Source organism: Triturus cristatus, chromosome 1_2 (assembly GCF_964204655.1).
Source record: "Triturus cristatus chromosome 1_2, aTriCri1.1, whole genome shotgun sequence".
Classification (NCBI taxonomy): domain Eukaryota; kingdom Metazoa; phylum Chordata; class Amphibia; order Caudata; family Salamandridae; genus Triturus; species Triturus cristatus.
Genome location: NC_140580.1, coordinates 647,784,816 through 648,073,173, shown reverse-complemented (window position 1 = coordinate 648,073,173; position 288,358 = coordinate 647,784,816).

Below are 288,358 nucleotides of genomic sequence, written 5' to 3'. Positions count from 1 at the left end.
GGAGTTAGAATAGTAATTTTTACCCCTATACTATCCAACACTTACCCTACTGTTGCACCCCCTGGAGTTAGAATAGTAATTTTTACCCCTATACTATCCAACACTTACCCTACTGTTGCACCCCATGGAGTTAGAATAGCAATGTTTACCCCTATACTATCCAACACTTAACCTACTGTTGCACCCCCTGGAGTTAGAATAGTAATTTTTACCCATATACTATCCAACACTTACCCTACTGTTGCACCCTCTGGAGTTAGAATAGTAATTTTTACCCATATACTATCCAACACTTACCCTACTGTTGCACCCTCTGGAGTTAGAATAGTAATTTTTACCCCTATACTATCCAACACTTATTAAGTAATTTTTACCCCTATACTATCTAATACTTACCTTAAATGCAATTTAATATTATGCGTTGTAATGGTATGCGTTGTAAAGGTAGTATGCGTTGTAATGGAATGCGTTGTAAAGGTAGTTTTTAAAAATGCGTTGTAGTGTCATGCGTTGTAATGCAATGCGTTGTAATGGATTTTGCGTTGTAAAAAATGCGTTGTAAGTGCATGCGTTGTAAAAGTGTGCGTTGTAACGACATACATCCGACATCAGCCCAACATATTTTCCTGTAAAATCCCACACTTCTGGATTCACTGTGGTTCTAAACTCTTCTGGCAATTCACTTTCAGTTATCAATGAAAACATCTCATCTACTTCAGTACCTTGCTTAGATAGCTTACTTTTGTATACAACATCTTCATCAGGGGTTTGGAAAGCAACACCATCTGGTGTACAGTAGATCGTTCAATTCATTTTACACAATATATCTCTTCCCAACACATTTACTGAACTGGAATCGCAAACTACAAACCAATGCATTTCTTTAACATTTCCAATATGTACCTCCATTGGTTTTGTGATTGGGGTTCTAATCTGTTGATTTGACACTCCTACAACTTGGATAGATTCTCCAGAGAAGGGTAGGTTTGGGATGTCTGCTGTTCTCACAGTAGTCCGGGTAGCAGCAGTATCCAATAGAAAAGTGATATCACTACCTTCCACTTTCCCATCAATAAATGGACCTGACTGATCTACCAGCAAGGATGCGCCAATCACGCACTCCTCTTCCTCCCCCCTCAGGCACAGTCATTGCGCAAAGTCCATTTCGTCATTATCGTTCTGTAAAAAATATTGTTTAACCACAGAATTTTTCTTACCGTGAAATCCGGTGTTCGCACTGTATTTTTGAGTGTTCACAAAGTTTGGCATAGGAGCTGGTGGCACCTGATACTGTGGTGTAACTACCTGCTGCGGCTGATCCATAATCACTCATTCTGCATCTGTGGATTTAAATTTTGGTTTAGCCCATTATTATTCTGAATATTCTTACACTCGTTCTTCCAATGTCCAAGCTTTCCGCGAGCATGACAAGGAAACTTCTTCTTTGTTTCCTCTCTATTCATTCGTCTTCCTACTTTACCACCATTCGCCGCTTAATCATTCTGGGTCTGCTCTTTCACCTGATTATCAGTCTGGGTATTTAATTTATTTTCCTGCTGTTCTACCAATTTCACTTCTGCCCACATCATTTTTTCCTTTAGCTTTCTACGCCTTGCCTCAATGTCATCTCCACAATACTTAGCATACTTCAAAATTTCATCAATCGTCTTACTCTGCAAGCACAACATGTGCTGCTGGATCATGTGACTACTCTCTGGTTTCAGACCATACACAAACTGATACACAAAATGTCCCATATCCTTATCACCAATGTTCTCAAAACCACTGTATTGCTTAAACACTTGCAGTAACCGCTCATAATATGCATGTACAGACTCATTTGGCTCTTGAGTTGTTCTATGTATCTTTACCCAATCTGTTTCTTTAGGCGGAATTTCCCCTTTCAGAAAAGTAATTACTTGGTGATATTTCTTCACCTCCTCTGAGGGTGCTCCTGTTTTCGAGTCTCTAGCATACTCCTCACTTGACCAATCAACTGTGATCTTACACTCTGTCCATAAGTCAGCAGGTACCACAATATCAAACAAACCATTCAGATCCTTCAACAGAACCTTCAAAACTTTCACACATCTTTCAACCTGTTTATACCATTCAACGGGTTTCTCTCTCAACCTGGGGAAATCGTTTGTAAATGACAAAATATCTTGTCTGTTCCACGGAACATGAACATATCCACCACCAGGAACCTCTCTCATCGGACACAATCTCTCTTCTTTTTCTGATTCTTTTAGTAAGAATGCAGATGATGCTTCCTTTGCTTGTGCTTCCTCCTTCTTTCTTGTCCACCTAGTCCTCCACTTGTCAATTTCTCCCCACTTCTGCAAAATGTTAATTAACTCTTTTATCTGTAGTCTTTTACCAGACACATTCATATTCTCCAAATCCTTGTCAGTAAACTCCACTCAATATGGTTTCTGTAATAATTTTGATCTCCCTATATCTACTATAGCAACCTCTGTCAATCTCTCATGAAACAATTTTGCATTTCTGGTTATGCTCCAACATATAAACAGCAACTCCTCATCATTGTAATGGTTCAATCTTTCTATTCCCACATTTCCAGCTATCATCTCTTACAACTCCACCTTCAATCTGTAAATATCTAAGATCTTTGGTGCTGAGCTTTGTTTTTCTATTCCCTGTGCCCATCTTTCCAAATCTTCTGGAGTGACTGCTGTTGAGCCTCTAATTCCTACAGGTACCATAGACCCTCTTTTCTTTCGAATTTCCGGGCATAACTCTTTTCGGAGTTTCAATTAAAGGTTCCCTTATTGGAAGGTCCATTAATGAAATGACTGAATCGCACTCACTAGCCTGATCATCAGATATTACTACCTCTTTTCTGGGATTATTCAAAGGAATTGTTACAGCTTGAGGTTTTGGGCAACTCATTTTATCTCCATATAATGGGATAACAGGACCTATAGTCACTGGTACTGTCAAAGCTTCAGTATTTACATGTAATTGACTTATTTTCTGTACTGCTTCCTCCTTAGTTTTATTCAATGCTTCTCTTTCTTTATCTTGACGCACCCTATTAACTGATGTATCATGTAAAATTTGAGGAAATAAGGGTGTTTCCATAACTGGTAAATATATTGTTTTTCTTTTCAATATTTACCATCACTGGTGTACTTGGGGTGACTCTACTGGGTCCTTCTTCATACGGTGTAGGATTTTTAGTTAGAATTTCCTCCAACAATTCGTCATCTGATTCACCATATCCTGTCACATTCATTTTGTTTTCTCCCTACACTTGCTTCCCAACTGTTCCTCAGACCTTAACACTGGATATAAACCCTCTGATACTACAGCTCTTCTCCAACGCTTCATTTGATCTCTACTTGACTCATACGGATGTCTAGGCAAAAATCCTCTAAATCCCCGAGAACTTCTGAATTTTTCACGATCAAATGCTTCAATCTCCCATTCTTCCAAAGCTTCATACTGTGCCATTCTAGGATTTGGTTCCAACATATTCATTCTATCTCTCAAATTCTGAAGTATTTTGAAATTAAAAGTTCCATGATCCTGAAAAGCCAAAACACCATCACCTTTTGTATATTCCACCCAATTTTCCAACCATACACACGTGTGATATCCTTTCTCCAACATCATAAATGAAGCAGGCTTTTTAGGTGGCGGAATAGGAATTCCCTCTCTAGTCATTACAGGTTTGTCTTTCTTAAACACATTTTTAATTTTCTTCATTACGTCATTTTCTTTCGTCTTCCAAACATTTCAGATGGACGATATAGGAAAAAGTCTTCCGTATATCTTCTAGCTCTATTACCTACGTCTCGTCCTATGTCAGCACGACTCACATCTGCAGTCAAATCTGAACTCAACATACAATTATTTTCTCACCAATCCTAGCGCGGCTTCTATCTATCAACCAATCAGACTCAGACTCATACTCGTGGTCTGACCAATGCCAGCGCGGTCTTTTGTGACGTCAGTATTGCTCCTTACTACTGACCCCTCCTTTACAATCTGTTTCTGTCTCATGCCCGCTATTACAACCAATCCCAGCGGCTCTCTGTGACGTCAGTACAATTCCAGCGATTGACCCCCTCTTCACAAGGTAATATAACAACTTATTTCTTAATACTTCTCATTAATTTCTTCCTTAATAACAACATAAAAACATTCACTACTCTGTCTGTTCCACTAAACAAAGGATAGATTTTGACTTACTCTTGATTTTCAGAATTACTCCTCTTCTACTGTGAGGAGTAAAACCCCTGTTTACCCTTCATTCAAGCTCGGGAGAACCTGTTACTCCTTCAGTGTTACCCCTACTGGGAAATAAGACCAACGTTTCACCAGTGAACCCTCTGCTATCACTCACACTCAACTTGTATATGAAATAGTCCCTAGTTTAATACTGCCAGCCCTACGTAGCTTCTCAGTATTATTCCAACAGACGAGTAACCTCACTGCAGTGTGGCTTCTGTCACCACCCGCTATTAATTTTCTCGGGATTCTGGACAACATAAAACAAGACGCTAACTCTTTTGTTGAAATAATCAATATGTATCACCAATCTAGTCATTAATAACCATAACTCTGCTAGAAAGAAACAAGCAACAGGACATTTAAACAGAGAGTCCACGTAGGAACTTGTGGGTGGCGTGGCATCTGGACAGAAGTCTGGCACAGCCCTTGTGGTCATGTGGCAGTGTCCTCTGTTTCAGTAGCATGGGAACTGCATGCAAGATTACCTCACAATCCCAGGCCCTTTGCGCCTTACCTGGAGGCATTAGCGAGTGTCTTGAGAGGATCTCCTGGCCTAAGTCCATGCTCGTTGCCTCGGCCACATACTTACAGGTCATCAGCTGATTGTGGGGTGACCTTCGGTCCACACTGAACCCCAGTTGACGAGGAGTGAGAGTCACCCAAGTCCAATCCCGACTCCGAAGGGTGCCTGCCCTGGAGGGGGGCAAAAGAGTTCACATTGTGGAGCGAGGATCCCTTATTACAACTTATGACGTTGAAAACCAAAGTTTATACATGGGCTGCATTGACGCCCTTAAAAAAACCAAGGCTCATTTGTAGCAACAATGAAACACAACAAAATTAATGTTCAAGCACCCATCCATGTGCTTCAAGGAGCACTGTCAAGTGCCTGCTTACTCAGTTTTAGCACAGCTGCTGATAAAGGACTGATTTCCGTGAACTACAACATGAATGCTCACCTTGAAATAATAAGTCAGTTTCTTTCGTTGTTTCATGATTTGGGAAAGCTTAAGACTATGAAAGAAAGTAAAGTTGCATATGAATGAGGACGCCTGTCCAGTTGCACACAGACAGGCTAATTGCTTTTCATTTACAAGATGCTGTTGAAAAAGAACTGGATAACTACTTAAGCATGGAATCATTGTTCTATTGGTCAAACTCCATGGGTTTCTCCCATTGTGGTAGTGCCCAAAAAGGACTGTGAAAGAGCAGTATGAATATGCGTTGACATGCATCAGGCAAACAAGGCAACTGAACGAGAAAGACATCCAGGTCCACATGTTGCTGACATGATAATGCAACTAAATTGTGCAAAGGTCTTCTCTCACCGTGATATAAATAAAGATTTTCATCAGTTGGAACTCAAAAAAGATTGCAGGTACATTACAACTTTTCTATCCATGTTAGACTGGATTGATACAAAAGACTAAGAGGCTGATTTGTATTTGAGGGACAATTTCACACGCAAAGTCCGCAAACTAATCCCCGACCTATCACGATGCATGAAATTAAAATCTACAACCACTGCGGTCGGAAAGCTTGGCAATAGGTATTCAAATGCCAACAGCACTGAGGTCCAAGCGCTGAGGAGATTACAATGAGACAGATGTACTAGCGATTGGAATCTGCAGACACACCTCACCAATCGACCACCGTGCTACTGCTACTGCCAAACACCACAACTGTATCCATTGGAAGTAGCAAAAAAATGACACAGCTGATTGTAATTGCTCAGGTTGACATGTCCACATTTCAAAGCATAAAACACACCCCGTCCTTAACCATGATCCTTTGCCACTACACTGCAGTGTAGCAACACTTGGCAACCAAGTCTCTACTCAGCTTCACCTCGCAGGTAGGTAGCCATTTTACAAGTGTGGGCTGGGAACAGGAGTCAGGACTGCAACTACTGTTGGTCCCTGTTGTCTTTGCACCTAACAAGATGTACTACTCTCCTTTCCCCATAGCCACTTGGCAGCCATGTCACTACTCAGTTTTCCCTCACAGGTATGTAGCCATTTTACAAGTGTGGGCTAGGAGAGGGAGTCAGGACGGCAACTACCACCGGGCAATGTTGTGAGGCCACTGGTTCCACAGAAGCCCAGGCCAACATTGCCCGAGCCATCGGGGCATTTGAGGGCAACCAAAGGACAGATGGGCAAGGTACTCAAGTAAGTCTGGGAAATAAAACAGTTGCAGCAGTCCATAAACCACCGTTTGGATACCCAAAATGCCAATGGGGACAGCTCATTGAGATGCTGAGGGACATCCACACCACCCTTTGCAGGGCTTTTCCCCCAACATCTACCCATCCCTGTGGCCAACCCATATCTGGGACATCAGCGGCTGCCACAGGAAAGGAGACCCCGGCAAAGGATGAGGCCTCAGACACCTCAGAACCTGAAGCAAGCCTAAGTGGGGCCGCAAAAGAAATGCTGGATATTTGGGTGGCAGGGCACGGACCCAACCCAGGAAGAAGAGTCGCCCCTGATGTCTCCTTTGTGTGCAACACATTGACTTTGCTGACTATTCTTGTACACATTTCAGTTCTGATGGGAGGAGTTTGTAGGACTTGGACTTCAGACAATGTGGCTACAAGTAAAATGCTTTCCTCCACCACCACTCACAACTTTACCCCTGTGGATTCATCATTGCACTGTAAATGTTCTGTAAATAAATCACAAAATGCACTTCAATAAATACACTTTTTACACATGACTAAGGCCATTATGACTTGGACCAAGGCATCAGTGGTAAGACATTTCTTTATCTTCTTAAACCTGTAAAGTTGGAAAAAGCAGAAGGAAGTCACTGTATGTTATATTACTGCAGCTTGTAGAGCGCACTTTCATCAGGGGGTCTTTTGGTGCTAAGTAACTGAAGCAGCACGGCTCAGGATACTTATTCATGAGCTCGGAGTAAGAGCCAGGTCTTCAAAAAGTTTCAGATTTTTGCCTAATTGGAGGCGATCCTCAGTTCCAGAGGCTACAGGTTCCAAGCCTGGGGAGCAGTGATTAAGAACCTGATACCGCCTGTTTATTCCTCTTAAATTGAGGGATGACTAAATGATGTAAGTGAGTGGATCTCACATTTCAGGTAGGGGAATAATTAAGGATCTGAGATTTGATGAAGATTGGACTCTCCATGTGCAGGGCCTTGCAGACGGTCCAACATACTTAGACCATGAATATCTGTGCAACTGGGAGCCAATGGAGATCTTTTGTAACTTGAGGAATGTGACAATGTTTGGAAAGTTGGAAAATCAACTGAGTGGCCGATTTTTACATCTACTGAAGCCTGCGTGTAAGATATTTAGGAAGACTCAGATAGAGGGAATAGGCATAATGGATTCTTGACATCAACATCCAGTTGCTCTTGTTGAATCATTCACATCTGGCAAACAATGAAGTCAACACCTTGTGTATCACCAAATGTGAGTAGAGCCAAATTTTTAATGCATGGACTTGTCAAATTTGTGAAATGTCCACATGTGTATAACAAACATGGCAGCCAACACACACATAGAAGTGTACAGTCTCAACACATCTTTATTGCAGAGTTCAAACCTTAGGTGGTCATAATGTTGTCCACAGAGTAAATTGACACATCTGTGAAATGATCACTGTCAGTTATCACAAATGTGATGGTCAAACCTCAAAAACATGTTTGGACAGGATACATCAGACAATGCCAAAATCAGTAGTAAGGTTACAAATGCGTCAGGGAATCAGTTAGAGCCACATCGACTATCCCACAATGGTAATTCCACATCATGCATCACTAGAGGATCAACACAGTAACTGAGCACAGGTATAGTCCAAACAAGTGTAGCAGAAACTGGTGGAATGTCGCAAACATTTGCCAGTGGAGTCCAACAAGCTCTGTGGCATAAGATGATGACATACATGAACACCTACATCCAGCTATAGAAAATGAGAACCAAGCCAATGGGAAGATAGACTAACATGTTTTGCCCAAACAATCACATTGTATAGTTGAACATAATGTCACACATATTGCCAAAGGACCACCACAAGACAGGGCAGAAATCTTAAGGTGTAATAGCAACTTACCATCCTATCGCTGTGCAAGCTGCCTTGCTACAAGAAATGAGTACGAAGTTCCTCAGTGGGTCACAGAACACAGTATGAGAGTTTATGTGATATCACGTTGATAGGTTGTCCTCGAAGGCGGAGGGAATTACTCCTTCCGGAACTAGGGCTCTTTACCGGAGATCTTTTGTTCCTTGCCGTTTAGGTGCCATGGGTGTGAGGGGCCTAGTACGTGTAGATGTAATGGTGGATGTGCAAGATAAAACAGGGGAGGGAATCCTCTAAATAAACTTTATTCTGGAAGGGTCCCAGCCTCGTTAAAATAAGGATTAGGAGAGGCGACTATCTGGCTATAATGTGTCAAAAAAGCGCTCTACTCCTAGATGGTCGACATGTTTCTCGCCTAGTAGTCAAGAATGATCTGTGGCGATTCCTCAGGACCAAATGGAAAGAAAGCTATCTACACCTAATGGTGAGGTGAAAATCTACCTACCACTCAGTGGTCCTACGGGGACTGTACCCGCAGGTTTAGAGGCCAATCTGTGAAAGAGACAAATATATTTGAAAACATAATACATTAGTTTGACATTTGTGATCACACATAAGTTCACTCCATGACTTTAGACCTATATGCTGATCAAAAGTGACCCAATCAATACGTAGTGATACCTGTAGTTATCACTTATAAAAATTATAGGTATGTAGTGCTATTAAGGGGGTAATTTTAGCACACCTGTGACTCAATAAAAACAACAGTGATGATTAGGCTGTGACAAAGGCGGTGCTCAGAGTTATCTAAATCTCACCACGTCTTTCACACCAGAATCTAACAAAATAAAGAGGGTTATTAACAAACATTGGAGGATTCTAAACACAGGGGGCCCGATTCACAGAATTAACTTAAGACAAAATCCTAAACTTACTACTTTTGGTATTCACAGAAGTTAGGATTTTGTCTTAAGTTTGTCTTAAGACAAACTTAAGACAGACTTAAGACAGTCTTAAGACAGACTTAAGACAGTCTTAAGACTGACTTAAGACAAACTGAAGACAGACTTAAGACAGACTTAAGACAGACTTAAGACAGACTTAAGTTAGGATTTTGTCTTAAGTCTGTCTTAAGTCTGTCTTAAGTCTGTCTTAAGTCTGTCTTAAGTCTGTCTTAAGAATGTCTTAAGTCTGTCTTAAGACTGTCTTAAGTCTGTCTTAAGTTTGTCTTAAGACAAACTTAAGACAAAATCCTAACTTTTGTGAATACCAAAAGTAGTAAGTTTAGGATTTTGTCTGAAGTTAGTTCTGTGAATCGGCCCCAGGATCCCTAGAGATCCCTAGGACCCGTTTTGCATTTAAACGCACCAGAAATATTAAAGATATGCTCATTCACACCAGACAGAAACCAGCAAGTACCAATGAACAGAGATCACTATGGGACCATTTTTGGGAAATCCACTAGCCACATATACATACTTTTCACGGAACATGCACCAATCCATATCTCTCTTCCAGATGGAGACTGTAGGTGCCTGTGTTGCCCCCAATTTCTGAGCAATGTTGCGTTTCGCTATCATCAATCCCAGTGTAACCCAGGTGATACTTGTTTTGTTCAGGTCAGTGGGCTCCCACATGTTCAGGAGACATCTTCTGGCCTCCAAGGGGACCTCATGTGTTAACACCTCACCCATTACCTCATGTATCTTCTTCCAATACCTCTGTACCTGCGCGCATTCCCATAATATATGGAGGAATGTGCCTTCACTTCCACATCCCCTTCTACATTTACCATCTTCTGCTCCTACCATTTGCACCAAACATGGCCCCGTGGTAGATCCAGTGGAGGATTTTAAGTTGCACCAGCCTCAGCCTTGGTGCAATGGCCACCTCCCGTGGTGAAGTTACTGCTATTGCCCAGTCTTCATCATCAAGAATTATGCCATCCCTTTCCCACTTTTCCCGTCGTTTCAGAAGGGGTTCACCAGAGTGATTCACTAACTTTTTGTAGGTGAGTGAAATGGCCTTCGTTGGTAAGTAGCCATCCAGGAGTCTGTCCTCAAGGGGTGAGGAATCTGGGGGGTCTCTCTCTTCTGGAGACATGATTGCAAAGCGTACAGAACCTGCATATATCTAAAATATTCTGTGGAAGCCAAATCATATTCCTGTTGCAGGGCTGGAAATGACTTGACCTCACTCTTCTCCCATAGGTCACCGATTTTTGAAATACCTATGAGGTCCCACTTGTCAAAGCCTTTAGATGACCACAGATTGACAAGCCACTCCGAATCCCATAATGGAGTAGCCAGAGTTACACTACGGTCCCACCCCAGACTTCTGTTAGCCGCCTGCCAAACTTGCACTGAGTGTTTGGTTGGTCCCATCCTGTGGCGTTTTCTGGCTCTTGAATAGAGCGCTCGGTTGTAATTCCCTCCAGATAGTAACCAGTGATCCATTGCGTAGCCCGGATCATCTGCCTGTCTGTACGTGCCGTGATTAATGGCCGCCAGATGAGCTGCCCAGTAATATTTTTTAAGGTCAGGGAGGGCAATACCCCCATCGTACCAGGAGAGATTCAATTTAGGGAGTGCTATACGTGGCTTCCCATTCCAGAGCAAGCTTCGATGTAGGCTCTCTATTTCTTTGAAGTAACTCGCAGGGACGAAATCTAGTGAATTTTGCAGGGCTTAGAGAAACCGGGGTAAGGACATCATTTTGAATAAGGATGCTCTGCCCAGCAAAGAGAGCAGAAGGGTCTTCCAACGCTCCGAATCACTATTCAATCTCTGCTGGGGAGGGAGTAAATTATGAGCGAATCTACCTGCGGGATCAGCTGTGATATAAATGCCCAGGTATTTGAAGTCCAGTGTAGTGATCTGTATCGGGCAGTTCCTGGGAAGGCAAGTGAGGGGTCCCTTTAGGACATATAACACTGATTTGGCCCAATTAATTGAATACCCTGAGTACCTGCCAAAGATGGCAAAAATGTTCAGTACAGCTGTGAGCGAGGCCTTTGGGGATGTTAGGAACAATAGAATGTCATCTGCATACAATGAGATGCGGTCCTCCCACGAAATCAGCCCATTTAAAACCTTGTATCACCGGGTCCCTCTACACCCAGGAGGTCAAGGGTTCCAGGGCCAAGGCAAATAGGAGGGGAGAAAGAGGGCATCCCTGCCTGGTTCCGCTGCTGAGACTGAACACCTCTGACTTTTTGTCGTTTACGAATATCTGGGCTAGTGGTTTCGAATAGAGGAGCTGCACCCACTGGATAAATTGGGGCCCAAATCCCATTTTCTCGAGAACCGCAACTAGATACGGCCATTCAAGCATATCGAATGCCATGGAAGCATCCAGAGATACCAATATTGCCTCCTCCTGTATGGTTGTCGCCCTCCTCATTACCCCGTGTACTCTGCGTAAATTCAACACAGTGTTATGTTGGGGCATAAAGCCGGATTGGTCCGGGTGTGCTAAATTATTAATTAACTTAACCAGTCTATTGGCGAGAAGTTTAGCCAAGATCTTAGGCTCAGCATTCAATAGAGAGATTGGCCTGTAGAAGGAACAATCTGTTTGAATCTTACCTTCCTTGTGAATTGTCAATAAAGTCGCTATCCTTTGATTGCGAGGCAGCTCCCCTTGTTCTTTACTCTCCTCAAACATTTTACACAAGTGGGTGGCAAGAATGTCTGGTCTAAGTTTATATAGTTCAATCGGCAAACCATTAGGTCCCGATGCCTTCCCAGAGTTAAGCCCCCTGATTGCCTGTGCCACCTCATCCGTTGTGAGTGCCCCTTCCAGGTATTCCAATTCCGACGCTGAGAGTCTTGGTAGTGTTATATCAAGTAGGAGGTCCAGGGAGTCATGTAATGTGTAAGGGTTTTGGGAGAAATATATCTGTTCGAAGTGGGCCACAAATGTATTTTCAATTTCTTGGGGGTCCGTGATCGTGCGTTCTGCCTTGTCTTATAATTCAGGCACCAATCTGCTTGCCAGCTTTCGTTTGTCTAACCATGCAATCAATTTCCCGGCTTTATACCCTTGAACATATATTCTACCTAGCGTCTCTCTACCCAATTCCTTGACCCTGTTTGTCACTAAGGCTTTGTAGCTATCCCTCTTCAACTGTAGGACGTGTAGGGTCTCTGGGTTGGGTCCCTCTGCTATTTCCTCTTCCAAGCGGAGGATCTCTGCCTCCAATGCTTCCTCATCCCTAAACTTTTCTTTCCTCACACCCGCTATTTGGGAGAAAGCTTGGCCCCTGACTACTGTATTGAATGCTTCCCACAGTGTCCGATGAGAGCTCACTGACCCCACATTGTCTTGGAAGTATTGTTCAATCGCAGTTTGCAGTGCTTCATGAATTACTGGATTGCAGAGATGCCAAGGGTTGATGGGCGCTACCCTTCCCACTCTGTGTTGGCCACCACCAATTGGGCCCACAACGGGGAGTGATCGGATATACCCCTCGCCATGTGCCTAACTTCTCGTATGTGTGCCAATTGGTCTGGGGAAACCAGTAAGTAGTCTATTCTTGATTGGTTGTTGTGAGCACCCGAGTGGTAGGTGTATTGGGTGGTGTCAGGGTGAAATGATCGCCATGTATCCTGCAACCCCAGAGCCCCCAGAAAGTCTGATAGCCAGCGGTTAGAAGGGCGGAGCTCTCGTGGATGGTTTCTATCTTGGGCGCCGTTGACCACAGCATTCAGGATATACTACATTTCTTGTAGTATATCAGGGCACTTACTTTGGACCTTTCCAAAAGCCCACTGACCCTAATCGTTGATTGACAAGCTGCCTTGCTACCAGATTTTGTGCCAGACATTCCCAGGTATTTGAAAACACAACAGAAGCTGCTCCAAGTACAGTGACCGGAACTTAGGGAATACTAAGTTAAAGAGGGTGATGGCATCTCACAAAAAGTGAAGGACTGTCCTCACACACCACCAGGTGTCATGCTTCATCATCTGCAGTCCTCGCTCTCTAGAAACTTGGTTTGGTAGAGAGCGGCCTACACATGGAGACAGAGAGGCACTTCTAAAGCTAAGTGGGGGCCCGTGATGTGAGTGAGTTTAAAAATCAGTATAATCGCCAGAATATGTTTATTTAAATGGGGGATTATATGATATTAAAAATACAAGGACGGTGAGGTGTTTCTACCTAAGGGATGAAGGGCAGACACATCTAGAATCTCGGCGAGAGACGCACCTTGATGTAAGTTTGACTACATTGGTCTCTTCCACATTCTCCTCTCATGGGGTGTGTAGGAAGCTCGACCTGGGTTTCAGGAAATCAACTTAGGTAGAGTGTGACATAGGTCAACCTACCCAGTGGTATCATCTTACCAACTTTGGTGGTAAGTTAGGAGCACTCCTTTTACTTTTCTCGTCCTGATGAATGCCGCGGACCCTTTGGGCCACATAGGCAGAAACATGTCCACAAAATTAACCACTACGGTGATGGGGCAATAAGCCCCCCTTCCTCACCGTCCTTTATTTTTAATATCATCTAATCCCCCATTTGAATAAACGTATTCTGGTGATTATACTGATTTTTAAATTTACTCGCTTCACGGGCCCCCACTTAGGTTTAGAAGTGCCTCCCTGTCTCCAGGTGTAGGCCCGTTCTCAACCAAACCAAGTTTCCAGAGAGCGAGGACTGCCGATGATGAAGCATGACACCTGGTGGTGTGTGAGGAGACTCCTTCAATTTTTGTGAGATTCTATCACACTATTTTACTTAGTATTCCCTAAGTTACGGTCACTGGGCCCGATTCACAGAACTAACTTAAGACAAAATCCTAAACTTACTACCATTTTGGTATTCACAGAAGGCACTTACTCATTTTGGTATTCACAGAAGGCACTTACTCATTTCGGTATTCACAGAAGTTAGGAGTCCTAACTTTAGGACTCCTAAATGCCTTCTGTGAATACCGAAAGTCTTAAAATTAGGATTTTTCTCAGTTTAGTAGTAGTATAGTTAGGACTCCTAACTTTAGGACTCCTAAATGCCTTCTGTGAATACCGAAAGTCTTAAAATTAGGATTTTTCTCAATTTAGTAGTAGTAAAGTTAGGACTCCGAACTTTAGGACTCCTAAATGCCTTCTGTGAATACCGAAAGCCTTAAAATTAGGATTTTTCTCAGTTTAGTAGTAGTATAGTTAGGACTCCTAACTTTAGGATTCCTAAATGCCTTCTGTGAATACCGTAAGTCTTAAAATTAGGATTTTTCTCAATTTAGTAGTAGTAAAGTTAGGACTCCTAACTTTAGGACTCCTAAATGCCTTCTGTGAATACCGAAAGCCTTAAAATTAGGATTTTTCTCAGTTTAGGAGTAGTAAAGTTAGGACTCCTAACTTTAGGACTCCTAAACTGAGAAAAATCCTAACTTTAAGACTTTCGGTATTCACAGAAGGCATTTAGGAGTCCTAAAGTTAGGACTCCTAACTTCTGTGAATACCGAAATGAGTAAGTGCCTTCTGTGAATACCAAAATGAGTAAGTGCCTTCTGTGAATACCAAAATGGTAGTAAGTTTAGGATTTTGTCTTAAGTTAGTTCTGTGAATCAGGCCCACTGTACTTGGAGCAGCTTCTGTTGTGTTTTCATCTTCGGTAGGAGGCTAGCTTGCTCCGAGCACCCCGTGCCTCTAGTTCCCCCCACTGGACCTTCTAGGGTTAGTGTGTTACATTCCCAGGTATTTCCCATGTCCAATTTGCAATGCAGAAAGAATCTCACACCTGCTGATGCCACTACCCTGAAATGTCCAAATGACAATGAAAGGGCGAAAAGTCTGATATCAGGTATGCAAATCATACATGGGGCAACAACCCCAGTCTACATCTGCAGTACATGGAGAAAATAAAACTACACAGATCAAAATTGTGTACATTTGTCAAGAGCTGCCACACTGACAGATCAGCAGAGAATCACCCACAACTGTACACACCAAACAGTCAACCATCAACTACACTCTCACAGCTGCACAACCCCAGTAACAGTCACAGTCATGACATCTCACAGCATACATAAACTCAAGGAAAGAAGTTGTCGATGAGCTGTCAACGCATGTCAACTCCTTCCTCTTCGCCACTTTCAGTTTCAGTTTCACTTTCAGCAATTGTGTGTTCATGCACACTCATGTACAACACAGACGTATGATCATTTGAATAGGACTAGGAAAGGTATCACTCATCAGGTGACATAGTAATTGAAACGTTGTTTGGGAGACTCACTGTTGGATCCACATTGAATGTGATAATGAGGACTGAAGTGGTGGAGGCCTGTAGTAGTCATTCTATTGTACATATTAATTAGCTATTCATTAGCTATTCAGAAGTGACTATGTCACTGTCATGGAAATAGAATGTTATAATTTGAACTCCGAGGGGCACTTGTCAGTTGTTCCCTGGAAGCTGTGGAGCTGGACAGTCAATAAACAAGTCGTTCTCACACTTACCTGGTCCGGTGTGATTACTACAAAATTGGCGACGAGTTGGACTGTCCCTCTCTCCACCCACGTGTGCTGCCTTGCTGTTTGCTGTTTTCAAGTCTTCAATATCTTCCATTTATGTGCCAATCCTGCTGACATTCGTTTGGCTGGGATTGATTCTGTGGAGGTGTTTCCCCAGCGCCACGACGCCTCAGGGCAGCAGTGCGCTTTACAAGACTCATACATTTACATTTACATTACCTGCAGAGCTGTGCAGCAACTGGAAGGAGTTATTGGAATCTTGTTCCTTTTTGGTAGCTGAGGGCAGTATTTTTGAGAAATTTTCTCCGCTTTCTGTCTGCGCAGAGTTTTTGCTGTGTCCTGGTACAGATCTCCTGCAACTATTATCTGAGGCTGAGTCTGGGCTGCGTTCTTGAGTTACCAAGTAAAAAAATTGTAAGTTGACTGAGCGTTGTATGTGCTGTGTGGCGTACGGCTTAATCTTCTTACCAACTGTATTTTTCTGGAGCTGCAGACCTGCTTGCCAGTGTGCTGGGTGTTGAATGATGACGCAAAAGAATCTTCTGAGGGTATCTGTGATTCTTTAGAACGTAATTCCTGGATAACTCCCCCTTGCTCGCAGCAGTGTCAGGAAGCGTCAGGATACGTCAACTCTGGGTCCTCATTGTCTGGAAGCGTCAGGAAGTGTCAAGACAGCGTGCGCATTCTATTCATTTCTCGTCAGTTGCCGGCATTTGTGTCAGTGTCGATGCAGCGTCAGGAAGCCTAGAGTTTGTGCGGTTCACTGTCGAGCGAATTCAGGGTTCTGTGTGGAAATATCCTTTCTCTTCGTCAGTGAGTGAGTTATTTTCAGCGCACAAAATTGAGGTGAGAACTATTCATCTGAAGAGTGCCCATATTTCTTTGAAACTCAGCAACATCGTTTTCACCTACATCATCTGTTTTCCTATTTGAACTTCCACAGTCATCAGTGAAAGTTATTTGTTGTTCCTACACACAGTAAGAAGCACTTTTCTGAAAAACAATTTTTGCTAAGTGATGTAAAACGCTATTCTGCTTCATAGTGAAGCGTACTTCAAGGCTTAAAAGAGTAAGAGAAAACCGAAGAAGAAGGAAGTATTTTCCAGCAGGGTCGTTCAATAGTTTGTCTTCTTTGCATGTTTTCCTATCAAATCACTTTTCTTGTTGACCCCTATATTGCAAGGTTACAGCCTCTAGCAGTGTATTTAATCATTTTTTTTTTACAGGACTAGGTCCACCTGTTCACTGTGTTAGTATTATTGTGTTCTAAAGGACTTTGTCAAAATGCAGAATGTACAACCCCCGCCTCCTTTCTTACAGCTTCCAGGTGATCTGCCGATTAGGTGGAAAATATGGTACAGAGCATTTGAGAAGTATATAGGAGCTATGGGGGGTTCTTGGTTTAGTGCGGAGAGAAAAAAAACCATTTTAGAGCACAATTTAGGGTTTGAAGGACAAGCTGTACTAGAACACTTACCTCCTCTGGTTGTTGTTCAAGGTGAGGAGGCATTGAATGTATTTGATCAGGCAGTAAAAATGTTAGAAAAGCAACTTGACGTAGAAAGTAGTCTTTAGTGGTAGCTAGACACAAATTCTTTACTAGAGTACAAGTTATGGATGAGAGTATTATATCCTGTGTGGCAGCTTTGCCCATTCTAGCCTCGGAGTGCGAATTTGAGCACTTTTCTTCTTAGTTAATTCGTGATCAGATCGTGGTTCATTGTAAAGATAAAAAGGTTCAAGAAAAATCGTTAACTTTGAAAAATCCATCCTTGGATCAAATAATTACCAATGTTAAGAGTATTGAACTGTCCCAAAAAGCATCGATGGAGCTAAAACCCGAGAAAAGTATGGTAAATGTCGTCAAAGAGCGTAAAGATAAAGAAGACAAGATTCAGGCTGAGAAAGACAAGTCCCACACTGAGCAAAAAGGTAGTAGGAATAGTCCTGTTAGGTCAGAGAAAAAAGTAGGGTTTGGTAGAAATATGTGTACCAAATGTGGATTTCCCTCTCATTTTCCTAACTCACAGATCTGTCCTGCTAAGAATGCTTCTTGTCGGAAATGTGGCAGACAAGGACACTTTTCTAAGGTTTGTTCTTCCAAAAGTAAGGTTAATGTCGTTTATTCTGTAGAGAAAAATGATGACCCTGTGAGTGAGATTATAAGCTCGTTGACTGATTTTGTTGTGGTTGTTAAGGATGATTTGGAAAATTGTGTGGATCCAGTTGTTGAAATTTTGGTTGATGGAAAGCCTTTACAACTATTGGTGGATTCTGGTGCGCGTATGACTATGCTTACAGAAGAACTGTTTGAGAGTGTCTGGGGAAAAAAATCTCTCAATCCCCCGGACAGAAGTCCTGTCTCTAATGAGGGTAGGAGAATTGAGTTTAAGGTTTTTTTTTAAACTAGTCTTGTTTTCAAGGACAGACATATCAATGGAAAGGTTTATGTGGCAAAGAAAGGACTTAACATACTCAGGTGGTATCATCAAGTCTTGTTTGGCATAACCCTAAGACCTGGTACTACTGAACAAGTCTCGGTTGTTGATGATATTCCTCATAGTGAAAATTTGAGTGTGTGGCCCAATACATTTCCAAGTGTGTTTGCTGAGAATTTAGGATATATCAAGGGTTTCAAACATTTTATCAAGGTCAAGGAGCAAGCCATACCGGTTAAACACAAACTACATAATGTACCCTTCAGTACTAGGGATGATTTGTCAAGTGAGCTTAAAAGGATGTGTGAATCAGGTGTCATTGAAATCATTGAGTCCTCTCTTTGGTTGTCTCCCTTGGTGGTCGCTCGTACGAAGAATGGCAGCCTTAGGGTGTGCATTGACTTGCGCAGTCTTAACAAAGATATTTGGGTATATTCACATCCTCTTCCCCGTAGTGATGACATTTTATCTAAATTTGAAGGTGCGAAGTTGTTTTCAAAAATTGATCTAGCATCAGGTGGAATTAGATCCAGAGTGTAAGCATCTTACTGCTTTTGTCTCTCCTGTAGGGACTTTCCAGTTTAGAAGGATGTCTTCGGGCTAGCCTCGGCAGCCTCAGTATTTCAAGGGGTTATGGAGAAAATTTTGGAGGATGTTTCTGACACTGTCGTTTTTCAAGATGACATATTGGTTGCAGGAAAATGCAGGGAATCCCATGACAAGAATCTTTCTATTGTTTTGGAGAGATTAAGGAAAAAAAGGTATTGTTGCAAATAAACTTAAATGTGTTTTTGGTGTAGAGACAATTGAATATTTGGGTCATCGTATTTCTGGTGACGATATTGTACCCAGAGATGGTCTTATTGAGGCGATTGTGAATGCTAAGTGCCCCATTTCTAAAGAACAGGTTTCGTCTTTTTTGGATGTGTGAATTTTACACAAAGTTCATTTCTAATTTTGCAGCTAAAACTGCACATATGCATATTTTGCTTAAAAGAAAGGTCACTTTCATATGGGATAAACATTGTCAGGATGAGTTTAACAAGATAAAAAAAGAACTTGGTTCTTGCAAAATTCTTACGCCTTTTGATCCTCACTGCCAGCGTACTGTTACTGTGGATGCAAGTTTGGATGGTTTGGGCAGTATGATCTCTCAGTTCAAGCAGGCAAAAGAACACACGGTTGCGTTTGCCTCACGTGCTTTGCATCCTAGTGAGAAAAATTACTCGGTAATTGAACGTGAGCTGCTGGCATGCTGTTGGGCTGTTGAAAGGTTTAAAAGTTTTATATGGGGAAAGCCGTTCAAATTATTAACTGATCATAAACCACTTATCCCTATTCTCAATGGCAATATTGTTAAAGATCACACTCCTAGAATTGCTAGATTAAGTTCTAAATTGCTACAATATGACTTTGAAGCTGCGCAAATCCCAGGCGGAAGAAACACAAGGGCAGATTTTCTTTCAAGATTGCCGGTCCCTTTGGGAAAACATGATCTGTGTGTTGATGATGATGAAGAATGTTTAATTGCTGCAGTGGATGTATGCAGTCAGGGATATTTTACTGAACATGAGTGGTTTTGTGCCATGGAGTCTGATGATGTGCTCAAAAAAGTTAAAAGTTTCATAGTGCTGGTTGGCTCAAAGAGAAGCACTTAGATAGTGATCTCCATCCTTTCGCCAAAGTGGCTGATGAACTTTCTTTAGAAGGTGGAGAAATGGTTATCCGGAGTCTTTGAGGTCTCGCGTTGTCGAGTTTGGCCATGTGGGTCATCTAGGAAAGTCTAGCACGAAGAGGAGGATTTGTTCCGTTTACTGGTGGCCCTCCATGGATCGCATTGTCAATGATGTTGTGCAGGGATGTGTGACTTGTTGTACTAGTGACAAAGTCATCAAGGTCTCAGTTCCCCCATTACAAGAGGTGGATGTACCCAATGCTCCCTGGTTGAAGGTAGCTATAGATTTTGTTGGCCCTTTCAACGTCTTACCTGGGAAGTTCAAATTTGTTTTGGTCGTGGCTGATTATTTCAGCAAGTGGTGGGAGGTTCAATTCATGCCTGACCCAAATTCCCATGAAGTTATTAAGTTTTCGCAGTGTCTTTTTGCCAGAGAGGGCTTCCCAAAGGAGATTGTTTCTGATAATGGGGTGCAATTTACGTCCCAAAAAATGTCTGTGCTTTTGAGTCAATCCGGGATTTCACATCGTCATGTTGCTCTTTATCACCCACAGGCAAAGGGTTTTATTGAGCACACAAACCAGATTTTAGTGGAATGCATTCAATAGGCTGTTTCTTCTAAATTTGATATCAAAGAAGCAGTGCAGAGTATGTTGTGGGCTCATCGCACCACTCCTAGTCCCATCACAGGTTCTAGTCCCTTTGCTTTGCTTCGTGGAAGGGAAGCTTCTTTCCATATGTGTCCTGCATGGATGAAAAAATGGGGTACGCAAACTACACATGTTCAGACTGCGAGTACCAATCAAGTCCTTCCTGTTGTACATCATGAGGGTGGATTTAAGTCCAATATTCATGTAGAAGATTGGATAAGAATTAAATCTCCTATTAATGTGGCAAAAGGCCTGTCAAAGTTTGGTCCTCCTGTAAAGGTGGATGCCATGTCAGGCTTTGCTGTGAGGGTCAATGGGAAGAGTTGGTGGAATTTGTCTAGAATATACAATGTTCCAAGGAGAGTTGTGTTGCAACTGGGTTCGGAGTCTGGAAGTGATCCAGATCAGGTTCAACAAGGGGCGCTGCAAACATCTCGCTCTACCAAGCTGTCATTGGAGTATGTCACTCCACGCAGAAGTGAAAGGAGAATTATCACTCCCAAACATTTAGAGATTTAGTTTTCTATTTTCTCTTGTTTTCCTTTCTCTTTTTTGTTTTTACTGTTCAAGCCTATACATTTGTTTTCTTTCTCCTTTACATTTCTTATTCTTGTTATGTGGGAAAAAAGGAGATGTTGTAGTAGTCTTTCAATTGTACATATTAATTAGCTATTCATTAGCTATTCAGAACTGACTATGTCACTGTCATGAAAATAGAATGTTATAATTTGAACTCCGAGGGGCACTTGTCAATTGTTCCCTGGAAGCTGTGGAGATGGACAGTCAATAAACAAGTCGTTCTCACACTTACCTGGTCCTGTGTAATTACTACAAGGCCTCAGGTGACAAATGTGACTTACAGGATTGCCAATTGACGCTGGTTCCAAACCACGCAGTAGGCGGGCACATCTGCATCAGTCACAGCCATAGGCTCTCTTCACAAAATGTGGCCGCCGTTGTTCAAGGAATATGTCCGCCAGCAGAGGTGGCCGCCTATGTGGATACCAGACATCAAAAATGGGACAGCTTCCTTCGGCAACCGCCAGATGGTTTGAACCGCGCTGTAGGCATGTTCAGCTACACCGGTCACAGCCATAGGCTGCAATTGAAAAATGCGAACACCACGGGCCAATGTCTGTAGTCATGTACATCAAAGACCCCTTCTGTGGCCTATTTATACCTTTTGTTGTAGGAAACTTCTCACTTGCCACCGGACACTGCTTTTTGCTTCACCAACCCATCACCTGCTGCCGTTTGTCACCTCTGGGAGCAGTCATGATGCGCTGTAGGAGAGAGGGCCCATCCCTTCACTCCAGAAGAGCTGGAAACTCTGGTTGATGAGGTCCATTCCCTCTATGACAAGCTCAATGGCGCACCAGAGGTCTCGGTAACTGTCTTGAGTACTCATTGCACTCTTCTTGAGTACTCGTTGCACTCTGCTTGACTGGTTACCTTCTGTACACATTAGCTACATTGTGTCTCAGAGTGTAAGTAATATGCTTATTGCATAGTTTGCGTGGCCCTTACATGGGGCACACATGTGAAAGACTATGGGCCCCAGGGTTTTGTGGAGAGGAGGCCACCATTGAAATGTGTGAAGTGAAGTGAGTTACTTCCATATCTGTCACATGCACTGACTATAGGGCATGTTGCAAGGAACTAAGCAGTGGCCACTAAAACATGTTTCACTACTGTGGCAGATCCACATGGCAGCGTAATGTCTCTAGTTATCCTACATTGCAGCATGATGTAATGTGAATAAGTGGTCCTACACAGGCCACTTGTCATCCTTGTGTCTGCAGTTTAGCTGCCTCACTACTGTATCTTATGTGATGGTGTACCACATACTTATGGCATGGTATTTATTGTACTCTGTGTGCAGTGACTGTGTAACACATCCCCTTGGTATTTGGTAGTAGTAAGAATTGGCTAACATCACTTAAGCCAACTTCTTGGATGCCTACATGCAACCATGTGTACCTTTACATGTTATACTGTCACATGGTACCCCTGTGGCATACATGAACAGAGGGTATAGATGGGTCATTATCTGTATGCATCAGACATTTCTGTTTGTAAATGAACATATGATTGAAGGATGGCCATACAGAGTTTGGGAAAGCCAAAATTGTGATATGTTAGGATATGGGTAGATTAGTCACACATACCCAATGACATTGATGGTTGTCATCTTGCAGGTAAATGTGTTTATGAGATGACACACATGGTTTGGATGTTACATTCATCTCAGCTATTGCTTTTAAGCATGCCAGTGAAAAGGATCTATGCAGTATGCTAGGATGGGCAGGTGCATCAGTGATACATCAGTCTGTGGATGATGACATATATCTTGGAGTGATATGCTGACATGTTGGTGTGACGTGTGTATCAGAAGTCAGTGCTACATGGCTACATGTATCACAAATACATGAAATGTACTGTGAGTCCACTGCCCTTGTGGAGGCCAATGTAACATCTTCATTGACAGCCTCATTACAATGCCTCATGTACTTCCAGTTTCCTTATGGCATAGCTAATTTAAATGTGGAAACGTTCTGCTCACAAAAACTGATATTTAATGGGGATGTACCTGGGCAGAGTCAGGTACAATGGTCATTTGTACAGCTATCTCACACAGCTTGGTGCCTATATGTCTCCATACTACTGTTATGTACTACATGTGATACATAGCTAGCCTACTCATATACATCTGTCAACAGCATCATCTGGCAGTAGACAGCAACTTGGAAATGTAGCTGTGTGAAATGGGCACTTCCATGTCAATTGTTACTTCGGAATTTGATGTCACTTATCCCTAGTAGTTGCCCTGCAGTACTACCCATAGGAGGTTTTGGGACTCCTGACCTTTTGCTTGCTGCATGTCCTGTGTGGATAAGTGGTGATATATTCATGTAGACATTGCATTAGACAACTTAAGCTAACAATGTCATTGTACAAGGGCCTAGGTTGAGAGGGTGATGTTATCTCTCGCTACACAAATGTGGCTGAAATGATGACAGTCTCACAAAAGCAGTTGGACCTGGTAGTGGTTCGGACACCCCGATGATTGACTGCCCTCCAGGAGCATGACAACAAGCTGACCCAGGCTGTTGCCTGTCTGGACGGCATATACTCTGACATGGCACAGCTACAGAGATCTTTCCAGGTTCTGCCATCCACAATCACGGCAGCTTCCAAGTCTTCTGAGCTCCTACCACACCTCCTGCCCATTCTCCATCCACCATCCATAGCCCAAAACCTGCCCAACGCACACACACCTGAGCATGCATCAATATCACGTTCCGCACGCAGCACACTCCAACACAATGATAAGAAATGTAAACTCAGCACACGCACAGATAAGCAAGTCACCACCCTCACAACAACATCCACTGACATCCAGACAGACACCACACACCCAGAGTCTGCCACATCAACTCCCAAGGCCACACACCAACACACTACAAACACAACACCACCAACATAGACAACTGACATTACACAGCCAGACCACCATCCTCTGCCACAACTGACAGGACACACGCAGACAGCACAGCCACAACACCAGATGCAGACATATCACAAAATACCAAGCCCCAGAAACATTCAACATCAAAACACACATCAGGCACTATGAGACATGCCTGCACAGCTCACACATCCATGACTCACACCTCACATCACTCTATCTCCAATACCCAACCCATCGCCTCACCTCCTCTCCTCCAAAATCTCCCAGGACCCTTATCATGTTCGCCCCTGACCTCTTCCCTATCACAGCTGTCCCCCACTTCCCAAACGCAAAAGGTTTGGGTTCCCACCACTACCCTACCACTACCAAAACCACATTAACTAAACCTTCCTCCCTACTACTATGGTCCCTACCCTCCAAGGGAGTAAGAGGAGAAGAGCCACCTGCCCTGATATGCATTGGCAGTGGTAAATATGTTCAGCCCTTGGGGCAGGTAATGGAGTTACAGAGGAGGAGGCTCACATATCGGGGATGAGACACTATTGGAGCACACATTGCTTAGGCTGGTCTCTGCTATGGTAAGTATAGCATCTTGGTTTCAGCATTGCCCACGTCTTCTAGCTTGAAGTACTAGCCAATGTGTAGGGTATAAGGTTGTTTGATGTGTGCACAATAGGTCTTTTGTTACAGCAGACATGGGAGGTGTGGTCTTGTCAATGCAATGTGTTACTTTGGAGGCACATGTGAGCATTCCCATATGTGGTCTTTCAACCAAAATTAATTTGAAGTCAGGACAACGGCTGTTGCTGTGATGTAATTTAGGGAATTGCAATTACACATTAGCCACATGTGCATGCCACTTGGTAAACAGATAGGTTGTCCCCATTGTACACAATGTCACAAATCCTATGAGACATTTATGCAGTTACTATGTGCATTGTGGCCTTGGCCGCTTCTCTTCCTACAGCGTAAACTGACCAATATCATCAGGGATTAGTTACAGTGTGGCCGTCAAATGTCTGTGATTGTGGTTTGTTACTAACCCATTTGGCTGCCTTTCCATTTCCATGTTTGTGCTGTGTAAGCCCAGGACAGTGCATCAGCAGTGGTGGAAATGTGTTTTTCCTTGAGACATGCTTACTGATGTTTTATCGAGCTAACACCATGACATAGCTCATGAAGTGTTTGAGGCTGTCACAGGTGAGGTTTGCTTTGGAAATTCTGAAGAGGCGCAGTATGTTGACAATATTCATGGCACACAGCATTACACCAGCTTCTCAGATGTCCACACATGTAGGATTTGTAAGTGTGTGTCTATACATAGCCACTGAACTGGACCTAGGAGTAACCAAACAGATGTGCTGGAAACAGACTCTATGTGATGTTGAGTACAGAGATAAGCAAGATAGGTTTGTACCAGGGATCCAGCGGCCTTAACCTTGTCAACCGTGTTGTGGCTCCGATGGGGGAGGGGAGTTTGGTGTCTCCTCACCTTTATTGATTTTTACTGGGTGACAGAGTTGGTTACGAGTGCCTTCAGTCAGGTGACACACAGTGTCTGTAGATGTCCAACTGGGATGTTTGTGCTACCCACACTGACACATACACACACTGTCTTCTATGTTGTGGTGGATGTGTACAAGGTTGTGTATTTGTAGGTTGGGATCATGTTACACTTGTGCCCCTCAAGAGGACTTTGAGTGGACTTTAGGGGGTGGGCTCTCACTGGTGCCTGACTGATGTAAATGAGGGCCTAACTTCCACACGTGTCACCTGCACCTCTATGATTGGCATATTGTACCACACAGAGACATATATTGCTCCTTGTCGCAAAGCACTACATCGTGGTATCTGAGACTAAAACTTACTTTGCTGCAACAGGTGACAAGGACAGTTGCCTTTTCCCAATGGTTGTTAGTTGCATTAGTTGTTGAAGACCCTACTCTATCTTACTTCCAGGAACTTTTGGTGATGCTTCTGTTCTGACCTGCCAACAGTGGGAATGGACTGTTATGAGTGTGTTTGTTGTTCCATCAGTGGCAATAGAAGGTGGTACTGCTGCTGATTTAGGACAATTTTGCACCTTGAGTGTGTGGAAAATATGGAATGTGCGTTGGGTGGCTTATGGGCATCTGCACTGGCAACCTGCCGGGACTGACCACGGACTTTTCGCAGGACACTTCAAAGCATGCTACACAACTCAAAGCACTCACTCTTTTTTTAAGTCCCTTCAGGCCACCCAGGTCTTATAGTGGGTTTATACTAACTGGGAGAGAGCTGTGAGAGGGGCATGCCTTAAGTAATTGTGGCCGTGTCTTATGACACCTTTACTGCGCACCGGAGCTTATCCTAGTGTGGCACCTGACCTGCATTTTGAAGCTTCTGTCATTGCTACCAGATATCTGATACAACTGACCTCACACCTGGGCAATTCCAGGAATGTTGGCTTTGTGATGGGTTGTGAGTTGCATAGGCTCAATGGACAACAACTATGGCTTTGTTGTGTATTTCATAACAGCTTATGCTCTGAAATGATGAGACTGTAAGCATATTGTGATGAGTTTCTTTGGAGTGACATCACAGGTAATGCAGGGTAGTATTGCTGCTGACATCAGTTGTGTATTTGCGGATCCTGATGATAATGGCTACAATGGAGAGCCCGGTAGATACCGTGCGACACCACATTCTTTTTCATGTTACCGGTGCTCAGTACTGGCAGAACCGGGTGCACTGAAAGGTCTGAGGCCACCTCATGTCCATCTACACCACACATATTGCTCAATAACCCACAAACATGCAGACACGGGTGAGATCTTGCTTTTTGATGGCGGCCCATCAATTTGCTGTGGGTTCTCAGTGGAGGGGGATCAGTATGTCACTCACCGGCGATTGTGTCCACAGCATTGTCAATTTTCCTTGTCATTGAGCAGGCACAGGAGCAGCAGGACTTGGAAGGCAGAATCCATGTCGTCACAGGACGTGCACAGCTGTGTGGAGGTAGGTTTCAGCCTTATGTGCCTCAATTTCTACCAGCTCTGATGAGGTGATTGGATTGCCTCGGCCACCTCATTGGAAATGTGCATCATAATTGGGCAGCGGGTTTGACCACTGTTCCGCTCCACGATTCACTCCGATGGACCTTTCCGAAGCCCCCATAGTCATGATTTGTTGGCGGATTCGGAAGGACCGATGCGGTTGGATTTCCGTGTATTCAGGCGCATCGTAATACGTCAGTTGGAGTGATTGCTTCTGACGTGGCCGCGAAGGTCCGACTTCCTCCAACAGCACAGCAGAAGCTGGTCTGACATGCATCGTAATGAGGCCCTAGGTTTTGGTGTGTCATCTGCAGCTGAACTGTTTCAAGAGACATCACTCGACATATCATACAGCCTGTCATGAATGCATTCTATTACAGCAATGATATATTAGTTTTTGGAGCTACCCAAAAAGAACATGATAAAGCTCTTACATAAGTATGTTGTTTACTTGCTGAAGCAGGTTTGACTTTGAATACAGGCAAATGTGAGTTCCATAAGACAAAGCTAAAATTCTTTGGTCATATATTTTCTGATAGGGGTATGACACCGGATCCTGCTAAAGTATACGTACTGTCAAATGCACCAGCTGCCATTTTGTTTGCCCAGATTACCACTGCCACAAGCCACCATAGCGATGTGCCAAAGTTGAAAGATATAATTACACATCAGCCGTGGAAGCAGCACACTCGTTCTGTCACCAGTGAGGGTGAATATCAAAAATACAGAAATGTCAAAGATGAACTGTTCATAACTCAAGGGGAGTTATGTTGCGAGGGTCAAGAATCTTGATTCCGAAGTGGCCCATGAAGGACATAGAGGAATCGTTGCCACAAAACGAGATCTCCGAGACCTAGTTTGATTTCTATATCTCGACAAGCGAGTTGAGAACGAATTAAAGGCCTGTCATCTATGCAACTGCCTATCTACAAAAGTTACTCAACACACCCTAAACATGTGAGATCTCATGAAGCATGCCCGGGAGAGAATAGCCATTGACTTTTTCGGTCCACTCGACAACGAACATCACCTGATGGTGATTGCGGATGAATACTCACGATTTCCATTAATTGGGGATCTTTCATCCACCACTCAAGAATGAGTCATTGAGAACTAGATGGTATCTTTGTGATATGGGGTGTTCCAGCCTTACTAAAATCTGATAGTGGCCTGTCTTTTAATCATCTGGAGTTCAAAGACTTCTTAGAGCTTCTGAGTATAAAGCATCAAAAGAGCACTCCTCTATGTCTGCAGGCCAACAGATCGGATGAGAGATTTATGAGTATTCTAAAGAAAGCCATGCAGCATGCTACACTTGAAAAGCTCAATATAGAAAACTGTGTTAAATTCTATATTGCGAGTTTACCGTTCAACACCTCACTCGACTACCAGTGAAAGTTCGGCAACATTGATGTTCGGGAGAGCAATGACAACCAAGATACTCCTGTGGACCAATCAGAGAGGTAGAGATGAGAATTCAACTTGTATGAGGGACTTTGTTCAGAAACAAAAGTTGAAAACATATGCTGAACAAAGACGACATGCAAAAAAACATCATCTTCCAGAGAGGAGACAGAGTGCCCGCACAGCAGATGCGGAAAAGAAAATCTGATGCTCCCTTTGATGCAGAATCTTTTCAAGTGGTGTCAACCAAAGGATACATGGTGACTGCCCAGCAACCTTGTAAGTCTATTACCAGAGACTCTTCTCACTTTCAGCGTGTGATTCATAGTTCACCAGTTCTCCACTGATTCTGAAGCACCAGTGACTGCTGCTGCTTTTTCACCATCCCAGTATATCTTGGATCATGATGGTGGCAGGTCTCTTATTCGCACAAAACGGTCAGGTCGAACAATTATAGTGCCAAAGAGATTAATTGAAGTGATTTAAATGTATATGTGTATCCCTTTTGTAAAATTGGTACTTTTTCGTTTAAAAGAGGGGAAGATGTGGTGTCCTGAGAGTTAACAATGACGCAACCCTTTTGTCTCCTGATGAACTCCTTAGACCCAAGTCATAATGAATAGAGTACTTTGCAGTGAAGGCTGCTTTAGAACGTTGAGTTCACAGTTGCAAGCAGACAAATAAAGACGTGTGATACCAAGCTCCATCTGTGACATAGTCATTTGGGGATTCCCTAGCTGGGAAGACACTACAGATCAGATAAATGAATAAAAGCGATTTTGTTGTGACTGATTCTAATTAGAAATATTTTAGTTCTGAAAAGTTGAGACTGAATAAAACATCAGTAAGGTCTGTGGAAGTAGTGGCCTTTGGACAGTCTCAGACACTTCTGTTCTTGCGTTTGCACCACTTGCTTCTGCTGTTACTCACTTTGGCTGGGTTACTTGTACTCCGGTTCAGGGAGGACTTTGGATGAGAGTTCAGGCTGGACTGTTCTCACTGGAGCAGGGTCAAGGCTGATTTGCATATGGCTGGGACCAAACAGATGTGGCATAATGGGCAAAATAATGATGGGCTGGTATGCTACTTCAAATGATTGCCAGATGTTAGACTTATTGCAAGCATTACTCCCATTACTTCTTGTGTGTTTGATGTAACTCTCTAAGTGGTCAAGAGAATACTGAGATGTCGTTCCCATGCTCAGTATGCCACCGGAACCAAGCACTACTCGACTGAAGAGCCCCAATCTGTCATGATTACACAACATAGCGGTGTCAGGAGCTTTAGAGTTACAGCTAATAACACGTTTGAATGGTGTTTTCTGTATCAATCAATCAATCAGTGGTTTGTAAAGTGCAGCTTCTCACCCGCGAGGGTCTCAAGTCGCTAAGGGGGAGGAGGGCTCCGTAGCGTACTGGTGTCATCCGAAGAGCCAGGTCTTGGGGTCTTTCCTGAACTGAGGCAGTGTGAGGGTTTGCTGGATGCGGAGGGAGAGGTTGTTCCAGGCCTTGGCTGTAAGGTAGGAAAAGGACTTCCCTCCCGTTCTTGTAGATGCATTCTTGTAGATGCGTGGGATGGTGGCCAGAGAGAGGTTGGCTGATCAGAGGTGTCTCTTGGGTGCGTGGAAGCAGAGGCGGTCATTTAGGTATGCTGGCCTGATGTTGTTGAGGGCCTTGTAGGCGTGGGTGAGGAGCTTGAAAGTTATTCTTCTTTTGATGGGGAGCCACTGGAGATTGTGGGGTGTTGGGTGATGTGGTGGTATGTCTAGGACTCACCTGCCTGCGGCGTTCTGGATGGTCTGGAGCTTATGAAGTCGTTTCTTCTTGATTCCGGCGTAAAAAGCATTGCCGTGCATGACAGTTTTTCTGGATTCGGGAGGATCCATCTGTATGTTTTTTGGAGTATGCACAGGGTGTTGAAGCATGCCGAGGATACGGCATTGATCTGGCGGTGCATCGTGAGCCCTGAGTCTAGTATGATGCCGAGGTTTCGTGCATCGTCTGTTGGGGTGGGGGGTGCCGAGGGCGGTGGGCCACCAGGTGTTGCCACAGGTAGATGGGTTGAGGGCCAAGGATGAGGACTTCTGATTTCAGGCAGCTCCTATTTATCCAGGTGATGACAGCTTTCATCCCTTCTTGGAATTTGTGCCTGGTGATGTTGGGTTCTTTGGTGAGGGAGAGGATGAGCTGGGTGTCGTCGCCGTAGGAGACTATGTTGAGCCCATGGTTTATGATGATTGTTGCGAGGGGGGCCATGTAGTTGGTGGAGAGGGTGGGGCTGAGGGAGGTTTCCTGGGGTACTCCAAATCTGGTCTCTGTTGGTTCCAAGAGGAAAGGCGGGAGTCTGACTTGCTGAGTTCTGCCTGTGGGAAATGAACATATCCAGTCAATTGCCTTTCCGTGGATGCTGGCGTCGTGTAGTCTGGTGGCTAGTGAGCGATGGGAGACGACGTCAAAGATAGCTGAGAGGTCCAGGAGGATGAGGGCTGCTGTTTGGACCTGGTCGAGGAGGGAGCAGATGTCATCGGTGGCAGGGAGTCTCTGTGCTATGGTTGCTGTGGAATCCAGATTGGGAGATGTCTAGGTCGTTGTTAGCTTCCAGGAAGTTTGCTAGCTGGGTGTTGATGGCCTTTTCGATGACTTTGGCTGCAAATGGGAGCAGGGAGATGGGCCTGAAGTTTTTGAGGTCCACTGGGTCTGCAGAGGGTTTCTTCAGGAGGAGTTTGACTTTGGCGTGTTTCCAGTCGTTGGGGAATGTGGTGGTTTCGAGGAAGCAGTTGATTGTCGAGCGTAGCTCGGGTGCGATGGCCGTGGTGGCTTTGTGGAAGATGTGGGTGGGCAGGGGTCTGACGGTGCTGAAGAATGGATGCACTTCAAGGTTTTTAAGGTGTCTTCTGTCATGAGAGGGGTCCATGTGAGCAGGGTCTGTGGGTGGCGTCATTTGGGGTGGGAGCTGGGGCGGTGCAGAGGGCTTGGTTGTCGAAGTTTTCATAGATCATCTTAATCTTGAGGCGAAAGAAGGTGCTGAGTTGGTTGCAGAAGTCTTGGGAGGGGTGATATGTCTGTTGTTTCACTGCCGATTTAGCAAATTCCTTGATGATGGAGAAGAGTCCTTTGGAGTTGTGGGTATTGGTGAGGATTCTGTCTTGAAGGAAGTACTTTTTTGTGGCTTTGATGAGGTGGTGATGTGCTGTGGTGACTTCTCTATAGGCAGTGCTTATTTTGGGGGTTTTGTTGTTCCTCCATGTCTTTTCGAGTCATCGGCAGGAGCTCTTGGATTCTTGGAGTGCAGGTGTGAACCGGCTTGCATTCTTGATGTGTCACCCTCTGGCTTTCCTGAGGGGGACGAGGGAGACAGCGCAGTTCGTGATCCAGCTGTGGAGGTTTTGTGACACGGTGTTGGCCTTGGGCATTGTCGGTGGTGGGGTGCTAGTGAGGGCAGAGGTGAGCTTGTCTTCAGTGACTTTGTTCCAACTTCTACTGGGCGGCAGTGAGCGTGCTTGTGTATGGTTGGTTTTCTGAAGGAGAAGTCGATGCCTCGATGGTCTGTCCAGAGGAGTTCTGTGGTGTGGCTGTAGGAGACGCTGTTTCCTTCTGCGAAGACGGGGTTGAGTGTGAGTCCTGCTGTGTGCGTGGGGGCAGTGATGAGTTGCTTCAGTCCTATCTTGGCGAGGGTCTCTAGGAGGGCGGTAATGTTGGGGTCATTGTGATTGTCCAGGTGGAGGTTTACATCTCTGGGTAGTATGCAGTCTGTGTAGGTGAGGGCGTGGGGTACGATGAGGTCAGCGATGGTGTTGGTGAATGGAGCGCGGGGCAGGCGGCCTGTAGACGAGGGTTCCGCAGAGAGTAGTTTTGGGATTGGACTGGATCTGGAAGTGGAAATGATCCATGAGGGTCGTAGCGTCGTCGGGTCGGTGGTTGTCATGCGGAGGGAGCTTTTGTGGATAATGGCGATGCCTCCTCCTGGGTGGGTAGGGCAGTCTTTTCTGAGGATCTTGTATCCGTCGGGAATGGCGGTTGTGCTGTTGGGCACAGAGTTGGCGTTAGTCCAGGTTTCGACGTCGGGCAGTGGGTGTTGAGGAGCTCCCAGATTTTTATGGTGTGCTTGTGTAGGGAGCGCACATTGAGGATGCAGTTCAGTGGTTTGTGTGCAGTGATGTCCAGTAGGCTGGGGACTGCTGCTGGGTTCCGCAGGTGGGTGAAGGTACAGCGGCAGTGTTGGCAGGAGATCGGGCCTTGGGTGTTGCTTGGCGTCGAGCGCTGGCAGTTGTTGCTATGTGTCGGAGGACCAAGGTCCCTGGTGCTGGTCATGGCCGGGTCGCGGATGGGCGCAATTACAGAAATTAGAGTGCTAGATAATATGATTATCCGGATCTGAGGAAAGGTGTTGTGCTCAGCTGTGAACAAGCAACATAACAAAATTAACTTGAATTTCAGAGGAAGTTGAGTTTTGGAATCGGAGACTATCTTGGATGATAGAATGGAGTCTAAGTCTTGTCACTTTCCAAAGCAGTCTGTGGTTGGCAGTCATCAGAGGATCATTGAAGAGCCAGTAACTTGGAGTAGGAGCCATGACCATCTTTTTTTTCATTATCTTGTACATTCAGATCATACTTATGATTGGTTATGATTTCATGACCTTGTATATTTGTATAAGTATTTGCCTGCTCCATTTTTATCACTATTTTGGGGGTTTGGGGCACATTCCTATTTTGCAATTGGTGTCTCTCCTGCTTACAGTGTTGCCATTGTACATATTGTAATTGTACCGGATTTTCAAAAATGAACTAGTTTGGCCTCCTGTGCAGTGAATTCTAGTAAGTTTGCATAGTCATACATGAAAACCACACCACATGGATTCCAAAGGACAAAAGTTATAATTGTTTTTCTACATTTCAGTGAGAGAATTGCATCTAAGTTTAGAGAAGAAAGGGATATGTCTGATGACTTGTTACTTAAGGTAATTAGTTAGAAGGAGTGTATATTATACTGACGATACAAGGCTCTTTTCTTTTTTCGATATTGTTTTTTACAGACTTCCATAGCACTCCGGTGTTGTGTGCAGATTTAGATTCCGTATTTAGGTTTCCCGATTTATGCCCTTATATAGGTACAATTCATATTGTCCTTATTTAGGCATAGAAAATCCAGCCCTTATTTAGGCATTGTCCATGCTACCCAAATACAGGCATGGTCTCCTACATTCGACAATCCACGTCACAACGAGTTCTTGGAAAACCAGACTCTTAAGCCTTTCGGAATTTCCCTTGCTTGGATATTGATTTCTCCAAGAACTCATTATTATGCATGAACATCTATTCCTTAGGGGTTCATTCATGACGTTCCGATGCCCGACTTTTACGTCAATACAGGCATTCCTAAACACCTTCAAGGTATAAATATACCTGCACTTGCCCTGGCAAACCACGGTTCCGGTACGGTCCAGTTCGACTGCAGACTTGCGGTTCGCTACGACAAGTTCGGAAGGAGATCGAGTTCCCGCCCGATGCACTGACCAGATGTTGTCATCTTCTTCGCAGAGAATCCTGCTCCAGTGTTTCTGACTCCCCTTGCGGGGTGTTAGATATCGAGTCCCGGAAAGAGATTCCAACCTCATACATTCTAAAGGTATGGAGCAGAATAGAACTTAGAGAAACTTTTGGCATCTCTTGGCAAAACGAAAACTATAGCTATAGTTAGCTATACTTTAGAAAACAGCACCTACTTCTTACCTCGTACTACACGTAGTTTAGGTACACTGGGGTAGAACTATTTAGAAGCATCAGATGAGTATTCACATTTTTAGCCTGTGTTATTTATGTATGTATTTTACTTAATATATGTCATAGCTACAAACCATGCTATTGCAGTATTATTTTATCTTACTGCTAACTCTGTACATATTGTACTTCGCAGCCTGTCTTACGATTGTAGCAGTTCATATCTCTTGCATGAGAAATAAGACTGTTCAAGAAACCCTTTTTATTAAAACGCCCGTCTCTCTAATTCTGTGCAACTCTGTAGAAACTAAGCATGCACTATTGACTGAGTGAAACTGTTATCTATTGTTTCCACGATTCTGAGATTGTTCCGACTCTAAAAACAAAGTTGTCATGTTTATGCGGTTGTAAGAAACTAATCCCTTCTTGTTTATTCGAGAAGTTTCTAGTGACCTTTGAGTTAGCTGGCACACACTAGTAATTAAGTTTAATGTGCTCGATAGAGACATACTGACCTCAGTCCTATGTGAAATCTATAGTGTATATTATTCCAATGCGCAGAGCCTATCAGGGATATAGGAACTACACTACATGGTGCCCAACGGTTTGGTAAGGCACTAATTTAACGCTAGATACTGAAGTAAGTCAGTCGTGCTTTTCTCAGAGACCCTCTACTCATAATACTCCATGAGACGTCTGGAGTGGGTAGGGATAATATTCTCCATAGCTGAGTAGGACAAAAATCCTATGTATTAGCTGTTTGGTGTGTTCAACATTGAAGGATACAGTGTTCCAAAATATTGTGGACCTTATCTTCGTTCCCTTGAAGCTTGCTCTGAAACTTTCATTAAACAATGACCGAAAACGGCACAAACACCGATACTGGTGGAGCTGCGGCTGACCAAGTCACAGCAGCTTTTAATCGTACAGGTTTTCAAGATGCCGACGAGGATGCTATAATCATCCATCCAAATTTAAGGAGAGCCATCACTCTAAAACTTATAAAACATGGCCTAACACCAAGAGGTGGTAGAGCAGTTTTTGTGATAGAGGCACATGAATCTCACCAGACAGAGGTATTCTATTTACGGATAGTATTCCCAGAATCAAATCCAGTAACACACTTGTTTCACTTCTACAAAGAAGATGATCCACCTGAGGAATATATTCCTTTCGAGGATATTGAAATTCCACTCACATACCAGGAGCATGAGCTCTGGTTTAAAGGCGCCCTAAAACATTACAATCACATTACCAGGCTCAGTCCACTAGGTAGACCAGGAGCAACATGACTGATTTTAGCCGGCTACACACCTCATCCAGACATTGAAGAAATGTCTTATGTAGAATTACTAGCTCAACTAAAGGAGCTAATTAAAATTGATAGACAATTGGTTCAATATGTCATGCGGACCTTCACAGTCCAACCACCCAAAATCCATCCCCTAAAAATCCATACACTAAAAATCACTCCATAAACTTTACACACAGTCATGGGTAAAATGCCCACAAAACATGAACAAATTCCATTCTGGATAGCTAAAAAAATTACTCAAATCGAAGCAGTATTTGATAATCCTAGCCCTTATGAGATCACACCACACATCTGCAAGACTGCACCGCTTGGGGCACAGTCTTTACTGCTATCTACACAAAAACACATGATGTTCCGTCTATGGCGGTAATACCTGATGTCCTGAAACAGATTCAAAATGAATACGGGGAAGAGCCTGCTCTGAATTTAGGTACTTAAAAACTTCGACCAGGTTTCAACAATAATATTCTCTAATATTAAAGGAGAAGCAGCATCAGTGGCAATCCACCAGAAATTAAGGGAATTTGATGTAACAGAACAACCACAAGAACTAGCCAAATAATTGAAAAATCCTATGAAGAATTAGGCAGAGAAAGTTTGGGGGGGAAACCTGTTAAACCACAACTGTCTGAAAGGTTGTTTTTAGGAAAGACCTGATAAGGTCTTTCCTAAAAACAATCCTACCTCTTCTAAAAAGAAGAGGGAAAATAGCAAACAGCATTCCAAAGAGGAGCGTTCTCAATCCCGAGGTGGGTCTCCTCAAAAGGAGCCTTCTGAAAGGAGGTACAACCTCAGGAATAGGGATAATTTGAGAAAACCTGACAGATATCAAGATACTGATACACGTTCCTCTCGTACCTTTCAGATATCATCACAGACATCCGAAAGAAGAGGACGGTCAGAGAACAAAGAAGAACGCGTGAAGTCCAAAGACGATCAACATGTTCAGAAAAACAAACAAAAACTTCAATTCTCCAAAAAGAAGATAGCAGGTCTGAAGATCAGACATGCCAAGGATTCTGAGAACACAACTCAAGAACGGAGAATGGGCTCAGACAATGTTGGACAGTGCAGCAGAAGTTACAGTAGCTCACCAGAACCTGAAGAGACTCCTAGAGACAGTGGGCTTGAATGAGGACATTCAAGTTGAAACTGCAGATACCAGGGTTAGTTCTCCGCATAGGTTATATGAAATAACACTCCGGATGGAGGGGGGCATTCCAAGAAAAGTGAAAGCACTCTTTTGGGAGCATCTTTCAAGGGGTTATGATATACTTCTAGCAGAACGGGACTGGCCATCAGAATTTGTCAGGGAGTGCCCACATGGCGAAGACATCATTATGCCAGCCTTCTCCAACCATGTTCCAGTACATTTGAAATATACTTATGCTAGGAAATGGGCAGTGGCCCAGGCCCCAGCATTATACAAGAATCATGTAGGATGGAATGAGGACTCACCTCACCACAAAATCCAGTTAAAAAATCAACTAACTGCACAAAGGCAGTACCCGGTTAAGCAAGAAGCTAAAAAACAAGTCAGGGAGATCTTAGATCAACTTGAATACCAGGGGGTGATTTAAACATGCACCTCATCAATGAACAATCCTTTGTTTCCTGTCTCCAAACCAGACAATACGTATCGTCTAGTTTTGGATTACAGACACTTAAACTCATGTTGTAAAACATTTGCAGTGCAAAATGCACACAGCACAGCATTAATGAATAACATTGTGCGTAAAAAGTGCAAAACCACATTAAACATTTCAAATGGTTTCTTTTGTCAAAATATTGCACCTGAAAGTAGATATTTGACCGCTTTCTCAATAATGGGGACTCAGCGTCAATTTTGTCGACTCCCACAGGGGTTCGGAAACAGCCCAGGGTTATTCTCAGCAAGAGTAACAGAGTTACTACAAATTTATGATGACGAGGCATTGTCATATGCCAATGATATATATTTGACAGACGATGACCTGGACAGACACTTGAACAGGGTGAACACCATTATATTGGGCTTCGTCTCTGAGGGTTACAAATTCAACTTTAAAAAGTCCAGATTTGCCCATCTCAACGTCCTTTTCCTAGGATATGAACTTGCAAGTGAAGGCAAAAGCCTGGCAGCCAACTTTTTAGAAAAGTGTGCGCTGCTCCAACCTCCAAAAACGCTGAAAAACTTACCGTTGATTCTAGGTCTCCTGTATTTTGGAAGAACGTACATTCTAAACTACGCAGAGAGGGTTAAACCTCTCTACGAATTAATCAAACCTGATTTCAAAACCTCAACTTGGACACAAGAACACACAGAAATTCTGCGTTCACTTCAAACAGACATGTTAGCAACAAAACATTTGCAAACGCGTAAACGTATGCAACTTAGTGATCCGAATCATTCCGGGTCAATGCGGATTCACCTACTTAACTTTTAACAAAGGTGAAAAAGTACCAATTGCATACAAATCACACTTGTATACTGTTAGAATCCGGGTTCTCTGGTTGGCACAGGTAGGTACTTCTGTCAAGCAGGGAACCTTTCCTCTAGTCAGGGTAGGGGGGGTACACTCCAACAATAACCCCTGCTCACCCTCTAGGTAGCTTGGCGCGAGCAGACAAGGCCTATCTCAGAGCGTTCAGGTTAAGCATTTGTGAAAACACACACAGTAACTCAGTGACAAACCCACAAATGGACTCCACACTGGGATATAGAAAAATAATACTTTATATATGTAGTTTAGGCTTAGCACAAGACCAGATGACGTAAAAACAGCCCACAATACTGATTAGACAAAGAGTTCTTGGTTTTAGCGTACTTTTAGAGTTCTGTGCGCTTCGTTCCTGTCCGTATGCTTCGTACGCGGTAAAAACTGCTTGGGAACGCGTCTCACACGCACTGTAGGCGCTTCGGGATGAAGCGTACACCCTACGGTGCGAACAGGCACAGTACCTTTACTTGGGAGTTCGTCACGGATGCTGCGCTGACATCAAGCGCGATGTACGGTGCGTTGTCCTCGTGGTGCTATGCGTACTATGGTACATTAGACCTTGGGCATGCAGGGCTTCAGGGGACGGTGCGTAGGTACGGTGCGTTCAAAGTTCGTTGCGGCGTTCGTGCCGTACCATGAGATCGGCAACCTTGATTCGAAGCACTGGATACATGCGAACAGTACGCTCCGCACAGGGGAGACGTACGCGACTACCGTACGCACCGTAGCCTTTCCAAAACCGGGGCAAGGAGCATACGCCGGCAGTACGGTTCGTAGGGGATAGTAGTAAGTACGGTTCGCAGTCCTTCCGTTACGGTGCGAGTTACGGCTCGTAGGGGCCTGTTAGTCGCGTTGCTCAGGCCGGACGATACCTTCCTTTGCTGTGCGAGCTACGGCTCGTAGAGGGGCCTTAGTCACGTTGTTTGGGCCGGACAGCGGGATACCAGCTTTCAGGGGGTACGCTGCGATCAGCGAGACATACGCAGCAGTTCGAGTCGAAGATGTGGGGAAAATGGTCCGTTTTCCAAGGCGATCTCGTGGCGGTGAAGTCCACTGGTCCTGGGACTTTGTTCAGGGGGCAAGCTCACTCACAAGCCCTTGGAGATCTCTCAGCACAAGTCAAATAAAAGTTTTTTGAGTCTTTTCTTCCTCTTCTTCAGCAGCAAGGCAACCACTGCAGGCCAATACCCCAGGTCAGGGACAGTACTCCTCCATGCAGCTTTTCCAGTTCCTTCAGGTCGGACAGAGGTTTCTTCTTGGCAGGACAGGATCTAGTTTCTTAGGAGCAGAGCTCCTACATTTATACCCCAAATCCTTTGTTCTCTCAGGCCAGGGGTGTCCTTGCCTAGTTCGGTCCAGTTCTGGAGCACTTTGTTGATGCGATGCAGGCTTCTTCTTTCAGGGTGCAGGGCAGAGCTATCAGATGCTCCACAGGGGGCTGAGCCAGCATTGTGGTGGCAGAGCACAGCTCTATTCAGAGTCCAGGTGTACTCCTCCCACCTATCTATCTGTCAATCTTCCTATTCACCACCAGGCTACCTAGCCCTGCCCATCTGGGTTTCCCCAGCCCTGTCACTCACACAAGCCAGACAGCAGATACACATCACGCAGAGGCGGGCTGAAATGGTTAAGCAAGCAAAGGCCAACTTTCTAAAAGTGGCATTTGCAAACGCAGAATATTAAAATAAACCTTACTAAAAGATGTATTTTATTATTCTGAGTTCAGGCATACTAAACTCGATTTTCTACCATGTTCCCTGGGTGTGTTAGGATCATAGGATGTAACAATCTTAACAGCCCATTCTGGCCTATGAGAACAGGGTAGCCTTACAATAGTGAAAAACGAAAATTGCTGTAATTCACTATTAGGACATGCCACACACACCAGGGCTTGTCCCACCTTATGCGACAATGCACCCTGCCCTTGGGCCTACCATTGGAGTGACTAACATGAAGTTAAGGGAAGGTTTAGGGACTGGCAAGTGGGTGCACTTGCCAGTGAGCATGTCAGTACCAGACTGCACGCAGGTTCTGCAATGGCAGACCTAGACACATTTTACCAGGCCGCTTCTGTGGGTGGCACAACCAGTGCTGCAAGCCCACCAGCGGCATTTGTATTTACATGCCCTGGCACTCCGGGTGCACTTTACTGGGGTCTGATAGTAAACCAAATAAGCCAATCATGGAATCCAACCAACATATACATTTTACATAGGGAGAGCATATGCACTTTAGAACTGAATAGCAGTGGTAAAGTGCCCAGAGTCATAAAACAGCCAACAACAGGTCAGAAAAAATGCAGGAGGAAGGCAAAAAGTTTAGGGATGACCCTGCAAAAAGGGCCAAGTCCAACACTACCCCCTTCCAGCCAAAACGCAGGGCAGACCAATCACCACTGTGATGGTCTTCCCTGCTTGGGGCGATAGAACAAGGACCTGGCCCGCAACTGCAGGGGCAGACTCCAGTTCTACGCCAATCTGAACCTAATGGAATCCCTCTGTCCATACTCTCAGGGCCCACCAAGCCAATCCATGGGGAACCCTTCTCCTCACCTGTGGACACCACCTGTGCAGCACCTAACCTTAACTGGCTCACAGGTGCGTCCCAACAGACAGACAGCAAAATGCCACAGTGGCTACTGACAGTAGTGCGGGATGAGACCCAGGCCTTATGCCTCTCAGGGCTCTCAAACCTCTGCGGCGCCAGGGAGCGGGGGGCAGTAGCCCCAGGTGCTTGGCAACCTTTGCCCATTCTCCCTCCTGTCAGGTCAGGTATGACATCCTAGCACTGACCCACCAGCCCCAGGCCTGTACCCGGCGGCTGGACCAAAGACTGAGGTGGCCTCTCCCACACCCGGTCCTCCTCCTTGGGGCTCTGTACCCTCCCACTTGGAGTGGTACCCCCTTCCAGAATTGCCAGGGCACCTGTGGCAGGTGTCCTGCGCAATTCGCCCATCGTGATGAGTACAGGCCCCAGCTAGGCCCGCAGAATACAAGGGTTCGCTCTCCTGTAACAAAAGCTAGAAGGAAGTTGGCACGGAAACTGCAAATACAAAGACAGAGTTTATTAACCCTTAAGGGTGGTCCTACAACCTACACAACACTCTTCAGTATTGCATAGAGTAGCACAAAGAACTTGCGTACGTGGTCCCCTTTTATACAGAACAGAGGGGCTCATAAGTGGGTGGATACAACATAGAGCAAAAATTCATTACCATTTATGGACATTTTCGATACAGGATCAATATGTGGGCGGAGTTAACAATTTCCTGAGCCCGCGAAAACATGGTCAAACAAGGACTAACTGATAACAGATGTGGTCAAGTCTGGACATGCGCCAGACGGACAAAGGAGCTATTTATAGACTGTTACTAGGCAGATTACAAGAGCAACTAGCGAAAAGGTAGGACTCTTCTCGTGCAAAGCACGTGGAGACATGACAATACAAAATGGAGTCCGGACATTAGTCAACATAAGACAAGAAGCACATTTTGACTCTAGAGAATTCATGTCTTAAGTGAATGCTTAATCATATCGCTGTTTTAGTTTTCAACAATCGGTTCAGGGGTTCTATCCTGCAACTGGATGTCCAGGTCAGGGGGGACACCCTGAACCTGGCCCACCAACCTAGGGTCTAAACCCTCAGGCTGCACCGGGGTCAGAGGCGAGGACTCTCTCCCTCTGCACCCCCTTCCAGAGTACTGCACACTCCCAACTGGAGTGGTACCCCATGAAGCAACATGGGTCAGGACACTTATTACAGTTGTCCCACCCTCGAGGTCAGACAACACCTGAGTAAACACAGAGGTCATCTCGGGTCTAAGAAGGTAGTGAACACAAAAGACCAAGGCAGGTGAATTGAATCCCCACAGGGATAATCCCGAAAGAGGACTGGAGCCCTCACTCACCAAGAGGTGACATGCTTCATCATCGGGTTCGTTCCTCCAGTGGAAAAACCTAGTTCCAAAGGGGGCTACAACCCCCTCACTAAGAGGGAGGAGTCCAGGGATTTTGTTCAGCGAGGATGAGGCTGTATGTACAAGGAGTAGTGTTCCTTATGCTGTGAGTGAGGTAAAAGAGAGCAGTGCTAGAGAATCAGTGGTGAGAAAACTAATGGTGGGAAAACTAGTGGTGAAGTTAAAACTGGCTAGTGAATACCAAAAAAGACTTTACTGTGTAGGTTTCACTGTCAGGATTAAAAAAGTGCATAAGGTAGAGTAGTGGAGATTCAACACTACTCTTCGCAATAGGTCGACATGTTTCAGCCCTTGGGATCTATACAAGGATCTGGGCTTTCTTCAGGACCGGGTGAAAGATAAAGCTACTGCTGTGGGGTGCTCAAATTGAACAAAATAATATTAATAATACTACACCGATGATCCAGGTGTTCAGTATTTATTGAGTCCATCTGAGGGTGATAAAAAAAAAAAACTCCCCTGGTCAGAAAGGGTCACTACATATATACAGTTCTAGTAATGCAGGTAATATATTTATAAAACATAAAAAATGCTAACCCCAAAAGTATGGGTCCTGCACTTACCCAAATAGTTTGGATGACACCCTCACCTCAACCTGGATACAACTCAGGGAAGGGGGCCCCGCTCTATAATAAACAAAATGTATGATGTCAGAGTGTACAGACAGATCTCTGATCATATGGTTTACTATGAACACAACCACCCACCTAGTCACAACTACAGCATGGCATAAAAAGAAGAACTCAGGACAGGATTCAGTCATTTTAAAATTTGAAAAAAAGGAAACATTTTTATAAATTATTTTGGTAAACAAATAGAGAAACTGTTAGCTCTGTTAATGTAAGGAGAGAGTATCTAAATTCCAAGCGCAAAGCTTACCTGTCCGTCGGTACCCCGGGGCGGTCAATGAGTTGAGACCGGAGGTACCGAACGGCTGGCCAGCTCTGCGCTTATATAGTGAGTGGAAGACAGTGAATTGTTGCCACCTGTGTCAGTCAGGACCCTGAGGTGGCCAAGTATATCGCCTGGCTTAATGAATGAGGCCCTGTCATGACTGAGCATGCTCAGTAAAGGAGACACTTATTCATAGCGCGGTGAGTGGGCATGCTCAGTGAAGGAGACACTTATTCATAGCGCGATGAGTGAGCATGCTTAGTGAAGGACATACTTATTCAAAGCCTGAAGAAAAAAACTCAAAATTGAAATAAATTAAATAGAATGAAATTAAATGGCAATGATGGAGTAAGGCATTGCTTAAATTAAGGCGGATAGTTCCACAGTGTGAACGATCAAAGAAACGATCAAAAAAAGGTTCTGCTGTAGTGTTGCGCATGTGCAGTGTCAAAGACACTAATCATAGCCCAAGAAGCAGATTAACAATAGAATCATCTCCAAAAGATGTTATATTAAGCACAACCTTGTGTAAATTTGAGGAATGATTAAGTGGTGCGCCTCAGAGTAGGGTGCGGATACAAAGCATTGGTAGAGGAGAATCAACCACTGGAAATCATGTGTGCTGTATCTTATGTTGTGATGTAACAGATCAGTAGTATGATACATCTACAATAGAAGCCAGGGTATGTCATCATTCAGTCCATTGGCATCAGTACGTAGTTTGTGTACCCATTGTTGTTCTCTGATCAGTAAGAATTGATGAATGTCACTGATATGAGGGGGAATAGTTGGTTTCTCTAGTACCACCCAACTAATGTCATTCTCAGTGTGTCCTTGTGTAATGAAGTGATTGGTCATCTTAGTTGAACTTTTCTTGCATCTCACATTGCTTTTATGTTCCAGAATTCTTGTCTTCACCTATCTCGTTGTCATGCCTATGTACCGCATCAGGTAAGGGCATGTGATCATGTAGATCAGTTTGTCACTATTGCAATTAGTGTGTTTCATGAGAGACCATGGTCTGTTGGTGCCTATGTCAATTTCTGTAGTCCGTTTTGTTTGTGGGCACGCGGCACAAGAACCACATGGGAAATGCCCTTTAACTGCATGCAGGCTCCATAAGGACAACTGGTTCTGTGTCTGTTTGGGCTGGGGTCTGGTGTGCATCAGCATGTCTTTTATGTTCCCCATACGTTTGAAAGCAAATAGTGGTGGTGGCAGTGATGTGGGTCCGATGTTCAAGATGCGCCAGTGTTTGAGGATGGTTTTCTTGATTTGGTTGGAGAAACCACAGAATGTGTTTACACATGTCAAGCGCTGTTGTGTTTCTCTTGGTGGTGCTACCTCAATAAGGGCTTCTCTGTGATTGTTGAGTGCTCTCTTCCTGCATTTGCGTATGATGCTGTGGGGATATTGCCTGTCTTTCAGTTGTGTGGACAGTGATCTAGCGTGTTCTTCATATTGCTCCACACTAGAGCAGTTGCGCCTCACACGTAAGAATTGTCCAAAGGGCAAATTATCCCGAAGGGCTTTGGGATGAAAGCTGTGGTAGGACAATAGTGAGTTCCTTGCCATGGGCTTGCGGTACAGTTCAGTAGACAAAATCCCATTATCAGGATAGATTCTCACATCTAGGAATGGAAGACTGGTGTGTGAGAACTCATAGGAAAAGCACAGAAATTCATTTCTTGTATTCAGCCTGCTATGGAAATCCACGACGGTCTCGGGTAACCCTCGCCAAACCACAAAAATATCGTCGATGTACCTCTTCCATACTATTATGTGATCTCTGTAGGGATTAGTCGGATGAAGCACTTCAGTTTGTTCGAACCGGTGTACATAGAGGTTCGCCAGGCTATGGGCAAAAACACTGCCCATAGATGTACCTGATATTTGTAGGAACAACCCATCTTCGAATTTGAAGAAATTCTCCTTCATTGCAATAGTTGCACAAGACATGATAAAATCCAACGGAGTGATGGAGTCTAGGTGCTCGCCCTCTAGCAGAGACCTGATGGTAGTCAGTGTCTCGTCTTGAGGGATGCACGTGTATAGCGACTCTACATCAAAAGACACCAAGAGTTCTTCTCCTTGGTTGAACGGCATATCATGTAGTAGGCGTAGTAGATCCTTAGTGTCTTGCACAAATGTTGGCATCTTCTGTACGATAGGTTTGAGAAACACATCAACAAAGGTGGATAGGGGTTCAAGTAGGGAGCCTATCCCGGAGATAATGGGTCTACCGGGCGGCGGTATTCTTCCTTTGTGTATTTTGGGTAACACGTAAAAGTACAGTGTAACAGGATGTTCTGTAACCAGGTAGGTGGCCTCATGGTTGGTTATCCATCCAGCTTCCTTGGCTTCGTTGACAAGGTCCTTGATGGTGGTAGTGAGCCTATTCCTTGAAGATAAGACTTTCCTGAAAGACTGGTCCCTCATTGCCTGGCGCTGCACGAGGGATTGGCTTATCTTAATTATCACTACAGCCAAAAGAATAGCAGACTCAATATTAGTTGAAATTCAGATCCTTGAATCACAAATCAAATCTGCTATAGTCACAACGGTCTACAATAAGCAGGCCAAAGAAACAGACAAAACTAACAAAGACTACAGAGATGCAGTCTTAACTAGCAAGATCACCAAATTTAAGAAAGACTTGGCCAAATTCTCTCTTGAGAGGGTTTACCCTTACACCAGCGAGTCCTACAAACCTCCACAGTTTAACCAAAGAGGCAAACGCTATGGCTCTAATTACTCAACCTCTGCCAGTGAAGATGGTTCATCTGATTCCGATACGACCAACTATGACAATCAGGGAGGCAGATACCAAGGTAGACGCAATAGAGGTCCAAGGAGAGGCAGAGGTGCTTTCTACGGGCCGGCACCCCTACAATGGTGGCCCCCGGGACCCTTTGGTTACCAACAACCGCCTTTTCAACAACCCATGTTCCCCTTCCAACCATACAATAACACAATGCCCAATCAGCCTTTTTTAGGGCAAGGCCAAAACAGATCGAGAGGACGCAGCAGAAATCAACAGGCCAATGTTCACTGGAGCCCCCCACCGGCCTCAAGGACACGGAGCAATCTGAAAACACCAACGGGACCAGGGACGAGCAGCGATCCTCAATAGTTGTGAATCTCAGGCAAACGGGAGCTGACTGAGATCGAATATTCGGCATTGGAGAAAGGATTGGGCTTTGTTCCCACTGCCAGGGGTGATCCTTTCACTATTAGACAAGAATTGGCAGGTTTTTTTCCGCAAAATTAGACTACAGGCCTTCTTCAAAGGCCACCCTGAACCAAGGGATGACGCTAACACCAACACTGGGCTCAGACCAAAGTCCACCTTTAATCCATCTAACCAGATGACTCCACCGGAGATTATCGCTTTTGAGAAAGCGGTCCAACATGACACAGAAACCATCATGAATACCAACACAAGACAATTTCAGAACCTCCCCAGAGCGGAACGGATGGCTTTACAGACATTAGCCAAAGAGGATTGCATCGTTATCAAACCCGCAGACAAAGGCGGAGCAACTGTCATCCTTGACACTGAAGTCTATAGAAGAGAATGCATACGCCAGCTTGAAGACAGACGATATTACCGACCCCTCAAGATGGATCCCACGAAAAGGCTCACTACCACCATCAAGGACCTTGTCAATGAAGCCAAGGAATCTGGATGGATAACCAACCATGAGGCCACCTACCTGGTTACAGAACATCCGGTTACACCGTACTTTTACGTGTTACCCAAAATACACAAAGGAAGAATACCGCCGCCCGGTAGACCCATTATCTCCGGGATAGGCTCCCTACTTGAACCCCTATCCACCTTTGTTGATGTGTTTCTCAAACCTATCGTACAGAAGATGCCAACATTTGTGCCGTTCAACCAAGAAGAAGAACTCTTGGTGTCTTTTGATGTAGAGTCGCTATACACGAGCATCCCTCAAGACGAGACACTGACTACCATCAGGTCTCTGCTAGAGGGCGAGCACCTAGACTCCATCACTCCGTTGGATTTCATCATGTCTTGTGCAACTATTGCAATGAAGGAGAATTTCTTCAAATTCGAAGATGGGTTGTTCCTACAAATATCAGGTACATCTATGGGCAGTGTTTTCGCCCCTAGCCTGGCGAACCTCTATGTACACCGGTTCGAACAAACTGAAGTGCTTCATCCGACTAATCCCTACAGAGATCACATAATAGTATGGAAGAGGTACATCAACGATATTTTTGTGGGCTGGTGAGGGACACCCGAGACCGTCGTGGATTTTCATAGCTGGCTGAATATAAGAAATTAATTTCTGCACTTTAGCTATGAGTTCTCTCACACCAGTCTTCCATTCCTAGATGTGAGAATCTATCCTGATAATGGGATTTTGTCTACTGAACTGTACCGCAAGCCCATGGCAAGAAACTCACTATTGTCCTACCACAGCTTTCATCCCAAAGCCCTTCGGGATAATCTGCCCTTTGGACAATTCTTACGTGTGAGGCGCAACTGCTCTAGTGTGGAGAAATATGAAGGACACGCTAGATCACTGTCCAGACAACTGAAAGACAGGCAATATCCCCACAGCATCATACGCAAATGCAGGAAGAGAGCACTCAACAATCACAGAGAAGCCCTTATTGAGGTAGCACCACCTAGAGAAACACAACAGCGCTTGACATGTGTAAACACATTCTGTGGTTTCTCCAACCAAATCAAGAAAACCATCCTCAAACACTGTCGCATCTTGAACATCGGACCCACATCACTGCCACCGCCACTATTTGCTTTCAAACGTATGGGGAACATAAAAGACATGCTGGTGCACACCAGACCCCAGCCCAAACAGACACAGAACCAGTTGTCCTTATGGGGCCTGCCTGCAATTAAAGGGCATTTCCCATGTGGTTCTTTTGCCGCGTGCCCACAAACAAAACAGACTACAGAAATTGACATAGGCACCAACAGACCATGGTCTCTCATGAAACACACTAATTGCAATAGTGACAAACTGATCTACATGATCACATGCCCTTGCCTGATGCGGTACATAGGCATGACAACGAGAAAGGTGAAGACAAGAATTCTGGAACATGAAAGCAATGTGAGATGCAAGAAAAGTTCAACTAAGATGACCAATCACTTCATTACACTAGGACACACTGAGAATGGCATTAGTTGGGTGGTACTAGAGAAACCAACTATTCCCCCTCATATCAGTGACATTCATCAATTCTTACTGATCAGAGAACAACGATGGGTACACAAACTACGTACTGATGCCAATGGACTGAATGATGACATACCCTGGCTTCTATTGTAGATGTATCATACTACTGATCTGTTACATCACAACATAAGATACAGCACACATGATTTCCAGTGGTTGATTCTCCTCTACCAATGCTTTGTATCCGCACCCTACTCTGAGGTGCACCACTCAATCATTCCTCAAATTTACACAAGGTTGTGCTTAATATAACATCTTTTGGAGATGATTCTATTGTTAATCTGCTTCTTGGGCTATGATTAGTGTCTCTGACACTGCACATGCGCAACACTACAGCAGAACCTTTTTTTGATCGTTTCTTTGATCGTTCACACTGTGGAACTATCCCCCTCTCTTTAAGCAATGCCTTACTCCATCATTGCCATTTAATTTTATTCTATTTAATTTAATTTAATTTATTTTAATTTTGAGTATTTTTCTTCAGGCTTTGAATAAGTATGTTCTTCACTAAGCATGCTCACTCATCGCGCTATGAATAAGTGTCTCCTTTACTGAGCATGCTCAGTCATGACAGGGCCTCATTCGTTAAGCCAGGCGATATACTTGGCCACCTCAGGGTCCTGACTGACACAGGTGGCAACAATTCACTGTCTTCCACTCACTATATAAGCGCAGAGCTGGCCAGCCGTTCTGTACCTCCGGTCTCAACTCATTGACCGCCCGGGGTACTGACGGACAGGTAAGCTTTGCACTTGGAATTTAGATACTCTCTCCTTACATTAACAGAGCTAACAGTTTCTCTATTTGTTTACCAAAATATTTATTATTTATAAAAAAATATCCTTTTTTTCAAATTTTAAATTGACTGAATCCTGTCCTGAGTTCTTCTTTTTATGCCATACTGTAGTTGTGACTAGGTGGGTGGTTGTGTTCATAGTAAACCATATGATCAGAGATCTGTCTGTACACTCTGACATCACTCATTTTGTTTATTATAGAGCGGGGCCCCCTTCCCTGAGTTGTATCCAGGTTGAGGTGAGGGTGTCATCCAAACTATTTGGGTAAGTGCAGGACCCATACTTTTGGGGTTAGCATTTTTTATGTTTTATAAATATATTACTTGCATTACTAGAACTGTATATATGTAGTGACCCTTTCTGACCAGGGCAGTTTTTTTTTTTTTATCTCCCTCAGATGGACCCAATAAATACTGAACACCTGGATCATCGGTGTAGTATTATTACTATTATTTTGTTCAATTTGAGCACACTACAGCAGTAGCTTTATCTTTCACCCGGTCCTGAAGAAAGCCCAGATCCTTGTATACATCCCAAGGGCTGAAACATGTCGACCTATTGCGAAGAGTAGTGCCGAATCTCCACTACTCTACCTTATGCGCTTTTTAAATCCTGACAGTGAAACCTACACAGTAAAGTCTTTTTTGGTATTCACTAGCCAGTTTTAACTTCACCACTAGTTTTCTCACCACTGATTCTCTAGCACTGCTCTCTTTTACCTCACTCACAGTATAAGGAACACTAATCCTTGTACATACAGCCTCATCCTCGCTGAACAAAATCCCTGGACTCCTCCCTCTTAGTGAGGGGGTTGTAGCCCCCTTTGGAACTAGGTTTTTCCACTGGAGGAACGAACCCGATGATGAAGCATGTCACCTCTTGGTGAGTGAGGGCTCCAGTCCTCTTTCGGGATTATCCCTGTGGGGATTCAATTCACCTGCCTTGGTCTTTTGTGTTCACTACCTTCTTAGACCCGAGATGACCTCTGTGTTTACTTAGTATATGCGGAAACTTCATCTTGCTGGTCTATAAACGTTTTCCCTTTGACCCCCCTAATTCCTGTTGTTTATATATCAGACAACACCTGAGCCTGGCTTCCCAACCCTGGGACCAACACATGCGGTTGAACCCTCGCCTGGCGCACACCAGGACTTCCCGGGGAGCACGCATGCCCCCCTGAGGGTGACACTTAACTCATGTGTTGTGTGACAGTCTGCCTGGCGCAGATCTCCCCACCCCTGTCCATCTGACAGTGCGCAAAGGTCCCCCAGGACAGAAGTGGTGTCACCATGGTCATTCACTGGGGACGCAGCCCTTCTGGCTGGCCCCTGACCTACTGGTTCTTCCCCTGGGGACTCTTTCCACCTCTCACCCCTCACTCTGCACCCTCTCAACTGGAGCCGTACTGCCATACACCAGAACTGATGGAGGCCTGCTTACAGACACTCCCCGTTCACCAGACACTGGGGGATCCCGCACAATGGGCAGCCCCTCAGGACAGACTAGGCTCCCCACCTGGTGTTCCCTTAAAGAACCATCCAGGCTCTGAGACTGAGGTTGGGCACTACCGGGACATAACCCATTCTCACTCCTTCCCCTTACAGACAGGACGTGAGGCCCTACACCCCTCTCACTACTACAGGACCTCGTTGGGCTACTCTGAGCCACTTCCACCACACTGGGTTTGAAGATACCTGAACCACTACTCTTGGGATCACTCCCCAATGTCTTTCCAGACCCTCGGGACTCCACCAAAAGGTCTGCCTCCAATGGGAGCTCCCTGCGGTCAGAGAACTCACTCTCCCACAGGTGTTGGCATAGCGCTGGAAAACAGGGACTTACAATATGCTCTCCCACAATTGGATCACACAGCCCCCTAGCAGGGTTAACCAAACTATCCTTCACCTCACCATCCAGTGCCTCACACACGTACTCCACACCACTCTCCTGAGACTGGCAAGACAGTATCTGACTGTCTCTGTCACACAACCCACACTCTCCTGGGCGGTCTTCACACTCACATACCAGGACTTCAATTTTGGGGAAACCCCTCTCCCCGCACCTCTCATCTAGAGTCAGTAGAGTGTCCCTCCCACCACTAGGACCATGAACCCCTGCGCCAGTTACCCTATTCCTCTCAGGGACACTGCGCACTACTGGAGCTACCTCATGTCCTTGAACCTCCTGGTGTATGTTAACCCCCTCCTTCAAGTCAGGTGCCATGGTGTGTGTACTACTCTCTCAGCACTAGAAAATTCAATATTGCTGCCACCATCTGAGCTGGATTCCTCCTCCCACTCAGCAAAGCTCAATCTCTGAGCTACACACATTTCTTGTTGCTGGACTGAGACACTCATGGTCTCAAGCCTCTCGATCTCTAAGTTAAGCTTCCTTATTATCAAGTCATGCTCCATTTGCATTTTCTTTTCTTCCAGAGCCAGCTTTTTGCTTTCCAGCTCCAGTTGCCCATTTAGTTTCGTCATCTCTATCTCATGAGCTCTGGTTTCCTTCCTGTCGGCCAACTCCTCTGGCAACAGGCCTCTGCCCAAGCTAGTGATGCTCTCTGCTTGCTCAATTTCCTCCACCTCATCAGAGTCTTTTCTTGACTCCATTCAGGCCCTCAGCGCCTTGCAAAGATCTACTTTGAGCTTACATCCAACAGTGGGGACTTTGAATTTTCTGCAGAAGCCCTTCAGCTGGGCCTTGGTGTAGCTCTCTAATCTCTCTTCTTCCCATTCCACGTCTTCAGTTTCAGAGATGAAGGATGCTGCCCTTTCCACAAAAACTGAACCAGGCATGATTTCTTTAACAACTGGCGGTTTCCAAAAAAATGCGAATTAAAAGTAAGTGGTTGCACTATTGGTCTGCCTTCACTATTTGGCGTTCACCAATCACTGTGTATGTATCACAAATGCAAATTCGTAATCCTCACCACTGACCACCAATGTTAGAATCCGGGTTCTCTGGTTGGCACAGGTAGGTACTTGTGTCAAGCAGGGAAACTTTCCTCTAGTCAGGGTAGGGGGGTACACTCCAACAATAACACCCTGCTCACCCTATAGGCAGCTTAGCGCGAGCAGACAAGGCCTATCTCAGAGCGTTCAGGTTAAGCATTTGTGAACACACACACAGTAACTCAGTGACAACCCCACAAATGGACTCCACACTGGGATATAGAAAAATAATACTTTATATATGTAGTTTAGGCTTAGCACAAGACCAGATAACGTAAAAACAGCCCACAATACTTATTAGACAAAGAGTTCTTGGTTTTAGCGTAGTTTTAAAGTTCTGTGCGCTTCGTTCCTGTCCGTACGCTTCGTACGCGTTGCTCAGGCCGGACGATACCTTCCTTTGCGGTGCGAGCTACGGCTTAGTCACGTTGTTCGGGCCGGACAGCAGGATACCAGCTTTCAGGGGGTACGCTGCGATCAGCGAGACGTACGCAGCAGTTCGAGTCAAAGATGCGGGGAAAACGGTCGGTTTTCCATGGCGATCTCACGGCGGTGAAGTCCACTGGTCCTGGGACTTCGTTCAGGGGGCAAGCTCACTCACAAGCCCTTGGAGATCTCTCAGCACAAGTCAAATAAAAGTTTCTTGAGTCTTTTCTTCCTCTTCTTCAGCAGCAAGGCAACCACTGCAGGCCAATCCCCCAGGTCAGGGACAGTACTCCTCCATGCAGCTTTTCCAGTTCCTTCAGGTCGGACAGCGGTTTGTTCTTGGCAGGACAGGATCTAGTTTCTTAGGAGCAGGGCTCCTACATTTATACCCCAAATCCTTTGTTCTCTCAGGCCAGGGGGGCCCTTGCCTAGTTCAGTCCAGTTCTGGAGCACTTTGTTGATGCGATGCAGGCTTCTTCTTTCAGGGTGCAGGGCAGAGCTATCAGACGCTCCACAGGGGGCGGAGCCAGCATTGTGGTGGCAGAGCACAGCCCTATTCAGAGTCCAGGTGTACTCCTCCCACCCATCTACTTGTCAATCTTCCTATTCACCACCAGGCTACCTAGCCCTGTCCATCTGGGTTTCCCCAGCCCTGTCACTCACACAAGCCAGACAGCAGATACACATCACGCAGAGGCGGGCTGAAATGGTTAAACAAGCAAAGGCCAACTTTCTAAAAGTGGGGGGCGCTAGTGAGCCCGCAGCAAGATGGCCGCATGTTAGTGCTGCTCTACTGGTCGGGGCATTAATCCGATCATAATCCTTAACTCCTCCTGGCAATCTACGTTGGAGGGACAGCGCGCTGGACACTACCTCACCTGCAGTGCTGATTGCGGTCCTTTTCTCAAGCTGCTGTGCAGGGGGATGGCTGGGATCGGCCGTCGCGGCCCGCGGGACAAAATGGCGGCCTCCAGACCCTGAACTTGCTGTTTTGCTTCCTGGCCCGCAGCGTGGTAATTGGGACGGAGGTCGCTGCTGTGGATGAGGAGAACGGGCTGGCCGCTGTGAGGGTCGGGCCGATCCCGTGTGCACCGATTGACTCCTGGCTGCTCCGGGGACAGTGTCGCTGAGGAGGTCGGGTGCTGCCGGCCATTGCTGTGGGCCTCCTCTGCGGTTGGCGCGGTCTGGGCTGCTGCGGTTCTGGGGGAGCTTTGGATTTGGTTGCTCCGCTGTGCCGCTTCTGCGGGGGCTGCCCCGATCTGTGGAGGCGGGTGCTGTGCGGCTGGATCAGCGGCGGAGTGGTGCGTTTGCTCTTGGCCTGGAGGCGGAGCTTCGCGCCTGACTTGAGCCCCGGAGGCCGGAGGACATCCCTTGCTATCCCTGGAGGAGGCGCACATCTATTCTTAAGGTGTGTGCTGTTCTCTGGGGCCTCTTCGTTCCGCCTGCTGTCCCCCTGCTGGGAGTGTGATTTTGCGGGGGCGCCACTCTGGCGGTCTGGCGCTCCGTGACGGAGCTTGAATCTGCTGAGGCTTTCACTCTGCCTCTCCGCCTTATGAGCTAACAGGGGCGTGGATCTCCATGTGCGTTCTCCTTCAGATTGTAGATGGCAGCCTAGAATACCTCTTCTGGCTCTGTGTGGACTGTATATACTTCGGCCCTTGAGGAGTGTGCGGGCTGCCTGGTGGAGATGGTGCTGCCTCGCCATATGGAGTGCTGATGGGCTAGCCCCTGCGTGTGTGATTCCACGCGGCAGGTTTTGTGCGGGGGACATTTGGGACGAGCTGCTGCACTAGCGCTATGGATGGACTGTCAGTGCTGTAGTACTGTGTTGCGACTTCGTGTTGCCCGCGCTGCGGGGGCTGGCCGCCTGCTCTGTGGTAGGTCCTGGTGAAACGCGGCCATTCAGCGGTGGAGTGCCAGTTCAGGGTACAGCCGTAATGCGATTCCTGGTTCACTGGTGACTGCTTCTGGGTCTGTGTCTGACAGTGGAATGATCGGTAAGCCTGACAAGCATTTCCAATCTACGCTCTCCTTTGAATCTAAACGTTCAAAGAAAGCGCAATCACAAGCATCGTCTGAGCCTGATTTGGATATGGACTCTGGTAGTACTACCAAGTTAGAACAATTGATGCTGGCAATGCAGCAGAGTCTCCAAACTATTGATGGTAAAATAGATAGTTTAAACTTGTGTATGGACACTATGTCTGCGAAGCTGGATGGGCATGGCACCCGCCTAACGGAGGCTGAGCAGCGAATTTCTAATGCAGAGGATAAGGTAGAGCACATCACGAAGTCCTGCATGGAGGTGGAGAGGCTTCTGGAGGTTATAAAGGCCAAGAATGAGGATTTGTAGGCGCGGTTGCGGCGTAACAACTTGCGCATTACGGGTGTGCCTGAATCGTCCAATACAGGTAAACTGGAACTTTACGTGGAAGACATGCTCAAGACTATGCTGGGTGCGGAGCATTTTTCCAACGTGTTGGTGGTGGAACGTGCACACCGGTCCCTTGCTCCGCGTCCTGTCCCGGGTGCGCCTCCACGCCCGATTATTGCGAGGCTTCTTAATTATCGCGACAGGGACGTCGCCCTTCGCCTCGCGAGAAAGATGGGCACTACAAGATATCAGGGGTTGGAGGTGGCGCTCTTCCCGGACTTCACGGTGGCGGTGCAGCAGGCCCGCCGCGAGTTCCAACCTGTGAAGAAAAAGCTGCAGGACATGAAAATCTCCTATGCCATGCTTTATGCTGCACGTCTCAAGGTGATGTGTGGAAGTAAACCACGTATCTGCATGACTCCCAAAGACGCTATGCAGGTTGTTAAGCAACTGGAGAGGCGCCATAAAGCTGGCTTGTCTGGTGCTGAAGTGGAGTCTGAAGACTAGGGTGCCACTGCTGGCACACGTTGCATCTGCTCCATGTGGTAGTGTGCAGCCATAACTTTGTTGCTTGGTGCTTCCTTTGGGTAGCTGCGTGGACAGGCTGGCATCTGCCGAGTGCACCGAATGTGGAACAGTATTGTGACATATCCCTTTGAGAATAGGTGTTGGGTGGGGCATACTGGTTCTGTTGTCATGCCTTGTATTGTTTATACCAATGCCTTTATAGTTCCACGTGGGGTGCTGCCTGATGTATTGCTCTGCATGCACCTGACATAATAGCCTAGGTATGTGGTGTGTGGTGAGTGGCGTGGGCTCATGGACAGGAGTCTGGCTGTTTGCTAATGTGGTCATGCTTGTTCGTCCTTCTGGTTTCGGCGCTCGAGGGAGTGACTCTGATATTTTACTGGATTGTTGTTACGTGTCCTGCAGTGCTCTATCGGTTGATGGTTCTGGAACTGTCCTTGGATGCCTCATCTTTAGTTTGCATCCTGGGTCTTATACTGCCGGTTTTCGACTGGGGCGTACACTGAGTAGATATGCTGGGGGTAAGATAGACATGCCCGAACCCCCCTGGTACCAACATGGGGGTCGATGGGTGGCTGGTGTCCCTCCTGAGGTAATAACCCACACAGTTTCTAATGGGGATGGGGAACGGTGAATGGTTTTTCTGTTCACGGCAGGGTGGGTGGAAGTTTTTGTTGGGGATTTCATGTGTTTTGGGGTACCTTGGCATGATTGGGATGCTTCAGTGGGTGGTGGGAGTGGTTGGGGGTTGCTATTGCGTGCTTGGGGGGCTGGGGTGGGTGGGGTGTTCTCTTGCAGGGGTGTTTTTATGGGCAGCTGTTCGGTTCTGGATGCGCTATTGCTACTACGTTTTTCCTATGTGCCACATGGGGGGATACGATTGTCTCATATTATGTCTCCATAGACTTTAGTGATGGCAGGGACTGGGCAGCTTAATTGGCTTACTTGGAACGTCAGGGGTCTAAACAACCCCAAAAAAACTAGGCAGGTCTTGGCGTATCTAGATCGTCATCACGTGCATGTCGCGTTGATGCAGGAGACACATCTTGGTGGGCATGCCGCATCTACTGTGGCCCGCAGGTGGGCTGGCGCACGTTTTGCCTCTACATACTCCACATATGCACGGGGGTGATGGTGCTAATAAATAAACGCATCTCCTTTGTTTGTAGTCATGAAGATATTGACAGCCATGGCCGATATGTTATAGTGCAGGGTAAGCTATGTGGTGTCTTGATCACGATTGTGAATGTGTATGGACCAAATGTTGACGATCCAGAGTTCTTTAAGTTGTTGTGGAGCAAGCTGCTTAGGCTACCACCTTCTGCCATTATCTGTGGGGGGGATTTTAATGTTGTGTTGCATCAGGCGATGGATAGACACTCTCCTGTGACTCCTGTTCCTAAAAAAGCTGCGCAGGCGGTTCGTGACGGTATGCATGATCTCTTTCTTCAGGATGTTTGGAGATTACGCTATCCTGGGGTGCGGGAGGGAACGTGCTATTCCTATACTCATAATACTTGGTCGCAATTGGATTATTGGCTTACCACAAATGACATCAATGCCTGGACCTCGTGGGTGGTACATTTACCGCGAACGTTATCTGATCATGCACTGGTTTTGCTCACTATGCAGATCCCTTCCTACACATCTGCCCCATTTCAATGGAAACTACAGCCGTCGGCGCTGCTAGACCCCGTCTTCAGAGAGGGGGTAGGCGATGCCATAGAGCAGTATTTTACTGATAATGTGGGCTCGGTCCAGTGTCAGTGTACTATCTGGGAGGCTTTCAAGGTGACTATACATGGGGCGTGTATCGGCTTGCAGGCAGGAGTGCTCAAATCCTTGCACGATTCAATGGGCAGGATTGAACGTGACCTGATGAGCTTGGAGCGGCGGTGTGAGAGTGCTCCGGACAATGTTACATTGGCGGCTATACGTTCGCGGGTCACTGAGTACAATGATCTGGCTGAGCGGGAGGTGCCGTTTCTCTCAAGGCGCTCTATAGCTAGGTACTATAGTGAGGGTGGCAGGCCTGGGCGTGCGCTGGCTGCTAAACTTGCGGAGCCTTGGGCACGGCATTATACAGTGCAGGCGATTTCGGAGGGTGACGCATCATATTCTGATACAGCTGGTATTCTTGGTCACTTTGTTAAGCATTATAGAGACCTATATGGGAGTAGGTCTACCGCTGGTGAAGATGAAATGGCGCATTATTTAGATGACGTTGCTCTGGTCTGGCTGTCGAAGGGACAACAGGATTTCCTTATGCATCCGCTGACGGTTGAGGAACTCAGGGATGCCATTAAAAGTCTCCCCTGTGGAAAGGCGAAGGGCACTGATGGTCTCCCTGCGGAGTTTTATAAAGAATACATTGATGTTTTGCTCCCTCATCTAGTCGGTATGTACGATGAGGCCTTTGAGCGACGACGGTTGCCTGCCACACTCAGGGAGGCCCTGATTGTCACTCTGTTGAAACTAGGTAAGCCATCAGATAGGTGCGACTCATATAGGCCGTTGTCGCTTATGAATACTGATGTGAAGATTCTCGCTAAAGTTTTGGCGACGTGGTTGAATTTGTTGCTATCAGTGATGGTGCTACCAGATCAGTCAGGGTTCATCCTCACCCGTTCCACGGCTCACAATCTCCGTACATTGTTTGCTGTAATGTATTTACTGAATCCTAAACTGCCAGCTGCTGCGGTCCTCCTGGATGCCGCAAAGGCGTTCGATTCCATCGCCTGGACTTATATATTTACGGTGTTGAATCGAATGGGTGTGCCGTATTTCTTCACCAATTGGATCCGTTTACTGTACACGGACCCGGTGGCCCGTGTCCGTGTGAACGGCCATACATCTGACGCTTTCCCCATCAGCCGAGGCACTCGGCATGGCTGTCCGTTATCGCCCCTATTGTTCGCGGTTGTTCTGGAACCTCTAGCCTGTGTGTTGCGACAGAGACATGCAGGGACGCCATTGCGTTTCTTGCAGCGTCCATTGGCCATATCCATGTACGCAGACGATATGGTCTTATATGTGAGGGAACCTGCGCAGCATTTAGAGCAAGTGATTCGCGAATATATTCGATTTGAGTGGTATTCTGGCCTAGCCATAAATTGGAACAAGTCCACCATTCTTTCGCTTACAGAGTGCACTGAGCGATTTGACCTTAATTATCCCCTGGAGTGGGCTACTGACCCTGTTAAATACCTCGGAGTTTGGGTTCACAGGGATCAGCAAGAAGTCATCAGATCCAATTACGGTACAGCGGTATCCAAGCTGGAAGATCAGGTGGCTCGATGGATACGGTTACCCTAGTCGTTTGCCGACAGAGTCGCCCTGATTGAAATGGTAGTGCTACCGAAATTTTTGTACCTGTTTGTGAATGTCCCTATTGTTCTGACGCAACATTTCTTTGCTCAATTACGATCCTTGCTGATCACGCTTACATGGGGGGGTAAGAAGTCGCGAGTAAGTTGGGAAACCTTAACTAAGTCTTACGGGATGGGTGGGTTTGCAGTGCCTGATATGTCCCTTTATTATTTGTGTGCGCAGGCGCAATACGCCTATTATTGGCACAATGCACCGCCGTTCACACCGCATGTTGCAGTTGAAGCTGGGGCTGTGCACCCGATCCCCCTAAAAGCAATGATTGTGAATACGCATACGGTGTTTGAACCGGATGAGATAGACACAGTCCAATGCACAGCTCGCGCATGGCACTCTCTGGGGAAACGTGCTCAGAGGCTTCCACTCTATGCACCAGCTATGCCGCTATTGCACCATTCAGCACTTTCCGTGAAAGGTGAGTCTGGCCCTCTCCGTGAGCTGCAGGGTGCCGGCTTGCGAACTATGGGGGAGGTCTTTCCCCATTTATTACCTTGCAGGACTTCTTGAAAGAGGCGGTGAACGTCACAATGTTGACGTTTGTTTACGCAAGGCTGCGGTCTGCCATGCGTGCCTTATACTCCAGTTTTCCTGATGCACCTGTTGCGCTGGGCGCTTTGCAGCTCATTTACACTGCGCAGTCTATGCATAAAATTATCTCGCGTTTGTACTCAGCTTCGCAGCTGGATGAAGGCGCAGCTGCGCCGTGCTCTAGGGATCGATGGAATGCCATTCTTCCGCAGTCACTTACGGATGATGAGTGGACAACATGTTGTGGTTTGACTGATCGTTTCGCGATTAATGGTAATTTCAAGCTCATACATTATAAATTCGTCCATCAAATGTATTATACACCAGCGCAGCTATATAAATATGGCTTGCGGGATTCGTCCTGCTGCAGGCGGTGTGGTGCTGAGAGTGCTGATTTTCTTCACTTAGGCTGGCGCAGTGGTTGCATGATCTCGCCTATTGTCGTGACCAACTTACCTGCTACGCAGAGGAGCTCCCAAGTGCCTCCAGACCACGGGATGTGTGTGGTTCGTTCACGGCGTACATGCTTGCTCATGTTACTACCTGACGTATTTCATTATGTAAATAATGTTGACACTGATGGAGTGTGCTGCCTCTCTGCTCTGGTATTGTAAATTGTATATGTCCCGCCATCCCTACTTATTGTCCTTTATGTGGCATGGATTGTATTCACTCTGAACAGCTGTCGTATGTTTTCTTTTCTTCTGTTTGAAAATGCATAAATAAAAACATTTTTTTTTTAATCTTTCTAAAAGTGGCATTTGCAAACGCAGAATATTAAAATAAACCTTACTAAAAGATGTACCTTATTATTCTGAGTTCAGGCATACTAAACTCGATTTTCCACCATGTTCCCTGGGTCTGTTCGGATCATAGGATGTAACAATCTTAACAGCCCATTCTGGCCTATGAGAACAGGGTAGCCTTACAATAGTGAAAAACGAAAATGGCTGTAATTCACTATTAGGACATGCCACACACACCAGGGCTTGTCCTACCTTATGCGACAATGCACCCTGCCCTTGGGCCTACCATAGGGGTGACTAACATGAAGTGAAGGGAAGGTTTAGGGACTGGCAAGTGGGTGCACTTGCCAGTCAGCATGTCAGTACCAGACTGCACGCAGGTTCTGCAATGGCAGACCTAGACACATTTTACCAGGCCGCTTCTGTGGGTGGCACAACCAGTGCTGCAAGCCCACCAGCGGCATATGTATTTACACGCCCTGGCACTCCGGGTGCACTTTACTGGGGTCTGATAGTAAACCAAATAAGCCAATCATGGAATTCAACCAACATATACATTTTACATAGGGAGAGCATATGCACTTTAGCACTGAACAGCAGTGGTAAAGTGGTAAAGTGCCCAGAGTCATAAAACAGCCAACAACAGGTCAGAAAAAATGCAGGAGGAAGGCAAAAAGTTTAGGGATGACCCTGCAAAAAGGGCCAAGTCCAACATATACACAAGCAGAAATTAAATTCACTTCTACAGAAAAGATTCTGACAGCAGTTCAAACCGCTGTAGCAAAAGAGAAAGCCCTAGCACAGGAGAAACGCATTATGGTCATGACTCCTGTACCAGCCTTAGAGGCAGTTACTAAAGCTAGCATTCCGAATGCAAAAGCTTTACATCCAAGATGGATAAAATGGTTTAATTCTCTTGCTGCAACTGATGTTGAATATGTTTTTGATCCTTATTTAAAAACACAAGCATTCCTGCAATACGAACACAAATGTCCTCTGCCTACTGAAATTCTCCCTCTTGATCAGTACGAATTTATAATTTATACTGATGGGTCTGCACAACCCGCTACGAGGAGTTAACAAGCTTACAGTGCAGCATGCGCGATCGTTAAAGGTCGTATGCACGATGGCAAATTCAGACCAATGATCACAAAAACGCTATCTCTAGGAGATTGTACAGCTCAGCGAGCTGAACTACAAGCATTCAAGATGGCACTTGAAAACACGGATCGCGAATTCCCCACACTCATAGTGTGCGATTCTTTTTACTGTGTCCAATCTCATTATGAATATTTACAGAATTGGCTTAAAAATGGTTTCAAGGATGCAAAAGGTGGCACAATCCAGCATAAAACACTTTGGGAACAAGTAGTTCAGTTGTGAAACGGACTACAAAACACTCATGTGATACAGACACTGAGTCATCAACGTGATGGCGTTCACGTTGAAGGGAATTCATTGGCTGATGAAGCCGCGAACTGGGCTGTGCAAACGGCTTCCGTAGCTGCAATCACTCGTTCAAAAACAAAAATAGACAGTGAAATAAAATAATGCCGGCTGTCAATGCTTCAAGCAAAGGCAGCGGTGCAGCGTTACCTAAAAAAATTCCACTCAAATACTCATATATAATTGATGCGAACAGCGTTCCGTTTGCTCGAATCCCTGGAGTGGGGGATAGGGTAATACCAAACATGGAACGAAGAGCAGCTTTGATTTACAAAGCACATCTGGGAGAGGGTCTGACACATCAGGGGATCTCTAAAACAATTTTAGAACTAAAAGAGATGTACTTTTGGCCAGGAATGAATACACTGATTCACACTTTTATCAATAAATGCATAGACTGCAATAGAGTTCGCAGTACAGAACGCCACCAGATACCTGACTACAACATAGCCAGCCCAGTTCAGACACCATTATTAGACAGCATTAGACTATCTACGTGCAGGCGTCCTATTGGACATATGCAGTCCCACAAACACTAAATCAAGGTTCCTATGGATGTGGCCTCAGCGCTCGGCTGATGCTCGATCTGTTATAAAAGATTTGAGAGTCTTTATCGGCACATATGCAATTGGCACACTACATTCTGACCAGGGTCCTGCGTTTAGCTCTCGAGCTTACAAAGAAGCCATGGCCAGTTTGGGCGTAGCATTGCGGTATTCTTCTCCATTCCATCCTGAGGGAAATTATGTTGTGGAAAGAAAAAACCGGGACATAAAGCAGTCTATAACATCTAGGGTATTAGGTTTGGGTGATGTGTGGGTCAAACACCTTTATGGGGTCCAGCGCGCACTTAACAACTTGCCAAGATATTCTCTAGGGGGTGTCACTCCATATGAAGTTCTATTTGGAACTAGGATGTTGGTAACGGAACTTGATTTGCAAGGCACAGTGATGGAAAAAAAGAAATTTGATATCATACATTGTTTGGCTGTTTTACAGGACTTAAATGAACTAAGAACGAAACAAAGCAACGTGCTCCTGAAGCCAACCATCACTGGGAAAAAACGCCGTCCCAGCAAGGCCTGTCTGGATCCCAAAGCTTGATGATCTAGTCAGAAAAGATCGCGGACAAGAAGGAATTTGGGCCTTCTTACAGACAAACAGTACCTGTCCTAGCAATCCACGGATCAAGAACAGTACTTTTGCCGCTCATTGCTGGTAAAAAGGAGAAAAGAGTTGTGTCCATCGACCTGATCAAACCACACTATGTGGCCGGTACTAAGCAGTAAGCCAAGTGGACTCCGCCAATGTAGCAGACGCACTCCTCTAGCACAATCCAAGCGGTTCAAACTGAAAGACTCATCACATTTGAAGATTCTGCAGTGAGAAATGAAGGACTAAGCAACAGAGCTATGGAACTTGTCCCTCTTGAAACCCAAATAACAGTTCGTCCTGATATACCTGTCTACAATGAAGTAACAAGGGATCAACTGGTTCCAACGAATTCAACAAATCCTGATGCAATTCCAACCATTGACAGAACTGCCTCTGGCTATTTCATGAACTTTGGTACGTTTTCTGAGGATCCCAGCGAACCTGAAACGACGCCAGCACAAAGAACTTTCAAAGGACAAGCAACAGACTTTTTTCATCTCCTGAAGAAGACTTATCTGGTTTCACCATGGATTGAACTATGGATTGTTTTAGGAATATTCTTCTTTCTTCTATGGTTAGCTCTGGTAATAACTCTGGGTATGCTGATAAGTAGAAGATATATTCAAATGGACACAGCAAGTAAAAGAGTGAACTTACTTCTCCAGCCACACAAATCATCCCATTGTGAAGCAAGAGACTTGTCAGTAGTGAACATCACAGCCGTTCCTATACATGATAGTATAGTTTGGGACCAAACTGAATATGACATTTTTGGCCCGTCGGAGCTTTTGAAGATTCCACATTTATTTAAGATTTCATTAAGTGACTTTATTACCTCTAGTACCTTTTCTGATGATTGGGACTTCGAGACTGTTAATAACATGATGTCTGATCTAGAGATGTCTACAGTATTCACAAATCATGAATATTTAGAGAGTTCATCAGACTATGAACAAATGTATTGTTAGAACCACTATGGTCATCATTTCTTGCATAAATCTGCAACACCTAGAAATGCATTTATGTATAACCAAAGGGAACATTGTCCTACACCTCCAAAGGGTAGTTCGAAAACTTTTGCAATGAAGTTTCCATATTTTTCAGGCTACAATTTGTCTAATCCAGAAACGTTTTATTTCAAGAATGTGAACAAGACAGGAATGAAAAATATGTTAAAAAATACGATTTTTTTTTTATTCTGCAGCCTTTATTGCCCAACTGTCTAGACAGGGTTTCGACTTTTGGAAAGACAACATTGAGACAAAATCTGTCTGGGGTACAAAAGATTGGCAAGTACAGAGGGTAGAAGCTTTGTTTAGAGCCTGTATCATCCCTGAGCAAATTATGTTTTTTAATGACACTGTCCAGCAAATGTCTTGCCTTGGGTTAGCCAAGATCAAAGACATGAACACACCGACCATACCAATACCTGCAAGTAATAGTACCACACGGGGGGAGGTCGACGTACATAATATTTTGCATCACAACAGATCAGATCCAGAATGGAAAAAATGGTTGCTCTGGCCCACAGACACGAATAACTGTCAAGATCGATTCCTGAACAAAACACAGGGTTTCACTGTTAATAGGCCAGACCCACACTATGTTCAAAGACAGCATCCAGGGGTAGTAACAACATACAGTGTAGGAAAACTTTGCTTTGATTGGCTACAGAAAGCTACACTGAAGGATGTAAAACAACACTTAACTTTACTTCAAGAAGGCGCAGCCCTTAGGGAATTCTTGCTAGGACCAAGAAAACCGCGTCAAAAACGTTTCATATATGCCGGTGCTGAAGTTTCTCAACATGTGCGGCTGTGGTGTTCTCGCGTGGGAGTTGATTTGTATAGTTATGTGTGACGACAAAGGTGGTTGCCATTGCAAGAAAATTATAGACAATCTGAAATGCAGAGATATGCGGGGGGAGGCGGGGGACAGGGGCGGGAGGAAGGGACGACGGGGTGCTAACACTGGTCTGCGTAGAGTTGGTTAGTTGTTTTTCTTAAAATTGTTATTGTTCTACATGGTCTGTGCTGAAACCCATACTGAATGCACTGAAAGACTGTACTTGCGGGACTATCGTCACTGACCAAGCACGGACTTATGACACATAGCACTAAGGCGAGGAGCAGTAAATTGCGTTTGTAATCAATCTGGAGCGGCGCATGAGCCATGTATGTTGGAGAGTTCAGCTGACATGCAACGAACACAGGATTGAATGCTTGGTAGATGGCAACATGCATGTATAACGTGTGAATGCTTCTCTCTGTATGTAACTAAAAATTCAATAAAACAGTTTTGAACAAAAAAAAAAAAAGTTTCATATATGCCGGTATCTACGTTGCTTATAATGAAGCATCGAAGGTTACCCAAGCAGAGACTGCAGAACGAATACGAGAAATTGATCGTATTAATTTAGAGAAAACTCTCTCTGTAGTAGACAATGGGTTAACGACTCTGTCGTCCAGAATATATTCATTGGACAGCATTGTGTCTTCTGTTATAGACATCATGGAACAAGACTTGGTCATGTTGCAACATGGTCAGTCTCAGCTACGTTCTATCATGCTATTGGGCTGGACGCTACAAAACTTGCGTGCAGGCTATGTGCCTTGGCATTTAATGAATGCTACATCACTGTTTTCAGAATTCAATCTCACTGATAAACAGATCAAACTGGCACACAGGGGAGCAGACTACACTATGCTGAGCATTGAAAAACTGGACAAATGACCATTCACGGTGGCAGATAAACCAGCTACTGAGTGGGTCATGCATGGTAAAATTACTCTGCCTGTTACAACTTTCCATTTTCAATATTGCCTAAAACATATACCAGTTGGCAAATATTTAAGGCTGGGTAAAGAATACATCAAGACATCCTGGGATTTACCTTACACATATAGATGTTGGAGTGGGGAACATGAAGTGTTTCTTAGCGGTGAAAACTGTGAACACACACTAAGCGGTTCTCTCCTTTGTCAGGGTATTAACTTACACGAGGCCTGTGATGGTTCCACTACAAACGTACCCTGTCACCTGCAAGGTTCACCGGCTGCAGTGATCAATCAAATTTTTGGCCAACTTTCTAATGGGAGATACATTATGTTGAATGATCACAGCTGCTGTGGCATGTTGCCAGGTATTCCATATCTAGTTACGGTTACATCCATGGTCACTTGCTGTATGTAAGTCTTGTTTCCACAAATACAGAAAGTCAGGGAGTCACCTTTTTGGCCTTCACTGAACATCTCTTCTATACGAATTGATACTCTAAGCAGAATGAAAGCCATTCTTTTACAAAAAACAGTGCCTCTGACCTCGGCCAGAGAAACCTATGATCTCCAAGTCGCAAGGACTTCTGCAGAGATACATACCCTTTTGTATACAAACTGCCCAGTGCATTTCTCAGAAATGTTAGATCATATCTTAAACATGTCTGATACGAGCGGTTTTATACATGTATTTAAGAACGTGTGTGCAGGACTGTTAGCACATTTTCAAGCAGTCCTCGGAATTTTTCAAAACTTCGTGCACTCTGTGTTTGGCGGACTGCCGTTTCTTTTAGCACTTGTTGCAGGGATCCTATTTTTGCTCCTACTGCTACGATATTGCAAGCCTCATCACCAGCGTCACTCCAGGCACCATAGAGAGAGCTCTATTGGAGATGAAGTGTCGTGAGCGCATCGTCCAAATTTTGGGTTTACCTCGTCTACGAGAATTAAACACCACATGGTTTCTGTCATTCAGACCAATCTGGCAAGATTGCATCTTACCTGTTCTAAGCTGCCTGCTCTGCGGTGAAGAATGCGTGCTAGACATCTGTCTAACACTCCCATCAGTCATGCCTACGGATATCGATACTCTGCTGGACCCAGTAACGGCCCATTCTCTGTGTTGTCCCCAGCGGCTACCAATCCTGATGACGGCACTGCGAGGTATGTGAGGAAACGACAGGCACGCAGGTAACATCCGATTCAAACAGTGCTGATGCAACCAATGCTGAAGGTGATAGTTCACATCTATGTGCAGTTAATCTTCTAAACGAGGTATTCCAACTTTCACCTACAACAGCAGATTACTTTTTGTCTACAGGATTAGAAGATTTCATGTTTTCTCCAGGCCCACACACTGACTTTTGATTCAGGCACACAGTGTTCCGATGAGACTCTGAATTTGGCCTTCATTCTTTTCAGACAAGGGACTATCTTTGGAACTATTTTCCTATGATTCATTTTTTTTCTCCAAATTTGTATTTTTTCATTTTTTGGCACAGTAATCTGCTTATAGCAGAACTAGTCATAGAGAACAGAATTCTTTGAAAATCTTCCAGGGACGTTATGCCACCTTGTCACATCAACAATTGATTTGTGTTAACCTGATATGAAATGGTTTCGGCCCTTTTTCTTCTGTATTAACGAGCCATTTCATCATATGAATGTATTTCTGGTTCATTCTTGTTGGCATTTTCAATGCACGTATATACTTAGAATGAAACATTGCTTTTAATATGTACAGCACCTTATGCATAGCAATGGGTTTGTAATGCATTTTTAGGACATATGTTTTTAGATATGTTTTAGCATGTTTCCGATTATCATGCAATATTCTCTTTTAGACATGTTTAGTATGTTTAGGGTTTAGTAATGTCGTTCATACGAAACTGGAGTGGGTGTTGTGTGTAGATTGATTCCGTATATAGGTTTCCCGATTTATGCCCTTATATAGGTACAATTCATATTGCGCTTATTTAGGCATAGAAAATCCACCCCTTATTTAGGCATTGTCCATGCTACCCACATATGGGCATGGTCTCCTACATCTGACAATACACGTCACAGCGAGTTCATGGAAAACCAGACTCTTAAGCCTTTCGGAATTTCCCTTGCTTGGATATTGATTTCTCCAAGAACTCATTATTATGCATGAACATCTATTCCTTAGGGGTTCATTCATGACGTTCCGATCCCCAACTTTTACGTCAATACAGGCATTTCTAAACACCTTCAAGGTATAAATATACCTGCACTTGCTCTGGCAAACCACAGTTCCGGTACGGTCCAGTTCGACTGCCTACTTGCGGTTCGCCACGACAAGTTCGGAAGGAGATCGAGTTCCTGCCTGATGCACTGACCAGACGCTGTCATCCTCTTCGCAAAGAATCCAGCTCCATTGTTTCTGACTCCCCTTGCGGGGTGTTAGATATCGAGTCCCAGAAAGAGATTCCATCCTCGCACATTCTAAAGGTATGCAGCAGACTAGAACTTAGAGAAACTTTTGGCAACTCTTGGCAAAACTAAAACTATAGCTATAGTTAGCAATACTTTAGAAAACAGCACCTACTTCTTACCTCGTACTACACGTAGGTTAGGTACACTGGGGTAGAACTATTTAGAAGCATCAGATGAGTATTCACATTTTTAGCCTGTGTTATTTATGTATGTATTTTAATTAATATATGTCATAGCTACAAACTATGCTATTGCAGTATTATTTTATCTTACTGCTAACTCTGTACATATTGTACTTCGCAGCCTGTCTTACGATTGTAGCAGTTCCATTTCTCTTGCATGAGAAATAAGACTGTTCAATAAACCCTTTTTATTAAAACGCCCATCTCTCTATTTCTGTGCAACTCTGTAGAAACGAAGCATGCACAATTGACTAAGTGAAACTGTTATCTATTGTTTCTACGATTCTGAGATTGTTCCGACTCTAAGGGAAACAAAGTTGTCATGTTTATGCGGTTGTCAGAAACTAATCCCTTCTTGTTTATTCGAGAAGTTTCTAGTGACCTCTGAGTTAGCTGGCACACACAAGTAATTAAGTTTAATGTACTCGATAGAGACATACTGACCTCAGCCCTATGTAAAATCTATAGTGTATATTATTCCAATGCGCAGAGCCTATCAGGGTTATAGGAACTACACTACACAGGGAGGCAGTGTGATGAGCCTTGCATCAATGTTTTCCTTTTCTTCCCCTTCACCTTTTTCCCTCTGTATGAACTGCTGTGATTTCTGGTACAATTAGAAGTCATGGTCTCTCTGTGTAGGTAAATAGGACTAGCTTTCAGGCATTCCTGCAGATTGGCAAATCGAAATCTGTGAACCATGAAAGGATCAGGGCGAAACCGGTATTGAGTTGCTTGTGTTTCAGCTCAGGGAGGACCTGGCTGTTCTTGTTGGAACAGGAACAATACTGATTTGCATATAGCTGGGTACAAACTGAGGTGGCATGGTGGGCAACAGAACAATGGTTTGGAATACTATCCAAGTGGTTACCAGCGGGTAGACTTATTGCAAGGATTCCTCCCATAACCTTGTATGTGTTTGATTTAATGGCCCTATGCTCACTGTGTCACTGGAACCAAGCTACACCTGACTGAAGAGCCGCAATCAGGGCAAAACCAGTCTTGGATTGCTTGTGTTCCGGTTCTAGGAGGACCTGGCCTGGCAGATCGGGCTGGACTTTTCCTATTGGAGTAGGTTCATGATTGATTTGCATATGGCTGGGTCCAAACTGAAGTGGCATTGTGTGCATAAGAACAATGGGATGGACTGCTGCCCTGATTGATTGCCAGTGGTTTGATGCATTGAAAGCATTCTCCCCCTGCTTTCGTGTTTGATTACTCACTCTGTTAAACAATTATCCCTATTTTCCCCCCCACATCTATCTGAACTCCTCCATCTGCATATCTCACACATTCCCACAATTGCCATTTACACATATAGGAATATTGCTCTGTACGCTCTATAGAAAGGCGAAGGATTGGGGGGCATATTTGTCATAGGGTTGTGCTGCTTTCGTGACATGCAACAGGGTGCAAAAGCGACACAACCCTTAAGTTTGATCTATAAAGCCACTCAAGGCCACCTTGCATGGCCCTAAATGGTTTGATAGATCCAGAGTAACGCAACGCAGTGCAACTTCTTTGTGCTACACTGCTATGGAAGGGCGTTCCATGGGTGGACCATGGGTATTCCCACGCATGGATTCTTAAGCATTCACAGATTTACCATTCTGCAGCACACATAGAAAGAGGAAAATGCCTCAGGTGATTTTTGTGTGCAGGAAGGTGTCCCTTCCCGCACAAAAACAATCCTGCTTACAGTGCTCTTTTCCTGTCATGCAGCGCAGCAAGGTGACTTGATGCGCTGAGCTGTATGACTTTTTGATAAATATGCCTGTGGATGTGCATGTAATCTGCACACTTTTATGACTGCACTGCTATCTGATTCAACTTCAGAATTTTCAGTTGTGTGCCGTCATAAACAGGCACCCACGACCTGAACTCACTCAGACATCTTGAAGCAACTTAGTTAATGTTAAACACTACAAAAATGTCATGTGGTGCATGAAAAAAACTACAGAAACGCAATATCTTGGAAAAATGCAATACTCATAGGAGATGCAAGTTAAAATAAAACATGAAATGTAAGCAAGGGTTGCATCGCAGACGCGTACTACCTTTAGGATTTTTAAAGTCATTGCTGCAAAATCAGATGGTCTTTTTGGCATTAAATGTAAAGAGCATGACTAAAGAGCCCACTATGGACTCGATTCAAAGTCGTTTTTTAAATACTGGTCCAGGTTATGGCCCACTTAAAGTCCTAGGGTTTTACATCTTTTTTTTTAAATAACACAAAGACTAGTGGCCCCTCTGCCAAGTGACGGGAGCCCTTTCACGAGCAATCAAAGTCTGATTCCAAACATTTTTAAGACAGTGAAGTAATTCTCCAGTGGGTTGAAGGTGCCACATTCAAGAGATATGAGGGTCATTTGATTCAAATCTATTCTGATTACTCACAGTGTGCACCGACAGAGAAATTATTTTGATGCATAAAACTTAAGCTCCAAGAAAGCAAGCTTATATAAAAATAAAAAATAAGCAAAATGGAAAGTAATCAAGGACAGGTGCTCACTTTTCTTTAACTCGCTGGAAATAGATTGGGACTGGGATGAAGGGTGGTAAAGGAAACGTAGTGTGATAAAAGGCAGATGCCTACAGATTTATAGCGGTGTTAGCGTTTTTCTTCCTGCAAACTCTGGACCCAAAAAGCGATATCTTATTAATCAAAATTCACAACTGAGGCTGGTCAACAAAACAATACATTCACTAAATGCAAAGCACATTAGTCTCCAGAAGAAAGACAGAGAATGATTACGTTTTCAACCCATAAAGGTTTATTAAAGGTTAAAGGTTTACAGAAGCCAAAAAATCATCAAGTTAGAGACCAATCAATATTCAAAATATGAATGCATTAATTAATATGAAGATCAGATAAAATCAGTCATATAAGTGTGGAAGCCTATTTTATTTTGTATAGAGTCCATCTTGTATTGTTCACGTCCAGTGATATTCTATGATGACAGGGCCAGCTAAATGCGCTCAAAAATCTAATAATAATAATAATAATAACCGCAGATACCAACGTACCCGGCTGAATATCTTGTAACACAGGGCTTGCTCATGGACACCTCCTGTGACATGCATTAACTTGTTAACCCAGCAACAGCCATCCCGAGCATTCTTAGCAATGACCATATACATAGTAGACAAACACAAGGAGATGGTGGACGGAGCACTGAAACTTTTCAGACACTCACCCCCAGTCACAGATCTGGGTTGAATCTATCATCAGTTTCAACGCTCTGTCCATCATCTCCTTGTGTTTGCTTTGTTCGTCCTACGTTAGCAGGGTATGCCCAGACATGGGTCCCTTGCACATTTTGCCGCTGGATTCAAGCTAGCCTGGCTGATGAGGGGTCTTAGCCCCAAACCGGTCCCAGGATGCTTGTTTCCAGTCCAGGAAAGACCTGGCTTGGCAGTTCGGGCTGGACTGTTCTAATGAGGCACAGGGTCAATACTGCTTTGCATATGGCTGGGTCTGAACTGGGGTGGTGTGAGAAGTTGGCCTGGTATATGATGTCCACTAATTAAAGTGGGCACCTTGCACCAGTCCAAAGAACCCTTATGGTGATTTAAGAGGTCAAAGACAACCTTACAGAGCTATCCAAGTGGTAGCAGTGGAGAGCAGCCTTCAGGCTTAGTCTTGAATGAATGTTAAGCAGCTTGTTTTCAATCAACAAAAGAAGGGACTATAAGGGTTTTTATAGAGGTCTAGCATAGATGCCCTGTCAAGTGCTAATACCTAAAAGATATGCAGTTCCTCTTTTCTCAGTGTCAGAGAGACAAAAATTCAAAAACATCAATAAGTCAGGGCACCCATGTATGTGAGTACAAACTGGGTGGCTCCGAGGTTAAGAGAGAGAGAAAGGAGGGGGGAATCCTTCTTGTTGGAACTAGGGTCCTCACACACCCAGCGAGCTAGGTGTCATGCATCAGCTGGAGCTGCTCCTCGTCGGGTCGGCGCTGCAATACCTGACGGGCACCCATGAAGGGGCTCTTTTGCTGAGATCTTTTGTTCCTCGCCGTATGATGCAGTGGGGGTGAGGGATCTAGAGTGTGTAGATGTAGGAAAAAGGTGACTAAAAAAGGTAGGATAGTCCAAATAAAACTTTTATTCTGGCTGGCTATCCACCTCATTAAAAACAAACCGAGTGGCAGCTTTCTGACATGATGGTTTAGTTAAGCTATGCTCAACTCTAGAGGTCAACATGTTTCATGCCTGCTGGTCAGTATGATCCGTGGCAATTCTTCAGGACCTAGTGAGTGAATCTATCTACACAAAGTGGTGGAGGTGGGTTCTACCTACCACGTGTTCACACAACGGGTCAAGTTTCCCGTAGTGTCATGCAGTGGCCTAAAAGGAGGAGATATAGAATGGGAACACAACTGTATCAAAGGTATTGAGGTCACAATGTATCCACAGCTCTCTCTCCATAACCCCTGTTTAATAACATGGGGGGTGTGTTATAAAATTTGGGGCACATGGTAATACATTGAGCATTGATTAATCACCCACCAAGGGACAATTAATTCAACTAGTTAAAAAACGAAGACTGAACTCATTAAAGGTAATCAACCAAGGGAATTAGCGAATCGCTCATTCACAGCATATCACTTGTGCAGCTTGTTTTACCAGAATGCAACCTTATTCTATTGGTTAAATAAAATGAGAACCACACAGTAATGATAAAAATATGTATTTATTATTATTATTATTATTATTATTATTATAACACACCTTAAATACCTCACAGTATTTGCTACACGCAGATAAACCCAAAGGACACAATACTGTAGCACAGAACAATCGTAAGTAGCAGTAATACACAGTGGGCTCCAGGGGGAGACCAAACCATATACTAAAATAGTTGTATAAGAACCACTACTCGAGTCAAGATAGTGTCTAGAGGATGTAGAATTGTTGGGACCCCAAGGAACCACCCAAGGTGAGTAAGTAGGGACCCGGCGGAGGACGGGTGCAGTGTGAGAGCACGACTGCGTGCTACGTACAATTCAATGGGAGAGTCGCGGTTGCAGTTTTACAGTTTAAGGACCCTTCCCAGTGGATTACGAAGAAACCTTTTGGATCATAGGAGGTTCGAGAGCCACCCCACCCGTGGATACCGTAGTATCAGAGTTACCTGTCCCAGGGAAGCCTTGTGCATAGGGCTGAAGTGGTGTCGGAAACCGCTGTCGATCTTAATGGAGGACTTCAAGGGAATGCCACTGCGGGAAAGAAGAAAAGTGTCCGTCGGAATCCAAAGGTGGATTTGGATTGAAGAGTACCCGAAAGCAGAGAGGACAGCGTCAGGGTCATTCAGGAGTGACCAGGGGCTCGGTAGATGAATGCCCACCGATGTCGGGTGCTTCAGGTGTGATGATGGAGACCTTGACTCAACAGCTGCAGGGACCAGGAGACGTCGAGGACATCCAGTAGCTGTCACACAAAGGATGTCGAGTGCTGAGGGGTCGGTGTCCAGCGAAAGCACCAACAAGTTTTGGCAGCAGCAACCCATGAAGAAGGTTGAGTAAGGGTAATGTCTAGTCCAGCAAGCACCAGGAGAATCACCACCGCAAGGGTAGTCAGGGCAGGCCTGGAGCAACCAAGATAGCCCAAGAAAAGCAGTGTTGTCCCTCAAATGGACCCAGAGGCCGAAGGCACAGGAGTCATGAGGGGACCGCTTGCAGTTTCACAAAGTAACAGCTTGCATGGCACAGAGTGTGAGGAGGCCAAAGTCCTTTGTATGAAATGTGCGCAGAGGTTGGGGATATCGATAGCCCAATGCACTTCGTTGGGGAATGTCAACAAGCATATGCATTTACAAAACTGTGCGGTGCACAAGGGTTCGGGTTATGCAGTCCCTATGAGGGATACTGGCCTCAGACTGGTGAGAGCGCAGCTCAATCTCAGCAAACATAAGAACCTACCTCCTGTGTTGCTGGAGCCTTCCGAGTCTGCAGGAGCTCAGGATCAGAAGACTGGTCAGGTGACTGCGAATGCAGAGGAGTGACTCCTTCACCCTAAGGGAGATAATTTCAGTTGTCCTTGATGCTCCACAGGTCCTGCACGGAGCCTGTATGGTGCGCCGGTGCAGATGATGCTTTGGACGGAGGGGGGGGGGGAGTCGGCCCCAGTCGAAGTCCAGCGAAGTCCAGAGTATCCAGACGGTAGAAGGTCAGTGGTTTCTTGATCAGAATCTTGTCCACATCGAATCTAGGGTTCTACAGCCAGGTAAGCCCTTTTGTACCCACGGGAGAGGGTTGGACAGATTCAGGGGACCCGCCCATGGTAGGGTGAGGACAGTGGGGAGGTTACTCCCATGTTCTTTGTCCATTTTCATGCCAGAGCAGGAGCCATTGGCTCCCAGGACTGGTTTGAACTGGACTATGCACAGGAACACCAAATATGCCCCTCGTGCAGACTTTCAGGCACTTTGGAAGTGCATCCACCCAGCCCCAATACACTAAATCCTGTCTGGGAGGTGGTCACACCTCCCTGTGACAGGATGCCTATTGTCCCGTCTTTCCCTGCTCGAGCTTGGCTCAGCAGCAGGAGAGCAGAAGTGTGTCTCTGGTCCTCTACCTATATGTCTGGCAGCGTCACCGACAACCCGGGAGAATGGTCTCCGAAGGCTGCAAGGGTGCTCTGCTCATGTATGGGCAACCTCTCACGTAAAACCCAGCACCCTGCCTTCAGGATTGTCAAGGCCTGCTAGAGGGGTGCCTGATAGGGTTATTAAGTGTAGTCGCCTATAGATATAGTAAACCTATAGCTAAAGTAAGTGGTGCATGCACCATCTTATACAGGATGCAATGGCAGACCTGTAGTTCATTTTGCATGGCCTCTCATAGGTGGCATAATACATGCTTCAGCCCATCGGAGGCCTCTGGGGTACCTATGCCCTGGGTATAGGTGTACCATATACTCAGGACTGACAAGGGTACCCCAGTATCCAATCTGGAGTGTACCTAAGTACGTGGCATAACATTTTAGGGAGGAAGCAGATAGACTGGGGTTCTGATTAGCAGGATCCCAGTCAGACTAGTCAAAAACAGTGTAACATCAAACAAAAAGTGGGGGTAACCATAAGAAGCAGATCCTACTTTACTACAGGTGGCGAAGTGAGCTAAAGAATGATGATGGATTAAACCCAGATCTGTGACTGGGGTTGAGTGTCTGAAAAGTTTCAGCGCTCCGTCCATCTTCTCCTTGTGTTCGCATATATATAGTAGGACCCAGTGTCTGCATTTGACTAGACAGGCATTGTGCAAATTCTGTCTACAGACACACAAGCAGTTGGCATGTGGAAATCACACGACGCCATACTGTATCATGCCTGTGGCATGTATCACCTCTCTTCTCTGATTGGTTACATGCCTAATGCTTGTGTAATTTTCTCCTGTCTGATCAACAAAGGACGATATATTTATTCATGACAATGAAGAAATCACCTTGTTACTGTATTCTGATTGAAAGTGTGTTTAATCCGCCTTTTGTGGTTTTCGAGCATAAAAGACCGGGTGAAATTCTGTACTGTAGACATCTCGCTATTTTAGCTTTGGCCTCTGTGTTCACAGATAAATAGCTATCTATGAAAAGTGGCAAGTTGTCTGTGTTTCTTTTATTTAGCTTTTCACATTTGGTGAAGAATGGTGTCCTTGGTGTGGTGACCAGCTCGAACATTGACCCTACGGTAAGCTTCTCTTCTCTTTTGCCTGCCTTTGCTTTGGACCAGTGGACGGAAGACACTCCTGAGCTCTGCCTCCCCTCCCTACATGTGGCATAATGATAGCTGTTGGCCCTTCTCTCCACTTATCCACTGCGACCAATGAGTATCAGTGTTGCCCCTGCACATCCACCCTAGCCCTCTGGCAGTTTCATGCTGTTGCTGTCACGCTTTATTTTGACAATACACTTTCTTACACAGCTGTTTTTCAGGATATCCCTTAATTCTGTGATTTCCTGGGGGATTTTATTTTGGTACAGTGCCCATCTTCTCTCACAACCTGGTGGCTGGCCTCTGGCCGATGCTCTGGGTTCCAGGCGCCTGGTGCCTGGGTGGCCCCGAAGTGATTGAGGAGTTTGTGTCGGGTGGTCCCGACATAGATGCGTTAGTCCTTTCATGTTTTTGGCATCCTTTTTTCAATTGCCTTAACTCTGGTGAAAACAAGGTTTTTTTTTCCGAGGTAGCACTCCTCCTGGACCTGAGCACCACTTTTGATGTGGTCTCCCACTCTCTCCTTCTTCGTTGACTGGAAGAAGTGGCCAGCTATTAGTCAAGTGTTAAAAAGTAGCATGACTCCAATAGATATTCCAAATGCTGCTTTATTGCCAATAGCACCACCAACAGACAAACGATGTTGCCCCTCCGTGTTTGCCCATCCAACTGCCACCCCCCGCATTCCCAAGGAACACCGAACACTCATAGCGCGCATCTGTTCCAACATGGAACAGAATGTGCACGAGATTATAACATCAAGCTCTGCCTCCAGAATATCAAATATGTCAAATTGACAGACCTGAAAGAAAAGGTGGGAGGGGGGGGGGGACTGCCTCCCAGAATAATTATTTGGAGCGACAATAGCTGGTCAAAACCAGGGGGCATATTTACAACAACTTGCGATAAATATCGCAAAGCACGCTTAGCGCTATTTCTTTTATCGCCGGCTACCACTGGATTTCAACGCAGAGATAGCGCATTATTATTCTCCGAGGCGATATGAAATCCAGCAATAGCGGCGAAAAGCGCCAATATCGCTTGAAAACCAGAGTTAAATTGAGGGAGATAATGAAATCCTTGCTGATACGCCCCTGTGACCTTAACCCTGCAATCCACCTCCCATTATGTAGATGGCTTAGTCAACTTTTAAGCAGGTGTTAGAATCCTGCGATAAGGGAGCTTAGCGCAATTATTCTTGTCGCTAAGCGAGTCTGCTGCAGGCTTGTAAATACCCAAAGCCTTGTTAACGACTATTTCCATGTAGTTTTGCTCCGGAACGCCTACTTTGCATTAGCGATGGCATGCAGGGCGATAAAAAATGGGAGCAAACTCACGGAAACTAACGCTAACAAGTCTTAGCATGAGCTTGTTAATAGTGCAATGTAAATATCACCGATTTTCTGGCTTTTAAAGCCAGAAAAGCGGCGATATGGCCCTTAACAATATGCCCCTTAATTGCGAAAAGTGAAGGCAGATTCTTAGGGGATCTAAACCAGACCTTTGCAAGCAGCCTAAGATCACGAATTGAATATGCTACTTACCAGTATGCATCTGTTCTTGGCATGTAGGGCTGCTGACATTCATATCTGTGCATAGATCGCCGCCTAGTGTTGGGTCCGGATGTTTGCACGTTGTTGTCCTGGAAGAGTCTTCGAAGTATCCTTGGATAGGTGACTCCTCCCCTGGACTACAGTGCGCATGGGCATCCTCTCCATCCTCAGATTGTTTTTCGCCATTGTGGCAGTGATGGAGTAGATACAGAAAGTGATGACCATGCTTGCAGTAATTCTGAGAGCTGCAGCTGCGACAGGCGCCGGGGAGGAGGGAGGGCGATATGAATGTCAGCAGCCCTACATGCCAAGAACAGATGCATACTGGTAAGTAGCATATTCAGTTCGAGGCATGTGGGCTGCTGAATTCATATCTGTGCATAGAATACATAGCAGTGCCCTCTATTAGCGGCGGCTACCCGTGCCAGCTGCAGCGGTCTGAAAAAGTGTCTTGAGAACAGCCTGTCCTACAGCTGCCTGCTGTTTTGACTGCACATCTACACAATAGTGTTTTGTAAATGTGTGTGTAGTGGACCATGTGGCTGCTCTGCATATATCATGCAGGGGAATATTTCCTAGGAAGGCCATGGAAGCCCCCAACTTACGTGTTGAGTGGGCTCGTGGTGGAATAGTTAATGTGCGTTTTGCCTTTTGATAACAGATTTGAATACACTTAACTATCCATCTGGCTATCCCTGCTTTGGAGATGGCGTTACCTTTGTGGTGTGGGGCAAAGGCAACGAACAGTTGTTTTGTCTTCCTGAATGGTTTAGTCCTGTCGATGTAGTACATGAGGGCCCTCCGTACATCTAGTGTATGTAGTGCCCTTTCTGCAACAGTTTGTGGGTTTTGGAAGAAAACGGGCAGTTCAATAGTCTGATTCATGTGGAACTGCGATATTACCTTGGGCATGAATTTGGGGTTGGTACGTAGTACGACCCTGTTGGCGTGAACCTGAATAAATGGCTCTTGAACGGTTAGTGCCTGGAGTTCACTAACTCTTCTTAGGGAAGTGATCGCTACTAGGAAGGCCACTTTCCAGGTAAGGAATTGAATCTCGCATGAGTGTAGAGGTTCAAAGGGTGGACCCATTAGGCGTGTGAGGACCAAGTTGAGGTTCCACATTGGAGCCGGTGGGTGACTAGGTGGAATGACTCGTTTGAGCCCTTCCAAGAATGCTTTGATGGCAGGCACTCTGAATAGAGAGAGGTGCTGCCGGGTTTGCAGATAGGCTGATATTGCGGTCAAATGGACACGTATAGAGGTGTACGCCAGATTGCATCGGTATAGGTGTAAGAGGTAACAGATGATGTTGTGGATGGATGCGTCCAGCGGGTTGATGTCATTATTACCGCAATAAATGACGAACCTTTTCCATTTGGCTGCATAGCAAGCCCTGGTAGTGGGTCTCCTGGCCTCCTTGATGATGTCCATACAGTCAGGTGGCAGGTTGAGATAGCCAAACTCTAGGACTTCAGGAGCCAGATCGCCAGGTTCAGCTGTTGCGGATCTGGGTGCTGAACCTCTCCATGGTTCTGCGTCAAATGCGCGGGTTTGATCCGCAGCCTTTGATGCGGCACCACGGAAAGTTCGAGGAAGGTGGTGTACCACGGCTGGCGTGCCCACGTGGGAGCAACTAGGACGAGTGTCAGGGAGTGTTGTCGTAGTTTGCGAGCCACCAGCGGTATCAACGGCGCTGGGGGAAAAGCGTACGCAAATCTGCCGGACCAGTTCATCCATATCGCATTGCCCTGCGACTGCGGATGTGGGAATCTGGCGGCGAAGCTTTGGCATTTTGCGTTTTCGCTTGTCGCGAATAGGTCTATCTCTGGATGACCCCACTGCTGGAAGTACGGTTGGAGTACTGATGGGTGTAACTCCCACTCGTGCATCTGGTGGCTGTGTCTGCTGAGCAGATCCGCCATCTGGTTGTCCTTGCCAGGGAGGTGTTCCGCCATGAGGAACATGTTCCTTTGAATTGCCCACTTCCACATGCTCTGAGCCAGATGAGACAACTGTGGAGAGTGTGTTCCTCCCTGCTTCTGTATGTAGTACATGGCAGTCATGTTGTCCGTCCGGATCAATACGACTTTGTTGCACAGATGTACTTTGAATGCCTTCATGGCCAGGAAGATTGCCATCAGTTCCAGAAGGTTGATGTGCATCTTCTTCTGTTGTGTCGTCCATAGTCCCTGCACTGTGTAGTGGAGTACATGAGCTCCCCATCCCTGGAGAGACGCGTCCGCTGTCAGTACTATTTGTGGAACAGGCTCTTGGAACGGTCGGCCCTTGCAAAGGTTTTGTGGATTCCACCAATGCAGAGAGTTGTATGCCCGACCGCTCACCAACACTAGGTCTTTCAACTGTACTTGAGCCTGATTCCACTGACGTGCTAGGCACTCCTGAAGTGGGCGCATATGTAACCTCGCGTGCGGGACTATGAAGATGCAGGAGGCCATCATGCCTATCAACTGCATAAACACTCGCGCTGGAAGCGAGTGATTGGGTTTGAACTTGGAGATCAGCAGTTGTATGCTGTTGATCCTCACTAAATTTGGCTGAGCTGTGGCCGCCAGAGTGTCTATAGTCGCACCTAGGTACTGTTGTACGTGTGCGGGCTGGAAATGGGACTTTGGGTAATTTAGTGAGAATCCCAGACTGTGAAGAAGGTGAATGGTGCGGGACATGTGGCTTGCACATTGCTGGGCTGACTTCGCTTGAACGAGCCAGTCGTCTAGGTAGGGGTAGACGTGTATATGCTGCCTCCGTAAATGTGCTGCCACAGTAGCTAGGCACTTCGTGAAAACCCTGGGCGCTGTTGTCACGCCGAAGGGAAGGACTTTGAACTGATAGTGCTGCCCCTGAACAGTGAACCTGAGGTATTTTTTGTGTGAGGGGTGGATGGGTATGTGAAAGTACGCATCCTTGAGGTCCAGTGAGGCTAGGAAGTCTCCCTGCTTGAGAAGCGGAAGGACTTGCTGTAGGGTGAGCATGTGAAAGTGCTCTGAAAGAATGTACTGGTTCAGGGGTCTCAGGTCTAATATAGGCCTGAGCGACCCGTACTTCTTTGGAATTAAAAAGTAGAGGGAGTAAACCCCCGTACCCTGCTCGTGGATGGGTACGACCTCTATAGCGCCTTTTAGAAGCATACTTTGCACCTCTTGCTGTAAGAGCGTTAAGTGCTCTGAGGACATAGGACGGTTTCTTGGTGGTATTGTGGGTGGAGTGGAGGTTAACTCCAGACAGTAACCGTATTTTACAATATCTTTGACCCACCTGTCCGTGGTGATGGAGTTCCACGTGGACAGGAACCTTTGTAGTCTTCCCCCGACAGGTGTTATGTGGTCGGGAGGAAGGGAGAGGGCGTCACTGCTTGTTCTTGGGGGAGGACCTGGTGTTGCCGTAGCCACGTCCTCTGCCCTTTGTACTGGAGCCACGATATCCACCTCGGGTGTTTTTATCGTAGGTGGTCTGTGTATTGCCTTTGTTATACGTTTGTTGTGACCCCTGTCCTCTACCTGCCCCCTTGTTTCCGGGGCGACGAAAGGAGCCGCTCCGAAAGGACTGAGTTTGGAGGGCGCCCATGGACTTTGCAGTGTCCGTGTCCTTTTTTATCTTTTCGAGGGTGGTGTCAACCTCTGGGCCGAATAAATAGTCGGGGTTGACGGGCTGGTTCAGTATGTTGTTTTGTACCTCAGGCTTGAATCCTGAGATTCGTAGCCAGGCATGTCGTCGCAGCATGACGCTTGTGTTTATGGCCCTGGCAGCCGTGTCTGCAGCATCTAGGGCACATTTGATGGAAGCATTTGTGAGTAGCTGTCCCTCTCTGATAAGAATTTCTGCACCTTCTTTGAACTGGTCAGGGAGATGTTGGAGTAGTTGCTCCAATGTGTCATAGTGCGCTCTATCGTAGCGAGCGAGGAGCGCTTGAGTGTTGGCTATGCGCCATATGTTGGCAGCCTGGGCGGCAACTCGCTTGCCGGAGGTCTCTAGCACCTTGGACTCTTTGTCCGGGGGAGGAGCGTCACCTGTCGTTTGCGAGTGTGCCCTCTTGCGAGCATTCGCTACGACGATGGAGTCGAGTGGTAACTGTCCTTTGATGTAAGTAGGATCCCCAGGTGCTGATCTGTATTTTTTATCAATCCTGGGGTTTATCACTCGTGCCCTGGTGGGTTCCTTGAAAATGTCCTTAGCTGGTTTGAGGACCCCCTTCAGCATTGGCAGAGTTTTTACATGTCTTTCTGAGGATGCAAAAGTGTCCATTAGAAAGTCATCCTCGATGGTATCTGAGTGAAGCTGTACCCCATGGTTATTTGCAGCACGTTCAATAAGAGCGTTGAACGCCGCAGTATCCTCCGTGGGAGATGTTTTTGCCCCATAGAGTTGTGGGTCCTGTGTATCGAGAGGTGCACTGGGGTCTGCAGGGTCGCCCCAAGTTTGATCAGGGTCCTGCTGGTCATCAGGGTCTGTGTCTACATGGTAGGGTGCTTGGTCATCCATGTAGTCCTCCAATGCATCCGTGTCGGAGCGTGTGGGGGAGAACCGGTGTGGATCCTGGTAGGAGGAATGGAACGGTTCGTAAAGGAGAGGTTCTGATTCCACAGGCAGCTTCCTTTTTAGTGGGATCCTGAAAGGGTCCAATGGCGGTTCCGAAGTTATTCTTCGGTCGTGGAGAATCATCCTGCCAGTGTCGGCGTCGATGACACGTGACGGAGACGTCCCGTCCGGTGGAACCGGAGTCTGGGTAACCCGTGTCCTGAGTTGGAACATCTTCGGGATTGTTGACGGAGGCAAGCCGAAGGTAATGTTGGCTGGCCCCGTAGAGGTTGCTGGAGCTCCGATCGGGCCGGAACCCGACGGGTCTTTGAGGGCCGCCGTGGTTTTGTTGCTTTGCGTCGCAGCAGGCCGCACTTGGGGCGTCTTTGAGGCTTTGGCACCGGGCAGGTTCGTAGAGCCGGGCGTGGATTTTTTCGGTGCCGGCGGGTCCTCGAGTCGAGGTGTGGAGATCACCGTCGACGTCCTCGATACGTGAGGCTTCGGCGTCGTCGAGGGAGCGACGCGAGGCGAAGCAGGCGGTATTGCCCTCGGTGTCGTTGGCGTCGGTAGCCGAGTAGGTTTCTCGGTGCCGATGGCCTTTTTCCGTTTGTCGACTCCGATGTCGCCCGACTCCAGTTCGGCACCGAAGTCCCTCTTGGTGCGGTCGGTGCCGACGCGTTGCGCTGGCGTCGAGGGCGTGGAAGGCCTCGATCCGACCAGCGCCACTTTCAGTTTCGGTTTCGGATGAACCGGAGCAGCTTTCGGTTTCGGTTTTGTGGTAGGGAAACCAGCTGGCTTATGCAGCAATGGCTGCCGCTGAACGTCCGAGGCCGGGCCCGAGGGCGGGGCCGAAGAACTACGGGATGGGTCTCGGGTAAGGCCCGAAGGCGATCCCTCGACCGGAGCCAAAGGCTGTTGCGCTGGTGTTTCTTCGGTTTGAACAGGTAGGCCTTGTTCATCATTGGAGCTACTCTCTTCGGCCCCTAAGGCCTCCTCGTCGTCTCCTACCTCGGTGTCGTCTTCACCTCTGTGGAAGAGTGACTCGTCGCCCTCGTCCGATCCGGGGTCGTGTTCGGAAACGGGACTGGAGGGTATGACTTCTAATTCTTCGACGTCGGCTTCGTCGAAGATGTCTGTTGGGGCCGGTGCCGCGTGCCGCGCCTCGAGTCTCGCCGCTCTTCGGTTCCTTAGAGTCTTCTTGGAACGGAACCGGGCACAGGCCATGCATGTCGATTCGTCGTGGTCCGGCGAAAGGCATTTGTTGCACACCGGATGGACGTCGATGTGTGGGTACTTCGCATTGCATACCGGACACCTTTTGAATGGCGTCCTGGATTCCATCGTCGAAGTAGTCGATGGACTGGTAAATGCGAAAGAAGTCGGTGCTGAAAGTTAGTAAACTAACAAAATTCTATCGAAACCCGATCGATAAACAGTACCGACGCGAACTAAAGGCCTTTTGGCCTCGACCAAATATTTTCCTAACTTGAGCTAAGATAGCACATCCGAACCCAATGGCGGAAAAAAACAATCTGAGGATGGAGAGGATGCCCATGCGCACTGTAGTCCAGGGGAGGAGTCACCTATCCAAGGATACTTCGAAGACTCTTCCAGGACAACAACGTGCAAACATCCGGACCCAACACTAGGCGGCGATCTATGCACAGATATGAATTCAGCAGCCCACATGCCTCGAACGCAAAGATTACTGATTGGATAAAAAACTCACTGGACCATATCTACATCATTCCTATAAAAAAGCTCACAGCGCATACCAGCAACAAATATGCTCCTTGGTACACACTTTATCTCCTGAAATTGAAAAATGCAATCCATCCATCCATTTGAATATTTTTATTTAGCATATTTAACCATAAAAAATTACACTTTACAAATACTTAATACATGATTTGTCCCAAGGTTTTACCATAAAACAGTATACTACACAATAAAAGCCTTCTAAAATATATCATAAAAGGCTCACGTATAAGGGCACTTAGTTCATCACCAAGGCAGCAAGGGGTTGCTTATACATTAGCTATACATTTATACAAAATCTCGCATAGACCCCAGATCATAGGTAAGACTGAATTTTCAACCTATGCCATTTCACTCATTGACTCCTGTATAGCAATTAAAAATCTTCCTATTACACTTGCCACATTTAAAAACCTCGTATTTGTCAGTAAACTAAGTGCTTAGTCTCTACTGAAGCTTTCATAAACAATAAAAATAGGTTTTTAAAAAAAAATCCGTTCTTCTAAAAAGCGCAAACAGTTCAGCAAAATATGTTTGCTACTGCATTTTACTTGTAGGCCACATGAGCACAGGCCTTGGTCGTTCGACATAAGTAATTTTATCTTCCCATTAATGTTACTTGGGTTCAGGCCGACTCTAAATTTCAATATTGCATTTCTGAGCTTTGGGTTAGGCATAGCTTCTCTATAGGGGAACATATCGTCATTGATCCATCCATTTAACAAAAACTGGGCCGAAGATTTGCTCTTCAAGTAGCATAAGTCTTCTTCTTGTACCTCCGCGTTAACAATAGCCTGTAACTCCCGCTTAGGGATCTGCTGCATTGATTTCCAAAGATCTTGCTCTAGAGTAAGTTTAACACATAACTTATCTAATTTATTCCTTGCTTGGACCGCCCAAGTAAGATCGCTATTCTCTATTTCTTTCTTACAGAGATATGCTATTTTGGGGGGGCCTTCTCCATTCAATCTTTTCCAAAAATTAAATGTCGCTTGCATTCCCCGATAGTTCCAGGCTGTGAGATAACATTCTACTCGCACAGCCTGTAACATAGTTGAAGATGGGAGGGCGAGAAGCTGTTTCACACATTTTCCCTCCTCTTGGTTCCAATCTGATTTACCCCCCATAAATAAAACCTCGACACCATATAAAAATTGTGATTGGACCGATGCAGTAAAGGCTGTGAGTATTGGTCGCAGTGATGGGCCTCCATACTTCTGTTTAAATTGTTTAAGACCCCAGACTGTGTAAAGGGACCTCGCTTTTAAGGTCTGAATGTGGTCTTTCCAATTTAATCTACTATCAAACCACATGCCCAGATATTTATATTTATCTACTATACCATTTCTAACATCCCCAAGTCTCAAGTAGAAGGAACTTTTTCTTTTTCCAAATACCATTATTTTGGTCTTTTCTAGATTAACCGTGAGGCTTTTCTTATTACAGTATTCTAAAAAGGTATCTAGTTTCTTTTGTAAACCTAACTCTGTCATGTCTGTTATCACTAAGTCATCCGCGTATAGCAGACATGAAATATGGGTTCCCCCCATCTTAGGGCTTCAATGTAGTTGGTAGGTCAGATAAAAACAGGGAAAATAACAAAGGGGCTAAAACACAGCCCTGCCTCAGGCCGTTCAATATTGGAATCTTCATAGATAATGTCCCAAGATCATCCAGGATTACTCTAGCCCAATTCTTAGAGTGCATATCCTGGATTAATGAAAGAACTGCTTTGTTGATTCCGAGCTTTACCAACATACTCCACAATATATTGCGATCTACCAAGTCAAATGCGGCTCGGAAATCAACAAAACAGCAAAACAAGCTACCACGCACTTCTATTGCCTTTCTTGCTAATGCCCATAAACTGAGGCAGTGATCAATGGTTGAATGCTCTTCTTTAAACCCCCCCCTGTTCTATGAGTATCAGGTCATGCTGTTCTGCCCAGGCATTCACTACCCCTAATAATATTTTGGAGAAGACCTTCTCTCCCACATCCAGCAAGCTTATGAGGCGATAGTTCTGGGGCAGCATAGCATCATCCTTTTTATAGATTGGTCTCATAATTGCTCCCTTCCAACTTTCTGGGAAAGACCCCACCGCAAGAATTTGTTGGAAGGTTGTTTTTAAGAAGCTCGCCCACCAATCTGCATTATTTTTCAAAATAATAGCGGGAAGATTGTCTGGTCCTGAAGCTTTTGTTAGCTTTAAAGATTGAATTGTTTTTTTTATATTTTGAAAGGAAAAGTGTTGTTTTAATTGTTCTAGCTCCTCAGGCTTTACTTCCAGGGTATTCTTCAAAACTTTACCCCTATATAGGTTGCTCAGATGGGTAACCCAATCATCCTCACCCACCAAGCATCGCATTTCCCCTTGTACCTTGCCCTCTTTTACCAAATGCCAGACGGCTCTTATATTGTTTGTGTTTATCACTTCTAACATTGTTTGCCAATTTTTTTATTTATCTTCTAGTTTCCTTTCTCTCATTTTATTTTTAGATTCCGATTTTGCCACTCGAAGGCTCTCCATTGTCTCCTTATCTGGCTTTTTCTTTAACTGTCTTTCCCATTTCCGTACCCTAAGTTTCAAATTTCTGCACTCGTTATTAAACCAGTTCTTTAAATTTCCGTTGTTGTTATGGGTGGGCTCTTTTTTAACTTTTATTTTTAGGCAATTTACCACCTGCTCGAAAGTCCGCTTGTACCATATTAGAATTTTTCCTTTATGTGGTACATTACCAACAGCAGTATAATCAATGAACAAATTATTAACCAATTGCAGGCTTTCCTCGGTTATATGGGTGGTTATGCGTCTGGGGTATTCAATCTGCAAGGGGATCACTCTTTCTCTTTCTGGATCCTCTTCCATCTTGATTAACAATTCTAAGGGCCAATGGTCACTACCCTCACTCTGCAGTACCTCAAATTGTTCCACATCCTTAAAGTGCCATGCATCAACGAAAGCATAATCAATTGGGCAGTTCTGATTCCCTGAATGGAAAGTCTTCTTTGCCGGGCAATCCAAAGTCGTCCGTCCATTGGCACAGAATAGTCCTATTGATCCAAGGAACTGTAATGCAATCTAAAAAGAATGAAAGGAAATGGAGAAGAATCAAGAAAATCTGAATATGGAGAAGTCATGAGGACTTACCACTCTGAAATAAAAAACAACGTCTTAGGCAGCATAATACAAGGCAAGGATCAACCTCGCCTCCAATGCTCCAGGCGAAATGTTCCAGATTGTAAAAACACTGATGGAATCCACACACTATAGCCCCACCCTGGAGACATATGCAGCATGTTATAATGACCTCGCAAGCTTTTTTTAAAAAAAAAAGATCACGGATATCTATCTCACATTTCCCTAGCCTTGCAAGGACCTTATTCCCATTCCAACTAATCCCATTCCTTATTTCCACAGTTGGAACTGTGGAAAAAAGCATCCTAGTGGATTTTTCCTGATAGTTTCACACTTTCATTTAGCAAAGTCAAATCAGGGTCTCCACTTGACCTAGTGCTCCCTCACATTCTCGCTAAAGCGGCTGAACTCACCTTCCCAACGATTCTGGAATTTGCCAAAATATATATAGCAACAGGGTAAGTGCCTCCCTCGTGGTAACTTGCGATGGTCAGGGTCCTGCTTAAAAAACACAACCTGGACCCTCTCTGCTGATTTAACTACAGACCCATTTCCTTACTACCTGGTCTGAGTAAAGTGGTAGAGAAACATGAAAACAAACACCTCTTGCAGTTTTTTTAATCAAACAGCCTCCTGCATACCACACAGACAGAGTTTCGCCCTTAGCATGGCACGGAGACCACCCTTCTGGCGGTAGTAGAAGAGTAAACAAGCATTGGCATAGCCAATAGGTCTCGCATTTTGGACCTTATAAGTGTTTAGCCATGTAACAGTTGATGTTGTTGCACCAAGGATATTGTGCTGCATAACTAAATACCTATAAGGTCCCAAAGGAGAGACCTATTGCCTATGCCAATGCTTGTTTTTTTTTTTACTTTCAGCAATGCTGCACAGCAGCTCCGCTGCTGTACAACATGGCTAAGCAAAACAGTGACAAAAATCAACAGCTCTTGCTTAGACAAGGCCTGTAGGCTTGGCTAATGCTTGTTTTCACTGAGTGGGGTAGTGGTTAGCATTAGACGAGGAGTGCCCAACGTAAGCCCAAGAAGGCCAGCGATTGAGAATATTCACATAAGATCCATTCATATACAATAAATCTAACTGTTTCAACATAAATCACCATTATTCTCAAAAGGTGTCATGGATCCAGCCTCTCTGGACCATTGTTGGACACCTGTTTCAGATAGTCTGTGGGATTGGAGAGGGGACATTACTGGCGGTGGTGATGCATGGCTGCCCATGGGACACATTCTTCTGTCTATAGAAGACAGATAAGATTGTTATCATCACCCAGGCCTTCAGTTTCCAATGATTTGGCCTTCGGTGCGCATCACTCTCCATTAATTATTTGGAAGCTTTCTTCCTTTGTGGGAGGAAAAGGAGTCCTTGATGCGCCTGTGCCATATGTTACACAGTCTGCGACATTCTGCAAGTGCTGTGAAACGCTGACACTGAAGCGCTCAGCAATAAATCAAACCTCTTTAGAGCGTATCTAAGCTCCTAATGATCGACCACTCGAAAGGGGGTGCCATCAAAATTAAATTGTATAAACAATACATCATTTGGCAATTCATCTGAGGTGTTTTTCAGAGAACAAGTTTACTGTCAGCTAAACAATAATAAAATGCTTTTCCGCAATGCAGGTTTTACTGAAGCTAATTGGGGAATGGCTGCCTGGAAGCAGCGTGGTTACACCTTACGCCAAGAAATATCACTTCCTTGAGAGAAATACAAAGCAGACTGTGTAAAAATAGACTCTCGTCCTCACTTAACTGACACCACAAGCACATTTTATAAATAGAGATAACTTCAAATTCCAAGTTAGTCCAATTTTCCATACGAGGCCAGCGGCTTGATGCAATTAACCCAGGCACGCGTTCGGCAAAGGTCAGTGTGGTAGCCTCACTCTGGGATGCTGTCAGGCGGAGAACGGACGAGCGGGAGCCTGTTCCATTTATGCAAATATGTCACTACGGGGAGGGGTAGGAGTCAGGGCGTGCCTGGTAGCTGAAGCCCGTGGGAATATTCACGGGAGACTCCTTGGGCCTTGCGTTTGTTGTCTGCCTGCATTAACAGTGCGCAGCACTCCTGATAGTACGGCGGTCTCTCTCGGGGATTCCTTGCTTGCCTGTCAGTGAAAATGAGTGGTAAGGACAAGGCTGCAGGTTTCTCAGGCCCAGTGCTTCCTTTGTAAAAAAAAGTAAAATAAACACACGGAAACAAAGATATACAATCTAGAGAAAGCAAGGAGGAGTGCGGATAAAAGAGGAAAAAGACAGGACGGGACAATCTAGGGAAGACCAATTGCGAACTGGGAGAGGGCAGCATGGCCTCAAAGGACCAGTACTGTTGGAAAGAGGGTTTTCTTTACAATATACGGCCAATTAGAAGAAGCGCGAGTGTTCCTGCCTCAAAACAAATGAACAACAAGTGAGAGGGGTGGGGGGAGTGCACGGAATAGAAGAGACGCCCTGGGAATGCTTACGAAGCAGCAGCTGTTTGCCCTTTTTGGAAGCACATACTCGTGCTTGTGGCGCTTCCATGTGCGCTCCCGCAAGGTGGATGCCGCAACAAGCACGAGTATGTGCTTCCATAAAACAGCAGAACGACAGCTAAAAGTCCTCCTAGGCAGCGCAAGCGCACTGCGTAGGCGAGACCTAAAAATGCTGCTTGACAGATGAGGTATGGCAGCTATTATCATCCTCGATCTCAGACAGCATTCGACAATGTGAACCATGAAACCCTCATTAATAGAACTTGCGGTGCAGGCATCAATGTACTGGTCACTGAATTGTCTCACCTCTTTCTTGAGAGATAGGTCCTTCCAGGTCTTTGACAGATCCTGTTCCTCGAACATCTTTCCCCTTAGGTGCAAATTCCTCAACACTTTCAACCTATATATTCGCAGACATAGTACAGTCATTTGGAATATCCTTGGTGTCATATGCAGATGACACCTAACTGCTGTTCCCTTCAAACCAATAAGATGACTCCCATTCTCCAACATAAGGACCTTGCCTTGACAGAGTAGCTACGTGGATTGCAGACTACTGCCTCAAATGAAATGGAGAGAAAACAAAACTCATGGTGGGTAATAACCTCAGTACCCACCTCAACTTGGGTAGGTCTGATTGCTTAGGTGCCCTTCTTTCTCCCAAGGCAGTTATTAAAAGCCTGAGGGTATGGTTGGACAAGACATTAGTCATGCAGGCCAGGCTACATAAGTTTCTGTATGCTGTTACGGCATTCTTAGAATGCTTTGTAAAATATTGCACATACTCCCCGTACATTCCAAACTTGTGGACCAGGCACTTGTTCTTTCTCGTCTGGACTATGGGAGCTCTCTTTATCTGGGAGCTCCAAAATCTGTCATCCAAAAACTCCAAGTGGTGCAGAATGCATCTGCTCAAGTTCTGATGAACATTCCCAAACACAATTCTGCCCTGCAGGCCTTAGCCACCCTTCACTGGCTGCTGATCAAACAAAGGGTCAAATTCAAAGCCCTTTAAATAGCTCACAGGGCACTCCAATCAAAATGCCCCACTATCCTCAGACCTTTGGTATGCCATCACATGCCCACAGAGCCCTCTGCTCCACCAATGCCTGGCTGCTCACTGTTCCACTTCCAAAAAGAGCGAGAAATGGTGGGGGCGCTAGAGAGCCCATTGCAGGATGGCTGCACTCTAGGGCAGCTCCACCGGCCCAGAGAATTAATCCTCAATTTATCCTTGGAAACAACTGTTATCCAGAGGAACAAAGCAGGACATGCGATCCCTAAGTGTGGCAGGGGCTAAATCAGCTGATTAGCCCCACTTACTTCCGTCACAGAACAGAGAAAATCGGCACGGACGAGCTCAGACAGATTGCCTAACAAAATGGTGATGACCTACCATCAGTGCCCAAACTGAAGCGGAGGGACGGGTGCCCGCCTGGCTATTGCTGACCTACATCAGTGCAGGACATCCCGTACACCTGTGGTAAGTTTATAGCTGCTGGGGGCAGTAACGGCAGGGCATGAAGACCGCACTGCTCTGGAGGAAAACGGCGAGTAGATAGTCGAGGTTTGGCCTGTGACAAAGAGGCGAGTGCGGCACCTACCTGAGGTAGTTGGAGGAGACGGCGCCTCTCAAGCGGGAGCTGCTGGACTGCTAGGACCCGCACGGCTCGCAAAATCTTGCACAGAGACGACAGCGAGACAAGTTATAAAAAGAGGTGAGCTACCCACAGCACGTTCAGAGGCCGGATTAACGGACAATGGCGGCGGTGCATTACGGTAACTGAGGGGGATCGAGCACAGCTATCTCGGAGGCCTCAGCTGTGAGACGAGGTACACGTACTACCAGACACTTGATCCATAAATAGTTGTAGGATGCGCGCAATGAATTAGAGAGCTACAGCAGGAAAATAAGGTGGAGACTCAGCACAGCTGAACGCTGGAGCTTGAGAAAGAACGCAAGAGCACGAGAGCCATAGGCTGCACACTAAGGGCCTCATGTAGGTAGCCAAATACCGGTCGGTAACGGCCGATTTTCGGTAAATATGCCGTTACCGACCGGTATTCAGACAAGTGAGATGTAGGAGTCCAAAAACGACTTTTCGGTAAATATGAGGCGGTAAATACCGAATCATATTTACCGAATTCTAAAATACCGAATCAGATTTACCGAATACATACTTAACGAATCGGTAAATATGAAGTGGTAAATATGAAGTGGTAAAAATGAAAATGACATGTAGGAGCACTCGGTAATTAAGAAATCCAAGAAAATCGGTAAATAAGAGTCGGTAATTAACACGGATTGAAAGCAGGTGGTAACCATCAACAGTGCATATAAGCAATCCCAAAATGCAACAGCGTGGACAACATGGCCGCTATGTATGTCATTGCAAGGCGCCTACGTCTACAGGCAGCAGGACTGAGGGCTTGGCGACGGGAGGAACGCATCTACAGACAGCGCATCACACTATTCCACCTGACTGATGCAGTGATACATGAGAGGTACAGGCTACACCCCGAAACCATCATGGACTTAATCAGGGACCTTCACCCACTCCTGGACCAGCCAATAAGAAGGGCGCACGCCATACCCCCACATGTGCAGGTGCTCTGCAGCCTACATCTGCTGGCATCCGGCAGTTATCAGGTGGTGATAGCTGCGGTGGGTGGTGTATCCCAGAGTTGCCTGTCACGTTTCTTCAGGAAGTTCCTGGATGCCATGATGCAGAGAATGCACCACTACATCAGCTTCCCCAACACACAGGCTGCACTGCAGAAAACAAAAACAGACTTTTATCACATGGCACAGTTCCCCCATGTCATCGGCTGTATTGATGGTACACACATCCCAATCTGTCCACCAGCTGACACAGAGCACATCTACAGGAACAGGAAGTCCACCCACTCCATCAATGTGCATACCGATTTGAATGATTTTGTTAAGGGTCCTGTGGGTGGCAGAACCAAAAGGTGGGCGTATGCTATTTACAACGAAGTCTGGAAGTTGTCACAGATTGAGGCGGCTTCCAGATTGAGAGCTATTGATCAAGCAAACATGGAGAAGGTTTTAGCCGTTATAGATAATAGCATTAGCACTCTCTCTTCTAGGATTCATACATTAGACAATATTGTTTCTTCGGTTGTTGATATTGTGCATGATGATATGTCTGTGTTATATCATGGTCAAAAACAGTTGCGTTCTGTTATGCAGTTTGCATGGACGTTGCAGACGTTAAAGGCAGGGAGGGTCCCTTGGGACTATCTGACCACTACATCGTTATTCCTTCCCTACAACCTTACTGACAAGCAGCGATTTATGTCCATGAAGGATGCTACATATTCATTGTTACAGATTGAAAAGTTAGAACCGTTGCCTTTCTCTGTAGCGGAGATCAATTCAGCTACGTGGTTAGTACACGGATTGATAACTCTCCCTTTCGCGCTTTTTAAGTTTGCGTCTTGTATGAAACATTATGCTTTGGGTAGGTATGAACCGCTGGGCACCGCTTTCATGCATGAGGTTTGGTCCCTCCCCTTTACGTATAGATGTACTAGGGACGGAACTGAGGTTTATTTGAAAGGCGAGGAATGTACCACTACACCAGACCATTCCTTGGTATGTAGGCACATTCAATTACACGGCGCATGCAATGTACAAGCCCCGAATTTGGCGTGCGTCCTACGAGGTATCCCAGTGCCTGTGATTACACCTTCTTTCACGCTGCTTGCAAACGGTAGTTATTTAATTTTGAATAATGAAGCTTGCTGCGGGATGTTAGTGGGAATCCCGTACATAGTAACTGTCTCGCAGAAAGTTGTCTGCTGCAATAATGTTCTTTTTCCACCCCCGCATGGGCGGCTGGATGTTTCCATCTGGCCTTCGATTCCAACCTTGAAAGCAGAGTTCAACAAGTTGAGCAGAATAAGAGCGCTATTGTCCCAAAAAGAGGTGCCTTTGACTTCCTCTCGTGAAACATTTGTCCTTCACGTTGCTAATACGCGCACTGAGGTACAGGCGCTTCTGAATACTGACCTCCCCCTGCATTTCGGCTCTTTGATCCAAACTATTTTCAATGCCTCGTCCACGACCGGCCTGGCTCATTTTTTTATACTTGTGGGCTCGGGTCTCGTGACCTCTTTCCAAACTATTTTTGGTGTGATTCCGGCATTTTTTCATTCACTTTTCTCGAGCATCTTTGGAGGTGTCCCGCTGCTTCTGGCGCTAGTGGCAGGTGTGCTGCTTTTCCTTTTTATACTCCGGAATGGCTGCTCCTTCTGTGCCACACGAGCACCTGTCCCGTCTGCATCTTCTTCGTGATAGGATGCTTGACTTTTATGGTACTTTGCCATTGGCGACTTTGAGCCTGGCTTATGGATTATCCTTCAGGTATTCCTACTTCACCTGCGTACAACCTGTATTTCACTGCCTGGATTGTCCCTTTGAATGGCCTCTGGATTTGTGCTTGACCAACATGGTGTCTCCGGTGCCGGATTTCGATCGACTGATGAGGCCCTTAGTGTCTCACGAGTTGGCCTGTTCTGGTGTCCGGATTATGGCCTGTGGTGCGGCGCATGGTATCCTGGGTAATTGGGACATCTCTGCGGCCGCCTACGACTTCTTGGCTATGAGCTATTTGGAGGAACATTCCGGGTGCCCTCTGATTGTGCTAGAGGCTCCGATGGTTGGAGAACACGTATGTTCCTTTTCTTTACTTAATTGGATGGCTGAGACTTTCAGTGGCCCTGCAAACGATTTTTTGTTGGAAGCAGTGGCCACATATGCTGCCTATACATTCATGGATTAACTGGACTGTCGTCCATTGCGCCTGTGCTACTGGACAGCACCCTGGCGCAACATTTATTTCTTTTATTTCTCTTTTTTCTCTTCCTGATGGTCGTTTTGAGTTTTTTTATCTACTTGCATTTTTTTTAGAATTCTATGCTGCTATTTTTTGTAGTTTCGGACTTTGGCGCAGCATTGGTTACGCCTTGTTCTGCTCTGACGAAACTGAACTCTGCGTTCTCTCTTTTCTTGCCTATTAAATAGTGCTTCGATCAAGGGGGCGTGTAGTGAGTTCTCCCTGAATACGTACATACATTGTTAAGTTCGCATAACCACGTTAAATGTTAGACAGCCATCTTTTTGTCTTTGCACACGACACTGCGTTTACATGTTATTTCTTAAATAAACTGCTGACTCGAGACTTGCTTCACACGAGAGCAATCTGTTGTTCCCATCCCAAGCTCTGCGCAGCGACCTTGGTCTGTACATGGTGTGACAAACAGTCTGGAATATTACACAATGCATGTTTTCCACTCTAGGTTGATCGACCCACCATTTAGCCATGACACACGCGCAGCTGCAAATACCTGGAAGTTGGTGCTTTTAATATCACAGACATCATGTTTATTATTCAGACCGAAGACGAGCCTTCCTGCGAGAAGACTCCTGATGCTCCTGTGATGTGATTTCACTAAGCTGATCTTTGAGGTATGGGGTCCCCTATTCAAGCCTAAGAGACCTTCTATTAGCATAATAATAATATTAGCTTCTTAGTAAAGGGAAGGTGGTAGTATCCTCGGTATTTTCCGATTCGGTAAATACCACCTCGGTATTTACCGATTCGGTAACTACCACCTCGGTATTTTCCGATTCGGTAAATACCACCTCGGTATTTACCGAATCGGTAAATACCACCTCGGTATTTACCGATTCGGTGAATTCCGATTCGTGATTACCGAATGTTACCGAATCGGTAACTGTTACCGAATTTTTACCTACATACAACTTTCCGATTCTAATTTACCGATTCGGTACGGCTCGGTATTTAAGAAACGGTAAAATTTATTTACCTACATGAGGCCCTAAGTGAGCAGGAGACACCTGAAAATAGAACAAAAAAGGTGTCTCTAGGGCCAGAAGCATGCAATCTTCAACACCAGCCTGCAAGTAAGTAGCACCTAAGACATCTAGTGGCACGTGGTTATTATAGCCTTAGCAAAATAAAGCATGGGAGACACAACTGCCTCACTTAAAGGACAATTGTGCAATGGAAGCCACCCCATTTGAACCCCTGCAAGGAGGCAAAGCGTCTGAGGGCAAACAGGGTAATGCTGTCCACTAACTGTCAGTCATAAGATCCAGGAGGGCTCGAACACTGAAGCGTGACCACACCACTCTGCTAGTACCCAGAGTGCAAGCCTGTACTAGGCATTGGGGAAAACGGAAAAAACACATTCCCGACTCTCATTTGAGATGAAAAAAACCACAAAAACACACTAGCATGAACTGTCTGACTCGGAGCAGGAGCCCCATCCACAAGGAACCACGATGCTGGAAACTACGAGGCTCACTATGATCTCATAACGATCGTAACGTGAAATACCCCCGGCCATATTGTCCATCCGCCATTTTTCCGCTGGTCGGCCGGGCGGTACTGGGCCAGTAATATGGTGGCGGTGCCTAGCAGGCACCGCCAGCCATATTACAATGTGGGTGGTATACAGGCCCTTCCATGGTGGCGATACTGCCATGGAAGGGTTGGCGGGGATTGGCTTTGGGGGCCCGTTGTGGGCCTCCTGGTGGGTGGGGGATGTGGGGGTGCACTTGGAGGGGAAACCATGGTACCCCCTTGCAGTTACTTGCACCAAGTGGCAGGCACCGCATGGTGCCTGCCACCTGGTGCAGTCAAATGCCAGGCATGCGATATTGTAATTGTGGCGGGTGCTGCTGTAAGCAGCACCCGCGACAATGTTAAAATGCGGAATGCGACCTAATTTGCGGTGCAGGACTGCCTGTCTGGCGGCCAGTCTCAACACCGCGAGGATGGCGGGCGCACTCAGGTCCGCCCACCATCCTATTAGGCCCCTTCGTTACTAGCAAATGCAGCAAAGTCTGAACTCAATTGATGGGAAAACCGATGCACTAAACATACGCATGGACAATATGGCAACTAAACTAGACAAACAAGGTGCAAGAATTGGGGGGCAGAGCAGTGCTTGTCAGCAACGGAAGACGGCCTACAAACACAAGCCACAAAAACCTTGAACATGGAAAAACTTCTAGCTGTTATACAGGCCAAAAATGAGGATTTAGAGGTGCGCACATGCCGCAATAACCTGCGCATAACCGGAATACCGGAATAAATGAATACTGGCAAGATGGAGGTGTATGTTGAAAAAATGCTGTAAGAAATTTTGGGAGCTGAACATCTGTCTAAAGTCTTGATTATCGAGAGGGCACATAGAACTACAATGGCGACACGCACGCCCCATTGTGGCCAAATTGGTAAACTATTGAGACAGTGACTTCATTTTAAGACTGACAAGAGGGAAGCAAACTATATATCAAGGAAATAACATTGCTTTCTTCCCAGACTTCACAGCAACAGTCCAGGCAGCACGCAAAATATTCATGGAGGTGATTAGGGAGCTACAGGCAGAGAAAATACCTTATGCTATGTTATATCCGGCGCGTCTGCACATAGAGCTGGGAGACAAATAAAGAATCTTTACAACTCCCAAAGCTGCGATGGACTATATCAAAACGCAAGAAAGCAAACGCAGTACACGGCACAAACCAGGAAATGTGCAAGAAGCCAGCAGCATATAAGGTCATGACATCGCACCAAACATGGATCTGTGAGAAGGGGAACTAGGACTAAATGCTGCCACCTGATCTGTGAAGGCGATTGCTCCACAGACTATCACATGCAATAAGAAGATGAAAGAATTCAAGGGCTCCAGCTCTGAAACAACAGGCACATATCTAAGGGGGCAAAGTATATCCTTTTTGTATATTGGAATGTATAAAGGGTGCATGCAGAAAGGGATTAAAAGGGCCCCTATAGGTGCCGCTCGTTATAATGTGCAATGCACATACTGGAACTCGGCCACCTTCAAACACCAGGAGGGGAACACGGCCTCTAGCGACCCCTAGAGGGAACACCTGACTGTTAATGGAAAACTGTGGGATTATATGGGATAAGTGGGAAGGCTTTAACATGATTGGGGTGCTAAGTGGGTGGGGGCAGGGAGGAGGGTTTGTAGATGTTTGTGGCAGGGACAGTACAACACAATATCAAATCGAGGTGCTTCTCTTTTTCCACTGGACAATACACCTGCCCAACCACAACGGATACAAAACCAGGTTTGGGGATGCGACAATTGAACCAGATTAGACTCCGAACTTGGAATGTGCAAGGCTTTACCAACCCTAAGAAAACCAGAAACGTCCTGGCGTACATAGACAGAAACAAGATACAAATAGCGCTATAGCAAGAGACACACCTGCTGATATAGTCAGTGCTCTAAATAGGGGCTAGATGGGCAGTAGAGAGAGTAGCTTCATCCTACTCCACTTATTCAAGGGGAGTGCTAATACTCATAAAGAGATGCATTCCCTGTGTACTCATACACTCAGGGGAGGTTTGCTTTAATTCAGGGATGTCTGGGGGCTTTTCAGTGACGATAGTAAATACATATGGCCCCAATGTTGATGAGCCTGAATTCCATGCAAACCTTTGGCCACGTCTAATCATCCTAAATGTGGGGGGCTGCTGTGGGGGGGATCTTAACATGTACATTGATCTTGACTTAGACAGATCGGCAACCACAGACTGGCAGGGAAAGCAGGCAGCCAAGGTAATGCAGGATAGCGTGGTTGAATTTGGGTGTGGAGAACACGTAACCCAGGCAGTAACGAAGGGACATACATATCAGCAGTACATAATACATGGTCCCGCCTAGATTATTGGCTAGTGTCACAGGAAATGGGTGCATGGACAGTAGAGGTTACTCACATGGCTGGAACATTGTCGGATCATGCCGCAGTTTTACTAGAACTTTGAATACCCACAGACAGGCGGCTGCCATTCCAGTGGAGGTTGCAGGCCGCGTCCTTGCTAGACCAGGTGTTCAGAGACAGCATAGGAGAGGCGATTGTACGCTACTTCAAGGAAAATTAAGGATCCATGACAGAGGCAGGTACATTGTGGGAGGCTTTCAAAGCTACTATAAGTGGTGAATGCATAGGTGCGCAGGCAGGTGTAGTGAAGTCATTATGAAATTGGCTAGAAAACATAGAGAATAGACTGAAAACACCAGAACAACTGTATGTGCAGAACCCAGATCGCAGGCTGTTGGCGAAAATGTGAGGATTACACACAGAATATACCAGACACAGCTGAGCAGGAAGTGCTGCATATGTCTAGGAGATGGGAAGCAAGATCATATGGGGAGGGCGGGAGACCGGGGCGCTCCCTAGCTTTAAAGATAGCCAAATCCATATCGCAAAAGCAGGTCATAGAAACAGAGACCCCAGATGGAATTGACTGTAAAAGGTCAATCCCATTACTGAGAGGTGCGACCGGCCCATTGAATAAATCAGTTCACAGCACTGCTCTGTTAGTCGCAAATACATTAAAAGAAGTGCGTACATGTGAACTGTTAACAAAAAATAAAATGCCATTTCATGATTGGACATGGTTTCCAGCAACCCTTGCAAATATGTCTTTACGTGATGATGACTGAAGTTTGCCTGCCGCAAGTGAAAACGATATACAATTGAGAATATGTTCTTGGCATGTGCACCGGTTATCCCATTTGCTGGCCGACCCTGATACACTCTAATTTTTCAATGCTTTTGAATTTTTAATGTTTCAAAAAGCATGGAGAGAGCAAGACTCGCCATTGCTTAGCTTTAATGAATTTACTCTTCCAGCCACACGTACAAATAAACAAGGATGAGCAAAGGGCAGTCTCTCATTTTATACTGCAACTGAATTAAGTCTAACAGTTGAAGCAATTGATTTACAGTTGGCATGGATACAAGGGGTTTTATTACAGTACAACTGCTATATGATGATAATATTGAATTTTTATCTAAATATGAGGAAAAATAAGTTGACCCAGTTGTTTATCTTGTTGGACCTTAGAAGATCATTAGCACTTCGGTGCCCAAACATTGGTCTGATTATTTCCAGCAATCTTAATATACAACGGTCGAGTAATGGTATTGCCAACATGTGTTGCGACAATCTGCAACAACCTGGATTAACCTTGTTAAAAGAAAAATACTTGTGTAAATCAAGGGCAGTTCCATCTTTTAAACATTCCAAGTATGGTTCAATAATTGATTACACTTTTGTTTCAGATCAACTGGGTTAAAAAATTGTTGAATATAAGGTGATTCCCCGACTCAAAAGTGACCATAACCCTCAGATTTTAACACTACAATTGCCAATAAGCCGTAACCCCAAATCCAATGAGCTCCAAAACATTGTTCATTCTTGATATAATTTGAAAAACCTGGTATAGCGTTCTCAAAAACAAGCTGAAATAATTAAGTATGCTGAAGTTTTAATAAAGGATAGTGATCAGGGTCTGGCCGAAGTAGGATCAATGATAAACAGGTGGAATTATATCCCCTCATCTTTGGTTGGAAATTTTTCAGCACGAAATCAAGCACAGGCGAATCCATCATTAAACCTCTGTAATAAATGGTATTCACCTAAGTTTCTCAAATTAAAACAGTCACTTAATAGAGCTACACCGGAAGTTTTTTCTCATTGATTTCAGCAATCTTATTACACTATGAAGGATAAACGGTGAACAGACAGAATATTGAGTTTTTTATTTCGAAGTACAAGAATACTGAGTTGTAAATATCGAGGTACAAAAATATCGACAGCAAGAATATCGTGGACCAGAATATCGACTGTAAGGTAAGAAATATTGTTTTTTTAAATATCGAAGACAGTACTATCGTTTGTAAAAATATTGTTATTAATAATATCGATGTTTATATTAGTGTTATGTATTTTAGTATGTATTTTAAATGTATGTATTCTATATTTTTTTTTAAGTATTGTATGTATTTTTAAATATATGAATCACATTTTTAGACGTTATTAATTTTTTTTAAAGTAAATTTTGTGTTTTAGTTCCGTAGCGGGAGGTGGGTTTATAGGGGAATAGGGTGGGAAGTAAAATTTAATTATAATAAATGTAATAATAATTTTGAGAAGTTAAATAATTTTTTTAAATTAAATTTTCCATTTTTATTCCGAAGCGATTGTAGGCTTATAGGGGAATAGAGTGGGAAGCAATTTAATTATAATTGATTAATTAATCAATAATATTAATAATTATCTTTTATATATTTAATATGTTATATTGTAATTGTGGTAATTAATTTATTTATATCAATTAGTTATTAATTAGTTCTTAATTATTATTAATTATTTGTTAAATACATTAATTGTGTTATTTTTTTATGCATGGGTTGTGAGTTTATAGGTGAATAGGGTGGGAAGTAATTTAATTATATTGAATTAATTAATATTATTTATCAATTAATATTTATATATTTTATCTTTTATATTGTTAATCGTGGTAATTAATTTTTTATCAATTAATTATTAATTGGTTGTAAATTATTATTAATTATTTGTTAAATAAATTAATTATGCTATTTTTTTAGGAGCGGGTTGTGGGTTTATAGGGGAATAGGGTAGGAAGTAATTTATTATAATTAAGTAATTAATCATTTTTTTCATTAATAATTAGCTATTTATGATTCTATATTGCTAAATGTGGTAAATAATGTATTATTAATTGGTGTTTGTTTGTTAATTATTAATAATTAGTTGGTAAATCTGTAAATTGTTTTATTTTTTTAGGAGTGTGTTGTGGGTTTATAGGGGAGTAGGGTGGGAAGCAATTTAATAATAATTAATTTATGTATATTTTTAATGATTTGAAATTTATGTATTTTAAATTTTATATTGAAAATTGTGGTAAATAATATCTTGTTAATTATTTGATATTTTGTTATTCATCATCATTAATCTTTATTTCGGCAATATTTCAGCCATAAAAGATGCAAGTAAAATCGTGATTACAATAAGATAATAAAACATTAAAACAGTGCATACAGATTCAAAATCCAGTGTAAAAGCCACAGGCGCTAGCCACTATTCGTTATTAAAAAACTCCTTTTAGACCACATGGCAAGCAGAAACTTCGATAGGGCAAACACAATATATCCTGCAGTATCAGATTTAAAAATTCTTAATGCAGCTGAACATTTCTGAAAGCCCAGGTTTTTACAGATTGGTACAATCCAGAACTTCCGAGCTCTACTATAAGCAGGGCAAAAGAATAAAATATGGCATTCATTCTCCTTTTCAGCTCCACAGCCTGGGCATTGGGTGACCCTAGACGATGACCAGTTGCTTGTGAGACACCCTATTGGGAGTGAACCAAACCTCCATTGTATATATAGCTTCCTGGCCGCAACAGGGTGGATAACATTCAAAAATTCTTCAAAGGCAAATACAGATTTAATTTCTAAAAATGATTTTACCATAGTGCCATTCCGAGAGTCGTGCAGCCATGTACTGCTGCAACGTGACCTATAGCACTCCGTTAATTATTTCCCTGAGATCTCCCTACAGGCCTTAGCTGGATTATGCCACAGGGCTGAGAGACCCATTGTCAATAGTTCTGGTTTAACAAAGGTAAGCCATGAAATGTTCGCTGCCTTGCTTGAGCTCAATACTTCTTGCAATTCATTTCTATACTGCGAGAGTTCGGGGGTTATCCATAACCTCCTCCAAAACCTAAGGGGTTTAATAGATAATTCCTTCTGAATAGGGAGTAAATCCAAGTCGAGCCTTAGTGGTAGAAGGGGTGTACTTTGGGGAAGCAGCAGCAGCTGCCGCAGAAATCTATTCTCCACTTTGGAGATTTCAGGCCTGGAAGCATGCCCCCAAAGTTCCCCCCATACAATGCCGCTGCTCTCGCCCTAGCTTTGTATATTTCAAGCACAGGACTTATAGGCCTATATGTTGAGGCATTTGTCATTTTTAGAATACCCCCCACAATTTGAGACAATTTAAGTTGGGACTTGGCATGTTGAGGGCCCCATGAGAGGTTTTCACTTAGCGTGACGCCTAGGTATTGGAATGTCTGAACCCTCTCCAGTCTGACTGATTCCAATATTGGTGCTGGTCGAGTGTGTGAGGGGGGATTAAATATCATAAATTTAGTCTTGTCTACGTTAATCTGTAATCCGTGGGCACAACAAAAATCATTGAAACCATTCAATATACGTTGCATCCCCATAGGGGACTTGGAGAGTAGGAGAGTATCATCGGCAAACATTATTGCCGAAACTTTCCTGCCTGCCAATCTAGGTGCATCATTATTTGGCACTGCATCCAAGTGTGAGATCATTCCATTCACATACAAGCAAAACAGGGTTGGGGCCAGGATGCACCCTTGCCTGACCCCCCTATTTACCGGAATCCTAGCAGACAGTATTCCTCCTCTCGCACACCTAACCTGTGCAAAATTCTGAATGTGCAGCCTCACTAAAACCCCCAGCAGTGCTTGCGGAACTCCCAAGTCCCGAAGCACAGCCCAAAGTTTCCCCCTGGGAACAGTATCAAAGGCGGATCGGAGGTCTACAAACACCATGTAGAGGCTGCCACCCTCTATTAATACCGTCTACGGAAGATCTGGTCCATGGTGGATGTATTCCTCCTGAAGTCGGCCTGATATGGGGAAAGAATTTCATTCTCATTGATCCACTCCTGCAAACGATCTAAAATGAGTCGTGAGAAGATTTTTTGGGGGACGTCAATGAGGCTGATGGGCCTGTAATTGACTGGGAGCAGAGGGGAGCCCTTTTTATAAATTGGTATAATCTCTGCTCCCAGCCAAGTACCCGGCACCTCCATACCACGCAAAATAGAGTTAAATAAAGCACAAAAATATGGCGCCCAAATCTTCGGTTGGTCTTTAAACAAGTCCCCAGGGAGTTTATCTATACCTGGTGCTTTGCCCATCGCCAATTTCCCTAAGGCAATAAAAACATCCTCAGGGGTAAATTCCAGTGCCTCCACATCCCCAGGTTTAGGTGTGTGCAATGGCATCAAATCTAGGTTAATAATGACTAATTATTAACTAATTATGTTATTCGTGTCATCTTTTTTAGAGTGGGTTGTGTGTTGATTGGGGAGTAGGCTGGGAAGTAATTTAATTTCAATATATTTTTTAAAAAAACGTATTATAAAATGTATTTTAAGTTGTTTTATATTGTTAATTGTGTGAATTACATTATTATTTATTGTTTTTAAATTGCTTGTTAATTTTAATTATATAATTATTAATTAATTATGTAAATAGTGTTATTTTTACGAAACATTAGGGGTGTCATTTATAGGGGACTACGGTGGGAGGCAAAAAACTCAAATAATTATTAATTGTTTGTTTATTAATTTTAAATATTTTGCTTGAGTGGGAATAGAAAATTATTTCCCTATGCAATCCAACACTTTTCCTACTGTTGCACTCACTTGAGTGGGAATAGTAATTTTTACCCCTACGCTATCCAACACTTTCCCTATGGTTACACTCACTGGAGTGGGAATAGTAAATTATTCCCCTCCGCTATCCAACACTTTCCATACTGTTGCACTTGCTGGAGTGGGAATAGTAATTGTTACCCCTCCGCTATCCAACACTTTCCCTATGGTTGCACTTGGTGGAGTGGGAATAGTAGTTGCTACCCCTCCGCTATCCAACACTTTCCCTACTGTTACACTCATTGGAGTGGGAATAGTAAATTATTCCCCTCCGCTATCCACCACTTTCCATACTGTTGCACTTGCTGAAGTAGGAATAGTAAATTATTCCTCTCCGCTATCCAACACTTTCCCTACTGTTGCACTTGTTGGAGTGGGAATAGGAAATTATTCCCCTCTGCTATCTAACACTTTCTCTACTGTTGCACTTGCTGGAGTGGGAATAGCAATTGTCACCCCTCCGATATCCAACACGTTCTCTATTGTTGCTCTCCTTGGAGTGGGAATAGTAAATTATTCCCCTCCGCTATCCAAAATTGTCCCTACTGTTACGCCCGCTGGAGTGGGAGTAGTAATTGTTACCCCTCCTCTATCCAACACTTTCTCTACTCTTGCACTCGCTGGAGTGGGAATAGTAATTTTTACCCCTACGCTAGCCAACACTTTCCCTACTGTTGTACTCACTGGAGTGGGAATAGTAAATTATTCCCCTACGCTAGCCAACACTTTCCCTACTGTTGCACTCACTGGAGTGGGAATTGTAAATTATTCTGCTCCGCTATCCAATACTTTCCCTACTGTTGTACTTTGTGGAGTGGGAATAGTAATGTTATCCCCTCCACTATCCAATATTTTCCTACTGTTGCACTCGCTGGAGTGGGAATAGTAATTTTTACCCCTATGCTATCCATCACTTTCCCTACTGTTGCACTCAATGGAGTGGGAATAGTAAATTATTCCCCTCCGCTATCCAACACTTTCAGTACTGTTGCACTTTGTGGAGTTGGAATAGAAATTGTTACCCCTCCGCTATCCAACACTATCCCTACTGTTGTATTTGCTGGAGTGGGAATAGTAAATTATTGCCCTCCGCTATCCAACAATTTCCCTACTGTTGTACTTGCTGGAGTGGGAATAGTAAATTATTCCACTTCAAAATCCCAAACTTTCCCTAATGTTGCACTCGCTGGAGTGAGAATAGTAATTTTTACCTCTCTGCTATCCAACACTTTCCCTACTGTTGCACTCCCTGGAGTGGGAATAGTAATTTTATCCCCTCTGCTATCCATTATTTTCCCTACTATTGCTGTTAATGAAGTGTAAAATGTAATTGTAAAAGAATACAAATATCTTATTATTTTAATTTATTAATTTATTATATATATATTTTATTCTTATTTTCATTTTACTGATATATATATCGCCAGTAGATAGTTATAGTTAGGACCGAGTTCCCATAGGAAATCTGAAAATTCTATTTTGAATAACTTTGGCGCCGGTTGACTAATCTTCGTGAAATTTTCAAAACTAATGGGGCGCTCCGCCCAGCTCCTACCCTGAAAGTCTCGGGGTGATTCATCAAGCGGGGGCTGAGAAAAAAGGGGGGTTCCAAAAAGCGTTTTCCCCATGCATTTTCCCATAGGACCTTTAGTCGAAGGTACAGCCCGAACGGCTGAACAGAATTACTTGAAATGTGGCAAAGAGGTAGTCCTCAGGTCAGGGATGTGCCTTTTGCATATATGGTGTCAATCTGTTCAGTAGTTCCTGAGAAAATTGCAGTTAAAAGTACATAAATATCTATATGCGCGCACGGTGCTGTTCGCGAGCGTAATTCTGATTGGTGGTTAGATGTCTGTCAACATTCAAATCGGTCGAAATCAGGAAGTGTCGGACGCCATTTTGTGTGTGGCAGTGAAAAAAAAGGTGGAGAACGTGAAAAGGGGGCAGGGTAGAGAGTTCCTGACCCCCTAGCCTTTGTCAGGGGGTCCCTGAAGGACCCCTAAGGGTGAAAAAAAGTTTTTTTTTTTTTTTTAAATCGCTGGGTGCGCGCACGGTGCGCGCACCATGCATGCACGGTGAAAAACCCTTAAAAAAAAAAACATTTTAAACGAGCCATTCCATATTACACAGGATACAGTCAATCTATAACTATATACATAGGTAGTTTATTGTAAAATAAATATATAAAAAATATAATAATACATACATAAATTAGCATTTAAAAAAACCTTACAAATTCACTAAAAAACCATAGGTTTCACACACGTTATAGTTAGAAATTAGCATTTAAAAAACCTTGCAAATTCACTTAAAAAACCATAGGTTTCACACACGTTATAGTTAGGAATTCGCTTTTTAAAAACATTGCAAAATTCACTGAAAAAAACCATAGGTTTCCCACATGTTATAGTTAGCTGGACATTTCACTCGTAAAAAACCATTGAAATTCCCCCGTTATAGTTGGTTCAGCTAAATATAACTCGCGCGACCGCAATCCACTGCTGAGGATGTCACAAATTACATCACTGTATTCACTAAGATACTGTTAATAAGTCAGTTATACAATTTATTTTACAAAAAAACCCATCCATTTAGACACTTATTTACCCATTTATTCTTCCATTAACCTTTAGATATACATATATAAAAAATATTTATTTTTCAGAAAGACACATATTCACTGGATGATGTCATCAGTGATGTCATTTGAGATGTCATCAGTGATGTCATGAGTGATGTCACTGACCATGTCATGAGTGATGTAATATGTGAGGTCATCAGCAGTGGATTGAGGTCGCGCGAGTTATATTTAGCTGAACTAACTATAACGGGGGAATTTCAATGGTTTTTTACGAGTGAAATGTCCAGCTAACTATAACATGTGTGAAACCTATGTTTTTTTCAGTGAATTTGCAAGGTTTTTAAAATGCTAATTCCTAAATATAACGTGTGTGAAACCTATGTTTTTTTTAGTGAATATATATATATATTCACTGAAAAAACCATAGGTTTCATGCACGTTATAGTTAGGAATTGGCATTTAAAAAACCTTAGAAATTCACTGAAAAAACCAAAGGTTTCAGGGGCGTTATAGTTAGGAATTGGCATTTAAAAAACCTTAGAAATTCACTGATAAAACCATAGGTTTCAGGGGTGTTATAGTTAGCTGGACATTTCCCTCGTACAAAACCCTAGAAATTCCCCTGTTATAGTTAGTTCAGCTAACTATAACTCGCGCCCCCGCAATGCACTGCTGATGACGTCACATATTACATCACTCATGACATGGTCAGTGACATCACTGATGACATCTCAACTTAATTTTTTTATTAACATAAATATAAACAATAAACTAATAAACAAAATGTAACAACAATAATACAAAACAACAAAGCGGAACACTCCTGTGGGAACCACGGATGTCGACGACAGACCTGGAAAATCAAAAAGATTGTTAAAAAAAACACAACATGGTATTCTCAACAAAATACCACAAGAAACAAATCACAGATATATAAAATGTATACAGCTAACAAAATTGTATAAGTTTAACTTACAAAAACTGTAAATGTTGCCACTTTAAAATATTTACTGAATCTGAGGAATTTTTTTGCAGAAGGCACCACACCCACAACGTTTTTCCTAAGTGGTGAAGACATTTTTAACTTTTTCCAAGGGGCAAACAAAGACCAATGCCACCTTCTTCATTCGCAAGATTTGCCAAAGAGTTCTGTTACGAGGGGATCTAACAAAAATACTCGTGCGGCACAGCAAGTATGATGAAACACCTAAGGACCCTTCATCCAAACAATCTTGCACGAGAAGAGTGCAAACAGATGAGAAACACTCCTGTTCTGTATCTGTAAAAAAGAATCACAAATAAATGTATATTAATAACTTTCAAATGTATACTATTCCATTACTGTACAAACACATTTTATATAAAAACTGACTAAGAAACTATAGCCCTGAACCACAAGTGTTAAAACACTACATGCATAGTGCATACTACTTTGAAGCAGTTCATGCCCTAAAGCCTACCTCACTAAAAGACTACATGCTAACTGACTAAATGATTACAGTACCATAAGGAGACACACTGGGTGAGTAACAGGGTGTTTGCTAGAAGAGTACTAACTAGGGAATTGAAGGTGTGAAACACAACCGTGTAGGTGATTAGAGGACTGCATCAATACTGCATAGGCATTTAAAGCAGTCCATGTGCTAAGGCCTGGCTCACTGCATGACTACTTGGGTACTGACTGAATGATTAGAGTACGGCAAGGAGAGTGCCTAGGTGAATTTATAAGTGCTAGGCTTTTCGTACAGGGAATGGATTAGTACTTGGTACTGAATGAGTCACTAGAGGAGTGCAAAGGCAGTCACAAGTGCTGGACTGTATGGATACTGACTAGGAAATTGAAAGTGTGAAAGACAAGTGTCTAGGTGGTTAGAAGACTGCATGCATAGTGCATAGGGGTTTGAAGCAGTCCATGTGCTAAGGCCTGGCTCAGTGTATGAATACTTAGGCACTGACTGAATGATTAGAGTACTGCAAAGATAGTATCTTGGTGAATTTATAAGTGTTTGGGTTTTAGCACAGTGAATGGATTAGTACATGGTGCTGAATGGGTCACTAGAGGACTGCAAAGGGAGTGACAGGGTATTTCCTGGAAGTGTATGGATACTGACTAGGGAATTGAAGGTGAGAAAGACAATTGTGTAGGTGGTTAGAGGACTGCATGCATAGTGGATAAGGGTTTGAAGCAGTCCATATACTAAGGCCTGGGTCACTGGATATGTACTTGGGTACTGACTGAATGATTAGAGTACTGCAAGGAGAGTGCCTGAGTGAATATATTAGGGTTTGGCGCAGTGAATGGATTAGTACATGATGCTGAATGGGTCACTAGAGGAGTGCAAATGGAGAGACAGGGTGTTTGCTGGAAGTGTACGGATACTGACTGGGGAATTGAAGGTGTGAAAGACAAGTGGGTAGGTGCTTAGAGGACTGCCTGCATAGGGGATAGGGATTTGAAGAAGTCCATATGCTAAGACCTGGCTCTGTGCATGAATACTTAGGCAGTGACTGAATGATTAGAGTACTGGAAAGAGAGTGTCTTGGTGAATTTATAAGTGTTTGGGTTTTGGCACAGTGAATGGATTAGTACATGCCGTTGAATGGGTCTCTAGAGGACTGCAAAGGAAGTGACAGGATATTTCCTGGAAGTGTATGGATACTGACTAGGGAATTGAAGGTGTAAAAGACAAGTGTATAGTATGTTAGAACACTACATGCATACTGCATAGACATTTGAAGCAGTCTATTTGATACTTAGAAACTGACTAAATAATCAGACTACTTCTAGGACAGTGCTTAGGTAAAACTTTTAAATTTTCAGTTCTGCCACAGTGAACAGAATAGTACATGGTACTGCACCTTAGTGTCAAACTTGACTCATTTTATCAATGCATAAGCAAAGACTAGCTTCTAATGCTACTAAAACTTGACAACACGAGAGGTTTTAAATTAGTTATCTGTCAGCAAATACACGATGTTACCAAATGCTTCTCTCACAGTGGTTCCCAAATGCACACAGACTCACAGTGTGATTCTAGACAACAACTACTATACTTAGGAGTTTACCAAAAATCATTCACTACTGTGGAAGTGGTAAGCGAACTGCACACAATCTTCATATTTCAGGACTGCACTTTTATGTCAAAGCCTGACTCATATAATCAAAGCATAAGCAAAGACTGGCTTCTAATGCTACTAAAACTTCACAATATGACCGGTTTTAAAAAAGGTATATGTCAGCAAATACACGATGTTACCAAATGCTTCTATCACAATCCTTACCCAAATGCACACAGACTCACAGTGTGATTCTAGACAAGCACCACTATCCCTATGAGTTTACCAAAACTCATTCACTACAGTGCAAGTGGTAAGGGAACTGCACACAATCTACATATTTCACAACTGCAATTTACTGTCAATGCCTGACTCATATAATGAAAGCATAAGCCATAACTGTCTTCTAATGCTACTAAAACTTGACAACATGACATGTTTTACAACACTTATCTGTCAGCAAATACACGATGTTACCAAACACTTCTCTCACAGTGGCTCCCAAATGCACACAGACTCACAGTGTGATTCTAGACAAACAACACTATCCCTAGGAGTTTACCAAAACTCATTCACTACAGTGGAAGTGGTAAAGGAACTGGACACAATCTACATATTTCACGACTACACTTTAATGTGAATGCCTGACTAATTTAATCAACGCATAAGCAAAGACTGGCTTCTAATGCTACTAAAACTTGACAACATGACAGGTTTAAAACAGTTATCTGTCAGTAAATACACAATGTTACCAAATGCTTCTCTCACAGTGTGATTTTAGACAATCAACACTATCCTAGGACTTTACCAAAACTCATTCACTACTGTGGAAGGGGTAAGGGGGCTGCACACAATATACTTATTTAAGTACAGCACATCAGTGTCAAGGCATGACTCATTTAATCAACATATAAGCAAAGACTAGATTCTAATGCTACTAAAACATCACAACATAACAGATTTTAAAACAGTTATCTGTCCGCAAATACATGATGTTACCAAATGATTCTCTCACACTGATCCCAAATACACACTAACTCACAGTGTGATTCTAGACAAGCACCACTATCCCCATGAGTTTACCAAAACTCATTCACTACAGTGCAAGTGGTAAGGGAACTGCACACAATCTACATATTTCAGGACTGCACTTTTGTGTCAAAGCCTGACTCATTTAATCAAGGCATAAACAAAGACTGGCTTCTAATGCTACTAAAACTTGACAACATGACCGGTTTTAAAACAGTTATCTGTCAGCAAATACACGATATTACCAAATGTTTCTCTCACAATCCTTACCCAAATGCACACAGACTCACAGTGTGATTTTAGACAATCAACACTCTCCTAGGAGTTTGCCAACACTCATTCACTAGTCTAGAAGAGTTAATGGTACTGAACACAATCTACATATTTAAGTATAGCACATCAGTGTCAAAGCATAACTCATTTAATCAATGCATAACCAACGACTGGATTCTAATGCTACTAAAACTTCACAACATGACAGGTTTTTAAAAAATTATCTGTAAGCAAATACATGATATCACCAAATGCTTCTCTCACACTGATCCCAAATACACACTAACTCACACTGTGATTCTAGACATGCACCACTATCCCTAGGAGTTTACCAAAACTCATTCACTACAGTGCAACTGGTAAGGGAACTGCACTACATATTTCAGGACTGCACTTTTATGTCAAAGCCTGACTCATTTAATCAAATCATAAGCCATAACTGTCTTCTAATGCCACTAAAACTTCACAACATGACAAGTTAAAACAGTTATCTGTCAGCAAATACACGATGTTACCAAATTCTTCTCTCACAGTGATTCCCAAATGTACACAGACTCACTGTGTGATTCTAGACAAACAACACTATCCCTTGCACTATACCAAAACACATTTCTTCATCTAGAAGTAGTACTACATTTTAGTAAAGAAACATAACATAACTCATTTCACAAATTCATAAACAATGACTGGTTTCTAATTCTACCAAAATATAAAAACTGCACAGTTATCTGTTTACACACACATGAAAAACAAAAATGCTTATCACAGAATGGTTTCTACATTCACACACATTGTAGAGAAAAAAAGTACTCCCTACACGTTAGCAGGAAAAATACAGTAGTCTGATTAAAATCAAAATAGTCTACATACATCCCCTCACAATTAAATAACTCATCTTTCAAGTTCTTTTGTAGATTAAGAAGTATATCAATCACTCACCATATTTTCTTTTACAGAATCTCTGCACTGTGCACCTCTCAGCAAAAGCAAAGAATGAAAAAGTTTCCCTTCCATTTTCCACACATATACATGTAAACATCAAATCACAATCCTTCGCACATCAACTCAAAAGCAAACACACATTTCTATTGGTTAAACATTTCAACCCTTTCCAACTGAAATACATTTCAACCCTTCCCTCAATCTGCCTTCTGCCTGTTACCATAGAAACAGGTCATGGAACACTGCACTGAGCTCACAGGTCAAAAGTTCAGCACACAATGTTCCTACACAAGACAGGAAGTGTGCTTGACTTTTCAACATCTCAGCTTATCATACAAAATGTTCCTTACAATCTGTTTTTGTTAACCAATAACAATCATACCTTTAAAAAACAGAAATATACACCCTACCTTTTAGTGTAGAAAGTTGTCATACAACCAATGATTTCTTGTCATTTTTCAAAAAACGTTGCTGTGGATCCGCGCACCCACCGCAAGAGAATCCGTGCATCCAATGCGATAGGATGCGCTCACCGTGCGCGCATTTCCCCGTTTTTTTTTTTAAAGGGGGCCCCAGTGGGTCCTTCTGGGACCCCCTAAGCACCTCTAGAGGGTCAGAGTATTTCCACTCTGCCCCCTTTATATGTTTTACACACTTATTCCCCTTGCTTCTTCAGCCTCGCTTCTACCGAGGCAGAAAATGGCCGCCAACAATTCCTGGTTTCGAATGTAGAGAGACACTCGACAGCCAATTAGCATTCAGCGCGTGATCGTGAGGGTGCGCACTCGGTTCGGGGAGGGTGCACGCTCGGTTCGGGGAGGGTGCGCTTACGGCGCGGGTACGGTCCGCGGATCCTCCGCAGCCATAGATATCACTAACTTTTTTACCCTCATTTTCTCAGGAACTACTGAACAGATTCACACCATATATGCAAAAGGCACGAGTCCGAACTGAGGACTACCTCTTTGCCAAATTTGGTGTCATTCCGTTCAGCGGTTCAGGCTGTAGCTGCGACAACAGATCCTATGGGAAATTGCATGGGGAAAAGGCGTTTTGGACACCCCTTTTTTCTCGGCCCCCGCTTGACGGATCACCGCACAACTTTCAGGGTAGGAGCGGAGCGGAGCTGGCCAAACGTTTGGAAAATTTCACGAGGATTCGTCAACCGGCGCCAATGTTATTCCAAATGGAATGTTGCGGATTTCCTATGGAAAATAGGTCCTAACTATAACTATCTACTGGCGACCGCCAGTAGATAATATACATTTATATATATATATATATATATATATATATATATATTACCTACTGGCGGTCGCCAGTAGGTAGTTATAGTTAGGACCACGTTTCCATAGGAAAACCTCAACATTCTATTTTGAATAACTTTGGCGCCGGTCGACGAATCCTCGCGAATTTCTCAAAATAGGTGGGGCGCTACGGTCCGCTCCTACCCTGAAAGTCTCGGGGGGATCCGTCAAGCGGGGGCTGAGATAAAAGGGGGGTCCCAAAACGCGTTTTTCCCATGCATTTTTCCATAGGACCTTTAGAACGACCTACAGCCCGAACGGCTGAACAGAATTACTAGAAATTTGGCAGAGAGGTAGTCCGTAGGTCAAGGAAGTGCCTTTTGTAGGTTTGGTGTAAATCAGTTCAGTAGATTTTGAGAAAATAGCCTTTAAATCAATATATATATCTGAGCCAGCTTACGGTACGCTTACCGTACGCTTACGGTAAGCGTACGGTGGCGTGCGCGAGCGCGATTCTGATTGGCTCTTAGATCTTAGTAAACATTCGAATCGGCCGAAACCAGGAAGCGGCGGCCGCCATTTTGTGTATTTCACTCTGAAAAAAAAGAGTGAAAACAAGGAAAGGGGGCAATGAGGAGAGTTACAGACCCCCTAACAATTGTAAGGGGATCAAAGAAGGACAGAAAAGTACAAAAAAAACATTTATTGATTTTAAAAAAAATCACGGGGTACGCTTACGGTACGCTTACGGTGCGCTTACGGCAAAAAGTACGCGTGCGCGTAAAAAAGACACGCGCTTGCGCGCATGCGCATAACAGTCATTTCCCGGCACTTCCGCGTAACGTGCGCGTGTTGCGTAAGCGCGCACGCGTCCCACGCGCAGTACGCGCGCTACGCAAAGTACGTAACTATACGCAAGCAGCGTAGATAGATTACGGACGTTGCGTAAACCGTACGCTTACCGTGAGCTTACGGTACGCGTACTATAAAAAAAAAAAAATTTAAAAAAAAAATAATCTAGAAATACATTTTACTTGTTTATTTTAAAAAATTTATATAAAATAAATATTTAATGATTTTAAAAAATTAAGCATAGTCTTTATAAAAGGTAAAAAATTAAATTAAAAATATGTTTGAAAAAAATGAAGAAAAAAAAAAAAAAATTAGCATTTAAAAAACCTTGCAAATTCACTGAAAAAACCATAGGTTTCACACACGTTATAGTTAGGAATTAGCATTTAAAAAACCTTAGAAATTCAGTGAAAAAACCATAGGTTTCACACACGTTATAGTTAGGAATTAGCATTTAAAAAACCTTAGAAATTCAGTGAAAAAACCATAGGTTTCACACATGTTATAGTTAGCTGGACATTTTACTCGTAAAAAACCAATGAAATTGCCCCGTTATAGTTAGTTCAGCTAACTATAACTCGCGCGCCCGCAATGCACTGCTGATGACGTCACATATTACATCACTCATGACATGGTCAGTGACATCACTCATGACATCACTGATGACATCTCAAATGACATCACTGATGACATCATCCAGTGAATGTGGGTTTTTCTGAAAATTAAATATGTTTTATATATGTATATCTCAAGGTCGATGGAAGAATAAATGGGTATATAAGTGTCTAAATGGATGATTTGTTTTTGAAAAATTGATTGTGTAACTGACTGATTAAGTGTATCTCTCACTTTGTGTATAAGTGGCTGCATGGGTTGGTGAGTAGCTACATGGGTGTCTATATAGGTTATTAGTTGTTTTTTTGAGTATCAGTCTGAGTGTCTGCATGGTACGGTGGGGGGTATTACGTAGTGCATAGATGCATGAATGAGTGACTCACTGTTTGTATGTGTTGAAGACAGCATGTGTGCAGGACTGTATGGGTGGATGAGTGTGTGTATGGGTGTGTTAGTGAGTGAATGACTGTCTCAATAGTGTCTTCAGGAGTAACTACATATGTTTTAAACTAGTATATGTGAGTATTGGTGTATATATGTGAGTATATGTGAGAGGGAGAGATTGAAAGAGTTCCTGTATGAATAAGTATGTGTTTCTATAAGTGATTGTTTAAAAGACTAAGTATGTGTAAGTTTCCGTAGAAGTAAGTGTGGTGGTGTGTGTATTACTGTATATGCAAGTAAATGTATGTTTTATTCTTTTTTAGCATGAGTGACTATGTGTGTGAGTAACTCTATGGATGAGTGGCATTGTGTAACAGGATGTATAGATGTATGAGTACATATGATGAGTGAGTACATGTATGAGTGACTGTGTAGGACTGTTGGTGAATGAGTGGATGTGTATGTGGATCTTTGAATTACTGATGAGGTTGTTGTAACTGGTATTGGTATGTCCATTGTTTTGAAATTTTTAGTCTCTATTTTTGAATGTGTGTATCAAAGATTATATTAAGGTGAGAGGAGGTCTGCCACTCTATCACAAGGATGATGTCATCAGTGATGTCATCAGTGATGTCATTTGAGATGTCATCAGTGATGTCATGAGTGATGTCACTGACCATGTCATGAGTGATGTAATATGTGACGTCATCAGCAGTGCATTGCGGGCGCGCGAGTTATAGTTAGCTGAACTAACTATAACGGGGCAATTTCATTGGTTTTTTACGAGTAAAATGTCCAGCTAACTATAACATGTGTGAAACCTATGGTTTTTTCACTGAATTTCTAAGGTTTTTTAAATGCTAATTCCTAACTATAACGTGTGTGAAACCTATGGTTTTTTCACTGAATATATATATATATATATATATATATACACAAAACTCCTCCTGAAGTGCTGGGACCCTTAGGAGGTTGGTGTACATGCCGGCGGAGCGTGCCGGCAAGCGTAATCCAAAGCAACAAAATAAGTATTGTACGCTCTCAGGATAAGTGGCAGGACAATAGTTTAATTAATCCAAGTTTAATCCACAACGCGTTTCGACTGCTGACAGTCTTGATAACGTGAAATTAACACACCAAAAAAAGGTAGCTACTAAAGTTATGCACGAGTACAAAACATCAACATAGATATAGGACATGTCAGTATCGTTGGCGGCCATGTTGTAACGATCTAAGAATCAATATTAAGTGCATAAAAGGCTAATGTACACAGATAATATCCATATCATGATCAGCCAGATAAAATAATCTTGTAAATGATACATTATTGGACGTAATAGTGCAAATCACGATTGCGTTGTGTTGTACATAGCGTAGAGCGAAGGGCACATGACTGAATCATATCGACAATCTTAAAAGGACAAATTCGTACCGATGGTGGCCATGTAAAGGTAAACATTGTCTTTGCTGAATAAGTAAATATGTACAAATAATTGCAATGCGTAAGTATTCTAAAGATAGCCTAATTATACTGATAATATCGATTCAGCATTACAGAATACCAGATTAAATCTATCTAGTACATGGAGCACACCAAGTTGAAAATTATTATCTATCTCCCACAAGGTGTGTACACGAGAAAAACAATAAATGTAAAAATACAGATGCCCAATTACTTAAATTAAAGCATAATAAACAACCATGCTGTCACATGCAGCATGATTGTGCTATGCATCCATTCAGAGCTAAACGCTAGGGGCTAAATAGTGTCTCAGAGGGCTGCAATAAAATACATCACTCTTGTCACAGTGACAGTACTATCCACTAAATAAGTCATAATATCCTGGAATGTATACATAAGGCTGTAAGAAAACAGCTACTATATCAAAAACTGTTGTACCACGAGGAAACGGAAACCCATGTCAAATGCAGAGGCAAAGTTTAACTCAACAGGTCGCATATAAGACCTGTACTCATGGACTCTAATGGCCAGTGCCCGTAACCATTTCCCCCATGTAAAACATATCATAAATAATAATATTAGGATAATGTGTACAACAGTCATAACATATATTCAGCCCTAGTTGATATACCGGGCCACACACAGTACAATAGATAGAATCAAAATGTCTTGTGTTTACAATATTCAAATGCTACCAAATAAAAGCTACTTAAGTGAAATTCCAAAGGTGCAGGTTAAGGGGCCAGATAAGCAAACGGTGAAAAGGGTAGGTTGCCCGTGTAAGTGAATACCAGTGAATGGGCCCCTTCCTTTTCATCTGCAAAAGAGAAAAAGAGAGAAAAAGAAGAAGATTAAAAACAAGTGTTAACAGCATATAACACAGTGTCTAACAGGACTCACAGAGTGAGTCTAAGCATCATCTCTGAAACCCCACAGGCGGGGAAGAATACGGAAAACTAATTTAAGAAAAATTATAAAAATATAAAAATTCAGTAGCCTAAAGATACTAAAGGGAGCAAAACATTCTTTTAGCAGGAGAAAACAGAAAAGCAGACAAAACACTAGGCAATTAGCATCTTCCCCTTAAGTGTATTGCTAGTTCTTCATCCATGTTCAGCCCACCCGGATGTTTTGTTTGGAACTCAATAATGTATTTTGATTCCCACTCTCTAAGTGTGAGCACCCTGTCTCCTCCCCTCGGATTCTTAGGATTATGTTCAAGGATCATGTAGTTTAATTCTGCTATGTTGGAGAAATGCTTGTCATGAAAATGGCGTGCCACCGGATATTTGGGATCATTATTATTGATCGCCCTCAGATGTTCCAAAATCCTTTTCTTCGCCGCACACGTGGTGCTTCCAATGTACCAAAGTTTGCAACTGCATTCAATAGCATATATCACATAGGTAGTACTGCATGTGAGGAATTGGGTGATTTTCCTTGTAACTCCCTCATACTCAATACTACCCCTGAACTTGCTCTGCCTGCATGCTTTACAGTGGCCGCATGGAAAAAAGCCTGTGAGGCCAAGACTTGCAGTATTAGGGTAGTTAGTGATATCATTCTTAACTACCAGATCTCGGATGTTTCTGTCCCGCCGATATATTACATTGGGTCTCTCTGTCATGCTGTTACCTATGGTACCATCACTTTTAAGAATGTCCCAGTACCTAGCTAGGATACATTTGACGTTTTGTGAATCAGAGTTGTATGTTAGAATTAACCGTGTGTTATCCATTCCAGATCCAGCCTCTGTAACTGTTTTATCCTGTAAGGTCTGGGTTCTCAACTCCCGCCGCCCTCTCCTTGGCTTTCTTCAAGACCCAATTCGGATAACCTCTTGTTTTGAACCTACTAATGATGACCTCACTTTCTTTCACATAGGCAGCAGCGTTGTTACAGTTCCTTTTGGCCCTCAGCAGTTCTCCGTACGGTATACTCCATTTGAGCGCCTCTGGGTGGCTGCTGAGGGCATGTCGGACACTGTTGCCTGCCGTTGTCTTACAAAAAAGAGAAGTACATACTTTCCCTTCTTTAATAGTAAGGCAAACATCAAGATATTCTACTTTAGTAGATTCAATATTGCCCGAGAGGAAAATGTTGTACTTATTAGTATTCAACTTTTTGATGAAGTCTTCAGCCACATCTCTGGATCCCCTCCAGATGATAAAAAGGTTATCAATGTAGAGTAGCCACATGATGACTTTCTCGCGGTCATTCTCAAGAGTCCTGCTAGCAAAGATCTCCTCCTCCCAGTAACCCATAAAGAGATTGGCAAAACTGGGAGCGAAGCAAGAACCCATTGCGGTACCTGTAGTCTGCCTATAGAGGGCGTCATTAAAGGCAAAGATGTTATTCTTGAGGCACAATTCGGTCCTTTCCATGATCATTATGCTATGTTCACGGTACCTTAATGATCTTTTCTGTAAAAAATGATCACAAGCATCAAGTCTTTGCTGATGGTCAATAATAGTATAGAGGGACTGGACATCTAGAACAATAATCAAATATCATGATTCCAGGTTAGGTTTTCAATACGACACAAGAAATCTTTTGTGTCCCTTATATAGCTCGGTAATTGCATTACAAAGTCCCTCAAAAAATGATCGACATATTTGGAAATATGTTCAGTGACGCTCCCTATTGAGGACACAATGGGGCGCCCTGGTGGTCTCACCGCATCTTTATGGAGTTTGGGTAGAAGGTATAGGATAGGAAGTATGGGAACGAATGATAATCTTTGCTAGCAGGACTCTTGAGAATGACCTCGAGAAAGTCATCATGTGGCTACGCTACATTGATAACCTTTTTATCATCTGAAGGGGATCCAGAGATGAGGCTGAAGACTTCATCAAAAAGTTGAATACTAATAAGTACAACATTTTCCTCTGAGGCAATATTGAATCTACTAAAGTAGAATATCTTGATGTTTGCCTTACTATTAAAGAAGGGAAAGTATGTACTTCTCTTTTTTGTAAGGCAACGGCAGGCAACAGTGTCCTACATGCCCTCAGCAGCCACCCAGAAGCACTCAAATGGAGTATACTGTACGGAGAACTGCTGAGGGCCAAAAGGAACTGTAACAACGCTGCTGCCTATGTGAAAGAAAGTGAGGTCATCATTAGTAGGTTCAACACAAGAGGTTATCCGAATTGGGTCTTGAAGAAAGCGAAGGAGAGGGCGGCGGGAGTTGAGAGAACCCAGACCTTACAGGATAAAACAGTTACAGAGGCTGAATCTGGAATGGATAACACACGGTTAATTCTAACATACAACTCTGATTCACAAAATGTCAAATGTATCCTAGCTAGGTACTGGGACATTCTTAAAAGTGATGGTACCATAGGTAACAGCATGACAGAGAGACCCAATGTAACATATCAGCGGGACAGGAACATCCAAGATCTGGAAGTTAAGAATGATATCACTAACTACCCTAATACTGCAAGTCTTGGCCTCGCAGGCTTTTTTCCATGCGGCCACTGTAAAGCATGCAGGCAGAGCAAGTTCAGGGGTAGTATTGAGTATGGGGGAGTTACAAGGAAAATCACCCAATTCCTCACATGCAGTACTACCTATGTGATATATGCTATTGAATGTAGTTGCAAACTTTGGAACATTGGAAGCACCACGTGTGCGGCGAAGAAAAGGATTTTGGAACATCTGAGGGCGATCAATAAAATGATCCCAAATATCCGGTGGCACGCCATTTTCATGACAAGCATTTCTCCAACATAGCAGAATTAAGCTACATGATCCTTGAACATATTCCTAAGAATCCGAGGGGAGGAGACAGAGTGCTCACACTTAAATAGCGGGAATCGAAATACATTATTGAGTTCCAAACTAAACATCCGGGTGGGCTGAACATGGACGAAGAACTAGCAATACACTTGAAGGGGAAGATGCTAATTGCCTAGTGTTTTGTCTGCTTTTCTGTTTTCTCCTGCTAAAAGAATGTTTTGCTCCCTTTATTATCTTTAGGCTACTGAATTTTTATATTTTTATATTTCTTCTAAAATTAGTTTTCCGTTTTCTCCCCCGCCTGTGGGGTTTCAGAGATGATGCTTAGACTCACTCTGTGAGTCCTGTTAGACACTGTGTTATATGCTGTTAACACTTGTTTTTAATCTTCTTCTTTTTCTCTCTTTTTATCTTTTGCAGATGAAAAGGAAGGGGCCCATTCACTGGTAATTCACCCACATGGGCAACCTACCCTTTTCACCATTTGCTTATCCGGCACCTTACCCTGCACCTTTGGAATTTCACTTAAGTAGCTTTTTTGTGGTAGCATTTGAATATTGTAAACACAAGACATTTTGATTCTATCTATTGTACTGTGTGTGGTCCGGTATATCAACTAGGGCTGAATATATGTTAAGACTGTTGTACACATTATCCTAATATTATTATTTATGAGAAATGGTTAAGGGCACTGGCCATTAGAGTCCATGAGTACAGGTCTTATATGCGACCTGTTAAGTTAAACTTTGTCTATGCATTTGACATGGGTTTCCGTTTCCTCGTGGTACAACAGTTTTTGATATATTAGCTGTTTTCTTACAGCCTTATGTATACATTCCAGGATATTATGACTTATTTAGTGGATAGTACTGTCACTGTGACAAGAGTGATGTATTTGATTTCAGCCCTCTGAGACACTGTTTAGCCCCTAGCGTTTAGCTCTGAATGGATGCATAGCACAATCATGCTGCATGTGACAGCATGGTTGTTTATTATGCTTTAATTTACGTAATTGGGCATCTGTATTTTTCTCTCTCTCTCTTTAAAAGTCTTTATTGCGATTATTCATCTTAAAAGGCAGGAGTAATAGAAAAAAGAAGACACATCCAAAAATACAAGAAATGAAAAATAAGGAAAACTTTTAAAAGCAGTATTAAATATATCATTCGCAAAGACTTTTACATATGTACATACATCTATCTAGCTCATTACAGTTCAAGCCTAAAAAATGTCCTTAACTGGAAATCATAACCCTCCATCTCTTTCACGAATTGCCCAGGACCAACTCAGAAACTGGGCAACCCCTATTATAATAATGACATTGCCCCCACTTTTCAGTAGTCTTTTGGCAAACATTGCAGAGTTCGTACCCAAGTTTCTGCATAGGGGTTTTAGCCACATGCTTCTCGGTAAACGGTAGGCAGGGCAAACCTATAGTAGATGGTCAATAGTTTCAACGAATTCTGGGCAGAATGGACACTTGTCACCCTTACCGGTTATCCAGTTACGAGTGCATTTCCTAAGCGAAAGAGTTTCTACTCGGAACTGGTGGAACAGCCTACGATCTCTAGGTTTCGTGATTAGGTCCCAGTAGCCTTCCCGCTGGGGATTATCTTTAAAATCCAAAAAAGCTCTTGACAGTGAAGAGCCTCCCGTGCTAGTATACCTCTGGTTATTGATTAAATCCCAGTAGGCTGCTCTAAATGATACTTTTGATGGAAATACAGCCGACTCTGGAGACACCCATAAATCCCTCATCCCCATCTCGGTGAGTAAAGCTTTGATTCTGGAAAGCCATAAGATCTTATTTGAGCGATCCAGACCCCTTATTTCGGCTAAAGCATTAGCAAATGGGATTAGTTCTGGTACAGTCCAGAGCCTTCTCCAGAAAGCCAGCATTCTGAACTGGGCAATGTCCTCAATTGTATTGCAACCTAGGTCGAGAAGGAGGGAGATACGGGGGGTCGAACTGGGGAGGCCCACTATAGATCTTAGGAACTTATTTTGGGCCTTTGTTAGATCTGATAAATTGCTACAACCCAAGATCTCGGCACCGTAGAGTATAGCCGGGATAATTTTCAGAGTGTAAATTTTAACAACTGGGGCTATTGGCTTAGTCTGGGAGAGCCTATGTTCCTTTATCAGTGCCCCTGCTAGCTGGGAATGTTTCAGTGCAAGTAACTTCACATGGGGCAACCAACTCAACTTTTCGCCTAGGGTGATACCCAGGTAAGAGAATACATTGGCATGTTCCAAGAGCTTCCCGCTCATGAAAACTCTTGCAGAAACGGGCCTTGCCCCATGGAGAACCATAAATTTTGTTGTTCCCACATTGACAGCCAGCTCGTGATCTCTACAAAACTCCTCAAAATGGGACAGTGCCAACTGAAGGCCCTGCCTCGTTTTTGAGAGAATCAGGGTGTCATCGGCGAACATGAGCAATGGTACCCTTTGGCCTGCCAGCATGGGCGCGTCTGTTGGAAAATTATCAAAGTACTGAACCACCCCATTAATAAAGAGTGAAAAAAGAGTTGGGGCCAGGACGCACCCCTGGCGAACGCCCTTCCCAACACTAAATTTCTCAGTGACCTCGCCTGGTTTCACCCACCGAACCTGGGCATAGTTAGAATTGTGGAGTTTAACCACAAAGTCCACCAGTTCCTTGGGCATCCCAAGTTCCAACAGGACGTCCCACAATTTGGATCTAGGAACAAGGTCGAACGCAGATTTTAGATCTACAAAAGCTGCGAATATCAGACCCTTGCCTAGAAGGACCTCCTTCCAGTAGAGCATAACAAATCTAAAAACTTGGTCAAGTGTCCCCATATGAGCCCGAAACCCTACTTGCAAGGTGGATAGGATGTTCTCTTTAGTCATCCAGCTTTGGATCCTTCCCAAAAGGACCCGAGCAGTAATTTTTTGTAGGGCATCAATAAGGCTAATAGGCCTATAGTTGGCCAGAGCGGAACGATCCCTCTTCTTGTAAATCGGGATGATTTCCGCCCCGGACCAAGAGGTTGAGAATGGTGTTCCCCCGGCAGTGAATTAATCAGGGTCGTGATGTAAGGAACCCAGAGGTCGCTGTTCTGTTTGAATAGATCTGGGGGTATACAATCAGGCCCTGGTGCCTTACCGCTCGGAATGTTCCTTAGTACCACCTCAACCTCCTTGCTACTAACCGTCATGGGTGAATCAACACTTATAAGCGGAACAGTCGTTTCACTCTCCATACCCTGGTGATATTGGGCTTCGAAGAAGGCAACCCAGTGGAGTGGATCCACATTGTTATTTGGGGTAATCAACCTTTGCCCGTTCCCCCATTTTATTAGGTCCCAGAACCGGGTCATGTTCCTCCCATTACAAGCCAACAACAGATCCTTCCATCGTTCCTCATCCCAGTCTCTTTTAGCATCTCTTAAACTGGATTTATAGTGTGCCCTAGACTGTTGGATGGTAGTGTGGTTCCTAGATTTGATGGCTTTCACAAGGGCTTTATGAGAGGACCTACAGCGGTCGTTATACCATGAGATGGGTTCTGACTTACATTTCACTCTTATCGGGTTAGAATTTATAAAGAACCTTTTCAATCTACAAAAGAGCTCTTTGTGGATTACTGGCAGTTTAGCATTGAGTGTCTCCTGCGAACCGCAATCGTTGATTTCCCCCAATGATCCTAAGACTAATGCCCTGATTTCTAGCATGTTCTTTTCGTCAAGGGCCACCTTGTCCCAATGGACCCTTCTCAGATCGTTACCCAGTATTACGTGGTTAGGGCTACAATCCGACTCCATAATTGCTGTTGGGCCAAAACTCAAACCATTCAATGTAAGCACCAAGGGGTTATGGTCGCTTTCGGGGTGGAGATGTACTTCCATGTCTAAGACATGATGCCAAAATTCTACTTTTACTAGGATATAATCTATCCTACTTTTGTGGCGCCCATTATCAAAGGTCGCCACCCCTATTGCATCAGACTTCGTCCTGCCGTTGACTGCCCTGAGGCCCCATTCCAGACACAACCCTTTAACCTGAAGTGCTACCTCGGTCCATTTTTTAATAGGTTGGAGATCCAACTGTGGCACACCCCAAAGAGCATCCACCTCCTCGCTAAGCCTACCATCATCTAAATCCAGTGGCTCAAAACATGTGTTAAAATCTCCTGTGATGATCAAATTGGTGTTATGGACGCTCTTGGCTAAAAGGGTCTCAAGGGTTGCTATAACCTTAGAGCTCCTGCCCCCCTGTTGCCCTCTGGCGTAAACATTAAACAGATGTAGATCGAGACCTCCTGAGGATCTTACTCTTATGGCGAGAATGTCGGGATTGTCAAGAGGTATCTCATCCACAGTTATCCCCTCATTTTGCCTGACCCAACATGTTAGACCTCCAACCGGCCTCCCCCTCAAACCCTTGATTGCCGGTTTCGAAAAGTTTAAATAACCAATATGGAATACATTGACCACAGACCAGGTTTCTTGGAATGCTCAGATATCTACTCCGTTAATAAAGGATGACCAATCGGCTGACCCAACTTTAGATTCCAAGCCCGCTATATTCCACGAGGAAATGATCATAGATTCTTCCTGTGAGATAGAGGGCAGGGACCCAATAGCAGCTTCTGGGGCCATGGGGCAGCAATCCAGGGTCGTTATAGCCATGGTGGCTGTGGTAGAGGCCGGGGTTAGGACCGTAAGATCAGCTGGAATAGAATGGCTGGTAGTGGATGACACTCCTCCTAACCCAAGAACATCGGTCAATGCTCCCCCTAGGGTGCCCGCCCACTGTCAATCTATTTCTTCAAGTGAAGAAAGAGCATCGAAGCGATTGTTAAGCTGAATAGAAAAGTCAGGCCTAGGATGGTTATGTCATACTATATGGGCATCCCGGTGACTCCGGGGCGGGTGCTGTTGGTAAAAGAAACGAAGGGGGAGAATGGCAATGGAGGCCCCATCAACTATTTTGTAGCTGGCTCCCTCTAGAATGTGATGGACAAAACCCGGGGACCTAAAGCTTAGTACTACACAGTCCCCTTTTAAAGATTTGGCAGATTGCCCAACCCATTCAATCCGTCTGGCCATTTTGAATTCCTCAAATTGGCCGTCCCCAAGATCAGTCATTTTATTCAAGTAGTGTAGGGCCTTGTTTTTAAGGGAAGACCAATGTTCTTCTGTGCCCTGGGGAAGGGTGGGAACATTCGCCAGGATGATCATGTAGGGGGACGCTTCGGGGGGCAGATGAAGGTAGGGATACCTCAATTGACGACCAACATTGCTGTTATTGTTCAACCTCCAAGGGCTCTTTGGCGCCGATATCCTTTGGTTGGAAGTTGTCTCGACATTGCTGGACCCACTTGACTGGATGGTCCTTGTGCTTCCAACTATATCTGCCCCAACCTTGTGTAAATTAGCTTGTACCATAGCACCACGCTGGTCCTTATGAATGTCCCCCACCACAGCTAAAGTGTTACTGGTAGTGGCGCCCTTAGGGTACTGAGCCTGGCCCTCTTGTGATAGGCATGCCAAAACGTCCTCAATCCTTGCTAGCCTGGTGTTAACAGAGTCAAATCTTTTGATGAGCGGCTCAAGTAGGACAGCTAGTTGCTCCTTTAAAGCAGAGGAAATTTCACTTCTACTCATAGGGTGGTTAGAATCAGTAGAAACTTTAAAAGAGTTATCACTGGGTGCTGAGGGTGCAACACTTGAGCTACCAAAAACAAATACCCCTTTCGTAGCAGTAGATGGCAAAAGAGGTTTTTGTTTCATGGTACTGCGTCCCTTCCTTACTTTTTTCGGTGGCATTTTATTGTTTTTCCCTACCACTTTCATCCATCTTGTAGTAACACCTGCGGGGGTGCACGAAGATCTCGGAGTAGGCGGCGGGTGGTGCTCAGGGCTGATTGTAACTCGACTGGGCGTCCTGGTCCGGGAGCGGACATTGGAACCATCCGCTTCAGGTGTTAACTGAGTGGCATTTGAAGGTGCACAAGGCAGGGACCTCCCCCCTAATGTCCTGGGGTCTAATGAGAGTCTTCGCTCGGTGCCTCTATTTCATGGATTAAAACAGATTCCGCTCTTTTTAGGAAAGGGTCCAAAGTACCAACCACCCTGCCAGCCGTTTTCCGTTTTTTCATTGTAGCACTGCTATAATATGAACGCGACCCACGTTCGCACTTACTACCACAAGGAAGAGGAACAATATAACTACTGAAGTAATGTTAAACAGACCTGCTCCAGGTGCCAGGGGGACGGTGGGTTGCACTGAACAATAAGGTGGCCCAGCCCGGCCTCCTCCGGCCTTGGATGGCCGCAGACGGCCCTGCCCTTGTCCCGGCCTTCTCCCGACGCGTCCCGTGCGCGTCCTCGCGGGGCGAGGGACTAGGCGGACCTTTAAGCGCCTCCTGGCGCGTGCTGCACTGGCGTCCTGGCCCAAGGGATCCTGGGTGCTGTAGTTGTCCAGGGCCAGCGGAGCCAAGCCCGGCCGGACCTTGTTACTGACAAGGGGGGCGGAGCCGAGCCCGTCCACAGGAACGGCAGGGCAACAGAGAGCAAACAGGTAAAGAATGTCCTCGCAACGGTTGCAGGTGAGCGCCCAAGGGAAACAAGGGCTCCGCACTAGGGGGACCTTTAAGCGCCTCCTGGCGCGTGCTGCACTGGCGTCCTGGCCCAAGGGATCCTGGGTGCTGTAGTTGTCCAGGGCCGGCGGAGCCAAGCCCGGCCGGACCTTCGTTACTGACAAAGGGGGCGTAGCCGAGCCCTGCCACAGGAATTGCAGGGCAACAGAGAGCAAACAGGTGAAGAATGTCCTCGCAACGGTTGCAGGTGAGCGCCCAAGGGAAATTTTTACATTTATTGTTTTTCTCGTGTACACACCATGTGGGAGATAGATAATAATTTTCAACTCGGTGTGCTCCATGCACTAGATAGATTGAATCTGGTATGTTGTAATGCTGAATCGATATTATCAGTATAATTAGGCTATCTTTAGCATATTTACGCATTGCAATTATTTGTACATATTTACTTATTCAGCACAGACAATGTTTACCTTTACATGGCCACCATCGGTACGAATTTGTCCTTTTAAAATTGACGATATGATTCAGTCATTTGCCCTTCGCTCTACGCTATGTACAACACAGCGCAATCGTGATTTGCACTATTACGTCCAATAATGTTTCATTTACAAGATTATTTTATCTGGCTGATCATGATGTGGATATTATCTGTGTACATTAGCCTTTTATGCACTTATATTGATTCTTAGATCGTTACAACATGGCCGCCAACGATACTGACATGTCCTATTTCTATGTTGATGTTTTGTACTCGTGCATAACTTTATTAGCTACCTTTTTTGGTGTGTTCATTTCACGTGATCAAGACTGTCAGCAGTCGAAACGCGTTGTGGATTAAACTTGGATTAATTACACTATTGTCCTGCCTCTTATCCTGAGAGCGTACGATACTTATTTTGTTGCTTTGGATATATATATTATCTACTGGCGGTCGCCAGTAGATAGTTATAGTTAGGACCGTGTTTCCATAGGAAATCTCAAAATTCTATTTTGAATAACTTTGGCGCCGGCTGACGAATCTTCGCGAAATTTTCAAAACTAATGGGGCGCTCCGCTCAGCTCCTACCCTGAAAGTCTCGGAGGGATTCGTCAAGCGGGGGCCGAGAAAAAAGGGGGGGTCCCAAAACGCGTTTTCCCCGTGCATTTTCCCATAGGACCTTTATTCGAAGGTACAGCCCGAACGGCTGAACAGAATTACTTGAAATTTGGCAGAGAGGTAGTCCTCAGGTCAGGCATGTGCCTTTTGGATATATGGTGTCAATCTGTTCAGTAGTTCCTGAGAAAATTGCAGTTAAAAGCACATACATATCTATAGCCGCGCACAGTGCGCGCACCGCGCGCGCACCCTAACGTGCGCAAGCGTAATTCTGATTGGTTGTTACATGTCAGTCAACGTTCGAATCGGTCGAAATCAGGAAGTGTCGGCCGCCATTTTGTTTGTTTTCAGTGCGAGAGTGGAAAAGGAAGGTGGCGAACGTGAAAAGGGGGCAGGGTAGAGAGTTCCTGACCCCCTAGCCTTTGTCAGGGGGTCCCTGAAGGACCCCGAAGGCAGAAAAAAACATTTACATTTTTTTTTTTGTAAATCGCGGGGGTGCAAAACATTTTTAATACGTAGTTTATTGAAAAATAAATATGTAAAAAAAATAATAATACATACATAACTTAGCATTTAAAAAACCGTACAAATTCACTGAAAAAACCATAGGTTTCACACACGTTATAGTTAGGAATTAGCATTTTAAAAACTTTGCAAATTCACTTAAAAAACCATAGGTTTCACACATGTTATAGTTAGGTGGATATTTCACTCGTAAAAAACCAATGAAATTCCCCCGTCATAGTTAGTTCAGATAACTATGACTCGCGCGACCGCCACTCTATCACAAGGATGATGTCATTAGTGATGTCAAGAGTGATGCCACTGCACATGTCATGAGTGATGTAATATGTGACGTCATGAGCAGAGGATTGCGGGCGCGCGAGTTATAGTTATCTGAACTAACTATAACGGGGGAATTTCATTGGTTTTTTACGAGTGAAATATCCACCTAACTATAACATGTGTGAAACCTATGGTTTTTTAAGTTTATAAGTTGCTCTTCCATATTCTAATATATATATGGGACATCTGAGAAGGGTAAATAATCCACTTCCAACTTCTGCTCATAAGATTATTAAGAATTCCACTCTTTTTTCAAGACTATCAAATATGGAGGACTCCTTGGTTGCTCTTCATAAAGGCAGACCCTCTTCTGGGTCTAATAGTATTCTTGCTCCATCTACTGCTGGGAAGGCCACCACTAAACGCCTAAAAAAGGATTCTCCCTCTCCTACAAAATCTGCTTCACCTGTTTCAATGGAACTTTTGCTGGAGGGAGGAAATATGTGCCTGAAGACCATTTATGGAAGAAACTAATTCTAAAGTGCAGGTTCTCGCCCATAAGTGGTCCCAAATGGAGGAAAGGTTGAATACAGCGGAGCTGAGCATTACCTCTCTTGGCTCTGCTGTAGGTAAGATTCAATCTCTTCAAACCAAAATCTCTTCCCTCCATCAACAAGTCGAAAATTTGGAAAATAAAAGCTGACAGAACAACCTACACCTTTATGGTTTTCCTGAGGGGTCGGAAGGCTCTGATCCTGTCTCTTCTTTAAGTCCTTTCTTCCCAAGCTTTTACTTTAAGCCCTTTCTTCCCAAGCTTTTAAATATGCCTGAAGACTCATCTTCATATTCAAAGGGCCCATAGACTGGGATATCAGTCAGCATATGTCTCTCATGCATGTAAACCACGAGGAGTCATCACATACTCTCTTGAATACACTGACCTACTCAAAGTTCTAGCAGCTGTTAAATCTTTGAAACGTATTTCTTGGCCAGGTAACCCTGTATTTTTCTCCCAGGACTATGCCAAATCTACGTCTGATAGACGCAAAGATAACCTCAATTTAAGGTCTGATCTTTGTTTTCTTGGTGCTCGATTTGGCCTGATACATCCTTGCCAATTTAAAGTTGCTAACAAAAATAAGACTACTACATATGAGGATCCGGTCAAGTTGAAGAGTTTTATTAATGCACATACAATCGAAAACATGGACACTTCAGGTCCATTTTCCGCTCCTTAAGCCGTGTTCTTTTCATGTTATCTTCTTACCTTCATTATTTTCTTATTCAGAATTCGGAATGTTACTTAAATGTTGATAATAATATGTTCCAACTCTTGTTACTTCTATAGATTGCTCAGGGGCCTTGTCTTTTTTATTTCTTATAATTTTCATTATAAGTTAATATTGATTATTAATTTTTTATTTGCTTCCCTGCAGGTATATTATTCGTGTTTGTGTCTGTCCCCTTATCTTGTAATACGTCCTGTGCTCCTCTCATGCTCATCCTATTGATCCCTAATGTGCCATCTGTTCCATGTGGCCTCATCCCCCTCCAACCTTTCCTTGGATCCTACTTCTCATAGGTATGTTTTAGCGGTTTTCCTTTTTGTTAATATTGTACTATTTTCTATTATATGGATTTCTTTCTCTTTTTTGTTATCTTTATTACTTAATTTCTTATTTCTAGTCTCCTCTTTCTCTCTCTTTCTCACATCTAATTCTTGTTTTTCTGTATCTCATTTTTTTGTATACATATGTCATGATAAGGTCTATAATGTCCTTCTTTCTTGTTTGGTATGAATTGTTGTATTTTTTATTTTTCAAAAGTTGTTTATGTCTCTGAAAATCGTTTCTTGCAATGTCAGGGGTTTAAACTCTCCTATTAAAAGACAGCATGTTTTGTCCAATTTGGCGCATCTGGGTGGGTGCTAGTATGGCTCTGATTCAGGAGTCGCACCTCACAGAGCATGGATCTTTAAAACTTAGAAGTGGATGGGTGGGTGAAGTTTTCTTTTCTCCTGGTGATGGTAAAAGGAATGGAATTGTCACGTTGTACCACAAATCGTTATGTGCTAAGCTGATTTCCCAAACTTCTGATGATGTTGGGAGATGGTTGTATACTTACATTGTTGATCGGAGGGGTTCCAGTCTCTTTGTTAAATATTTTTTCCCCCACGATTAGTGACTCTCATTTTTGGTCTGATCTGAATCAGGCTCTTGCTAGCCATCCTGATGAAAATGTTATCCTAGCTGGAGATTGTAACCAGGCATTTGATCCTTTTGTTGATCGTAATTCCAAGGTCACTTTTGTACCAAACAGCACCCACAAGCTTTGTGTCCAAACTGTTAAGCAATGGAAGCTAGTAGACACGTGGCGTCTCTGCAATCCTTCCCTAAGAGAATATACTTATTTCTCCCCGTCCATCAAACCCAATCCCGAATTGATTATTTTTTGTCTCACATATTATTTTGCAGTCTCTATGTTCTGCTGACATCGGATCAATTTTCATTTCGGATCATGCTCCTGTTTCCCTTCAATTGGATTTACCTCTACATTCCTGTGCCCCTGGCAGATGGCGCTTTAACAATTCACTCCTCCTGGATCCTAATTTTACCCCTTCCTTTGAAGGTTTTTTTTCATGATTATTTTCTTCTTAACCAAACAGACAACCTGCCCTTTCATATCATTTGGGATGCTTTTAAAGCAACAGTACGAGATTTTATTATCTCATATGCTAAGAAGCAAAAAGCATCACATGCTTATACGTCTGACCTTTTGACCCAGATAAAGAGACTGCAACACTCCTTTTATACTTCCAAATCAAAAGAATGTCTATCTGAACTTATTCGGGCTAAACTCCAGTTTAACAAAGAGTCCACAGAAAATGCATTGCTGTTCTTGTTAAAATCCAGTGCAAAATTTGATGGTGGTCAGAATAAGATGGATAAGTTATTGGCAAATTACCTTAAAGTTAAGTATTGATTCCAATATTGATGCTGACCAGGTGCCGAGATATTTGGACTCGGAATGAATTCGCTCAATATTATAAGTCTTTATATACATCTGAAAATGTGACGTCTGACTTGGATATTTCTAAATTTCTTTCTTCTACTCATAGACCTGCTGACAAATATATTGACCTCTCACTGTTAGAAAATGATATCTCACAGTCAGAATACCACATTGCACTAAATACACTAAAAAAAGATAAGGTCCCAGGCCCAGACAGCTTAACCACTGAGTTTTATTCACATTTTGCTAAATTACTTCTTCCCAAATTGTTAATTTTGGTAGCCTCCTTTATTTCTTCTGGCTCTTCTTCTGGCTCCTTTTTAGATGCTTTGATCTGCCTTATCCCTAAGGAAGGTTGAGACCCTCATTTCTGCAAAAATGATGGGCCAATATCACTGGTTAATGTTGATTATAAATTATTTTCTAAGGCTTTAGTCCTGAGACTTCACTCCTATCTTCCTTATTTGATTGGTAAAGAACAATGATGTTTTGTCATGGGAAGATATCTTTCAGACAACACCCGTCTTGTCGGATGGATGAAACAGTATCTGGTGACACAAATATGACTGCTCTGGGAGGCGCGGGACAAGATTGTTAGCCGAGGACCCAGTGCAAAGAGCACGCTGAGAATGACACAGAAGGGAATATAGTGCCACAGGAATGCTTATTAAAAAATGGGCGTACTACTGGAAATAGTCATAATCGTTTTATGGTGAAAGGGGCACAATTCTATGTAAATAAGATTACACTTATAAGAGGAAACAGTAAAAGGGTGCAAGGCGTGGGTATAGAGAGGACAGTGTCAAACCTCACGAAATAGAAGATTTAATGGAGCTATCTAATGTGCTGGGAGTGAGACTGGATATAATGTTATAATGATGGATATAATGGAGCTATCAAATGTGCTGTGAGTGAGACTGGATATAAATGCCCCTTAATTTGATTGCACTTTTTAAAAAAAAAAGAAAAAAGTCCAGTGAATCCAAACAGTGTACATTTTAGTTTAGAAAAATCATACAACATAAAAAGGACCACATTTGAGACTTCCTGTTAGGCTTGCTTAGCATGTTAGTCATAAACATGCCCCAATGCAAGACAAACAGTACAATGTATTCCCGCAAGTAGTTTGGCAGCAATACAGTTTAAAAATTGTATACGCTGGCACAAGGAACAGTGCATAGTTCGTTGAACTGATATAGTTTTTAATGGTGAATATATTGACTTTGGGTATACAGAAGCTTCAAGAACTTTATGAAAGCATCAACATTGGAATTGCATATACTGAAATGCCAAAGGTAAACACCTTAGTAAATTCTACCTGAATCACAGGGCTATATCTGCTGATTTTACAAGAAAGCCTCATCCACGAATTCAAAAGCACTGATGCACTAGCCAAGCGTCCTGCATTGGTTCCACCCGCTGTCCAGCTCTTCAGTTTTGGCAGAAAACTACGTAGGTAGACCCCGAGCTCAAAGCCTTTGATAAAAACAACTAAGCAAACCATTCCAAAATGTTTCCAAGTGTACAGTTCTCATACCTGTTTGCATCAGTATGAGGCACAAATTGTGCACGAGGTCTCGAGTGCTGAAACGAAACCTCTTGAGAGGTGTTGTGAGTAGCAGTCTGTAGGGCACAAGACTCGATGTTTGGCATGCCGATCGCTCTCCCCTTGCCCAGCCTACGCACAATTAGAGACATCAAGCTACCTAAAATCATATTTCAACCGATCTGTAGCCAATCAAGGGGCGTATTAACAAGGGCTTTATCTCCGCTTTTTTGGCTTTAAAAGCCAATGAAGCGGAGATAAAAATATCGCCCTATCAACAACAGGGTGCTAACATGCAAAATCGCATGTTAGCACCCTTTTTCACTACGCTTCCCTTTGCATCTCTAATGAGATGCAAAGTGGGCGTTCCAGAGCAAAATAATAGGAGAAATGTCGCTAAACGACATTTCTCCTATTATCAAGCTTCACATTAACCCTCTTAGAGACAAAAAAAGCAGCGCTAACCACGGTTAACGCTGCTTTTTTACGTCTGCTAATTTTCAGACTTAGCCATTTAATCCAATGGGAGGTGGATTACATGGCTAAGTCCACCATGGGCTATCAACAAGGATATCCCCATCCTTGTAGTTTTATCGCTGCATTACCAGCGATAACCTCCCAAAATGCCGCTATCGCTGGATTTTTTATCGCCTAGGCGGTTAGCGTTGTTAATAACGTGATAACCAGGCAATATTATCCAGCGATAGTGGGCGTTAAAAAAATTAACACTAAGCGCCCTTAGCGTTAATTTTCCCTGTTCCTTGTTAATATGCCCCCAAATTTTTAAAGCAAAGCTCAGCAAAGCCATAATAAGATGCTAAGGCACTGATGCATGAACACTGGGCGACGTTTGGTAAGGAGACACAAAACCACTTTACATATAACCAGCTTGATGGCGAAACATACATATTTTAAACTGGGAGTGGGTACTGAAAAGGAAATTCAGACAAGAAGATTAAAAAAAAGTGAAACCCAGCACAGAAAAAAAATAGATTGTGCTATCCGCTGCGATTGTGGGTGATATGTACTAAAAGTAAAGAAATAGCCTGGCCTCCACTTAGAATACCAATAATCGATCACAGTGAGGAAGGTAAGTGTAGTTGCAGAATGCAGGTGGGGAAACACAAGCACGTCTGAAATCAATACAGACAACATACCTCAAAAACAGAAAAGGTCCACTGACAACAGAGAATCGCAGAATATGACAAACCCTGCTTGCCCTATGTAGAAGCATAAGTTTGATGTGTTTCAAGGCTTGTACACCATGTTAGTCTGTGGCACCAATATTTATGGATCTTATTTTTATTGCTGATTATTTTTAAATATGCATACGGTTGAAGATTCTACTATGATGCCTACCGTAGGAGTGCTGTGTCTGTGCAGACAGGGCCCGGGATTGTGCTACGGGTGTGCAGACAGGCCTATGAACAGGCACAGCTGTGCATGGCTCCAGCAGAGAGGATACGGAAAGCGTGCGGGCTGTGCAGACAGAGTGTGGAGGTGGAAATGGCTGTGCAGACTATGAAGTGCATGGGCCATGCAGGCGAGGCCACGGAGGGTGCATGCCTGCACGGTGTAGTGCAGACAGTGTATGGAGGTCTACAGTAAGGGCTGTGCAGTGTATGAGGCTGGATGGGGCCGTGCAGACACTGACAGAAAATGAAGGTGGGAGGGGCTCTGACGGTAGGAAAGTGCACAAGACTGTGCTGTGCAGGCACGGTATGAAGGTGCAACGGGCTGTGCAGGCAGGGTCTGATGGCGCACGGGTTTATGCAAGCAGGGTATGAAGGTGCACAGGGTCTTGAAGGCAGTGCTGTGCAAGGTACACAAGGCTGTGCAGGTAGTATACGAAGGCGAAAGTGTGGTGTGTGAAAGCAGGGGGTGCACCACACGGGACTATGGACACCATGTATAAGTACACATTAAACCTTCTCGGGTGGGTGCTGGACCATTCAATGCTTGGCCTCTCTGCTGAAGCTACCAACTAACCTGGCATGCTTGTGGCATCTGGTATTGTGTGCGTGAAGCAAGCATCTACATTATCAGATAACCGGGCCGGACCACCAGCTTTTGACTCTGATCTAGAGGTCCCATGCTCTACAAATCTAGTGCAAAATAACCCCAGAATGCAGTGCACACATTGAAATTCAAGCAGTTGGATGATGTAGCGCTTTTTCACATCGCTAAGAAGGCGGGAAGCAGCTTTTCATTACAAATAACACTTATTTTGTGGTTTTAGTTGTACATAAGAGTTGCAGCATTTTACATCCATGCAGAGAAGGCGCAGCTAACCTCTTAAAATGAACAAAACCCACTGTTTTACAGGGGGATCCCGAAATAGTAAAGCGAGCCAGCCCCGAGCAACTGTCTGGGGACCATTCTAGGCATGTGCAGAACGAGATGGGCTCTGTTGCTGTTAATTCTTAGAATGGAGATCCCCTTATTAGTAGTTTGTTTGCCTCTCTCACGCTCGAGATTCATAATAGATTTGAAATCTCAGAGTTGAATCAGAGAGAAATAAAGTCTGCCTGCGAAGTTTTTGAGAAAAAGATAGATGACTTAAGTGGAAGGACTCTAGCTTTAGGAGTGGAAGCGAGTGATCTTAAAGCAATGGCGCAAGTAAACAGAAATGAGATAGAAAATCTGAAAGTAAGGGTAAGAGATCAGGATGAAAAGGTGGAGAGGTTGGAGAATTTCCAAAGGAGAACCAACCTAAAAATCTTAAGACTTCCTGAGGGCAAGGAAGGAAGTGATATCAAGAGTTTTGTGGTACAATTGTTCAAAAAGGAGCTTCAGCTGGAGGAATCATAAGATGAAATTGCTAGAGACATCGAAAGGGTTCACAGAGACCGTTTAGGTTAAATGTAAACAGGGCTAAACCTAGGAGAATTCTAGTTAATTTCCTCTCGTACTCCTTAAAAGAAAAAATCCTGGCCAAGGCTCTGAAGAATAAATCGCTAGATCTGGATGGGGTTAAAATTGAAATAAGATCAGACCTCTCAGTTGCAACATCTAATAGGCAATGGGAGTTGGGGAAAAGAATGGAGCCCTTGAGAAAGTTGGGGGCTTCGGTTCAATTGAAATTTCCAGCTTTACTTAAGGTGATGTTAAACAACAAAATGCATTCGTTCCGATTTGTGGAGGAGGTCGACAAATTTATTGAGGAGCTTCAATCGGACGTCTAGCAAAAAGATCCTGCTTAATTTGCTCTACTCTGTATATATTTGTATGTATTTGATTAGAATCCGTTGGCACGCCCTGGGCTTTCATTGGCCATGGGAAGATGGTTAGGGTTTTCCAAGGGTGGGGAGGTGGTGTGGGGGGAGCACAGGGTGGGGAACATAAGGGGAAAAAAAAATACCTCAAATGTCTTGTTCTACACCAAATCAGTCAGCAATGCTAGCCTTTTCTTTTTTTTTTTATCTTAGGGGATGTCTAGAAATAGGGTTAACGAAATACATTTTTTAGCATGGAACGTAAATGGGCTTCCGGTAAAGAGCAGAAGAGACAGGATAATGTTGTATGTATAAGAATGCCTAGCACAAGTTATTATCCTGCTAGAGACACAACAGAAGAAGAAAGTAGGGAGTTCTTTAAATCGCAGAGGTGGGTTGCACATGCTGTAGATACGAATAAGACATTGGTTACAAAGGGGGTAGTATTATTGGTTAAGCAAGGAACAAATATCTCAGTAGAAAGAAGTGTCTCTAATAGTGCAGGAAGGTGGCTTGTAGCAAAGTTAAATATTTTTGGTCAGAATTATACTTTGGTTGGTTATTATGGGTCGAAACAGGATGAAACAGGTCCATTAGATGAGCTGGCAAATGAGGTTTCCCAGATCAGATTATAATGGCAGGAGATTTTAATACCGTTTTAGACCATAAAATGGATAGATCACAGCACAGTAGAGCGGCGTGTAATCCTAAAATGTCGTCTAGAGTTCGGATGCTGATGGCCCAGTGGGGTCTTTGTGACATATGGAGGTGCATGGCAGGGCCGCAACTAGGCCTGGGCGAAGCACTACGCTACGCTCGCGTAGTTTGCGAAGTTCGCGCTACTTCGCGCTACGCGAACTGCACGTAGCACAGTGCGAACACGCGTAGCGTAGTGTTGCGTAGTGCTGCGGTCATTTTTTGCTTGCTCGCGGTCCTCAACGTCAAGTTGGCGACCGCGAGCAAGCAAAATGACATCCTGGCGAGACTTTTTCCTTGTTCGCGATCGCGAGCATGGAAAATAAACCTCCCGGCAAGATTCCCAACGCGAGAAGGTCAGGTTTCTCATTGCGAGGGGTCGCGTATGCTCGCGACCGCTCGCGATGAGAAACTACCAGTTCGCGTTGAGAAAGCTGCAGCTCGAGTAAAAATCTACTCGAGCAGCAGAAAACTACAGCTCGCACTGTGCAAGATGCCATTTTCAATGATTGCACAGTGCCGGTTGCTTGTCCGCACTGTGCAATCATTGAAAACAACATCTTGCACAGTGCGAACATGTTACTTCGCAGTTCGCGAAGTGCTACGCGTAGCTCGCGTAGTGCGAACTTCACTTTGCGTAGCTTCGCGAAGTGCTACTTCGCGAACTACGCCCACCCTTAGCCGCAACTTGGTTTTACCTAATACAACAAGAAGTATAAACATAAATCTTGTATTGATTACTTTTTGATCGACAGGGTACTAAAGGACGCGGTAGTCGAAGTCAAACACATTGGTGCACACCTGTCTGATCATTCACCTATTCTCCTTCATTTGAGGTTAGGAGAAAGGAGTGTATGTTCTAGGTGGATGCTAGATCGTACAATTTTATTGGAGGAGGAGGTTATCGAGATTTTAAGAGTGGAGACCGAAGAATGTTTTGAAAGTAATTTAGGTTCAGCTACGATTGGGACAGTCTGGGATGCTTATAAAGCTTATTTAAGTGGAAGACTAGGTACTTTAGCGGCAAATAATAGGCGAGCTTACTATGGAAAAGTTCTGGGACTAGAAGAGCAGATCCAGAAGTTAGAGGGGGTTTTGAATAACCTAGGTGGACTGGAGGAAGGCGAGAGGGAGCTGGCCGAAATCTCGAAGCTTAGGGCCGATTTGTCAGGAGTTATAAGTGATCGTGTTAGAAAGAGGTGGGAGGCCAGCCAGTTGGCCCATTTTGAGTACAGCGAAGGATGCAGTAAATTATCAGCATGGAAGGCGCAGAGTGATCGGGTTAGAAACTTTATAAAAGAGATTATTTGTGAAGATTCAGGGGCAGTGTTGAGTGATAGCCAAGGGATTAGTATGGCTTTTTTTAGACAATTTGGGAGAGTATACAAAGAAGATCTGGTTATAAATGAGGTGGTTGTGTTGCCCTGGCTGGAGCATTTAGAGCCTCTTCCTGAGGAGGCAATGGATGCCCTAGATGATGAGATCACAGTGGAGGAGCTTGAAGAGGCGATAAGGGGGGAAGCGTGGGAAGGCTCCAGAGCCAGACGGCCTCCCTCTTGAGGTCTACAAAGCTTTGGCCGGTACTATAATTCCTATTTTAAGCCTACTTTTTAACACGATATTTCAGACAGACACTGCCTCTCCCGATTCTTGGAAGGAAGCCATTATAACCTTAATTCCAAAACCTGGGAAATCCCCTGAAAAAAAGTGGATTCGTATAGGCCCAACTCTCTGCTAAATGCAGATTATAAGGTATTTGCAAAGGTTATGGCGGTAAGGCTGAATGGTTTTATGCCTCGGATGGTAACTGAAGCTCAAAAGGGGTTTATAAGAGGAAGAGCGCTGAAAGAGTTGATGTTCTCATTGGTTGGCTCTATTGACATGGCAACTGCTTTTGGCCTCCCCCTGGCAGTAATAGCGTTAGACGCAGCTAAGGCGTTTGACCGTGTCAACTGGGCCTATCTGCAGAATGTGGTTAAACATTTTAATCTAGGTCCCGACTTCGGCAGAGTTTTAAAAAGTATTTGCGCCGCTCTGGAAGCCAGTGTTAGTTAATGGGGCACTGACTCCTCCAGTAAAGATCATGAGAGGTACTAGGCAGGGGTGCCCCCTTTCACCGCTATTGTTTGACCTCTACATTGAGTCACTGGCCAGGAAACTTAGGAGTTGTAATAATATTTTGCCCTTTGAGTTTAACGGTTGGACAGAGAAGGTTGGGCTGTACACAGATGATATCTTAATTTTTACAAACCTTGCAAAAACCATGAGGTCTGTGATGGAATTAACAACTGAGTTTGGCTGGTTACATTAACGAAGACAAGGCAGAAGTGTTCAAGCCAGGCGGCAACAGTAGGGTTTAGTACGTGCAAAGTCACACTTTAGATTAAAATATATGTGGATGTATGCCCTTTCACAAAGATTAATCAAGTGACTAGCTCATCTAAAAAAACTACCCAAGGTCTTCAGGGAACTATGCATGCAATCCATCTAATCAGGAGATCCTAAAGCCGCGGCCGGCATGCTCATGGGAGGGAGGGGGGAGCGTGGGTAAAATAAAAATAAGCAAATAATAAAACGTTACCAATCAGAGCGGGGGTCCCCGCTGGTGCCCGCCCGGACGCTGCTTCAGGTTCAGCCGGTTCCCATCACCCGTGGTGGTAGCAGTGAACACGAGGTGTGTCTGCCTCCACGAGGAGGCTCTGACGTCACGCTCGTTCCTGGCTGGCTACTGCCTACGTCTTAGCCAATCCAGAGCTGCTCCAGCATTGGTTTGAGCAGTAGTGCGCATGTTCTGTTTAGCGCTTAAAAATGTTTGCAACATGCCTGAATATGCGCACTAGGCTGCTCATTAGAAGAGCTGCATGGTACAATCCTCACTCTTCTAATGAGCAGCCTAGTGGGCGCATGTTCGGGCTGGTCACAAAATTTTTAAGCCCTACACAGAACATGCGCACTCTTGCTGTGTGCTCCGCCGACCACCTGATACATATTATTGTCGATGTCATGATGAACTTGCACTGAACTCCTACTGCCCCGCCTCCTTCTGAGCCGACTGCCTCCGGCAGCCTGGGATTGGAAATGTGAGTGACTCAGAGTCTAGAGACTGAGAGTGACGGCAACGCTTGTTATTCATCATGTGGCAACGCTTGTTCCTCAAATTAATTAGTGGGGCAACGCCCAAGCGCCCTAATGGAAGACCGCCACTGCTGGATCATTCCAGTACACGGTGTCCAGCGCTGGTAGGATGTCGCAACCTATGTTCAGCATGGTGCTACGTGATGTCCTGTCTGCTATGATGATATACAAGGACAGTAATATCCATTTTCCCAGGAGACATGAATTGGCGGGTGTGAAGGGTGATTTTTTGTTGGTGCCATTGACTGCACACATGTTGGACTTGTTCCACCACAGGCACGTGAGCACATCTACAGGACCAGGAAACAGTTCCATTCCAACAATGTGCAAGTGCTGTGCCAGGTGGATATGATCATCTCACATGTCTATGCCAAATTCCCTGGCTCGGCCCATGACTCGTACATCATGCGTAACAGCATTGTGCCACAGCTGATGGCTACTCTGCTTCCGGAGCGTGCATGGATTGTGGGTGAGTACGCGGGGCCAAGTATCGTGCTGTGTGTGTGACATGCTGTCCTCTGCCACAGTTATCTTACAAAGTTGGTCTGTGTATCTCACACCTAGGTGATTCTGCATATCCCAACCGCCCTTGGTTGCTGAGCCCACTGCGGAATCCCAGGACCCCAAATGAAGTCCGCTGCAATGATGCCCATGGGAGGATTCGTCGTGTGGTAGAGCGTACTTTCGGTCTCCTGAAGTCACGTTTTCTCTGCCTTGACAAGAGCGGAGGTGCACTGATGTACTCGCCCAAAAAGGTGTGTCAGATTGTAGTTGCATGCTGCATGCTCCAGAACCTGGCCTTGCAAAAGGAGATCCCCCTGCTCCCGGATTCTGATGAGCAGTCGAGGCCCCTGCCTGCAAACCAACCCATGTCCAGTGACGAGGATAGTGGAGAGGAGGAAGGTGTCGACCTGCGTCAACAGCTCATCAACCGCTACTTCACTTGAAGGTGAGTGACAATGTACAACGGGGCCCTTGTCTGCTGATGTCGTTCTTGGTGAAAAGGTCTATGTGAGCTTTGTGACTGCAGCCTGTTGTTGACTCAGTGCTGGCTGCCAATGTTTCTGGTACAGGGTAGTTTGGCACAGATACAGGATGTCTATGTCGGTACAGTTGCTCATAGTAATGTGTGCAGATTGGAGTACCTTGATGACATGTGTTGTGTGATGGCTGTGATGCCACCGCTTGACTAGTGAATATTGTTCTGTTGTGTTTTCATAGGTCCCTTCAGCCTCTCCTTGCCTACAAACAATCCATGCTCCTGGCACATTATAATCATGGTGAACATTGCACATCCTGTGATAAACACTGAGCAGACACAACGACATAGATGTGTGAGGAGTGTTTATTTACAATGGGAACATGTGAGAGGGGAGTGAATATTTATAAAAGGGTGAATTGTGAAGCATTGAGTTGTCAGTGAGGGTAGATGAAACAATCGAGTAGTCACCACACTGATGTGGTGACCCAGTCCAACAGACGGATGCCATTAACAAGGACGTGTGGGGAAGGACAGTCAACAAAGTCAATGCAATAGTGAAGAGGGTTGCCATCATGGCTGGCTCTTTGATTGGCATTTGGCAGGTGCTTTGCCACGGGTTCCTCCCTTGGATTTCTTCGGACGGCCCTTTGGTCATTTGGCAGTGGGGCCTCTGCTGCGGGCCAGTGGGGTCTGAGGTGTCCCCCCTCTCCGTGGCTGCAGGGGAGGATGTGGAACGGTCATCCGGCAGGCCACCGGAGGGAGGTGGAAGTGTTGGTTGTACCGCAGGCCTGTCCTTCAGAACCGCCACTAGGTGGCCCAAGAGGTCCACGATTTGGCCCATGCGGGTGACTATGGACCTCAGCAGCAGGAGGAGCTCACGGGCATCTTCCTGAGCCTGGCCCGTTTGTCTCTGGACCCGTTCATAGGGCCCAAGGACTCTGGTGATGTTGTCCAGGGTTTCGGTCCCAGTGTCCTGTTGGCTTAGACTCCCCCTTGCCCTCCCACCTGCCCTGCTGTCACGCACCTGTGGCCTCACCACTGTAGGCACCTGACTACTCTCCCTGCCCTCCTCAGTTGGTGGGGTGGGGTGGTCATCCTCTGGGACGGGGAAAGTGTTGCAGGCAGCACTGGTGGTGGTGGAGGCCGCACAGGTCGTTCCAGCAGGGGTCAGCGTTGTTGTTGTTGATGTGGTGGTGGGGGGGATAGTGGGGTCCAGGGACCTGTTGCGACCAGGCATACCAGATGGACTGTCTTCAGCCTCCGCATCCTCAAATTCCAGGGAGTCCTCATGAGAGAGTCCATGTTCTGGGGGTGGAGACTGGCTCTGCAGGTTGATGTTGTCGTCCTCTGCAGTCAGTTGTTGGTCACCTGTGGGACAGAGGGGAAATAGTCATTGACGTGCACCCCTCAAGCTTGGTGTTCGATGTATCTTATTTGCAGGTTATGCAACATACAGTTAACTATTCCACACATTGTATGTCTGCACAGTAATGTGCATCATGACATGATGTGGAGGTACATACATTACTTGTCCATGGGGTGATATATCAATGGATACCATGCCCCACGTGAAGATTTTGTGATTACAATGAAAGGTTGTCATCTGACAACTGGCGGCAGTACAACTTGATGTGAAGCATCTTTGCTGATTACTCTGCCTGGCAGGAGTTACATCTGCGCATGAACTAGCCATTGTCATCTCATGCATACCTTTGTCATGTCCTGTGCTTTGATTCATTTGTTCGAAAGACCATGCTTATTTTGTTTTCATATGGTCTTTGCAGCTCAGCCCCCATAGAAGTTACAGATAGCATTCAGTGCTGTGCTGTGCATGTGTGTGCCCTGATTTGCTTCAACATGGGATTCTGTGACAGTTACATACGCTTAGCTGTCGGCGCACTGTAAATTGATATTGCATCTGTGTAAATTTTGGTGTAATGTGAGGGCTTGTGTTGTCATATGGCTCCATGTTTTTTTAGAGAAATGGTGGGGTGCATGCACTGTCTACTTACCTATTCTGTTGTCACACTGGGGTGGACTTTCTGGCACATGCAGGTGTGTGTTTGAGTGTTCCATCATGCTCAGGGGTGGGACAGGGCTGCCTGGTGGGAGTTGTAGTGCAGGACTCCCACCCCCAAACAGCCCTCCCTGGGAAGTTGGCTACCTACCTGTTAGGTGAGGCTGAACAATACAATGGCTGACATATGCTTCTTTGTGGGAGAGAGTGCTCCATCCTGCTCAGGGGTGGGACAGGGCTGCCTGGTGGGAGTTGTAGTGCAGGCCTCCCACCCACAGACACCCCTCCCTGTGAAGATGGCTACCTACCTGTTAGATGAAGGTGAACAATGCAATGGCTGACACATGCTCTTGGGGGGGGAGTGCTCCATCCTGCTCAGGGGTGGGACAAGGGGGCCTGATGGGAGTTTTAGTGCTGCCTTGCCACCCCCAAACACCCCTCCTTGTAAAAATGGCTACCTACCTTTTAGGTAAAGGTGAACAATGCAATGGCTGACACATGCTTCTGGGTGGGGGGAATGCTCCATCCTGCTCAGGGTAGGACAAGTGGGCCTGTTGGGAGTTGTAGTGCTGCCTTGCCACCCCCAAACAGCCCTTCCTGGGAAGATGGCTACCTACCTGTTAGGTGAGGCTGAACAATACAATGGCTGACACATGCTTCTTTGCAGGAGGGAGTGATCCATCCTGCTCAGGGGTGGGACTGGGCTGTCTGGTGGGAGTTGTAGTGCAGGCCTCCCACGCACAAACACCCCTCCTTGTGAAAATGGCTACCTACCTGTTAGGTGAAGGTGAACAATGCAATGGCTGACACATGCTTCTGGGTGGGAGGGTGTGCTCCATCCTGCTCAGGGGTGGGACAGGGCTGCCTTTTGGGAGTTGTAGTGCAGACCTACCACCCCCAAACAGCCCTCGCTGGGAAGATGGCTACCTACCTGTTAGGTGAAGGTTAACAATGCAGTGGCTGACACATGCTTCTGGGTGGGAGGGAGTGCTCCATTCTGCTCAGGGGTGGGACAGGGCTTCCTGGTGGGAGTTGTAGTGCAGGCCTCCCACCCACAGACATCCCTCCCTGTGAAGATGGCTACCTACCTGTTAGATGAAGGTGAACAATGCAATGGCTGACACATGCTCTTGGGGGGGGGAGTGCTCCATCCTGCTCAGGGGTGGGACAAGGGGGCCTGATGGGAGTTTTAGTGCTGCCTTGCCACCCCCAAACACCCCTCCTTGTAAAAATGGCTACCTACCTTTTAGGTAAAGGTGAACAATGCAATGGCTGACACATGCTTCTGGGTAGGGGGGAATGCTCCATCCTGCTCGGGGTAGGACAAGTGGGCCTGTTGGGAGTTGTAGTGCTGCCTTGCCACCCCCAAACAGCCCTTCCTGGGAAGATGGCTACCTACCTGTTAGGTGAGGCTGAACAATACAATGGCTGACACATGCTTCTTTGCAGGAGGGAGTGCTCCATCCTGCTCAGGGGTGGGACTGGGCTGTCTGGTGGGAGTTGTAGTGCAGGCCTGCCACGCACAAACACCCCTCCTTGTGAAAATGGCTACCTACCTGTTAGGTGAAGGTGAACAATGCAATGGCTGACACATGCTTCTGGGTGGGAGGGTGTGCTCCATCCTGCTCAGGGGTGGGACAGGGCTGCCTTTTGGGAGTTGTAGTGCAGACCTACCACCCCCAAACAGCCCTCGCTGGGAAGATGGCTACCTACCTGTTAGGTGAAGGTGAACAATGCAGTGGCTGACACATGCTTCTGGGTGGGAGGGAGTGCTCCATCCTGCTCAGGGGTGGGACAGCGCTGCCTGTTGTGAGTTGTATTGCAGGCCTCCCACCCACAGACACCCCTCACTGTGAAGATGGCTACCTACCTGTTAGATGAAGGTGAACAATGCAATGGCTGACACATGCTTCTGGGTGGGAGGGAGTGCTCCATCCTGCTCAGTGGTGGGACAGGGCTGCCTGGTGGGAGTTGTAGTGCAGGCCTCCCACCCACAGACACCCCTCCCTGTGAAGATGGCTACCTACCTGTTAGATGAAGGTGAACAATGCAATGGCTGACACATGCTTGTGGGTGGGAGGGAGTGCTCCATCCTGCTCAGGGGTGGGACAGGGCTGCCTTTTGGGAGTTGTAGTGCAGACCTACCACCCCCAAACAGCCCTCCCTTGGAAGATAACTACCTACCAGTTAGATGAAGGTGAACATTGCAATGGCTGCCACATGGTACTGGGAGCGGGGGAGTTCTCCATCCTGCTCAGGGGTGGGACAGGGCTGTCTGGTGAGAGTTGTAGTGCTGGCTGCCTGTACACTTGCAACCCTGGGAATGTTGCAGGCTACCTTTGGGATGATTTAGATGGAGTGGATGTTACATCTGTGAGACCTGTGTTTGGTATAGTGGGGCATATGAATGGACTTGGGCCTAGGAGGTGTAGCTTTGTAGTTGTGCAAGACAGTACATGGCAGTGTAATGGTTACATTTGTTTGTCCTCACCAGCCTGCACTCCCCCGGCTATTCCTGCGAGACTCTCTGGATGCAGTATGGCGAGCACCTTCTCCCCCCATGCAGTGAATGTTTTTGGTGGGCTGGGAGGGCCACCGCCAGTCCTCTGAGCCAGCTCACGGTTCTTGTTCTTCTTTTGTTTCACAACTCTCTTCAGGCCATGCCACCGCTTCATGATTTCATGCTTGGAGCGCGGGGTGGTCCCTACGGCATTGACCTTGTTGACTATCCTAGCCCACATTTGTGCTCTTGTGGCTAATGGTGTCATTGGACCAGGGTACCAAACACTTGTGGTTTTACTCTGATTATCTCATCTACCATGACTGACAACTCACTCTCTGTGAATTTGGGCATTTTCTGTGGTGCCATGGTGTGTGATGTGCTAATGTTTTGAGGTGCAGTTGTGAGGGTGGTGGGGTGGTGTATGTGGTGTGTGTGTATGTGTTGCAGTGCGGGTGAGATTTGTGGTGTTTTGCCTATCCAATGAGCTGCAGGGTTTGGTTCCTTCAGTGGTGGAGTTGTGCAAAGTGTTCTGGTCAGGGAAGGGGCTGGATTTATACTCAGCTATGTGGGTGTGTCAAAATGGTGTATTGCTGTCAGATGTGTTGTGTGGGTTGTCCCGGGATTTGTATTTTTGAAGTTGCTATGGGGGTGTGTCCTTGGGGTGTGTTAGGTGTTTTTGGGGGCAGGGTTAGTTTGCTGTGTGCACTTGGTGGCCTTGTTGTGAGTTTTTTTTGTTGACTGCCATATTTGTCACAGAGCGTCCGCAGCGATGGCTATGCTAAAGCACTCCGCCGGCTCTCCCATTCATCTCTGTTTGCGACCGCGGCAGTCGGAAACAGAGGAACGTCCCGCTGTCACATTGGGGGAACCCTAATTTTCCATGCGGTCACTCCGCTGGCCTGGTGTGTTACCGCCACGAAACCGACCGCCGCGGACAGATTTCCACCATCTCTGCCCGCTATGGGCGGTCTTTCGTGGCCTCGTTCCACCGCGGTCTGATTTTTTGGGCAGTTGATCCTAATCGGACTGCCGGTTTTGCCGCGGTACCGGCGGACTGTTGATTTACGCTACCATTACCATCCTTAATGAGGACAATCCCTTCCATGAGTCAATCAGACTTTGGAAGGAATATATTGATGACATTCTAGTGGTTAGTGGTATGGCGAGGAAATTTGGAGTCAGTTGTACTTTTTCAGGGATATCTTTCCTAGATCTATCCATTTTTGTGACAGAAACTGGTTTAGCGAGTGAACTCTATCGCAAGCCTATGGCCCGTAACTCCCTGCTTAGATATGACAGTCAACATCCTAAGTCCCTATGTGATAATTTGCCGTTTGGCCAATTTTTACGACTGAGATGTAACTGTTCAACTCTGGATTTATATAAACAACATGCCAGTGATTTATCAACTAACAGATAAACTATATCCTAAAAAACGTATCAGGAATGCGTCTAAACGTGCCACTAATAATCATAGAGATGCGCTGTTAGAAGAAAAGAGCGAGAAACCATCTCTGGGGCGCTTGACCTTTGTCAATACTTTCAGTACACTTACGAATGGCATCCAGAAATGCATTCGAAAAAATTGGCGACTCTTGATTCCAATGCCCCTTTTTGCCTTCAAAAGAGGTCCAAATCTTCATGATAAGCTGGTGCATACACGTATAAGAGAGCAAGAACCAAAGAAAGTGGGTACTCTATGGGACTTAACGTATGTTCAGGGTCACTTTCCTTGCGGGACATGTGCTATTTGCCCACAAACAAAACGATCCAAAACTATTGACATAGGCACTACCAGGCCATGGATACAAAAGTCCTTTTCTAATTGTAACAGTGATAACTTAATTTACTTACTGCAATGGCCTTGCCGATTTCAGTATGTGGGTATGACAACCCGAAAGGTGAAATTGAGGATGTTAGAACACAAGAGCACTTTTAGATGCAAAAAGACTAACACCAGACTGACAAAACACTTTGTCGAAACCAACCACCAAGCAGATGACTTCACATGGACGGTATTGGAGAAACCATTCATACAATCATATATCAGTGACAAGTTGAAATTCCTATTCAATAAAGAACAACGATGGGTCTTTAAATTGAAGACTGATAAAAAGGGCTTAAATGATTCGATCCCTTGGACGTCCTTATAATAGTCCTTATAAGAGCACAGATCGTTTGTTACTGTTGTAAAATTCACTGAATACCCATACAATCCAGATCGAAAACTTAATATAAGCTCTCTCTTCGTTCACCTTTTTTCTGAGTAAAAAACTTTTTTTGCAAGATAACAGATATGAAAAGAGATTGCAACCATGAGTAGATGATATATAGCTAGTTGAAATTTACAAAATATTAACATCTGCTATATCATAGACGATAAAATGAGGGTGCCAAACAATTGTTCCCTATTTATGGTTAAGTAACAGACTAGCCCATGAATATACATCCTTCATAATATTCCTACACCAGTGAAGTATAGCGGTTTGAGAAAATAATTTTTAAAGAATTTTTCTTATTTTTCTCTATATTTGTACTTTTTTCTAATTTTACCCTCCAATGCTTCTGTTTCTTGCTCCAATGCGTGTTTATTTAACTGTAAAGGTGTCGATAAAGCTGTTTCAAATCACGGAAGCTATCATATTAAAAACTACTGCTTCCCGCTTTCATGACGTCATCTTGAGGTTCAAAATGACAGCATTCAGAGGCGCCGCAAAACACGCAGCACGCGTTTAAAAGACATGACTAGTCGGAGCCTCAGTACCTCCCACAAACTTAGGAGAGTCCGAGGCACCGACGGATAGGTAAGCGGCAGAATTATACGCCAGTTGTTGTATTCGATTTAGTTTGCACACATGCTACCGCTACGTAAAGAGCATATTTTGCTCTTTAGAAGCTGGATAATATTCTTCGCGATAAGCTGCAAACAAACGATCATGAGTCGCTTTGCCTATCACAGCATTGATAGTGTTTAGCCTCAGAGTTTTCAGCCACATGTTAAGGATTTTTTAATGCTTAAGTTTGCTAATTTACAACTATTTTGATACTCTAAAGGAGGCAAAGTCTGTCTAAACAAGATGAAACATTCTCGATTTTTTAACGATATTAGACGCACTAACAACAGCTAAATTATCAAGCATTATACATCGGCAGATATAGCTTTGTTTTTATATGGGCGAGCTGGGAGTTTAGCATACCCAGATAAGTATAGCTCTATCATGGCTCCATTAAGGTTAATTCCTTACACAAGTAATTACAAGTCGATAATAAGCCCTTTACACGAATGTATTCGTACCAAAACACGTTGCCACTTCGTATTCAAACTGAAATTCATTTTTGGCAATAGATAAATTGAGTGAGTCGAATTATCACTCAAATAACAGAAAGTTAGTCCAGCCATTTCATAACTACGAGGTTGTCTGTGAACTTTTGTTTTTCCGTTTGTTCTAAATGTTAATAGAAGCGTCTGTCTGACACGATAAGGTCAATATGACAGAGATAGACAAAAGATGTGTATTCTCAACACTTCTATTGATCCGCTATATATAATTAATTTCTTTTAGGGCGTGGTCTCCTAAACCTGAGTTAGTTACCGGGTGAGGTGAGGTCTGAATCTCACACAAGACAGGTGAGTGCACTGTTTTTCAATTTTGATTCAACAGTGCGGTATCTTAATGTGCATAGAAAAGAGCCGATAGATATTGTTATTCTGAGATACATTAAATTGTAAGGAACACTGTAAACTATTATTCTGATCACACAAAAAGACTATATATGTTTATATTTTACAGGACTGAAGAGTACCCAGCTTGTTCAGAGATCTCATCACACAAGGTTGTACTTTATGACAACTCTTAGAGCACTTTTTACTATTATTTTTCAATTTCACACATTTTGCAGTAGCTGTTTAATTTTTGGGTCCTGAAGAAAGCCGGGAACAAGGTCCCCTTAGGCTGAAACTAGTTGACCAATTTGTGAAGCAACCTATTTGTTAAAAGTTGCTTGAACACGTTTTTAATAGGTTAGGCAGAGAGATGTGTATTAAAGTCTTTTTTTCTCTCCCTACTCCTTTTTAACTTTCACGTATATGCACTACACTATAATTTTCATCACACAAGAGATGATTTACTACGTTTGTTAAATCATGACCTTATCGGTCATTTTCTGTCTCTTAAGGTATTCTTTTCTGGCTTTATCTTTATCGCCCAGTTGCAATCTTTGCTACATATTATCCCTCGATGTTTTGAGGAGTAGTAGCAAGAGAGAAGGATAACCAAGTGATGACACTGGCCTCCCTTGGCAGTTGATGGAAATCCTATCAATTTGCTTTAACTTCTTTTTCTTTCCTTCTCTTCTTTCACCTACATCTCAGCTCCAGAGTGACTGTCTTAGATAGTATAGTCTATTTAGGTGTAAAGATATAGGTTCTTTTGTTCCTTACATAAGTTCTTTTGACCACCAGTTTCTTCTGTAGGTTTTTCAAATTGTATTGGGGATTGGAACTGTAGTCTGGTCGTTAAACTCTTCCCTAGGACCCTCCTTCTCCCTTCTGGGAGATGTTCTGGATGTGGTTTTCCGACCGCCATCCCAATAGACCCCTAAGTATCTTGGTTTGTGGTTTACCCCCTCTATCTCCTTCTCAGTCTTTATAAATCTAGAGAAATGCGTACACAAACAAACCACTTTAATCACCAGATAGCATCCACTTCATCTCTCTTGGTGGGGTTGATTGGATACCATTAAAATTATGCTGAGTCCCATTGTATTGTTCATTATATCTAATCTCCTGGTGTTCACACCTCTTAAACATTTTAAAAAGATTAACTTGATTCTCATCTCATTTCTTTGGAATCACAAAAAATCTTGTACGTCTTTACTCAAATAACTCGTCCAAAGTCAGAGGGAGGGGGTCAAATTCACGATTTTCCCAATTAACACAAGGCCTTTCTATTGCGTCAATCATCTAGATGGCTTTCTGACCCCACGATTCCAGGTCCACTATGGATGGACCTTCTCTATCAAACAATATTTATCTTTCTCTCGCCTATCCTTAAACACTCATGTAAGTTATTGGATTTGACTCTTCATACCAATTCCTTGGATATTGATACATTCCTTAGCTCTACTATATGGCATAACAAAATTATACTTGTTAACAATAAACCCATTTACTGGAAAAATTAGAGAAACAAGTGTTTAAACTTTTTGAGCATGATACCTTCTTGTCATTCTCCCAAGCCTCTTGGCTATTCGATTTGCCCTCAATATTTGAGAACAAATATAATGTGTAGTATAATGCCCTTTGCGCTGCTTACGAACAAAGACAACTTTTCGTATCTTCAACATTTTCTACTGATTACCTCTGGTCCACTCTGTTGCTTTCTTACCCAAGAGCGTCTACTATTTATTCCCACTTGTTTATCTCTGGTTCTAATAGACCCAAAACAAAGGTGGAGTTGGCCTGGGACTCTGACTTTGAGGTTGATTGGTCAATTTCTTTCTGGGCTGAAATCTGGAATAAATCAGATAATCTTCTAGGGCAGCAAATACCACACAGTCCCTTTTCTTCATACATAACAGACTATGACTGACTCCTACTCTTATGCATGCAATGCACCCAGCTAAGGCAGACATTTGTTGGACATGTTCCTTACCAGAGGCAGATTTAAAAAAACTTTTTATATGCCCCCCGTGATGAGCTTTTGGTTGCAGATATGGGCTCAAATTAATTCAATTTTTTAAACTGTAGTTACTTTTTCTATTTCTAATCTTTTTTTGGGTAGTATATCTGAAGCTTGGACTTGAATATCCTATCACACTCGTATTTTGGATTTATTGTTGGCAGCAGCTTTTCAACAAATCACAAAACATTTGGAGGACTTCACTGAGCTATAATTTCAAGCTTGGTGGAATGTGGTTTGCTATAATCACAGACTGGACACTAACTATGTCTCCCCCATGTCTATAGCTCTGAAATTCCAGATCTTGTGGACCCCAGTTACTAGATGACAGTGCACAGTGCTCCTTGGCGCGCACACCAGCCCAACAGGAAGTCCTTAAGCCCCACTGACTTCCCTTCTATCCTCACTTAACATAATTAAACATATTGTTTGACAATTCATCGTTGTATATAACTTTATATGATATGTTTGTATTACCAAACTTTTTTGGTTTCACTTGACCTTATTTCATGTCTTTTCGTTATATGATGATTGTATTATTTGGTATTGCATAATGTATGGATTATTTATTGTTAAGTATTGTTCTTTACCCCTATGCTTTATTATGCTTTAAGTAAACTTATTTTTAAAAACTCAAAAAATTAACTCACTTAATGTGGCTAAGGCAGCTCTAGTGGCAAAAAAACAAGGTTTGTCTGTGATTAACTCTCTTCAGTCCTTCCAAATTCAGCCCTAATTGAAGGCCTATCTCAGCTTCTATGAAGGAAACGTTTTTAAAATTAAGACTCGGCATAAACTCATCTAAGGAGGGCACGCCATCCTGGATACAACAATGGCCAACTTCAGAATGTAGATTGTGTGGTGGGCACATGAAACCTTATTACATATCGTGTGCGTATGACCCAAACTGCTTAAAACACATTGTGCGCTATTAAAACTCTATTCCTTAAGGCTGGGGTAAGATCAGCCCTGCAGGCTCTTATTCTATGTTTATCGGGTGAATTGTTTCCATTGTTATGCCAAATGAGAAAAAAAATAACAATTGCTGAAAAACTGTTGGTGTCTGTGGTTTAAATCTACTTGTGTGTAATTATTGTCAATGGACATCCTAACTGGTTCAGAAAATATATGGTTGTTGTTTTTAGGTTAGTGGCACTTTGAATGTCCTTGCAGCTTGACCTAATGATTCTGTATTTAGGTAACTTCTGTAATTAGGCTCTAAAGAATATAGGAAAGCATAGAGGCACTTTATTGTTTATTTGCACGATGGTACATAATGTTTACAGCCCTCATACTTAGGGACTTTATAGCTTATATGCACTAGGTTATGTAATGTCTATAGCTTTTAATGTAGATTTCTGGGACCTTGACCATTGTATGTTATTTGTTTATGATTAATGATGGTACATAATGTTTATAATGTTTACAGCTATGGCACTTAGGCACTTTATAGCTTATTTGCACCATGATACTTAATGTCATTAGTTTTTAATGTATATTTCTGGGAACTTGACCATTACATGTTATTTGTTTTATGATCAATGTGCAACTGCAATAAAATATGTTAATATGTGGTATCAATATTCTAGTGCTGCATGTAACCATAGAACCATTTCTTTTTGTGTATGCAGAGTTGTATATTAATCAGCGTATTTGGGAATTGTTTATATCCATGGTATTAATGTTTTAATTGCAATGATTTTTGTTAATTAAGCAATAAAGAATTATAATACTTTCCTCAAATTGGGTTTTTCGGCTGATCTTCTTTAAATCAGGCTGAAATAGTCGTTATAAGATCAGCTGTGCGATGGCTAGCTTGTGCACAAATACACTTTTACAATGATGGGATTGATGGGAATACACACTGGGGAAACAGCATCATTACTATTGTGCTGAAAGCACCTCATATAAGCTGTTCCGTGCATCATATTTATTGTGTGAACAATGCTACTTTAAAGTTAATTTATAAAGACATATACGAATAAAACTAGTCTAAAAAACACAGTTGCAACCTTAAAGGACAACCTAATTGTTTTAAAAAAAGATTAGAAGTCTATAACATGTTTAAAAGAGGCAGAGTTTATATATAACTTTGTATGGTTTGCATAGCATCCAGCATATCAAAACAGTAATTTATACAAGGGTGATGGTTTCTAAGTAGAATTGGGGAAGTCAATATATTGAATGTCATAAGGCGGATCTTAAATGTGTTTCCCTCAAATTACATCCTAACGTTAGTGCCTATACTTTATTCCAAGAGAAGAAATGTTGTTATTGTAATTTAATCTTGTTGCTAAATACAAGATTAAAACAAATTTGACAGTTAAACATTGATTAGTGAATTTGTAAACAAAGCTTGTCAATTAATTAAGGATGTGTGTTGTCAACAGGTGACTCTATTCAGTAATCACAGGAAGTTCGAAGTGATATCTATCAGTGTGCAACACCTCTAAGGGAGTGGTTAGCACGGTTGATTAGGAACCATCAAATACAAAATTTTGCAAAGTTCCAGAAAAATGTTCACCCAAATTTAAAAAACATAAGAAATAAGAAAAGGTTGCTTGAAAATGTTGAACAGAAATATCGAATGTCATCATATATGTGGCCAAATCCAACATCGAAATGTTCATCTCATCTGATCATCGATGCTGGAAAGAATTAATTAAACCTAGCAATTAATAAGCTAAGAGAGATCTAGTGGCCTGAGAAGCAAGACAACTGAATTTACCTTTACAAATGTTCCTCTCTTGTAGATTCTCCTTAAGCCTGCCAGCTCACAAAACTGCACTTTAAAAATTGCACACTACTCAGTCTTCAAGAATGGCAGGAGAATGTAGAAATGATTAAAAGTAGTCTGCAGATTGAGATTTTTGAGTTGCATCAACAACAGCACCAATACTTCTTTACTCTCTAAGGACCAGAAGTACTAATATTAGCAATTTCCTAATAGCTATTTTCTTTGAATCGCAACTAGGAAATCGCTATTTCTAATGTATGAATCTTTTATTTTTAAAATAGTAATTCATAGTGGGTCCCAAATTGACCTACCTCATGAATATTAATGAGGTAGGTCTCAGTTTGTGGCCCATTAGGAATGCCAATCATCACGGGATGGGGGCCTTCTGGGGTCAGCAGACCATCATGTCTAAGTAGAACAATCTCTTTTTCTTTGACACACAACTCATTTTCCTATCAAGGAAAACGGGGTGCTTTCCAAAAGAAAATAATAAAATATTTAAGTTAAATTTTTTAAGAGTAGCACCTTTTCCACGTTCAGATCATATATTTTCTAGCAGTGAAGCACCATGTGATGATTTCAAAATAGAATCCAACAACGGGGCCTGTATCACAACCAAAGCCTTTATTTCAATGATCGAATAATCTACTGTGCACTTTTAATATGTAACTCTAAATAAGTATTTCAGACTAACCACATTCACTCGCTGTTTGTGTCTTTTCACTTCAATTGTGTCATGTCTGTACAATTTATTCTCCTGCACTATGCTCCAAATGGAAAATGCACAAGTTATAAACTATCAGCTGAGAAACTCTCTGTTCAAGAATTCCATTTACTGTTGACGTGCAACTCAGATCTGTTGCCCATGCATTTGGCATCTACTTCAAGAAACACAGTTTCCAAATTAAAAGCATATCTCAGTGGGTTTTTATTTTTCAATGACATGTTTAGTGTAGTGTACACCCAATTAATTTGGCCATTTCCTAGGTCCTCTCCACTAGGTTTGAAAAAATCGTCTTTCCTTGAGTTCAACGCCTCTTGCAGAACCATGAATTGAAGAAAGGCAATCTTCAGTAATTGTATTGAGTTTATATAATTACTACTTCTTGCAAGCATAATGGGGTGTCTTATAGAACAAGGCCTTGAACTGGGAAACAGTTAACTTTGCAGGATTGATAAACTGGATATAGATAAACTGTAACTGCTCCCATTGATAAAAGTACCAAAATAACATAGACAAAACAAACCCTAAATGGAATAGCAGCAATGTCATTGATGAGGATCTCTCTCCATTTCAAAATATTATAGATGATGTGTAACATCCATCCTCAGAAAGCTTTACATAAAGTTGAACTATGAGCTCTTCTTTAGGATGACTAAATGGGAAAACAAGACTAGAAATATATTGTTAGAATGATTCCGGTGGAAGCAAAATGATTCTGTAAAAAAGATCACTTAAGAAAGTGGAGATCCAGCCAAAGCTGTAACTACACTTGTTGGATCAATTATTCTATACAGTTTCAAATTCGCAGATGTCTACTTATTTCCTGAAAAGCACATTTTACTTTTCATACTTTTCCTTATGGCTATGCTAGAAATCATGTGGAGCTATCAAATATTTTAAAAAACTGTTTATATTTATAATCATTGCTCTTTGCCTTTACTTGTTCTGATCAAGCGGCAGTCCTCCTCTGGATGAAACAAGCTTTACCAATGTTGCATCATCAACAACTGTGGCGTCAGAAGAAAGGGGGAACAACCTTTACTTGCCTGGATGGCTTAAGGCTCCAGAAACCAAGAGTCAGTGCAAAGTGTACCTCTTTGCATCATAACTCAATTGTCAATTACCAATTTTCTTCAGTTGGTGCCCAGATACAAGAGCATAGGTGACAGATGCATTCCTTCAGGATTGGTCTCGGTTCTAAGGATATGCATTTCCTCCTTTCATAAAGATCATTTTAATGACTCAGTTGTGGAAGGCACAACCATGGTTCCCAAAGGTTCTGGAGCTGATGTGTGCCCTTCTGCGAAGATCCCAGTTTGTAAGACTTATTGGTGGACCCAGTGGGCCATTCTCATTCATTGATCTTATCAGGACAACTCACGTTAATGGCGTGGAAAGTTTCAGGGAGAGATGGATTTTGCCAGGCAATTTTGCAGCAAGCTACTTACTACATCAAACAAGCCTGGGCTGCAAGCACTCATAAACGCTATGCTTCGGCATGGAGGAGATAGTGTGATTGGCGTAACAAATTAAGTGCTGATCCAGTAGGGGCAGATTCCTGCCTGATAATTAACTTCTTATCTGCCTTGACAACCTTCAGGTTGGCTTACAGATGGAAAAACAACTTCAGATCAGCAATTTCTGCAGGGCACCTTTCAGTCAAAGAAAAAACGATTGGTGAAGACCCCTTGATATGCAAAACCATGAGAGGCATTAGACTGTCAAAACCACTGAAGCATAGGTACTCCACTTTGTGGTATGTAAATATAGTTCTCAGATTTTTAAAACAAATACTTATCTCGCAAGCAGATATTGGCTAAACTCAGGGTGTTGACTGTGTGCAAGGGAGTATCGGGTGTCCGTGCTCTGGACCTCTCCGGTACAGTATTCTCCCCAAAAGAAGTTTCATTTTCTATTACTAAACGTACAAAGTCTAATTTCAGATCGATTTCTTATTAAGCATTTCCGAATATTGCAAAATTGTGTGTGGTGTAATGTAGGAAGAAGTACGAAGCATGTGATAGCAAATTGAGACAAGACCCAAGGGGACAATTGCTTGTTGCTTTACCCAAGCCTCATAAACCTTTGTCATTGGCTACATTAGCCAGTTGGATGCATTGGCTCTCAGAAGAAGCATGTATAGATGTATCTACATTTGGTTCTCACTCGGCTAGAAGAGCAATCTCATTCAAGTCATATGCCTAATGTTCCTGACTAATTAACGTTATGAGGGTGGCAGATTGGTCCTCCGAATACACCTTCAAAACATTCTACTACAACCGATTCTGAAAGTTGCGTCAGTTGTGGTAGCACAGCTTTAAACACGCATAATATGAGCCTCTGGTTCCAGACATAGAACAATACATTTTCTAGCTTACGCTTCAGGAATTTTCAATTCTATTAAAGACATGGATTCACGGAATATCCCACCTTGTCATGGTTACTTATGGAAGTAATTTGGTTATGATGTTACAGGAGACCATAATTTGTTATGTTTTTATCCACCCTATATTGTGAAATTACTTGAGTATTCATCTCAAGAGAGCAGGGATGGATTATGGCTCTCTGTTTCTCATTTGCAGGAAACAATCAGAAGCACAACTGAAAAAGGAGTTCTCAGTGAACATGCAGGTTGAAGGCGGCGAGCCAGAGGTTAAGTCTATTCCTGGTCAACCGGCCCGTGGCCTCGCATATGGGAGGAGGAACCCTTCCTGATACACATGGATGTTGTCCCATTCGATGTTGGGATGAGTTGGTACTGGTTGGAATTTGGAAACTTGGTTCAGTTGAGTTAAATAATGGGTCAATGTTTCCAGAAGATGTCGTAATATCAGTTATAAATACAAACAAAGAGGTATAAAAATTGGATTGGAGCATGTTACGTATTATGTAATTATACTGTTCATGGGAAATGTAGTGTTAAGTTTTCTTGGTTTTAATTGGTTGCTGTGAAAATATGCAGTAAAGACAGAGAAGCATAATCCTCACCTCCGTTTCTTCATGCAATTGAAAATTCTTGACATGTAAGCTAGAATTTTTTTATTGTACTCAGGAAACAAGACATAAGTTGTCTGGTGTGCATAACAATGCAAAGACATGGTAGATTGCAATAACGTATTCACTGGGGGTCTTGCATGTGAATGGTGTGTCACGTGATGACGCAATCTGCTAAACAGCGCAAGGAAGTGGTAGTGAGAGAACTTGTTCATCTGGGCCTCACAGGTGAATTGCCCAGTGTTGGACCTGGCCGTTTTTGCAGGGTTATTCCCAAACCTTTTGCCTTCCTCCTCCTATATTTTTTTCCTTCTTTTTGTCGGCTTTAGGACTCTGGGCAATTTACCACTGCTAACCAGAGCTAAAGTGCATGCGCTCTCTCCTCTAAAACAAGGTATCAGTGGTTTACACCAGTTTGGCATATTTAAAAACACGTAAATCCCTTCACACACCTCTAATTATTTTTTGCAAGACAGTATGGACCTTATTCAGACTACAGAAAACATGGACCTTCATACTGACACTAAACATGGGCTCTGAGGGCTGGTAGTGGGTGTGGGGAGTGTACTGTGGTAATCCGAGTGTCCTCCTACATCTAACACTAAAATTCAGTTTGAAGCAGGTACTGCACCCACAACAAACTCAGAGCTAGAAGTCAGGAAAAACAGAAGCTGAGTTTTTGAACAGCCAGCAGTGGATACACAAGAACTGTTTCGTCATCTGATTCTCGTCCGATGAAGTGTTATATATAAAGCGCCAGAAGACCTGCCAAGCAAGTTTTGCCACTCCTGCAGGATTTGATGCTGCAATGTCGAAAAGAGGCCCACTGTGATAGGCGTGTGCCTGGCTGATGGGGACAAAGGAAGGGGGAAGGTCTGCGTGTTAGCTACTTTTGCTTGACAGGGTCGGCCTCTTTGAAGTTAATCATGTTCCTGGGCCTAGCCCGCAGCCATCATGTCAAGGGCACAACAACCACTCCCCTCACCCAAACCCTTTGTCTCAACTCTGGTAGCAAGTTCACAACTCATCAAGGGGGCTATTCTAATGATAATTACTAGCTGGCAGAAGTGGCAGAGCAAAATGCAGAATAGCTTTCAGGAACTCGAGACAGGGAAAAGTTATTTTTCTAAAAGCTTCTTTTCCTTAATATTTAGCTAAACTCTGACCTCATTATTGAATTGGATTTTCAATAACTGCTAAAATAGTCATTGAACATTTCTCTAGCTAGTCCTATTCCTGAGATACAAAATTAGTATTTTGCATCCTTGTGTTATCCTAAGAAAAACTAACCCTGCTAGAGTGAAAATAGCTCTTGAGGACTGTTGAAGATCAAAACTGCATTCAGTGGGTGGTTTCAGAAGCATTTCTCCTAAAAAGAGATGTCCAGGTTTTATTTTTGGGTCTTGGGTAACCTGGTGTCTGGCCACCAGGAAACAAATGTAGCCTGCCACTGGGAACTCACACTCACAGCTGGGACATTCCTTTAGAATGTCTCTATTGTGCCAGTGAGAGCTGTTTCTATTACATTTGTTCATGTGGAAAGGTTATTGGTTGCGCAAACCGTTAGTACCTTAACGTAGGGCTCCAATTATCCTCAGGTGCTGAAAGGAGAAGGAACGAACGCTGACACCAACTTTTGTGAGGACAAACCGTCCTCAGCTTTAACAAATATGAAAATTCTCCTGAGTAACCAAATATTTCAAAAAGTCAATACAAGATAAGTCGTTCTTTCTTTGTCTTTTATTGTTTCTTCTTCACATATGTTAAAATGTCTTCAATCAATTCAATTCAAATCAATTACACACTAAGAATACATATATTAAATATATGCTTAAAGCACAAATCCCAGTGGCTAACACATCTATCAGGTGTACATGCATTCTAAAAGAAAAGAGAATTCACTCCGAGATACCAGACCTAAAACCAGTCTATAGGTCAACAAGTGTCCATATCCAAATCCACACAATTGTGTGTTTCATTAGTTTATATGGATTAGTGGAAAAGAAAGGAAGGGGCAAAACATAGTCCTGATGTAGCGGAAACCGCATTTTATTTGTAGGGGTGCATCATATTCACAGGTGTAGAGCGCGTGTAGAGCGTGTGGAGCGCACCCGCATATAATCTTTGTTGTCTTAACGTGAAGTGTTAGACTTTCGAAATGTAATAACATAAAACATGATGTATTTAGGCCATTTAAAGTAACATGAAGAATTAATGAGGAAAGTGGATGTAACTTGTGGAAAACATTAACGTGAATAACTCGTGTTGTATAAATGACCACCATTCATTTATTAAATGTGTTTATTAATGTGTCATTTTACATGTAGATAAATGTATTAATTGAATGTGCCTTATTTCCCATGCAATTTCGTGAAGCTCACATGCCATTTCTTTATCTTACCCGAATCTTGTAGGCCTGAAATGCATTTGCCCTGGAAGCTCTCGCTTTAGAATTAAGAAGTTGAATTTCATGTGTGCCGTGGAATTTGTTCTTTCTCACATTTTGTGTTGCAGGTGAAAGAAGCTCTCTTGTTAGCTAGAAAAATTTCTATGTTTTACTAGTCAGGCAAGGAGAGAAAAAGTTAAATTTGTTGTCTGAATTGATAATGGAAGGCCATTGTCCTTCACACAGGAGAAGGCTTGGGAACCAAGGACAGAGTGGTGAGAAGAAGAACACTGCAGTCCGTAGGGAAATTACCTTTAAGATGATACCCAGAGCAGATGGTGTGACCCTTAAGGACTCTTGGGAAAGATACCTGTCATAATGCAATGTTTAAAGTAGGGAAAGTCCCCACTTCTCCTCTGCCTTCTGGGAGAGAGCATCTTAGAACAAGCTCTTTCTTAATTGCTTTATGCTATTTGACCCATCAATGGTGGAGAGACTTCTTAGGAAGACTCCACATGCTGACACCTTTTGTTTCTTGTTCCTGAAGATGCTTAAGTAGGGATGTCACCTTACCGTTAGTGTAGGGATAGATTAATGCTTTATTTTCATCAACCCTTGATGCAGTGAAAATTGGACTCATGCTTTTGATCCTCTGCATTCTGCTTCTTCAATTAATTGTTCTGTGTATGTTGCACCGCTTAACCTTGATACATAGGTTTGGCTTTATGCTGATTCCGATGTATTTCTATTCTCTAGTTTTGAGGTATCTTTATGACCAGTTATTCTTGGCTTTTTAATAAATTAACCAACTTTAAATAGTTGTTTGTGGTTACTATTTCTCCAGAGAATTTCCAGTTGAATTATTGGCATAAATAACAACTTTCTCCCCACTGCGCTTAGTTGCTGCTAAAAAGAGCCATCAAATTGTGATTCTAGAGTAGACCCAGAACTTATAGGCACGGCCCTTTCAGTCCCATCACATGTGTTGATACGCATGCTGTACTTATATTTATGGAATGTTAGTATGAATTCAAAAGATATTTTTCAAAACAAAAATAATCTCTCCTTATGTAATGAGGCACATGTCATGCTATTATTTACAATCACACCTTAGTGCCACCTTATAGCCTGTATGTCTATTTCCATACATAAGTCCACTTACTTTAGCTTACCTGTAGGTAAACCTTCAAACTGTAATATTCTATGGTCCTGTAACCTTTGAAATTTCCTAATATCGCTGTAAACCTAATTATGAACAAACAGTTATCATCAACATCATATCGTAAAATGACCCACATCCATTTCTAAAATATAGTAAATCCTATGTCTCACCAATATAGAACTAGTTTTCAATTCTCCTCTTCATTTGTATATTAAGCTCCAATATTAGGTAGGGATAACCATCATCTTGTAATCCAAAACGACAACATTGTAAATTTAAAATGTGTCCAAATGAATTATGCCTTCTAAATTATATTATACCACATTACGTAAGATATTCAATCACACCCAAGTGTAGTAAAAAAACACCAAACGGGCACATCCAGAGTCCTCATCATGGATCCCCGCAAACCACGAAGTAAAATTACCATGCATATGACTGCAAATTGCTAAAAGCAAGGTCTCTGTGAAAAATAACACACTGTATATATTCAGTTATCAAAAACGTTACGTCTTCGGTGTAAGATCAATAACGCATGCTGAGAAAAGGCACGTACAAAGTTCTCAACAAACTGGTCTCCGTAAAGAAAACACACTGTATATTGATCTTAAAGCAGTTGCATCTCCGGTATAAGAATCAAAAGCGCTTGTTGAGAAAGGACAAGAATCGAACTGTTCACAATATGCCCAAAATCTAAAAATCGCTATTAAAGAATAGAAATCAATAATGTATACAGCATGCTAATGCGTATATGCCCAACCGCAACCAAAATACCCGTCGTCCCCGTAGTCATCCGAAGGAGAGTACTCCTACCGTGTGCACGAACCGGCGTACAGGTCCGGTGCCATCTTATGTCGGGGATGCATAACCTACGCAGGCACGCAATGCCCATAGGGTTCAAAGGGCTACAGCCCTCCCCCCGTTCGTGTGTGTCAGCCCAGGCTGAGACACCATCCCGGGCACACACTTGAGTACTGCACAGGTCTTTAAAAGAACTTTTACTTGTTAATGAGGCTTTGTTGTTTTTTTCACCCCTTCTTAGAACCCACGCATCTCCACTCTGCCTATTGCTGGAAGAATTAGCCCCCCCAAAAAAGTTTATTCCCCCCCCCCTCCCCCCCCCCCGAAATTTGGCTCTAGTTGCGCCTCTGACCCTACGAGTACCTGACTGCTTGGATAAGACTCACCATAAGGATAAATAACGAGCTGTTTCTATGTTTGCATGGGTGTGCTGAGTCTGAAGATGTGGGGGAGAAGGACCTTATGATGTTGTGAGGCCAGGTTCAGTCAGGGAAGGATGCTTCACATATGATTTATTTGTCCCAGCAGAGAGATTCTTTACTTCCGACAATGATCGCTGGAACCCCTGATCTTGGTGAATTCTGATGCTTGTGTGCACATTAGAGGTCTGCGCCTCCATCACTTTAAAGAGCCCGAATGGGTCAATTCAGTGAAACCAAAAGAAAACAAGCATTGGCATAGCCAATAGGTCTCGCCTTTGGGGCGTTGTAAGTGTTTAGACATGCAGCATATTACCCTGCGTATGTGTTTAGCATTAAGCATATTACCCTGGCTGCTGTGCCATCATATATCTGGATGCAGCAACAAAAACAGCAAGTCGGGCGGCACCCTATGCTAAGCAATGATTTTTAGCTTACGTGTTTTTAAGCCACGTGGTGTAGCTTCTGGTATTTATCTGTTTCCATGGACTTTATTGCTTGATTTTACTCACGAGAAAGTGTCACTCCAAGTGTCACACATTGTTCATTGAATTTCACTCATAAATACACCGAAACTATAAATATGACACACATTAGCAATCGCAAACTTTGGCAGCTACACGTGAACTGAAATGAGAAAACGATTTGAAACACCAGCAGTGACCCGAGGAAAACAGTTATAACAACCAGCCCACTTGTGCAACATGCCTTTACGAAATATTTGTACATTGCTCAACATTACTGAATGGAAAATGGATGAACGTGTTACCTGTAAATGGAGAAACAGCCAATTCCAAAATAATGCAGAGGTACAGAAACCCAGCCATCTTCCAGCCGCACTGCACGTCTTCTGAAACCAGGAAGTGGCCGGCGTTCTACACAGTTCAGTGACAGTCACATGATACTCTAACAAGCAAGCTGTCAGTTGTTGTCGTTCCCTGTCTAAACGCATCCCGTGAATAATACGAAGGAAGGCATACAAACAAGCATTAGCATAGCTGGTAGGACTGGGTTTAATGCGCTACCACATGCAGCACTGGAGCAAAACTTAAGAGTGAGACAGTCCTGGTGTTGCTCAATTCTTGTAGCCCCCTAAAAAACTGTTTTCGGAGATGAAACTCTGCCCGAGCAGCAGCGTCAGGCCGAAGCAGCGGATATTTTCTCGGGGTGGGTTAGGGGATACGATTCAAGGGTAAGCCATACTCAACTCCGGGTTTAAATTACCTGACACTATTGCATTTGTTGTACTGCAGCGGGTTACTGCGGCACGAGTACAGACAGGCAGAAAAGAGCGCTTAATGCAAAGAATAATAACACATGAAATAAAGGGCAAATAAATTAATGCATACACACAGAGCAAGCAAGGAAAATATTTGATGGAGGAAATGAAATCATATAATGAAATAAACACAAGGGGAAGAGATTGAAAGAGAAGGGAAACAATGGCAGGGGTTATAATAGAAACAAAAGCAAGCGCGGCAGCGCGGCGACCTCAACCGCGCTAATTGGAACCATGATTCCGAACAGATGGTGCCGCTGCTCGCTCTCGCAAGCAGTAGGCCGTGGGCGGATACATCTACTGGGAAAGGTGGGACATGCACCCGCCTTTGCCCAATTGCGTGCTGTTTTTTTGGAATGACTCACGCAAAGCCCAATTGAAATAATGCCGGAAAAAAAGTCACATGCACGAGCGTGTGAAAAGTCCAGATAGATTCCAAGAGGCCCTCTCCTAGCGCAGCGAATGCGCACTGCGCTAGGCTCGACCTAAAAAGGGGTACATGACTTTCTCCAAAACCACCACTCTTTTCAGAGAGCTTATGAGAACTTCTATGAATATTATGAAAGTTCCTTTACAAAGCCAGTAGGCATTTGCTAATAGTGAACACCCTTTGTTAAAGCCAAAAGCAGTGGCTTATAGTTAAAACCCTCTATCTAAGTGTTTTTTTTAAGTCTGTTTATTGTGTAAAAATGTTTACATTGTGTTTTCTCTCTGTTTGTTTTGATTTAGGTGTGTAATATTTAGGCACTGTGTGAGTCATACGGTGTAGAAACCTCAGAAAAATTAGGCTCAATGGCCTGTGCTTCTTTAGGGTGAACCAAAGAATTACATGGCTTCTAATGAGCGTGCAAATATGTGTTCTTATGAGGCACTGAGAAACTAAAAAGGTGATGGGTGAAATGCTTGCAAAAGTCTCTTCGACTGGCAATGTCCTGTGCTGTCTGTAACACCTAAGGAGAAAAAGAGGCTGGGTTAGACCCCATGTATGCCTCTAGTACAACATCAAAAACACAAAGTGATGTAACCTGTGTTGGAGCATTTAAGAATTTTTTATGCTTCTCTGAGGATTCTGTCAACCTACTACTACTTTCCTACTCTAAATCCTGGCAATTCCAAGAATTGGGCAAAGTGGCTCATTCACGTAATGTGACATGCTTCATCATCAGCCACCTCGTCCCGCACTGGTAAGATGAGCCTACCTGGGCAGACTCAACCTCAAGTTGGACTGTTTTGAGGGAGTTGTTAGAAATTATTTTTTTCTCCATAGATACCTGGGATCCAGTTATTGCTGTTCAAAATACCTTAGAGTAAACCACAAAGTGTCCTTTATTAGGTGGTGCCCTTGGTAGATATAATTACTATAGAGTATAATCAGAGGATGTTGGTGGGTGCTATGGCGCTTACATACCTCTGAAACATGTCACATTGTGTAAGTGAGCCCACCTGTCCAATTCTTGGAATTGCCTGGGTTTCGAGTAGGAAAGTAGAAGTAGGGAGACAGAATCCTCAGAGAAGCATTAAACAAATTCTTAAATGCTCCCACACAGGTTACCATTTCTTTTTGTATTTTTAATGTCCTGATCTGCACTCCGATCCGTAATTTTTCACTCACTGTACAACTTCAAATGGAGTCAAACCTTAAGAAAATCAGACTTGTGCCTGTTACAATAGCAAAAGTCCAATAGACTTGCCCATCCAGGAACCCTCTGAAAAGGAATACAAGCAACTTCAGGTTATTTTCAATGTTGCTGAACTTTATCAGCAAAGTGCCATGTAAGTCCTGTGACACACCTAGCATGAGACCCAGGTCTGGGCATACGTGTCTCACTGAGGAATTCAGAAAGGCGATTGGTGGAATACATGCAACATTCTTCCCCACTGGCAGACCCAGAGGCTGCATTCCAGTCTATTATTTTTCCTGCACTGTACTGCTTCACAACAGGGAGCAACCTTATGCAGATTAGGTGTGTCTTCTTGTAGAAACAGTCAAACCCAAACTCTTATGCCAGAGCCCCTTTAAATTGGAACACAAACAACCCCAGACTGGCCTCAGCCTGTTTTTAGACCATGTCAGTGAGGTGCAGCTTGGTTTCAGTAGCAACGTAGGCACAGAACCACAAATGGCCATACCCGTTGCACTGAGGACATCACATGGTAAGTAAGTAAGTAATAGTTTATTAGCATAGTTAATTAAAACCATTGCAATTCATCCTTTTAAAAAAAAAATAATAATAATAAAAAACACTAATGTGTGGAGGAAAAAACATGGTGTTGGATGGAATGCTTGCAAAAGTCTCAGTCATTATCAGTCTCTCAAGCCGTATTCCAGTCCACTGTTTTACACCCACCAAGCCACTTCAGAGAGGGTCGAACAATATTCAAATCAAACTTGGTTATGATTAGGGCTCCCGGTTTTATGGTATTTATTTTGGGGACATTTCCATCTGTATTTATCCATATTTATTTTTTGCTAATTTTATCTCTATTCATCCATATTTATTTTGGATTTTGTGAAAAAATGAAGGTGAATCTGGTATATTTCCACATTTATTTAACTGATAAATATGCACTCATGCTTGAATGCCTGCCAGGTTTCAGTGATATGAACACCCGCAGAAGATAAATCAAAAGCACTTATATGAAAAAATAGGCAAATTTCATTATCAACCTTGTACATATCTATTGCTGTTTGAGATTCTTTACTAAAATGTCTTTCTTTTTAACCCCCTTACCAATCAATCTACACAACTATTGGCCTGGCATTCATGGCAGAGGGAATTTAAAATCACTCAAAAAACAACTCAATTTCTGTTTTTATCCACATTTAAAAATAAATACAGGCAAAAAAAGAAAAATAAATATCTGTATTTATCTGTAAGAATCAGTAAAAACGGAAAACAGGTAGCCTTACTTATGATACAATAAAAGGAGTCAGCAGTTTGGATTAGGTGATTTATATATGGTTGCAATCTGTCTGAAATGGTGCAGCGGGCTAAAGCGATGGATTAGAATGCAATACGAGTGATTGGCAATGGGTAAAACAATCAATCAGTAGATTTGTAGAGCGTTACTTGTCACCTGTGAGGGTATACAGGTGGTGGCAGAGGTCAGTTGATTTGCTGAATAGCCAGGTCTCCAGGGACTTTCAGAACTCTGAAGGAGATGGGGAGCTCTGCAGATGAAAGGGTAGCTCGTTTCATGTTTCCACAACTAGGTGGGAAAAGGAGTGACCACTGCTTCTGCTACGTCGGGTTCAGGGGTGACAGTTAGAGAAGGGGACGCAGAGCGGAAGTGTCTGGTGGGCTGATGGAAGCTCAGGTGGAAGTTCAAGTAGGTGGGTCCGCAGTTGTGTAGGGCCTTGTATGCATGGGTCAGGAGCATGGACTGGCAATTTTCCGTACAGGGAGTCAGTGGAGTTCCCTGAGGTAGGGGGTGATGTGGATTTGTCTAGGGAAATCCAGGACGAATCTGGCTGTGGCTCTCTGCATGGTCTGTAGTCGTCGGAGGAGGTGAGCTGCGATGCCTGTATGGGGAACTAACAATGGCTGAGACTTTTGTTAACATGCCACCCATTACTTTTGTTATTCTCATGTTATGCCCGGAGTGTGACAAGTGAGCCCAGGCGTGGGTCCTGTGCTCACTGTGCCAATAGTGTCCAAGCTACACTTCACTGTTGATGCACAACAAGGCTGAAACATGTCTGGGGTTGCTTGTATTTCCATGAAGGGACAGAGCAGTTGTGGGCTGTACCTTTCCATTCGAGTGGGACCAAGATTGATTAGCACGTGGTTGCTCCCTGCCTGGAGGGGTCAGCTGGTAAAAAATGGTTCACTGTTTGCTCCTTGGAATCACAACATAAACTTTCTGCACCTCAACAGGGTATGAAAATAAGTGAGGATAGGAGGATGCAGACTCTGGTCGGGCCGGTTGCAGACTCCACAGAGCTTTTGCAAGGAAATGATTCAGGCATGTAGCAGTCCAGAGTTTCACTGCAGAAAATGTCCACTAGTTAGCCAGGGAGCTGGTGCCGTAGGTATGCTGAGGTCCAAGTGGGCCAAAGTGAATCTGAAGTACTTGTCACAACGTAGTTCGCGAGAGCCGGGGGTGGGTGGGGTAAGGAATCCCCACAGATTCAGATACATTCATCAAGATGAAGCATATTTCTTATAAACCTCCCAGGAAGGAGGTAATGCATAATGATAAAAGAGGGAGCAGAGGGCACTTATGAAGCAGTGCATATATGACGTGATTTCCGGGATATTGGTTTATACAAGAGAACTAGTGTCGAGGTAGAAGCAACAAAGAGCTGGACACAGCGAGCAGTAGATTTGGTTGATTTAGTAGATGGTGGCCTAGCACAACAAAAAGCAATTATGGGGCACTGCAGGGGTGACTTTTCAAATTGCTCATTTCACAACAGTAGAAAACAGTTCACAAATTTCCTGGCTTACAATGTGATTTTGGATCCAAAAATTATAGGGGCAGCAATGAATTGCAGCCGCCTTGTTACAGTATAGAAGACATGACACTAAAAGCATGCACATTAGTAAGTTAAAACAAACAAAGCCTATCGGTAAAACCAGTTTAGCACAGCCTGCATTAAGTCCACATTGACTCAGTTATGGATTGATCTGCTGGAAATATGTAATTCTGCAGCCACAGCGTTTTTTGCAGGAATATATATTTACTACATCTTCTATATAGTGCACATGCTGCTTCCATTTGTAGATTTCAACAGAAAAAAAGTTTGTAGCTGTGAAACACACCATCAGTTATGAGGAAAAAAAGGCACCAAACGCGGTGCCATGCAGTTATGGGCCCTTTGCAGGGGTTATCTTGACACGGTTAAGTGATTGCCTCATCCAGTTTTTAAAACTGGGAAAACATTTGCCCAGACACAATAAATGTGTTTTGAATTGAAAAAATAGTGAATTAGCACTGCCACAGAATTTACCACCTTATGCCACATAATTAGGTGCCACATGTACTATTTACTAGGTGTAAAATGTTGGTTGCAATATGTGACCAAGATTTTTGTTAACAGTAAAGATTTTCAAGAGCCATCCTATGTACTAATAGTTAGAATCTCAAAACTCCAAATCGTAGTGGGTCAGAATCCAACCCATCTCATGCATATTAATGAGGTAGGTAGCTAAGTGCGACCCACTATGATTTGTTGCTATCACAGAGATGATGGTGTGTTGGAGTCAGCAGGTCATCATGTCTGTGATTGCTTTTAAATAAAGCAATCATTGTTTCTCAATGCAGCTTTCTTAAAGGAAATGGGCCGAGTTAAAAACACAAAATATTACTACAAGTTTTGAAAACATTTTTTAAAAGCAGTGGCCTACTGCTAAAAAATGTTTCTTTGACCATTCAAAAAGCGGAAGGAGTCCCTTGGGGACCCCTTCCTGTTAGAGAATGGGTTACCATTAACTTTCAATAGTCTGTGACATATTAATTTTTAGCGACCGGATTTTTGTTGCAAAACATTAACACACACCATTAGGAATCTGTGTGTGGAAGGGACACCCTAAACAGGCCCCCCTAATACCGATTTGGTATAGTTTCCAAAACTTATTTAGCAATTTAGTAACCTGTTACCGAATCACTAAATGGTTTTAGTACATTCCAAATACACATTTACTGTTCTCAAACCATGCGAATTCCCGGTTTGCAGGGTTTGCAACAAGTAAATGAATTTATACATCTGCCCCAGTGTTTTGCCACCATAATAAGTTCACAAAATATTGAACAGGTACAGACTGGTAACACATTTGCAAAAGGGAAATTTGCTATCGCTTTTTGAGGATAGGTATTTTATACCTTGAAAACAAGGAGAGGGGGCTCTCAAATCCAAAAGGTTGGAGCACCCAGATATACAAGTATAAAAATATATGTACCTTTTGGAAACTGTTCTAGAATTGTTACTTCATTCACCACAAATATTCACATCCATACTTATTCAACCCCACCTCTCGCAGAATATGTTTGAAGCACTTATCATGAAACCAATTTGTATCAAATATATCTGTTTTTTAATAGTCAATACAAATTCATATAAAACATAAATCGTCAGGAATAAAAACAATATAAATAAAAACACATAAATTTCCACATAGAGTCAATTACGTATCCAGAAAGGAGAACACTAAACGACAGACAATGTGTCATACATATGTTAATTTGGATGCACAGTAGACGATGTCAGGCATAAATCTCCAATCCCTGTCTATAGCTGACTAAACCAAATTTAACTTAAAACAAAAAACAGGCGTCCTTAGGCGAACTTAAAAGTTCCACGACCAGATGTAAATTTCGGGACGAAAAAGTGATTCTGATTACCGATGACCCAGGGAGACGATAGATTGAATATCGCCCCTAGATGCAACAAGGAAACGAGGGATATTGTTTTTAAACTCAGAAAGATTGCGTGGGACCCCTGACAGAAAAGAGAACGAGACTGAATCCGGCCACCATAATTATTGATGAAAGAAAAAGAAAGAAAATACCATTAACGCTTCACTTGTTAATAAGTAAGCAACATTTCAGCTTCCCTTGAAGCACTATAGATGTACTCCCAATGAGAGGAGATATCCTTACCGCAGTGCTGCAGCACCGGTGAAAGTGGTGCCATATTTGAAAATACACTTTAAGGAGAAAAAATCTTGGGTCCTGAAGAAGGTGGTCCTATATGGATTTCTGCCACCGAAACGCGTCGATGCCTGTTTTTTGTTTTAAGTTAAATTTGGTTTAGTCAGCTATAGACAGGGATTGGAGATTTATGCCTGACACCGTCTACTGTGCATCCAAATTAACATATGTATGACACATTGTCTGTCTTTTAGTGTTCTTCTTTCTGGATACGTAATTGACTCTATGTGGAAATGTATGTGTTTTTATCAACATTGTTTTTATTCCTGACGATTTATGTTTTATATGAATTTGTATTGACTATTAAAAAACAGATATATTTGATACAAATTGGTTTCATGATAAGTGCTTCAAACATATTCTGCGAGAGGTGGGGTTGAATAAGTATGGATGTGAATATTTGTGGTGAATGAAGTAACAATTCTAGAACAGTTTCCAAAAGGTACATATATTTTTATACATATAGGTATCTTATACGTCAGGTCCTATAGCTATTTGGAAGGGATGGCCCAAACATGCCCCTTCCAAATGGCCATTTGTTATCGTTTTCTAAACCATTCTGTTACCAGTTCTCAAGATGGGTTTAGTGACTAGGAAATAGTTATTTTGCAGACGCAAATCCTGTGATTTTGAGAATCGTCGGCTTTGTGACCGCAAAATTGCTTTGAACATCAGTCCCGATATTGCTTGTACCACGGGAGATACTCTTCGGATGCAGAGGGTCGGACGACTCTGGGGTGTCAGGGGGTAAAGCCTCTTTTTGAAGGGACTCGCTTTCACCTTTTCTTGTGTATTGCTTTGTTCTCTTACGTTTTCAGTTTACGTCTCCTTTTTATACACTTCAGTGAGGTCTTGGAGTTTATGAGCTTCTCTGTGACAGGGTTGCCGAGTACCTACCCGCGATTTCAGGTTTCGCGTTCTGTTTTTCTGATGATTGTGCGCGGAAAGGAGCACGTCGCTCCTGTCTAAGCAGCATGGTGTGGAGCAGCCGGGCACACACCACACCCGCTTCCTGCACAGCGGTCTTCATGCCCTCTGCACCTGTCCCCTCACAGGGAACATGCTCCATGTGGGCTGTTTACCTTGATGGTATGCGCCCCCCTTTTCTTTTGTTTTCCTCTCCCAGTTTCCTTCCTTATGAACCGCTTCCATCGTTTCCCCTCCCGTTACACGCAAGCACATTCCCGATCCTTTTTTCTGGTATTCAACCCATTTCCTTTTTTCGTCTTTTCTTTACGTTTCCCTTCTTTCTGATTCTTCATTGGGTGATTGGTGTATCTTTCTTTATGCGCCTATTCCGCTTGTTCCTTTACTTCTGCTCTTTTCTCACATCTTAGCTTATCCCGCGTTTCTTGCACTCTTTCCTTAACAGTTTTTCTTGTTCATTTCTTTCTTAACTCGTCATTTTCCCTTTTTTCTCGCTCTGTCGCCGATTTTCCATAAACTTCTCGTCTCTCGGTAATGATTAGTTTTCATTTTTAACTTGTGCTTTTCTTTAGCCCATCTCTGCATTGTTCTCATGCTATCCTATCTGCTTTCTCATTTTAATTCCTTTTGCTTATTTTTCTCTCTTTCGTCAATCGTCCGTTTATTTTTTAGGGTGGGTTTTATGTCTTATGTTCTCGTTTACCGTTTCTTTTTTGTGCTGCTTTCTTTTTAATTTTTCTTCTTTACTTTTCCCCTTTCCTTTCCTCCGTACTTTCTTTCTCATTCCCCTTTTAATTCTATTTTCTTTCTAACTCTAAATGTAATTAATTGTCGTTTTCAATCAATTTTCCCCACGTGTAGTCATCTGCGATTTTCCATTCTTACTTTCTTTCTCTCCAGTTGATCCCTTTGTTGGTTCGAATTTTTTCCACTCTTTTTACTTTTCATTCTCTTTAATATACCTTTTCTTTATTTTCTTCCTTTCAGCTGCACTCTCTCCGTTTTCTTTCTTCTCTTTTCCGCATTTTTAACTGTCTTCATTCCGCACATTTTCTATCCTACTTTCACTTGTGTGTTTTACATTGTCGTCTTCGCGTTCCTTCTTTCTGCATTTCTTTCCTCTCTCACGTCATTTATTTTGTTGTTTTCTTCCACATAATTAAAAATAAATCGTATTCCATTCCACGCAAATGTCGACTTTACTTTGAACACGATGTTCTTTTATTTGTAAAGAATGTGTTCTCTGTAGGTATACAATAGTTGTTAGTGTCAAGAATACTTGTTATCGATCAGAGTTGACAAACGCTCCGCTTAAATCGTTTTACTGTTTCACGAATGTTAGATTTTTTGTGCACCAGCGCCTACCAACCATTCGTTCCGCACTCGTATAGGGTTTTATTTTGTTAATCGAGTGTTTTGAAAAATCGTGTGTAGCGCCAAAGCGTCGTCTTTCATTCACTTCGCAGCGCTTCGATAGACCACGACTCAGGGTGGTTGTAATGTGCTCTCACATTACTTAGATGTTTTGACTCCATCAACGACTTCCCGTTTCTTCAAAGTATGAATGTGCCTTCAATTGTGTAACTGTGTAATTTCCTGATGTGTTTAATTCGTTTTCTTTACATTCTTCTGTGCGCGGTCTGTATTGAACCACAGGAGTCATGGTCCCATATCAAGAAGAGAAAGGCAGAGCTCGTCCACGGTTTATATCTATGTAAATAAGAGTACCTCGTGTCTCATAGCGCCAGGATACCCGTTGGTTGGCAGATAGCGCTCTACAAGAGTTTATACAATACAATACAGTACAATACAAATAAAACCACTTGTCAAGGGCCCTTTGTTTCCATTTCTGTGTGACACGCCATTGTCTTTTTATGGGTTTGACATCCGAGGTTGTACCTTGCACATTTGAAGTGTCCACAGTAACAGTCTTCACTGCATCTGCCCCACTTCACTCGGACTGCGACCCCAGCAATGAGAGCACTTCACTACGGGAACTTAAAAATATCACCGATGCAAACGCAACTTGGAACGTACTGTGAATTCATAAACTGGTTTCACCGAACCTTATGCAAAGAGACAAGCAGCGATAGACAGGATGGGTCGCAGAGAAAAGCGATCGATGTTTGAGTTTAAAAAAGACTGGTGCGAGTTGCAAATCTCCAGTTTGAACCAAAGAACGACTAAAGGGCACCACTTAAAGATCGACATAATACATTTCGGTGAACTGCGTACCTGCGTTTTGTAGCGTCAGCTGTTTGCAGTGGGCAGAAGCGGAAAAACTGCGAAAGGAAGCATTCTTTATAAGACAAATGGAATGTTTTTTCCCCCGTAGATTCTATGTAGCGCGAACTCGACCCACCGCCAGTTACATTACACAAGGACACATTATGTGGTGAGCACAGGAAGATTAACTGATATGCCCAGAATCAAAGGATATTGAGCCGACGCCGAGAATCGAATCTAGTTTCCCAGCTGTAAAATTGGAAGTTCTGGCCGTTAGGCCACATCCTCTATTAAAAAAACCTCTACAGGGACTATGGAGGGAATAGTCTTGTATTGTGCTTAAAGATGTTTCACCACAGTGTATCGCTGGAGCGATTTCCAGGGGTGTTCCCTCCTGAAATTGGACTAATTTTTTGTTGTTGAAAGCGAGCTTTCTCTTTCGGTGGCCCCTCCGCCAAAACCTTTCTTTGTTGTGACTCACAGGTTGTTTGCTCATAAGCACCACCATCCAAAGAATGTACTTAAAATATCAGCAATGTGCACGGACATGTAAGCTTTCTGTGGTCTCAATGTTTTGCTTAAAGTGGCATGTGTCACTTTTTTGTAGGAGAGGGGACACTTGAGACAGCCTGAATCTCATGCCTGGAATGTACATAGGGTGACAGAAGATTGTCAAGTCTGCAGAAATATTAAACTGCATCTTCTCAGGATTTACCTGCTTTTCACGCTATCTGTTTACGAACTTCCTCCCTTGCTTGATATCTTCCCTGATCGGATAGGACTAGGACACACACGCCTAAAGCTGCTCTAAAGGAGCACAGACATTTAAATAGGGAATTAATGGAAAAGAAGAATTTTGAGAAGAAGGATTCATCAAATTGAACCCAGACATTTAAAAGGGTAATGAATGGAAAAGAAGAATTTTGAGAACAAGAATAAATCAAATTGCCCTGATGAAGTCTCATTAAGGGATAACACACATTGGCTGGGTCTGTTTTAAGAGTGATGGAAATGGATACTTAATAAAAAATAACTTTATGGAAAAGTACACCAACGTCTGGAAATTAATTGAAAAACAAGTTATGGAAAGAAATTGAAAACAAAAGAGCGATTACAGATGCATGCAATTTGGATTGAAAAGTTCAATGTGAACGAGGAAATTAGGTTGTTCTATGAAAAAAGGGGTGAAAAAGGTCCCGATCACTTACTGGCCGTATAATGAGCAACTTGTTGTGATGCCTTCAACAGGAAGACTTTTGCATTACGCCCAATATTTAAGAGCCCTATATGAGACAGTTCAGTAACCGTTGACAGAGACGGATCCATCGGAATTAATTATAATACGCCCTGAGGAAGCCCCAGGCCGGATGGCCATGTAAAGGGGTGAAACACGTGTTGGCTATTCTTTAACTCACTCTAATGATAGAGTGACAACACCATTAATTATAAATACCTTACAAAGTGAACCATTGTGTGACTGGAATTATTCCCTAAAGAATATAGGAAGCATATCTTGCCCTGACAACCTTGTTGAAGGAAATTAGGTTGCCCTCCAAATATTGTGAAAGCATCTTCCCTGTCCTGTTCACAGCACTTCGCCATGACCTGTATAGCGCCTTGAGATGGGTTACTTTGGACTGTGGGTTAGACATCAGCAAATCAACAAAAAAAAAAAAGGGGCTTATTTACAAACCCCTTGCATCTCTGCTGCTTCACTTTTAATATGGGGAAAAATTACTTACTGGCAGTGCAATGGGCTTGTAAATAAGCCCACAAGAGTCACTCACCTGGCCACAATGAAAATCACGTTAGTTCGATAGCTCAGTGGACTATTGCATCTGTTACAGGGATATACGAGTAGCCTAAAAGGTTACATATTAGAATCCTAGCGAGTCATCCCAGCCTTTTTTCAAATACACCAATGCGATTGAGCTTGACGAATTTTCATGAAATTTTCAAAATTACTCTGCATCTCACTTCAGCTGCTGTATGGAATGATAATGTTTAAAATACCTTTTTAAGACATTCAAGTTCATTAAAGAGAAGAGTAGAAGAAGCAGTGTACAAGCATAAAATGCATGTAAATCGTAAGATAGAGGAAGCTTGCAGCATAATATCAATAAGATTCAGTAAGCTAAAACCCTAAAGTTTTAGCATTTAAATTGCGGCAAAAGCTAGTAGTAACAGGCTATATATTCCCTTTATTTGCATATATGTATGTGTGTATATATATATATACATTCAATGAAAAAACCATAGGTTTCACACATGTTATAGTTAGCTGGACATTTTACTGATAAAAAACCAATGAAATTCCCCCGTTATAGTTAGTGCAGGCAACTATAACTCACGCGACCGCAATCCTCTGCTGATGCTAATACTGTATTTAGACACTTATTTGCCCATGTCTTCTTCCATTAAATTTTAGCTATACATATATTACAAATATTTTTTTTTCATAAAGACACATATGTCATCAGCAGACTTTGGGGGAACTGTGGGGACCCATTAATCAAGGCTAGGTGGTAAGGAGCTGTCTAAACAGTCCCTTTACATGTTTTTTGCCTTTGTTTTTCCTCTCCGCTTAAGAGTGCGAGAGAGAAAATGGCGGCCGCCGCTTCCTGGTTTCGACCGTTTACTAAGATCTAACAGCCAATCAGAATCGCGCTCGCGCACGTCACCGTACGCGTACGGTAAGCGCACCGTAAGCGCACCGTAAGCTGGCTCAGATATATATATTGATTTAAAGGCTATTTTCTCAGAATCTACTGAACAGAATTACACCAAACCTACAAAAGGCACTTCCTTGACCTGTAGACTACCTCTCTGCCAAATTTCAAGGAACTCTGTTCAGCCGTTCGGGCTGTAGCTGTGTCTAAAGGTCCTATGGAAAAATGCATGGGAAAAACGCGTTTTGGGACCCCCCTTTTTTCTCAGCCCCCGCTTGACGAATCCCCCCGAGACTTTCAGGGTAGGAGCGGAGCATAGCGCCCCACCTATTTTGAAAATTTCGCGAGGATTCGTCGACCGGCGCCAAAGTTATTCCAAATAGAATGTTGCGGATTTCCTATGGAAACGTGGTCCTAACTATAACTATCTACTGGCGACCGCCAGTAGATAATATATATATATATATATATATATATATATATATATATATATATATATATATACACATTATCTACTGGCGGTCGCCAGTAGATAGTTATAGTTAGGACCGTGTTTCCATAGGAAATCCGCAATATTCTATTTTGAATAACTTTGGCGCCGTTTGACGAATCCTCGCGAAATCTTCAAAATAGGTGGGGCGCTCCGCTCCGCTCCTTCCCTGAAAGTCTCGGGGGGATTCGTCAAGCGGGGGCTGAGAAAAAGGGGGGGTCCCAAAACGCGTTTTCCCCATGCATTTTTCCATAGGACCTTTAGTCCAAGCTGCAGCCCGAACGGCTGAACAGAATTACTTGAAATTTGGCAGAGAGGTAGTCCTCAGGTCAGGGATGTGCCTTTTGCAGGTCTGGTGTAAATCTGTTCAGTATTTCCTGAGAAAATAGCATTTAAATCAATATATATATCTATAGGCGCGCTCCGAGCGCGTACCGTAAGCTTACCGTACGCGCACGCTGCCGTGCGCGAGCGCGATTCTGATTGGTTGTTAGATCTTAGTAAACATTCGAATTGGTCGAAACCAGGAAGTGTCGGCCGCCATTTTGTCTCTCGCAGTCTGAGGGGGTGAAAAACAAAGGTGGATAACGTGAAAAGGGGGCAAGCTGGACAGTTCCTGACCCCCTAGCCTTGGTCAGGGGGTCCCAGAAGGACCCCCAAGGGCAAAAATGTATTTTAATTTTTTTACGAAAAATCGCGGAGTGCGCGTAGCGTACGCGCACGGTAGAAACGGAAAAATTCCTTGAACTAAGTAACGTGGGCGCGCAGTGCGCGAAGCGCACCGTGCGCGCACGGTACGCGCACTGTGAAAAAACTTTAAAATAAATAAATACATACATAACTTAGCATTTAAAAAAACGTACAAATTCACTGAAAAAACCATAGGTTTCACACACGTTATAGTTAGGAATTAGCATTTAAAAAACCTTGCAAATTCACTTAAAAAACCATAGGTTTCACCCATGTTAGAGTTAGCTGGGCATTTCACTCGTGAAAAACCATTGAAATTTCCACGTTATAGTTAGTGCAGGCAACTATAACTCACGCGACCGCAATCCTCTGTTGATGCTAATACTGTATTTAGACACTTATTTACCCATGTCTTCTTCCATTAATTTTTAGCTATACATATATTACAAATATTTTTTTTTCAGAAAAACACATATGTCATCAGTGATGTAATATCTGACGTCATCAGCAGAGGATTGGGGTCGCGTGAGTTACAGTTGCCTGCACTAACTATAACGTGGAAATTTCAATGGTTTTTCACGAGTGAAATGCCCAGCTAACTATAACATTTGTGAAACCTATGGTTTTGTTAAGTGAATATATATATATATATATTCACTGAAAACTAATAGATTTTACAGACGTTATAGTTAGGAATCAGTGATGTCATTTGAGATGTTATCAGTGATGTCATGAGTGATGTCACTGACCATGTCATGAGTGATGTAATATGTGACGTCATCACCAGTGCATTGCAGGCGCGCAAGTTATAGTTAGCTCAACTAACTATAACGGGCGAATTTCTCTGGGTTTAAATGAGTGAAATGTCCTACTAACTATGACGTCCCTGAAACCTATGGTTTTTTCAGTGAATTTCTAAGGTTTTTTAAATGCTAATTCCTAACTATAACGTCTGTAAAACCTATGTTTTTTTCAGTGAATTTCAAAGGTTTTTTAAATGCTAATTCCTAACTATAACGTCTATAAAACCTATGTTTTTTTCAGTGAATTTCAAAGGTTTTTTTAAATGCTAATTCCTAACTATAACATCTATAAAACCTTTGGTTTTTTCAGTGAATTTCAAAGGTTTTAAAATGTTAATTTCATATTTTAATATTCATAAAACCTATATTTTTTCTCTTTTTTAAAAAATATTTTGGAACTCTATTATCCTTTTTTGTTTTTAATTTGAAAAATATGTAATGTTTTATATCTTCAAAAAAAAGTATGTATATCGGTTTTTTTTTGGGAGAAAACTGAAGTCCCGTACCAGTAGTGTACCAAGCTCCATCTGCACATCAATCCTATCTGCCATATTGCTAAACTTGTAAAGGATGCGCATTTCGTATCGGACAGGTTCGTGGTACAGCGTCCTGCGTAAAATCATATACGTATATGGTCGCGCCAGCTGCTACTTTGGTATGCGACAGGTACACAGTACCAAGCCATGCCTTACGTCATGTACGTATGGGGTCACGCCCGCTGCACGTTGCATATGCGACGAGTACACGCTGCCAGGCCCTTGGGTACGTCATAGACGTATGCTGTCGCGCCGGGAACGCAATTCCCTCATTTTTTTTCCGACTCAAAACTATATCTAAATAAGTTTAAAGTGTACATGAGAACAAGCGATGATCTAAAATATTTTAAACATTTATATATCTCTAACTGTAATAAACTTCTATTATAGTAATATTTTCTCAAAATCGCATCGGGTGCGGCCTCCTTGCGCGCTCGCTGAGCGATTGCCATGTGACCTTAAAGAAAAGCATATGATTGGTTCATAACATTTCCCATTGCAACAGTTGGAGGATCCCACCCATTTTTGCCATTCTCTCTACAGCGTTTGATGAAACTCCTCTTCTGCTTACAGAGCTTTTTTGAAAACCTTTTGCTATGTACACATATCTGACAGTACACACAACATGCAACCATCATCTCCATCAATATTCATGCTCTGTAAAGTAGCCTTCCACCTGTGATAGCCATGCATCTAAAAGCTACATAACAGAACTTTTCCCCACTGCCAGAGGTAACATGGTTGCATATGCTGTCCACAGCACAATGTAATGTGGTACGGCCCAGGGGCAGTATCATGCATACATAATGAACACACGGACACAGATAGTGGAGGTGGGTACGGGCACGTGCGCTCAACTCCTTTTTATTACCAGGGTTACATATCCAGTGACGTCTGTGCTGGATGCATGCGGGGTGAGTGTAAAGCAGCCCTCAGGGAATGGTTGCTGCTAGCATCAACTACAACAGTAATCATTGGATCACTCACAGAGATTCAATAATAAAAGGGTCAATAGTTTGTGCTGTAGTAAGGTAGGGACACTAGATGTGAACTAATACAGAAAAGATTCTATCGTAAAACAACCATAACTTGTGGTATAATAAGATACAGGCAGTAGATCTGAAATAATACACAAAAAGATTGTATCATAAAGGGTCCATCAGGTCTAGTGCACTTAGATAGCCACATCAAAAGCATTCAGCATGTGCACAGCCAGCGATGATGCGTGCTGCGGGCGGGCCGTACTAGGAGCAATGTCTGTTGCCTACAACACTACATCATCTGCAATAGCGCCTCGATCTGAATTGTAAACACTGCTGTCTGCAATGTAGGCCAGAGAGTGGTCAGCAAGGGCTCACAGCCACGTGGCATTGACTTGAGCTGCCCAGTTTGCCGTACGCGAAGCAACAAAAAACGTGTGCGGATCCTGTGATGATGCATATGCGTGGTGCGGACAGAGTGCACTGGAGCAATGTCTTTTGCCTACAGGACTGCGTCATCTACAATAGCGACTCGATCTCAATTGTGAACACTGCAGTCTGCAGTGTAAATTGAAGGCAGTAGGGCAGTAGTGAGCACAGTCTTCCATGACTACTTTTTCTCACATCTTCTTCACAAAATACAACAACATAAATTACACAAAACTCTGCAATAAATAAATCAAAACAGTTCGAATTGCGATCTCTGCTGTCCACTGTCTACACTGTTATTCAGTGTTCTTTACCACTACCAAGAAGAATTTGGTCATTGTACTAGACCTATAAGTCATCTTAAAAAACATCTTCAAGCAAGTATACTAAAAGGCTATTGTGTATATTTTAATAGACGTTGTAGTTAGTTGCCTACTAGATTCTGTAATTAAACAATCACCACTCCATCTGAATTCTGAGCCCTGCTGACCTCAGTGTAGGCCAGAGGCAGTGGTCATTAACGCCTCACAACCACGTTCCGTTGCATTCGGAAGCACAAAGTTGATTTCACCTGATCGGAGTGGGTAAACAGAAATCATCACAAACTTTAACTTCTGACATCCTCAATCACAGAATCAAGACCCCGTTTCACTGTTCCCACCTGCTGTACCACGGTGTACTCCACCGACTGCAGTCAACCAAGCCCAATAATCATGTGCAGCAGTAAGCTAAAGAAGCACAGAGTCTGATGCACCTCAACGGAGGGAGTTCTGTCAAAACCAAGCAGCAAGTAATATCGGACATCGTCCATTTTGGGCTCAAGACACCGTTCCACTGTTGGGACCTAGAGTTGCTTGCATCTGGTTGAAGGGACTACCTTTATCTCCACTCTCAGATACAGTTCTAACATCGTCCATTGTGGGACCAAGACACCGTTCCACTGTTGGGACCTAGAGTTGCTTGCACCTGGTCGCAGGGAGTACCTTCATCTCCACTCTCAGATACAGTTCTAACATCGTCCATTGTGGGATCAAGACCCCGTTTCACTGTTCGGACCTGCTGTACCGCGGTGAACTCCACTGACTGCAGTCAACCAACCCCAATAATCATGTGCAGCAATTAGCTAAAGAAGCACAGAGTCTGATGCACCTCAACGGAGGGAGTTCTGTCAAAACCAAGCAGCAAGTAATATCGGACATCGTCCATTTTGGGCTCAAGACACCGTTCCACTGTTGGGACCTAGAGTTGCTTGCATCTGGTTGAAGGGACTACCTTCATCTCCACTCTCAGATACAGTTCTAACATCGTCCATTGTGGGACCAAGACACCGTTCCACTGTGGGGACCTAGAGTTGCTTGCACCTGGTCGCAGGGAGTACCTTCATCTCCACTCTCAGATACAGTTCTAACATCGTCCATTGTGGGATCAAGACCCCGTTCCACTGTTTGGACCTGCTGTACCGCGGTGAACTCCACTGACTGCAGTCACCCAACCCCAATAATCATGTGCAGCAATTAGCTATGGAAGCACAGAGTCTGATGCACCTCAACGGAGGGAGTTCTGTGAAAACCAAGCAGCACGTAGTATCGGACATCGTCCATTCTGGGATCAAGACACCGTTCCACTGTTGGGACCTAGAGTTGGTTACACCTGGTTGAAGGGAGTACCTTCATCTGCACTCTCCGATGCAGTTCTAACATCGTCCATTTTTGGATCAAGACCCTGTTCCACTGTTCGGACCTGCTGTACCGCGGTGTACTCCACCGACTGGTGTCAACCAAGCATAATAATCATGTGCAGCACTTAGCTACGGAAGCACAGAGTTTGATGCACGTCAACACAGGGACTTCTGTGAAAATTCACAAGCAGCAGGTAATATTGGGCATCGTCCATTGTGGGATCAAGACACCGTTTCACTGTTGGGACCTAGAGTTGGTTACAGCTGGTCAAAAGGAGCACCTTCATCTGCACTCTCAGATGCAGTTCTAACATCGTCCATTGTGGGATCAAGACACCGTTCCACTGTTGGTACCTCTTCGACTACTGTGTTAGTAGTATACAGAGCACTTCACGGTGCTGGGCCTCAGGCTGGGCGCTGTCTGCCTTTGTCGCAGTAGCCAGCGTTGATCTCAGGAGCCTTCCCAGCTCGCAGACCTCGGCCCAAAAGCTTCCCCCGGCACGTGGTGGGCCCTCTTTCACATACGACGGTGTCGAAAAGTGAACTGTGGGGCATATGTGCGTCGCAGCGGCCATGACGGTTTCTGAGTAGCAGCAGGCTGAGAGCATTATTCCCGCAGCCACCCTCGCTCACAGCGTCAGCCTCGTGGCGGTTTAAGCTGCGCAGACCTGACAGACATGTTCGCCATTCCGGAAGAGAACCACACCCAGAGAAACGTGCCTTTTATTCATACCCTTACGCTAGCCTTGCATACGCCGACCCAGCCCACTACGCTAAAGATTTTGGAGAGGGAGGGGGCACATACGCGCTATGTTTTCGTAATCTTCCCTACTGACTGTACTATCATGGTTGCGTCCACTGTCGGCTTCACTCAATAGTAGGCCTGGGCTGTAAATTCCGTTCCGTTCGCGGAATTTGGGTAATTTCGCGTTCCGCGGAGACCGCGAAATTGCCCAAAAATCTGCGTTCCGCGACTTCGCGAAATTTTTTGCTTGTTCGCGTTCTCAGTATGCGTGTTCGCGAGATATTTCACCCCGAGCACGCAAACAGCGATCGCGAACAGGAAAAAAGTATCGCGAACATGCAATTCTGCGTGTTCGCGGAATTTCTGCGTGTTCGCGGAGATTTTTTACCGTTTCGCGGAGATTTGCGTAACGCGATTACGCGAATTCCGCCCACCCCTACTCAATAGACCATCAGTGTATGTTGACATGTAAATGTCTGTGCTCTGCATACTCAAGTCTCTTCAGCACATCCCCTCAACACTTTGCATTGCATACTTTTATAATCGAGAATAACTTGCCACCTTCGCACATACTTTGCTCCCATCTCTCCCTGCATTCTGCATTGTGTGGCAGAGGTGCCATGCCAAGTTTGGTGTGTGTACATGACTAGCCACGGTTCCCACAGTACGTAGTGTCGTTGTGTCTGCTAGGTGTACCTGTTGTTTATCATGTTGTATGTGATTATATAAGGTAGCGCGTTTATTTACGAGCAGTGGTTTCTTCCATTTCATATCGCTGTCTTAAAGAGGATACAGAAGTTTTTCTCACAGGTGAAATGTGCGACCACAATGGCAGTCATTCATTACTATGCAAGAATGTCCAACTGCACGACGCTTCTAAGCTTACAGCCCCCAATCTTGCGTGCTTTCTTAAAAGCACGCCAACTCCCACAATCAGACCAACAGTCACACAGCTTTTTAACGGCAGTTATCTGTTTCTTAATAACATGGACTGCTATGCAATGTGAGCTGGCATACCGTATGTCCTAACTGTTTCAAACCGGATAACTTCCTCTGGCAATCTTTATTCCCACCCACACAAAATAACTCCCAAAGTTCAACTTGGCCTCCAATACCTACTTTGAAAACAGATTTTATTAAACAGAGCAGTGTCCCTCACTTCTCCAAAAGTAATTTATCGACTGCAGATAGCACGAACTTCAAGTAAAATACACTCCCTTTTAAATACGAACCTCCCATTACACTTTGTGAATTGTTACGCAATTTTCAACACATCTGACATTTAAGGTCTGGCACACTTTTTTAACATTGTCTCCTCTGGCCTTCTCACAGGCTTTCAAACTGTTTTTAGTCTAATACTAGACTTCATTCATTCGATCATCTCTGGAATAACAGCAACAGTGCCCATAATTCTCGCTATGTTTGCGGCCATCCTACTACTATTTTAGCTTATTAAAAATGGCTACGCTCCCTGTGGTAACAAGCATGTCCGACAGAATACGCCTCTACGCGAAGCTACATCAATACCGTGAAAAAATGGAACAACTTTTCGGCTGCCTGCCTCTATCTATTATCGGAGCAAGCTACAACATGACATTTATTTACACATATACAATCTGCGTGCAACCATCCTTTTATTGCAAAACTTGCCCAATTGACTGGCGAATGGATCCATGCCTTGTCAACATCCCAGCAAACGCTCCCAATATCCAGCAGGTAATGGAGTATCTTGAAAACCATGAACTTGATTGTTCGGGCAGTGTAGCAATGGTGGATGCAACGCAAAAAAGTATCCTGGCGGAATGGGATTTCTGTGCAGCTGAGAAAGATCTCCTGCAATGTGCGACCTTTGACAGCATCGCAGATTGCCAGCCAATTCAAACTGCCGCTCCAACATTCGAGGAACATTACGGTCCCTTCGAGGATATGAATTGGATCGCTTCTCTTTTCTCACACAATGGCAACAATCGCCTCTTGCAACATTACGCATCTCAAGCCGCTGAAGAACTTCCAAACTGCAATCTCCAAGACTTGTAAGAAATTCACTTTATTCTTGGATTGATTTTTTCCAACTTTTTTTACTTTTTTCTATTACATTTTTTAATACACTTCAATTGAATTATTTTCATATAATAACTTTCTAAGTATGCTTAGGCATTTGAACTCTGTTTTCATTATTGGCCCTTACCTCTCCACACTAACCAGGGATGGATGATGTATGGCCTATGCAAATACGCTATTTACTTGCTAAATTAGCCTAAACCCGACGTCCATTTTGAAACCATATCTATTCTTTGTACACACATCCCTCTGCCTGCCTCTTATCCACGAAGCCCTTTCATACAAATTAGCTCATCCTCAGCCTCTGCTCATGAACTGGCGATCAAGATAAAAAAAACACGCCATTGTTTAGGAACTGGTTTGCACAGTGTGGTAATCGTATCCTACCTTTATTTTCATTCTACAATTTACAGTCATTCATGTCTAATAGGTATTGTTTATGTCACATGGAACTGTAACATGTAATGTGGAATTGACTGATGCAGGAGCTTAGGTTTGAATACAGCAGAAGTGGTTGGAGTTTGCCTCAGCTGGATGCCTTAGCTCTTGCACCAGTGGTTCCATTGATGGCACTTACATAAAGACACTTTTTATATAACTTGCAGACTCCATCGCTTTATCCCACACAGCCACTTTCTTAAACACACCTGATTTCACCATTTGTCTTCTGTGTCATTGCAACATGCTGCATTATATTCTTCACGATTATTTCTTTATTCCTGCTTGCTAAACCACTCCATTTGAGTCTTCAGACCGGTAGGGGTGAGTAGTTTGCTTCCCACTCCCGCTATAGTCTAAACCCATGCTAACACCACTTGCACAGCTATGCTACAGCGGCCAGTATGCTACAGTGCCAGGAGCACATCAGTTTACAGCAATCAGCTCACGGTTTCATCCCCGAGTGTACTGGCACCTCACCTCAGCACCTTCTCACTCTGGTCAAAACAGCACTTTCACACCGCTAGGGGTGAATACTTCACTTCACACTCCCTGTATAGCACACCCTAACCACCCTAACCACCCCACAGAGCTCACACCGTTATTCTCTAAACCCCATAATAGCACCACTTGCACAGCTATGCTACAGCAGCCAGTATCCTACAGCACCCAGAGCACATCAGTTTACAGCAATCAGCTCACTGTTTCATCCCCGAGTGTACCGGCACCTCACCTCATCACCATCTCACTCTGGGCAAAACAGCACTTTCACACAGGTAGGGGTGAAGACATCGCTTCACACTCCCTGTATAGCACACCCTAGACACCCCACAGACCTCACAGCGTTCCTACCCTCCTCTTTCCTACTCTTTTTGCCCTTTTTTCCCCTTACTTGCTTCAACGGAATCACAAAATGGAGGCCAACACTTCCTAGTTGCAACCACTCGCAGCGCTCACAACCAATAAGCAGCAAGCTCGTGCTCGTAACGCCTCAGCCAATCAGATGGCAGAATTCCCAAATATTGATATCTGTAAATTTTGATATTTCTCAAAAACTACTGAAAGGATATACACCAAACAAACAAAAGCGTGTCTTCTGGACCAAGACCCTTCTCCCTGCCAAATTTGGGGTAATACCGTTCACCCGTTCGACCTGTAGCCTTGTCTAAAGTTTCCTATGGAAATTAACATGGAGAAAACACGTTTTGGGACCCCCCTTTTTTCTCGGCCCCCTTGACGAATCACCCCCACACTTCCCACATAGGAGCTGATATGAACAAAGAATTAGTTTGGAACATTTCATGAAGATTCATCAAACAACGCCAAAGTTATAAGCAAAACAAAAAATGTTCTTCCTATGGAAACTTGGTCCTAACTATAACTACCTACTGGCGACCGCCAGTAGGTAATATATATATATATATATATATATATATATATATACACATCAGAGATTTTATCCGACTCGTAAAATTTGTATGTCCTAAAAAATTGCCTGAACCTATATATTTATATGGAAGGCAGTTAACAAAGATTCAGAGCTTCTTCAGTAAAAACAAATGGCCCAACAGTGTCATTATGCATCTACATGGTTGACATACAAGTATACTGGAAGATGCAAGCTAAAGTGCTAAGGAAAGATTAAAAAGCAAAATGTAATAAATATTTGAACACCAATTGATCACTAAAAATGCTGTGCAAATTACATCTTAAACTGAATAACAAGAATTGGGAGGATAGGTAGTGGTTTTTATGGGTCCAAATCATTGCCACATGTCGACCCAGATTAAAATAACTGTGATTGCCTAGCAGCCTCCCTTTTATCCCTGTTCATTATTCAAGCTTTTACTATACAGTGAGCGAGGAACTGTTGTCTGGAAAGTTTTGGGGTGATTCATCAAGCGGGGGCCGAAAGAAAAGGGAGAGTCCCAAAACATGTTTTCCCCATGCAATTTCCCATTGGGGTTTCAGACACGACTACAGCCCAAACCGCTGAATGGAATTACATCAAATTTGGCAGAAAGCTAGATCTTGGTCCAGAAAGAGTGCTTTTTGTAATTTGGTTTAATTCTGTTCAGTAGTTTTGGAGTCATTAAAGAAGAAATATGTATATCTAGAGATGCCATTCCATTGCAGTGGATCCACGGATCCACACACCACCAGCAATGCCGCGATTGGCTGCCACCACTTCTTGGGTTGAATATTTTGACACCCAAGCACTTGGGGTCAAAAACATTTATAAAAAAAGAAATTGCAGCAAGTTTACAGAGGATGTGTTGAAAAAAGAAACAAGTGTGGTCTGCCACACTTTTTATTTTAGGCCCCCAGGTGGACCAGGTCCCAAGGAGAACATTGATATATTTTTGGGAGAAGGGGGCCTACATGGGCGACCCAGGCTGATTTCAGCCCCTGGAACCCCATCCCCAGGGGGCCTGACATTATGAAAAAAGTAGAACGGCATGCGCCCCCCCCTCCTGGCCTGATTTCGTACCCTGGAAACCCCCCCAGAGGCCAGGCTGCAGTGATAAAGAGGTGGTGCCATGAAGCCCCCCTCCAGGTTAACATTCGGGGACCGGCCCTTTATGAAATTGGAAGGAAGTCTTTGCGTCCCTCCCTTCCAGGGCCTAGTTTAGCACCAGGGACCCCATCCCCCGGGACCAAGCCACATATATGCAGGGGAGGGGTGTCGCTCAGCCCCCCTTCCTGAGCCATTAATGACCCTGGGGACCCCATCCCAGGCAGGAAAATCTGTGTTTGCTATCACTTAGCAGGAGCAATTTCAAAACTCCTGCCAAGCTGCAGCAAACACCAAGACAGCTGCCAGCAGGTGGGAGCATGAAAAATGCTCCAACCCACTGGGAGCGAACATTTCCTCTGTTTACCTGTTCGCACTGAAATGGGCAGGAAAACAGTTGAAAAGATGACTCCTGCCCGCCGGCAGCTGCATTTTTAGCTGCTCCCTGTTGGTGAGAGCAATGCTGACTCCGCAGGTGCAGGGTGGGCACCAGAGTACACACCCTTTGTTGGCCATGCCCCAGGGAATGGGGTCCCAGAGGTTGAAATTGGTCCTGGGAGGGGGACTTTCAGCCTACCTACCGCTTTGGACTTGGAATGGACCCAGGGGATGGGGTCCCCAGTGCTGAAATTGGCCTAGGGAGGGGGCTACGTGCCCCCCTTCCCGGTAAATAAAGTGGTGAGCCCTGGGGGACGGGTTCCCCGGGGTCAAAATCGGCCGAGAGAGGTGGATATATGCCCCCCTCCACCACAAAATGTACTGGGCCCCAGGGGATGGGATCCTTGGGGCCATAATGTGCCTGGGGAAAGGGTCCATGTGCCCCACTCCTCCTGAAATATGTTATGTTATGTTAATAACACTTATATAGCCACCAGTCTCTAGGCGCTTATCAAAGGGTTATGATACCATATTGCAAGAGAATTATTAAAATGAAAAATCAATTAATCTCTACCAAAGGCATGTTCAAATAGAAACGTTTTCAATCTCTTACAAAATGAAATGTTGCTGGGCCTGTGGGATGGGACCCAGAAAGGGGGTTCCCATGCACCCTTCCCCCTAAAAAATGCATCAGGCCTCAGGAGTTTGGGTCCCCAGGACCGAAAGCTGCCCAGGGAGAGGGCCCACTTGTTGGCTGGCATTGGGAGGTCGGCTACAGGGCCAAGCCGTGCCCAGTGTGGGGTTAGCTGCATGCATGGGGTTTGCCAAAGGACCTGGCCCTTCACTCCAAAATTCACTGAAAGAACCAAAGGGTACAGGGCATTATAGTTAGGGCCAGGGCACCCAGAGAGCCGTGGCTGGGTCCCGGAGATGGGGTTCCTAGGGCCAAAATAGGCCCCGGGAGGAGTGTCCACCTGGCCCTCCTCCCCCATTGAATTGGGGGGCGTGGCCCAGCTTTCCACATGGGATTTTAGCCAGGCCTTGGGATATGGGGACCCTGGGCTGGGGAGGTGGACTGCGCTGCCCTCCTCCCCTTGTAAAAAAACATAAAAAGAGAGACCATGGGACTCCCATGTAATTACCCTAAGTATTCAAATGTCCAAAATCATGTGCAAGCTCCGCCTCTTTGACAACACCGCATTTTCCTTAGTAGTATCAGTTGTGGCCGGTGCAGGTAAGAGCGGTGAGGCAGGGCGAAGTCGACAGATGACGGCAAGGGAAAATAAAATGTAAAAAAAGAAAACTTACCTTGCGCGCGATGAGGCGAGCGCAAGGTAAGTGGCTTTCTTTTTTAAATTGTATTTTCCCTCGCCATTGTCTGTTGCTTCCCCACTGCCTCGCCTGCCACACAGCTCTTACCTACACCAGCCGTGACTGATTAGTATGCTAAGGTCTTCCCACCTTTTCCCACGTTCATAGACAGCTAACCAAAAGGCCCCCAAGCTTGTTTCCCCACTGAATTTGGTGACGCATTGTTGATGCAGAGGAATACAAGGACATCTCCACCAAACAAAAAAGCCCTCGCTTCATATAGTTAAGAATAAGTGCCCCTGTTTGGTCTAGATTCACCTCTGTGTAGTCTTATCATCTTCTCTTGACCAGGATTCATGTTATCACAGATTTGTGGATGAAGACTGTGCAAGGAATGATCACGGGGCAAAATTACATGCACAGATGGTCACTGGTTACATTACCTCATGGTCCTTTACACAGCTTTAGAGTAGAACATGCACTAGACAGTTACCCATTGAAGTAGCAACTACAAAGTAACCAGTAGCAAGTACTCCAGTTGGGTGGACATTTTCGGCACAACTAGAGATGTCATCAGTGATGTCACTGACCATGTCATGAATGATGTAATATGTGACATCATCAGCAGTGCATTGCGGGCGCGCGAGTTATAGTTAGCAGAACTAACTATAACGGAGGAATTTCTATGGTTTTGTACGAGTGATATGTCCAGCTAACTATTACACCCCTGAAACCTATGGTTTTATCAGTGAATGTCGAAGGGTTTTTTAAAAGCTAATTCCTAACTATAACGTGTCTGAAACCTATGGTTTTTTTCTGTGAATTTCAAAGGTTTTTTTAAATGCTAATTTTTTATTATAAAAGTAGTTATACCTATGTTTTTTGTACACAATTTGAAGATTTTTTTTAAACTGTTAATATGTTAATATATTATTTAATAAACAATATTATATACTTTTTTGAAAATTGTTTTAAACAAAATTTCGAAAAAATTTAAAAATGAAATATACTGTAATTATTATTATTATCTTAATTTGAATATATATATATATATATGCAGTGTCCCGGGGGTAGGCCCCCCGGGACACTGCAGGAGGCAGCCCTTGGGGGTGGTGGTCCCCAGGGCCATCGAGGGCTCCAGGAGTGGGGCCGCGCGGGCCCCCTCGAAACAATTACAGCGCCCCGGGGGTGGCAGTCACCTGGGCTTCAGGGGGGGCTTGGATGCCCCCTATCTTAATAATGAATGCCCCGGGGGTGGCGGTCCCCGGGGCAGCGGGGGGGCCATGTGCCCCCAAAAATATTTAAATAAAAGCCCTGGGGTGGTGGTCCCTGGGGCTTGAGGGGGGGCTTGGATGCCCTCTCAACTTAAAAATCAATGCCCTGGGGGTGGCGGTCCCTGGGGCAATGTGGGGGGGATTGGGCCCCCCCACACTTTTTGCTTTTCCGCCCCCGGGACCTGGCCCACCCGGGGGCTTTATTTAAATGAAGCGCGGGAGCTCGTGCTTCGTTTTTTTCATTTTCGCGGCTGGATCCGCGCACACTGCGCGCATCGCAGCGTTTAAAAAAAAAAAAAAAATCTTTGTTTAGCCCTGGAAATTCCTTGTACGACCCCCTAAGCAGACCTATGGGGTCAGGGTGTTTCGACACAGGGTGCGCGGATCCTAATCTAAACAGTGCACGGATCCTAATCTGCAGGGTGCGCGGATCCTCCGCGGCCATAGATATCGAAACTTTTTTGATTTTGATTTTCTCAGCAACTACTGAACGAATTTACACCATTTAACAAAAAGGGATCTCTTTGAACCAAGGGCTACCTTTTTGCCAAATTTGATGTAATTCCGGTCAGCAGTTCGGGCTGTAGCCGTGTCTAAAGTTTCCTATGGAAAATTGCATGGGGAAAACACGTTTTGGGACCCCCCTTTTTTCTCGGCCCCTGCTTGCCGAATCACCCCGAAACTTTCAAGATAGGAGCGGACCGGAGTGCCCCCCGAGTTTTGAAAATTTCGCGAAGATACGTCGGCCGGCACCAAAGTTATTGGGAATAGAATGTTGCGAATTTCCTATGGAAAATAGGTATATATATATATATATATACCTATTTCCTATGGAAAAGAGGTATATATATATATATACCTATTTTCCATAGGAAATTCGCAACATTCTATTCCCAATAACTTTGGTGCCGGCCGACGTATCTTCGCGAAATTTTCAAAACTCGGGGGGCACTCCGGTCCGCTCCTATCTTGAAAGTTTCGGGGTGATTCGGCAAGCGGGGGCAGAGAAAAAAGGGGGGTCCCAAAACGTGTTTTCCCCATGCAATTTTCCATAGGAAACTTTAGACACGGCTACAGCCCTAACTGCTGACCGGAATTACATCAAATTTGGCAAAAAGGTAGCCCTTGGTTCAAAGAGATCCCTTTTTGTTAAATGGTGTATGTATATATATATATATATATATATATATATATATAATAATAATGATGTGCAGTACGCAGGTCAAGTTTTTGGAAGCAACTATTGTTTACACTCTTCTCCAAGGTACAATTCTAGGTTATTTTGCAGGAGTATCCCTCCATGAGAATGATGTTACAGAACCTTCAATAGAGCAACAAAGAACAATGAAGAAGCTGAGCACAGATCTTGTATTTCCCAGAGAGAGAGAGAGAAAGGTGAATATCATTGCTGAATGTATATTATGTTGAGTTCTGATATTTTATATAGCGTCAACATACAGCCTTGTGGCCGTTTCTGGGCGCTTTAAAGTTCTGAAAACACGCAGAAGAGCCAAAGCAAATCAGAATTCGGCTAACGCCTGGAGGAACCTTATCTGGGAGACAATGGTCTTGCCCTATTTGCCCCTGAATCCTCCAAGTGACCCTGGAAATCCCTGAAGGGACTATAAAGGTCAACGTCTTCTTCATCATATGTTGGCTGACTGCCTGTGATTACTAGGGACACATTATAATGAGGTTTGAGAATCCTCTGAGCGCAAATGCCTGACCTGTGACTGTAGTCAATGCCGATTGGTGGAACGGGGCAGGGTCGACTAGGAAACAAATAGGCCCGGGCGCTGAAATAAAAGTGGTCTCCATTAACTAACCAAATAGCCAATAAAGTGGCCCGCATTTTCAAATCAGGCTAGTTTGAGCATGTAAAAAAACACAATCTGTATGGGTATTTTGGAAGGTATGGGAGACTGCTTGTGTTTGTGTTTGCCACAGGTAATGCTCATGGTAATATCAGGGAAATCAGCAGTAAAAACAGGCCCACCTTACCATAAAACGAGGCCACAAACTGCTAAAAACCATCCCACACACTGATCTGGCCCATGCACTTGAAAAAAAATACTCACTGAAAAATGGAGGTGCGGGAGCCACTGAAAGCTCGTTTGGCTCTTGCTGAGCTCTAGATCATATGGGAACCTCGAGCCCAAAACAAGCGGAGCCTTCATGTTGCTTCAGCCGGATGCCCACTGTGTAACATCCTGCACCAAGAATGAAAGGCAAAGCACTAAACAGTGATTTAAACAGGAAAACGTTTCTAAATTCATGTTTACAAACTATTGCTTTTAATAAATACTCCTCAATACAGTGTGATATAAACTGATGTACTAAGAGGAAATGCTGCTAAGTGTTGCTGTAATTCAGTCTTTTAACATTTTGCAGCAATTTCATCATAGTTTTGTTTGCCGTTTGGTGCATTCATTTAGAAGGCAAACATTTTCAGGGCTCCGCTCGTGCACGGGCTCTTAAACAGGAACATCTTAAGGATTTTGGGGGCCCTGGGCCAAACACATTTTTGGGACCCCGTTTGGAACAGCTTTGAATTTATGATCCAATTTCTGCTCTTTCATTCCCCCTTTGACCAGGTCAGTGACAGTGCACAGGCGCACTTGTTCAAATTCTAAATGTGTCCTAATATTCAAGGATAATGACAGTGTGATTTTAATATTGTAACACAGCAGCAGCTCACTAATATTATTGCAAATAATATCTGTGAAACTCTCCCATCTCTCATATAGGAGGACCTGTTCTGATCTAAAAGAATTTTTTTATGGATATTGCACGAAATAGAAACACAACATTTCTCTACAAAATGTCTGTACTGGACTCTCACACATCACCCACATTAAAATATATTTAAGGAAAATTGTATTTAAAACAATCAGTTTAAGAATTAGTCAATGTCACCAGGGTAAGACTCTCTGCAGAACAGAGCTGGCTCTTTCAAAGGGCCCCTGAAAGGCTGAAGCCCCGACCAGATCCCACGTTGGCCATGCCTTAAAACGCCTCAGTCTTAGAGCCCAGCCAGACCCCTGGCTCGGCCCTCTGTGACAATTTGTTGGATCTCCCACCTCTACTGAAATAGAGCCACAATATGACCTTTAGAGTATGTAGTTGATACTTCTGCTCACTGAGAGGCCTGGTCTTCTTGCCACACGATTAGGGCCCCTGTGTGCTGATAAACAGGTAGCTTAGGGCCATGCAAGGATGAGTGAGAGAGTGAAATTATTCCGAACTTGCTTATATACGTGATATTTGTACTACATTCATGTCATGAGCGTAGTATTTCTAAGGGGGGGGGTTATTTGTGGTGGTACACCCCGCACTAAAAATTTATTCTGTAGTAAATAATTGGGTACAACTGCTTTCAGTCCGGTAATGTGAAGTGTCTGTCAGATTTCACCTGTGATTTTTCCATGTCCACCTTGACAAAAACACACACACTCTCTCTCTCATCTGTTTTGAGGGCCTTTAAAAATGTTGATTAGTTTAAAAAAAAATGGCATTTTAAGTATCCTTAACAATCCACACTCCTCTCCCTTTCTACTGCCCCTTAAGCCCCACCTCATGCTCTGCTTCTCATATTGTGTTTTTTTACAAGATGACACAGCGCGAGTGATTGCCTGGAAGATCTGAAGCTCGCACCACTCAATCATACTGACCAAGTTATGCTCCTGCATGTCATCGCCCTATTTTGAGACTGGTGGTTGCTAAGGACAACTTAAAATGTCAAATTATTTTTAAATTAGTGTGCGCAGACAAGAGGCGCGTCAAGGTGAGTAGCCCCATATTGAAATGTAATTTTACAACAGGTCAGTGCTAAAGGAATGTAATTAGCCAGCAAGTTCAGCGGCCGCAAATTTCGGCACGCGGGAAGGGGGCGGGGCTTGGGGGAGATACCGAACAGCAAGGGGCTCGCTTCAAAGGCGGCCCTCCAGAGCCACAGTCAACCGTAATCAAAGAAGAACATCTTTCTTGCATTACAGACAGATAATAATCCGGGAGGGGTGGGCGAGCCCCTCCCAGCACGAACCTCAACAAATATGCACGGGGCGGGGGGGATGTATTTCTTAATTGAATTTCCTTGGCTTTGCTAGAAACTCGCCGTCGGTCTGGATTCCATTAAAAGGACAGCTTTGCAAAACGGAGGCCGGACGCGACCAAACTTCCGCCGGAGCTTTTATTGCTCACAAGATTATTTACCTTTACAGTTTCAGCTCTAATTCGTTTAGTGGAAAGAATAAGAGTTGGATTCGAGAGGATATCTTAAGCTTCTGCAATCATTTGTCTTTATTAAGGTTATTAGACGGGTACACCAGCAGACAGGGCACAAGACCTATAAAAAGAAGTGGGGGGATTGATCAAGTTTGGCAGTATGCAAGTGACATCATGACGCGTGGCCAACACAGCACATGACGTCATGACGCGTGGCACCCCACATGGCATCACAGGAAGTGACCTCGCTGGAGGACTGTGCATTAGGATGAGTAGCGCTATAAAATAAATAAAATAGTGCTATTTGTATTGTTATTTGTGTAAATACTGGGACAGACCATCCCATCTGATATTCTTACAGTGTGTGCACTTACATACAGGTACTGAAAAAAGTAAAAAGCATGCATCTGTTAAGTATCTGTGACGAGATAAGCTGTGTGCTTTTGTTTCCTCTCCTGTCAGGCTGCCGCCCCTCTGATACTCGATCAAAAGGAGGAATGATGGCCCCTTAACTTCTGCCTTTATCTTTCACACAGCTGGGGGTGTAAAAAAAGCCCCCTAACTGCATGCACCTTGCTGCAGAGAATGAAAAGCAGACAACCTGCAGGAGCTGCTGAACAAGTCCCGGTGTCTGAAAATGACACTGGGACAAGTTCAGCATAGTTCTGTGGGGAATAACTTCTTGGCAGGGGGGACAGCGTCCACCCTGTGAAAATAGTGGGCGGACGCCGTGTACCCCCAACTCGTGCCCTGCCTGCAGAGCAGAGACAAAGGTACTGATAACAAGTAAAGGTGCTATTTATTGCACCTGTTAAATAACTATACCATGGGGTTCAATATTTATTGGGTGCACCTATTACAAGTTATTGGGGAATAACAAGCGGATTTTGGTGTTTAATGCACCAAAAGTCGCATGGTACGGTAAATACCCTACACATTTCCCCTGTTACATTTCGGCAGGCTTGACCTGTCGAAATTTAACGAATGTTGGGTAATTTAATGCTTTTGATAAAACCAAACTCATAAATCCATCTTACGCACTAGACGGAATTAACCGTCCAACTTGTAATTAGGGCCAAAGTACATTAACATTTCAAATTAAGTGAGGCCTAGGGAAACAAGCTGAAATTAAAGGAGATTTCATGTGAAGTAAGCAAGCCTGAATTATGGGATGGCAATGTCCCATGCATGGCTCAGAGAAGCGTGCACTTCGACCATGACTTCAGGGTGATGGAGTGGAAGATTTGTACCCTACGGGTGGTATTCTTTTAGAGTGCAGTGTAATCTTTTGCAGAACACACTCACATATTATTCAATGTTATGAAACAATTGGATGTTAGAAGAAATGTGAACCCATTAACATGTTCCTATGAAAGTTAATGGGATCTAATGTAAGGCTCAGTACTTAATGCTCAGAATGTGTATGGACCACTGTAATCAACGGGCCTCGTCTTCTAGGCCTGATTAGTTAAGTAAATATGATTTAGTAATATATTTTTTTTGGATAAATGTTTCTTAGGCTAATGGCTTAGATGCAAGATGTGAATTAATGTAGTTAAGACAGTTGCTCCTATCGAATGTTAACAGTTGATGTAATTCCTAACCTACACAGTATGGTGAATTTATTATTTAAGCTTGAGCCATAGGCCTGAATTGTAGTGTATTTGGAGTTCCTTCATTTCTGAAAGTAATAATCAGTTTCTTATGTGAGTCTCGATGAATTCTTTCTATCTCACGTTTGCGTTGCAGGTGGACAACGTCTACTAGGGAAGAGTAGGGGTATTGTTCCATTAGACAAGGTTACGGAATGAAGTAGTTACAGTTAGCTTGATTGCAGGAGATAAGGTGGAGGGAGGTGTTTTCACAATATCGATGGAGAGAAGACAAAGGACGAGTTGCTACAGAGAGGTGTGTGTGGAGAAGACCGGGAGGGGAGTCGACGTCATGGAAAAGTGTGTGGCTGAGCCTATTGTAAAGCCTATGAGGAGAAAAGCGTTATGGGACATCTGTGGAACACTACTTTGAGTATATGATGCTTTGTAGAGATGGACAGACACCCTACTCCTGCATGTCCTCCTGACAGAGAGCACCTGCGCCTTATGTGCTTTTTTTCCTTTGCTTCTGGCTTCATGCCCAAGACCCACCCTATTGCGATGTGACTTCTTAGGAAGGCTTTGGTAGCTGACAACGTTTCTCTTTATCATCCTTTGCTTATACCCTAACTTAGGGATCAGTGGCGGCTGGCATGGATCGGGATGTCAGGGCGAAGGGGGGGCGAGGAGGTTGATGGGGGTAAAAATTTAAAAAAACATACCTTACCTCCTCACTGCTACTCGTCATCCCTCATTTGCGTCCCTCCATCCAACAGGAACCAAGAAGCACTCCCAGGCTCTCCTGACCAATCACATGATTGGTAAGCACCCAGGACCCTCTGTGATTGGTCTGAGCACCGTGGTTCAGCGCTCAGCCAGGAAATGAGGGCCTGGGCATATCTCCATGCAGGCTGTAATGCAGCCTGCATGGAGAACTTGCAAAGTGCCCATGAGTGTTTTGCCGGCCCAATAGGGCCAGCCAAACAATCAGTGCACACTTAGGAAGGGTGTCACTACTCCTCCCCTGCTCCAAGAGCAGAGCAGACCCACTCTACCCCCAAGCCGCGGCAGGAACAAATAAAATGATAATAACAACCAGTTATTATAATTTTATTTTTCCTGAATTTCCACTGCCAAAAGCAGTGGGGCGACGCTCCTCAGCCTTACAGGTGATGGAGCGGGTAGTGCAAAATTTTGTATACCTCCTCTATTTTGCATGACAATACTAAATAAATAATTAATTAACTATAATATTATTAAAACGAGTTTGCATGTTTATTAACCAACATTATTAACATTCGAATTACATGTGGGATTTGCATTTGCATGGCCAAAATAACCTGTATAATTAAAATCAGTATGCATATTAACAATAGTAAATGTGGTAATTAGAATACTGCATGATATATGTTGCTTTTGTAATGTTGCCCAAGAGGAGGACCGAAAAGGTGAATATAATGGCTTTAAATGTTGCTATACGCTAGATAAATACAAGCACATAGAGGGATTAGTAAGGGGTTAACATTAAATTCATTATTTCGATGTATTAATTACTCTTTTGTGTTTGTTTCGCTTAAGTTAGCATTTGGGCCTAAATCCAAAATGGCTGCTGACACAACACGATGATGTAGCCACAGTTCTACGAGGCGCGGAGTGAGCTGCACATGCGCGAGAAATCTCCTAAACCTCATCACGACCTCTATACACCATGTACCCGAACAAGGACAGAGTGGGATACCAGCCAAGACTAGAGAACAATCAACCTTACAGTAAAACTGGAACAAACCGACTTTGGTCAATCTCATGACCTCACCCCTTGAACTGAACTAAAAACTTAAATTTAACATCGGACGATCTCAACCAGCCAATCACGACTGTCCTAAATTATTATATTGTATCTTCTTGACTTCATTTTATTATAAAAGAAGTAGTAGAATAGAGAGGGTAGAACTCGTGGTGTTCGTGTCGCTCTTACCTTTGGGTCACGTCGCCTTGCTTCGTTTTGCGCAATCTCCTGAATCCTTGAAGGTCTGGATGCTGCCCGATTATCTGATGACTGCGAACTTTTCCTAAATCTACTGGCAATAACAGATGCTTGCACGTCTCTGGTCCTTTGCCGATCTGTGGGACTGTAGCGTGCTGAGCAAAGAACTTTGAGTTTTGGCTTGCTTTTGGACGATTCATGACAAAATTATGCAGAGCCAATTAATTTGAGGACTACAAATAGCCAGATTAGGTAAATATGATGTTCTGCAATTTACTCAAAATTTGATATAAACTTTCTAAACTTTGACGAGACAAATGCAAATTTAAATCATTATGAAATATTAGATAAACAATTATTGATTACCGAAAATTCATGAGTTATGAGTTTCATTTAAGAAATAGACTCTGAAGTCTTAAAATGTGTTTTAGCTGGTTCTAAATCACCATCAACCAATCCAACTAATTTGGTCCATTGACCGAAGTGGGAGGAGTGCTTTGATGTTTTAGGATTAAGGATCTGTAGGTGAAAGGGTGTTAATGTATATTTTGTAAATGACTTTTCCTTCCCTATAGGCTATAAGGTGTTCCCCCACATGTCCGGCGCTTGAATCACTCATCCCTCCTGTGTGTGCAGACCGGTGTGGAAGTAACGTGTGAATGTTGGTGTTATGGGCCCCACCAATGACTGCATGTGTGAGTTAGTGTGATGTCGGGCCTGTGACGTAGGGAGGATACCGGTACGGGTTGTCTCCCCGTTGCTAGGGTTTTTGTGCTGGATCAGTTTTTCTGGTAGAAGAGTTATGTTTTTTATTGTTTTGGTTTGGTGATTATTGCTTGTAAATTGCTTATTGATTATTGATTGTGGATAAGAATTGGTGTATGTATTAACACTCTATGTTGAGTTGCGTCGAGTTCTATGTTGTTTGACGGCTTCTGGGATGTAGGAAGTCGGAAGTTTGTAACGGTTCCGTAGTAGAGCAGAGGTAAGCACTACTCTCGGGAAAGACGGAATTGTTGTTGCCCTGTAGGTACACGGGGAAAACGTGTGACAATTGGAGTTGCACGACGCATTGTCTGGGTTTGATTCGGTAACATCGTCGTGTGTTGCCATTAGGGACATTTTCTGTATGAGAGAAATGTATGGTAGCGAAAGTCACCTGTGAAATTTTGGTCTTAGGTACCAGGAGTCCAAAAGGCACTCTGATTACGCTTATCACTGGAAAGGTAATAGGTGTTCCCTAAGCTTGCTAGAAGGATAAAGTAGAGGGAAGTGCTACTTTATTAACATGTGTCATAATTCTGTAGTAGAACAGACTGTTCGCTGTTCTCGGGAAAGACAGAATTCTGTGTGATTGAACTACATTTTCCGTATGAAAGTGTGTAAATGAAATAGCATTCAAGTTAATTGTGAAACTCTGGTTTTATTTCTCAGGAGCATTGGGTCTTAATTCTGGAGAAACAGTTAGCTAATGCTTGCTAGTAGGGTAAAGTAGAGGGATGTGCTACTTTATCAATGGAAGTAACGATTCCGTAGTAGGGCAGAGGTAAGCGCTGCTCTCGGGAAAGACGGAATTCTTGTAAAAAAGGTCATTAACTATTCTTTGGTTAGCGAAACAGATAATGCTGGCGTTTTTATGTCGTTACTAACAGATTTGTAAGTTTTAAAGAACGCAAAAAAGCTCACCGAGAATATTTTGTAAAGGAGGGGTCCGCAGAAGCAGGAGTAGCGAGAAAAGCTGACGTCAGAAAAACCGTGCTGGTATTGGCTAGTCAGTAAGAAAGTAACCGCTCCTGATTGGTGTGTTAGTGTGAGTCGTGCTAGGAGTGGAGAATTACCGAAGTGACATAGACGCTCCTGATTGGTGCATTAGTGTGAGTCGCACTACGATTGGTTAAAACAACAGAATAGTCGTAAGGAAAGTCTAGCGATACACAGAAGACAGAATGATGTATTACGATCCACCAGAAAAAGAGAAAAAGTCCTGGTTTGGAAAAATCAAGAGTTTATTTAAAAAGGACAAATCGATTAAGACTAGAGAGGGACAGTTGCTTCCTCCACCAAAATCGCCTGCATCCTTTAAGGTTGCGAAATATGGATATCATACTTGTATTTGTTTGAACAATTGGGCAAAGTATACAAAAGATGATGGAGTTTTGGCATTTCCAGAACACGGTTCATTTAATTTAGCGGTTTTGAGGAATTTGAGAGAAAGAATGATGAATCTAGAACCGAGACCTAGACCAACACAGTTTGAAGCATTGACTGAATGGGAAGATGAAATGCATGACAGGGAACGACAGAGGAGTGGCGGAAGGTATAGATACATGTTTGGTAGATCACATGGACAGGAGAATCATGACAGAATGAGGAGATGGCAAAGTGCAAGTATGGCTGATGGTTTGTTTCCTGTGAGACATGCTGAAGAGATTAGCGGAAGAAAATGTACAGAAAAGAGACATAATATTGAATCGGGAGGGTATGGAGTGCATGAATCGGAGGATGATGTTCTTGACGACATGTTTTATAAAAATCCACCCCTGTATCAACCAGATTCTGACATGTTGACACCAAGTGCCCCAATGATAGAGACTTTGCGAAACATAAAAGTTGAATCAGTACCCCAAGAGATAGGGAGAAATAATTCTTTCAGAGAGACAGAGAGAAAACAGGATGGTAAAATAAGTAATGACAATTCGGCAGAATTAGCGAAAACCACTTTAGAGCTAACTGAAAAGATTAGGGAATTGACTAAAAACTTAGAAGCCGTGACTGTTCCCATAACTATAGGTCCTGTAATGCCTATTTTTGATAAACAGAAAGATAATGAGCATTGGCTAATGGTCCCTTATAACAGTAATAGACAGATTGAGAAGCCAAGAAAAGGTTTAGACGAGAACCCATGGAGACAAACAGTAAGCACAACAGAACAAAGTACGCCTAAAAATTTGACAGCAAATCCAGGTTTAGTGGAAAGACTAATAATGACTACAGAATCTGTATCAGAAACTCCAAGAGACCTAGAACGAGGTAATGAGGAAAAACCAGTAGGTCCTACTACAGAAGAATTAAGTGAATGGTTGAAGAGTTTACAGAGAAAAGACAGAGAATCCCAATCTATAGATGTGGCCAAGCTAAGGATGGTTTTGGAAGAATTAATAGTAGGGACTATCCCCACAGAAAAGCTAAAAAATTATCAGGATGAAGAATTACTATTTATATGCAAAAGCATAACATGGCGAGCAAAGAGTCTACATGAAAGACTAGAAGAAGTGGCAAATGAAATGGGTATAGACATGGAAGAAGTGAAAGTCTTACAAAAACCATGCAGAGTAGATTTTTCTGAAAAGGTTATTGAAAATCTGAACACCACAGGAAGAATAACTTAGATTAAAGACATGATCATTTTGTTGAGAAAATGGCGAGATGTAGATAAATGGAAAAGCAGATGGTTTAGAAAACGAGATAATGCCTCAGATAAAACATTTGCAGCTTTCCCTGTAAGAGAAAAAGAAAAGGTAGTGACAGAATGTCCCATGAGAGAAATTCCAGGAGGAGGATATGTACATGTTCCTTTGACTAGGCAAGATATTTTGCATTTACAAATGATTTCCCTCGGCTACGCGAAACACCAGTCGAGTGGTATTGGCAAGTGGATAGATTTGTAAAATTATCGAAAGTTTTGTGGATTGATCTAAATAGTCTATTTGACATAATAGTACCAGCAGATCTGTGGACAGAGTGCATATTGATGATCAATTGGCCTACACAAGAATACCCTAGGGATCCAAAAATGGGAGCCCCTGACCCAGAAGTCATGAAAAAATATGAACAAGTAATTGTTTTCCTGAAAAACAAGGTACCTCCCAAAGAAACTGATTGGGTAAAAATTGATCAAACTCATCAAGAGACTAAGGAGTCAGTACACGCATACTATGAGAGGTTGATCCTTGCCTTTAAGCAGTTTAGTGGTAATGAAAATTTAAGTGAGAAGGATTTAAGTCATTTTGTATACAGATTTGTATATGGTTTACGTCCAGAAATCAGTGAATTGATTAAACAGCACACAGTGGATTGGTAAAATAAGAAAATAGATGAAGTACTAAGTGATGCTAAATATTTTAGTGATGAAATTGAAGCCAAGCAGCGAAAATTGAAAGAGAAGGCTATGTGGGCGCAGGTAAAGGTAGCAGAGAGACAGGAAGCTCAGTTGGTTGAACAAGCAAATAGTGCAGGACCAAGACCTAAATTTAATGTTGGAAAAGGAAAGGGACAATTCAATATAGAAGAAGCCAAAAAGAAATGGCCATGTCACAATTGCGGAAGAATAGGACACTGGAAATCCGAGTGTAAATTTCCCCCGAATACTAACAGTGATAATGCATCATTGAATCCGCAGGTGCAGAAAGAGGTGAGTTGTCAACCGCAGCGACAGCAGCAGGTTGTTGCCCAACAGAATCAGGCGCCAAAACCGCCTTTTCCACAAAGCGTAAATTCACAGAAATACAGTAATGAGACAGTTTCGCAGTATTGGCTACAACGCGATGAGAGTGAGTCAAAAGAAGGTTATTGACGGTGTCGAAGGGAGGAAGAAGAGTGCGTACTTGGCGCAACTCTAGAAGTAGACCAGACAGGCCCTTTTGTAGACGGAAAGGTAAATGATGAAAATATTACTTTCCTAGTAGATACTGGTGCTACTCGATCAACTGTTAGGTCAGCTGATGTTAAGAATCTTCCTCTCTCGGACGAAACAATCCAAGTGGTTGGAGTATCCAACAGACAGATTAAAACGTATCTGACAGAACCAGTAAATGTCAATAAAGGGAAATTTGCCAAAATGCACTGCTTTGTTGTGTGCGATTCAAGTCCTGTAAATTTGTTAGGGAGGGACTTACTGTGCAAAATGAATTGCACCATATTTTGTACCCACGATGGTATAGCATTTGAAACCCCTGATGAAGATGTACTGTATAAAATGACTATGGCTAATATGGAAACTGAGATTACTGAAGCCTTTGCTGTATTCAACCCTGATGAACTACCAAATGAATTGAAACAGACAGTAAAAGCAGAAGTCTGGGATTTCACAGGAGAAGATGTAGGATTAATGAAAAATGTGGATCCTGTAAAAATAACAGTGAAAGAAGGAATAAGCTACCCAAATGTTCCTCAATATAAATTGACACTCGAGATAATTGAAGGAGGTACTCCTATAATTGAGAAAATGGTTAAACAAGGTATTTTGAGAGAGATAATGAATAGTCCATGTAATTCGCCAATTATGGGATTGAAAAAGCCTAATGGAAAGTTCAGAATAGTTCAAGATTTGAGAAAGATAAACAAAATGGTTGTGTCATGTTGTCCTATTGTACCAAATCCATCTGTGATTTTGTATCAGATTCCACATGATGCAGAATGGTACACAGTGATTGATCTGTGTCATGATTTCTTTTCCATCCCGTTGCATCATGATAGCCAGCAAATTTTTGTGTTCCGTTTTGGCGAACGTATTTTGCCATGGTGCCGAATCCCACAGGGGTGTACAGAAAGCCCCTCGATATTTAATCAGATATTGAAAAAGTCCTTAGAAGACCTAGAGATGCCCGAAAATTCAGTGCTAGTTCAATATATTGACGACCTATTTGTGGCGTCAAAGACTCAAGAAGCTTGTGTAATGGACACCATAGCATTGCTAAACCATTTGGCAGATGGAGGACTTAAGGTATCCCCATCGAAATCACAATTTTGTCAGAATGAAGTACAATATCTAGGCCACAAAATTGAAAAGGGACTAAGGAAAATAACTACAGACAGAATCAAGATAATAAAAGGAATGAGAGCTCCAATGACGCAAAGAGAAGTGGGAATGTTTCTTGGAATGGTATGATATTATCGTCAGTGGATAAGTAACTTTTCCCTGATTACAAAACCTTTGGTACGCCCGACGAGAAGAGATGTAAAAGACCCCATTGACTTAAATATGGAAGAACTAGCAGCTTTTAAACAATTGAGAGACAGTTTGTGTGAAGCACCAGCATTAGGAATGCCAGACTATGATAAAGAATTTGAATTATACTGCAGTGAGAGGAATGGATGTGCACTCTCTGTACTAATACAGAAACATGGAAAATTGAGAAGACCAATTGCATATTTTTCAGCTATGTTAGACCCTGTAGCTGTAGCATTGCCATGTTGTTTGAAAGCAGTAGCTGCTACTTGTAAGAGTCTGGAACAGAGTGAAGGAATTGTGATGGGATATCCTGTGCGAGTGTTTGTACCTCATGATGTTGCAATCCTTTTAACAAGGAGTCACACTCACTGCATGACACATAGTCGGCTGACTAAATATGAGAAAGTCATATTAGGTGCAACAAATGTGAGCCTTGTGAGATGCTTGAATGTGAATCCTTCAACGTTACTGCCTGATGCTGGGAATGTAGAAGTCAGAGATGAAGTGGATCATGATTGTTTGGGCGTACTCGATTTCTGTACCAAACCACGTCCAGATATAAAAGATGTACCATTGTCAGAAAGTGACTTTGTGATGTTTGTGGACGGGTCATGCTTGAGAACAGACGAAGGAATTCTAAGTGCAGTATATGCAGTATGCACAGTTGCAGCAGTAATGGAAGCATCTTACCTGAAGGGAGTAAAATCAGCCCAGGTTGCTGAACTTGTAGCCTTAACTAGAGCATGCAAGTTGGGAAAGAATGTAAGAGTGACTGTGATAAATGATGGTCAGTATGGCTTTGGTGTTGTGTATGATTTCCGTCAGATATGGCTGCAGAGAGGATTTCTGACTTCAAGTGGAACTCATATAAAGAATGCTGAAGTGGTTGGGAAGTTGCTTGAGGCGATACAGCTGCCTAAGCAATTGGCCGTTGTGAAGTGTGCTGCCCACGTTCAGACGGGAGATTATGTCGCAGTTGGTAATAAGTACGCCAACGATATGGCTCAATATTGTGCACGCAACCAAAATTCGATTAACAGGGCGAAAGAAAGGGAAATTAATTCTTGCCCCCTACTGTTTACTAACATTGTGAGTACCTGGGAAGAAGTGAGGCAGTTGCAGGAAGAACCAGGAGATGAGGAAATGAGACAATGGGTAAAGGCAGGATGTGAACCAAGGGAAACAGATCATGTGTGGGTTTATCGAGATGGAAGACCAGTCATGCCTGATAGCATGGTGTTTGCCATGGCATGGATGTGTCATGGACAAGGACACATAGGGACAGACGCGATGATTAGGTCCTTTAAACAAATTTGGTATAATGCAAAATTCAGACTTGTAGCTGAGAGCCTTTGTCAAAGATGCCTTATATGTCAGCAGTTCAATCCTGGAAGGAAAACAGTGGTAAGCCTAGGAACGATAAGTCGAGAAGGAGGGCCTTTCACCAGAATACAGATTGATTTCATTGAAATGCCTCCCTGTAACAGGTTGAGGTATGTTCTAGTGATCGTCTGTTTGTTTTCTAGATGGGTAGTAGCATATCCTACAAGAAGAAGTGATGGAATCACAGTAGCAAAATTTGCTTTTGAGGGAATTCATCCCTAGATTTGGGTTCCCAGTCACAATTGAATCAGGTAGAGGAAAGCATTTTCATAATGAGATCATGAAATTGATTTGTGCAGCATTGAATGTACAACAGAAACTACATGGTGCCTATTGCCCAGAGGCTTCTGGTGTGGTGGAACAAAGGAATGGCACCATTAAAAACCGATTGGGAAAAATGTTTTTAGCCACAGGTTTGAAATGGCCTGATGTCATGCCTCTAGTACTCATGACTATTAGATCTATTCCAGATAGGAACACAGGTCTGAGTCCCCATGAAATTGTCATGGGAAGAGCAATGCAACATGTTTTCATACCAGTCAACAAGCTGTTGCCTATAACTGATGACTTGGTGTTGGATTACTGTAAGGGGCTGGCTGACGCAGTTCATTCTGTGTTTCATCAGGTTGGATCGGATGCCACCACCCTTGAAAAGAAGCAAGCTCATGATCTGAGACTGGGTGAGAATTAAAGTACACAGGAACTGTCTGGTCCCACGTTGGGGAAAACCACGACAAGTGATTTTGACCACAACAACAGCTGTGAAGTGTGCTGGAATAAAGAACTGGATACATGCTAGTCACACATTGAGAATCCCAAATCCAGTGGATAACAAGGAAGGAGAATATTTTGAAGAGTCAGAGACTAGTTCTGAATCGGATACTGAGGAAACAAGAACAAGAGAAAACCCTGAAAGGGGGGAAACAGAACCAAATTGTATTGTTGCACCAGAAAATATTCCCTTGAGAAGAAAATTACAGATTTCTGATACCAGCTCAGACTCAGAGACTGAACAAGAACAGGTACATTGGAGAAAAGAGAAAAGCAGTGAAGAAACAATCAAAGAAATTGTTGATAAGGAAGTTCCTGATGGGAAGCTGAGAGAAATTCCACCTAAAATAACAAAAGTAGATGAACAGGTGCCAGATACAGAAAGCGAGGGAAAGATTCTTGCGGAAGATCCCCGAGGAGTTGTAGGGAATTCGAACATCCAGTTAGAAGAAGGGTCAGTTAGTCAGCAGGAAGATTGTGTGCAAGAACCACGAGGAGGGAAAGAAGTAGGGGAAATAAAAGAAGTGGTGGGAAGAAGAACAGCTGAAAGCAAAAAGCAAGTTGAAACCGAGTCAGAGGATAGTGATGAAGAAATACCAGAAGGTCGAGTCCTGAGGAAAAGAGCATGGAGAGCTGAAAAGAATGATAAAGGAAATAAATCGAAAAGACCAGCAAGAGATGAAATTTGGCCAAACAAAATAAAGAGATTGAGATACCGACTGACACGAGTGAATTCACCAAGAGTAGAACAAAGGAATGAAGTATCTAGTCAAGAAAAATCGAAAAATTAGAAAATAACTACAGCAGAGGAAAACAAAAGAGCGAGAAAACCTAACCAGAAGTATAAGTCGCCGGAATGGTCGCATGTGGCCCTGCCTGAAATTAAAGAAGATACAAAAGGGGGTGGTGATGGACGGAGCATCAGAACCAATCAAACACTCAAACCCAGTCAACAGATCCGGGTTTGATCAATCACCGTTCTTTAGCCCACTCTGCCACCCCAGTTCAGATATGGCCATATGCAAATCAGTCTGACCCTGTGCCTCATGGGAACAGTCCAGCCCGAACTGCCAAGCCATGCCTTCCCTGGTCCGGAAACAAGCTTGCTAGGACAGGTTTCTGGCATTTCAGCCGTCTTCAGCCAGGCTTGCTTGAATCCAGTGGCAAAGTGAGCAAGGGACTCACGTCTGAGCATACCCTGCCAACTTATGGCAAACAAAGCGGTACAAAAGGGGGTGGTGATGGACGGAGCATCAGAACCAATCAAACACTCAAACCCAGTCAACAGATCCGGGTTTGATCCATCACTGTTCTTTAGCCCACTCTGCCACCCCAGTTCAGACATGGCCATATGCAAATCAGTCTGACCCTGTGCCTCATGGGAACAGTCCAGCCCGAACTGCCAAGCCATGCCTTCCCTGGTCCGGAAACAAGCTTCCTAGGAACGGTTTCTGGCATTTCAGCCGTCTTCAGCCAGGCTTGCTTGAATCCAGTGGCAAAGTGAGCAAAGGGACTCACGTCTGAGCATACCCTGCCAACTTATGGCGAACAAAGCGGTACAAAAGGGGGTGGTGATGGACGGAGCATCAGAACCAATCAAACACTCAAACCCAGTCAACAGATCCGGGTTTGATCCATCACCGTTCTTTAGCCCACTCTGCCACCCCAGTTCAGACATGGCCATATGCAAATCAGTCTGACCCTGTGCCTCATGGGAACAGTCCAGCCCGAACTGCCAAGCCATGCCTTCCCTGGTCCGGAAACAAGCTTCCTAGGACCGGTTTCTGGCATTTCAGCCGTCTTCAGCCAGGCTTGCTTGAATCCAGTGGCAAAGTGAGCAAAGGGACTCACGTCTGAGCATACCCTGCCAACTTATGGCGAACAAAGCGGTACAAAAGGGGGTGGTGATGGACGGAGCATCAGAACCAATCAAACACTCACACCCAGTCAACAGATCTGGGTTTGATCCATCACCGTTCTTTAGCCCACTCTGCCACCCCAGTTCAGACATGGCCATATGCAAATCAGTCTGACCATGTGCCTCATGGGAACAGTCCAGCACGAACTGCCAAGCCATGCCTTCCCTGGACCGGAAACAAGCTTCCTAGGACCGGTTTCTGGCATTTCAGCTGTCTTCAGCCAGACTTGCTTGAATCCAGTGGCAAAGTGAGCAAGGGACTCACGTCTGAGCATACCCTGCCAACTTATGGCAAACAAAGCGGTACAAAATGGGGTGGTGATGGACGGAGCATCAGAACCAATCAAACACTCAAACCCAGTCAACAGATCCGGGTTTGATCCATCACCGTTCTTTAGCCCATTCTGCCACCCCAGTTCAGAAATGGCCATATGCAAATCAGTCTGACCCTGTGCCTCATGGGAACAGTCCAGCCCGAACTGCCAAGCCATGCCTTCCCTGGTCCGGAAACAAGCTTCCTAGGACCGGTTTCTGGCATTTCAGCCGTCTTTAGTCAGGCTTGCTTGAATCCAGTGGCAAAGTGAGCAAGGGACTCACGTCTGAGCATACCCTGCCAACTAATGGCGAACAAAGCGGTACAAAAGGGGGTGGTGATGGACGGAGCATCAGAACCAATCAAACACTCAAACCCAGTCAACAGATCCGGGTTTGATCCATCACCGTTCTTTAGCCCACTCTGCCACCCCAGTTCAGACATGGCCATATGCAAATCAGTCTGACCCTGTGCCTCATGGGAACAGTCCAGCCCGAACTGCCAAGCCATGCCTTCCCTGGTCCGGAAACAAGCTTCCTAGGACCGGTTTCTGGCATTTCAGCCGTCTTCAGCCAGGCTTGCTTGAATCCAGTGGCAAAGTGAGCAAAGGGACTCACGTCTGAGCATACCCTGCCAACTTATGGCGACCAAAGCGGTACAAAAGGGGGTGGTGATGGACGGAGCATCAGAACCAATCAAACACTCACACCCAGTCAACAGATCTGGGTTTGATCCATCACCGTTCTTTAGCCCACTCTGCCACCCCAGTTCAGACATGGCCATATGCAAATCAGTCTGACCATGTGCCTCATGGGAACAGTCCAGCCCGAACTGCCAAGCCATGCCTTCCCTGGACCGGAAACAAGCTTCCTAGGACCGGTTTCTGGCATTTCAGCTGTCTTCAGCCAGGCTTGCTTGAATCCAGTGGCAAAGTGAGCAAGGGACTCACGTCTGAGCATACCCTGCCAACTTATGGCAAACAAAGCGGTACAAAATGGGGTGGTGATGGCCGGAGCATCAGAACCAATCAAACACTCAAACCCAGTCAACAGATCCGGGTTTGATCCATCACCGTTCTTTAGCCCACTCTGCCACCCCAGTTCAGATATGGCCATATGCAAATCAGTCTGACCCTGTGCCTCATGGGAACAGTCCAGCCCGAACTGCCAAGCCATGCCTTCCCTGGTCCGGAAACAAGCTTGCTAGGACAGGTTTCTGGCATTTCAGCCGTCTTCAGCCAGGCTTGCTTGAATCCAGTGGCAAAGTGAGCAAGGGACTCACGTCTGAGCATACCCTGCCAACTTATGGCGAACAAAGCGGTACAAAAGGGGGTGGTGATGGACGGAGCATCAGAACCAATCAAACACTCAAACCCAGTCAACAGATCCGGGTTTAATCCATCACCGTTCTTTAGCCCACTCTGCCACCCCAGTTCAGACATGGCCATATGTAAATCAGTCTGACCCTGTGCCTCATGGGAACAGTCCAGCCCGAACTGCCAAGCCATGCCTTCCCTGGTCCGGAAACAAGCTTCCTAGGACCGGTTTCTGGCATTTCAGCCGTCTTCAGCCAGGCTTGCTTGAATCCAGTGGCAAAGTGAGCAAGGGACTCACGTCTGAGCATACCCTGCCAACTTATGGCGAACAAAGCGGTACAAAAGGGGGTGGTGATGGACGGAGCATCAGAACCAATCAAACACTCAAACCCAGTCAACAGATCCGGGTTTGATCCATCACCGTTCTTTAGCCCACTCTGCCACCCCAGTTCAGACATGGCCATATGCAAATCAGTCTGACCCTGTGCCTCATGGAAACAGTCCAGCCCGAACTGCCAAGCCATGCCTTCCCTGGTCCGGAAACAAGCTTCCTAGGACCGGTTTCTGGCATTTCAGCCGTCTTCAACCAGGTTTGCTTGAATCCAGTGGCAAAGTGAGCAAAGGGACTCACATCTGAGCATACCCTGCCAACTTATGGCGAACAAAGCGGTACAAAAGGGGGTGGTGATGGACGGAGCATCAGAACCAATCAAACACTCACACCCAGTCAACAGATCTGGGTTTGATCCATCACCGTTCTTTAGCCCACTCTGCCACCCCAGTTCAGACATGGCCATATGCAAATCAGTCTGACCATGTGCCTCGTGGGAACAGTCCAGCCCGAAATGCCAAGCCATGCCTTCCTTGGACCGGAAACAAGCTTCCTAGGACCGGTTTCTGGCATTTCAGCTGTCTTCAGCCAGGCTTGCTTGAATCCAGTGGCAAAGTGAGCAAGGGACTCACGTCTGAGCATACCCTGCCAACTTATGGCAAACAAAGCGGTACAAAATGGGGTGGTGATGGACCGAGCATCAGAACCAATCAAACATTCAAACCCAGTCAACAGATCCGGGTTTGATCCATCACCGTTCTTTAGCCCACTCTGCCACCCCAGTTCAGACATGGCCATATGCAAATGAGTCTGACCCTGTGCCTCATGGGAACAGTCCAGCCCGAACTGCCAAGCCATGCCTTCCCTGGTCCGGAAACAAGCTTCCTAGGACCGGTTTCTGGCATTTCAGCTGTCTTCAGCCAGGCTTGCTTGAATCCAGTGGCAAAGTGAGCAAGGGACTCACATCTGAGCATACCCTGCCAACTTATGGCGAACAAAGCGGTACAAAAGGGGGTGGTGATGGACGGAGCATCAGAACCAATCAAACACTCAAACCCAGTCAACAGATCCGGGTTTGATCCATCACCGTTCTTTAGCCCACTCTGCCACCCCAGTTCAGATATGGCCATATGCAAATCAGTCTGACCCTGTGCCTCATGGGAACAGTCCAGCACGAACTGCCAAGTCATGCCTTCCCTGGTCCGGAAACAAGCTTCCTAGGACCGGTTTCTGGCATTTCAGCCGTCTTCAGCCAGGCTTGCTTGAATCCAGTGGCAAAGTGAACAAGGGACTCACGTCTAAGCATACCCTGCCAACTTATGGCGAACAAAGCGGTACAAAAGGGGGTGGTGATGGACGGAGCATCAGAACCAATCAAACACTCAAACCCAGTCAACAGATCCGGGTTTAATCCATCACCGTTCTTTAGCCCACTCTGCCACCCCAGTTCAGACATGGCCATATGTAAATCAGTCTGACCCTGTGCCTCATGGGAACAGTCCAGCCGGAACTGCCAAGCCATGCCTTCCCTGGTCCGGAAACAAGCTTCCTAGGACCGGTTTATGGCATTTCAGCTGTCTTCAGCCAGGCTTGCTTGAATCCAGTGGCAAAGTGAGCAAGGGACTCACGTCTGAGCATACCCTGCCAACTTATGGCGAACAAAGCGGTACAAAAGGGGGTGGTGATGGACGGAGCATCAGAACCAATCAAACACTCAAACCCAGTCAACAGATCCGGGTTTGATCCATCACCGTTCTTTAGCCCACTCTGCCACCCCAGTTCAGACATGGCCATTTGCAAATCAGTCTGACCCTGTGCCTCATGGGAACAGTCCAGCCCGAACTGCCAAGCCATGCCTTCCCTGGTCCGGAAACAAGCTTCCTAGGACCGGTTTCTGGCATTTCAGCCGTCTTCAGCCAGGCTTGCTTGAATCCAGTGGCAAAGTGAGCAAGGGACTCACGTCTGAGCATACCCTGCCAACTTATGGCGAACAAAGCGGTACAAAAGGGGGTGGTGATGGACGGAGCATCAGGACCAATCAAACACTCAAACCCAGTCAACAGATCCGGGTTTGATCCATCACCGTTCTTTAGCCCACTCTGCACCCCAGTTCAGACATGGCCATATGCAAATCAGTCTGACCCTGTGCCTCATGGGAACAGTCCAGACGCGAGTCCCTTGCTCACTTTGCCACTGGATTCAAGCAAGCCTGGCTGAAGACGGCTGAAATGCCAGAAACCGGTCCTAGGAAGCTTGTTTCTGGTCAAGGGAAGGCATGGCTTGGCAGTTCGGGCTGGACTGTTCCCATGAGGCACAGGGTCAGACTGATTTGCATATGGCCATGTCTGAACTGGGGTGGCAGAGTGGGCTAAAGAACGGTGATGGATCAAACCCAGATCTGTTGACTGGGTGTGAGTGTTTGATTGGTTCTGATGCTCCGTCCATCACCACCCCCTTTTGTACCGCTTTGTTCGCCATAAGTTGGCAGGGTATGCTCAGACGTGAGTCCCTTGCTCACTTTGCCAGTGGATTCAAGCAAGCCTGGCTGAAGACGGCTGAAATGCCAGAAACCGGTCCTAGGAAGCTTGTTTCCGGTCAAGGGAAGGCATGGCTTGGCAGTTCGGGCTGGACTGTTCCCATGAGGCACAGGGTCAGACTGATTTGCATATGGCCATGTCTGAACTGGGGTGGCAGAGTGGGCTAAAGAACGGTGATGGATCAAACCCAGATCTGTTGACTGGGTGTGAGTGCTTGATTGGTTCTGATGCTCCGTCCATCACCACCCCCTTTTGTACCGCTTTGTTCGCCATAAGTTGGCAGGGTATGCTCAGACGTGAGTCCCTTGCTCACTTTGCCACTGGATTCAAGCAAGCCTTGCTGAAGACGGCTGAAATGCCAGAAACCGGTCCTAGGAAGCTTGTTTCCAGTCCAGGGAAGGCATGGCTTGGCAGTTCGGGCTGGACTGTTCCCATGAGGCACAGGGTCAGACTGATTTGCATATGGCCATGTCTGAACTGGGGTGGCAGAGTGGGCTAAAGATCGGTGATGGATCAAACCCAGATCTGTTGACTGGGTGTGAGTGTTTGATTGGTTCTGATGCTCCGTCCATCACCACCCCCTTTTGTACCGCTTTGTTCGCCATAAGTTGGCAGGGTATGCTCAGACGTGAGTCCCTTGCTCACTTTGCCACTGGATTCAAGCAAGCCTGGCTGAAGACGGCTGAAATGCCAGAAACCGGTCCTAGGAAGCTTGTTTCCAGTCCAGGGAAGGCATGGCTTGGCAGTTTGGGCTGGACTGTTCCCATGAGGCACAGGGTCAGACTGATTTGCATATGGCCATGTCTGAACTGGGGTGGCAGAGTGGGCTAAAGAACGGTGATGGATCAAACCCAGATCTGTTGACTGGGTGTGAGTGTTTGATTGGTTCTGATGCTCCGTCCATCACCACCCCCTTTTGTACCGCTTTGTTCGCCATAAGTTGGCAGGGTATGCTCAGACGTGAGTCCCTTGATCACTTTGCCACTGGATTCAAGCAAGCCTGGCTGAAGACGGCTGAAATGCCAGAAACCGGTCCTAGGAAGCTTGTTTGCGGTCCAGGGAAGGCATGGCTTGGCAGTTCGGGCTGGACTGTTCCGATGAGGCACAGGGTCAGACTGATTTGCATATGGCCATGTCTGAACTGGGGTGGCAGAGTGGGCTAAAGAACGGTGATGGACCAAACCCAGATCTGTTGACTGGGTGTGAGTGTTTGATTGGTTCTGATGCTCCGTCCATCACCACCCCCTTTTGTCCCGCTTTGTTCGCCATAAGTTGGCAGGGTATGCTCAGACGTGAGTCCCTTGCTCACTTTGCCACTGGATTCAAGCAAGCCTGGCTGAAGACGGCTGAAATGCCAGAAACCGGTCCTAGGAAGCTTGTTTCCGGTCCAGGGAAGGCATGGCTTGGCAGTTTGGGCTGGACTGTTCCCATGAGGCACAGGGTCAGACTGATTTGCATATGGCCATGTCTGAACTGGGGTGGCAGAGTGGGCGAAAGAACGGTGATGGATCAAACCCAGATCTGTTGACTGGGTGTGAGTGTTTGATTGGTTCTGATGCTCCGTCCATCACCACCCCCTTTTGTACCACTTTGAAATTAAAGAAGAGGAGGATAGCCAAGAAAATCCAGAGGTGACTGTACAAGAAGTGGTTGAGGAAGACGAAGAATCGGAAATCCTGAGAGTTATCTTGTCCGATATTGGAGAAGAAACGGATGTTCAGGAAGTTCTGTATCAAGATTACGAGTGAAAAGTGAAAGACGATCAAATGCCAAACTGAATAAGACAAAATGCTGCTAATGGAAAGACAATAAAATTACTGGAAAAAGATATAACTAAAAGAACCAAGTAGGTGCTTAGAGCCTTGGGTTAGACAAAACTAGTTGTGAAGTAGAAGAGGCTAAGTCAAAAGACACTGATCATTTTAACGAAAATGGCAAACACAGAAAGTAGAAAAGCTAAATGTACGTTTCTTAGAAGGTGGTTTAAAATGTGTTGTTGTTGTACATGATTACTAATGCTTCTTTGGAGTGTATTGGCTTTGATGATATCATTTAAAGTTACGCTAGAAACAATAGAAGGACATAGTGAAAATAAAACTAATATAGAAAAGATTCAGAAAGTATATCCGACTAAAGTAGATAGAAATTATCTTCATAAAGACAGGTCTATAAATGATTTCTCTAACAATGTATTTTCCAAACTACTGTATGAATATGTAAAGACAATGGATGTGAGGGATTGTTATGTCTGTATGCAGTTACCTGCATCTGTATCGGAGGGAGTGACATACCATCACCTTCCAGTAACCTATGGAATAACATGTAGTGTGATAGCTAGTTTGGTTTACAAAATAGGGAAATTAGAATATTATTTTTCAGATGTAGATAACATATTTTCACAAGTACCTGCAGTTAACAAACTGAACAAAGTAAAGCCTGCAAAAGTGTTAGGTGAATTGTTCTTAGAAACTAAAGAACTAACATTAGAATATATATTTAGAAATAATTTGACTTGCAGTTTAAAGAAAGAAGAAAAGACCTTTTTAGATATGGTTGAAGAAAGGAGATTGAAAATGCAAAAGAAAGTATCTGAGGGAAGAGAAGAGAAGACAGTCTGGGATGTTGAAATGGAAAAACATTTGAAGGGAGACGCTAGTCCAACGATGGCTTTAGGTTGGCCTCAGAAAGGGAAGTTGTGTATTAGAAGGACTCAAACTGCATATGATAATTACTTTGTAGGTAACAGTGAATGCCATGATACATACCGAATCATGGGAGAATGGGGATTTAAAGGAGGAAATGATCCAGTTTTTCCTGGGTTATATTTTATCTGCGGGAACAAGGCATATTATCGGTTGCCAGACCATTGGTATGGCACATGTTATGTAGGTCTGGTTTTCCCAAAGATATTCCACATGGGAAGAGGAGAAGATGGTGTACATAATTTAGGTAGTCTATCAACACGTAGGAAAAGAGAATCTTGGTCAGAAATTGTAGGAGACATTTTTGGAGCATTGATACCAGCAGTGGGAATATCTCTGAATGCACATAAAATTAGAAAGCTATCAACAGTAGTGGACTGTTTGTCAACAAGCACCGCTGGAGGATTCTTATTAGTAAATACTGAAATGGTTGTCATGCGTGCCATGGTAATGCAAAATCAACTTGCCCTTGATATATTATTGGCAAAAGAGGGTGGAGTCTGTGGAATGCTGAAAGTCCAACATTGTTGTACTTACATTCCAGACGAAAGTAAAGATCTGAAGATCTGCATTAAAAATATAACTGAATTGCATGAGGAAATTGCACCACTGGAGGTTGAAAGTGTTTGGGAAAAGATTGGAAAGAAACTTTCTTCCATGAAAAATTTCTTATTAAACTTAGGTGGTACATTTATAGGTAGGATCTTATTTCCATTAACATGTGTGATTTTTCTCGTATTAATTTTAAGACTAGGATGTTTATGTTATAAAAGAAAGAAAATACAGACAAGGATAAAAAGAGAAAATTGGAAAAGAAGACAGAATAAGAGACAAGAGAGGGAATTTAAAGAAGTAGAATTAGAAGAGATGAAAGATAATATGTATAAAACAGCAAGTAGAGAAGAATTTGGTGAAACTGTAATGTGAACCAAACTAAAGAATTCATTTCGCTTTATATGACAAATTGATACAAAATTTTAATGGTGTGGTGATAAAATCACCAAAGGGGGGATTGATGGAGCGGGTAGTGCAAAATTTTGTATACCTCCTCTATTTTGCATGAAAATACTAATTAAATAATTAATTAACTATAATATTATTAAAACGAGTTTGCATGTTTATTAACCAACATTATTAACATTCAAATTACATGTGGGATTTGCATTTGCATGGCCAAAATAACCTGTATAATTAAAATCAGTATGCATATTAACAATAGTATATGTGGTAATTAGAATACTGCATGATATATGTTGCTTTTGTAATATTGCCCAAGAGGAGGATCGAAAAGGTGAATATAATGGCTTTAAATGTTGCTATACGCTAGATAAATACAAGCACATAGAGGGATTAGTAAGGGGTTAACATTAAATTCATTATTTCTATGTATTAATTACTCTTTTGTGTTTGTTTCGCTTAAGTTAACATTTGGGCCTAAATCCAAAATGGCCGCTGACACCACACGACGATGTAGTCACAGTTCCACGAGGCGCGGAGTGAGCTGCACAGGCGCGAGAAAGCTCCTAAACCTCATCACGACCTCTATACACCATGTACCCGAACAAGGACAGAGTGGGATACCAGCCAAGACTAAAGAAAAATCAACCTTACAGTAAAACAGGAACAAGCCGACTTTGGTCAATCTCATGACCTCACCCCTTGAACTGAACTAAAAACTTAAATTTGACATCAGACGAGCTCAACCAGCCAATCACTAACTTATTATATTGTATCTTCTTGACTTCATTTTATTATAAAAGAAGTAGTAGAATAGAGAGGGTAGAACTCGTGGTGTTTGTGTCGCTCTTACCTTTGGGTCACGTCACCTTGCTTCGTTTTGCGCAGTCTCCTGAATCCTTGAAGGTCTGGATGCTGCCCGATTATTTGATGGCTGCGAACTTTTCCTAAATCTACGGGCACTGACAGATGCTTGCACGTCGCTGGTCCTTTGCCGATCTGTGAGACTGTAGCGTGCTGAGCCAAGAACTTTGAGTTTTGGCTTGCTTTTGGACGATTCATGACAAAATTATGCAGAGCCAATTAATTTGAGGACTACAAATAACCAGATTAGGTAAATATGATGTTCTGCAATTTACTCAAAATTTGATATAAACTTTCTAAACTTTGACGAGACAAATGCAAATTTAAATCATTATGAAATATTAGATAAACAATTATTGATTAATGAAAATTTATGAGTTATGAGTTTCATTTAAGAAATAGATTTTGAAGTCTTAAAATGTGTTTTAGCTGGTTCCAAATCACCATCAACCAATCCAACTAATTTAGTCCATTGACCGAAGTGGGAGGAGTGCCTTGATGTTTTAGGATTAAGGATCTGTAGGTGAAAGGGTGTTAATGTATATTTTGTAAATTACTTTTCCTTCCCTATAGGTTATAAGGTGTTCCCCCCACATGTCCGGCGCTTGAATCACTCATCTCTCCTGTGTGTGCAGACCGGTGTGGAAGTAACGTGTGAATGTTGGTATTATGGACCCCACCAATGACTGCATGTGTGAATGAGTTAGTGTGACGTCAGGTCTGTGACATAGGGAGGATACCGGTACGGGTTGCTTCCCCGTTGCTAGGGTTTTTGCGCTGGATCACAGGAGGAGCAGCCACTGTTAGGGATGCCATTTTAGAGTTAGAGTAGGGATAGTTAGAAATAAATGCTCTATAAAGAAGAATTGCCGAAACAAGGAGACTTGAACTTTTGTTTTCTCATCGCATGCATAATTGTCATTGAACTTATTGTTCTTTTCACACTCCATCGGGTGAACCCATATAGAAGGTTTGGCTTCCTTCTATTTCTCTTGTACTTCTACACTTTCATGTGAAGATTTGTGTATGTTCAACAATTTTTGAATTTGTAATAAAACTGACTAACCTACAACCAGTTGTCGATTTGGGTTCTTTTGCAGACGTTTGTGTTACACTGTATTTTAAGTGCCTCATGACTTTTTCTCACCTCTACGCATTCATGCTTCTAAAAAGGACTATCGGAGGTCTGACATTGGACTGAACTGAGCAAATGCTCTGATAGCAGAGTTGGATGGTTAGCACATTAAGCAAGGGGAGAATCTAGAACCCGAATCTAGAATAGTCTAGAACCCTGACCTAAATGTCCCCAGGTAGAGCCCTAATGATAGAGAATCGGAGAGGACTAAGTTTGGCGACACGTGGCGAGAGCAGCAGCGAATGAAGGATTGAATATTAATGGGGTATGTGTGGATTGTGTTAGACTGCAGTGATGGTTTGATTGTGTAATGTCTTGCGGATTTGTCACAAGGATTGAATAAATGTGGTGGTTGGGTCCAATGTGATCCAGGGTTTTGATGTATGGTTATCGGTCCCCGAAGTGGCCTAAGATCCCGGAATATTTCAAGGTGTGGAAGACGCCAAGATAGTGATTATCAGACCGAAGAGTTGAGGGGTTGTCATGAGACATCGTCGGCAGCTTCACCTAAGACAGAGAACTTTGTGTGAATGGGACAGTTGTGAATCGTGTAGTGGATCTTTTATGGGGGTAAACTGTACTGATTCAGGTGAATACCCGATGGCCGAGGTTTCACAGCTAGTGTGTACATCTGTGTGAGTGTGTCTCTATTTATTCCTTTTAGAAAGGCAGACAATTACAGATATAAGATGATTGTGTGAGTCAATGCGTATGTAGAAGCTGTGAAGGAGAGCGAGCTGCTGCGAGGGACGAAGGTGTCAGATTGTGCCTCACTGGGATAGGGTGGCTGGTGTAGCACTGCGCTGGGATTGGGTGATGACTGTTTATTACATCTGGGGTGTTTGAGGTTGTATTGTCACCTTATCTGATTTAAATTGAACCTGGATTCACCCAGAACGAGCGTACATTTGAATTGAAGGATAACACTAATGGTAACAGTTCAGATGTTATATATGTTATCATATGGCCATGTGACTTATTGTACGTTGTGCAGACCCGCCAGAGGGTAAAACCACAAATTTTACAACACTGTTGTCGAGTAAGATGCAATGCACAAGGCGTACCCTTAGTGGAACACTTTCACGCACTCCAACATTCCGTTGATAGCCTGAAATAGTTAGTTTTGGAAAAGGTGGTACTTGGCCCCCGAGGGGGGGGGGGGTCATGACAGAACTACTAAATGTACTAGAGTGCAAATGGATGCACATCTTGGACACTGTGAAATCAGGTTTGAATGAACATGAGGAGATATCGAGACAACTATCTCTCCTCACCACAGGTTGGCATTGTCTTTCAACCCCTACTTGTTCACGCTTGAGGTATCTGGTATTTCACCTTGCTGAAATAGACCGTTAATTATTCAGGGTCGTTTAAGGTCCGACATAATTATGTGTGCGATTTTCCAACTTACTTTTACTATATCTATTATGATTGTCTGCATTAACACCAATCAAATATGAAGAGGTCCACATAGGAGTCATATGCTGACCGACTGTCAGAACCTACTTATCACCTTCCAACTGGGTCATCCTGCATTGTTATATACAAAAAAATGTTTCAATAGCCATTGACTGCTTGCCTCAAATTAAACAACTGTTTAATGAATTTTTGTATTAATGGATTCACATTGTTATATTTATATAAATGTTTCAATAGCCATTGACTGCTTGCCCCATCATATATATTTCTAATTGTGACATCATGTTCCTGTGAACTATTTTGACATAGATATGTTTTGTATCCTAAATATCATGTATTTCGTCAACCACACATGGCGCGTCGTCCCAAGAATCAAATCTAACAGACCAGGCACCATCAACTTAGAATAGACATAGTTTTGTGTCCCCAATAGCACTTACATTTATGCCTTGAACCTACTCGACGGACAAGCCCCTTGAGCCTGGAGTAGACATGGTAACGTGCCCAGCATTCAGCGGCTGCGCTCCCGATGTGAGCAGAGCCGCATGCACGTTAACTGCTTTTGACAGGATAAAACTACAGAGCCTCTCGTTCACTCGCAAAACTGCGAGTCAACTGCTGGAGACGGTCCAAGTAAGTACTGCCGGGCCTGTTTTTTTCTTTTAAGGATCACTCATACCAGGTTGAGCGTTAACGCGCCCTCGTGTCTTGTTGTTGCTTTTTCAGATTAAATTGCCTGATTCAATCTACCTTCAGTTTTTAACAAAATAACGAGGATAACATTGTAGCCAGTGTGCTCTGAGACTCTCGAAGCAAGATAAATTTTACGGCAGTCTCCTTTTACTAATTTTGATTGGTGATACAGATTCTAATCATTTTATAAACCTTATTACTATTGTCTTTGACCATAAACATTTTTTGCTTCAAGAGTTGAGTTCTACTCGCAACGATCACCCGAGGGAATTATTCTTCAGTTAAATTCATGGGTGAGTACCTTGGCACTCATGGGTTTTTAGTTTGACTAAATGCATCATAAATAGCTTGCACTTTGCTCCCTTTTCAGTACATCGATATGTTTACGGATCCATATTGGACCTTGTAAGCGATCTCCTGCGACTTCCCTTCATAGGAGCCCCTTGGCCCTTCAAGTCACTGCATCGATCTTTGCACAGTGCCGTAAAGGTGAACCTTTTGACCACTACTTCCATACCCAAGCATTTCCTCAACATCTATTAGACAATTCATTATTTCCTTTGACTGTCTCCTGAGTTGCTCCCTTCACCGTCCTGAAAAAGACCCCTTTTAAGGAACGATTGGCCCTTATCCCACATCTGGGGTCGAAACGTCGACATAATTACCATATTCATCTGTAATGGAACTGTATCCCATGTTTTGAATACAATGACATTTTTTTAACACAATGAGTATGTTAGACCTGGTACCATTGGCGCGAGTCTCCCTTCCATTTTTCTGCTGTTGTTTCCTTTGTTTTGGATATGTTTTGCTGGTTTAGATGCTTTGGGCACTGTGCCACTGCTATTCAGTGCCACAGTGCAAGTGCTCCCTATTGTAAATTCATGTGTTGATTAGTGACTCCATGATTGGATTATTTGATTTACCTGTCAGACCTTAGTATAGTGCACCATGTGTGCCCAGGGCCTGTAGTTCAAATACTGCTGGTGGGCTTGCAGCACTTATTGTGTCACCCACAGAAGCAGCTTGTAAACTGTGTCTCAGGCCTGCCATTGCAGAGCCTGTGTGCAGTCTAGTACTGCCATGTCGACTTGGTAAGTGCACCCACTTGCCAGTCCCTAAACCTTCCCTTTTCTACATATCAGAGACCCCTAAGGTAGGCCCTAGGGCAGGGTGCATTGTATGTAAAAGGAAGGTCATGCCCTGATGTGTGTGGCATGACCAGTTAGTGAATTACAGCCTGTTTCGTTTTTCACTATTGCAAGGCTACCTGTCCCCATAGGCCAGAATTGGCAGTTTGATTATAACATATTATAATCCTAACTGACCCAGGGAACATGGTAGAAAAACGAATTTAGTATGCCTGAACTCAGGATGATAAAATAAATCTTTTAGTGAAGCTGGTTTTAACGTTCTGTGTTTGAAAATACCACTTTTAGAAAGTAGGTATTTTCTTGCCTAACCATCTACGCCTGTCTCTGCTAGGTTGTGAATTCCTTGTCTGGTTTGTGAGTGACAGGGGCTGGGGTGGCTCCAGGAGACAGGGTGAGTCAGCACAAGGCTGAATAGACCTATCTTCATGTAGAGTGGTGGGAGAAGTAGCACCTGGGCCTGAATAGGACAGTGCCTGCCTTCCACAATGCTGGCTCCACCGCCTGTGGTGTGTCTGAGGACCCTGGCCCACACTGACCAAGGAAGAAGGTGTACACTGGCAGAATGTACCCAGAACTGGTTTGGACTAGGTACAGGACCCTCTGCCTTCAGAGAACAAAGAGAATAGTAGTATGAATGTGGGGGCCCAGACCCCAAGACTTCAGATCACTTCTGGGAAAACAAGACAAACCTTTGCCAAGGAGAAGAACCAAGGAAGCTGCAGGAGTTTGGACTGCCCCTCTGCCAGTGTGCTGTTTGCTGGGTTGGCCTGCAGTGGTTTCTTTATTGCCAAGGAAAGGAGAAGGAACTTTTAAGAAACTTTCATCATCTTGCAGAATATTTCTCCAAGGGCTTGAACTTGTGCTTGCCTCCTGCTGAAGTCTCAGAGCTACAAGACTTCACCACCAGCTCTCCCCTGAATTTCCTTGCTAGGAATTCTGTCTGCAGAAGCCTGCGTGTCGCTGGGAGCTGGAAGCATGACTCAACAAGAAGAAGGGTGTCGCAGCTTTTGCCGCCGCATCACTGGAGAAGCGTGTCGACACCGCAGAGGCCGCCGCCGCATCACCAGAGAAGCGTGTCTTCGTTGCAGCTCTTTGCCGTCGCATCACCGGAGAAGCGTGTCGCCACCGCAAGGGTCGCCGTCGCATCACCGGAGAAGCGTGTCGCAGGGCCTGTCGCGGCTCCAAAGTTACAGAGTTCGCCACACGGCCGTCGGGCGTGCACGCATCGTCTTCACGTCATCACATTGCATCAAGGGCGCCATGTTATCGCATCTCACCGCATTGTCGCTTCGCATCAAGGCGCCATCTTGCCGCATCGTAACCGGAACGCAGTACGAGAATCAACGCATCACCTCCTCTCTGGTAAGGAACAAGACGCATCCCCTACTCTGTGCAAGCATTGTGGAGCGACGCATCGCCTCCCCCGAAGTACGGAACCGACTCATCACCCTCCCTGCGAACCTTTTGTTTGTTTTGCGTTACGCATCCAGGTACTTTTGTGAGAAACGTGCCGCATTTATCATCAACTTGAACTAAGTTACTTCTACCATCTTTAAGTCTATTTTGAGTACAGTATAGTGTTTTTTTGTCATTTGTGGTCTTGTGTTAAGTCTATATAAAGAAAACTTATTTTTATACAACCTGTGTGGTGTCCATTTGTAGTGTTTTCACTGTATTACTGTATGTGTTCACAAATGCTTAACACACTGCCTCTGAGATAAGCGTGACTGCTCGTGCCAAGCTACCAAGGGGGTGAGCAGGGGCTATCCAGGAGTGTAATCCCCTTTCCCAGACTAGAAGCAAGGGTCCAGATTTGGACAAAGGTGTATTCCATTGCCAACTAGAGACCCCCAGTTCTAAAAGTGTACTATAGGATGTGTAAAAAATTTACAGACAGGTTGCATAATTGTTTTCTTAAAACAGTTTCTAATTGTTTCACTCAATTTTCCATATCTAACTCACAAGCACTTTATTCACTACCTTCCCCTTACATCCCCTTTGAGCAAACTACTTGAAATTGTTCTTCATTAAATGCATTCGCAGCTTACATGAAATTCATGTATCTACCGATTACCAAATTGCCCAAAAATATTTAATTTTTTTGTTTTTTCTTGGGTTTAAAATAATTATATTTCACCTAAATTGTTTAGCATTTATTCTCTTGAAGAATTGTCCTTTCCATTTGGACCACTTGTGTCTCTTTACAAATGTTTTGCATTGCGCCAGGTGCTGCTGGTTGCAGCACGCGGCGCAATGCAAAAAGGGGACAATTTACATATCCCTGGACTACGTAGCAGGCACCATGCGGTGCCTGGTACATGGTGCAGGAATATGTAAGGGGGCACCATAGGTGCCCCCCAAAACCTACAGCTTAGGGCCTGGGGCAAGGGGGGCCTGCTATGGGTCCCCAAAGTCCCATTCCACCTGCCCTTCCATGGCGAGTTAACCACCATGAAAAGGTGGCCGGAAAGGGACATCATCATCCCTACTGTGGTGCCTGGCAAGGCACCACCACTATTGTAGGGATTGGATCTTCCTCCGATGCACCGGCGAGCTCAAGGAGCCCGTCGGATGCCTGGCGGTCGGTATTTCCGACCGCCAACCATCCACGCGCCATGGTAATATGGCAGGCGGAATACATGGTTCTGATGGCAGTGGGACCGCCACCAGCAGACGGTCGGTGGCGGTCTCACCGTCATCCTAATCAGCCCCATAGTTTGGTATTCTAATTATAATGATAATATTTTTATTCATTCAACATATGTATTAAAGATTGTAATAAATATGTAATTTGATTATTTTTTAAATAAAATTATATATATATTTTTCTTTTTAAATATTTAAACATCTTCTTAATAATGTTTTTAAAATTGTTTATTTTTTTTTACAGTGAATTACTGTGTGTGTAATGTTACATAGAATGCAGTGGCACTAGATAATTTTACCCCTCCGCAATCCAACACTTTTCCTGCAGTTGTAATGTGTAGAGTGGGAATAGTAAATTTAACCCTTCCAAAATCTAAAACTTTCCACACTGTTGCACTGACTGGAGTGGGAATAGTAAATTTTACCCCTACGTAATTTAAAACTTTCCATAGGGAAATGTATTTATTACAGTGGGAATAATACATTTTACCCCTCCCCTTTCCCTACTTTTGCACTGAGTGGAGTGCAAATGCTAAATTTTACCGCTCCGCAATCCAACACTTTCCCTACGGTTGCACTGAGTGCAGTGGGAATAGTATATTTTACCCCTGTGCAATTCTACGTTTTCCCTACTGTTTCATTTATTGTAGTGGGAATAATAATTTGTACTTTTTCTGAGTTACAATTTTTGTGTCAACGTTGTTGCGAGCCCTTGGCCACCCACACAAATGATGCACTTTTTTTCTCAGGAGACTGAGGCTGGTTGGTAGGAAATTTGTGCCTGCCTGCATATTTCAAGATTTTCCCTCACAGAAATGCAAGGAACATTTTTAGGCAAAGTGTGAGCTTCACACAGGATTGTGGTTAAAAAAAACCTGGTGAGGATCATGCAAGTCACCCCACCCTGGACTCCCCCCGGGTGTCTAGTTTTTTAAAAACGTGCTGGTTTGTAAATTTCTCTAGGTGCCAGCTGAGTGGTGTCCAAAAATCCACAGCTACCCACATTACAATGCAAAAACAACAGTTGCTGGACAGAATGCAAAACAATGTCATACATTCACCCCAGTACAGAGTTCTGTGCCTAAATCCATCGTTGTTTTGCTCACTATGCCATTCCAGTTTGAACCCAGTCATATGCAAATCAGTCTTGACCCTGTGCCTCATGGGAACAGTCCAGCCCGAACTGCCAAGCCAGGTCCTCCCTGGACTGGAACCAAGCAGCCTAGGACCGGTTTCAGGGTTTCACCCCTCTTCAGCCAGGACAGCTTGATTCCAGTGGCATGGAGAGCACGGGACTCACGTCTGAGCATACCCGTCCCACTCGGGGTAACAAATGCAAAAACAACAGTTGATGGACAGAATGCAGAACAATGTCATACATTCACCCCAGTACAGAGATATGGGCCTAAATCCATTGTTTCTTTGCTCATCATGCCATTCCAGTTTGAACCCAGCCATATGCAAATCAGTCTTGACACTGTGCCTCATGAGAACAGTCCAGCCCGAACTGCCAAGCCAGGTCCTACCTGGACTGGAACCAAGCATCCTTGCACCGATTTCGGGGTTTCACCCCTCTTCAGCCAGGATAGCTTGATTCCACATTGCAATGAACACATCATTTTTCACAGGAAAAAAGTGATGTGTCTACTTTGTGTTTGGTGCCCTTTCCTGTTGCATGTACCTGGCCCACTCACACAAGTGAGGTACTGTTTTTTCTGGAGACCGGTGAATGCTGAGTGGTAGGAATTTTGTGGTTCCATGCAGACTTCAGCAATTTTCTTCACAGAAATGCAAGGAAAATGTGGTTTTCAGGCAAAGTTTGAGTTTTGCACAGGATTCTGGGAAAAAAACCTGTGATGTATCTACGCTGTGTTTCACGCCCTTTCCTGTTGCAGGCATTCAGCCCTCTCACACAAGTGAGGCACAGTTTTTCCACTGCTACCCACATTGCAAAAAGGCATAGTTTTTCAGTGGGAAATGTGATGTATGTATGCTGCGTTTTGTGCCCTTTACTGTCGTGGGCATTTGACCTACCCACAAAATTGAGGCACCATTTTTCTCAGTAGACTTGGGAAATGCTGGGTGGTAGGAAATTTGGGGGTCCCTGCAGATTCAAAGAGATGTTCTCCCATAAATGCATGGAAAATGTGTTTTTTAGGGAAGGTTTGAGATTTGGAAGGGGCCAGGGGTAAAAAAAACTTGGTGAGAGGCACGCACATCACCCCATCCTAGACTCCCACAGGGGTTTAGCTTTCAAAGATGTGCTGGGGCCTAAAAACCACAGCTACCGAATAGCAAAAAAACACACAGTTTTTCACTGTAAAAAAGTAATGTGTCTATGTTGCGTGTGGCATCCTTTCCTGTCGCTGGCACTTTGCTTACCCACACATGTGAGGAACCTTTTTTCTTGGGAGTCTTGGGGAAACACTGGATGGTAGGAAATGTGTGACTGCCTGCAGATTCCAGGACTTTTCACACAGAAATACAACAAAAATGTGCTTTTAGGCAAAGTTTGTTCTTTGCACAGGACTCTGGATAATAAAACCTGGAGGAAGCTATGCAAGTCACCCTACCCTGTACTCTCCCAGGTGTCTGGTTTCTAAAAACGTGCCAGTTTGGTAGGTTTACCTCGGTGCCGGCTGATCTGTGGCCCAGGAGCCACAGCTACCCACATTGCAAAAATGCATTGTTTTTCAGTGGAAAAATAGGATGTGTCTATGTTACATATTGCACCCTTTCCTTTCACAGGCACTTGACGTACCTACACAAGTCGGTACACAATGAAAAACCATTGTAAGGTGCAGCTCTGGGTACCTCTGGTTCTTGGAGAACCTACACACCCTTAATATCCCAGCAACCAGAAGGGTCCAGCAGACGTAATGGTATATTGCTTTTGAAAATATGCTATAGTAAAAAGAAATTACAGATGAAAACATAGGCACAAATGACTTTTTTTTCAACTAAATTTCAATCTTTACAAGATAATTACACTATATGTCTTTTGCACAAGAGTAATATGAATCAAAGATCCAAGGTCTATTCTGATCATCCCATCTGATTTAATAAGGCATCTACTTCCTCCGGCTCACGGATATTGTACATTTTATTCTGCCACATAATCCTCAGCATGGCATGAAATTTCATTTGCACTTACGCACCCCTTGCACGGAGATCATTCATTTTTGAGCCTAAAAGCCACTGCCGCTCAGCTGTTCTTTTACCCATATCGGAGCGTATCAAATATGCGGAGTCTCCGTAGGTTAACGACCGTTCTTTTAATGCCCGGGTCAAGACAAGCTCCTTGATGGAATAGGTAAGAAAATAAATTAAGATCTTCCTCTGGGGTTTCCTCCCTGTTTGTAACCTGTATGGATCTCTGTGCACTCTTTGGAGCTCTTTTCCCCAGTCTATGACTGTTCTATCCGGAAACAGCTCCCCAAGCAACCTGCAGACAAAGGCCTTTATATCCGCCCCTTCTGCGTTTTCATTAATTCCCAGAAGGCGAATATTATTTCGTCTGGCCTGAAGCTCAAGTCTTTCCAGATCCTGCTGCAATACCTTATTCCCTTGTTTGAGCCTCTGAATTTCACTGAAATTACTGGCAGTGGCCTCTCCTAAAATCTTCACCTCTTCCTCCAAACTCTCCGTGCGTTTAACTAGACCATCTATCTTCTGTTCAAGTGTTTCCCCTTTATTTTGAATGTCCTTTTGATTGCTTTCGGAAGTCTCAAATTTAGCTAAGATCTCCTGTCTCAACGTATTTATCTTCCCAAACAGAATTCAATGATTCAAGGCTGGAGCATCATTCAAAATTTCTCCATTTGTATAATTGGTGTCATTTGTATCGTTGATTTCCAACCTCATATCATTCTGAGGTAACTCGAGTTGACTTTCGTGAGCCTCTGTCAGCGGAGAATAACGATTCTCAAGCCTCAGTGGAATGCTCTGCGATAAAGAAGATGCTGTTTTCTCTGCTAGATTTTGTAGACTCTCACTTTCGCCCACAACTGACTGAGAGCCTGCGACCTGCTCCATTATTTTAAAATATGACCTAAGGGAAGACAGTGGTTTAGGTAAAGATCGAACCTCTTTTGACCTGCACTTTTTAGGTCTCGCTGAGACAGCGCTTTAGCGCTGCTCTCGCGAGAGCTTTTGTAAAAGGGGGATCTGGAAGTGCAAACTAGTGCTTTTCAGGCCTCCAAATACAGTGCATGTGCGCCGGGCGCGCGCACCATTTGGCAGCCTGAAAGCACTAGTTTGCACTTTCAAATCCCCCGTTTACAAAAGCTCATTTCGCAGCCGCTTTGATGTTCTCAGTGAGCCGCGTGGCCACTGAGAACATCAAAGCCGCCGCGAAAGTGCTCACCATTTGCCACCCCCTCCCTTATCCCACTTCCTGCCTGTTGTGACTTGCTGCATAAATGATGACGCCAATAACAACGGAGATAACAACAAATCAGCACACGAAGGGGTGGAGCCGATGCGGAGATACGAACCCAGTCCCCAGGTCAAAAGTTGGCAGTTTTGTTTCTTCCGTACTCCCTTTCAGTATTTGTATAATATTGGGAGGCGCAAACAAATGCTAAACATAACAATGTTGTTTGGGTATGACCGTCCCTTCCAGGGTAAATGCAGTCCAGTGCAAAACTCCTGAATAAACCATGAGATAAGGACATAGTGCAATGGTTTGTGGGGTTTCATAGCATACTTTCAGACTGGTGTTTGGTGAGAGGGTTTGATATGTAAAGATATCTCTCTTGTCTTCGGTCAGCCGCTCCTACGATGCGCAGCACACAGGAGTTTCACTCGCAGGCTGCACTGTTTACTGAGCATGATTACAAGGAGACCTCATTAAATCTCTGTTGAGTGAAGAAAGAGGCGTGCCTGTATGCCCCAGATAAAGCTCTTCTTTTCTTGTGACTGATAGCACCACCAAAGGCCTTTCAGCAAGACTCGGGGGCAGCAGGGCGTCCTTTGCAAAAGCTTTAAAACGGTGCAATGTGCTTGAAAGACTTTCCATTCCGTGTACCAAGCAGGCATGTGTTCCCAAATCACACTGCCTAACCCAGTGACAGGAACTGTAGAGCCATCTACTCAATCCCTGGTGTTGTTTCTTTCCTCTCTTTTCTTTCAACTCGTGCTCCATAATCTCAAGGTAACGCTCGCAAATTATAATATAAATAAGAAAGGAAGACACACTCCTTTCACGTGCTGTAAAGTGAAGTGAACCAACAATAGTGCTTGACACATAGATTGACAGCTTGAGTCCTGTGTTGTGCACATCAGAGTGACAATGTGGAAAGAAAGCACGCTGGCTGGCTCCATAGTCTGCAGAGATCTTACCATGCACAGGAAATGGGCTCTAAACACTGTCAATTGCCCCAAATGACCATGCTCTGCCCAGAAGAGAAACATTTTAATTTCAAACTAATTGGCCCAATACTGCTCTATTCACTTTAATTCAAAATTGGAAATCGTGCTTGCTTATAATATTGTATGTGTGAAAACAAACGAAATAGATATGTTCCTGAAATGCAGGGCATACATAAATGAAATACATTTAATTTTAAGTCGTTCGTTAAGGATAAAAGCATATTTTGGAATTGATTTGCAAGAGTGCCTGTGTCAAACAGGAAGACTTCATTACAAATGGCGGCATTTTCAGAACTTCACCGAGTACATGACTTGCTAATGATAAGAATGTATTTTTGATGAGTGCTTGAGTTCATGTTTTGTGTTATGGAGCTAACACACACAAATATAGTCAGGCACAAATGAAATGCAAGCATCAAAGTGTTTGTACCCGAAAGTCCGATCGTTTGCCTTCAACAGTGCATGTTATGAGTGTCACTTGGCCGTGTGACAGTTTGTGGTTCATGAATCGCAGCAAACAGCTGTGTTAAGAGATATATTGTTTGCATTAAATATTATATTATGTGCAACTACTGATTACAAATATGCAACCATCCTTATGTTTGGTCTGTGTACATATAGCATATTTAGTTTTAAAAGCTACCATATTTTTTGCATTTTACAGTGGCTGTGAGTTGCACATCAAGTAGGGTTTGCCATTCTGCTAACACTGCCCTAGCCCTTCCAGTCTTTACAACTCATAATCCCAGTCTGCATAATTCCAGTACACTCAAACCAACATAATTAATATCCACATAATTCCACTGCACACCATGCCACATAATTCCACTACACACATCCACTCTACACTACAAAATTCCACAACAAACAATTCCAATCCAACCCACATAATTCCCCTCCTCACCACATACATCCACTCTACTCCATAACACATGGGTAAAAGACATTTTCACTTACAATGCCAATAGCTCTAACTCTCGCAAAAGCATGACCAATTGGCATTGCACAAAATAAATTCAACTTCTCAACATGCCACATAATTCCACACCATAAAATACTACTTCACACCATGCCACATAATACCACTCTAAACCATCCCACATAATGCCACACAATACCAAATAATTAAATGCCACACAATTCTACACCATACATCATTACATTCCACAAAATACCACTCATTGCAGCATAATCAAACTCCACATAATAATACCTTACTCAATACAACATAAATGCACCCCACATCTGGGTGCCTCTCCCACTCATCCCTCTGTCTTTCTCTCTCTCTCTCCTACCCCTCTCTCTCTGACACACTTATCCTGTATCTCTCATGTGGTTAACTTCAGGTGTTCAAGCACAAATTCTTTCCCTTGCCTTTTCAAGGTTTCCGTCCCTCAAACCCACGCTCTCCTACACTTCTTGACGTGTCTTCTGCATACACAGGCTCTTTATGCGTTTGTGGCCTGCTCTCCCTTTCTTTCTCTCACACTCCTTCTACTCCTTGTTTCACTAGCTGTTCAAAATACATTAGGAGGGCGGGCATGGAGTCAGAGCGCAGCTTATAAAACGACCCCAGCCTCTGCGCCGAAGTGATTGCTGCTGGACGCCATGCTCTGCGAGGGGCAGGGCTTTGAACGCCTAGGCGTTTTTTTCTTCTATTATTTTTAAGTTACAGACTTGAAGCTCTGTTTGCCGGTGATAAGAGCCTCCCATCTAAATTCGGATACCGCTTTCGTGCGCACACTAACTCTTTCCATGGCAGCGGCAGCGCTCTGAGCCCCCCCCCTCCTCCCCCCCGAAACTTGTACCCCAGAGAGTCCGCCGCAAATTCCAGTCGGCATTTCATCACTTAAAAGACTACATACATCTTGTTGCCCCATAGTAGATGGTGTAACCAGGCGATGGCTGAGCTTCAGTTCATCTCACATCGACCGCCGACACCTCGAGTACGCTAACTGCGCTTGTGAATAACTTGTGTGAACAGTGAGTCTCTCTCACTGCCCGGTCATGGGGCTCCCAGAAGATCACGCACTCGCTCTAAACCCGGAGCTCGTGACCGCGAACGGAGCCTGCAGAGAGGGTGCAAAGCGTAAAGTCTTCTCCCGCAGCACTTAAATGCCATCCTCTCACACTCACCCATGCATGCTGCTGCATTACACACTGCTGCACGCCGCACCTACTGCTGCACGCCGCACACTGCTGCACGCCGCACACTGCTGCACGCCGCACACTGCTGCACGCCACATACTGCTGCACGCCACATACTGCTGCACGCCGCACACTGCTGCATGCCACACACTGCTGCACACTGCTGCATTACTCACTGCTGCATGCTGCACGACACTGCTGCATGCAGCACACTGCTGCATGCCGCTGCACGCCACACGGTGCTGCATGCCTCACACTGCTACACGAAACACTGCTGCACGCCTCACACTGCTGCACGCCTCACACTGCTGCACGCCACACACTGCTGCACGCCGCACAATTCTACACGAAACACTGCTGCACGCCACACACTGCTGCATGCCTCACACTGCTACACAAAACACTGCTGCACGCCTCACAATGCTGCACGCCGCACACTGCTACACGAAACACTGCTGCACGCCACACACTGCTGCACGCCGCACAATGCTACACGAAACACTGCTGCACGCCACACACTGCTGCACGGCACACACTGCTGCACGCCGCACACTGCTGCACGCCACACACTGCTGCACACTGCTGCATTACTCACTGCGGCATGCTGCATGACACTGCTGCATGCAGCACACTGCTTTTATGCAAGTTTATGCTACTGACATTGTAAATGACAATGCCTTTTATTTGTTTTAAAACCAAAACATAAATAAAAGGCATTGTAATTTTACAATGCCAATAGCTCAAACTCTTATAAATGCGAGACCTATTGCATTGCAAATGCTTGTTAATTTTGGCTTTTTTCGAATTTTTCTTGACAGGGGTTTTAGGAGTCACCACTAAAGAGGGTTTATCGGTTCTGCCTCACCTGTCCTCTTCCTTACAGGGGCCGATCTGAGCTTATATCTATTCCTTTCTGACAAGGAGCTCCCCTCTTTAATATTAATGTTGATGTTCTCACACTGTGAAGTCAACCCCTCTGGAGAAACGTGATCCGGTATGAATGCCCTGACCCCCCCCTTCACTTAAAGTTATGGGGTGATGTGCTTTAGGAGTCAGGGCATGAGGGTGGAACTCCCTCGCCATCCACTCCTTCCCCGCTTTTATGTGCATGTTAACTGCGTGCCAATATTGTGTAGAGGTGCAGAAAGGGAAAGTTGTCCTCAAAAGATTGATGGAAAACAGATTAGAAATGTCAACCTCAATGGTTCCACTTTTATAGGCTTTATTTCTTTCTCGCTTATATGCGATATGAATCCTGCCCCCAGATAGAAGGAAAGCACTCTTACCGATATGGAGGTTTTTCTCAGCTACGCGGAATCTCCTCCAACACTCCATCGCTCGACTCCAACCCATCGAAGGGGCGGTGCCACTTCTTTCGGCGGTAGAGAAATTGGTATTCAAGCCAATGTGAGACCTTACCGGGTCGCGTTTTAGCTATATCAGCATCGCGGTAACAGTCTGCCAAACTATACAGAACTGCAGAACTGCAAAAACTGCGAACCCGCACAAAGCCGTTATTTCAACCCCGTGCTCCTCCCTTTTCCCGGTCGCAGTCAACTCGGTCTGCACGGTCCCGCCAGAGCTTTATCAAATACTTGCGCGGCTGCACCACCTGCTCCAAGACGTACAGTAGACAACACTACTCAGTCCACAGTCACTCTGCGCCGTTTCCTGCTTTCATCCGCTGGTGTCAACCAGCCACCATGTTCCCCGACCACATGAAGCTTGTCCTCCTACACTTTACATTAGGATACACCTACATCTTATATACATTTTTTTGTTTTTTATAATGACAAAACTACTTATGTTTCAGGATTATGTTGCGTAATGTAGCTTTGGGATATCTGGATTTGTCTCGCTAGCACAGAGGTATCTCAAAAAGGCGCTCGCGCCCCAAGAGATAGATAGGGGGGTTCCCCGGGGTGGGTGGGGGAAGGGGTCACAGGGTGTTGGGAGCATATGGGAGAAAAAAGAAAAAATTGGTGTCCTCAATCTTCCATATATTAGCTTTTTTTTTTTGGACTAAATATTCGCTAATTTTGGCCGTTCCCATTAAAGTCGAGTTAATGAACCTTAAACATCTTAGAGTAGGAAGGAGGGGGGTTTCCATATCTAATAAATTTGTAAAAATTTGGTGCATCTCACCTCATGGAATGTGAATGGGGTGAGATCTATGAGAAAACTGGCCCGTATCCTGGAATTTATTAGGAAATCTGAGGCAAACGTAATTCTCCTACAGGAGACCCACTTAGAAAATAGCGAATGCTCAAGTATGTTTAAAAGATGGCTCTGGGTCCAGGACGTTGTCTCTCCCAATCAGAGAGGGAGTACAAGAGGGGTAGCTATAATTATAAGATCAGGTAGTGGTATTAAATTGGAAAGTTACCATACAGACACATCGGGGAGGTGGATATTGGCTAATATCAAGATACAGAATAAGGCATTAACGTGTGTCAGTTATTATGGTCCAAACCAGGATAACCCAGATGCATTAAGTAAATTGGAGGCCACCCTTGTGCCAATTAATAGCCCAGTGTTTATCGGTGGCGATTTTAATTTAGTTCAAAGACCTGGCTTGGATAGAACATCTAAAGTAAAGTATGTCACTCCTTCAAACTCAATGGCAATAATCAAAACTATGTTTAAGGAACTAAATTTAGTGGATGTTTGGAGACTTAAGATGGGGGATAAGAAGGAATATACCTTTTTTAGCAAGAAATATGGACACCACTCCCCTATTGATTATTTTTTAATAGATCAATCATTACTTGAGGGAGTCAAAAAGGTTAAATATCTCCCTGCCATCCTCTCTGATCACTCTGCGGTCTGTCTCTCCCTGAAAATTCAGGAAAAGAGGACCATAATAAGATGGACCCTTGATAGGACAATTTTATTAGACGAGGATGTTCAATCTAAGATGCGTGAGGAGGTCTCGACCTTTTTTAATGATAATATTGAGTCTGCAAAAATCCAGGTAATTTGGGCGGCCTTTAAGGCTTTTTTGAGAACCATAGGTATTTCTATTATGGTAGGGAAAAATTGTAGTTCCAGGCAGAGAGAGAATAATCTTTTGAAAGATATCCAAACACAGGAGTTGGAACTTTCAAAGGCCTCTTTAGAATATTGTAGTAAAGTTCCCTGTCTCACTAAAGAGTTAGAACACCTCCAACAAGAATATCAGGGTCTCTTGGATAACATTTTATTAAATAGATGGAGGGTTAGTAAACTTCAGAATTTTTCATATGGTGAGAAGAGTGGTAGGCTTCTAGCTGGGAAAGCTAAAACTGATAAAGCCAGAAACCAAATAAGTAGCTTAAAGGAGAGTGTAACAGGTCATATAGTTGATACTAATACAAAAATAGGGGCTGAAGTCTGTAGTTATATGGCCAAGTTATATAAAGACGATATTACGCCAGGGTTGGAAAATATACAGCAAGTTTTGGACAATGTGGAACTTCCCTCTCTGAATGCACATCAAAGAGATTCTCTTGCTTCTGAGATAAGTGAAAAGGAGATTCGGATACAAATGAGACGGATGGCAAGAGGGAAGGCCGTCGGGCCAGACGGCCTCCCAATAGAAATATACTCGTCTCTCGAAGATAGTATAGTATCTGTATTTAAAAAGCTCTTTAACACTATCTTGAGGGAGGGGGAGGATCCCCCGACATCTTGGGCTGAGGCAACGATAGTCTTAATCTTAAAACCAAATAAGGAGCCGTTGCTTGCGGAGTCTTATAGGCCTATCTCCCTGTTGATCATGGATTATAAAGTGTTCACAGGGATATTAGCAGCCAGGGTCGCAAAGACTATCAAGAGTGTAGTTCATTGTGATTAGACGGGCTTTGTTCCTGGAAGGCAACTCAATGAACTAACTTTTACAATGCTCAGCGTAATTGATTTGGCTGAAACTTTTAATCTTCCTATGACAGCGGTGGCAGTTGACGCCGCTAAGGCGTTTGACCAGGTTCATTGGCCTTATCTTTGGGAGACTCTAAGAACCTTTGGATTCCCTAAGAATCTAATTAAAGTAGTCCAGTCATTATATAGTGCACCTAGAGCTAGTGTCTTAGTTAATAGCGAGCTTACGGATTGGTTTAACATTAGGCGAGGAACTAGACAGGGATGCCCATTGTCCCCCTTCTTATTTAATATCTATATTGAACCTTTTGCAGCTCTAATCAGACAGGATATTTCTATTCTTCCGTTTAGATACAAAGACTTCGAGGTTAAATTAGCTTTATATGCAGATGACCTTATTTTGTATACCCTTAATCCTAAGGAGGCTATCCCCAGTTTGATGACTAAGGTAGAAGTATTTGGGAAGGTTTCGGGCTATAGTGTAAATAACGACAAAACTGAAATCATGGAGTGGAACCAACCCTCTCAGACCACTGGGATAAAAAAACAAATGAGATATTTGGGTATTATAATCACCCAGAAGTTACATGATGTCCCTATGGTTAACTGGAGGAGGATTAGTCAGAGGTAGGGAAATAATTGATCAGATGGGCAAATCTCCCTCTTAATCTATATGGCAGGGTCAACCTGATCAAAATGATCGTACTTCCTAAACTTTCCTTCCTTTTTAATACTGTACCCCTTTTATTTGATAAGGGCGAAGTAGAAAAATTACAGGGTAAGATTGGCAGTTTTATTTGGACTTCGAAGGGTTCCCGTATATCCTGGAAAAGGTTAAGGAGAAAGCTGGAGAAGGGGGGATTGGCTCTTCCCGACTTGTGGCTATATCTGCATGTTTTCCACTTTAAGAACTTTCGGATGTTGTTAAATAGATCAGATGATTCTGCATTAGGTATCTTATATGGGGCAATGCTTAGCGATCTAGGGGATGAACAAGGGCACTTCCTTTTTAAGTTTGGGGACCCAAAATGTTTAAAAAAAAGTTAGATTGAAGATTGTATTGCAGGCAATGAAGAATTGGGTCTATATCCGGAAAAAACTTGGAATATCTTATTATTCGGATCATGCTCCAATTGGGGGTTCCCCTGGCACTCCTGCTTGTTTGGATGATATGCTCAGTTTACCATTGAAGCAAGCAGGTATCTCACGATGGGGAGATCTGAGAATAGGTACGGAACTAGTTACTTGGGAAACTTTGACATTATGCACACGGGGACAACTAACCAGATTTAAATTTTATCAACTCTCTGCCTGGTGGGATAGAAAAAGTTAGGTGGAACGGATGGACGACTCTTGGCTAATACAAGCGATGAAACCTGGTGGTTTAAAAAAGAAATTACCTTGTGGTATCGAATCCTTATTGAAGCGGAAGATGATATAGATCAGTATATACAAAAGATCTGGAGTGATGATATTACTAATATTAACCTGAGTAAGGCTTGGATGGTTTCATTTGCACTGCTTCGAGAGATAGTCAAACCTGCTTTTTTAAAACGAAACCATCTTTTCACTTTATATCGAGTATATTGGTCCCCAGTAAAACTAACAAAAGTCACCGGAACTCAGTATGTTTGTTCAAGGTGCCAAGATCCCCTAGCATATGATTACCATATGTTTTAACTTGCCCAGAGATTACTAAATATTGGTTGGACATAAGTGAATTTTTGTCGGACGTAACTGTAATTCAGATAGAAGTAACCCCCTTACTCATATTTTTGGGAATACGCCAAGAGAATATTGTTTCTCCAAACAAGAGAGTTGCAAGATTAATATTTTATGCTATTTTATTGGGAAGACGAGAGATCTGTAGAGCTTGGAAATCAGCAACTCCACCCCTTTTCTCTGAGTGTAAAAACAATATCATACATATTAGCCAACAGGACATGGCATGCAATCCAGGAAGTCGGAAGAAAGTTTGGGCTATGTTGGTTGATTGGTGTCAGAGGAATGGGGTCCAATGATTAAGCCAATAAACAGCTGTTGGTCCTGGCCCCCTTCTCCTCTATGTCATGCTTGAGAAGGGTTGGAGTGGAAGCAGCTAGATTTCTTTGGTGGAACGACTCTACTCCCTTTCCTCGCCAAGGGAAAGGGAGTATTGACAACAAGTTAATGGGCAGAATGAGGACCAGTAAAAAATAATAATAATAAATTTCAATCTTTTTTTATATTTCAACTGTTACTAGCCATAGGAAAACCTTGAAGGATTCACATTAATGACCACTTGTTGAATTTAGAATGTTGTCTAGTTTTCAGAAATGCATAGATTTCCAGAACCCACCATGGGTTTCAGGTCCATTTCCACCATAAACTGGTAGGAGGTTGAGAGCCGAAAAATGGGAAAAAGGGGTATTTCCAGGTAAATTTCCAAACTGTAGAAAAAAAAACTTTTTCTGACCTAAGTCTGCCTGTTCCTGGATGCTGGGAAGATGGTGATTTTAGCACTAAAAACCTTTTATCGATGCAATTTGCAGGAAAAAACCACACGCTTTCTTCGGCAGCACTTTAAAAAAAAACTAAATTTAGTAACATTTTGGCTAATTTCTTGGTCCCCTCAAGGGGAATCCACAAGCCCTGGGTACCACTGAAATTCCAGGGAAGCTGGTAAAAAAAGGGTGCCAAATTGGTGTTTATATCATATGTGTAAAAAAGTTATCGAGGCCTAATCGCAAACTATCTCTAATAGACAAAAAAGGCATAACACGAAAGGACTGGAAGCCTAGCAGCGAAAAGGTTAGTACATAAGTATACACGTACCCAAATAGAGAGCAAAAAAGTAAATCTAATGACGACAACCTCTACAAACTACTAACAAATGAACATTTAAAACAACACTTTTTTTTATCCAACAGAAAGCCACACCACATCCGAACACCCCCCATTGGTAGAGCTGAACAACTGTGTTAAACATCTAAACAGAACATACATGTAAGTATACAAAACAGAAGTAGCTGCATATTTTTACATGTAAATAACAAAAGTCCAATTTTTTAAATATTCTATATATTGATACTATTACACTACTTTCAGATACAATGACAGAAGCTGCAAAATATATCACTTTGCAGAAAGGAAAGAAGTTACTATTGCCCATGTGCAACACCTACAGGCAAGAAAGTGCATTAACAGAAACTATAAACTGGAAATGTACTAAATATTATTCTAATGCATGCGATGGGAGGGCCACTACAAAAAATCATGTTGTAATTCATGTCAGAGAGCACAACCATCCCCAAGTGTAACAGAAATAGAAGTAAGGAAGATATTGCAGGAAAAATGAGATAGGCTAGCACTCGCTCCCAGGAATCCACAAGCAAAATCCTTCAAGATATACTACCTAAAGTCTACAAACACATCACAGACCAACTACCACCTATCCCAACTTTAAAAACGTTTTAATTGCACAATTGTGAAAAAACCACCACATCTGAGCTGGCATAAAGGGAGGGATATAAGGCCCAAACTCACGTATACTCACCTCTATTTGTTCTGTGCCGTCATGGAGCTCATCATACATGTCCTGCCACTGCTGTACCTGCTTGATCATGTCTAAAACAAATACAGTCGCCGAAGCAGCTGACGGTAAGTTATACTCCTACCTGTTTCCATTGACTACTCTGAAAATCGATGTCCCACCTTGGACCTGGAAAAGGGGTTGGGGTCCCTTGGTCAAACATATTTTGTGGGACCCAGTTTGGGATTGTTTTAAATGTATAACCCAAATACATGTGTATGATGTCAGCCTTGGCCAAGTCACTGACACTGCACAGGCACACTGTACACAAATGGAAATTGTGTCACATAACAGCACCTCCTCATCAATATCCCACTAATTAATATCTGGAACACCCTCACATTACACAAATCCCGGGTTCTCTTGTGATATTAAATATACATTTGTTTGGATGTGCCATTAAACTGAAACACACCTTCTCTGCAACAACTCTGTATTGAACTCTCACCCATCACCCACATTAAAAGGTAATGTCAGTAAATGGGATTACAAATAATCAGTGTGAGAAGCATTCAAAGGGCACAATGTAAACACTCTCTGTAGAATAGGTAGGATAGGGGTAACCTTGAAAGGCTGGGGCCAGGGGCCCAGTCCATTAGGCACATGCCTGACAACCTCAATGTGCACAGGACCTGTGGAATGAAGTATATTAGGGACAACCAATAGCATAACCAAGTGCCATGCATGTGTAGGTAATGTGAAAGTGCAAGTCATGAAAGCAAACACAGCACTAACAGCATTTGTCACAAGTGTAGATAAAGTAGGTGTAAGCTATATACAGGAAAATGGACACTTGTCTATACAAATGTCCGCAAAGGTATGACAATTTAACACCCTTTTTTTTTTTTTTGAAACACTTTATTTTTCCAATATCGCATGGAAGTGACAGAACATTGCAATGAAGTACAAAGGAGGAAAAAAAAAGAAACAAAACAATAAAAAGCAATTCTGGCAGGTCCTGACAGTGTTAATACCAAAAGAGAGTCTGTGATGCAAACGGCCAAAGCATTATGCAAACCCAACAGTACAGCCATCCCCCACAAGTTGCCGTGCCCTAGCAGAGAATACGAATAAGCATGCACATTTTCCCTGCCAGCGAGCACTTTATGTAAGGAATAGTGCTCTAACCAATGAGAGCAGTTGTCACTTTCCGCACCCAAACCAACCCCATAGTCCATCCATTCCCGCCCATCCTCCCCTCGTCCCGCCACTGAAGTACTCTACCGTCAGTGCCCCCCCCAAACCGACCCCACCCCACCTCCCAACACCTCCATGTGCAGTTATCCATGATTGAAGGTGTACCACTAAACGTTCTAAAAGTAACCTCTCAACCCACACCCTCAGGCACTATACCATTATCTGGCTGAGAGTTGGGGGCCTGCTTAAGCTTTTCCAAATAGGCTCTCAGAGGACCCCATATATCCTTGGGTCGGGACGTCAGAGGCATTAAACTGGAATATATCTCCGAATTAGTATTGCAGTATACTAAACTCCTTAGCCAACTCTGTAGGCTGGGAACCGTCTTCCTGCCCCAATGGATGGCGACTTCCCTTTTCGCTAGGAGGAGTCCCAATGCAGTGAATTTCCTAACCTTCAGGGGGATCTGCACTGTATATCCCAACAGCGCGATTTCAGGGAGTGGCGCCAGTGGCAGTTCTATCATCCTCCCCAAGGTGTCGTGGATCGCCTTCCAATAGGGCTGCAGATGGGGGCAGGACCATGCCAAGTGGAAAAAATCTGCATGCGGGGTCGCGCATCTCGCACAGCTATGCGGCCTGCTGGTGTCTATCTTGTGTGCCATGGCCGGTGTAAAGTATGCCCGCCGCAGAAACCTGAAATGCAGCAATTTATGGCGGCTATTAAGTGAAACGTCCTTAGTGACCTCGCAACATTTTTGCCATTGCTCATCTGTTATAGTGTGACCCGTGTCCACTTCCCACGCCTCCCTCACCCTGGAGTCGTCAACCGGCAATGCTTTAGCGGCGGCCTTATACATTTTGGAGATGAGGCGCGCACCATCCTGGGACCCCAACACCAAGTCAAGCGGGGGGAAGGATTCGGGCTCAATCGGGTATGTAGGAAGCGCCGCCCGCAGCGCCGACTTCAATCGGCTCAATAGAAACCGAGTCATGAAATCGCACTCCGTGAACCTGGGGTCCTCATCTAGCGAAAATATGTGACCCCCGGGAAAGAAATCGCCCACCTTCACAATATCCAGTGCGGCCAGTGTGCGTTGCACCAGTCTTTCCCCGGTAATGGGGAGCCATCGAGCATTGGGTAAGGGCAACGCAGACGAGTATAGGTGCGCTGCACCCGTACGCTTCCGCAATTTGTGCCACGCCCAAGAGGTTGTGGACACAGTCTGTATGTCCTGCCTGTCCCTCGGGAAGCCACTCGGGAGGACCTCGCACAACCGGCCAGGGAGCACAAGATCCGTCTCAGGGCGTAAATATGGGATACGGGCGTCCGGGTGGAACCATGCCGACGCATATCGACACTGTGCCACCAAATAGTATAGCTGAAAGTCCGGGACATTGAACCCACCTCTCTCGTACGGCAAAGTAAGCGTTGACCAGCGTATGCGCGGCCTCCTGTCCCCCCATATCAAACGTATCAGGGGTACGCGTAACCTACGGAAAAAATGGTCCACGAGGGGGATCGGAATGTTGTTGAACAAATATAAAAATTTCGGTAGGACCACCATTTTCAAAATGGCCATCCGGCCTGCAAGTGAAAGGGGCAGACGCAGCCACCTCGTAACCTGTTCCTCCAGGCCCGCAACGGCCCGCCCATAATTCAGTCGAATGATATGCGCGGGGTCTAAATGGATGTGTATACCCAGGTATTTCACCGAATCGACACACCACTCCAGAGGAAATTCGCAGTCCCACCTGGCCGTGCCCGCCGTAAGCGGGAAGATGGTCGATTTATGCCAATTGATCCCCAGACCGGAAAAGCCGCCAAAACGAATATTTTCGTGAATGAGGAGCGGCAGGTTGACGCGTGGCTCCCGTACGTATAGAATAGTGTCGTCTGCATAGAGGGAGGCCAGGAGCGGGCCAGAGGCAAACTGAATACCTCTATGTAGATGGCGTTCCTGGAGGTGCCTGACCAACGGGTCCATGGCCAGAATGAACAGAAGTGGGGACAAGGGGCATCCCTGTCTGGTCCCCCTGTATAGACGAAACGGGCGGGACAGAGAGCCATTTATGCGAAGTCTGGCCGATGGTTGGCTGTAGAGCAAGGAGACCGTGGCGATGAAACCAAGAGGCATCCCCATACGTCTCATCACCTCCACAAGAAATGGCCATTCCAAAGAATCAAACGCCTTTTCCGCGTCCAACAAGACAGCCGCCGCTGGGATGTCAGGTTGTATTCTGTGGAGTACCGCAAAAAGCGTGCGGAGATTCAAGGATGTCGAACGATGGGGCACAAAGCCAGACTGCATCGGTGAAATAATGTACTCCATCAGCTGTGACAGTCTATTGGCAAGCGCCTTAGCCAGGATTTTGTAGTCGAGATTTAATAAAGACAGCGGCCGGTAGGAACCACATAGTGTGTGGTCTTTGCCCGGCTTTGGGAGAAATATGATAACAGCCTAGCGTAATGTGGGGGGGAGGCATTGCTTCTCCAAGGCCTCTGCGTAAACCTCCAGTAGTTGAGGTGCCAGCACGTCCTTGAACTCTTTGTAAAAATCCCCTGTAAAGCCATCTAGGCCCGGGGCAGACGTGCCCCGCAGGGTATCGATGGCGTGCTCAACGTCGGTTAGAGTTATGGAATTAGCCATAAACTCCAGCATGTCTTTCTCCAAATACACCAGAGCGACCTCGTCAAGATATGCCGTCTGGGCTGTGCCGTCCGGTTCTGCCCTGGATGAGTACAGCTTGGTGTAGTAGTCCAGGAACTCATCTCGAATCGCGGCCGTCGAGGTCAGGGAGGCACCCGACTCAGACTGTAGCACTGTGATGAAAGCGCTGTTGTACGGTGGTCGCAGCATTTGTGCCAAAACCCTGCCAGGGCGATCCCCCTCCCCGTACCTGCGCGCTGTATGATATTTACCCAGGTATAATATTTCCCTATCGGCAACGTCCTTGTATTCAACCAAAAGGGCCAGTCTCGCCGCCTGGAGCTCCCCGGAGGGGTCACATGCAAGGCGGGAGCCCAACTGGGAAATGTCGCGTTCAATACGGGAAAGAGTGTGCCGGAGGTCTCTGAGTACCCCAGCCCGCTTGGATATGCATACCCCCCGTAGAGTGGCCTTGAACCCCTCCCACAGGACCGCCGCGGACTCGACCGAACCCGTGTTGTTATCAAAATAATCCTCTATGGCCTCCCGAATCTCTGACTTGAACACTTCGTCCTGCAGGGCTTTGCCCGGAAACCGCCACCGCCTCTCATACCCCTCCGGACGCGGGATCAACAGCCGCAAAGTTACCGGCGAGTGGTCGGAGTACGTGCTGGGGAGCGTGGTGAGGGAAGCAAACCAGTCCACAAGTCCGGGCGAGATCAGCCAGTAGTCTAACCTGGTCCAGGTACCGTGCGGACTAGAATAATGAGTGTACTTGGTAAGGGTGGGGTTGTGATGTCGCCAAATATCCAGTAGGGCGTATTGGGCACAGAGCTCTTTCAGGGCCCGTCGCGCCCGCGGCTTAGGATCTGGGGCTCTAGAGGTGCTGTCTAGTACCGGGCAAAGGGTAAGATTGAAATCACCCCCCACTATGAGTGCCTGGGGGTCATGCCTAGCCAACCGGGTATTTAGATCATGGAAGAATTCCGGGGTGTCCACATTGGGGGCATATACATTAACCAGAGTGACCCTATAGCCGTGCAGCTGACCTGTGACCAGTACATACCTCCCCAAAGGATCCTGGGTTATGTCAATAGGAGTGAAGGCGACCCTCCTGTGTATCAATATTGCTGTGCCTCTGGCATAGTTGCTATAGTTGGCAAAATATCTATGTGTGCCCCAGCTGGAGCCAAAGCGAGCCTGATCTGTGGGAGGAAGGTGTGTTTCCTGCAGGAATGCTATGTCGACCGCATGCCGGAGCAGGTAATGTATCACCTGCCGTCTTTTACGTGTGTTATTGAGGCCCCTCACATTCCAAGACATCAGGGTTATGGCTGAAGGGCCCAGAGTATTACCTAATCGTGTCATCGAAACCCAACTTGTGATGTGTACTGTCAGGATTGCGTTGTAACTGTAACTTCCAAGACAATGCTAACCTAAAACAAGCAAAACAATATACGCCAAATGTGTACCTTTCCCCTACCCACCACCCCCCACCCAGCCACCTGCGAACCCCAAGGCGGCCCTCCCCCTGCAAGCTAATCCGCCCAGCCATCCTAGTGATCACCAGGCGTGCGAGTAAGGACCACTACCTGGGCCTCCAAGTAGAATGCACAAACTCCGCGGTTACACCTAGGGGGGGTGGCGCCCGAAAACTCACCGAACAGTTGGAATCATCATAATTAACAAACCCAATTAAGAACCGGGTATTGTGATAACATTGCAATTTCCCCGAAATAAATCATCCTGAGATACAATATGACAAAATGCATGCAGCATCAACCCGCACCGGAATTTGAAAATAGGTCCACGCTGGCATCCGAGCCGCTGCGGGGCGGGGAGGCTGTCACACTCCCCGCAGCATTCAGTGAGGCCCGAGTCTTGTACGTGCGGCAGAACTCCTGAGCCTCCGCTGGTGAATCAAAGATGCGTGATCTACCACCCACATCCACCCTGAGCCTAGCGGGATATAGCATGCCATAGCGGAGTCCCAGATTGCGCAACGCAGCTTTGACTCCCTGAAACTTCCGACGCGCCTCCTGAACCATTGGCGTGAAATCTGGGTAAAGTGACAGTTTGGAACCTTGCCACTCCACTGACCCACGTTCTCGGGCCAAGCGAAGCGCGGTGTCCCGGTCTCTGAAGTTCAGGAGCCGCGCAACAATCAGCCTAGGGGGAAGGCCAGGATTAGGTCTGGGGCCCAGTGATCTGTGGGCTCTTTCCACCACAAAGCCAGTGGTGAAGGGCTCGCTGCAGAACAAGTCCGTGAGAGGCTTTTCCACAAACAAGTCCATGCGGCCAGTTGACGTGGTCTCCGGGACCCCCATTATGCGAATGATGTTGCGGCGCCCGCGCGCCTCCAAATCCTCATTCTTAATGGCAACCTCCTTAAGCAGGCGCTCAGCCCGTTCCAGCCGCTTCAGTGACTGAGCTGTCCCGTCCTCTAGATCGGAAACCCGGGCCTCCGCCACATCCATACGCCGCTCCTGCGCCTGCACTTTGGCGCCCAAGTTGGCGATGGTCAGATCCAGGGTATCAAAACGAGAGTCCAGTGCCTTGAAACCCGCTCTCATTTCAAGGAGCAGAGCGGCCACGGAAGCCCCGGAGGAGTCGGGTGGAGCTCCCCCCGACGCCGCGTCCGCCATGCCCGCGGGGAGTGAGGCCGCACCGCCAGCCACCTTTTCAAATGGGAGGGTCCTCTGTCGGGGGTCTTTTCGTCCCATCCCGTGGGGGCCCAAGCAGCGCAGGACACTTACCCAGCCCCCACGTGGGTGTATGTATGTTGTGCTGTAGTCCCAATCAGAGCTCCCTCAAGATAACAGGCAGGCCCTGGAACGATGCCCGTGCAGCCGCGGAGCGCCCACCCTGGACGGGCTGCGCACCCCCGCTCCAGCAAGCAGACTGTGGGCCCAGGCACACGGCCTTAGCACTGGCCAGGAGATGCGCCACGCCGCACTCTCGCACTCCAAGTCGGCTCCCGGAATGTATCTCCACACAGCAGGATGAGCGCGGGGTCTCTGCAGCTCTTTAAGAGGCCCACCGGGCGCCGCATGCTGCACCGGGGAACCGAGCGCTAGGAGGGCGCGCCCCCGCCCCCACCGTGACCGCCAGCGTGACAAGCCCGCGACCCCCCCCGCCGGACCCGCCCCGCGGGCCCTGTCCCCGCGCACAGCGAGCCGCTACGGGGAGGGACCACCAGCCCGACCACCGCCCGCAGCCCCGGTGTGTAATGGGCAGAAAGCGCAGCCCCCGCTGCCCGACTCACCCGGTGCGCTCCCAGCCGTCCCAGGGTGCCATCCGCCGGTCCGCTGAGTCGCTCCTCGCGGGGCCGCTCAAGTGCCGCGATCCACTGCAGCCTTCTCCCGGGCTCCGCCGCCGCTCGGCGCCACAGCCAGATGAGGGGGGGTCAAGCGCCGACAGGCCGCGCGCCGGCCGCAGTGCCGCTTCCGCAGTCTGGGTCGCGGTCCGCAGCCCCGGGACGGGGTAGGATCATCGGGGAAATTGCCGCTGGGCCCGGTGAGTCGTCGGAGCTTCGTTAGCTGGCGGCCATCTTAGCTGCCGGCTCGGCCACGCCCCCACAATTTAACACCCTTCATGTGTGGATAAACAAATATCTAACTTGAACACATCAAACACATATCCAACCTACATTATAGGAAGAAGTGCTACCTAAATGATGTTGACAGGGGCTAGCCCAGGCTGAAATACTTAACTTATATTATAAGGCCCATTGCAATGTCAACCTCATTTGGTTTTCATCTCAAAATGATTCTTATCCTCTGCACACGCACATATCTAGTATAGAATTAGCAAGTTATCGTTATACAAACAGTAAAGAAAGTAATTCATTATGATTTTTTTTTTCTTTAAGCTGAATCGGCCAGTAAACACGTGTTTCATTGATAGGGGAAGACCCCACGACTTTTTCAGGGCTGAAACAATATGATAATAACTATCTCAAAATATATTCACATGTAAACATATAAGATATGCTGAACACATTTCACCACTGAGTGGAAACCCAAAAGGATAAATGTGAAAAGGCAAAACTCAATTTAGTGTATCTTCAAACATCATCTACACTCATGCAGCAGTTCCTCTATTGTTAACAGGGTGACATCAACTTGTGCAGAACACACTCCAGAGTATATGACGTATATAGTGTTGTCCTCAAATAAGGCATTTAATAATGTGGTACCCCTGTCCCTGATCTGAATTGTGATGTATTTAGGCAACCCTATGCTATTAAGCCACAGCTCCTATCCAGTTAGTAGCGTTGTATCCAAACAGGAGAGTGTCTTCTCACACACCTGTGCAAAGAAGCGTTAAGTAATCTACACCATGCCACATCGTGTCTAAGATACAAATATTCACCCAAGTCATCATGAAGGCTTCCTACCTGTCAGGCACTCTTATTTCTTATTACTTTGTCCTAGGAGTGGGATTGAAAGTGCCCAATATTATTGATGAGACAATGATTTTACATCATCATAATAGCTTGACAATACTAGACTTATGCATATTATGTTGTGTCCCTCACCTCTCTGCCAGTTCTACTTCCGACCCAGCTGGTCGGTCTAATGTATATACATTTCTCCTTTTTGAGTAAACCTATTTTCTTTCAAGCAATACCTGTTAAGCACAAGACTATAATTATCAAAGAACTATCTTTCAAACCCCAACCATGTATCTAGAGATCCTACACAAACCCTTTTGTCTCACCTTTGGTAAGGACTGTTGTTTCACCCGACTGTATAAGGCAGTGTTCTTCAATCTGTGGGGCGCGCCCCCCAGGGGGGGCGCGCCACCATTCCAGGGGGGGCGCGCACTCCACACGAAAACCTGATGGCTGATATTCGGCCGTAACGGAGGTTTTGAAAACAGCGGGATGGCAACCCTCACACCTTCAGCCCTTGATGAGCTGTTAAGAGGTGTTTGAAGGTGACTGAGAGGGAGGGGCTGCAGCTTCAGGCGCAGGGGCATCTATTCAGATGCAAACAGCCCTGAATGCGTCTCTGCAATTTAGAGGGGCCTCACACATTCCCTTTCTGCCCAGGGGACCAAACATCCTAGAACCGGACCTGATTACCCCGAGGCAGCACGTGGTTCTCTTCACAGAGCTTAATTACTGTCACTAAATTGTAAGCAAACCTCGGTTCTGCAAACATGCAGTCTATAATTGGAATAAAATAAAGAAATGGCACAATCGCACCCACACTGATTAAACAAAGTATGGAGGACAATCAGTTAAATCAGTTATCTTGGAGTATCTCCTTTAAGTACTGTACATCACAGTGGGGGATGGCAAAACTAACATTTTGGAAAGAGAGCCTGTCTTCTCGTTGTCTTGTCCAGGAGAGGGTGAGGAGCCCTACCCCTCCCTGGAATACTTGAAAACTGCATGCCCACCCCTGTGCCCACCCTGGTGGATCCTGTCCAAGTCCTGGAATGGCTCCTGCAGCGAGGGTGAAGTTCTTGATGGGCCTCTTCTCAAAAAGGCTCAGCTCAAAATTAATATGAAAAGGTGGGCGAGTGAGCAAGTGAAGGGATGGGTGGATGGCTGGATGAATTAGTGAAAGGGTGAATGGATGAATGAAAGATTGAATAGATGGAGAATGAGAGAGGATGGATGGATTGATGAGTGAGTGGAAGGATGGATGAGAGAAAAGGTAAATAGCTGAATGTATGGGTGGAAGGGTAGCTGGATGGGTAAAAGGGTAGCTGGATGGGTAAAAGGGTGGATGGATGAGTGAAAGGATGGATGAGTGAAAGGATGGATGAGTGAAAGGATGGATGAGTGAAAGGATGGATGAGTGAAAGGATGGATGAGTGAAAGGATGGATGAGTGAAAAGGTGGATGGATTGATGAATTGATAACTGCAAGGGTGAATGGATGAAAGGATGAGTGAAAGGGTGGATGTAAGGATGGATGAGTAAGTGAAAGGGAGGGTAGATGGACAAAAGGATGAATAGGTGAGTGAAGGAGTGAAAGGATAGATGGATGAGAGAAAGGATGGATGAGTGATAGGGTCAATGGATGGATTAATGAGTGGATGAGTAGATGGATGGATGGGTGGGTGGATGGATGGATGGATGGAAGGAAGGATGGCTAAGTGAAAGGGTCGATGGAGAGGGAAAGGGAGGATGGATGGATGACTGAAAGGGTGGATGGGTGGAAGGATGAGTGACTGGGTGGATGGATGAGTAAGTGAAAGGATGGCTGGATGGGTGAAAGGGTAAATGGCTGGATGGATGAGTGAATGGATGGGTAGAAGAGTGAATGGATGAGTGTACAGATGGATAGGGTGAAAGGGTGGATGGATGCATGATGGAGGAGTGAAAGGATGGATGAAGGAATGGTTGAGTGAAATGATAGATGGAAGGATACGTGATGGATAGGTTTGCAAATGGTTGAATATGTTTGGATTTGGCTGGGCTTACTTATATACTATGGCGTGACCTCCTCTGATGTGTCTGTAAAACGTACCTATTGTCCTGAAGTTTTGTCCTGAATTTTGACCTTCTGTCCTGAATTTGTGTTCTGAATTTCGACCCTTTGTCCTGAATTTTTACACTCACCGTTGGCAGTAGCAAAAATCCATCCACAGATTGACCGTCTCTGTGGTGAAAACAGGCACACCCGTCACATTAATGTTGGTGGTGTTATTATCAATCTGTCATGTGTAAAACAAAGCATCCTAGTAAAAACAATTTGCGCACATTTTATCTTGGAACATTTTGTTTGTTTTGAGCTGTGTAATAAGCCTGTCGTTAACCACACCCACTCACAAATCTACAGTTCACTAAACTCCCATTGCGTTGAACATTATTTGCCGGATATGGCCCGGGATATGCCGGTGGCAGTCAATTATGTAGTGTACAAGATTCCAGAAATTTCTGTCAGGTGGTGGGGGGGCCCGACATTTCAAAAAATTCAGGTGGGGGGGCTCAACCTACAAAAGTTTGAAGACCTCTGGTATAAGGTCTAGGCAAGAGACGCTGTGCGTGGTCCGTATCAGTCCTTATCTGTCATGTCAAATAATAAAAACTCTATGTAAGTAAAGTCCCCGTAAATACTACCTTCCACCCAAAGAAAATGCCTGGCATGTCATGTAAGATTACCTTCAAGCAAGTACGCTGATGAGTAATGGTGGAATCCGCGCAGTGTTCATATCTTGAACCGGAAGTGGAAGAGCATGACTCGGCCCCGGTATTTAACTCATCCGACTCCTCAAAACACTAGAGCAGTAACGTTCTCTACTCTTCCTCGTAAGTCCCTTTTCACCTCTCCCAGGCATATCCTATATTGTGGTACAAATAAGCAACGTTATATATGATTGTGAGCGCTTCAGTACGAATAAATGTTTTCCTGATATGTGACTCATATTACTTGGCATGATACAAGCAGGCACCTTCATATATTTAAAATAAAATGTGCAATATCCCACAGTATCCTTAGCGAACTCAAGCGCCATAGATGGGTGTCATATCCCATATACGATTGTAGGTGCTTCGGTACAAGTACACATTCTCCCAATATGTGACTTTTATTTTTTTAAACGGTCTAAAAAGGAACCCTCCTGTGTTTAAAACCAAATGTACAATATTACAAGTACACATTCTCCCAATATGTGACTTTTATTTTTTTAAACAGTATAAAAAGGAACCCTCCTGTGTTTAAAACCAAATGTACAATATTACACGGTATCTTTTTTGAACTCAAGTAAGATGGGCGGGTATCATATTCAAAAGATCATAAATCATTCGAGTCATACAGAACTTCTATTTGTTGACATTATATAAACAGGAACCCTCATGTGTTAGAAATCAAATGTAATTCAGTTCATCCTAAGTACACAGTTACAACCGTTATATATTTCCGCTTATATGCTTATTAATCGACAGAAACATATTGGGAAGTTCTCCCAATCCCATTATGACCACAAACATATTTCAGTAACATTCTTGCTGTGTGTAAATCTCAGTTTTAATCCCCAAGAAAATATTGTAGCTCACGGTTAGTATTAAGACCTTGTTGGACAGTTTTAGGATGCATTATCCATACTGCTTCCCCAAATCTAAGTCTCAATTCCCTATTGCCACCTCTAGGGTTCTGTGCCACTAGGTTAATTCCCTAGAAAGCAAACTGTTTATGAGGAGCTTGTGCCCCACATTCTGTGGCATGTATTGCCATAGGATATCTCTCATCCTGTAGTTTTAACACTCTGACAATATTTGTATCTTAGACACGATGTTGCATGTTGTGGATTACTTAACGTTTGTTTGAACAGGTGGGTGAGAAGACAGTCCCCTGTTTGGATACAACGCTACTAACTGGATAGGAGCTGTGGCTTAATAGCATAGGGTTGCCTAAATAAATCACAATTGGGATCAGGGACAGGGATACCATGTCATTAAATGCCTTATTTGAGGACACCACTATATACGTCATATACTCTGGAGTGTGTTCCGTACGAGTTGATGTCACGCTGTTAGCAAAATAGAAACTGCTGCACGAGTGTAGATGATGTTGAAGATACACTGAATTGAGTTTTGCGTTTTCACATTTATCCTTTTGGGTTTCCTCTCAGTGGTGAAATGTGTTCACCATATCTTATATGGAAGTTGTAGGGTCTTCCCCTATCGACGAAACACGTGTTGGCTGGGCGATTTGGATTAAAGACAAAGACAAAATCATAACAAATTACTCTCTTTACTGTTTGTATAATGATAACTTGCTAATTCTACACTAGATATGTGCATGTGCAGAGGATAAGAATCATTTTAAGAAAGACCTCAGGGTTGGAATATTATAGGGTATAGGGTGTTTTCCCTCGCCTTTAGCACCCCTGGAATTACTATTTTTTCTTACGGACACAAATTTAGGGGCGCCAAGTATATCCTAGAATTAATGACACCCCAATAGTACATTAAATGGTTTTCATCTAACATAGCCATCCATTCAACATTTCCCTTTATCCTGTGTAACTGCAGCACTGGTCCCAAGGTCAGATCTTACTAACCACTTCAACTGGATCAGCAATCAGGAATAAAACAAACACAACTGTAGTCAACATTACTAACTATACAATAACATCAAATGATTAGAAGAGTAATGGCAAGACCAATGTCTTCAAAGCTATGAAAAGCTTTAATGAATGTAGGATAATCAAAAAGTCCAACAAAGGCCAATGACCAGTCCATTGTGAAATCATGTGTCACAACACAATGCTGTGCCACCAAATTTATCGTAACTGACACTGCCAATGAACCCCATCACAAAGGGGCATCTATTGGGCATAGAAGGCACCTTGATGATGATACTTGGGGGGGGGGGGGGCTGCAGTTTAGGGAGGGGTGGGTTTGGCTTTGAGAGGGGTTTTCTTGGGCTGTTTGGTGGTAGGGCTGAGTTTAGTGGAATGGGGATCAGTTAGGTTTCCCAGGAGTGGATTGGGATGTGGAAGGGATGGGTTGGTCTTTGGGAGAGGCTTTCTTGGGCTTTTTGGTGGTAGGGCTGGTTTTAGGGGGGTGGGATCAGGTTTCTCAGGGGTGGAGTGGGATGAGGAAGGGATGGGGTGGGATTTGGGAGGGGTTTTCTTGGGCTTTTCTTGGGGTTTTTGGTGGTAGGGTGAGTTTAGTGGGGTGGGGATCAGGTTTCTTAGGGGTGGATTGGGATGTGGAAGGGATAGGATGGTCTGTTGGATGGGTTTTGTGGGCTTTGTGGTGGTAGGGCTGGGTTTAGTGAGGTGGTGATCAGGTTTCTTAGGGGTCAATTGGGATGTGGAAGAGATGTGTTGGGCTTTGGTAGAAGTATTAGGGACTTTGGCGAGGGGAGTCGGTTTTCACAGGGATAAGGGCAAGGGCAAACCAGACATCTTCACGGGGAAAAAGGGTAGGATGTTTGGAATGAAGTTGGGTTTGGGAGGGAGAGTGAGTGCAAGTGAAAGGTGTGTGTGCTGTATCAATGGTGTGCTGTGTCGGTGTCTGTTGTGAAGGTGACTGTGAGAGCTTTATGTTTCTTTGTTCTGTGTGATGTGGAAATGCTGGGTGTTGTGGATGGGTCTTTGGGTGTTGGTGTGGTGTCTGGGGGTACGGTTGTGGTGGGATGGTGAGGTGACGTAGATGCGTGTCTGGTGAGTGGTTGCATGCCTGTGTTTTTTTGTTTTTTGCTTGTGTGCGGTGCTTGGGTCTGATGAAGTGTATGTATGCGTGTGTGTGTGTGCTTGGGACACGCATGGGAATAAGGAATTTGAATTGGGAAGAGGCAAAAGGTGGGGGAAAGGTTGGAATGGGTGCAGGGCTGCTTCGAGGGAGGAGGCCAGAGCCTGAAAAGACCTCCGTAGACCAGACATTGCGCTGTGAATGCCTTTAAGGTAGGCCACTATCTGTGTCAGCTGATTGCCTTGCTACTGGATGGCACCTAGGACTGCAGTCTGACCCACATAGCTGTTCCTCACCCGGCATCAGGGGTAACAGGGGCAGGGGCCGAGGTACCTGGGTTGAAGGAGACGGCTTCCCTCAAAGGAAAGCAGGCCTGGATAACTGGTTGGAGGACAACACGGGAGGATGGTGATTGAACTGGGGTTGGACTGGCAAGGATGAAGGTGGTACTAATCCTGTGAGGTCCACCACCACTTGGCAGTGCCCACTGGAGGATGACTCTGAAGATGATGATGTTGAGATGCTGTCCTCTGTGGCACTGTACACACCCTCCTGGTCACTGGGTCCCTCCGTGTCTGAGGTGTCACGTCTGGAACCACTGTGACCATCTGTGTCCCCAACAACTTTGGCACCTTTTGCTTCGCCTGCTCCGGATGAATGTGAAATGACATTTAAAATGGGTTCATTGCAACTGCTTTTCTACACTTGACCCTCAAAAATCAACAAAAACCATTTATTAAGTGCACATATCACACCAGCTTCATGGTTGACTCTATAGGCTTCAAATTTAGCATGAGCACATGCATACATGCCACATAACTTGCAAACAGTTGATTCCACTTATTTCAAATCTCCAGACAGCTCCAAATGCATTGATGGGCTTGTCTACACGCCATCTTTATTTCCATACTATGATAGTTGTTCACTTTGCATACTTTGGCACTTATAGTATACCATAGTAAAATGATGTTACCAAATGGGATGGATGCAATTTTTAAATGTTTACACTGTTCACACAAGGCCCAGATTTCAACAGATCTTCCTTTGCCTCATAGCACATCATGATGCCATGAAGGTCAAGTTAAAGACCAATATGTCATTAATATGTGTTGTGGCAGAAATCATGTTGGATGCAAATGCTCATTGCACACTGATGAGGAAATATTTATTGTGCATTTAATTATCACCATTACAAACAAACTCCAATTTACACAGTTTCAAGCTAAATAAAGAGAGGACAACAAATTACAAAAGTGTTATAGTAGTTAATCGCTAAAATACTACTTGTTCAGAGTAAGAATGAATGAATGAATACTTTATTTGTGCGGTTAGTCAAAACTATTACAAAACGCAACATATGTTAAAAAGGAAGAAAACCACTTTTAGAAGTATAAAACAATAAATATTTGTTTGAAAGATTGTTAAAAACCCCAATTGTTTATGTTTATAAAATAAGACAGTGATTTGAAAAAACCTTTATGGGCAAAGCAAATAAAAGTTCAGTGTTGTCCAAACATCCACAACCCAGGCCCTCCTTTCTAAAGAACTCCAGAGGGTACGCCTCACTCGGCGTGTGAAGAGTTGCCCTTCAATAATGTGCGGGTGTGGTAAACCAATTTTCCAAAGCTGGTCATGTGCTTTACAATATCCAAAGTATAAATTTGTTGGACGGCCTCTTTTTCTGTACGGGTGCCCAATTGAAGGAGGATCGGTCTAAGATAGATTCTACGAGCTGGATGAAGGGCTGGACAGCAGAATAGAAGGTGGGCCAAGGATTCTAGTTTGTAATTGCAGAAGCGTCACTGCCTAATGCCCGGGCTTGTGTTCACAGTTGGATATAGTTCTTTTAGAGGGAGAGGGTGTAATCTGGCAGCTAAAATCCTGTGTATGGCTTACCTCCGCACGGCCTGCCTAAGGTGAGGTTTCTGACTGGACTGTGTATGTGGGAGACTTTGGGTCTCATGAAAGCCTCTTGCTGTCAGGTATTCCATGTCCACAGTGCGAGAGCGTAGCCACAATTGCTTTTTTATTGTTGCCTTGATAGTAGCATAGTTGGTTAAGCTAGGGTCCCAATTCTCTGTAGCAAGCTGCAGAAGTTCTTTGGCTAAAGCAAGACAGGCAGACCATGGGTTGCTGGATTGTAGGAAAATCGATTTTAAAACAGCCTTCATAGAGTTTGTGGAGGCCGCTGTTGTTAAGAAGTATTTCGAGAGAGTCGCCAGCTCTTCTAGCTTTTGTTGGTTGAGGTCAAATTCCAAATGAATTAAGGTGTTCCTGGTGCAAGCTGGTAAACGGAATATCTTTTGTAGGGGGTGCAATGTATTTTTTCCAGGTCTTGCACAAATTTCCCTGGGAATGCCTGTTGCGTGTAATTGAGGGATGGTAAGAGTTTGCCCTCAGGACTCTTTGTATGGCCATTGTTGATGGGCTATCCAAAGTCACGTATAATTTGCAAAGTGCATAGGTGACCATTTTCCCCTTCTGCTGCAGTTTGTGAAGGTGCACCCGTGGGCAGCCTGATTCGCTGAGCCAGACCCCAAGGTAATTGTAGGATTGGACACAGTCCAGAGTAAGCGTACCCAACCGCCACTTTGCCACCTTTTTTCCGGATAGTGGCCAAAAATTACTATTTTGGACTTGGTTGAATTAGCGACCAGCTTGTTCTCAGCGTTGTATACTGAAAGGGCCGTTAGCGCTTTTTGAAGGCCTATTTTAGTGTGGTCGAGGAGAACGAGGTCATCCGCATACTGCAACAGCTGTATCTTTGTGAGGCCGATCCTGGGCGTGGCTAAAGAGGCTCCATATAATGCCCGGCCCATATCCGCAGTATACAGATTGAAGAGCATCGGGGCCAGGACACATCCCTGCTTTAGCCCCCGGTCTGTGGTAATTTTCTTTGTAGTGGACTGACTGGTAAGTTTGACCCTTACCAAAGTACGCGAATATAGTGATTTAATGGCTTTGAATAAGGGTGGACTGATGTTCCAACGTGCCAGTTTCTGCCAAAGGATGGAACCGTCTACACTGTTGAAGGCTGAAGAGTAATCGATGAAGCAGGCAAAAAGCGGCATGGTGCAATAGGACACCGCTTGATGGGCTAGATATGACAGGGCAACAATGTTATCCACAGTTGAGCCCCCTGGTCTAAACCGGGTCTGATAAAAGGGCAGAAGACCTTCCAACTTGACCCAGTCCGCTAATTCCGCCAAAAGTGAGCTTGCATAGGCCTTGCCCTCGATGTCCAGCTGGGCGATCATTCGGTAGTTCCTAGGGTCAGTGTTTGGCCCTTTTTTGTATATTGGTTGCAGCAGTGAACCCCTCCAAGAGTCTGGGACGTCTCCCAGTAGCCTACATTCCACGTATAATTGTGCCAAGGTGTCTGACCAGAAGTCTGTATTGTCCCTAAAGAGGGAGCCTGGTAGACCACTTGGGCCAGGGGCTCCGTTCTGTCGTATCTTTTTTAGGATTAAATGGACCTCGCCTTTGCTTGGGAGAGTTGAAGTGGCTGGAGGAACAGCAGGCTCTGCTAGGGTGTTTCCATGTCCCTCCCCGGATGTTGAGGCACTGTTCTGCGGAGTGCCGTTCGGGTCATCGGTATACAGTCTTTTAACATGGGCTACCCATGTTGCTGCGTTGAGAGGATTCTCTCTGTTGGAGGTCCCGTGAATTAGATGGTTTAGATATTGCCAGAATTCTTGGAATTTACTCGGCGCCAACAGGTAAAAAAAAATCTGCCATTCTGCCTCTGTGAGTTCACGTTTTGCCTTCCAAACCTGTTGTGAATGGCTTTTAGCGGCTAGTTTGAGTTCCTTTTTGGCGGTCTCTGACCTAGTTTTTTGATAGGCCCTTCGTTTAGCCTTTAAATGTTTAGCACATTGCTTTATCGCTAGAACTTGACCCGGTGCGTATGTTGAATATTGGGGGATGCTGTATGTGGTGTTCCCCCGCAACAGTGTGTCTAATGCATATGCAAGTTTGTCCCATTCACCTATACGACCACAATTATTAGGGCCGGTCTACTTGTTCAGAGTACAAAGTGAAAACTATTAAAACATGTGGTTAGTAATTTATTAGCTTCAAATATGCCTGAAGGCTAGCCCAAAACCTCCTCTATCGAAGTCTCTTATACCGCAGAGGGTGTTGGGTGGGGAATAAAGTGCCATGCGCGCAAATTGCTAAGAGCCTTAGCCAGGCGACCTGAGGGCAGTGGCAGCGATTTCATTACTCAATGCCCATGTGGGGTTATACTGGACTTAAGAGCAGTTAGACAGATCTATGTACGCAAAATTGCCTTGCAGATGTGTAGACAAGAGAGTCAGGGCATAGTTAAAGTTCGTACTTAGATGCTTGATTTACATATATTTCTAGGGTTAGTCATCTTGGCAAACTCGGGCATGGGCTAAGAAGTAGAAAGTACTTAATTCCAAAATCATCCTTGAGGGAGGGTGCGGTGTATCAAAGGTTGGCACTTAGGACTAAGCGCAAAATGCAAAGTGTGCTTAGATCACAGATATTTCTAGACACAGAGCTCCTTCCCAGAGTAGGCCTGGCAAGGACTAAGAAATAAAGAGTGCTTATTACGAGAGAGGGCGTTAGCTGTTGTTACGGAGCAACAGGGGTTAGCCCCCCAGAGTGATTTGAGCTTGCTGGGTCTCCATTTCGGACAGGCTAGTTATTAGAACCTGTGGTACAAGGGGGTGGCATGAGATAACCCACCGCATGATCTTAAGCTATCCTTGTTTCGGTCCATCAAATGTTCAAAACACGTAATACTGAAAAACACTCATTAAAACAGGGTAATTTTAGGGACACGGCCATTGCCTCTTCAGATGTAGTAACTTGGAGAAATGCTGTTTACTAAGGGCCAATTTTACATCTTGGCCCTTTTTCCTCCGGATTGCTTTGACCTCCTAGAGTATAAGAAAAATGTTCTGAGTACCGACGCTGTGCTTCCTATTTCTTCGCTGAGGCGTTCAGGAACTTTTCTCCGTGTGGGTCATGAAGGTATGTTCTCCTCTGCATCCGTACTCCTATCTTCTTGAAATTCTTTTTATTTTTTGAGGCGAGCTTCGGCGGCTGCTAGGAATTTTACCGTACGACAGCTCAGTTGGATGTCGTCACCGCAAAAGCATGCCAGCACCGCTTGCCTGCAAGACCGTATCAGTTTTCTGTTGAAAAGCGGTCTCAGGAGGTCCCATCGTTCTAGTAGTAGTTCCCTGCAAATAGTTATCAGATGCACTATGTTTTCTTCACCTTCACCACAAAGACGACACTTTGCTGGTGTCTGAGCACATAGCCAAGGGGGTAGATGATCTGCCGAGGGCAGTTGCACTAGGCGCAATTTCAAAAACTTCTCTTTCGTTTTTTTAGAAGCCAGTCTGGAGGTATCCTTGGGGCAAGGGTACAATATAGGATTGTACAGTGAGCCAGCCATGTGCCAGCTCTACCAGGGTGTCTCTATCCTGCCAGAGTGATTCTTAACTGACAGTCTTGTTAACTACTTTTTTGCAGCCTGCCGAGGCCAATGGGAGTTCCCAAAGCTGTTGTAGCCCCAGCTGGTTGATGGCGGCCTCCAGATAAAGCCTTGCAGGGCAAGTTTTTTGAGTTTGTAGCTCCTTCCACAGGAGAGCATTTAGCGTTTTCGCTTCTCCCCTGCATATCTTGTGCCAGCTTTTTATGAATGATCCTTTGCATGCCAGCTCTTCTCTTGGGAGCCTGAATTCAAGCCTCATCTGTGTGGGAGATATGTACCTTGGCAAGCTGAAGATCATGCGCAGTGCTCTTGCTACGGTGCCGTCAACTATAGCAGCATCCCTCCCTCTCATAGCCTCGCTGCCATAAGTAATGGCTGGAATTAATTTTGCTTGGATCACCTTAATAAGAGGGAGGAGGCTTGGGCCAGTGATCTTGTTTTTTAAGTTGCTTAAAGCTACTGCAGTCATTAGACCTCTCTTTTTTATGGCATTGCATTGTGGCTTGAAACACTGAGGAGACTTTTGACTCCATACTTTAGCATATGTCCACTACCTGAAAAGTCTAATGAAAGCTGTACTGAAGTAGTTTAGCTATGTATCACGTGCACCTTAGAAAGTTGCCTTGAAACATTGAGGTCCAAGGTTTTGGAGGGTAGATACTTAAATTCACACAGCACAAGACTTCATATAGTCATATAAACATCCTCAATTATTCTTGGTAGCAGAGATAACACCTTTCATAGATTTTACTCCTACAAACCAATATATATTTGAAGGTTGTTGGGTGTCGGTGAATATCTATGACATGAAGATGTGGGATCACTAGAGTCCCAATGGGGTGGCACATCACAGCACTCTTTGGTATTGCAAACTCAGAATGCCTTGTAAGGATGAGTGCAGACACTCACATATGATTTCTCTACAGTTCTACACCTCACTCCCCGATGCATGTAACCAATCAGTGAATGAAAAACTATTGCAAATGAACTACCAACAGGCAAATGTACATTGGGCAACATGTAGGCACTAATGTAGATGGCACCAGTGATGTTTGCATACTCATGTCACTGTTGAAGCACAACTTACCAATGGGAAATGTTGTACAGTCACTGCATAAACTGTGCACTATATGCCATGTCACATGATTAGGGCAACTATCATACGAGAGACAGTAATGAGGGAAAATCCCTCCTTACACAAGGAAGACAAGTGGCCTATGTGGTACAATTGTCACCCAGAACGACTAAGAACATGCGATGATGTATCACTTCACTCAGTCAGGTGTCTGCTAAAAAATGAAAATTGATAGTTAACTGGACTCAGCTGTGTTCCTGGTCATGAAGACAATAGGCACAGCAGCTTGCACCTACTACCAGACCTACACAAACAATGACTCATCTTGTGTGTGGCCCATGGGCCACCCCCAAGATTGATGGGGAAATGCCTGCCTGTAACATACCTATTTGGCAATGTAACATGTATGACTCTGGCCAGGTTTCACCCCCTTGTAGCTGCTGCTGGGCCCTCAACTGCCCATCAAGCTCTGAGAAGGCCTCCGCAAGAATGAAGGCTATTAGGGGGGGCCCACGGTCCAGAGGTCCAGGACTTTCCCAGCTGGACCTCCACGATCTTCCTGGTCCAGCGCCTCAGGTCCTCCCACATCTTCCTTCAATGGATGCTACGCTGTTTAAAGACCCCCAGGTTCTGTATCTTTGATGGCTCTCCAAAGGGCTTTCTTCTGATGAGCGTTGACCTGCTTGGATAAAATAGATTCAAAAACAGTTTTTAACTGCAAGTTTTTTGATATCTGTTTGTTTGATACACATTTTGTAGACGCCTAGAACATGCATTCATCAATAGTCAACACATTACCTGTGTAAATGTCATCTGCTAAGCACTACAAATGCACGAATAAACACTTTTGTGATCATCTGCTGACTGTCCTCAACCCTGGTCATGACCCTCACTGACAGACCCAGCCCACTAACATAATGTAGCCCATGGCCGTCCTACATGTATTGTGATCAGAGGTACTATGACACACAGCACACCACTGAGACCTTCTGAAGAGTGAACTACTTGTGCATGACTGTACAGACACCCTTACAGCCATGCCCAGTGACTTGATGTATAAGGTCCATAAAGCCTGGTTACTTAGTATAGACTTCATCCTGAGACTTAGGTCACAAGGTAAGGGCTGGTATGTGTGTCACTGAGAGCTTCCTCTCTGGGGATGTGTGGACATTTGGAATTGGATATCAAACTACGTCAGATGTGCAATAGGCCTATATAGTGGACGCATGATTATGGAAAAGTGACAACAGACCTTTGAGAGTAAGGAGACAGTTGTAAGTAAAATACATACATTGACAATGTGGGTCAATAAAAAGAAGCATTAGGTCAGGGGGGTTACCTCAGTCACCCTTTCAAATAAAGTCCATGTAAAAGCATAAAAGCAATAAGGGCTACCATTGCTTGATAAAATTAATTTTGGAAATATCTATGGATCTGCAGGTCTACAAGGAGATTACTCTGTGCATCACTTGTCTTGCTACAGTAACTCTGCCCAAGTCTGGGCCATGGCCCAGACAGGCTACAAGTCATTTCCAGGACTTGCTCTCTTCAGGCTGTGCCTACTGATCCCACATCCCCATCATAATTCCACCAATTCAATACATTAGAGTGAATCTTCTGGCTATCAAATAAGTGACCTCAAGGATGAACGGAACTCTGTAGGGGTCTGTGAGATATAGCCAGAAAACAATTTTGCAAAGCCTGATGTGGGCGGGGTGATCTGTGGGACTGTACACATGGCTAACATCATCCTCAACTGCTTCTTACAGGATACAGACACAGCTCATGCTGTAAAGCTGATACATTTCTGTGCAAATATACTATGATCTGATTTGGTAACTTATCATAAGTACCATGAAATGTAAACAGGCATAGATATGTGCACGCAACACAAGTAGGACCTAGGGTTTATCACACATTACAATGCTGATGTTCACTCCACAAATCACAGTGCCTCATAATCCATTACATGAATGTCCTGTTTAGGGACCACTCAATTTCACTACAAAATAGCATGGTTTCACTCTGAGACTCAGAGGCACGTTGTAGCCAGTGGGAATTGAAAGGATGAAGTTGAACAGAGTACAAAATGTATTTGAAATAGTTACCTGCTCCTTTGGTGAGCCATAGAGCTGGCCATATAGGGGAAGGACCTCTTCAACCAGGGTCTCCAGCTCCTCTCGAGAGAAGGGAGGGGCCCTCTCACCTGCTTGGCCTGGCATGATTGATCTCAGAGGTGGCAAACAGCAGATAAAGTGCAGGAGTTGTTGACAGCAGCAGTGTCAGGAGGCAAGTGAGTTTTTTTTTCAGAACTGCAGCGTACATGTACGCGATGTACAAGGTCATCAGCGTAGATGCACACAGACATTGGACCATGACCATCACAATCATCAACGTTAGCCTTTGGCTGTATCCGCCACAAAAGCAACCGCCCACTGTACAGTCGACTTCCACCGGCGGCGGTCTTTCTAAATGTCCCATATGCGAAGTCAGGCATCTGCCATTTTAGCAGGTTGGAACTAAAGTATAGGTGATTGTTAAGTGCATCACCACGACAACAAATAAGGGCTAACGTTTACATTTGAAAAACTCCCTTCCTATGTAATATCCAGTACAAAAATCACCTGTGTGGTGCATTACTGTGCATAAAGGCAAAATGTGCGCGGTGCACTTTTCAGCACGGTTGGCGGCGTTCAAACTAAAATGTGATGAATCCTTAGTTTTGTGAAAATTTTACTTTTCAGAATTGGTGATGTGCACATTTCTGTTTCAGACATGAGAAGGCCACATTAGGGATTATTGGTGGATGCTGAACAGTAGACAATTATAATGTGAATTATATGTAATGCTTTATGAAGCAGTTATGTTATGTCACATGCATTTTGGCTTACTTTTCATACATGTTATAGGTTTGAGCGGTGAACTCCACTCTGTTTATGGGGTTTATTCCTCACTTATGCTCACCAACGTTAAGTTGGCGAGCGCGACCGAAGAAAATCCAACGGTAGACTACCTCCAGCAATATTTCTCAATGCGGCTGGTCGTGGAGGGTCGCATCCGCTTGCGCTGAGAAACTATCCATTTGCGTTGAAGTAGCTGCCGCTTGAATAGAATATCTATGTGAGTGGCAGAAAGAAGCAGTGCCCTCTTGCTGTTCGCACTGATTTTCCAGTACAGGGCAAACACCCGGCACTAAAAATCAACGCGAACGGCGAGACTAACACACTCCACGGCCTGCTGAACTTCGCTTAGCGCAGCAGAGTTTTTTGGTCACTTTGCGGATTTCCGTTTAGCCGACTCCACAAACTCTGCCTAGGCATAATATGTTACTCTTGACACAATGACCAATGTACAAAATCATGTTCACTCTTCACATAGGTACCCTGGGAGAGGGAGGAGACAACAGTCTCCAGTGTACTGCTCATTTCCCGACCTTCAGACCATCGAAGAAAAAACATGTGATCAAGAAATTTTGTTTGAATAGGCAAACAATACATGATTTATGTCATCAGTTGGAGTCTGACCTCCTTCCTCAAATCACTTATTCTACATCTCTCACACCAATTTTGAAACTTATGTCAGTATTGCATTTTCTGGCCACATGTTTCTTGCAATTCACTGTGGCTATTTCAGGTAGTATGTCACAACCAGTGTCACGTGGAGAAGTGTGGCTCGATGGTTAAAGCGGCAGACCTCGATGCAGAGCACTGGTCCGGGACCAGGGTTCGATTCCCGTTGCGGCAGGGTCTCGGGCTATAAATTCCGCGGACCGGATATTCTCGCCTCAGTGCCTATTCTAATCATGGGTCCCATGCTGCAACTCTGGGCAATAGCTTGCTTAATCTCCACAACGGCCCCAACAGCGCTGGGATGCCTGGCCTCACCATGGGGGTGCCCAGGAGTGGACACCTCACATGGAAAGCCAGGAAGGGTTCCTTCAGCGGTATGAGTACAGCGCTGAGATACCCGTAGTGGTGATTGGCGCTATATAAATACCTATACATTTACGTTGTGTTTTACGAGATGTGCTTTCAGCAATGATGAGACACATGGACAGCTACATCCGGTTTCCCAGACAGGAGGATTTTGCCAATGTGAAGGGTGATTTCTATATCTTTGGCTGCACACCACATGTGGTTGGAACCATTGATGGCACCCATATTGCCTTAGTACCACCGCAAGCAAGGGAGCACGTGTACTGTAACAGGAAGCACTTCCGTTCTATCAACTAGCAAGTTGTCTGCTCTCGGGATTTGTACATCTCAAACATCTGTGCCCGGTTCTCAGGATCTGCACGAGTCTTTCATACTGAGGTACAGCACTATACACAGCTGATGTCACAACTGCTACCGGAGAGGGCCATGCTTGTTGGTAAGTTTGATCTTTCCTAACTTTGTGTGGATAATGTCAGCTAGAATAATCTGGAAGTGTATAACTCATTGCTGCACTTTTGTCTGTCTCCTATATAGGAGACTCAGTGTATCCCAACTGGCCATGGTTACCTGACATGCGTATAATACTGTATAACATGGATATGTGCCATGATGCGGAATGTAAACAACTTTTTGATATGGCAATAAAAATCATATTAAAAAAAAAAAGGCCATGGTTATTGGCACCACTGAGGAATCCTACTACGCCAGGGGAAGTCTGCTTCACTGCGGCCAATGGAAGAACACAGTGGCCAGTGGAGCGGTCTTTCGGGCTCCTAAAACACAGATTCAGATGTTGTGACAAAACTGGGGGAGCCCTCCCCTACTGACCCGGGAAGGTGTGTAAAATCACTGCAGCCTACTGCATGCTCCCCAACATTGCCCTGCAATGAAACGTCCATTATATCGCAGAGGATGACGACCATGAAGAGCCACCGGGTGCGGAGCCTAAAAAGCCAAATGATGATGATAGTGGTGAAGAGGAAGGAGCAGACTTGCGTCAAGATCTCATTGAAAAACTCTGCTCATAAGTGTAAATATGGTGTGAGCTATAATGACTTGACTATTATAGTAACTCTTGCTGTGATGATGTGAGGAGGGTGTTTATGCAAAATACTGGGAATATAAGGGCTCTGGCAAAAACTGGTGAAAGGTGTTTGTTTTGTTAGTGTAGCTTTGTTTTGCTTTCACATTTTGGGGCCATTATGATGTCAGGCGGATTGCCACCGCTTCACCGCCGGTGGCGATCTACCCGACAACTTTCTCCGCCCACCCTACAATTACCCCCGCCATATTACAATGGCGGGGAGGACAGCGCCGGACAGAAAGACCTTCTGCCGCTTTTCCGTAGGCAGGCAATTATTACGATTGCCTGCCGTGCGGTCCTGGCCCATAACATGGTGGCGGTACCTAGCAGGCACCGCCCGCTATATATGATGTGGGCAGATTAGGGCCTTTCCGCCACAATGGAAAGGCATGTGGTCTTTTGCATTGGGGGTCCGTTGCGAGCCCCTGGGGTGTTGGGGGTGCACTTGGGGGGTACCCATTGTACCCCCCCTACATTAGCATGCACAAGTTGGCAGGCACCGCGCGGTGCCTGTCACGTTGTGCATGTCAATGCACAACATGCCACTTTTACAATGCGGCAGGTGCTGATTACAGCACCGCCCGCCCCAATGCAAAAGATGTGGGATGCGACCGCCAGGGTGGTGGTCGCATCCTGAATGCCCCCATGGGACTGCTGCACCTCTGGCGGTCGGTCCCGTTTTCCGTAACGATGGCGGGCAGTCAAAGTCCGCCCGCCATCGTAATGGGGCCCTTTGTTTGGACTGTGTTCTCTAGAAGTTGACTATATGACTTGTGCCATATGTATGGTTTCATAGCTAATCTCTTTGTTTTGGTCTGTTTTTGACACCTTTACCATGGCATCTTCATTTGGACATTTCAGAGTTGTGACATAAGGAGGTATATGATGTTGTTTGGACGCATGAAGAGGACATGGATTGTTCCTTTGAATGTCTGTCACAGACTTTGGGTGTACAAAACCTTTACCAAGACAGCTTGCATAGTGATAGGATGGACGTTACGAGCGTTCCATTGGACTTGTTCCTTGTGGTGTGGTGGTCCTAATGCAATATGAGTGCCATTATGTGCTCCAACACAATGTTGTGCTGGGCCCAAATCATGCTATTCTGCCTTCACATTGGCTAAATCCTCATTGTGTATGAACTGTATGTAGCTGTTGATTTGTCTCCTCATTGTAGGTAAAGGGCTTGTGGCATATCACTTACATTATTTGTGACATTCCACCTGATGCAGCAACACTGGAATTGAATGACCCTCTGCTCAGAAACGATTGTACTGTCATGTGTCTGTTTCTTGGTTTAATTGGGGTTAGATTCCTTCTGTGCGGTAGGCAATATGGCTCTAGCTAATGAGGTAGACCTATTTTTATGTTGCCTGTAGTATAGGATATTTTCTGATGTGTCCCCTTATTCTATGTTGCTAATGTCTGCAACTAAATCTGTGATCACTGAAACAAGATATTTGAGTCATGTCTTATTTGCTGTTTCTGACGTCAGGCCAGTCTGTGACTGTAATAATGCAATAAAGATGTTATAAGACCAGACACTTGTATGTATGTTTTGGTGTGACATGGTTGTGATCCTGAGTTAAACATTGTTTACATTTACCATATTCATGCTTATACAAGTACCCTGTTTTGCCATTCTAAAGTTCACATGGGAGTACATATACATTGGTAGATGTGAGAGATACTAAAGGAGACAATGGGCATCATTAGGATGGCGGACGGACTTTGTTCGCCCGCCATCCCGACTTAAAAAGGGACCACCCGCCTTAGATGCGGTGGTCCCATTGGAGAGATTAGGATGCGCCCGGCACATTGGTGGGCACATCCTGCATTTTTGACATTGCGGCAGGCGGTGCTTTCAGCACCACCCGCCGCAATGCCAAAAATGTATGATGTGCATTTGCATGCAGAACGTGGCAGGCACGGCGCAGTGCCTGCCATGTTGTGCATGCAAATGCAGGGGGGTACCATAGGTAACCCCATGTCCACCCACCAACCCCCAAAATTTCTGGGGGCCTGCTACAGGCCCCCAATGGCAAGGACCGCATGCCTTTCCGTGGTGGCAAAAGGCAAATCCCCGCATGTATCGTAATATGGATGGCGACGCCGCCACCATATTAAAACCTTTTTCGATAAGTTGACCGGGCAGAAAACCGGCGGACTGTCTTTCCGTCCGTCGGGGTCCCCCCCGCCATAGTAATATGGCGGGGGGAAATGGCATGCGGGCAGGAGAGAATGTCGGGTAGACCGCCATGCGGGCGGTGGCGATCTGCCCGACATTCTAATTAACCCCAATTAATTGGTGACTAGTGTATTTACTGCATTGAACAAGGACACAATTAAAAATGTTAAAAAAAAACAGGGAAAACCAAAAGTGAAGAAGTCAGTTTTGGTGGACTAAACCATTGCTGTAGATGCCACATTGCCTGAAGCCCAAAGTCCAACATACTACTCCTATCAGAAATGGGAAAGTGTTCAGGAATAGTCCACAAAGTACATGTGTGGTACAAACAGGAGGGAATTAGATGACAGGCGTCTTACTGGAGGTGGTGGGTGTCTTGCCATTGCCACCTTCTGCTGTTTTGGGTGGATGCCTTTTTGTAGGGGGATCTGCTGCTACTGAGACAGGGGTATCTGCAGACAGTGCAGAGACAGAATACCGAATACAAAATATCGAGTTGCACAAAAATATCGAGTCATCAATATTGTGGGTCAGGAATATCGACAGCAAGAATAAAGTGGTCAAGAATATCGACTTAAGATAAGAAATATAGTTTTTAAAAATATAGAAGTGTTTAATATCATTTGCAAAAATATAATTGTTAAAAATATCATTTTTTATTATTGTTATGTATTTTAGTATATATTTCATATGTATGTGATGTATTTTTTTGTATAATATTTGTTTGTATTTATAATATATGTGTTACATTTTTAATGGTTATTAATTATTTTTATTAGAATTTTGTGCTTTTAGTACCGTAGCGGGTTGTGGGTTTATAGAAGAATAGGTTGGGAAGTAATTTAATTATATTAAGGTGCCGATTCCAATCCGTTAAAAAAATTTACCGGCCGACTCGTATCTGTATTTTTTCACGCACGAATCGTACAGGTACCGTACAAACTGCGAAGTAGGGTTCGTACGTGAAAAATACATACGAATTGCGTTGGGAAAATGGTCCGAGAGGGAGCCGTAAATTTTTACGTCCGAATAGCGTCGGGAAAAGTGTCCGATAGGGAGCCGGACATTTTTACGTGCAAATCGTAAAACAGAAGTCCGAGCGCGCAAGTACGATCCGTACCGCCCCTCCGAATACACAACCGCATGTAAAAGGCCCCGTACGGAGCGAACGCTGTAGCCTACATGTACACGGGTAAACTTGTGCCCGAATACGAATCGTACAGCCCCCCTCACCCCGCACATGTCAGCACCGTACCCCCGTATGTCAGCACCGTACCACCCCCTCCGCACCGTACCCCAACACTGTAGCACAGCCACGCACCTGTACGCACCGTACCCCAACACCGTAGCCCAGCCCCGTACCTGTACGCACCGTACCCCAACACCGTAGCACAGCCCCGCACCTGTACGCACCGTACCCCAACACCGTAGCCCAGGCCCGTACCTGTACGCACTGTACCCCAACACCGTAGCACAGCCCGTACCTGTACGCACCGTACCCCAAAACCGTAGCCCAGCCCCGTACCTGTACGCACCATACCACAACACCGTAGCACAGCCCCATACCTGTACGCACCGTACCCCAACACCGTAGCACAACCCGCACCTGTACGCGCCGCACCCCAACACCGTAGCACAGCCCGCACCTGTACGTGCCGCACCCCAACACCGTAGCACAGCTGCGCACCTGTACGCGCCGCACCCCAACACGTAGCACAGCCCCATACCTGTACGCACCGTACCCCAACACCGTAGCACAGCCCCGCACCTGTACGCACCGTACCCCAACACCGTAGCCCAGGCCCGTACCTGTACGCACTGTACCCCAACACCGTAGCACAGCCCGTACCTGTACGCACCGTACCCCAAAACCGTAGCCCAGCCCCGTACTTGTACGCACCATACCACAACACCGTAGCACAGCCCCATACCTGTACGCACCGTACCCCAACACCGTAGCACAACCCGCACCTGTACGCGCCGCACCCCAACACCGTAGCACAGCCCGCATCTGTACGTGCCGCACCCCAACACCGTAGCACAGCTGCGCACCTGTACGCGCCGCACCCCAACACCTAGCACAGCCCCATACCTGTACGCACCGTACCCCAACACCGTAGCCCAGCCCGTACCTGTACGCACCGTACCCCAACACCGTAGCACAGTCCGCACCTGTACGCACCGCACCCCAACACCGTAGCACAGCCCGCACCTGTACGCGCCGCACCCCAACACCATAGCAAAGCCCCGCACCTGTACACGCTGCACCCCAACACCGTAGCACAGCCCCGTACCTGTACGCACCGTACCCCAACACCGTAGCACAGCCCGCACCTGTACGCGCCGCACCCCAACACCGTAGCACAGCCCCGCACCTGTACACGCCGCACCCCAACACCGTAGCACAGCCCCGTACCTGTACGCACCGTACCCCAACACCGTAGCACAGCCCGCACATGTACGCGCCGCACCCCAACACCGTAGCAGAGCCCGCACCTGTACGCGATGCACCCCAACACCGTAGCACAGCCCTGCACCTGTACGCACCTGTACGCACCGTACCCCAACACCGTACCCCAGCACCCTCACCCAGCATCGCGTATGTATGGACCGTACCTACGTGAAAAAGACTCGTACAGAACCAGGACACTGTAAAACAGCACAAGGAGGGTCAATTCGACTCGCACAACACTACAAAACATGTCAACATGACAAAATACATCTCTATGACTGACCTGCCACATCCAAACAGGCAAACAGAGGACCAAACCACAACCACCTCTTATAACACACCCACCACAAATTCAAACACAGCCACACCCACAAATGGACCAATAAAAAGGGCCCACACACACAACCCATGAGCCATTGCAACAGACCCACTGCTCACAGACACCACAGACAAACAACTGCACCTTACTCACACCTTAACTACACCTTCACTTACACACCTTCACACAACCTCCTTCACAAACACCCCCTCTTCACCTTCACACACACACTGTCACATTCACACCCACACACCCACAACCATCCACACCCACACCCCACACCATGCCCACTGACAAGAATCCAAAGTTCTCAATGGCGGAGCTGGAGCTCCTTGTCAACAAAGTCATCAGAGTCGAGCCACAGCTAATTGGAACATTGGTCAGACAGACCAGCATAGCCCAAAAAAACAGCCTGTGGCAGAGGATCGTCGATAAGGTGAATGCTGTTGCGCCCATCCGAAGGACCAGGCATGAATGCCAAGCCAGGTGGTACGATCTGCGCAGGGCAGTCAAGAGGAAAATGAACGAGGAATACGCCCAGAGTAACATCACTGGAGGCGGGCTGCCCCGCAGACCCGTACATTACCATCCCTGGGAGGAGAAGGTGATGGCCACGCTTCCGCCGGTGGGAGTACACGGAGTCGAAGGAGTCGCAGAGCCTGGTGAGTACACAAACAACTCACGTAACATGGGGGGAATGGCATCCACACCCCAACTACAACAAATGCACTCACCTACCCCAAGCCCTCACCGCACACAACCACACCTTAAAAACCACGCTCATGCCACTAACGTCTCCATGCCCCATTCACAAATAAAGGCAATGCCATGTCCCAGGCCACACCAACCACAAACCCAAGACTGGATGTCCGGGATGCTGGGAGGGTGGGCTCACACAACACATTGTGCAACTCAGAACCAGACAGCAATGCCCACAGCCCATATGGCCTAGGTACATACCCATGCACCATTCCCAATGCACAGGGACTGGCAAAGTAATGACAAGGTAGCTGACACTTGGCCCTGCTGTAGGCAGCACAAGGCCCTCCTGTGACCACTGTACACTCAAACAACAACTCCACTAGCTCACATACCCAGCACAGGAACTCACACACACTGTCATGCCAGCATGCTCCATGAGGGGACAGACACATCACCTGGGAGACCCAATCACAAATCACACTACACACAACAGCAGGCCTGGTCACACACCCCCCTCACACAAGCACACACCCCCGGGGCAGGCAACAGATTTACCCACTCTCACAATGGACATGTGACACAACAAGGCCAATCCATAGCCAAATAAGCATCCCAGCCAAAAATCTACTGCCAAACACTCAGGAGCACATATCAATCTGTCCCCCGCAACATACCCATCCCCAAGTGTACATTGAGAGGAATGCTAGGCACATCCAACCACCTGGAGGAACTGTGACTACTTGAATATGTATGAAACATGGATGTGGCATGAAACAGCATTAACATTGTCTCTCTCTCACACACAGAGCAACGTCATCGGCCTCCCACCAACAATGGGGGGGAACAATCACAGTCCCAGGCTCAGCGTGATGATGATCCCACCGGCAGCGATGACTCTCACCACTCCGTGGATGACCCCGACCAATCTGGCCCCTCTGGTGCCCAAGCCTCTGCAGCACCTGCGTCAGGTACATCTGTGCCAACCCCCACCCCCATTCCTGCCACATCCCAGGAGACACCCAGGAGCCCTGCTCGCACCGAACAACACAGCCAGTCTGACCAGGAGGGACAAGGTTCTCCGGGCACCCAGGAGGAGGCAGACGACCACGCTAATGCCATCCCTCAGCGGTCCCGTAGACCCGATGTGCCCACAACGGCAGGCCAGGCTCATGTGGGCAGGGGTGGTGGGAGTGGAGGCAGGCGGAGGTGAGAACCTGACCAGCCAGCTGAGGGAACCGGTGTGGCACACATGCACCACATCCTGGACACATACCGGCGTGACACCAGGGGCATCAGCCAGGTTGTGTCGAGCCTCACAGACATCAAGGGGACCCTCGACGAGATGAAGAACCTGCAGGCCGAGCAACATGCCAGTCAACAACAACACCAAGGACGGATGGAGGCAAGACTGGCTGAGCTCCTGCCGGTGCAAACGAACATGAGCCGTTCACTCCGTCGGATTGCTGACAACATGGGCAACCCTCCCTGTGACACCAGGTGAAGACCAGCACCAGCCACAGGGAGGGAGGAGGAGGAGGAGGATTCGTCCGACGGAGCATCACAGACATCGTCAAGGCCTGCATCTGAGGGTCCCCGGAGGAAGGTGGGTCATCCACGGAAAAGACTGTGAGAGTCAGCGGACCATCCACATCTCCCAGGTCACCTGGCCTGGCACCTGGCCCTCTGGTGCAACAGCACCACCTCACCCAATTACATTCTCTGCCACATGGACTTGCTAGTCACAGTCTGACCAATGATGACCAACACGGTGGTCTGGACTCTGATGACTCCAACTGACAAGGATGCCATCTCCCCCTGTGAACTTTGGATTCAATGCACCCGGTAGAGCACCTTACTTCATCCACCAAAAGACTTACCCCACCAAAAATAAATACTTAATTTTGTCATGAGATGTTGCTGTCATTTGGCATTATTCACCAACATATGTGTGTGTAAATGTCAAACTATGCCTGAGTGTTGAACTAACTCCACACATCCATACCCTGGGATCGGAGTCTGGTACAGGACACACATGGGTCACAATGTATCATTCAATGCAGACATGGAGCAAGGGAAACTGTGAGGACACACCGATTTGGAAGAGTAACATTAAGGCGTAGAGGTCATGCCTCATTTGGAGGTTCCCGGGGAGGGAGTCCCAGGTATGTGTTCCCAGGTGGGAGAACCATGTCCTGCATGCAGGAGTACGGTGGATCAGAAGAATGGTGGCCAGGTTAAGGTTGGATGCACGGAGATGGCACTACGGGGTCTCGGATGACAGTGGTACAAGGTTGGTTTTGGGTCAGGGTTGTGGCCTGCCTCCTGAGTGTGGGTGAGGAGTCTGAAGGTCATCCTGCAGCACACAGTGATCCATTGCAGCTATCTCTGCTGGACGGTGATGTGGCTGGGGCACGGGATGTTGACGCTGAGGTGTGCAGATACAGCCTGGATGTGGACAAGTGTCCCTGGATTTTGGATGTGGCTGCTCCGTAGAGGGCAGGGCAGTATTTGACACGGATGTTGTTGTGGACCTGGGGGATGGTCCGTCTTACCTTGGAGTGGATCTATCTGGGGATCATGTGCATAATGCTGAGGGTGTTTCAGTGTGAGGTACAGATGCTGGTGATTACCATGGCAAATTAGAGCAAGCAATCCATGATGCACAACATCTTGTGTGCGTGGACACTGGGTGCCTGTGCGGGGCTTCTGTGGGTGGGACACAAGCAGTTGAGCCAGCTGTAAGGGGACAATCCTCAGATCTGTACAAGTCCAGCCTCAGGTGGCTGCTGTTCTGCCATTCATCTATGGATCCCATGCAATCTTGAATATTCGAACTAGAAATGTCTGCGTCCTTGGTGAGGGTGAGGATTGCGCCTGGCTGTCAATGGCATACGAGTTGATGATGAGGTCGTGTGCGCATGTGATGGTGGATAGGGGGTCCTGGACACATTGTAGATTGACACGCTGAAAGATGATACCTGTGCCATGTGCCTCACAACGAAAGCATACTACATGCAGAAGCCTTGAGTCCCACTCCCATGGCCTTGCAGGGGTACAGATCCGGTGGGGAGTAGGAGGGACATGACCTGGTGGGTGTGACAGGTCCTGGAAGGTGTGGCAGTGCTGTGTAGGCAGTCAGAGCTGCACACTCATCATGCAAAGGTGTTGTGTGTGCGCTCAGTGCATGCCTGAGAGCAGGCAGGAGATGTGTGGATGGACCTTGCTTGGAGGGTGGCTGCAACATCACACTGTAGTGTGATGTGGGTCATGCAAGGACCTGAGGCTCGTGCAATGTGCACGTTGCATGTGCAGACGGTCCAGCCTTTGGTACCGCGTGGCCGCAACTGTGGCACAGACAAGCCGAAGACAGCCAAATGAATGTGTTGAGGGAGGAAGGGAGGAGCACCTTTGATGTGTGTGTGTTGCCAAATCTGGAAACTACGTGTGCCCTTGCTGCAGTGGCTGCAACAGCAGGCGGCATGTCCTGGGAATTATGCCACAATATCCACACAAAGACTAGGATGTCGGAAAGGACTACTGCAACAGGTGTATGTCAAGGAAGGAGATACCGGTTTGCAATGGCACACCAAGAGACAATGGATGCACAATCACCAAAGATGACTGACACCGGATCATGAAACTGAAGGCCGAGCTGAACACAGGAAACACACCCCAGAAGGTAAACAAAGTAGGTCGCACACTGCTCGTCATACCAGCAAATAGCCCCATAGAACTCTGGATAATGTAGTAGCAACGGTGAGTACGCCTATGCCACGAGTATGTCACTATAATGCCATCCCTGGACACGTGTTTCGAGGTAATTGCCTCTCGTCAGCAGGGAGCAGGTAAGTATGTGGGGTGCCAAGTAGACTGCCAAAATATTAAAGGTAAAATACCTCTCACGGCGCGCAGGTGCGGAACCAAGGCTCGTCAGCCCAAATCGCTCGAGGGAGCTTAAATACATAAACAAAGTAGGTCGCACACTGCTCGTCATACCAGCAAATAGCCCCATAGAACTCTGGATAATGTAGTAGCAACGGTGAGTATGCCTATGCCACGAGTATGTCACTATAATGCCATCCCTGGACACGTGTTTCGAGGTAATTGCCTCTCGTCAGCAGGGAGCAGGTAAGTATGTGGGGTGCCAAGTAGACTGCCAAAATATTAAAGGTAAAATACCTCTCACGGCGCGCAGGTGCGGAACCAAGGCTCGTCAGCCCAAATCGCTGGAGGGAGCTTAAATACATAAACAAAGTAGGTCGCACACTGCTCGTCATACCAGCAAATAGCCCCATAGAACTCTGGATAATGTAGTAGCAACGGTGAGTACGCCTATGCCACGAGTATGTCACTATAATGCCATCCCTGGACACGTGTTTCGAGGTAATTGCCTCTCGTCAGCAGGGATCAGGTAAGTATGTGGGGTGCCAAGTAGACTGCCAAAATATTAAAGGTAAAATACCTCTCACGGCGCGCAGGTGCGGAACCAAGGCTCGTCAGCCCAAATCGCTCGAGGGAGCTTAAATACATAAACAAAGTAGGTCGCACACTGCTCGTCATACCAGCAAATAGCCCCATAGAACTCTGGATAATGTAGTAGCAACGGTGAGTACGCCTATGCCACGAGTATGTCACTATAATGCCATCCCTGGACACGTGTTTCGAGGTAATTGCCTCTCGTCAGCAGAGAGCAGGTAAGTATGTGGGGTGCCAAGTAGACTGCCAAAATATTAAAGGTAAAATACCTCTCTCGGCGCGCAGGTGCGGAACCAAGGCTCGTCAGCCCAAATCGCTCGAGGGAGCTTAAATACATAAACAAAGTAGGTCGCACACTGCTCGTCATACCAGCAAATAGCCCCATAGAACTCTGGATAATGTAGTAGCAACGGTGATTACGCCTATACCACGAGTATGTCACTATAATGCCATCCCTGGACACGTGTTTCGAGGTAATTGCCTCTCGTCAGCAGGGAGCAGGTAAGTATGTGGGGTGCCAAGTAGACTGCCAAAATATTAAAGGTAAAATACCTCTCACGGCGCGCAGGTGCGGAACCAAGGCTCGTCAGCCCAAATCGCTCGAGGGAGCTTAAATACATAAACAAAGTAGGTCGCACACTGCTCGTCATACCAGCAAATAGCCCCATAGAACTCTGGATAATGTAGTAGCAACGGTGCGTATTAATTATTTAGTGGCTCTTTGAGCCGGGGAGTCGACGGACTCAGGTTACGCACCTGCGTTGCTACGAGAGGTACTTTACCTGATAATGATTTTAGCAGCTTACACAGCAACCCTACACTCTTTCCTACTCCCTGCTGACGAGAGGCAACTACCTCGAAACACGTGTCCAGGGATGGCTAACGCTATTCACACTTGCACTCACGACACGAGCATAGGTGTATCCGCCGACGCTGACTACAGGGACCACAGTTCTTTGGGGTAACACGCTGGTAGGTCAGCAGTGTGCGACCATTTGGATTTAATTATTTAGTGGCTCTTTGAGCCGGGGAGTCGACGGACTCAGGTTACGCACCTGCATTGCTACGAGAGGTACTTTACCTGATAATGGTTTTAGCAGCTTACACAGCAACCCTACACTCTTTCCTACTCCCTGCTGACGAGAGGCAACTACCTCGAAACACGTGTCCAGGGATGGCTAACGCTATTCACACTTGCACTCACGACACGAGCATAGGTGTATCCGCCGACGCTGACTACAGGGACCACAGTTCTTTGGGGTAACACGCTGGTAGGTCAGCAGTGTGCGACCATTTGGATTTAATTTTCACACCCCAGAAGGTGTTGACAGCCCGTGGGGGGGAATAACATGCCAAAACACATACACAACCATGGACATCATGCACAATAGAGAATCAAATACATGAAGAACAGCATGCAGGTTGCTAATCTACACATAGACTCATATGCACAATCCTTTACAACCATGCCAGAGATGCCGCATGCACAGTGGCAAGAGACCTGCATTTACAGAGATGAGGCACCTTGGAGGCTGATGAACACCTTTATTACTCAGACTCACACAAATGCAAAAGCATCAACATTAACAGACTCACAGGTCTATTGGATTAACATGTGGGACCTACACCGGACACCCCCTTTGCACCACAGATGCTGTAAATCCATTGTACTGGCAAACAAGTGAAGGGGTTGAGCCAAACATCCCCTGCTGCACACAGAGAGGCTGCAATTCCCCATTGAGCATCATATGGGGATGTCCCGCAATATGTCCACCCGTAGCCTCCCGTATGTTTCAGAGGGAAGTTGTACACACATTGATGCCTTCATCACAAACCACAATCCCATAACAGATGACTGTCACGAAGTGTGACTATCAATTCATGTGAGTCATGCCACATGTCATGTGCCCCATGGTGAGTCGACATGTATGCATAGTAACATAACCTGCATAGGAGCAGTGCCCTCACATTACAAACAACTACCACACCCAAAAAGCCCTGCTGCAATCCTTACCCAAAGGAGAATTTTCACCATGTCCGTGCATGTAACGCTGATTCAGCACACGTTGCATTACTCATGAGGAATAGCAGGAGCACAAGGATGCCACGAGCAGACAGCATGCGCAACTACCTGGGGATGAGAGACACACAAGAAGTCAGGAAAAACATAGTCATCCGCATGCATGGTCATGTACTCTACATGAATAAGGTTGACAATATGCCAGTTGTCAATTGAGTGTGTCAGCTAAAATATGTGGAATGACATCAGCACTCAAGTGACACATCAGCACACACCTCAAAGTCACTTAGCATACAGTCAGCTGGACACACACATTGCAACACATGCCACACAAGGCTCAAAGCGTGCACACTCAGACCCAGGGACTCACCATTATGAGAAGAAGTTGCGTATGAGCTGACTCCAGATGTCCTCCTCCTCCTCCTCCTCCTCCTCCTCACTTGCCTCGTGACCAATGCCGTCATCCTCCACGGGTGGATGTTCCTGCTCATCGGGATCCAGGATGAGTGGCACAGCTTTCTCCACTGCCATGTTGTGCAGCATGCAGCACACGAGGAAGATTTTGCAGACCTTCACCGGTGCATACAGGAGGGACCCGCCGGTCTTGTGGAGGCACCGGAATCGGCTCTTCAGGAGGCCAAACGACCTCTCAATCACTCGCCTGGTCTGCCCATGGGCGTTGTTGTAACGGTGATCTGCAGCTGTTCTCGGGTTGCGGAGAGGCGTCACCAGCCATGGCATGTTGGGATAGCCAGAGTCCCCTACATGGAAACATCATGTAAAGAAGTGGGTCAGGAGATGCCGTCACATACTAAGATACCACAGAATACTGGACAAACAGAGTCTACTCACCAACAAGACATGCTCGTTCGTTGTGCAGCTGCACCATCATTTCTGGCACCCTGCTATGCCTCATGATGTAGGCATCGTGTGCTGACCCTGGAAAACGTGCACAGACATGGGAAATCACCATGTTAGCAAGACATACCACAAGGACATTAATGGAGTGGTAATGTTTACGGGTACGGAAGTCTACCTCCTGTGCCTGTGGTGGTACCAAAGCCACATGTGTCCCATCAATGGACCCAATTACATGGGGCATCCCTCCCAGGGCATAGAACTCACCCTTGATACCTGTCAAGTGCTCACGAGTTGGAAAATGGATGAATTCATCCAGGTGCTCCAACATGGCTTCTAAAACATCATGCAGGACACGGCTGAACATGGCCTGAGACATGCCACCCACATCAGCTATGGTCAATTGAAACGTACCGGTGGCAAAGAAATGTAGGGCTGCCATCACCTTCATCTTGGGGGTCAGCGCAGTCGGATAACTGTGTCGCGGTTGGAGGTGTGGTGCCAGCCTGTTTGTGAGGTCCACAATTAACCGTTGGGGGAATCGGTAGTGGCGTATGCAGTCACGTTCCCTCATGGCAGCCAAGTCTGGCATTGGTCGGGGGAGAGGCGGTGCCCTGCAGAAAATTGGAAGGAATAACGAAGATTGAGTACATTACTACACCAATGTCAATGAACTGAGCACATGTTCAACAGCTAATACACATATGCCACATACAGAGTCTGGTCTGTGCAATACATCCTGCACACGTATGCCAGCCAGGTGATACTCCTACCAAGAGCCAGCTACAAACATGGATTGTCAAGGTCTACATGACATGCCATGAAAGTAGCTGTGGGCCAGTGTGAGTGAACAGCCAGACACATTACAGGAGTGACATACATCCACATATGTGCATTTGAAGGATGTCATCTCATACAGACAGCTGCCGGCAAGCTAGGCGCACAGGTCACATGTCATGGAAAAAGGACAGACCACACACCTTGCCATGAAGGGGTACATGTCAAATATGATCACACAGACATTGAGACTACACAGATAAGTCCTAAGCTCGCAAATCCCTGTTAGATGCATACAGACACACGTCAAGTGTTATTCCACATGTGTCCTGGTGTGCGTAATAGTGTGACATGGGCATCTACACACAGACACATGTTGGATGCAGCTACAGCAGATGCCATTGACGGGACACCACAGCAAGATCATGGGAACACTTGACACACACAGGACATTGTCACATCGTGGCACGCTGGTAGTGAGATGTCAGGTGTCATCATCCGTGTACCTGGCATCAGGGGACATTTGCGGGTGTTGGGGACTGTGAAATGCCAGTGATGCAGTGCTTTACAAGTTTGAAATACATGCACACATGTAAAAGGTGTGAAGGGGAAGTGCGCCACATGGTGCCCCATCACACATGACATGTGTACACAGGTCATCACACAACTATTGGGTTAAAACATGAGGAGACATGTACCAGCTCACTGCCTGACACACCTAGGCCCTACACATGATGCACTGACAATGACTTGATGTCCATCCTTGTGCGAGTCATACACCTCCATTCCTTTCCTGTGCGCCTCCTATCACCAGTGTAAGCTGTAAAACGCACCATACACACGCTCTGAGGGCGTGTGTACGGTCGTATCACAATATGGGGTTTGGGTAGGAGTACGCGTGTGTGCAAGGACCGTACATACGTACGTGTACACACTGGTCCTATCCCCATGGTAGTGTTGGCGCAGGCGTACGCCATAGAGATACGGCTCGTACCCGCGTATGTACGGCCCGTAGCACTATGGCGTACGCCTACGGCAACACTACCATAGTGCTACGGGCCCTACACACGCGGGTACGGCCCGTAGCACTAGGGTAGTGTTGGCGTAGGTGTACGCCATAGAGATAAGGAAAACAAAGGGGGGAGTTGAGAGGTACCACTCAACCTGAGTGGTGGAGGTGGATACGTCCTCCCAAGATTCAATCAATAAACATAGTGATCCACCCACAGATGTATATGTATGTCAGAATTTCCCCGGACAAGGTGTAGATCCCCACGATGGTGGAGAGTACACACTAGTTGTTAAAATACCCCTCACACACCAAAAGGGCCCTTGGTGTCATGCTTCACCATAGGGGTCTTCCCGCCCCTCTACGGGACGGGGCGTGCTACGACCTACGTGTACGTGGGAGCACTGTTATTATGAGACAACTATGTGTATTGTGAGGGTGTGAGAGGAAGGGTCAGGGGTGAATGGAGAAAGTGAGATAAAAAATACCTGGCTCGTCGGTCTAAAAGACTTTAATATACCTATGAGCTGGTATTAATAAAAGGTGGGGGGAGGAGGTGTGTATGCCTCAATGAGCTGTGCCTCCTATGTCTGCCGACATGTTTCGAAGCTCCCCAAGCTTCTTCTTCAGGACCATAAGGATCCTTCCCTAAACTCACAGTGGCGTGTAATAACGTGAAAGAATTATCGTGTAAAGAAAAAATGTTCTTATAAGTGTTAAGTATATGCTGCCTCAATGGGTCTTTACGGCCAATATACCTGGAAAGAAACACATAAATGGGGAAAGAATAAAGACATATGTCCTCTGCTAGATGTACATTCCATCGTGAGCATTCAGTGACCTGAAAAAAAGTGATAAAATAGTCTGCTTTTATCATTAATCAGCTTGCGTGACGTGTCTTAGTGCGACGTGGGGCAAACAGTAGTACACTGACAAAGAACAAAAACACACATAAAACATAAAGCACACACTCTAGAAAATAGGACAGCACACCAATAATTATTTATGTCCAATATCTATATGCTGACCATTAGTTGGTGGTAGGGCAACAAAGGTAGACATACTTGATTTCTGTAAATTTTAGAGCGTCATGAGCCTGATGCACGGGTGGTTGGAGTGCCTGATAGGCTATCTATAAAAAGAAAAAGTAAAGTACATCCCTCTAGGATTGATCAAAGGTGGCAAACAAAGTTCTCCTGATTGGGAAGTCTTCTAATCTCGGCTGTGCCGTACTTACGACTCCCGGGATCACTGCCCTCCTGAATCCGACCTCACCGTGTGGCTCCGTAGGACAAGTGAGTCCGTGGTGGAGGTCAGTTTAAATACCGCAATCCGCCGGTATTGTTAATTGGTACTGGCGCGAAAGCAGATTAGTGGAGCTTGCAGGCAGGGCTCCGCTCGTTCTGCCATGAATGACCCGGAACCGGAAGTGTCCGGGTCCGCATAAAAAAGTAAACATAGGGAATAGCCCATTACGGGAGAGCGCCGTAATCATCTATACGGCGCTTAGAAGTCGGAAGGGAAATGATCTTATTGTCACCCAAACGGCTGTAGGTATGAGCCCAAAACCGGGAATACTCCGGTTCTGTCAATGTGCGGTCGGGGGGTCTAATGTGGGAAAAAGGAAAGAAAAGAACAATAAGGTTTGGCAAAACACTCAGGGGGGTGTTACCCTGGGGCGGAGGCAAAGGTCTAATATGCGTCAATAAGCACAAGTTCAATCATTACGTGGTTCAGCCCATAAGGGGAGGAGAAAGGCGTTGTAGAAGCGCCAGAGCCATACAATGATCTATGTATATTTCTAGACATGCGTATGGGATCAAAAAAAAATTTATATTCAGGGAAAGGGAAAAGGATAGCTTGCTCCATAATATATGGGGGTGCTGGTGTTTCCAGGATGCGCCCGAAAACACTAACAAGATTAGTCATTCTCACATGAAAGGTGCATGTATTCCCTAAGTTATATTCTGGGGATAATTCGACCCAGGGGGAATTAATTTTGGACATATGAACTAAGAAACTCATCGCACAAGAGGTCATACAATCAAAATAGGTGGCAGGCTGACAGAGGCTCTCAATTATATCGGATTACTCTTGTCTTTGTTCCCAAAGTGCGCAAAAAATACTTGCGTAGGGAAGTCATTGGTATATACATACCCTTAGGTTTAGTCTGTGGAACATTCAATCCTGGAAGTATCAATGGGGACATATGGACTCATGTCCTCATAGTCTACACCGGAGGTCAGCCATCCATGCAACATAGATGGCAAGTTGAATGAAATAGTATTGTTCCAGTGGCTCGAGTATATTCTGTTGTTCATCGGTGGAATTGGTTCCATGGGATCTCATCGTTAAGTCCCTGGATGTGTGTTCCCAGACGGAACACCCAAAGTTGTTCCTTCTCAAAAAGGCCGTTTTCTCCTTCCAGTCGCTCTATCACTGTCCATTGTAGGTCTTCCACTCCGTGTGTTGTGGTTAGGTAATGGTTGGACATCTTTGTTGTGCTTCTCCCACATCTGATGTTACTTCTATGTTCCCCAATGCGTATTTTTACCGGTCTAGTAGTCATACCTACATATTCTAATCCACAGGGGCAGGTGATTAGGTATACTACATTTTTGCTATTACAATTGGTGAAACTCCTCTGGTCCCATTCACTGCCATTCCTGAACTTGATATGTGTACTCCTGTTTGTAAGATGGCATGTACTGCAATTTCCGCATGGGTAATGTCCCTGTACAGGGGGTAGTGTCCGTTCAGGTATGGTCCTCGGTATTAGCCTTGGTCTTGTCCAGACGAGCATATCTTTCAAATTTTTACCCCTCCTGTGCGCGAACATTGGTTTCGCGATGTTGAGATCGCAACTATTCAGGAGGCGCCAGTGTTTATTCACTATTTTTGTGATCTGGTTGGAGTGAGTGTTATACGTGGTAACACATATAGGCCTTTCTTCAATTGATGTTTCCACTCTGTCTTCCAAAAGGGCTTCCCTATTGTTATTTTTTGCCCTCTTCATTGCTTTGTCAACTATTTTTCCAGGGTAGTTGCGTTGTATTAACTTACTACGTAAATCAGTGGCCTGTTACTTGAAATCTCGTAGTTCGGTACAATTCCTCCGCAAGCGGAGGAATTGTCCGTAAGGTAGATTCTCCCTCAGATGTCGGGGTGAAAGCTGTTAAATAGTAGAAGACAGTTTTTGGACGTTACTTTAAAATGTGTAGTTGTCTTCAGTGTACCTTCCTCCGGGTAGATGTTCAGATCCAAAAACACCAAGTTCTCACAAGATATTGTGTGTGTGAATTTGAGAAATGCATTCTGTTGGTTGAGCCATACTAAGGCCTAGAGGCCCATAGGAATGAATGGGAGGACTTTCTCAATTTGCTAATCTCAATTAGAGAATCGCAAATTGCTCATGCTATTTCAAGGGTGCCAAAAAGACACCCTGTTGCACCCCTGAAATCTGCATATGAATACATCTTGCACACACACATGCCCCAAGGGCATGTGTGTGTGTAAAATGGAACTTTGAAAAATGCACTTTAGTGCATTTTTCAAAGTTTTTGCAAATTACCATGAAGTTCAACTTCATGGTAATTTGCTCCCCCTATTAGCGAAATCGCTAATTTTTAAACTTTCATGCATTGCATTTAAGGAATCTCAATTTGGGATTCCTTAAATGCAATCGCAATTTAAGGAATCGCTATTTAGAGATTCCTTAAATAGCGATTTTTGCATTTGGGATGATGCATCCCAAAGGCAAAAATACCGGTCGCAAAGGGGCAGATTCTGCTAATCTGCCCGTTTGCGAGCAGTTTTCACGTTGATGCATGTGGCCCATGGTTCCTGATCATCCATTTTTGGCAACGGTGTGTGGTCCAGATGCTGTGCTCGACTGTCCACAGACACTAGCTTCTCTGTACAATTCGATATCAAGTTCTTTGCTGTTGTGTCATGCTCTCCATTGTTTCAAAGTAGCATGGTGGGTCAACCAACTGTGTAGTGCAGGGCCTACATATGTGCGTAGTATTGTAGATGTTACTCATGATGCTTTTCATGCTATGCACTGTGACCTATGTAGTTTGGACTCATGTGTCATATGTATAAAGGTGTCTGATTATTTCCTGTCTCTACACCTTTCCCACAGCATTGTCAGGGGACACCGAGGGAGACACCGGCACGGATGTGGAGGAGGGATCCAGCACCGGTGCCACCAGTGCTGGGGAGTCTGGCGCAGCAAGTGGCACGGAGGGCGAGGGGAGTCAGGCGGAGGACCTGTCCAGTCCCAACACCGACTATGACGCTGACGGGTCCGAGGCTGAGCTCCCAGAGGGGGCGGAGGCTGCTCCCACAGCTGAAAGCAGCAGTACATCTCTCGCCGCCTCCTCCATTCCCATCACCGCCTTCCCACTTGCTCGGGTCCCTTCTGTCCGTGCTAGGCGACCACATGTCTCCTTCGTGCCAGGCACCGCACCCCTGCCCCTGTCTCCCCTGCTGCCCTCAATGCTGAGTCTGTGGACATCCTGCGGCAGTTGCAGGTTGGTCAGACACCGCTGCTTAATGTCCTCCATGGCCACACCAGACTGCTGACACAGATGGTGTCGTACATGGAGGGCATGTCAGCAGCGTTGTCTGACCAACGGATGTTGCTGAGGTCCATGGACTCGTCACTGACGGCAGCAGTGGGTCTCCTGCAGTGCTCCGTCCCCCCCTACCCCTGCACCATCCACACTTCCCACTCCCATGCCTGTCCGAAGCACACCCAGACATCCCCATGCACGCACCCCACCAGACACAGGTTGCACACCAACAGGGAAGGCCAAGCGCACACCTCCAGTCACGCACACACAGGGGGAAGTAGGCACACCCACTGGGTCGGGGGGCAAACGGCAGCCATGCAGCCACAGTGGGAGTCCGCAGTCCTCACGACCCACTTCCTCCAAAACCACTCCCCTTAGCTCCCCTGCCCAACAGTCGGACAAAGTCTGTCCCTCAGCCCCAGTGTGACACCACCCCGCAAGCGGTCGAGGAACTCCCCAGGCAGGGGAGTTGAGTCCCCCCCCTGTCCACACCCTCCCCCAGTAGCGCTGCAACCCATCCCTCCGACCCCCCCCATCCTTGGGGCCTGTGGTTTCTTCGGGTGCAGGGGAGACGCTGGCAGACCTTGCAACCATGTGCAGCGCCATCCTAACCACCACCTTTGCTGCTGCCCCACCCCCTGTGGTGGAGTCATCCGTCCCTGCACCCACAACACCTACCCTTGCCCCTCCTGTCCATGCGGTGCCTGGTCCTTCCCCCCATATGATGCCCCCCCCCCCGGTGGATGGAAAGGAACTCTGAACTGTGCAGGCAAGCTAGGGGAGACGCGTCCCAATGTGTCCCCCCGGAATTCGCATATGGACTGGCCTATGGGCATTTTATATAGTATACATTTCAAATCCAATCTTTTTTTATGCTGAATAAAGCATTTTGTTTTTCATTTGCACACTAATGCTTTTCTGGTATTGCTGTTGGTGCTGCTGCTCCCTGAGTTGGGGTGGTGATAATGTGTTAGGTGTCTGGGAAATGTTGTAGTGTGCTGCTCATGGGGAGGACCCTGGTATCTGCGTGCCATCACAACGTCTCTGCAAATAATCTTCGGTCATGTAAGCTCTTACTGTATGGTGACATTGTCCCAAGGAGTGTTCCTTCCTCTGTGGCACCTGACTTCTTCCTTGCAGGGTGTTTCCCAATTGTTGTGCTGACCTGTGTCTACATTTCCTTGCTGTGTGAGGGATCCCTTCAACTTTCCCCTTGCCTGCTCAGCAATGTCTCCGCCTGCATCGTCTGTGCCATCCTTGGTAGTCACTGTACTTGTGTATGGAGTATGTTGCCATGGCTTAATTTGGACATGGTGCCTTTTCCGCACTATGCATGTGTGTACTCCCAGCCTAGCACACATGTGTTACTTGTTCTGCAGGATATTTGGGCACCTGACTGACAATTGTGGGCATTGTATCTGTGGGTACTCCACCCTTTTCCTTCCATGGGAGGCAACAACTTGTTGGCTGCCCCAGCACCTGTACATTCCTATCAGTCATGGAATGTGGGTGACAGTGTGTGTTCCCTTAGGCTCTCTTAGTTTAGTGGGGTTTCACATGAGGATACAGTCTTGTTGTATGATCTCAGTGTGTGTATTGTGCTGCCACCGCCAGGGGTGGGTATGCATGTGTAATTTGTCATCACACCCACATGTGGTGTGTCATGCAGTGGGGGATGGACATCCATCCTCATGGGAGTGGGGCACTGCTGTCAGTGATGTGTTGTCATGGCACTATCAACATAGTCGCACATTGTGGATGCCTTCATGCACCCATGGAGTTTTGCTAATAGGAGGATGATGTACACACCCCCATGTCTCTGTCCACTGCTGGGGGTCCTCTGCACCCACCCCTCATATGTCTGGGCACTGCTGGGGGTCCTCTGCACCCACCCCTCATATGTTTGGGCACTGCTGGGAGTGATAGGCACACACCCCTCATATGTCTGGGCACTGCTGGGAGTGATAGGCACACACCCCTCATATGTCTGGGCACTGCTGGGAGTCCTCTGCACCCACCCCTCATATGTCTGGGCACTGCTGGGAGTCCTCTGCACCCACCCCTCATATGTCTGGGCACTGCTGGGAGTGATAGGCACCCACCCCTCATATGTCTGGGCACTGCTGGGAGTCCTCTGCACCCACCCCTCATATGTCTGGGCACTGCTGGGAGTGATAGGCACCCACCCCCCATATGTCTGGGCACTGCTAGGAGTGATAGGCACCCACCCCTCATATGTCTGGGCACTGCTGGGAGTGATAGGCACACACCCCTCATATGTCTGGGCACTGCTGAGAGTCCTCTGCACCCACCCCTCATATGTCTGGGCACTGCTGGGAGTCCTCTGCACCCACCCCTCATATGTCTGGGCACTGCTGGGAGTGATAGGCACCCACCCCTCATATGTCTGGGCACTGTTGGGAGTCCTCTGCACCCACCCCTCATATGTCTGGGCACAGCTGGGAGTGATAGGCACCCACCCCTCATATGTCTGGGCACTGCTGGGAGTCCTCTGCACCCACCCCTCATATGTCTGGGCACTGCTGGGAGTGATAGGCACCCACCCCTCATATGTCTGGGCACTGCTGGGAGTGATAGGCACACACCCCTCATATGTCTGGGCACTGCTGGGAGTCCTCTGCACCCACCCCTCATATGTCTGGGCACTGCTGGGAGTCCTCTGCACCTACCCCTCATATGTCTGGCACTGCTGGGGGTCCTCTGCACCCACCCCTCATATGTCTGGGCACTGCTGGAAGTCCTCTGCACCCACCCCTTATATGTCTGGGCACTGCTGGGAGTGATAGGCACACACCCCTCATATGTCTGGGCACTGCTGGGAGTCCTCTGCACCCACCCCTCATATGTCTGGGCACTGCTGGGAGTCCTCTGCACCCACCCCTCATATGTCTGGGCACTGCTGGGGGTCCTCTGCACCCACCCCTCATGCGTCTGGGCACTGCTGGGAGTCATAGGCACCCACCCCTCATATGTCTGGGCACTGCTGGGAGTGATAGGCACCCATCCCTCATATGTCTGGGCACTGCTGGGAGTCCTCTGCACCCACCCCTCATATGTCTGGGCACTGCTGGTGGTCCTCTGTACCCACCCCTCATGTGTCTGGGCACTGCTGGGAGTGATAGGCACCCACCCCTCATATGTCTGGGGACTGCTGGGAGTGATAGGCACCCACCATGTGTCTGGGCACTGCTGGGAGTGATAGGCACCCACCCCTCATATGTCTGGGCACTGCTGGGAGTGATAGGCACCCACCACTCATATGTCTGGGCACTGCTGGGAGTCCTCTGCACCCACCCCTCATATGTCTGGGCACTGCTGGGGGTCCTCTGCACCCACCCCTCATATGTCTGGGCACTGCTGGGAGTCCTCGGCACCCACCCCTCATATGTCTGGGCACTGCTGGGAGTGATAGGCACCCACCCCTCATATGTCTGAGTACTGCTGGGAGTCCTCTTCATCCACCCCTCATATGTCTGGGCACTGCTGGGGGTCCTCTGCACCCACCCCTCATGTTTCTGGGCACTGCTGGGAGTGATAGGCACACACCCCTCATATGTCTGGGCACTGCTGGGAGTCCTCTGCACCCACCCCTCATATGTCTGGGCACTGCTGGGAGTCCTCTGCACCCACCCCTCATATGTCTGGGCACTGCTGGGGGTCCTCTGCACCCACACCTCATATGTCTGGGCACTGCTGGGAGTCCTCGGCACCCACCCCTCATATGTCTGGGCACTGCTGGGAGTGATAGGCACCCACCCCTCATATGTCTGAGTACTGCTGGGAGTCCTCTTCATCCACCCCTCATATGTCTGGGCACTGCTGGGGGTCCTCTGCACCCACCCCTCATGTTTCTGGGCACTGCTGGGAGTGATAGGCACACACCCCTCATATGTCTGGGCACTGCTGGGAGTCCTCTGCACCCACCCCTCATATGTCTGGGCACTGCTGGGAGTCCTCTGCACCCACCCCTCATATGTCTGGGCACTGCTGGGAGTGATAGGCACACACCCCTCATATGTCTGGGCACTGCTGGGAGTGATAGGCACCCACCCCTCATATGTCTGGGCACTGCTGGGAGTGATAGGCACCCACCCCAATGTCTCTGTCCACTGATGTGGATCGTAGCATGACACCCACCCACCCGCCCACACACTCTTCAGACCTGGGTACGGGCCGTACCCCAAATGTTGGGGTGCCTTAGGGGTACGGCCCATACCCAGGCCTTCAGAGCGTGGGTACGTTTCGTACCAAGCGTACCCCTACGTCACCCCAACATTGGGGGTACGACCCGTACCCAGGCCTACAGAACGTGGGTACGGGCCGTACCACCATTGTTGGTTGACGTAGGGGTACGGCCCGTACCCAGGCCTTAAGAGCGTGGGTACGGGTCGTACCACGCCTACCCCTATGTCACCCCAACAATGGTGGTACGGCCCGTACCTACGTTCTGTAGGCCTGGGTATGGGCCGTA